The 288,358-nt window shown below is 37.5% G+C and overlaps 2 protein-coding genes and 1 pseudogene across 3 annotated transcripts; 1 reads left to right on the forward strand and 2 right to left on the reverse strand.

The window, feature by feature from the left end:
• Positions 1-78,701: 78,701 nt before the first annotated feature.
• On the reverse strand, positions 78,702-84,482 carry Ndufa4 (NDUFA4 mitochondrial complex associated). Its single transcript, XM_051175687.1, has 4 exons — positions 84,310-84,482; positions 82,955-83,043; positions 82,107-82,167; positions 78,702-78,913 (listed from the first exon to the last, which is right to left on the reverse strand). The coding sequence occupies exons 1-4, from the start codon at positions 84,349-84,351 to the stop codon at positions 78,857-78,859; spliced, it is 249 nt and encodes an 82-aa protein (XP_051031644.1). The 5' UTR covers positions 84,352-84,482; the 3' UTR covers positions 78,702-78,856.
• A 7,692-nt stretch (positions 84,483-92,174) lies between these two features.
• LOC127215438 (heat shock factor protein 1-like) lies at positions 92,175-93,875 on the reverse strand (annotated as a pseudogene).
• Positions 93,876-104,692: 10,817 nt separating this feature from the next.
• On the forward strand, positions 104,693-230,761 carry Phf14 (PHD finger protein 14). Of its 2 annotated transcripts, XM_051175688.1 has the most exons (18): positions 104,693-104,774; positions 105,256-105,366; positions 111,698-112,449; positions 118,958-119,102; positions 128,880-129,039; positions 135,558-135,669; positions 136,525-136,662; positions 146,342-146,488; positions 147,981-148,251; positions 148,564-148,670; positions 150,092-150,187; positions 151,908-152,011; positions 153,952-154,083; positions 155,836-156,004; positions 166,588-166,638; positions 166,760-166,881; positions 204,549-204,666; positions 230,562-230,761. In XM_051175688.1, coding segments are annotated over exons 1-18 (2,811 nt in total). In that variant the 5' UTR covers positions 104,693-104,773; the 3' UTR covers positions 230,637-230,761. The 2 variants fall into 2 exon arrangements, with proteins under 2 accessions (XP_051031645.1, XP_051031647.1); XM_051175690.1 differs by lacking the exons at positions 204,549-204,666; positions 230,562-230,761 and adding an exon at positions 196,018-196,183.
• The last annotated feature ends 57,597 nt before the right edge of the window (positions 230,762-288,358 follow it).

Consider the following 288,358-nt stretch of genomic DNA (forward strand, 5'->3'; position numbering starts at 1 on the left):
CTGAGCAGTCTAAGGGACCTCAGACAGTGGAGCCAGGATGTATCCCTGGTGCACAAAAGGACTTTGCGAACATATCCCCCATGGAGGGATAACTGCCTTAATCTAGAGACAGGAGAGAAGCCCTAGTCCCTACTTCACAGGACCTGTCAGATCTACATGACCCCAACTGGATTGCATTCCCCTACACATGGAATTGGGGTGGGGGGGGATGGGAGGGGAGGGTGTTTAGAGTGCATGTGAGAGGGAAGAGAGGGCAAAAGGGAGGTAAGGAGGGAGGGAGGGTTGGGGGGAGGGAGGTAGCGAGGGAGGGAGCGAGAGGGAACTGGGATCGACATGTAAAATAATATATTAAACTAAAAAAAAAAAAAATGCTTTGACTCCAAAATTTAAGTTGAAGGACAAGTTACTGGGGAAAAGGATTTCTATTTTTGTTTCCACAGAAAATGAAAAGATGTGGATTCCTTCCAGACTAATGTGGTTTGATCAAGCCAGACCACCTGAAACAGAGTACCAGGTGATCCTACATTCAAACAGCTGGACAAAACAGCCCTACAGACTACAGCCAGGAAGGATATCTGAATCTTCTTCGAATCCCCCATGACAGCGCCCCTTACCAGCAGGAAGTAGTTTGGAAAGAACGACGCCCAAATTCCCAAATATTGTGTATAAATGTTTGTTTTCATTTAATTGGACTGTTATATAAAATTAAATAAAATTAAAAAAACAATAATTGAAAAAGACTCATGATAAATGCAGAATGGATGACTGTACATAGACTGGAGTCTTAAACCCTACTTATAAGGATGATAGAAATCTAAAACTAAAAACTTTAAGTACAGAAAAATAAAATTTTAAAAGGAAGAAAAGAAATATGGGTTAATTAAAATGTAAGAGTTAGCTAATAACAAGTCTGAGCTATTGGCTGAGCAGTTGTAATTAATATAAACCTGTGTGGTAATTTGGAAGCTGCTGCTGAGACAGGAAAACTCTGGCTACAATGAGTCTTCCAATCTTCAAAGTCAAACTCATCCAGCCCATGAGACAGGACCAGGAAAGGAAGGCTCATGGATCTGGACGGAAAGTAGAGTTATCTTTTTTTTTTTTTTTTTTTTTTTTTTTTAGTGTATCTGGAATTTCAGCTGAGCATAGAGATCCTGTGATTTATCTGATTTGTTAGTCATGAAGACTTGATGCAGAACTACAACCCGCTGGAAGCTATTGGCATCTCTGCCACCTTCTAGAGTGGTGGGTACTGCTTCACTTACTTCTACTTTCCAAAGCTGTCCCATACCTCTTTGGGTCAATGCTAGCTACAAGTACAAAAAAAAATGGGCCAAGCCTTTCTTTAGTAAGGTGGTCCAGGCCATTAGTCCCAATACTAAGGCAGAGAAGGGTAAATCGCTGAGATTTCAAGACCTCTCTGGCATAGACACCAAGTTCTTGGCCAGCTAGGGCTACTCGTAAAACCCTGACCCAATAAAAAGGAGGGTTGGCTTAATACAAATGGCTCTCTATATGACCGAGACAGTTAAGAGCCACCATGGGAGTTTGTAATAAATGTATATTTAGTGAACATTGCAGTACAGCATGTGTCTTCAAACAATACTTCCTGTTATTATTAGTAGGTGCTGGCTCAGAGTGTAGTTCAGTGGTGCATCTGTTATATTTCTGAAGTCCTGGAGTCAAGTCTATAGCGGCTACCCCTAAGCTCTGGAGAGAGGAGGATGGGGGCAGGAAAAGGGAGGAGGGATGGAGAGGCAAAGGACGACATGGAAGGAGAGACAGAGAGAATGTGACTGCTGTAAGGGAAAACTGAAGATTAACAGAGAAAGCAAAGCAGAGGCATCTTTCACACCAAAACTCAGAAGCTGGAATGGAAAGGTATAAATCATACTGTCTAATTTGTGCATCTGAAGAAGAAATAATCTGATAAGATTACGCATTTCAATTTCATAAGAAATTCTTTCTCATTGATAGCATCGCCATCATTAAACAGCCATACTCTTTGTTTTAAGCCTATGAAAACAATGAAGAGTCTTTGCAATATATATATTTTTTTTTCAAACTTGTGAGGGGAAGATAAAACTGAAAAGGTCTGAAACATTAAAAAGGAAGAAAGCAGAGAAATGCCAAATGATTGCACTCCATCAACTTGAACGGGACTGATGGAATGTGAAATAAGTCCTAGGACAAAAAGCATCATGGAACAACAGAAAATGTCAAATATTATTTATTTGTTTAGCATTAGAAGGCACAGGTAAGAAAACATAAATAGGAAAAAAAACATGCTTTTTAAATAAAATAAAGCATTTTAAGGAACTAAAATGTGTCCTACATCCCAAAAAAAAATAAATAAATAAAAAACTATAAGGCCAGTGTGGCTGCTTTGAAAGAAAATCGTATGTGATTTTTCTGGATAACATCATCATGGTAGTTAGAAAATTTCACAATGAAGTTGCTTTACCAAGTCAAATTTAAATATATATAATAATCCAGCAGCAGAATGTATATGATCAAAACAAAGAGGAATTTTTATCTGAATCTCTTCAATTCAATATTTAAAAATTCAACAGAAAAGCAATTATATCTTTCTTATGTGTCCCCACTATATTAGGTGCTAAGTACACAATGATGAATATGGCATGTATGAGTAGCAGTTATGTCACCTGTGTTACCAGTCTTGTCTCTGACCTTTCACTTTGAGCAAGGGGGATGGGCACAAAGGTTGTTATCTTGGTAAAAAGGCAGTAAGTTCTTCCCTTGGTAAGGATGAAAATGTTAAGCATCCAATCATTCTGGAAACTAGAGGAAGCCTCAAGCTCAGGCAGGCATTACACCATGCATGACTCTCACTTACACTGTCTGCAGACCCAATGGTGAATGGTGGCCTTCATGTCAGGGAAAATAGAAATAACAGAAGGTTGTGGATGTAGTAAGGTTGGATATTGATGTTAAGTGGACAGCATGACAAATCTATCTAACATGTGCTGTCCTGTCACAACTTTGTCGTCAGACCAGTTCAAGGTAAGATTTAGAGCTTTGGTCCTTGAGATTATTTTTCCTGCATATATGCATACATCATTCTACAATGCATATAACTACATTATGTCTCCTGCAGTTCAATCTGGGTAATAACAATGTCTTTTTTTATTATCATTTTACATATCAATCGCAGATCCCTCTCCCTCCTCACCTCCCTCCCTGTCTCCCTCCTAATGTCTTTTCAATAAGCATTTGATTCCTGAAAAAGAACTTTGTGTGATCTATGTTTCCTAACCACATGAATTCACAAGAATTAACATCACTAATGAGAGCATAGAAAAAGGTACACACAGAGAGACATACATACACACAATGTTGATACTTCTGATGCGAGGTCTCAATAATACTGAAAGCCCAGAATGTGAAAAGCTTGGTCTTCTGTCAGTATTCTGTGTGCCTCTAGCCACTCTTCCAATTGCTTAGAACAGAAATCAATAAAACAGTCTTGAAGTTACCCCCTTTTTTCACCCAATAAATCAATATATCCTTAAATGCTGTTCATCTTACCTTGTAAACATCTTCGCAACACTGACTTCTCTCCAGTATCATTATCATCTTCCCAGTGGAGTCTTCCACATCGCTCAGTGCACCACTGTAAGAGTAACATTCTAATGACTTACGTTTTAGCCTCTTTCCAAAGCACTGTCGACAAAGTAGTCTTCTAAAAAATGCTATCAGATCTTATCATTTAGCTGCTCAATATTTTCAATAAGCTCTTCAAAACTTCACATGCTCTGACCATGCACATCACTCCACTCTCATTTCTTGCCACCTCTTATGCCAGCTGCTTGCTTCTCAAACACTAGCTTTCTTTTCTGCCCTCATTTCTTTCCTTTGAATCATCGCCTTCTACTCACCTTTCATAGTGTTTTCAAACATCATAGCTTCAGGAAAGGTTTCACTAGGACACAACATACATGTATGACCTCTTTGTTATAATATAGGCAGCCAACATCTCCCTGTACTTTTATCCATAGCTCTTATCACAGCACTTTATGTGATTCCTTTACTGATGTTTATCTCACCACCAGAATCTAACTTTTATTAAAAAACTCAAGACTGATTCGTTTCACCATTGTGGGCCCAGTACCTAACATAACACTAAAATAGTCAATAGTTGATGAATGAAAGAATTAATTACGTAAAAGGGAAGAAACATCACTTTGTCCTAGCAGTAAAGAAGACAGATGAAGGTAAGAGTGTGCAGAACTTAACATCCTGATGTGAGGAAGTGGCTGGGATTCCCATAGATAAAGACAGTCATTACTTTATCTTTAACTTGCCTTTTCTATACTGACTTCACATTCAGAGAGACAGTGGAGGTCAAAACAAACGAGGAATTCATATTTGAGGTGTACTGATTTTCTTTAATTCTTAAAAAATGAGAAATAAAATATATTTTCAAACTTCATTAACACATAGACACATATTAAGTGATGAAATGCATAGTCCTATCTCAGACACAGAACAGAGAAGTTTCTGGAACCATAAGTTGAGCATTAAAGACCCTGAAAAGGCAGCAGATTTAAGTTTTGATACTGAGGATGAATGAAGATTAAAGATTTAGGAAAGAGACAAGGCTCACTCATTGGTAGCAGACAAGGAAGAGAGCTCCTCAGCCTCAAGAACAAAGTCCACAAAATCCTGTTCTCATGCAAGGCTGATAGCAATGGCGTATGCCAATGAATCAGATTTCCTGAAGGGTATGGGAGACAAGAACACATATTTTCGACACTTCACAGATACATAATATAAAAACGTATGAATTTGCAGTAAAATATGTTATTACTTCAAATTCCATAAAGACAGTTGATTCTCAGAAAAGACTTTGTTGAACACTCATAGTACAGTAACTAGCACATTAACAACATCAACGTTGACAACAGTGACAAACTTTTCTCTTTACATTAATAAGCACAAATCATTAAAATATATTTCCAAACCTTATTTCCTCATTATTGGTGTTAAGATTGTTTTTAAAACATTTGTTAATACAAAAGAAAGAATATTTTAACATTTAGGGATATTATTTACTATTCAATAGATATAAATAAAGCATACTTTAAATTTTGATTATGTATCTGCATTCATTTTGTGAAAATAAATCACCAATAAAAAATAAATAAACCTTTCATCACACATACATTCATTGGAATACAAAAGATATGCAAAAATAATAAGGAAGAGTACATGAACTGTCATGGGATAATATCCAGGCCAAAGAGCAAAGTATGAAATAATATCTGTAGCTTGTGATTGTGTATGAAAAGAGATGGGCACATATATTACTAGTGTACCTGGTCAAAGTGCAGACAACACAGTAATGACAAATCCTGAAATTAAAAACAGTGGCTACCAGTGGGATTGAGGAAAGGCCTGGAAGGAAGCAGGGAGCAGAATTTGAGTATCAGGGATAATGAGGATATGATGAATCTCTGACTATTCTTTTTTGTGTAGTGGGAACTCTTAGAACACAGTAATGCTCGGTAGACTCAAGAAAGCTAATAAGCAAAACCAGTCAAATATGCTCATGGTGGAGGAAGACGGAACCCAAAAGAGAACACAAATAACAGTCGATGGTTCTGCTATGAATGAATGCCATAACTACATTGAAAGGGTTGAGGGAGAAAATATTCAATTGAAATCCACAGTATTTTGACAGAACATTATAGGAACAAAGACAAAAAATACTCTAGCACTGTACACAAGTGCTAGAGTACAGATAGAGAAGGTGTTTTGACCAGAATATGATTTAACCATTCTGAAACTATGTGTCTTGAAATTAGACCAATATTTAAATATTTTATGTATAAAAAGAGTTTCTCAATGGCAGGGAAAGAGGTAACATATAAAGAAAATAGGCAACAATAAATGTTATGGAGAGATGATTATAAGATAAATATAGGGATGAATTGATAATACTTTAGAAAGAAAGATATATAATAACAACAGTGTGTTTACATATATACTAATTCTTTCTGCAAAGGTAATCTAGAAGTAGAGTTATCAGAGTTAGCAACTTGTAAGACTTAGAAAACAACTAGATATACAGCAGAATTTGAACGTCAGGGGAAAAAAATTATCTCTATTATAGGTTTCATGTGCTTTCTGTTGATATACTGAAATAATTACTCAATGATAAATTAAATATGGATTGATGTAGCGTTCTTATTTTTTAATAGGCAACATGAATGTTACAGCTATTCTTGGTTGTTAAATTGACTACATTAGGAATTGCCTAAAATCCAAATGATTGGGCATACCTGTGAGGGAGGGATTTTTCTTAAATCATTTGAAGTAGGAAGACCCATTTCTAAATCTGGATTGTTTGAGGTAGGAAGATAAGCAGGAGACAAAATATAAAAACCTTATAAATAATTGGCAGTATCTAGAAAAAAATGGATTTATCATTTGTGCAGAAAAAACCCTTCTAAGAATCCATTATACGTATAAACTAGTGAATTCAAAAAGAAATAATGGAAATTAAGCTATTTCTTGAGTATTGCCTGTGAGCATAGCTCACAATGACTCTTAATGACTAAACTACCCCTCCAGCCCAATGCTATTTCTTTTTTTTATTGTTAACTATTTTATCTTTTTTTCTGTTTAATTTTCGTCTTATGCTACATATAGATCCCAGTTCCCTCTCCTTCCTATCCTCCCATGACCTGCACAGACCCCACTCATCCCATTACCCATCCAATCCCCAGGGAGGGTGAGGCCTTCCATTAGGGATCATCAAAATCTGTCAAATAATTTGGGATAGGGCACAGGCCCTCCTCCATGTCTCTAGGATAAGGGAGTATCTCCCCATGAAGAATGGGCTCCTGAAATCCATTCCTGCACTAGGGATACATCCTGGTTCCATTGTCAGGGGTACCATAGACTTCCCAGGCCTCGTAACTGAAACCCACATTCAGGAGGTCTGGATCTGTCTTATTTTCATTTTTGACCTATCAGTCTAGGGTCCATGAGCTCCCCCTTTTTCAGTCAGTGGTGTCTGTGGGTTTCTACAGCCTATTCTTAACCCCTTTGCTCATCACTTCTCCCTGTTTGCAACTGGATTCCAGGAGTTCAGCTGAGTGTTTAGCTGTGGGTGTCTGCTTCTGCTTCCATCAGCTACCAGATGCAGGCTCTAGGATGGCATATAAGGTAGTCATCAGTCTCAATACAGGGGAAGGGCATTTAGGGAAGCCTTTCAACTATTACTTAGTTTCTTAGTTGGGGTCATCCTTGTAGATCTCTGGACATTTCCCTAGTGTGAGATTTCTCTTTAAACTTATAATGGCTCCCTCTATTATGATATATATTTTCTTGTTCTTTTCTATTTTCCTCTGACTGAATTTTCCTGCTCTTTCATGTTCTCTTCTCCTCTCCTCTCCTCTTCTCTCCTTCTCTTTCCCCTAATTTCTTCTCCCTCCACCACCCACCAGCTCCCAATTTGCTCAGGAGATCTTGTCTCTCTCCCCTTCTGTAAAGTACCATGTATGTCTCTCTTAGGGTCCTCCTTGTTTCCTAGCTTCTCTGGTTGTGTGGATTGTAGGCTGGTGATCCTTTGCTCTATGTCTAAAATCCATATATGAGTGAGTACATACCATGTTTGTCTTTTTGTGACTGAGTTACCTCACTCGGGATGGTTTCTTCTAGTTCCATCCATTTCCCTGAAAATTCCAAGGTTCCATTGGTTTCTTTTTCCTTTGAGTAGTATTCCATTGTGTAAATGTACCCTGTTTTCACCATTCATTCTTCAGTTGAGAAGCATCTAGGTTGCCTCCAGATTTTGGCTATTACAAATGCAGATATGAACATAGTTGAAGAGATGTCTTTGTTGCATGAATGTGCATCTTTTGGGTATATGCCTAAGAGTGCAATTGCTGGATCGTGTAGTAAACTGATTTCCATTTTCCTGAGGAATTGCCATACTGATTTCCAAAGTGGCTGGAGGAGTGTGCCCCTTTCTCCACATCCTCTCTAGCATAAATTCTTGTTTATGCTAGGGGTAAGATGGTATCTCAGAGTTGTTTTGATTTGCATTTCCCTGGTGGCTAAGACCCAGGATAACCAAAACAACCCTATACAATAATTGAACTTGGTATTGGCACAAAAATAATAAAAGAGGTTAAAAGTTCCATATCCTGGAGCATCTATCCCAAAGCTTTGTAAGAACAAGCTTAAACTTATGCATAACTGAGCTTGTGCAAAGCATTACTGTGTTCTAAGAGTTCACACTACACAAAAAGGAATAGTAAGAGATGCATCATATCCTCAAATTGAAAACCCTGATATTAACCCACACACCTATGAACAGCTGATTTTTGACAAAGCAGCTAAAATTATACAGTGGGAGGAAATGCATCTTCAACAAATGGTACTGGCACAGCTGGATGCTGGTATGTAGAAGACTGCAGATAGATCCAAATGTATCGCCATGCACAAACTTAAGTCCAAATGGATCAAAGACCTCAACATAAATCCAACCACACTGAACCTCTTAGAAGAGAAAGTTGGAGGTACCCTTGAACAAATTGGTATAGGAGACCCCTTCCTAAACATAACACCAGTAGCACAGACATTGAGATCGACAATTAATAAATGGGGCCTCCTCAAACTGAGAAGTGTCTGTAAGGCAAATGACACAGTTGACAAGACCAAATGGCAGCACACAAAATTGGAAAAGATCTTCACCAACCTCACATCTGACAGAGGGCTGATCTCCAAAATATACAAAGAACTCAAGAAGCTAATCACCCAAACACCAAATAATCCAATTAAAAAGTAGGGCTCAGAACTAAGTAGAGAATTCTCAATAGAGGATTTCAAATGGCTGAAAGACACTTAAGAAAGTGCTCAACATCCTTAGCCACAATTCTATTTCTTACAGAACTGTTTATGATATCTATAGAATGAAAACAACGAAATCTTCATTAATATGTGTTGACCAAAATTTCTGTCTCACCCAGTCCGGAAGTCCTTTAGTCCCAAATAAACATACAGAAGCTTATATTAATTATAAGCTCTTTGACCAATGGCTCAGGCTTCTTATTGGCTAGCTGTTCATTAGTTATTAACCCATTTCTATTCATCATCATATGATCTCAGCTTATTGGTGATGCCCAGGTTTTTTTCTTGCTCAACAGCTACTAGGCATCTCTATGGCAACTCACTCTCTCTGCATTCTTCCTCTCAGCATTCTCCTAGTCTTGGAGCTCCACCTATACTTCCTGCCTGGCTACATCCTGTCTATCCTTTAGCCAAAACTGCTGTATTCATTAACCAATAAGAGAAACATACATTCACAGCATACAGAAGGACACCCTCCCATCAAATATAGAAATAATTGAATAAGATAAGATAAATTTTCACAGTTAAGCATAAAATGAATGAAAATATTAAAAAGTACTTCCAGATACTAACATGAAATAATAACCAAAAATAAATAAAGTAGAAAATAAAACAAGCTAAAAATATGTGTATCAATATATGTGTGATAACAAAAGATAAAAAGCATATATCTGCACATAATGCTTATGAAACAGAAGGAACATGAAACAGTAATACAAAAAGGCCAGGTATATGTACAGAGGAGAAGGAACAAGTACAATATTAGGTAAGACTTTTCAGAATATGTCTTGCTTATTGTATGTAATGCTGACACTATAGAAATAGTAAATAATTATAGAAAAAAAAGATTTCAAAAGTGACCCTAGAAAAGAATAGGTAACACCAATGAGCTGGTTCAGTTTGTAGTAGCTCTTAATGTATTAGTCAGGTGAGCTGAGTTTGATTCCTCTGAGTTTAATCCCAGAGAAGGAGAGCACCAACCAAAGTTTACGTCTAACTTCCCCAACTGCATTGTGGCACACATGTATACACATATAAGCAAACAAACAAATAGTAATGATAACATTAAACTAAATATTAAAAGAAGTGATACACAAAGGGATGTAATAACATCATGGCAGCATTGTGCTAAGAGGTGTGAGAATACAAACATTTAGTTCCACATGCCTATCTATGATCTATATTAAGAGCTGCAAATAAACAAAATGCGCTACAAGTCAAAGAAAATACAAAATTGTTTTTTAATAATTAAAATTTTGGAAGTATTGTGAAATAGCCATAATTGTATTTGTAAGAACCAGAATTTTTCAAAGAACATAAGGAAAAACAAATATAACATGCAAGTTTCAGGTATAGTTTCTGCATTCTTGAATTTGAGTTGAAATTATACTGAGCTGAATATATATTGAGTTTAAAATTTTTAAATTACACTTTTATTTGTAAAGCACATGGCTGATTTGTTCCTTGAAGAGAAAACTACATCTAGTAGCTAATGCTGTTTCAATTGTTTTCTCCAGAAAAGAACCAGAGCCTTTTGATAAACAGAGGCCTTGGGAACATAGCAGAAAGTGAACAATATGGTCATATGATTCTGGAATTTTTTTTCAAGCCAAGAATGAAAAATCTATCAAGGATCACTAAAAACAGATACAAAAGCATCAAGAGTCAACTAGAATCTCTCCCTAACCAAGGAAATGTTAACAAGAATAACTGCAATAGACTAGAATAGCAGACATCCTAGAACTAAGGAAATCATAATGACACAAAAACACACATATTTATTGCTGACCTTAAAAAAGTAAAAGGAAACTGGGACCGACATGTAAAATAATAAATTAAATTAAAAAAAAAATGCTTTGACTCCAAAAATTAAGTTGAAGGACAAGTTACTGGGGAAAATGATTTCTATTTTTGTTTCCACAGAAAATGAAAAGATGTGGATTCCTTCCAGACTAATGTGGTTTGATCAAGCCAGACCACCTGAAACAGAGTACCAGGTGATCCTACATTCAAACAGCTGGACAAAACAGCCCTACAGACTACAGCCAGGATATCTGAATTTTCTTCGAATCCCCCATGACAGCGCCCCTTACCAGCAGGAAGTAGTTTGGAAAGAACGACGCCCAAATTCCCAAATATTGTATATAAATGTTTTCATTTAATTGGACTTTGTTATATAAAATTAAATAAAATAAAATTTTAAAAAAAGTAAAAGGAATGAAGCTTCCAGTTCAGTACCAATTTAATTTGTGTCTTATAACTCAATATTTGGTATTTTGAAATAAGGACTTGCCCTATAGGACCCACCAACTGGCAAGTCATAGGGAAAGAACCTACACTTAGCACTGGGGTTCATTTGTTTGTTTGATAGTCTATAACATCTGAGCAAAGGACTGGAAAATTTAGTAGTGCCAGAAATCTCCATGAATGATGCAGGTTGAGAAATATCACCAACAGTATTACCCATCTGTGAACTCTATGAGTGACAATAACGGTTGGTCTGGTAAAACCAATAATGGAAATAATGTTATAGGGATTAACCAATTACTTTCTGGCTAGATTTAAAGCCCACTCTACAAGACAGAATTTGTAACAGGTATTGTTAACCAGGACAAGGTCATGGTCCCTAAGAGAGAACTTAACTGCTAGTCAGTTAATTAGGCAAATTAATAAATCCCACCCAACTATTACCTTATACCCATAGATTAGTGCAACTCCCATCTGTCATTAAAGAAGTTAGTGATTAATGCATAGAGTGACAATTTATCCATGTTCAGAGAATAACAGATTTTGGGGTGCTTAGCCCTAAATGAGAAATGAGACATTCATATCATACACATTTCCACCATGGCTCAGTGATCATCACCAAAGAGAAGGAAGGAAGGTTTAAAAGCCAGAGATAGAGGATAGCTGTGAGACAGTGTTATCTGGTCATAGCAAGTATGTTGCTTACATGAACTCAAAACAGCTGTGACTAAGTCTACAAAGCCTGTGCAAGATCAAGCCACCCAAAATTCCAGCCTGTATGGAGAAGTTCACAAAGTGAACTCATTTAACTGAGGAGTTATTGGCAGTTGATGACTGCTAATAGAGGGAGAGTTAGTTTTCTTCACCACACAAATTAAGGTTTTGGATGAAGGTACACAATATATTATGGCAACAACAATGGATAAACAATTGAAATATATATGGCTCCAGCAATTAAACCATCAGTTATTAATATACTCTTCAAAACTTGAAAAGTTTCACAAAAAGTCAGTTATTACATTGCAAAAGGTTGTTTTTAATAGTGCCAACTCTTCATTAATAAACACACTTAATTGTATTAGACCATATTTTATGGTTATTTTTAACTTTTGCATATTCCATATTTAAAACATAACCTGGATTATTAGGCATCAGCATTGACATCACAATAACTCATAAAACCGTGTTTATAGAAAAATATAATCAAGCAATATAGATCTTTCATTATTTAATATATCCTGAGAAGAATTCAATTTGTTGAAATAAATTCATCGTATTTGATATAGCAGGACAGTTTCCAATATATAAAATGTCATCCACCAGGTGTAAATGCAAAATGATTCCCTATTCTAAAATCCTCATTCATCCATTATGTAATATATCATGCTTCATGCTGTTTTACATTATGTAAAATAAACAATGAATACAAACTCTGACTTTTAATGCCTGAGGTGTGAAATTAGTTCTCTACTGAGTGTGTTTTTGATTGCTAGAGATTTAAAACATTCAGAAGCGTGTCAGTCTGAGACATTTCTTCAGTTCAGCTATGAGAAATGAGAAGTGATCTAGACATTTAAAAGAACAGAATGAGGCTCTTATGGAGCCACTGTGTTGTGATTTTGCATACCCTCTTTGGTATTCATCACATTTTATCACAGTAACTAGCTCTGGAAATAAATAGTTTGCATACTTAGTTTTCTTAATTTTTCCTTTGAGGCTCCTTTGCATTGCAGTTACCACAAATCCTCCATTACAAGATCATCTTGTTTACAAAAGTATAATCTTAAAAAACATTTGCATCACTAATGTAATTAAGCACTTGTTCACACGATAATGTGCCCTACCTAATCTTCTGTTTGCAAATTTTCATTTCTGTACAATGACTGAAAATATTTTCTAGGTAACAAAAGGCTTTGGAGATTTCTTAGCTAAGGCAATGGGATAAAATTGCTCTGTAGGATCCAACATCCAATGCCATGAGACAATATACAGAAAAAAAATCAACAACAGCAGCTAAACAGTTCGATGCCATGAGGTTCCAAAAGTAGCAGCTAAGAGGGAAAACAATAATGAGATTTGGCAATGTGGAAAATGCTTTACATGAAGACTTTCAGCTTCCTGCCATCATGGCTTCCATAGAGCAGATAATTGCTTATGGAATCCCAAACCCAAATATATTAGTGAAATGGGAAAACTACAGTAAAGTTTGGGAAATGAACAATGAAGCTGCAACTTCACATCCCTATGATGGAAGAAAAGGCCTTTCTGTTCTCCATGCTTAGTAGTGGACAAATTCATTTCCCTGTTCTCTGGGTGAGAAGAAGGCATGTATCTCAAATAGTTTCAGAGTGTGGGATGCTTCACAAAACCTCAGAAATCAAAAGTAAGAACAGAACCTAAATTTCCTAATAAAAAAAGCTTCAAATGAAGGGATGTTCTCCCAACTCTTCTCCCCTCTGTTGGAGAAGTCATGGGAAGTAAACAGCCACCAGCTGTAATAAAACTGGGATGGGGAGGAGTAAGTAACTCATAAAATCAAGAGATGCTATACAAATTGAAGTTTGGGACAAAGCTTCACAAAACCATATAAACCAAACACATGTGCGCACATACATACACACATACACATGCACACAAGCACACACACACACACACACACACACACACACACACGTGAGCAAGTAGTAAAGAATTGTTGGCTCAGAAGGGAAATGTCCAGAGATCTACAAGGAAGACCCCAACTAACAATCTAAGCAATAGTGGAGAGGCTGATTGATGACTACCTTATATGCCATCCTAGAGCCTTCATCCAGTAGCTGATGGAAGCAGAAGCAGACACCCACAGCTAACCACTGAGCTGAACACCTGGAATCCAGCTGCAGAGAGAGAGAGGAGTGATGAGCAAAGGGGTCAAGACATAAACAGCTGACCTAAATGAGGGAGAGCTCATGTACCTCAATCTAATAGCTGAAAAACCAGCATAGGACTGACCCAGACCCCCCTGAACATGGGTGTTAATTAGCAGGACTGGGAAGTCTATGGGGTCTCTGATAGTGGCTCAGTATGTATCCCTAGTATACAAGTGGACTTTCGGAGCCCTCAGCCTAGACACATGAGGGAGGGCCAGGCCCTGCTGCAAATGATATGACAGACTCTGAAGATTCTTTATGGAAGGCCTCACCCTCCCTAGGAAGCTGAAAGGAGGTTGGTAGGAGACAGGGAAAGAAGGAAGGGTGAGGGAATTGACATGTAAAAAAAAGCTTGTTTTTAATTTAAATTTTAAAAATGGCTATATAAAAAAAGAATTGTTAGCTCATGCAATTATGAGGAGTGGCAAGTCTGAAATTTACAGAGCAGGCTGAAAACTCTTGTACGAACTGATGCTGCCTTGAAAATAAAGGCAATATGGAAGTCAACCTTCTTCTGGGAATGTCTTTACTGTTAAATCAGTGGTTAGATAAGCAGATTATAAAGATTAGTTGGTTTTTACATAGTTTTCTGATTTACATAATTTACATCCCACCATACCTTTCCGTTAATATATAGATTTGTGTCTTATTAAATCCTGGACTAATTTTACCTACCCAAATAGAAACATAAAATTAGAGGAGACAGAGAAAGACAGAAAGTTTAAGGAAATAAATTAAGATCAAAACATATAATAAAGATAACAGCTGAGTCTGAAATATAAGAAAGTTACAGCTAATAAACACAAAGAAAATGTTTGACTAAATCTGGATGGTTAAAATGCAAATATATTAAAACAATAGAAGTGCAGGAAATATACTAGACAGCGAGGGTTTCTCCAAAACAAACTTAGTCAAATCGAGGGAAATGAAAAATACTGTGCTCCCTTTGCACACATCAAACACCGTCATTTAAAGATGGGTTTTTAAACATTCCCTAACTTTTAATATCTTGCATAACTATTTATGTTAATATATTCATTGGGGTGTTTCTGAACATGTGTGCAAATATGTGTGGGGTCAGAGGTCAGCCTCAAATATGTTTCTCTACCACTCTCCATTTTATTCGTTATTTTTTATTTTATTTTGTGTGTGTGTGCTGTATTGTGTAAGAGGGCTCACCTATTGTATGTGTGCAATATTAGAATGCATGTTGGTCCTTCTCTTTCACTGTGGGTCCTGCAGTACAGGCTTGGGTCATCAGGCTTACAAGGCAAATACTTTTAACCACTAGACTATCTTGCCAGCTCTCCACCTTATTTTATGAGACAGGATATCTCCTCATGCATGGCACTTTCAATTCAGTTAGACTGACTGGTGACAAAGCCCCAGAGATGTTCACCTCTCTGATTTTGCTTTTGCTTCCACAGCACTGGGATTACATTCACTGACCAAGCCATCTCTCCAGCCCTCTCTCTCTTTTCTTTAATTTGAAAGAACTCTTTCAGGAAATGGTGGTTGTGGTGGAACAAAAAAAAAGTAAGTATCCACAAATCACCTTTCATTGCATCTTATTTTCATTTGCTAAAGTTAATCAAAAGAAAACCATAGTTTTTAAGTGGTGTGTCCAATATGATCCTATTTTCTAAAAACAAGGTACTTCAATTTTCTTTCTTTCCATACATTCATAGAAGAATAATGCGATAATGGTTGAGTTATATGATGATTGTTTGGGAGTAGTGACATTGAAGATAAGTTTTAACACCATTTTTTTTTTTTTGCAGTTTTCTGGATTGTTTAAATTCTTTATTACAAAATTAACTAAAAATTTTTTCAATTCAAACACCTGATCTTATAATAGCAATATGTTACACATACATTAATGTCTTCTATATACATTAGAAAGTAACAAGCATTGCCAAGAGTGCTGGATTTTCTAAAGCATCATCATCTCATTTTCAGAATTGGGTCATAGGTCACAATCTTATTCAGGGCAAAAAGAAAAGAACATTTATACACAATCATTAAGCCCATAAAGCGTACATGAGAAAGAAAATTTAGAGCTTTATTTTTTCTATTTTGAGCCATGTGTTTCTCTTTCAGCAAGCAAAAAATAATCTGGGAGCAGAACTTAGCAGGACTTATATGTACATTGTTTTTTGTCAGTAATGGTTCAGTTTGGTCTCTTTTGAGACAAGGACTCCTTATGTGACCCATGTTGCCCATGAACCCATTATCATCCTGCTTCAGCCTCCCAAGAGCTGAGCTTGTACTACCATGCCTAGCCTGCAAGCAATTGTTTTTATACTATGTATAAAAACATAAAGTCACATAATTTACAGAATGATATTATGATGTATATTTGTTTGCATATTACTCATAATCTCTGAAGAAATACAGATTGAAAATATCCACAATATGCTAACTCGAAATTTTTTACTCATCTATATTTCCATTAAGAATCTATTGTAGTTATTACTCAAATTTCTGAGTTTAAGTAGAAAAATCTTGTGCAAGTAAATATATAGAATTTTACTTTCTTTTTTAGCCCAGAAAGTAAAAAAAAAAAAAAGAAATTCATTTTTAAAAAAGAAACATTTAAATCATTGAGTAATTGTTCACATGATATTGTAGTATGTTAATTAGCTTGAAAATGGAAAAGAATGGGTAGAGAAACAAACAGAATTTTTCCTCCACTTTGGATTTAAAATTAATTTTTACAGTGTTCCCATCGAAGTTCAGATTTAAGGGAATTATGAAATAAGAAATGCCAGGTCTTATACTCATTCAGTCCACCATATTCATAAGCAGAACTGGGGTGTGCCCTTCAAAGGATGGTGGACCAAGTAATGATTGGGAGCAGCTTCTTCCTCTATCTAAATATTTCTTAAATGATGTTGGGGGTTTTTTTAATGAATTCATTAAGTAGAAACATAGTGAATCATCTGGGTACAAGTTATATCTATACTCAGAAAATGGATACTCCACAAGACCATTACTGAAATGACTACAAAGTTGTATAGATGCCATAATTGATATGGATCATTAAGAAGATCAAGTATTTCATGATCTTATTAGCCACTCAAAGATAAATACAGTCCTTTAACCAAATGTAATTAAATTACAACTATAAGTCCAAAACTTAATACCCTTATCCAAAATGTCAGTTGAACCACAGAAAATAATTCTGCATTTTTTAAATTTCTTCAAAATATCATTCCATAAATTAAATGGAATTCTTTTCATGTTTGTTCCCAAATGCCTTTTTATCAGAGAGGGAGAAAAGGAGAGAAAGAGTCAAATGAATCTATAAATTGGATTTACAGCTATTTATGGCTATTTCTAATCTTTACAAATAGAAAAATTTATGAAACAGCTTAGTTTGCTACTGTTTGTTAATTAAAAGTAAGCAATAAAAACACTTTTAAAGGAAAAATAAATTCTAATTAGCTTGTTTATGTAAACAACTGTTCTATACTTATACCTCCCAGATGAGATACAAGACAGTGCATTTCAAAGAGTACACATAAAACTTGGGTTACAGGTGTTATTGTAACATTATATTATGTTTTATATTTCATATGGTTTGAATTCTTTTCTTTTAACATCTTTTTTTCGGTGCTAATTATAATTTTTATATCTCCTAATCCTCGAAATCATCATGTAGATCATGATTTGTAGCTGAATAGAAATTCTGCCATTTGGGCTTTGATGATATAAACGTGTAACATGACTTATAACCTACTAATGTTTAAATTGTGTATTGATGTAATTTGAAAGGTAGCAGAGGTGAAAAAGAGCACTTGTACCAATGCCAGGAAACTTTCATGTTCCAGTTAAAAGAGAGATTTGTCTCTAAACACATACAACATAATTTGAAACAGTTAAACTTTCATGGAAACAGAATAGTTAGTGCTAAATTAAAAACCTCACGCATTTCTTTTCAGGGAGCACTTGACTGTTTGTGAGAAACTAGTGATTAATATACTGAAAAACAAACTGCAAAATGGAATGACCTGCTCCAGTTTGTGCTTAGCGGCTCCTGCCTTACCAGTGCCATCAGATAACTCTAGGTTATTTTTAAAGAGCTCATCACTCTTATAGAGAAGCATGGGTTGAAATGAAAACTGGTAGAAGAAAACAGTCTTCATAAAATGAAAACCGCACCAGCTTGCTGTAGGATGGCATTACATCTATCAGTAAAATGAAACAGCTGTCTCAGAAAACAAAGATAAAAACCAAATGCCTTCATAAAGGAAAAAGAAAATGGAAGAATACATTGTATTATTCAAACTCAGAATTCCTGCAGAGAAAAACGTCCAGCCCCAGCTACAGAGTCTGAGGAGGCATCACCCATAAGAAACACTGAGGTCCAGGCTCTCCACATTGTCATGAAGGATTTCAGTATGTGGGACACTTGCTCAGAGATTCCTCTGGCCACTCTTCCAAGTCACTTACCAAACCAGTAGTGATGCCAGCCTTATCCATCCTCTCTACTCATTTCCTTCCAGGCACTGGTCCCTTTAACCTATCATTGTCACTATTCCAGGGGCAATGTCTATTTCTGATTTGTTCAACACTGCATTCCTAGAACCTAGCATAGTATATAAAGTACTTGAACGAACCAAATTAACAAGGGTTCTGTTGTCACTAGGAGAACTGTAACCAGTCTTGTGAAATGAGTTATCATATAATAAAGTTGGATTCTGGAACTCACACATCATTAGAACAGTACTCTTCTCAATTGACCTCATTGAACTGCTAAATTAAATATCACAACAAGTATTAACAGATTTTGAAAACACTCTCAAAATTAAACTCACAGATTCAAAGAAAATAGGATGGGGGTGGAAAGAATGAGTTCTGCTTCGGATATAATTTGTGAGTCTGGGGGCAAACAGATAGATGGTGAGGTGTTAGCAGCATCTTTATGCTAAAGACTGTTTAGTTCCATTAGAAAAGAAGCCTTCCTTTGTCATTTTCCTGACAGACTTTGAGAACCAAGTGCTAATTGCAGTATTCCTGCAGAATAGCAAAAGAAGTCTAAGAGAATGAATAGGTAGACAGGCAGACAGACAGATATTTTAATGTTTCTGTTTCTTTTGAGAATCCCATGTAGTTTTGTTATCATCTATACCACAAACAAAATTAAGTGTGGCTGTGGGCTGTAAAAACCTTCCTGGATGGACACCCCAGCTTGTCTACATGAAGGCTGTGTTCTCCCGCCCTGCCTGATTCCAGATTTTAAAACACTACATCCTCTTTAGATTTGTTTTGCTTTGTTTTGTGTGTGTTTTTTTCCTGTTTGAAGGCACTTACTGGCTGTGTTGTTTTGTATTTCTGTTTCCAAACTATGAGCTTGTTCAGAGTTGAGACTACTCTTATTTTATTTGGCTTTTCTGTTTCCTACATGGCAGTTCTCGATAAATTTGTTGAATAAATGTATTTTGAGTCCTGACCAAAAAAAATTATGTGTATTTAGTATATGAATATGATAATACCAAAGTCCTAAGTAGTAGTGCTTAGTTTAATTTCTCAGGGAATTATAACTCCATGGAAACCTCAAATTAATATACTTTCTCGATTTTTAAAACTTTAGTAAATCAAATACAATAATTCTACTTACCACACTATCCTGGTAGTCTATACCATAGAATACTGATAATTATCACATAGCTAGCACTAGGTATGTACCATGTATTTTGTAAGTATTATTTTGTTAGTATTTCACAACAGCCCTTTGAAAGGAGTATTTTATAGCCCTGTTTTACATTTAGGAAAACTGAGGCTCATATTAAACATTTTGTCTTATGACAAAAGGCAACTGTATAATCCTTTGGTGAAGCACTTCTCTGTGGAACAAAAAAGTATTTGCAAAGCAACATCCAAATATTAGAAGGAAACTTTTTATCCAGAAAAAAGAATAGAAACTATCAATCATTTATATGCTTAGTAGGCAGAGTTTACAGGACTGAAACAATAACTTTTGTAGCCCTCTTAATCTGAAAGCCATTCCATACTCTCATCTTGTGGAAATTCTTCTATATTGCAGACTTGGTTGATTAAAATGTGATATTAAATAAGGAGATAAAAGAAGATTATAAGTGGTATTACTATTACTCTTACTAATAAAACTACCAACTCAAAGGGCGATGTAGATGTTGCAGCCTGTGGGAAGGTTTATAATGCAAGTTATTTAGATTACTATAGCTTGCAGAAAATCAGCATTCTGAAGGTATGTGGGAACAGTACATACCAATTTTAATTTATTGCCTGTGCCATTATAGTCAATGGGGTTTGAATGGGGGGGGGGCAGTTGTATTGTTTTGTTTGTTTGTTTTTGAAAATGTCATTGATGCACTGAATATTTTCTAACAAATGCCCCATATGTTTCATATATTATAGGTTCATCGAAAAAGCTTTATCTTGAACTCAACAGATTGTAGATTTGGGGGTTTGTTTGTTTTTTATTATTATTTACAATATTAAGACTTGAGTTGGCATTGACTTTGTGTCTTTCCTAACAGATGACCATGAAGTGTGACACAGGTTGCTAAGCAACTGCCTTATCCCTAGGAATAGAAGTATCTCTTTGATATACTCACTGTGTGTATTTCTCTTGACTTATTTCATTTGTATTTAACATGGTACATCAAACAGAGTCATTAGAATCCTACCAGTACCCCAAGGGTAGAACAGTTCCTGATCCACTTTAAGGTACTACTCAGAGATCAAAACAGTTTACTATCACAGAGCTGGACTGCAGAAGAAATGAATAAAATACACTAAGCCCATTACCAAGGACATGCTATGTTCAGTCTCATCAGTAACAGGGCCACTATGTTCTTCGAGACTTGAAGAAAATTTTCAACATTTTTAGAAGTCTTATAAAGTTTTGCTAAATGATAGATATAGGACTATATATTTCCCATCATTGTTTTACTAAACAGTTTGTGATATTCTAAAGAACAATCCATTGTTTCATGCATGGTTTAGTGTAATTCATCATACAGCAAGAACAGTACTAATCAGTCTTCTTATTTGCATCGATCATTACTCTTCAATCCTCATCGTATCTGATCTAATCTAAGCTCATTTATATTATTCATGACTTGTTTGCAGAGAATGAAGGCAGCCATACACACATCGGTATTGTGCCTCAAAACAATAATTTGTACTGACAGGTTGTGGATCTCAAAATCAGAAGTGAAGAACTTCAGAACTTTTAAAACATAATCTTTGGTTGAGAATATGAGGTTTACATTGAAAAGTAATTTTGATTGCTGGACTATTTGCAAGGATAAAATTATAATTTTTAATTATATCTTAGAAGTCCTCTTAGAACAAACTTAAAATTTTCAGTGTTCTGGAAATCTGAAAAGTCTTTTATACTAACCAAAATTATTAAAAGTCAACTTAGAAACCATGAAGTTATAAAAGTAATAAAATCAGGTAAAAATTTATCCTAGTTATAAAAATAATGTTCAAAGGATTATTTTATGTCATATGTTGATTTAAAATACAAAATGCCTGTGAAATGACAACTATCCATGTAAATTATAGTACTGTATATAGTGAAATATAAGTAAAATAATTGTAACAATCAATACTCTGTTGTAGGTTTTGTTGCCTTTTTTCCTTTTTGTCATTGATACAATTCTTTATTTTCTGACCTGAACACATTCCCAAAATTGATTATAAGAATGGAATGAAGACTGGTCCCGGTCCATTGATGTCCCTGGAGCAAGTGTGCGTGCACTGTGCTTACGTGGTTTTTTTGGTCACAGAGGGTTTAACCAGCAGAAATTTCAACAAGAAAGAGTCCTGGTTGCTAGAAGCTGCTGAACAGAGCGAAGAAAGGGAAGGAGTGAGTGAGGCCTGAAGTAGACTTAATAGGAGCACTCGGGAAGGCTGTGATTTACCATGCCTTTTCTCATAAAGAAGCCAAAGAGCACGATGTACAGGAGCTGGGAAGCCAGCGGGCTGAGGCCTTTATGAGGGCCTTCCTGAAGTGGAGCATACCGCACTTGAGCCAGCAAGATTGTGAGAGCCATCTCCAGCGCAAGGCTGTGGTCTTGGAATACTTCACTCGCCAGAAGCCAAAGCAGCAGAAGAAGAAATCCAAAGGCCTCTCTGCCAAACAGAGGAGAGACATGAGACTGTTTGACATTAACCCAGCGCAACAGAGATACAGTCTCTTCCTTCCCCTGCATGAACTCTGAAAGCAGTATATCCGTGCCATGGGCTCAAGCCAGACACGCAGCCACAAATGATTCAGGCCAAGCTCCTAAAGGCAGATCTTCATGGTGCTATTATTTCAGGTAAATTCTATGGAGCATATGGTCATTGGAGATTGTCACTCAGTGGCAGAATTCATCCTGTCATCTGTCACTGGGTATCCCTGACGTATCTCTAAGTTACAAGCAGTGAGCATCTAAAAATGCTTGTGACCTGACCCGCCCTGGGTCCTCGTTAAACACACACTAATTGGTCTCTGCATGACATCGACTCACACTGTTGGCACCCTAGCCTCTAGCTGAGTCTCTTCGGGACAGATTTCCTCTCCTCCTGGTTTCCAGTGTGCCATCACCAGCGGACTCACCCCATGGCACCCAACAGCAACTTGGACATCCGAGATGTACCTCAAACTGCCTACCGAACATAGAGCCCTTGGCCTCCCCTGAGGTCAGCTCTCTCCGACCTGGATTCCTCGTCTGTGATAATGGCAGATGATCTCTATATCCAGTTTGTTCGGGCTAGAAACCTAAGAAGCACACACACATTACCTCCTTCCTGATCTCTACCTCATGTCTGCTAGCACACCTACTTCCCCACTCTAACCTACCTCCAGCTCCCTCAAGTTGCTGTGGAAAGCTTCCTCTCACCCTCCTTCCCCAGCTCACATACTGTGTCATTTCCACATAAACACCAGATTAAATGCCCAGAGTAAAGTCTGTCGTCAGACATCAGACTGCCTACTGCCATTTGCCTGTTGTAAGCTTCTAGCAGCTTCCCATCCACTCAAAGTAAAAGTGTTCAGTGGCCTTGGGCTGGCTTCTGTGTGACTTGGACACCAAGTCCCCTTGCTTGGGTCCTTCTCGAAATGAAGGGGCTCTGGGGGTTCTTGTATTGACTCCTGCTGTAACTCACGTCCCTTTCCTGACGTCGCTTCCTGGGAGTCTGTCACCATTAAACTTTGCCTTCCACTCCCATCAAAAAAAAAAAAAAAAAGAATGGAATGAAGAGAAGCAGAGGATAGAGCCATGTGTATAAAACATCCATACTTTAAAGGAAAATTGTGTATGTATGTATGGCATTAGATATGTAATATACATTTTACACATACATACATGGATTATACAAAATATCTTTATAATACATAAGAAACTGACAGGACTTTTCACCTTTGGATACTGAAAGATGCAAGTGAGAAGGAAGACTAATTTTTTTTCCTCCACATATCTAATCCTAATAAGATGTTGGTTTTCCTTTTGTTCAGTTCACGTGTGTTGACAGGGACAGAAGGGTTTTGAGTGCTTTTACATATTAAGATAGTGAGACTGTAACTCCTGATACTCACTAAATCCCAAGAGTTGCACACGTTTATTGAGAATGACTGATTCACAATCATGAAGCCAGAGACAAGAGGGAAAATTAGATTATATTATTAACAGTCTATCTTCTAGCTACTAAATCAATCCTAGAAGCATAATTAATATCAAAATTTCCAAAAATGGTATATTGTTATGAAATATAATTTATTTTATGTCTGAAATCTGCCTTTCAGATTGCTAGTAACAAAGGAAACTTAAAGAATTAATATCCAACCAAAAAGAAAAAAAGAATTCATATCCAAATCAATGCAAGAGATCAAAACTGAGGACTTAACTGTCACAGAGCCATAGTGCTACTATGGTAATAAATTATTTAGTATTTAATAAAGATTGTCTGAAGTACTAAAATGCAAAGCCAGGCACATTAGTTAGCTATAGAAGCTATGCAGTGGTGGCACACATCTTTAGTCCCAGTACTCAGCACACAGAAGTAGATGGATCTCTGTTAGTTGGAGGTCACACTGAGCTACATGAAACTGATCCACTCTAAAAGAGGAACAGCTCACATAAAGGAGATCTCATCACTTGGGATCCCATGCCTTAAATCCCAGGATTTGAAAGATATAAAAGAAAGAAGCAAAGAGTCACATGTGGGCATTAGTCTCCAGCCATGTTGAGAGAATAGCGGCCTCAGGTTTGATGGAGAGCATTGTACTCTGAGGATTTGTGGACACAGTATCACCATTTCAGTTTGAGGCAGAGGTAAGAGTTAGTGGCCTGGCTGCTTTGTTTCTCTGATTTTTCAGCTTGAATCCAAATATCTGTCCCTGGGTTTTTATTACTTCTCTTACAGTGCTACAGTGTATCATACATCAGAGACAGAGATAGACAGTTCTAAGAAAACACATTTCACAAAACACTACTCATTTTGAAAAGCTCTCTCAGACACACACACAAAAAACACATATGCCCATGGTCAAGTAAGTTAAAGATATTTTATACACTACATATCTTTATGTTGGTATATTCTGAAGGCTCCAAATACATGGTATGATGAAGAAATATGTTCCACCTGCAACACATTTTTTTTTACACATGACAACTGAAATTCAAAGAAACTAGTACTTGTTATACCCATTTTATGATCAAAATATGTTCTTATCCAAAAGCCAAAAAGTCAAATTGATAACACAATAGGGGAAAACACACTTTATCAATGAATCAATAAGAGCAGTATTGAGAAACTATAGTTAAACTATACTGCTCTAATTGTCCACATGCTATTTGATGAAATACTGCAATTTTTTATTTAAATTTGAAACAAGCTTGTTTTACATGCTACTCCCAGTTCCCTCACCCTTCCCTCCTCCCCTGTTCCCCTCTGAACCCCCATCCCATCCCCCTTCCATGGGGGAGCTTCAAAGTCTGTCATATCATTTGGAGCAGGGCCCAGGCCCTCCCCCATGTATCTAGGCTGAGGGAGTATCCCTCTATGTGGAATGGGCTCCCAAAGTCCATTCATATACTAGGGATAAATACTGATCCATTACCAGCAGCCCCATAGACTGCCCAGTCCTCCCAACCAACACCACATTTAGGGAATCTGGGTCGGTCCTATGATGGTTTCCCAGCTATCAGACTGGAGTCGATGAGCTCCAGCTTGTTCAGGTCAGCTAATTCTGTGGGTTTCTCCAGCATGGTCTTGACCCCTTTGCTCATCACTCCTCCCTCTCTGCAACTAGATTCCAGGAGTTTGGCTCAGTGTTTAGCTGTGGGTGTCTGATTCTGCTTCCATCAGCTGCTAGATGAAGGCTCTAGGATGGCATATAAGGTAGACATCAATCTCTTTATCAGGGAAGGTCATTTAAGGTAGCCTCTCCACTATTGCTTAGATGCTTAGTTGGGGTCATCCTTGTAGATCTCTGGACATTTACCTAATGCCAGATTTCTCTTAAAACCTATAATGGCTCCCTCTATTATGGTATGTCTTTTCTTGCTCTCCTCTGTTCTTTCCCTGACTCAATCTTCCTGCTCCCTAATGCCTACTTCTCCCCTCCACTTCCTCCTAACTCCCTTTCCCCTCCCCCAATGTTCCCAATTTGCTTGGGAGATCTTGTCCCTTTCCCCTTCTCTGGGGGACCATGTATGTCTCTCTTAGGATCCTCCTTGTTTAAAAAAAAAAAGAAAGAAAGAAAGATACTGCAATAAACTTCCAAAAATAAGTAGATTAGTTTTGATACCCTGTCATACCACCCTGATCTGTTCCCCTCATAGTTGTTATCATCACCTGGGTTTTAAAACTGTTATATGTTTAGAGATGAACATCATGGAGTACACCTCTAATCCCAGAACTCAGGAAGGAGAGGCAGAAAGATCTCTGTGAGTTCTAGGACAGCCTAGTCTAAAGTGCACACCTAAGGCTATCCAAAGCTACACAATAAGGCCCTGTCTAAAAAACAAACAAACAAAAATCTTGTTATTGCCTAACCCAATCCAAGGTAAGCCTAACAGTTAGTATCTTATCTTTCTTGAACAATACTTTGTCTCTAGTGATGTAAAAGCATTAAAAGACATTAAAAGAACATTTTTAGGGGCCAATGAGATGGATCATAGGGTAAAGATGCTTGTTGCCAAGCCTGAAAATCTGGGTTCAGTCCCCAGAGCCTACATGATGGAGAGACCAACTCCTGGAAGCTGTCTTCTCTCCACAAGCATGCCATGGCATGTATATATGTGGACACACAAATGCAAACAGTAATTAAATAAAGGTAAAAAAAATGTACAAATTAAAAAAACAAAATTTCTTTTTTTGCATACTAGTTTCTCATTAAGTGTTAGCAGACTATTTGCACAAATGCAATTTTTTTTCTGTTACCAAAGTCAAAAGAACACATCTTACACTTCTCCCATAACATTAGTTATGAAGGGTATGCTATGTTCCAATTTACTAGCTACATCATCATGAAGATCACTTAATTATTCTGTACTTCACTGTCCTTAGGAAGACGGAAGTTGTTAAGGCAATGAGCTACTATATATAAAATGTTTAGAACATTTGATAAGTGTTCCTACCATAAGGCTTAGCAAGAACAGTAAAGTGCTGTAGGGATAAATAACTGCCTTTTGAGTTGAGAAATACCTTACAAATTTAAATACATTCTACTGTATTTTTCAGAGGCTTTAATGTACTATTAATATGCCTCTGTGAATCTGAGAGAGTTGCAAAACAATCCTTAGGCTGTCTTTCAAAGGGCAAATATTACTTTTTCTTAAAATACCAGCATTCGCAGAAACACACTTTGGGAAGAATTCAACTAGAATTCTTGCCTAAAGCAAATACAAAGACTAAACTCCACCATTTCCCAGAACACTCACAACTTCCTGTGAGTAAAACTGAGTGGAAATAGAAGATATTTATCAATCCTTGTTTTTGAAATAATTCATTTTGTTCTTTGAAATTTGCATAAATTTATAATTTTTGTATTTGTATATATTTTTATTTTTTAATTATAATTACATTATTTACCTCTTCTCTTTCCTCTCACCAACCACTCCCATAAATCACCCTGGTTCTCTCTCGAATTCATGACCTCTTTTTCTTTAATTTATATGTAAAGTATGTATGTTATATAGGTTTGTGTATGTACTTTATACCCCTAAATGCATGAGTACAACATTATCTAACCATATAATGTTACATGTATTATATAAGCTTAGAGCTGACCACTAATTAATGGATAAGCAACTGAGGAGCTCTTCTCTGGGGAAGACCATCTCTTCTATTTTCAGAATTTCCCAGTTGCTCCTTATAAAACGTATTTTCATTGTATCCATCCACCATTGACTCCCTCCAATTTCTTTTAGTACCCCTACCCTGACTTTCCCCAAATTTCATGTAGTTTAGATTTGTTGTTGTTATTAATAATCTGAGTCAAATCAGTGTTATCCATATGTACATGGATGTGTGACCATCTACTAGGCCACAGCCAACCTAGCAAGCATGTCTCTTTTTTTTTTAAGTTAAATAATTTTTATTTTAGGTCCAACCTTTCTTATTTCATATATATGTGTGTGTGTGTGTGTGTGTGTGTGTGTGTGTCCATTTAAATGAAACCAAACATTTATAGACAATATTTGGTAATCGGGGCGTCGTTCTTTCTAAATTACTTCCTGCTGGTAAGGGGCACTGTCATGGGGGATTCTAAGAAAATGCAGAAATCCTGGCTGTAGTCTGTAAGGCTGCTTTGTTCAGCTGTTTTGAATGTAGGATCACCTGGTACTTTGTTTCAGGCGGTAACCATGTCTCTTTTTTTTTTTTTTTTCCAAGTTCATTTTGTTTATTTGGTAGACAACGCTAATGTTTTTTTTATTTATTTAATTTATTATTTTACATGTCGATCCCAGTTCCCTCTCCCTCCCTTCCTTCTTCCCTTCCTCCCTCCCTTTTACCCTCTCTGCCCTCTCACATGCACCCTAACCACCCTCCCCTTCCATCCCCCTACCCCAATTCCATATGTAGGGGAATGCCATCCAGTTGGGGTCATGTAGGACTGACAGGTCATGTGAAGTAGGGACTAGGGCTTCTCTCCTATCTCTACGTTAAGGCAGTTATCCCTCCATGGGGGATGTGTTTGCAAGGTCCTCTTGTGCACCAGGGATACATCCTGGCTCCACTGTCTGAGGTCCCTTAGACTGCTCAGGCCTTCTGGCTGAGACCCATATTCAGGGGGGCCTGAGTCAGTCCCTTGTTGGATTCCCAGCTATCAGTCTGGGGGGTCTGTTAACTCCTCCTTGTTCAGGTAAGCTGTCTCTATGTGTTTCTGCAGCCTGGTCTTGTCCTCTTCATCTGTATCTGGGTTCTACTTCGACTCAGTGTTTATGTATGGGTGTTTGCTCCTGTTTCCAACAGGTATTAGATGAGGGCTCAATGGATAAGTTAGTTGTTGATCTCAGTCTCCGGGAAGGGCATTTATGATAGCCTTTCCACGGATGCCCAAATTGTTAGTTGGCGGCAGTCTTATAGTTCTCTAGACCTTTGTTTTTGTTCATTTTTTTTTCTTCAAACCAATATTGGCTCCCTCTTTTATGCTCTCTCTCTCTCTCTCTCTCTCTCTCTCTCTCTCTCTCTCTCTCCTGTCTTCTATTCCTATCCAGACTCAATCTTCCTAGTCGCACCTGTTTTCCTCTCCTCCCCCTCGTTTTCTCCTACTTCTCTCTCCATTCACTGCCCCCCCACTTCTCCTGAGCTCTGGGGGACTTGTCCCTTCCTGCTTCTGTGAGGGACTTTATATGAATCTCTTAGAATACACCTTGTATCCTAGTTCCTCTGGTGGTGTGAATTATGGGCTGATGATCCTTTGATTTAGGACTAAACTCCATATATGAGTGAGTACATACTGTGTTCCTCTTTTTGTGACTGGGTTACCTCATTCAGAATGGTTTCTTCAAGTGCCATCCACTTGCCTGCGAATTTCAAGATACCATTATTTTTTTCTGCAGAGTATTATTCCATTGAGTAGATGTACCACATCTTCATTAACCATTCTTCAATTGAGGGGCATCTAGGTTGCTTTCCGGTTCTTGCTATTACAAATTAATGCTTCTATGAACATAGTTGAACAGATGTCTTTGTTGCATGGATGTGGATCATTTGGGTATATGCCTAAGAGTAGGATTGCCGGATCCTGTGGAAAACTAATTCCCATTTTCCTGAGGAACCACTTAAGGAAAGTTAACAGTCTCTCCCCCAGAAGCCATCAACTGCAGTAGCACTTTAGCTAGGGGTGGGGCCTCCCATAGATCAAAACATATCAAATCCCAGCGCCTATAAAGGTAGCTCCTATCAATAGGATACAGGAGAAAATGATGAATCAAAGTGTACCCTGTGGTATCATGGAAGCATGGGATGAAGCAAGACTCAAAGGAAGTAAACTTTCAGCAATACCACCTCTGAGCTGTAGGCAACTCTGAATTTCCATATCTCCATCTACAAAATTTTAAAACTATGTGTAGGTAATAATCACAGCAGTCAGAGCTAACTAGGAAACAGTCATTATCCTTAGTGTTTTGTACTTACTAGTACTCATTTTTTATGGCCATGCCTAGTATCCCAGTACCACCAATAACACACATATAGATAAATAATAACACACATATAGACAAATAAGGTTTCACTTTGGGGGTGTTTTTTAAAAAAATGTGTGGCGCAAAAAAACACACCCCAGGGGGGGGGGGGGCGGGGCGCGCGGGGGGGGGGGGGGGGGGGGGGAAAGGGGTGGGGTTGTAGTGGTTAAGGGAGTTTGTGGGGGGAAAAAGGGGGGGGGGGTGTAAAGGAGAAAAAAAAAAGAGGGAAATGTAAAAAGGGGTACCCCGAAAAATTTATAAAAAAGAAAAAGGGGAAAAAAAGGAGGTTGTAAAAAAAAAAAAAAAAAAAAAAAAAAAAAAAAAATATTTTGGGGGTCTTTTCAGCGGGTCCACTTGGAGTTCCTGCAGGCAAGATCCTTGACCCCCAAATCCGGGCCCCTGCAAAAGAACGAGGTCTCAGCTGGAGAGCGCCAGTTTCCAGTGAGATCCCACTACCCTGCAAAACCTTCTCAAGTTCCAGCCCAGCCCTCGTCCTCTTCTGCCGGCTATTGGCCAGAGGTGAGGCTGGGCCCCATCGGGGCCCCCCCTCCCCCTTCAACCTCTTTACCCCCCTCCCCCGCCTGAACTCCCTGGATTGGCCCCTGATCCTGCTGCTCCTGTCTCCGGTCCCCTTTGAGTGCACCCTTGGAGCTCTGATACACCCCCACCCATCCCAACCTCCAGCCCCCCCCCCCCACCCTGTGCCCTACCCCACCTACGATCCTGCCGCTCTGGTTGAGCACTGGGACAGAGGGTGGAGCCAACAGTCCACCCTACTTCGGAGACCTCTCGGAGCAACTCCGAACAAAGGAGACCTGACTATCCACGTGGGACCACCTGTAATTTCCACCAGCTTGGTCCCTGACCCCGCCTCCAGTCCTCTGCTGGAGTCCCAGGCCCCTCCCAGAGATCCGCCTATCTCTGCGGGTCCACTTGGAGTTCCTGCAGGCAAGATCCTTGACCCCCAAATCCGGGCCCTGCCAAAGAACGAGGTCTCAGCTGGAGAGCGCCAGTTTCCAGTGAGATCCCACTACCCTGCAAAACCTTCTCAAGTTCCAGTCCAGCCCTCGTCCTCTTCTCCCGGCTATTGGCCAGAGAGAAGCCTCCTAGAGAGCTTGGACCACACAGAGATACAGACATTGAATCTTTGATCCACATAAGCCCATCTGGGAAGGACCATAGAGAGAGGGAAGAGACACCACCAACACCTACAGGAAGAAACTATGGGAAGAAGGCAATACAAGAGAACACCTAACAACAGAAAGACAAACATGACACCACCAGAATCTAGGGAATCTACACCAACTAGAATGGAACACAACAACAAAGCAGAGGAAGCAGAAGGGTATGACTTAAAAATCACCATCATAAAAATGATAGAGGCCCTCAAAGAAGATATGAGAAAATCCCTTAAAGAAATAGAGGAAAAAACAAACAAAAAAGTGGAAGAAATGAACAAATTCCTTAAGGAAAGTACAGAAAGCCAAGAAAAAACAATTAACCAGGTGAAGGAAACGGTTCAAGATTTGAAAACCGAAATTGAGAAAATAAAGGCAACACAAATGGAAGGAAAGCTGGAAATTGAAAAGCTGGGCAAAAAATCGGAAACCACGGACACAAGCATAACCAATAGAATTCAAGAGATGGAAGAGAGAATCTCAGGCGCAGAAGATAAACTAGAAGAAATAGATTCATCGACCAAAGAAAACCATAAATCCAACAAATCCTTAACACACAATATCCAGGAAATGTGGGACACCATGAAAAGGCCAAACCTAAGAATAATAGGCATAGAGGAAGGTGAGGAAGCCCAGCTCAAAGGTGCTGAAAACATATTCAACAAAATCATCGAGGAAAACTTTCCAAATCTGAAGAAGGACATGCCCATGAAAGTACAAGAAGCATACCGAACCCCAAATAGGCTGGACCAAAGAAAAAAAACCCCTCGACATATAATAATCAAAACACCTAGCATACAGAATAAAGAAAAAATATTAAGAGCAGCGAAGGAAAAAGGACAGGTAACATATAAAGGCAGACCTATCAAAATTACACCTGACTTCTCCATGGAAACCCTCAAGGCCAGAAGGTCCTGGATAGATGTTCTAAAAGTATTAAGAGAACACGGATGCCAGCCTAGGCTACTATATCCAGCAAAACTCTCAGTCAATATAGATGGAGAGAACAAGATATTCAATGACAAAACCAGATTTTCCCAATATGTATCTACAAATCCAGCCCTACAGAAAGTATTGGAAGGAAAATTCCAACCCAAGGAAGGTAACTACGCCCACAAAAATGTAGGCAACAGATAATCCAACTACACCAGAAACCTAGGGTGAAGCAGAACAAATATATTCACAATACCACTGCCAACAACAAACCTAAATCAAACAACCATCAACAATCAATGGTCCTTACTCACCCTCAACATTAATGGTCTTAACTCACCTATAAAAAGACACAGATTAACAGAATGGATACGAAGACAGAATCCATCCTTCTGCTGCATACAAGAAACACATCTTAGCTCCAAAGATAGACATTACCTCAGGGTAAAGGGTTGGGAAAAGATTTTCCAATCAAATGGAAATAAGAAGCAAGCAGGCGTAGCTATCCTAATATCTAACAAGCTAGACTTCAAACCAAAACTAGTCAAAAGAGATGAAGACGGTCATTTCATATTCATCTCAGGAGAAATCCATCAACACAAAGTCTCAAGTCTGAACATCTATGCCCCTAATACAAAGCCACCCACATTCGTAAAAGAAACACTACTAAAACTCAAAGCTCATATAAAACCTCACACACTTATAGTGGGAGACTTCAATACACCACTCTCAACACTAGACAGGACCACAAATCAGAAACTCAACAAAGAAACAAAAGAATTAACAGAAGTTATGTCTCAACTGGGGCTAACAGACATCTATAGAACATTCCATCCAAAGACAAAAGAATATACCTTCTTCTCTGCTCCACATGGAACCTTCTCTAAAATCGACCACATACTAGGAGACATAACAAACCTCAACAGATACAAGAGAATAGAAATAGTCCCCTGTATCTTATCGGACCACCATGCTTTAAAATTGGAATTCAACAACAATACAAATAGCAGAAAACCTGCAAACTCATGGAAACTGAACAATGTGCAATTGCACCACTCCTGGGTCAAAGAAGAAATAAAGAAAGAAATTAAAGACTTTCTAATATTCAACGAGAATGAGGATACAACATACCCGAACTTATGGGACACCTTGAAAGCAGTGCTACGAGGGAAGTTCATTGCACTAAGTGCCCATATGAAGAAAACAGAGGATAGTCACATAAATGAATTAACAGCGCAACTGAAAACCTTAGAACAGAGAGAAGCGAATTCACCCCGCAGGAGCAGACGCCAGGAAATAATCAACTTGAGGGCTGAAATCAACAAAATAGAAACCAGGAAAACAATACAAAAAATCAATGCAACAAAGAGTTGGTTTTTTGAGAAAATCAACAAGATTGATAAACCTTTATCCAAATTAACGAAAAAGCAGAGACAGAACATGCAAATTAACAAAATCAGAAATGAAATGGGGAACATAACAACAGACACAGAGGAAATCCAGACAATTTTCAGGTCATACTTCGAAAATCTGTATTCCACAAAAATTGAAAATTCAAAGGAAATGGACAAGTTTCTGGATAACTATCACTTACCAAAATTAAATCAAGAACAGACAAACAACTTAAATAGACCTATAACCCGAAATGAAATAGAAGCAGTCATCGAAAGCCTTCCAACGAAAAAAAGTCCAGGGCCAGATGGATTCAGTGCAGAATTCTACCAGACATTCAAGGAAGAACTAATACCACTACTCCTCAAACTGTTCCACAAGATAGAAACAGAAGGTTTATTGCCAATCTCTTTTTATGAGGCCACAATAACTTTGGTACCCAAACCTCACAAAGACACAACTAAGAAAGAAAACTACAGACCAATATCCCTGATGAACATCGATGCAAAAATACTCAATAAAATAATGGCAAACCGAATTCAAAAATACATCAGAGAAATCATCCACCATGATCAAGTAGGCTTCATACCTGGATTGCAGGGATGGTTTAACATACGAAAATCTATCAACGTGATCCACCATATAAACAAACTGAAAAAGAAAAACCATATGATTATCTCCCTAGATGCAGAAAAAGCCTTCGATAAAATTCAACACCCTTTCATGATAAAGGTATTAGAGAGGTCAGGGATAACAGGAACATACCTAAACATAATAAGAGCAATATACAGCAAACCAACTGCCAACATCAAACTGAATGGAGAGAAACTTAAGCCAATTCCTCTAAAATCAGGAACAAGACAAGGCTGTCCTCTCTCTCCATATCTCTTCAATATCGTACTAGAAGTTCTAGCTAATGCTATAAGACAACAAAAGGAGATCAAGGGCATCCAAATTGGAAAGGAAGAAGTCAAACTGTCTCTATTTGCAGATGATATGATAGTTTACATAAGCGACCCAATAAACTCTACCAGGGAACTCCTACAGCTGATAAACACCTTCAGCAAACTAGCAGGATACAAGATAAACTCAAAAAAATCAGTAGCCCTATTTTTTTCAGACGACAAAGAGGCAGAGAAAGAAATCAGAGAAACATCACCCTTTACAATAGCCACAAGCAACATAAAGTATCTTGGTGTAACGCTTACCAAACAAGTAAAAGATCTATATAATAAGAACTTTGTGACTCTAAAGAAAGAAATTAAAGAAGATACCAGAAAATGGAAAGACCTCCCATGCTCTTGGATAGGTAGGATAAACATAGTAAAAATGGCAATCTTACCAAAAGCAATCTACAGATTCAATGCAATCCCCATTAAAATCCCACCACAATTCTTCACCGACCTTGAAAGGATAATAATTAACTTTATATGGAAAAACAAAAGACCCAGGATAGCCAAAACAACCCTATACAATAAAAGAACATCAGGAGGCATCACCATTCCTGACTTTAAGCTCTACTACAGAGCTATAGTTCTGAAAACAGCCTGGTATTGGCATAAAAATAGACAGGTAGACCAATGGAATCGAATTGAAAATCCTGATATTAATCCATGCACCTATGAACACCTGATTTTCGACAAAACAGCTAAAATGATACAATGGGGCAAAGACAGCATCTTTAACAAATGGTGCTGGCACAATTGGATGAGGGTGTGTAGAAGACTGCAGATAGACCCATGTCTGTCGCCATGCACAAAACTCAAGTCCAAATGGATCAAAGACCTCAACATCAATCCAGCCACATTGAACCTCTTAGAAGAGAAAGTAGGAGGTACCCTTGAACAAATTGGTATAGGAGACCGCTTCTTGAACATAACTCCAGGGGCACAGACACTGAAAGAAACAATTAATAAATGGGACCTCTTCAAACTTAGAAGCTTCTGTAAGGCAAAGGACACAGTTGACAAGACCAAACGGCAGCCCACTGACTGGGAAAAGATTTTCACTAATCCTATATCCGACAAAGGGCTGATCTCCAAAATATACAAAGAACTCAAGAAACTAGTCAACAAAACACCAAATAACCCTATTAAAAAATGGGGTACAGAACTGAAGAAAGAATTCTCAATGGAGGAAATCAAAAAGGCTGAAAGACACTTAAGAAAATGCTCCACATCCTTAGCTATCAGGGAAATGCAAATCAAAACAACTTTGAGATACCATCTTACCCCTGCCAGAATGGCTAAAATTAGAAACACCAGTGATGACTTATGTTGGAGAGGATGTGGAGAAAGTGGAACACTCCTCCACTGCTGGTGGGAGTGCAAACTCATACAGCCACTTTGGAGATCAGTATGGCGGTTCCTCAGGAAAATGGGAATTAGTTTACCACAGGACCCGGCAATCCCCCTCTTAGGCATATACCCAAAGGATTCACATCAATGCAACAAAGACATCTGTTCAACTATGTTCATAGCAGCACTATTTGTAATAGCAAGAACCTGGAAGCAACCTAGATGCCCTTCAATTGAAGAATGGTTAATGAAGATGTGGCACATCTACACAATGGAATACTACTCTGCAGAAAAAAATAATGGTATCTTGAAATTCGCAGGCAAGTGGATGGCACTTGAAGAAACCATCCTGAATGAGGTAACCCAGTCACAAAAAGAGGAACACAGTATGTACTCACTCATATATGGATTTTAGACCTAGATCAAATGATCACCAGCCTATAATTCACATCACCAGAGGAACTAGGATACAAGTTGTATTCTAAGAGATTCATATAAAGTCCCTCACAGAACTGGGAAGGGACAAGTCCCCCAGACCTCAGGTATAGTGGGGGAGGACAGCTAATGGAGAGAGAAGTAGGAGAAAATGAGAGGGAGGAGAGGAAGGCATGTGTGACTAGGAGGATTGAGCCTGGTTAGGAATGGAAAATAGGAAAGAGAGAGAGAGACAGAGACAGAGAGAGAGAACATAAAAGAGGGAGCCAATATTGGTTTGAAGATAAAGTTGAACACAAAGAAAGGTCGAGGGAACTACAAGACTGCTCCCAACTAACAATCTCAGCTTCCGTGGAAAGGCTATCATAAATGCCCTTCCCGGAGAGTGAGATCAACAACTAACTTCTCCATGGAGTCCTCAACTAATGCCTGTTGAAAACAGGAGCAAACACCCATACATAAACACTGAGTCAAACTAGAACCCAGAAGCAGATGGAGAGGACAAGACCATGCGGTAGAAGTACATAGAGACAGCTTACCTGAACAAGGAGGAGCTAAGGGCCACTAGACTGATAGCTGGGAAGCCAACAGAGGTCTGACTCGGACTCCCCTGAATATGGGTCTCAGCCAGAAGGGCTGGGCGGTCTTAAAGGCCCCCAACCGTGGGGCCCGGATGTACCCCCGGGGCCCAAAAAGACTTTCCAAAAATATCCCCCCGGGGGGGAGACCCCCCTTTTTTTTGAGAGAGGAGGGGCCCCCCTTCCCTCCTTTAAAAAGGACCTGTCAGATCTACATGACCCCAACTGGATGGCATTCCCCTACATATTGTATTGTGGTGGGGGGTTGGGAGGGGAGGGTGTTTAGAGTGCATGGGAGAGGGTAGAGAGGGCAAAAGGGAGGGAAGGAGGGAGGGAGGGCTTGGGGGAGGGAGGGGGGGGGGGGGGGGGGGGGGGGGGGGAGGGGAAATAAAAAAAAAAAAAAAAAAAAAAAAAAAAAAATAAAAATAAAAGTAAATTAAAATGAGGAAATGTAAAGTAAAATTTTTTTTAATTGTTAAAATTTTTTATTTTTTTTTGATTTGTGTGGGTGGGATGTTTTTTGTTGTTTTTTTTTTTTTTTTTTTTTGTTTTTGTTTATTTTTTTTTTTATTTTATTATATTTTTATATTTTTTTTTTTTTTTTTTTTTATTGTTTTTTTTTGTTTTTTTTTTTTTTTTTTGTTTTTTGTTTTTTGGTGTGTTTTGTTGGTTTGTTGTTTGTTTTGTTTTGTTGTGTTGTGGGGGGGACAGCTCAGATACTAGAATGAGGCCAGTTTCCAGCAACACCATAGTCCAGTTCATAGGATCAGACCATTCCTAGATGCCATAGATACATGTATTTATAACTCATGGCCCTCGTAAGTTGTTTATATTCATCTAGATCCCTTTATTTTAGTGAACAAAAGTATGGTATACTTACCTAACAGCATGATGTTTTAAAATATGCATCCATTTTACAATAGAGCAGCTAAATCAGTCTACTTCACATGCCACTTTACATGTACCTTACCTCGTATACTATTTCAAAATATGAGATGGCTTAAAATATACTTTCCTAGGTAGTTTCAATATAATACAATATTACTTGTAATTATCTTGCACAGTAATTAGTTTGAACTGTTCCTGTATGTTGTACCCAGTGAACAACATTTTCTCAACCCTACCAACTCAACCTCTGATCTCTCATCATATCAAAAAAAGCACAGATGAAAAAACTCAAAGCCCATTCAGTCAAACCTCAGGAAGCATTGGTTCTGAATCTACCTAGGTATGAGGCACCATTCTTTGTGATCCTGGCTAATACCTCTAACCTCCAAGCTTTCTTACTTCATTGCAAAAACTTCTTCTACCCAATGGAATGCTTGTAAAGAATGCAGCTGAAGCACTGTGAACAAATGCATCATATTGCAAATTGGAGAAACTGGAAATAACTGTGGGTCTCTTACAGAACCTGAGGAAACTAAAAATGGCTGTGTTAAATACTGGGACATTTAAATTTTGACAAGGTGCTTTAGTGAAGAAAAAAAAAAAAGGACACCAAATTTTATAAAAGTTGAATCACTAAAGAAAAACATAATTAAAAGAGACCTTGACAGTAAAAAGCCAAGGCCCCCTTGTCGTAATGATACCTATGGTATATTGTAGCTTTAAAACTCAGTTTGTCAGAGCACTGAGGACATGGCTTAGTCTGCAAAGTGGCGCTCATGCAAGCATGAAAACCTGAGTTCGATCCTTAGCACCCATAAAAGTGGTGTGGCAGCATACTCACCCAGCACTGGAGATGGAATAAGGATAGAGAAACTATAGGGATATCTGGCTACCCAGTGAGAGATCCTGTCTTAAAGAAAATAATGATGATGTTAAGGTGTGAGTAACACAACAGTGACCTCTGACCTTCATATACACAACATACATGAACACACATACCTATACTACCCCCAAAAAATAGCATCTTGACTATATCCCCTTCAGCACATTGTTTTATGTTTTCATTAAATTAGATGAAAAAAAGATTAAATTTTGTTTCCATCAGTTTAAAGTTGCTTAGTGCTTTAACATGTTCACATTTTACATTTCCCTACGTACACTTGAATAGGTTATCAAAAATATTTTTAGTATAAAAACCATAAGCAATTTCACCAAATTGGCCCATTTTTGCAATTTTCCACAAAACATAAAATTCAAAATGCAGCATATTCCATTTAAAAATAAATTTACATATAAATTTAAAATAATTGAAAACAAAAAAATACTTTTAATAATGTAATCATTCCTGGGAGAAAAGAATAACAGAAGTTTTGAAAATATTTATCATTTAGGACTTCAGAATTCAAAGACAGAAGTTCTCAATATAAAAATCTGAAAGATCCCTAAAATCCATCAAAGCCCTCCTCACTCCATGATACAAAACATTTAAACTGCATTTATTCTTTCCTGAATTCTTTCAACATTCTCAAAGATACACACCACACTATTTAAAACAGGATGAAAATCTGAACAGTGGTGACACACACCTTTAATCCCAGCACTAGGGAGACAGAGGCTGGTGGATCTCTGTGAGTTCAAGGCCAGCCTGGTCTCAGAGTGAGTTCCAGGACAGGTAGAGCTATACAGAGAAACCCTGTCTGGAAAAAATCAAAACAACAACAAAAAATCAATATCAAAGAATCCCAGAAATTCTTGCTTCCTTTTCTTCCTCTTATAGGATCATGCAGTATGAGATGGTGAATATTCTGGTTTCTGTTCTTCACATAAGTACATAGAAATAGTGAGCTTACAGCCTTCTCATGCAAGCTACATTCAGACAACTGTAGGCAGCATTGACACCCGCTCTTACCTCATCTGCGTATTATTACTGGTTAGGGAAGCTGAGGCAAAAAGAACACAAAATCAAGCCCATAGAGAGTTACAGAGTTAGATTCTGATTCAAAAACAAGCAAACATCAGGCCTATTCCTGACATTTCAGTCAGGATCCTGTTATAAGTCCCATTTATAGCTTTGAAGGTATAAGCAGGAGAAACCAAGAGTTCAGGGTCACCCTTGGGTGCCTAGCCAGTTTGATGCCAGCCTGGGCTACAGAAAGGCTGCTTTGGAGAAGCAAACAAGTTGTCTCTTCTGGCTTCCAAGCTTCCCATTCCTGCCCTTAACGTCTGTTGCCCATGGCCGCCCTTGTGTGTGACCTATTTTAGTGGAAGATCTGTTCAGATTTTTATCACAGGCAGACTTGTCATCCACTCAGACAGCCCAAATTCTTCTAAGCATGCCTTTACTCATTATCGTGCTCACTTTTGACTTTACTACCACTTAACTGTCTTCTCCCTTATGTGTGTTCTGAGCCCTGGCTTTCACTTATACTTGGTGGCTCTTCCCAAGGCGTTTGTTTTAGTTCCCAAAATAGTTGTGAGCGAATGCTAGCCACTTAAACTTTTAAAGCACTCTTGTTTATTTTGTTGTACTCTCCAGTTCCTGAATAGAACCTTAATTGCAGACTCCTTGAACTCAGACTTTTGTTTCTGCCCTACCTGTATGACTCTCTAGGCAAAGACAAAGCATTTTCCTCTTGTTGAATCAAGTTAAGGCTTTTCTTGCCTGTTCTTGGCTTCTACTGCCCTCTAGTAGCCAGTAATAGCATGGCAGGATGTGAAACAATGTTTTTGCGGTTCTGATTTACTGGAGAGGTCGATTTCAGTTGATACAACTACAGCCTCCCCTGATCTTTAGTCTTATCAGGGCATGTTGTCTTCTTATAGTTATTTGCTGCCCTTTGGGCTATTCCTTTTAGTACGTTGAAAACTTGGAGATCATATAGACTGTCTCCAATACGACCTATGTCATACTATTGACGATTTCAATGTCCGCATAGATGTCTCCTTAGTTATTGGTATCCTCTTTACAATAATCATGCTCCACCCCTGGACACACTTTCCATAACCATATATTTTAATTTTGTTTGTTTTTCTTATTCGTCTCGTCTTATTGTATTGTTTTGTTGTTCTTTTGAGACAGGGTTTCCGTGTAGCCCTGGCTGTCTCAAAACTCAATCTGTAGACCATACCAGTAGCCTCAAACTCAGAAATGTACCTACCTCTGCCTCCTGAAGTGCTGTGATTAAAGATATCCACTACCATGTCAGGCTTTTTACCATAGTCATGTATAAGTGTCACTAAAATCACAGCCACCTGTCACAATTGCCTGTAACTCCAGACCCAAGGAGATCTGACAACTGTGACCTCCTGGAGAGCTTGCACCATGTGTACATACCTACCCATATTTACACATACACATAACCAAAAGTGAAAAAAGTTTAATGCAGCCACCCTTATAGTTTTCGGTTTTACGCCATCCAATCTCGGACCATAACTTCCTTTTTCTCTTCTGCCTACTCTTTCCCATTTCCTAACTCTACCCTGTAGAGACAAAAGTCAGTTGGCTTACACATCCTCATTCATCCTTTCTCAACTCACAACTTTGTTTCTATATCCACTTCACTGAATGTAAAAACACACACACATACACACACACACACACACACACACACACACACTTGCACAAGCACATACTTACCTTGCTGTTTTATTTGTTCTGGTGTTTTGAATTTGTAACCATCAGCCTCAAAACATTGCCTGTGTGCCCAGGGAGGAAGCTTCTAGCTTAGCTTAATTTCCCTAAATCATCGACCAGGGTGTGTGGTATCTGGTCAAAAGATGTTCAATCCATGTTTGCCTGGTAATTTGACATGTACTGCCTGAAGGTATAGAGTGCCTGTCAGCCACTGATGTAGTTCACAGGCACAGTTCCATTTACTGACACACAGAGAGAAGAAACACTTCCCCAGTGGGAAAACTTTCTAGAATAAAAAAAAACAACACTCCCACTCTTGGGCAACCACTGCGCTGCCCAAACGGAGAGTCAACCCTCTTAGAGTCTCAGATACCGAAGCTCCGCTGATTTCTTTGATAGCTGTACATCACAGGATGGTCCTCAGCACGTTTTCCAGAACAAAGAAATGTTGCTTCTGTATCAACTCAACTCTTTCTCAAGCCTAGTTTAAAAGCAAATCATCCTGTGTTAATTTGGGCAAATAGTACATCTTTCAACAATCTCATTAAAGACTTACATGTTCTGAGAATAAATTTAGACCATGAATCCTATTGAATTAATTACCTGTTGATGTTTAAAATGTATACTGGAAAAGAAATCATACAAATTTTCCATTAAAAAAAGAATTAATGCAAAGTAACTTCTTACTTTTCATGTTTTCTTTATTAATACAGTTCTGTAGTGTAGCACAAATAATAAAAACCCAGAGGCACACATAAAGCAGACAGCCACTAGAGAGTTCTCACCTCTACCAGTGCTCAGACCAAAGGGGCAGTCATGTCCTCTGATCGCATCTCCAGACTGCACTGCTTCCCAGAGTTCCTAGACTGCACACTGAATACACACTGCGACCTGAGCCCCTGTCTTATATTCCTCTCTAGTTCTGGGATCAAAGGCATGCACCACCACCACCCCCACATCTATGGCTAACTAGTGGCTAACTATGGCTGCTGGGACTGAAGGTGTGTACCACCACTGCCTGGCCTCTATGGCTATGGCTAGCTTTGCCTTCTGATCCTAAGGCAAGCTTTCTTAGATCATAAACAAAATGTCACCACCCTCTAGAGTACAGTGAAATGAATGCAAAAATGTTGTGGAAGGAAAAATGACATTCATCCGGAAAGAGTAAATCTCACATACAACTTTACCCATTATAACCATTATAATCTTGCAAAAGATTTTATTTTATTACTATTATTGTTAGCTAACTCTCAATTTCCTTATTCTAAAACTGATGTGTAACAAAATGCTTATAAATACTTATAGAAAGAGAGGAAGGAGGCTGCGGATGTAGTTCAGCAGAAGAATGCTTGACTACCGTGTGCAAGGCCCAGGGGTCAATCCTTAGAACTACATGAAGAAAAAAAGGGAAAGAACCCAGAAAATTGTTAGTAAGGGTTGATGGAGCATACCTATGGTGCCAGTATTTGGGAGATGGAGACAGGAGAATTAGGAGTTCAAGGTGGTCCATAGCTACATAATGACTTCAAAGCCATCCTGAGCTACAAAAGAGTCTAACTCAAAACAAACAATTTTTTTAAAGGCATTTAGCACAAAGCCAACACATCAAGACATTTTAGCCCTTATTTTCATAAGAAATTCAAATGTAAAATCCATATGAAAAACATAATATCAAGTAAACTTAATTGAAGAAGAATATATGTTTGTAGCTTTCCTTCCAAGTTATATTTTGGTGAAATTTTACACATGGAATCTTTCTCTATTTTATATTAGCATACTTTGAAAAATGATATTATAGTATAATGTCACTGGAAAGATCTGGGTTTGGCTTGGCATTGTTAATGTTTATAGGAAGCATGGATTGTATAAAAATTACATTATTTCATTCTGAAATTGATTTGTACCATATGACATTTCATTTTGTTTGTACACACTTTGTGCACATCGATTATACAATTCCTCAAGTTGCTTGGAAGTTTGAGCTTTGCTCAAAGCCAAGGATAACCACTAAATTGCTTTCAATTAATTTGCATAATAAGTACAATAGAATTTAATTCTATATAAAGTATCAAGTATAGTCATCTAAAATTTTAAAGAATTTAGCAATTTAAGAATCACATAAACATTTATATTTAAATCTTTTACTCTTTTATCTAAAATACATTATTTTCTCATGCAATACACCCTGATTAAAGTTTCCCCTTCTTCTACTCATCCCAGTTCCTCCCTACCTCAACTCCCCTCCCAACTTGACCTGCCTCCAAGCCAAAAGACTTGAGTATGATTCTCGTGGTGAAAAATGAGAACCAACTGACTCCTGCGAGCTGTTCTCTAACCACTACATGTGCAATAATAACATGTAGTGATATATTTAAATAAATTTAAGCTTGACTGAGGATTCAGAAAAACAAAATCAGTCGCATGCTATAGAGGTCAGGCAGTGGTGGCACACACCTTTAATCCCAGGACTCTTGAGAGATATTTAAGACAAGAATAGAGTTGGTGTGAAGCATTCATTCATTCTCCAGCCACTATGAGGAGAGGATACAGTGTGGGGTTTGGTGAGAACTCCTGGAGACAGGATCAGCCCATTCAGCCTGAGGTAGAGTAAGAGCTAGTGGCCAGCTGCTTTGCTTTTCTGATATTCAGCTTGAAGTATGAACCCTAATATCAGTCTCTGGGTCTTTTATTAATTTGTGTTATAATAGCACGCATACACACATAAAATAAGAAGAAATATTGGAAATTTGACTATTATGTAAGATTCTTGTACTTTCATAGGCATGTCCTTCTTCAGGTTGGAAAATCTGAATAAATAATGAAAACAAAATAAGCATTACATGGGCTGGTCTTTTCTCGGTGAACATGATAATGTATCCCTATCTCATTCTGAAGCTACTTATAAAACTAGTCCCAATTACTCTTAATTAATTTACTCTAAAGTTAAGTTGTCAAGAGGTTTCTATTTCTTTTTTTATTTTATTTTATTTTATATAACAAAGTCCAATTAAATGAAAACAAACATTTATACACAATATTTGGGAATTTGGGCATCGTTCTTTCCAAGCTACTTCCTGCTGATAAGGGGCGCTATCTTGGGGGGATTCGAAGAAGATTCAGATATCCTGGCTGTAGTCTGTAGGGCTGTTTTGTCCAGCTGTTTTGAATGTAGGATCACCTTGTACTCTGTTTCAGGCGGTCTGGCGTGATCAAACCTCATTAGTCTGGAAGGAATCCACATCTTTTCATTTTCTGTGGAAATAAAAATAGAAATCCTTTTCCCCAGTAACTTGTCCTTCAACTTAAATTTTGGAGTCAAAGCATTTTTTTAATTTAATTTATTGTTTTACATGTCGACCCCAGTTCCCTCTCCCTCCCTCCCTCCCCCCCAACTTTCCCTCCCTCCTTCCCTCCCTTTTACCCTCTCTGCCCTCTCACATGCACTCTAAACACCCGCCCCTCCCATCCCCCCACCCCAATTCCATATGTAGGGGAATGCCATCCAGTTGGGGTCATGTAGATCTGACAGGTCCTGTGAAGTAGGGACTAGGGCTTCTCTCCTGTCTCTAGATTAAGGCAGTTATCCCTCCATGGGGGGATGTGTTCGCAAAGTCCTTTTGTGCACCAGGGATACATCCTGGCTCCACTGTCTGAGGTCCCTTAGACTGCTCAGTCCTTCTGGCTGAGACCCATATTCAGGGGGGCCTGAGTCAGTCCCATGCTGGCTTCCCAGCTATCAGTCTGGGGGCCCATTAGCTCCTCCTTGTTCAGGTAAGCTGTCTCTATGTGCTTCTGCCACATGGTCTTGTCCTCTCCATCTGCTTCTGGGTTCTAGTTCGACTCAGTGTTTATGTATGGGTGTTTGCTCCTATTTTCAACAGGCATTAGTTGAGGGCTCCATGGAGAAGTTAGTTGTTGATCTCACTCTCCGGGAAGGGCATTCATGATAGCCTTTCCACGGAAGCTCAGATGGTTAGTTGGGAGCAGTCTTGTAGTTCTCTTGACCTTTCTTTGTGTTCAATTTTATCTTCAAACCAACATTGGCTCCCTCTTTTATGTTCTCTCTCTCTGTGTCTCTGTCTCTCTCTCTCTCTCTCTTTCCTATCTTCTATTCCTAACCAGGCTCAATCTTCCTGGTCGCACAGGTTTTCCTTTCCTCCCCCTCATTGAGGTTTCTATTTCTTATGTATAATATTGAGTTTCAGATTTTCTTACCCATAACAAACCACAATGAATAGGAAAACCTTACACTGATAGGTGAGAGAGGGAGTCTGTATCCCAACTGCTACCTCCCAAAGGTTCAATGCAATATCACTTTGACTGTATCTATTAGAATCTAAGCTTTTATGAAACAGGACCTGTTAAGAGCATGTTTTTCTGCCAGGCTGGTCCCACTGCCTTGCCAGCCCCAAATAACACAGAGAGACTCTGTATTAGATATAAAGCTGTTAGCCAGTTACTAGTTACTTATCGGCTAGCTCTGTCTTAAATATTAACCCATTTCTATTGATCTAAGTATTTCCACGTGGTCTTATCTTACCGGAGAGAGGAGCCAATAGGCTGCTCTCTTTCCATCCTATATCTTAAATCCTCCTCTCTCCTCCTTGTCTCCTAGTCCCACCTATCTTGCTTTCCTATTGGCCAATAGTGCTTTATTCATTAACCAATATGAGAAACATATTTACAGAATGACATCTCCCTTCAAGGACCTCACTACAGATGCCTAGGCTGGACTCTAACTTGTGACCATCCAGACTCTGATTCCTGAAAGTTGAGATTACAAGTATGTGCCACCCACCCTCCCTGTGGAGTGGGGTGGCAAAATGGGATGGGAAGGTGGTCAGGGGGTATGGGAAGGAAGGAGAAAGGGAGGGAGAGAAGGAAGGAGAGGGAACTGGGATCAACATGTAAAATAAGAAAATAATAGTTAATTAACAAATAACAAGTATGTGCCACTAAGCCTGGTGACTCTACACATTTCTGTAGAACAGAGCGTAAAATAAAGATGAGAACAGTTTGTCTACCTAAGCTGAATTCACACACACACACACACACACACACACACACACACACACACACACATATATATATATATATATATATATATATATATATATACTGGTAGCATAGCAGTAGTACAGTACTAACATAAATGAGGCCCTGAATTTTACCCTTATCAGGGAGAGAGTCAGAAAGGACCAGAGAGTACATTTCAATAATCACCAATACAAACTCTATTGTATGCTAAGTGGTCATATAGTAATAGATTTATGGTAGTTTGCCTGGGGTTGCTGTCCCATACATTTTAAGCAGAAAGAGCTCCATCTCTGATCCCAAAAAGGATTAAGAGGTAGAGAGATCTCTCTGAGTTCATGGCTACCCAGGGATACATGAAATTGGATCAGTCTAAAAGAGTAACACATCACACACCTTTAATCCCAGCACTAGAGGAGTATGATAGAAGCAGGGACTTCAGTAGTCAGTATAACTGAGGAGAGGTGGCAGTTTGAAACTTGGTGAAGAGCTCATGCATGGATCAGCCCTTTCAGCCTGAGCTAGAGGTAAAAACTAGTGCCCAGCTGCTTTGCTTCTCTGATCTTCAGCTTGAACATCTGTATCTGTCTCTGGGTCTTTTATTTATTCTTGTTACAAGGCATGGCTTGAGCATATGTGAAACCTCAAAGCCCTCCTTCACAGTGACACACTTCCTGCAACACAATCACACCTACTCCAACAAGGTCACACCTCCTAATAGTGCCATTCCCTCTGGGGGGCCATTTTCTTTCAAACCACAACAGAGACACACTAGAAAATTCACCAGTATTCAGTGTCCCAGGGCAGAACTGTAAAAATGTCATGTAAAGATTAACTTTTTGAAAATAATCCCCTTCTTATTGTTCGTTCTTAGCATCATCCTCTGAGATGTTTCACATAGTTCTTTCATTACACATACAGTCAGCACCAAGACTCCTTAGAGTCTGACTTACTTTAATACTGATGTCAGATGACAATTCTAAGTCAGAAACTATTTTACTATAGGCTAATGGTGTTTACCTGTACATTTTTACATTTAAAATACCACATATTTTATTTATTTGGCTGTAGTTTCCAGGAGACAATAGCCATTCTACAGTTTACTTCTAGACATACTTTGATTTGTTTGTTTTGGGTTGTGGCTTCATTTTCTTACTGCTACGCTGCTCTCAAATAATGACAGCCAGGCTGTCAAGACTGGAAGAAAACCATGTGGCTCTTTTCATCTGAGCAATGTTCAGTGTAAGGGATTTGCTGAATCCTCCCTTCAGGCATTCTTAAGATTTACCAATGGCTATAATGAGAAAACACTTGGATTGACACTGCTCACATGGTTGAATTTTAACAACTTTGTCATTTGTACTTGGGATTGTGATGCAGTTGCACTGTGAAGCCCTTTAAGTTTCTGATTCCTAGATGTAATTGTGCTTCCTTTAATTCTTAATTATAAGAGACTCTTTTCTGAATTTGCAATACCTTTCTGTGAGTAGGTAACTGAGGGTTATAAAGTTATTCCATTTGTCATTTCCCTTCTAAACTGTTACTTGTAAGTTGCATTCCAATTCCAAGTGGGTTTTGGTTTTTTGTTTTGTTTTGTTTGTATTTTTAGTAGTGGGGGACAATGGAAAAAAACAAGGAGTCTTGGAGTTCATGCTGGCCTTCAATTTACTACATAGCTAAAGCTGACCTTGATGCCCAGTTTTCCCAAGTATGTTCCAACTGCAATACATCAATTATTATAGATTATTATCCTTTGATTCCTAATCCAGTACCACATACTTTGGATTTTTATATTGCAACAGTTTTGCTTTGGTACCAATTTTCTGTAGGATAGACTAGTTTATGTTTTAATAGCAAATTTGGTCATGAAATCAAATGTATTTCCAAATTGTGTCCAGTATTCAGTGGCTTGGAATAACAGTGGTATGTTCCTCCTCCATCATGCAGCAGCATCCCTGTGAGTAAGCTTGAGTGGGAGATAGGGAGTGGACCCTTCACTTGGGGATCCTCACCAACAGAAATCTATTTGCATTTTTCCTCCTTCACAAACAGGAAATAAAATGTTAGAAGATGCCCTAGTTCTTCTGCTTTCTACCTAGAAATGAGTAATACCATTTCTCTTTACATATCATTATTCAATATGTTACCTCAAGGTACAAGAAAGTGGAATGTTACTTGTAAATAGGAATATTCCATGCAAAGGAAAAGCTAATTACTCTTTCAACTGTTAAAATAGGCTCAACATAAAGATTTAAGGGCTCCATTGTTTAGATATTCAGCTCTTCACAATCATTACCCAGGACTAAGTGTCTTATGGACAGAGTCTCTGTATCATTCTATACAGCCCATCTTTAGAGCTATTGTACTCCTGAAGAGGAAGATTTATAAGAGAGAAGCAACGTTTTCTTATTCTTTTACAAGAAACTATTTACATTTATGAGATTCTGTAACCCCCCAAAAAAATTATAGGCTACTTACTCAAAACAAGATAAAAATGGTGAACAAGGAAGGCCATATTCTTTGTCTCCAACTATTTCAAAGCAACATAAATCAAAAGAGTATGGTAACAGAACAAAGACAGAAATACTATACAGACTACTGTAATAAAATTGCCAACTTATAAATAAACTCGTGTATCCTTGATTGAGGTGATTCTCAGCAAAGTTTTCAAGAGCAATTAGTGAAGCTGCTTCCTGTTTCCTGCTTCCTGGCTCACCGCTATACAAGGACTTTCCACCACCTGTTCCCAATGAACCCTGCCTTGCTTTTCCCATCACTACAGATTGAAGTCTCCTTGCAACAAACCTATCTTCCCTTAAGTTGCTTGTGTTGGTTACTTTTGTGACTATAAAACAACTAGTCCAAGAATTGTTTATAAATGTATAGTTAGCATCCCCATGATATCTGCCATTCTATATACTCATTAAGGTGTGTGTGTTACTTGGAAAATAAAGTAATGAAAATATTTCTCACCCTAGTTTAACATAAAATTGTTTAATGTCTTCCAGGAGTGGTCAACAAAATCTGTCAAGTAATTTGGAATAGGGACTAGGCCCTCCATCCTGCCTGTGAAATGGGGGGGAGGTGATGGAATGGGAGTGTGTCCGGGGGCATGGGAGGGAGAGAGAGGGAACTGGGATCAATATGTAAAATAAATAAATAATAAAAATTGTTTGATGTCATTGTCCTACTATAATGACATAAAGAAAACATTAATAAACTAAGCTTAAATCCAATGATAAACCATTTCAAGGATAATGTTGCATATAACCTACCCTACTCCCACTCTCTCTAACATTCTTTGTCTACCACTCCCAATTCTCAATCATGTTTTACCCTGACCTTTATACAAATTCCTGAAGTGCAATGCCCTGGTTAAGAATGTAATCCATCTGGGCAGTAGTGGTGCAAGCATTTAATCCCAGAACTCAGGAGAATGTCTATGAGTTTGAGGCCAGCCTGGTCTACAGAGTGAGTTCCTGGACAAGCTCCTAAGCAATACAGAGAAACCCTGTCTGGAAAAACAAAAAACAAACAAACAAAAACAAACATTTCTTACCACATCTCATCAGCAAGGGATAGGACCTCCAGTTGTAAGAAAAGCAAAATAACTTATTATGGAATGAATTCTGTTTTCATTCATTGAATCAGGCATGGTGGTTCAAACATTTAATCCCAGCACTCAGGAAGGACAGACTAGAAGAACTCTAATGCAATCTACATAGCGAGTTCCAAGCCAGGTAAAATTATATACACCTTGTCTTCAAAAGCAGTTCATATGTTGAATCTCTGTTCTACACGCTATGACTATATTTGCAGATAAATCCATTAAGGGAGTAGTTAAGGTTAAATGCCATTACAAGATGAAAATCTAATAGGATTGGTCTCTCTAAGAAGAAAGAGAGAGCAGTGAGATTGCCACCCACTCTCTTTGTCTCTGTGACAAAAAAAAAAAAATGACATGCGAGACTACAGAGAGGGCCAGCAGTCTACAAGGCAGAAGAGAGAACCCACAAGGTGTATCAACACCTTGACCTTGGTCATGTAGTCTCCAACATTGTGAATGGGAAGAAAACAGTATATAAACCACTCTGTGTATGGCACTCTTTTGTGGCACTGAGGCTTACTAATAAACCATCCTAAAAGAATTCATATTCAGACAGTTATATATTTGCTGAGTTGGTTGCATTCTGTCTTATTGTCTTGCTTTGTGGAAGAAGAAGAAACTGGAAAAGGAAAACCCTCACATTTAAAATAATCCCTCTATCAATTGTATTCCTGTCACTACTTTCTATCACAAACCCTTTCTATTGTTCCTAGTTTCTTTACATTCCCTCTGGAACTAACACAATTTATGCCATGAATTTGTTAGTGAGAAGGTTATTGAACAAGCACAAAATCAAAAAGATGATAGTCTTTAAAGGATTTGGGACAATAGTGAATGTGAACAATTTTCCTTGCCCTTCAACAGTGGGTTCTGTAATGAAGAAAACAGTCCTTCCCTCCAGAACCATTCATGCCTTCCCTCTGAGCCAACTGCACTTACATTACTGGAATCCTGGACTTGGCCTCCCTTCTCTGGTTCCAACACTGACTATCATTTCCTGTTAATTAATTTCCATCTAGAGATAAGTAATGTAATTATAAACTGGTAAATATTCCATTTACTCTAGTATATAAAATTTAAATTTAATTATGTTACAACTGTTTACTTTATAATATGATTATTTTATGTCTGGAGACTCTTATCTGAATTCACTGTCTTCTTTTCATTGTCCACTCATTCCTGAGCCAGCTCCACAGAAATTGTTCTCATGATTGACAGTTTGCAAGAGTTGGCAACTAATCTTTGTACTTTTCTGATTAAATTTTTCTTGCAGCAGTAAACAGCCACCACCACTAAACTTTCTTGATCACTATTCCCACTCCAGGTCCACTAAGTTATAAGATGTCACCCTGGTGACACTTCTTGGTATCTTCTCACGTTGCTTCTCTACCAAATCTATAAATGTCTGTCCTGGATCTTTCTTCTCTTGTTCCTCTTCTCCCTTGTTCTCTGCCTCTGTCTTTCTGTCCCTCTCTGTGTGTCTCTCTGTTTCTTTCTGTATCCGTATCTCTCTCTTTGCTATCAACCAATTCCCAACCCTGAAGTTGATGTCATAAATGTATACCTCGATCACTCCTCCTTTACAGAGTAACAAATCTGTACAGCAATTGTTTACTTGTCACACCTACTTACATGTCTAACATGTATATAAAGTTGCCTTCCCAAACAGAATTATTGGCTTCTCCCACTCTTATTCTTTCCAAGTTTCCTATTGGTCAGTAGAATGATGGCAGTCATTCATTAAGCTGTGCAAGTCAGAAATGAAAGCATCAGTCTTGATCCTTTACTTTCTCACTCACAGGCATCAAGCCCTGTTTCTTACTCTAAAGTATAGTCTTTTATCTCCATCCTCTTGCCTGCACCTGGTTCATAAATAATTTGTCTGTGTTTACTCTTTCCTTCTTTCATCAGCTCCCCACCATTATGTTCTTCCCATTTTCACCCTCAAATCAAACTAATGCACACATGCTACCAGTGCACATATATATATTCCCATATGTAAACTGACTGTACCCACAAGGACAAGTGTAACTAGATTTATACTCCAAAAGTAGATTTTATTATCCTTTGAATGTGATTATCTAGATCTTTCCTAATATTCACTTTTATCATTTTGTATAGATTTTATTCAATCAACTTTCATATGCTTTAGTATCTTCAAACAATACAAATTATTTTATAACTACTGTTATAAAAACTACTGGCTTATATAAATTATTCCTTGTGTTCCTGATCATAAAGCTAGTGTGTTAGCATTAGCTGTATTTACAATGTTCACTATCTTTGTGGTGGGTTGTTGCATTTCCCTCTGCTTTGAAGTTAAGGATAGCTGTATGACTTGCATTAACCAATGAGAAAAGGAAACATGGAAGATCTCATCATTGGATAGAAACCTCAAGAGACACAATTTCTTGCCACTCCTGTAGTGGTTGAGTAGAATGAACAACAATCTCATTTGAAAAACTCCCAGGACACAGCTTAAAAAATAAATAAATAAATAAAAAATAAAAACCACAGAACAGGCCCTGCAAATCTCCTTGTTTGGACTGAGACTAATGAGATGTAGGATTTTCAGTGATAAACCTAGGAAATACCTTGGCAAACCAAAATTAGTTAGTCACCCTAGGAATATAGAAAACTGTATTTAAATAAGCCATTGTGGTTTGAATACGAATGGCCAAACATAGGCTCATATATTTGAATGCTAACTCACCAGGGAGGGGCAACTATTTGAAATGATTAGAAGGTGTGAATATGTTGGAGAAGTGTGTCAAAATTTTTCAAAAGCACTTTTCAACCAAGTCCAGGTGCTCATGCTCTGTCTGCCTCTGTCTGTCTCTGTCTGTTTGTCTGTCTGTTCAGTCTATCCATCCCGCTCCCCACTCTCTGCCTGAAAATCAGAATTGTAGGGCTTTCAGCTACTGCTCCAGGACCATATCACTTTACTTCCCTTCATGATAATGGACTGAACCTCTGGAACTGTAATGCAAGACCCCAATTAAACTCTTTAATTTATAGGAGTTGCCTTAGGACAGGCACAGGCTACAGTCCCAATAGAAGCACTGTCTCTGTGAAGCCCTGGTACTAGTACTTGGTGTTCAAAGGGAATGTTTATAGATACATCATGTACTTCTGTGTTGCTATTCCCACTGGAGGTCATGTGGATATTTGTGGTCCATGCTGCCAATGGACAACATGTAGAAGTCCATAATCTGTTCTGCCATTTGCTGTGATGGGTAAGGATGCTTCTTTTGCAATAGTATCAATGACTACAGACTCATAATTGAGAACGAGAGATATTGAAGGCTTCTCTGGCATTCTAGCCCCCCCACACACACACACACAAAGAAACAGTGTGGACAGGAAGTCATTCAAGGGAGACTTAAAAATTGTAATGATGATGCTGAAGTGTAGCTCTTCACAGTTAATGGCTTCTGGTGTCTTTGAGGGAGGTTGTGATGACAATTATCTTTAAGGGGTAGAGTACTGGGACTTTGCTCATGCTCCAGCAAATATATAAGCAACACACATTAGACAGTGTATTTTTGTTTTCTTTTTCCCCTTTCTTAGTGGAAGGGAACAAGGATAGAAGGATGAAAGGATGAACCTGGAAGGAATTAGAAGGGAATGTGATCAGGGTACAATGTATAAAATTCTCAAATAATCAATAAAAATACTATGTTGACTGGGAAAACAACATAGAACCTACCCAGACTGCCTGAACATGGGTGTTAGTTAGGAGGACTGGGCAGTCTATGGGGCTGCTGGTAGTATTTATCCCTAGTATATAAATGGACTTTGGGAGCCCATTCCACATAGAGGGATACTCCCTTAGCCTAGATACATGGGGGAGGGCCTAGGCCCTGCTCTAAATGATATGACAGACTTTGAAGCTCCCCCATGGAAGGGGGATGGGATGGGGGTTCAGAGGGGAACAGGGGAGGAGGGAAGGGTGAGGGAACTGGGAGTAGCATGTAAAACAAGCTTTTTTCAAATTTAAATAAAAAAATATTATCATAAAAAATAAAAACTGAAGAAGAAAATACTATGTTGAAAAAAAAAGAATTGTCTTGGTTACAGTGTCTTTTCACAGAAATAGAGCAGTGACTAAGACAAGACCAGTAATGGCTTTAATTATGGGATAAATATGATGAGCTAATAAAACAAGCCAATGTGTTTCTACTGAGATCTATCTATGTTATGATACATCATAACCTAGCATCTCTTGAGCAATGAAGAAATTGGTACTTGCCAGGCAGGTGCTGCCATAGCAATAAAACCTAACAGTGTGGCATTGGATCCAGGTAAGAAAACATAAGTAAACTTTTTTGAAAGACTGAAATCATGGTTTCACAAAACCATGCCATGATAAAATGATTCATAGTTTTTCTTGCTTGGGGTAACTTAGAGTGAAGATGACATATAATATATTAGAAGGCTTGAAGAAAAAGGCTGTAAAGATGAGTTTAGCATAATTTAGTTACTTTTTCCTCATTCATTGAAGTGTAATAAGTAAATAAACTCACAAAAATAATTGTGAGTTTACAGATGTGTAAAGTCTATACAGGTTCAGCTGTCAGGAGTAATACTCCTCAAATTCAAGTGGTAAAGGACGAAACAGAGAAGACTGTTGACAAAGTAGGAGTGACAAAAACGTTCTCCAGTGGAGAATAAACCCAAAGTTCATAACTAAAATGAACTGGCCAAGCTAGCTTCCTTCATTTGTTCAAAATGGCCCAGGAAAAATGAATAAGGAGTGTGGTTTTGTCACTGGACTATGACAAGTCTAAGATACGACAATCAAGTTGAGATACAAAAAAAAAAAAAAAAAAAATGAAAGTGAGATGGAGAGAAAGAAAATAAGAAAATGAAGGAGGAAAGGAGATGGCAATAGATAGGAAGAAAAAGGCAAAAAAACGAGAGATGATTTTAAAAAAAAAACAGTAAAATCTAGAGGAAAGGGTGGATATATATACATTGTTGACTCATGGAATAAATGGACTCAAGAGGTAAATAAACACTGTTAAGTTTTCAGGAACATTTTTATGTCAAATAAATTTGACCTTAGTCTAGAAATACACATGACTGCTTGAGACTAAGGACAATTCTTGACTTTCTTTTTCCCTTTTATTTTATTTTTTTTTTTTTACTTATTTGTTTATTTTATATAACCAAGTCCATTTAAACAAAAACAAACATTTATAGATAATATTTGGGAATTTGGGCATCGTTCTTTCCAAACTACTTCCTGCTGGTAAGGGGCTCTGTCATGGGGGATTCTAAGAAGATGCAGAAATCCTGGCTGTAGTCTGTAAGGCTGCTTTGTCGAGTTGTTTTGAATGTAGGATCACCTGATACTCTGTTTCAGGTGGTCTGGCTTGATCAAACCACATTAGTCTAGAAGGAATCCACATCTTTTCATTTTCTGTGGAAACAAAACTAGAAATCCTTTTCCCCAATAACTTGTCCTTGAAATTAAATTTTGGAATCAAAGCATGTTCTTTTATTTAATTTATTATTTTACATGTCGATCCCAGTTCCCTCTCCCTCCCTCCCTTCCCTCACTTTTACCCTCTCTGCCCTCTCACCTGCACTCTAACCAACCTCCCCTCCCATCTCCCTACCCCAATTCCATATGTAGGGGAATGCCATCCAGTTGGGGTCATGTAGATCTGACAGATCATGTGAAGTATGGACTAGGGCTTCTCTCCTCTCTCTAGGTTAAGGCAGTTATCCCTCCATGGGAGATGTGTTCACAAAGTCCTTTTGTGCACCAGGGATACATCCTGGCTCCACTGTCTGAGGTCCCTTAGACTGCTCAGTCCTTCTGGCTGAGACCCATATTTAGGGGGGCCTGACTTTTAAATCTTCCTATAGCAAGTATGTGGAGATAAAGTTATTCAGCCTCCAAGGGTGGCACACACTTCAGTGACAGATTTGGATGAAATCAAGAAGAGGATTGCATAGGAAAACTAGTTATTCAGAAAGGAAGACTAGAGAGCGACAATGAGCAGAACACTGTGCTATATGTCCTAGAGTATATATCTGTCCTAATTAAAGTACTCTAGTCCCTACTCTATGGTATGGGATACTTGCAACGTGAAGAAATTTCATGGTATAGATATTGCCATAAGTCATTCTTTCTTCAGGGTAACATTGATTAGGGTTATTTTGTCCTTCTTCTACAATGAAACAGTATGTAGAATGTAGCTGAATGGTTACATTGTGGTTAATTCTTTGAATAAAGGGGTTACATTTCAACTTTGCTTTTTATCCCCAAAAAGGTTACCAAGTTGTCACCTCTGGAGTTAAATCTACCCTCTGTTTAAGACACAAAAAAAAGGTCAGGCAAGGCCTCTGATCCAGTGCCTGGGATCTGTATGAGATATCACATGACTTCCTTGGATTTCCCTCATCTGTTCAGGTATATGAATGTACGGTGGCCATCCCTAGTTGTTTTTACTGTGTATTCCTCTGTATGTCACTGTCTTAGTCACTGTTCTATTGCTATGAAGAGACATCATGACCAAGGTAACTCTTATAAGAGAGCACTTGATTACAGCTTTAGAGGTTAGTTCTTTCAATGTGGTAGGGCGTCTGACAGCACACAGGCAGACATGGTACCAGAGAAGTAGCTGAGAGTTCTATATCCTGATCCACAGGCAGCAGAAAGAAAAAGAGACTAGGTCTGTAATGGGCCTTTAAAACCTCAAAACCCACCCCAGTGACACACTCACACTCCCTCCCTCAACAAGGCCACATCCCCTAATCCTTCTAATCTTACCAAATAGTACTACTCCCACCCACCACACACCCAGCCTATGGGGACCATTCTTGTTCAAATTACCATACTCTCTCTTTGTGTTCTGTCAGTTCTGTTGATTGACAAATCAGATCTAATATGGAAGTAGGGGATGAATTGTCCCAGGACCAATGCTGCCCACTTCTACCTGTACATTCAAAATTTATTATTCATCCACCCATAGTCGAGATTGAACTTTGAGATTAACTCCATACCTAGACACCAGTTAGGCAATGTTGGCTGTTCTTGAAAGGAGAGTAAGCCAGCCTCCAAAGTACCTTTAGAATGGGGAGCAGAGTGACTTTATAATAGGCAGTGCTTCCTCCATGACCTACTCAGAAAATTTTCTATAGTAAGCATAAACTACAGTTAGAGAAGATCTATGAAGTTTGGTATTGTGCTTTAGCTGATGCAGCTAACATGCATATTCCAGACTCTCTTGCAATTAGCTCTGGATGCATGAATGAATTATTGTCTAAGGAGTGTGACAGAAGTAATATACTTGAACCACTTTCAGGAATGGCCTATAAAATCTCCCATGCATGTTCTTCCTCCATTCTCCTTACCCAGTTATCAAATAAATGTAAAGAATTTTAAGGTTCTATTATAGAGTAGAAAGAAGCATAATACAGGCAGGTCCCCAAATGACTCATTTTATAAAAAGCTTCCTGCCATTTAGAAGTACCTGTTTTATAGTTCACTAAATCTTTCTGTTAACCATAGAGATTTGAAGTTTTATAGATTAATGTTTGTGTCCTTTACAAACTCTTATGTTGAACCCCTAACCCCAGTGTAAAAGTATCTGAGATGAGACATTTGGAAAGTAATTAGGGCACAATGACTATACGAGAAAAGGCCAGACTAAAGAAATACACCCTGAGCAGAGCCAAAACACAGACACAGACGCACAGACACACACACACACACACACACACACACACACACACACACTTTGGCCCTGCAACCAGAACCAAAGAAATGCACCGTGACCCTGAAACCAGTACCAAAGAAACACACTTTGTCCCTGGAATCAGAGCCAGTGAAAGAAATACACCCTGGTCCTAAAATTAGAGCCAGAAGGCTAAAAAGGATCAGTGAAAGAAACACACTTTGGCCCTGAAACTAGAGCCAAATCTGACCCTAAACCTGTGCAAAAAACCAACCAATCCCTGAGCACCAGATCTAGCCAGTCTTAGCTCAAGGATTGAAATCTGACCAATTCCCACCCTGGAAATCATCCTGGGAAAATTCCACCCCCCTAAGAAGCCCTATATAAACCCCATGTCAGTTCAGTTTGTGACTGTTCAGCCTGCCCAGCAGTCTTCTGCCACCCTGGCAGAGGGCAGCTACTCTCCTAGATTCCTCCCCCCCTCCCCCAATAAATCCCTTGAATGAGGTAAGAGAGGTAAGGGTGAGACCTTCTTTTGCTTCTTTTGCCTGAGCACAGATGCAGAGACAACCCTGAGTGGAACCGGTAAACTAAAGTTGTTACACTCCACTCTCAAGGGGACAGGAGCCAAACTAACAACTTGGCAGGGGAAACCCTCTCCTGCCAGAGTCGAGCTAATAAACTGGGAAAGCCATTCCCTAAAGCAGGGCTGTAAACTGCTGTTTACTGTGACCTGTGGTATTCATTGGCTCCTTGCCGCAATCCCTTTCCACCTGAGCTGTAACACTCAGTAGTCTGGCTCCGGAATGCCAGAGTCCCTGTCATTCTCATCCGAGCAGTCAAAATGCTAACAATGACTAGAACTGTTGCTCTTTTAAGAAGAAACATTAGACAGGCCTGGTGGCATACCCTTTAATCCCAGCACTCAGGAGACAGAGGCCAGTGGGTCTCTGTGAGTTCCAGGACAGCCAGGCCTATGTAGAGAGATCCTGTCTCAAAACAAGCAAACAAACAAAAAGAAAAGAAGGGGGATGTTAAAGTGTTCTCTATATATTTTTCTTTCTCAGTCTCTCTCCTACAGTGTCTGCTCTCTTTCTCTCCTATGAGATGACCCTCGAAGAAGGCAGCCATCTTTAAGCCAGGAAGAGCATCATAACCACATTTAGACTTAAATAACTGCACTTTTAAGCTGATAGTATGATTTGAAAACATTTCTTCAATTAGCCACTTTGAATATTATTTTTCTGCATTGAAAAGAATACATGCCTGCCCAATAGCTCTAATGTAGGAATAAAAATTGGCATAATTCTTGTAAATGGTGTTGTGAATTTGAACACGTTCTTCCTCTTCTTCTATATGTTCTGGAAACAAGTACAGAATTAATTTCACTATTTCCTTAAGCTTTACTTGTTATTACTCATTTGCTGGTTATTGAACATTTCTTTCTTGCTTGCTTTCTATGCATCTTTTTCCTGATACAATATTTCATAAGAGTCGTGCTTTGAGAAGTCAAAAAAGTTGGTTAGATGTCCCTCTATTTTCTTACCAATAAATTAATTCACACTGTTTTCTAGTAAGTATATTATAATGTATTATTTATGCTTGTTGATGATCTATGATTATGTCTATATATTGATTATCCAGTAAATACATAGTCATTTTTTATCCTGGAAGTATTTACTTGAACTTAAAAACATATCTATTTGAAACATTATTTCATAAACAGATTAAAATTACTTTTGTACCAATATTAGCCAATAATTTTTTTATATTTCTGAGTCTGAAAATTAATAGGCATTCAGTTCTAATTTCTCTGTGATGCAACTTGTTCTCCTTGTCTATATATCCTTTGTTTCATTTGCTTGTAGTGAAAAAAATGAAATAAGACATTTTATTCTCATAACCATTTTGCTTCAATAGGAAAAACAAGTACATAAATTTATTTATGACCGGTCGGCACTGTGGGAATCTAGTAAAACAAAGGGGGGAATATTGCTACATTATAATGATGAACTATAAATGCCTATATACATTATTTTTCTAGAGTAATTCAAATTAATAGCTTCCATCTGTGTACATCATATACAGTGTCTGTGTGGTAAACAACTGTCAGGAATTTGGGCTTCTGTAACAGCTATTTCATTAGTGTTTTATATATGATCCCTTAGATGCTTAGGAAAGACATTACACTGCATTTTATTTTCATTTAATAACCTTTAAGTACTTGAGTTTCTTCTTCTAAACATTTGTTCAAAATTCAGTTGTCATCTGTAAGTTAAATGATGCCACCACTGAGAAAATGTCTCCCATCAAAAGCCTCTGTAGTCCCATTTTGTTTCCTGTTTTTGATGAATGGTAACAGGTCTATTACATACCAGACACTGTCAGGACTGGAGGATTTGCTGGGGAGAAAAGGCTACCCTGAAATATGGATATTCAAAAAACCTGATTACTATGCCTAGATGTGTGCAGTGTGGAAGCAAGAATACTACCTCTTCAGAGCTGTCATAAATAGGAAATCTATGGCCATGTGTTTGGGGAGGTGCAAGGAGAAACACATTCCATATTGGAAACAAAATTCAGGATTCTAAAAAGGAAAGAGAACATAATACCCAGTTAATGAATTCTCCTCTCCTGAACCCTATAGGTGCATCTTCATAGTACCTATGGAATTTCTGGATTGAAAGTGAACTCTCTCTCTCTCTCTCTCTCTCTCTCTCTCTCTCTCTCTCTCTCTCTCTCTCTCTCTTTCTGTCCTACTCAAATGCCCCAAGTAAATGTCTCCCCACCAAAATTTTGCTTCCAACTAGAGTGATTTGATATCTTAGATGACATACCTAACATTATAGTATATGTTTATCTATTTATTCACTCATGTATATCTTTTTGAAATAACATTTTCTATATAACATAGGCTGCCAGGAAACCCAGAATCCTCCTAATTCTGTCTCCCAAATGCTGAGATTACCAGCATGAATGCTTTTTATGATGGAAATTTTTAAAATGAAATATACATAACAATTTTCTCTCTAAAGAAAGATAACAATATTGTTAAGGTTGAATATATCAGGTGTACAATAATAGCATAATATTAACTCATTTAAATGGTATAAATATGTTTCATAGTGATAAATTCACAATGGGTCATTAAAATTCATAAATTGTTAAAGTCTGAAATCATGGAAATCATAGAAAAGCATTGGTTTTTCCCATAAAAACAGTTTTGAAACATTTCAAAATGAACCAGACCACCAGTGTAGCTAAGCACAGAGATTCCTACATTCTGGTAATTACTTATACTAAGACATTCATAAATATAGGTCAATGAATGTAAAAGGCAATGATAAAAACTATCATTAACTGAGTATTTATTTTCTTTTTTAATTTTATTGAAAATTGATTCTTTTCTGATACATTAAAGTTTCCCCTCCCTCTAATTCTCCCAGTTCTACCCCACCTCCCCACCTCCCCTCTGTAACCACTCCTTTTCTGTGTCTCATTAGAAAGAATAGACTTATAAGATACAACAACCAAACATGACAAAATGAAACAAGATGGAGCAAAAACTATCATATCAAAATTTAACACAGCAACCCAACAGGAGGACAGTCCCAAGAGCCAGAAACTCACTCGGTCCTACAGTCAAGAAACCCATAAAAATACTAAGCTAGTAGCTGTAATGTATATAATATATGTGCAGAGGATCTAATGTAGACCCTTGTAGGCCCTATACTTGCTGATTCAGTGTCTATGAACTCTTATGCCTTGTTAGGTGGTCTTGTTCTCCTGGCATCCTCTTTACAATCTTTATACCTCTTCTTCCACTGTATTCCCTGAGCTCTGAGGAAAAGATTTGGTGGAGACCTTTAATTAAGTCTCTGCATGTCTGGCTAAAGATTTCTGCATCTGTTCCCATCTTCTCCCAGAGGAAGACTCTCTGGTGATGATTGAATAAGTCGCTCATCTATGAATATAGCAAAATATTGTTAGGAATCATTTTCTTTTTGTTTTTTAACAACTTTTTATTTAAATTAAAGCAACCTTATTTTACATACCAATCCCAGTTTCCCTCTTTCATGCCCCCCACCAACTTCCCATCCACTCCCTAGGGAGAGTAAGACCTCCCATGGGGGACCATCAAAATCTGTCACATCATTTGGGGCAGGGCCTAAGTGTTACAAATACTTTCCCACCAGCCTAGTCCCAGAGCTGCATCAATCCCAAAGTAACACACAGAGACTCTATAAGTTATAAAGCTGTTGGCAAATGGCTAGAGCTTCTTATTGGCTAGCTCTGCTTTAAATAATTAACCTATTTCTAACAATCTAAGAGTTTCCATGTGGTCTTATATTACAGGAGAAAGTGCCCAGACCTCTTCTCTCATGTCCTACATCTTGACTCCTCTCTACTACATCTCCCAGAATTCTCCTTGTCTCCTAGTTCCACCTATCTTGCTTTCCTATTGGCCAACAGGGCTTTATTCATTAACCAATGAGAGAAACATATATCTAGAATGACATCTCCCATCACCTAGGCTCTCCTTCGTGTATCTAGGCTGAGAGGGTATCACTCCAAAGAGAATGGGCTCCCAAAGCCCTTATGTGTACTAGGGATAAATACTAATTCCACTGTTAGAGGCCCCATGAATTGCCCAGGCCTCCCAACCAATACCCATGTTCAGAGAGTCTGTCTCAGTCCTGTGTTGGTTCCCCGGCTGTTAGACTGAGGTCTGTGAGCTCACACTTGCTTGGGTCAGTTGTTTCTGTGGGTTTCGCAAGCATGTTCTTGATCCCTTTGCTCATCACTCCTCCCTTTCTACAACTTGATTCCAGATGTGCAACTCAGTGCTTAGCTATGAATCTCTGCTTCTTCTTCCATCAGCTACTGAGTGAAGGCTCTATGGTGGCATTTAAGGAATAGCAATTCCATTATAGGGAAGGACATTTAAGGTAGCATCTCCACTATTGCTAAGATTGTTAGTTGAGGTCATGCTTGTGATCCTGGACATTTCTCTATAGTGCCAGGTTTCTCTTTAAACCTATATTGGCTCCCTCTATTTAGGTATCTCTTTTCTTGCTGTGCTTCTCTATTCCCCTGACTCAATCTTCCTGATCCCTCACAATCTCCTTCCTCGTCTCCCCTCCTATTTGTCCTACATCCCTCCCCCCTCCCCCTGTGCTTCCAATTTCTCAGGAGCTGTTGTCTCTTTCCCATTCTCTGGAGGACCATGTATGTCTCTCTTAGGGTTCTCCTTGTGTCCTAGCTTCTCTGTGGTTGTGGATTGTAGGCTGACAATCCTTTTCTCTATCTAATATTCACTTATGAGTGAATACATTGTCTTTTATTTTTGAACCAGTAGTATTTTACTTTGTTTGGTTGGTTGGTTGATTGGTTTGTTGGTTGGTTTTTGTTTGGGGAATGGGATTTTTTAATATTTTTATTGAAAATAGATTATTATATAATATATATCAACCACAGTTTCCCCTTACTCCAGTCCTTCTAGATCCTAGATGTCACTTCCCTTTCCTCTAAACCCATTCCCCCTCTATTGCCTCTTCATAAAATAGCAGGACACCAAGAGGTGATAGACAAATGGGACAAAACAAGATACACTAAGAGAAGGAAAAAGCCCTATATCAAGGCTGAACAAGGCAGCCCAATAAGAGGAAAAGAGTCTCAAGAGCAGACTAAAGTGTCAGAGATACACCCTCTCCCACTGTTAGGAGTACCACAAAAACACCAAGCACATCCTTGTACATATAGTAAGTACAGAGCTATACAGGCTATGTGCTTGCTGTTTCAGGCTCTGTAAGCCTTGCTTAGTTGATTCAATGGTCCATGTTTTCTCAGTGTCCTCCATCCCCTCCAACTGCTATATTCTTTCTTCCTCATCTTCCATAGGGGAGCAATCTGATGAAGACCTCAAATTTACACTCTCTTTGCATAATGTCTAGCCATCAGTCACTGCACCTGTTCCCACTGCTGCCAGAGGAAGCTCTCTGGTGACAACTGGATGGCACTGAACTGAATATAGCAGAATATAGTTAGGAATTATCTCACTGACTCTTTTTCTTTGCCAGCCATGTTGGTGTTTGGATCTACCATGGATCTTTGAGCCACCCAGTCTCTAGTTTCTGTCATTCCAGGCAGTGTATGGCATGGGCTCCATGCCACAGGAATAGTATTTGGTTTTACTCTAGTTCATTGGTTACCCAAGCAGTGTCACGTGTGGGTTCAGTCTCGTAGAATAAGCCTTAGGTCAAATCAGCCATTGGTTGGCTATTACCACAAGTACTGTGCCACCATCAGCCTATCATATTTTTCAGGCAGGACAGATTATAGGTCAAATGTTGAACCGGTATCCACATTTCTTTTTTTTTTTTTTTTTTTTTTAGTATCCTGCAGAGTACCTTCCTGCAACAAAGAGACTAGAATGTAGGGTAAGTGTTTCTTGTAGGCACCAGCTTGACATTTCAATGTTCATGGTCTGTGGGATCCACTGGAGTTGTGGGCAAAGGGGAGGGAAGGCTATAGTTGGTGTTCTGTTGAGGCACTGGCATGAGACAAGGGGATTGGGTCTGAGGGAACAGAGAGCCTGAGTACTCATTTTCACTGCTTCTATCCTATACTAATTCTGACAGTAAACAATTATTAAATATCCCCATAGGGCAAAACATAGATTGTGAAGAAATATATATACAGACAAGTTAGAGAATGAGAAGTAAGATATATTACAATTCTGGAAATAGAAGGTTGAGAAAGGAAAGGAAAAAGCAGGCTGTGACTCAGTGATACAGCCTTTGTCTGTCTTTCCATGTTTTTCACACCAGACAAAAGATAAAATATTGCGAGAAAATTAGCATGATAAGACCAAATATCACATAGGTATTAAGACAAAAAACAAAACCATGAGAACAAAGGGAATGGTGACCAATTTGCAATAAGGTTAATAAGGGAGGGAATATGATCATCATGGCAATAAGGATATAAACCATATAAGCTTAAGAGTAAATGTGTAATGAGAAAATGGAAAAACATACAGTCAACTCTCTCAAATGTTGCACATACTAACTCAATATTGCTACTGAAAATAGTGTATTGATAACTGCACTGGTGGGTACCACTGATACTGGATGCAGAGGAGCTTTTGGTTCAAATAAAATTCCCAAATCAGATTCCCCTTGAGTTCCACTTGATATTCTTTCACCTTCATCTCCTAAACCTTCACATATAGCATCACCAAATGGGGAACAAGTGTTCAAATAAATAAGCCTATGGGGGACATTTTCATTCAAACAAAGACACAAAGCAACACTCACAAGTATGAGAGGTTTAAGAATACTTGCTACTTATACATGCACAACTCAGAAAAGTAAAAATATTAGTCTTTATGTCATCCTTGTCTGGGGGAAGCCAAGGAAGAACAATCTCTATACCTTTCATTCTATGACCAAAAGTTCTATGATGCACTTCTAAGGTTGCTCCAAAGGCTTCTTGTAACATTAAGAATCAGTCAGAAAAAGGTCACAAACAATAAAATAGCCCATTCTTTCACTGCTTGTCTTTCTTCCCCATTTCACTACCCTTCATCATCGTCTCTGCTCCTAAATAACTGCCTTGCTCACAAGCCTTGTCCCAGGTTCTATTTTCTAGAGAGCTTGGAGCAAGATACCATTAAAGATAAATATCTACTTGGTAGAAGAAGCTCAACAGAGCCTATTAAATTCTAAGCCTCATGCATATTTCCTCCTAGATTTTTATTCCTAATGATGAAAATTCATTACTTATCATTTCAGTAGCTTGTTACTTCTGCACTACCTAAACTCATGTTGAAGAAATGTTTTCCTCAACTCCTGGAAACACCTGATTGTCTTCATGAAAAGGCCGCTCAGGAGCTGTTCAACTGGTGAGCAGCAGACCTGTATTACCTGTCTGGCTTCTTTTTCCTTCCTTATCTTCTCACTTCCTGCCTTGCCCTTCCTAAGAAAAGGCAGAAAGAAAATTCTAAAGGGGGAGGGAGCTTAATTGTGCTATAAGATATTCAATTAGTCTTTTGGTTTTTTTTTTTTTTTTTTTTTTTTTAGTCTGCCTTATATTATATAACAAAATACAAGGAAAGCATCTCCTCAACATGAGTTTAGGTAGTGTAGAAGTAACAACAAAAAATATTACTTATCTTGTGTATGAGTGTTCTATATACAGGTACTTTATGGCAGAAGAGGGCATCAGATCCCACTGTAAACCACCATTCAGTTGCTGGGAATTACATTCAGGACCTCTGGAAGGGCAACCAGTGCTCTTAATCACTGATCCATTTCTCCAGACCCTAAAATACAAGCTTTAAAGGATATCAAAACTTTGTCATTGAGTAGACCTTGAGGTTTTTTTAGTTTCTGGTCCCATTAGCTCTTGACAGTCATGTTCTCGTGTCTTGACAATCTATGGTCAGTAATGCTGAGGTGGTAACAATGTGCCATATCACCTTGGGTTTATAGTTTTCTGTAGTTCCAATAAACAAAGTAACACAAAATTAGTTGCTTAAAACCATACAAGTTTATTCTCTTGTAGTTCTGTGGGTTAGAACTTGCAGTCTTACTTCACAGTACTTTCTTTCTGGAGGCCTAGAATCCATTTCCATAACTTTGCGCCATTTGGAGGGTGCTCATATTCCTTGGCTCACAATCCCTTTTCTCTCTTATCAAAGCCAATAGCTTTGCAATTCTCAGACCACTCTTCCATAGTCACATCTCCCTCTGACTTCTTCCTTTTTTCTTTTTCAATTTCAAGGATCCTTCTGATTACATTGGGCTTACTAAATCATTTCATTTTAAGGTCAGCTGATTAGCAAGATTTCATTGGCAATCCTACTCTGTATTGCCATACACATTATATGTCAGGAATGTAAAATGTGGATACCTTTGGGAGAAGGGGAAACATTAAACAAAATTGAAAATAACAACATCAGAAAAAAATATTTCAAAAAGTATATTGATAAGAACATATAATTTAACAGAATTACAGAATTCTTCTAATAAAAAGGTTATTTAGGCTGGGGAGTTAGTTCAATGAATAAACAGCTTATCATGCAAATGTAATGACTAGAGTTCAGATTACCAGAACCTACATAGAAGTTTGGGAAAGTATGGAGGTCCTATGTAACCTTTGGGGAGAAATGAGGGATCTCTGGGGCAAGCTATGAAACTAGCACAGCTAGAACTGTTGAGCTCCAGTCTCAGTGAGATGTCTTGCCTCAATAAATACATGAAAAAGGACTCAGGGAGCAAGAAAAGAGATACCATAATAGAGGGAGCCATTATAGGTTTGAAGAGAAAACTGACACTAGAAAATATCCCGAGACCTACAAGGATGACCCCAACTAACAATTTGAGCAACAGTGGAGAGGCTACCTTAAATGCCCTTCCCTAATAATGAGACTGATAACTAACTTAAATGCCATCCTAGAGTTCTCATCTAGACACTCACAGCTAAACACTAAGCCAAATTCCTGGAATCCAGTTGCAGAGAGGGAGAAGTGATGAGCAAAGGGGTCAAACCAGGCTACAGAAACCCACAGAGACAGCTGACCTGAACAAGGGGGGAGCTCATGGACCCCAGACTGCTAGCTGGGAAACCAGCATTATACCGACCCAGATCCCCTGAACATGAGTCTCAGTTTGGAGGCCTGGGGAGTCTATGATACCTCTGACCAGGATGTATCCCTGGTGCACAAAAGGACTTTAGGAGCACATTCCCTATGAAGGGATACCCCCTTAACCTAGGGTCAGGATGGAGGGTCTAGGCCCTACTCCAAATATCTTGATAGATTTTGATGATCCCTCCTGGAAGGCCTCACCCTCCCTGTGGAGTGGGTGGTGGGATGGGAGTTTGGGGGCATGGGAGGATGGGAGGGACAGGGAACTGGGATCGATATATAAAATAAGAAAAAAAATTAAAAAAAGAAAAGAAAAAGGACTCAGGAAGACACCCAATACAAATTTCAGGCCTTTACACTTGTGTACACACATGTGTTGTACCCACGTACATGAACATGCATACGCACACTCACACTACATAGAATATTTTAGTTTGTAATTTAAGATGTTTGAATATAGTATGCCAGAGGGAAAAATAACTGACTCATTGGACAGTTTTAAACAAATAAGTTCGCAATGTATTATTACTTAAGCTACAGGTCTCAACACCTCTTGGTATTACCTCATTCCTTCTTTCTGATTAAATTCAAAAAGGAAAACAAAAAGTTATTGTCATTGGTGTGGCTAACATAGGCAGAAAGCATGGCTCTTTTCTCACTTGCAATGATATGAGAAGTTCTCCCTGAATGTTAGGGACCTCAACTCAAGCCAAACCAGGATTTTTGCCTTCAAACAAGAAAAAAACTTCAGGGCGAGGCTGTAGGAAAATGAGCTGAGATTTAATAAAGATATTTTAGTGAAGACTTAAGGACATTGATTAAGACAGGAGAGACATTCAGAAAGGAAGCTGGACATGCTCCCTACTCTATGGGTACAGGCTTATCTAAGACAGAGCAGTATATTACTGTGTTTACGATAGTATTGTGGGTAGCTATGGAAGCTAAATTATCACTGGGCGGTTCAGGAGGGCACCTGACAGGATTACAATTAATTAGGGAAAGTACAAATCACCAGTGCGGGAAGTTAGGAGAGCTTTTCTGTAAATGAAGCTGACAATCCTGTTTGGGCTTCTGAGACAAAGGAATGGGGCTTGCCTAAGGTCACACACATACAGGTCATAAGCCTGGCTCATTGTTACTTGAGGAATAAACATCTATGAAATAATATTATTTCCATTTTAACAGCCTTCACAGCAAATGTCGATCATTTTGGAATTCTTGCTTATTTAGTGTGTGACTTAAACAAGCCCCTGGGTGAGAGGCTGCTTTTTCTTCTTTCATCTCCATAATTTTTTCTGTCTTTCTATCCCATCTTTGTTATTACAGAGTTTACAAACACTTGCCTTTGAAAAATGAAAAACAACAGCATGGAATGAGATTTGACATAAATTTTCCCAGCTATCTGTCATTCATATAACACTATGCTTTCAGCATCAAGCCCAGGTTAAGTCAGTGCTGGTTTCAACATAAAGAGATAACCAGCATATCAAGATTTTCAGTCACTGAGTCATAGTGGAAATCAAAGGGGTGGCAGCATTATTATGAATGCTATGTGTGTAGACATTGAAGCAGCAGACATAGAGAGAATTGTAAATCACACATCTTAGTTATACGATTGTGGTGTACAATGTAGTCTCCTTCTCTGTATGCTGAAACCAAGAATATATCATTTAATCCAACTGATGCTAAGGGTAAACTTTTACCAGAAGACCAGGAAGGAAATAGAAACCAAGGAGTAAAACAGCCATCCAACAAACATAAACTCAGAAATCTGCACCTAGGGCTATAATCACCCCAAACCCAGATGCCTAAACAGCAGTGTAAGAATGCAACAACAGCCAAGGCCCAGGTATCCCACTACAACAAGCTTGACTATTCCAACACAGCTAAGGAACAAGAAAAAGACCTTAAAACAACCTTCACTTATGAAGATGATAGAGGTTCTTAAAGAGGAAATGAATAAATTCCTTAAGGAAACTGAGGGAAAAGACAAAGAAAACTTGGAGGAAATTAATAAACCCCTCAAAGAAAATCAAAAGAAAACAAACAGATGGAAGAAATTAATGAAACTCTTGAAGACCTGAAAATGGAACTAGAGATAATAAAAAAGAAAAGAAACCCACAAACTGAGGGAATCCTGGAAATGAAATATCTAAGTAAGGGAACAGGAACTACAGGTGCAAGCATCGACAACACAATACAAAAGATGGAAGAGAGAATCTCAGACATTGAAGCTATGATAGAATAAATAGATATTTCAGTCAAACAAAATGTTAATCTAAAATAGAAGAAGAGGGAGAAACCCAGAAAATAGTTTAAACAAAATCAGAAATATTTCCCAGCACTAGGGGTCAGAGGCAGGCAGATCTCTGTGAGTTTTGAAGCCAACCTGGTCTACAGAACTAGTTCCAGGACAGGCTCCAAAGAAATACAGAGAAACACTGTCTTGAAAAACCAAAAAAGAAAAAAATAATAAGAAATTTTTCCTAAAGTAAAGAAGGAGATACCTATAAAGGTACAAGCATATAGAATACTAAATATACCATAAAGGAGAATCCACTTGGCAAATAATAATCAAAACATTAAACATATAGAACAAAGATACAGTATTAAAAACTGCAAGGGAAAAAAAAAACCAAGTAACATATAAAGGCAGACAAATTAGATTTACAGCTGACTTCTCAATGGAGACTCTAAAAGTCAGAAGGGCCTGGACAGATGTCCTGCAGTCTTTAAGAGACCACAGATGCCATCTCAGACTACTAGCCCCAGCAAAATTCAAACAGTATAGATGGAGAAAACAAGATATTCCATGATAAAGTTAATTTACTCAATATCAATCTACAAATCCAGTCCCACAGGAAGTAATATAAGAAAAACTCAAAGCCGGGTGTTGGTGGGGCACACTTTTAATCCTAGCGCTAGGGAGGTAGAGACAGGTGGATGTCTGTGAGTTCAAGGCCAGCCTGGTCTACAGAACTAGTTCCAGGACAGACTCTAAAGCAATACAGAGAAACCCTGTCTCGGGGGGGGGGGGGGGGGGGAGAAAGAAAGAAAGAAAGAAAGAAAAAGAAAAGAAAAGAAAGAAAGAAAAGAGAAAGAAGAAGAAGAATATTGCGGTAAATAAGGATCAGGATAAACAAATAGGCCGAATAGATGTTTATTCAGGGAGAAATAACTTACAACCTAGACAGATGAACACCAGGAAATTCAACCCGATCCTCTCTTGTCCGAGTCACGCCAGAAAGAGAGCGCCTTCCTGGCCCCCTCCGACCTCCTTCCTCAGGTCACCTCCGCCCATCGCTCCACCCCCCAATGGGCGTGGTCAGTGCTACAGAAGGAATACCTCACTACAGAAGAAGAGGAAGATGAAAAAAAAGGAAAAACTCGAAACCAATGAGATTAATGGTTAATGACATACAAGAAAACACAGGAAATAAATAAATAACATCATACCAGCAAAACAAAAGAATGGAAACACACACCGCCACCAATATCAACACCAACAAAAATAAAACAAAACAGGAATAAATAACCATTGTTCATTGATATCTCTCAATACCAAAGACTCAGCTCCCCAATAAAAAGATACCTCAACATCAATGATATACATTACTTGAGCATAAAGTTTTGGAAAAAGATTTTCAAAATAAATGAACCTAAGAAGCAAGCTGGTGTAGCTATCCTAATATCTAAGATAAACTTCCAACCAAAACTAATCAAAAGAGATAGAGGATGTTACATATTCATCAAAGGAAAAACCCACTAAGACAATATTTCAATTATTTTTTATTACATTTTTTTTACTTATTTTACATCCTGATTGCAGTTTCCCCTCCCTACTCCCATTCTTTTCCCCCACCTCCCTTCCCCCCCCCCCCACTTTACTCCTGTTTCTGTTCAGAAATGGGAAGGCCTCCCGTGGGTGTCAATAAAGGATGGCATATTAAGTTGAGGTAGCACTAAACTCCTCTGCTTGTATTAAGGCTGGCAAGGCAATCCAGTATGGGGAATAAGTTCCCAAAAGCCAATCAAATCATTAGGGACAGGCCCTGTTCCCACTGCTAGGAGTCCCACAAGTAGACTAAGCTATAAACTGCCATACCTATGTAGAAGGCCTACGTCAGTCCCATGCAAATACCCAAGCTGTGGATCTAGAGTCTATGAACTTTTATGAGCCGGTTATTTGTTTCTATGGGTTCTCTTGCTGTGACCTTGACCACTCTGGATCATACAATCCTTTTTTTCAACAGGATTCACCTAGCTTGGAATAGGCTCTCTGATGACAATTGGAGTAGTTACCAATCTGATTATAAGAGATGGGCAGTTCAGACTACCTATCCATTATAGCTAGGACTCTTAGTTAGAGTCAATAAAGGAACTTCCAGAGGTATCACCATCTCTGGTTTTAAGCTCTACTACAGGATATAGTAATAAAAACATCATGCTACTGGCATAAAAACAGACAGGTCAATCAATAGAATTGTATTGAAGACACTGACATAAATCCATAAATCCACACACCCATAAACACCTGATTTCTGACAAAGAAGCCAAAATTGTACAGTGGAAAAAAAAAGAGAGCATCAGAGCATCTTCGACAAATGGTGCTGGCATAATTGAGTATTGACTTTTAGAAGAATGCAAATAGACCTATATCTGTCTCCTTGTACAAAAATCAAGTGACAATGTATCAAAGACTTCAACCTAAATCCAGTTACACTGAACCTGACAGAAAAGAAAGTGGGAAATAGCCTTAAATGCATTGGCACAGGAGACACATATAGATGGAATTAGAAAAAAATCATACTGAGTGATGTAACCCAGACTCAGAAAGACAGACACTTAAATTCTTAACATCTATGCACAGAATGCAAGAGCACCCACACTTATAAAAGAAATAATGCAAAACTTAAAACACACATTGGCCCTCATACATCAATAGTGGGAGCCTTCAATACCCCACTCTCACCAATGGATAGATCATCCAAACAAAAACTAAACAGAAAAATACTGGAGCTAACAGATGTTACAAGCCAAATGGACCTAACAGATACCTTCAGAACATTTCACCCAAACACAAAAGCATATACCTTCCTCTTGGCACCTCACAAAACATTTTTCCAAAATTGACCTCATTCTCAGTCACAAAAACAAGTCTCAACAGGTAGAAGAAAATTAAGTAACTCCCTGCAGCCTGTCTGACCACTGTGGATTAAAGCTAGATTTCAACAACAAAAACAACAGAAGACCTACAAATTCATGGAAATTGATCAGCTCTCTACTAAATTTACCTCTACTGATTTAAGACAGAAATAAGTTAAAGACTTTCTAGAAATCAATGAAAATGAATACACAACATACCCAACTTATGGCACACAACAAAGGTGGTGCTAAGAGGAAAGTTCATCAACTATTAATAAATGGGATACCATGAAATTGAAAATCTTCTATGTGACAAAGGACACCACTGATGGGAGATGTCATTCTGTAAATATGTTTCTCATACTGGTTAATGAATAAAAAACTGTTGGCCAATAGGAAAGCAAGATAGGTGGGACTAGGAGACAAGGAGGAAAGAGGAAGTAGTAAGTAGGAGTCAAGATGGAAGATGGAGAGAGCAGAACACCGATAAGAAGCTAGTACTATATCAACTACAGAGTCTCTGTGTGTTAATTGGGGCTGGTACGGCAGGGGGACAAGACCAGCGGCAGGAGGAAAAACCCTACTCCTTACACACCACCATTTGGACAAAGCAGCAGCCTCCAGAATGGGAAAATATTTTTATGAATTCTATACCCAATAACAGACTCATTCAAAATATATAAAGAACTCAAGAAATTAGACATCAAGTAAGCCAATAACCCAATTAAAAATGGGGAACTGATACAAATAGAGAATTCTCAGAGGACACTCAAATGGTTGAAAAACACTTTTTTAAAAATGTTCAACACCCTTAGCCACCAGAGAAATACAAATTAAAACTTTCTTGAGATTCCATCTTACACCTGTCAGAATAGCTAATATTAGCAAAACAAACTGACAGCTCATGCTCATGAGGATGTGGAGTAAGAAGAATCTTCACCCATTGCTTGTGGGAGTGAAACTTGTACGGCCACTATGGAAATCAGAGTGACAGTGTCACAGGAAGATGAGAATTGATCTACCTCAAGATCCAGCTATACCACTCTTGGGCATATACCCAAAGGATGATTCATCATACCACAGAGACCCTTGCTCAACCATGTTCATTGAAGTTATTCACAATAGCTAGACCTGGGCATAACCCTCAACAGATATCTCTCAACAAAATAGTTAAGGAAAATGGGTACATTTACACAATGGAGTATTACTTTGCTATTTAAAAAAATGACTGTTGCTGGCAGTTTTCTTTCCTGCCAGGTCCCACAATGGCCTTTCTCAGTCCCAAATGAACATACATAAATGCTATATTAATTATTAAACTGTTGGCTGAAAGCTAGGGCTTCTTACTGGCTAGCTCTGTCTTAACTATTAACCCATTTCTATTAATCTATGTATTTCCATGTTGTCTTGGCTTACCAGAGAATGCCCAGACCTTCTTCTCCTTTGGCTGTCTACATGGCAACTCTCTCTGGCAGGCTTTCTCTGCCTACCTTCCCAGAATTCTCCTCATCTTCTAGTCCCACTTATCTCCCTGCCTCTATTAGCCAGTGTTTTATTCATCAACTAGGAAAAGAAACATATATACAGAAGGACATCCTCCATCAAATGACATCATGAAATCTGCAGGTAAATTGATGAAACTAAAAAAATTAGTCAGAAACCCAGAACCAGAGAGACAAATATGGTATGAATTTGCCTATATATGAACATTCACTGTGAAGTCAATGATAACCAAGCTACAATCCATAGAACAAAGGGTAGGTGTAGAGTAAGGTACTAGAGGGAACAGATAGATCTTGTTAGGAAAGAGAAATAGAAATAGAGATACATGGAAGGAGTGGGACTGGAATGGGAGGATCAAGTGGGGAGGCTGAGATGAAGGGGTTGTGGGAGAGCAAACAGGGACAGCTAAAATTAAATGCCATTTGAGGGATGATAGGGAAACAATACTGTAGAAATTTCCATATATATGTATATGGAAATGTACACACACACACACACACACACACACACACACACACACACGGTGTTCTAAATGAAATCCCCAAACAATTGGGAGATAGACTCCCAGCTGGTCAAATGCTTGTCACCAAAGGAAGCTTCTAGTGCCGGGATTAGGTTACATATGAGGCCAAAGGGGCCTCACAGGAATCCCCAAACAACCCAGGCTGTGCCAAGCCTATAGGTTTCTCTCTACAAATTGACAGCAAGGCCCTATTGCTGAAGACAACACCTACACAAACCCTGAATGTGGAGATGTTGAGCTGGTGCCTACATAGAACCTTCATCCCTATATTGCAGTGTCATTGGTACACAAAGGTACACTTATTGCATGATACCAAGAGAAACAAACAGCAGCCAGACATAAACCCTTTATCTACACTAGTGTACTGTTTGCAAGATATGCTAGGGCAATGGTGGCACAAAGTTGTGGAAGCAACCAATCAAAGAATGATTTGACATAAAACCCATGAGATGGAACCCATACCTGACACTGGGTAACCAAGAACCTGAGTCTAGATATCCCAGGAAACTAAGGTAAAACCAAATAATTCTCTAAATAATGATAATAAATGTAGTGATTAAAATGTCTCCTAATGACATTCTACTATACTCATTGATCAGTGCCTTATTCAACCATCATTGAAGAAGCTTCCTTTCACAACAGAGGGGAACAAATATAGAGACCCACAGTCAGACATTTTGAAATGAGAAACCACAGGACATTCATCCCTAAATAGAATGTCTCTATTAAATCCCTCCCCTGAGCTCAGGAAATCTGGAGGAAGAGGGAGAGAATGTAAGAGCCAGAGGGTATGGAGGACACTAAGAAAACAAGACCTTCTAAATCAAGATGAGCAAAGCTTACATGGATGTAAAATGAAAAATAAAAAACACAGACATTAGGGTTCAAGCTGATGGTTAGATAAGCAAAGCAGCCAGCCACTAGCTCTTACTTCTACCCCAAACTGTAAAGGTGATCCTGGCTCCATGAATCCTCAGAGACAATAGCTCTCCCTGTCTGGAAATTAAATCTCCACGTGAGACCCTTTGTTTCTTCCTTTTACACCTCTGGAGTGCTGGGGCTAAAGGGATTAAAATAGCACACAAGCAAAGGAATCAAAACATATTCATTTCTTTAGTATTAAATTTTAGTTAGCAACCACCATCTTCATTGCTTATGTGTAAGATTTTGTCATACAGATACCATAAACTTAAAGGACTTAAATTTTTCTTGTTGGTGCAGTTCTGTTACCTATGAAAGAACAGTAAGTAAAATCTATTCAAAGAAACATAAAAGAACACGTAAAAATAAATCTATTTTCTTAATAAGCAGTCTAATACTACAGGGACAGAAATCTACTTTCTTTACAAAATAATGTTCCTTTAAAGCAAATTATTTCAAACCAGATTAAATCTGTATTCAAAGTAGACAATTAACAAGATAAGAACGGCCCCAAGAGGCTATCAAATTTACTAACCAGAAAATGGAAAGCTCTCCCATGCTCTTGGATAGGTAGGATCAACTCAGTAAAAATGGCAATCTTGCCAAAAACAATATACAGATTCAGTGCAATCCCCATCAAAATCCCAGCACAATACTTCATGGACCTTGAAAGAACGATACTCAATTTTATATGGAAAAACAAAAGACCCAGAATAGCCAAAACAACCTTGTACAATAAAGGACCGTCAGGAGGCATCACTATCTCTGACTTCAAGCTCTATTATAGAGCTTTAATCCTGAAAACAGTTTGGCATTGACACAAAAATAGACAGGTAAACTAATGGAATCAAATTGAAAACCCTGATATTAACCCCACGCATCCTACAAACACCTGTTAATTTTTGACAAAGAAGCAAAAATTATACAATGGAAAAAAAGAAAGCATCTTCAACAAATGGTGCTGGCATAACTGGATGCTGGTGTGTAGAAGACTGCAGATAGAGCCATGTCTATCATCATGCACAAAACTTAAGTCCAAATAGATCAAAGACCACATGAAAACACTTAGAAGAGAAAGTGGGATGCACCCTTGAAGTAATTGGTACATAATACCAGCAGCACAGACACTGAGACCAACAATTAATAAATGGGGCCTCCTCTGAGAAGCTTCTGTAAGGCAAAGGACACAGTGAACAAAACAGCATCCCACAGGATGGGGAAAGATATTCACCAACCCCACATCTCACAGAGGGCTGCTCTCCAAAATACATAAAGAACTCAAGAAACTAGTCAGCAAAACATGAAATAATCCTATTAAAAAATGGGGTACAGAACTAAATAGAGAATTCTCAATTGAGGATTCTATCATGGCTGAAAGACAGGTAAGAACGTGCTTAGCCATCAGGGAAATGCAAAGCAAAACAACTCTGAGACACCATCTTACTCCTGTCAAAATGGTTAAAATCAAAAATGCCAAAGACAGTTTATGCTCGAGAGGATGTAGAGAAAGGTGTACACTCCTCCACTCATTCATACAACACGGACATCTGTTCATCTGTGTTCATAGCACCACTAATTGTAATAGCCAGAACTAGGAAGCAACCTAAATGCCCCTCAACTGAAAAATGGATAAAGAAAATGTGGTACATTTACAATGGAGTACTACTCACCCGGAAAAAAAAAAGAAAAGAAACAATGGAATCTTGAAATCCGCAGGCAAATGGAACTAGAAGAAACCATACTGCTGCAGTAACTCGGTCACAAAAAGACAAATGTGGTATGTACTCACTCATATATGGAAATTAGACATAGAGCAAAGAATAATCAGCTTACAATCCACACCACTGGGAAAGCTAGGAAACAAGGACTGTAAGAGAGACATATGGTCACCAGGAAAGACGGAAAGGGGCAAGATCTCCCAAACAAATTGAGAGCATGGAGTGAGGGGAAAAGGGAGTTAGGAGGAAGAGGAGGGCATGATAGACAGAAAGATTGAGTTAGGGACAGAGGACAGCAAGAAAAGAGATACCATAATAGAGGGAGCCATTATAGGTTTTAAGAGAAGTTTGGTATTAGGAAAATATCCAGAGATCTACAAGAATGACCCCAACTAACAATCGAAGCAATAATGGGAGGGGCTATCATAAATGCCCTTCCCCGATAATGAGAGTGATGAAGAATACCTTATATGCCATCTTAGAGCTTCATCTAGTAGCTGATGGAAACAGAAGCAGACACCCACAGCTAAACATTGAGCCAAACACCTGGAATCAGTTACAGAGGGAGGAGTGATGAGTAAAGGGGTCAGGACCAGGCTGGAGAAATCCAAAAACTGCTGACCTGAACAAGGGGGAGCTCATGGACCCCAGTCTGATAGCTGGGAAACCAACATTATACCGACCCAGGTCCCCTGAAGGTGGGTCTCAGTTAGGAGGCCTGGGAAGTATCCCTGGTGCACAAAAGGACTTTAGGAGCACATTCCCTATGAAGGGATACTCCCTTAACCTAGAGGCAGGAGGGAGGGCCTAGGCCCTACTCCAAATGTCTTGATAGATTTTGATGATCCCTCCTGGAAGGCCTCACCCTCCCTTGGGAGCAGAAAAAGATGGGACGGGGGTTCTTGGCAGGCATGGGGGGGTACGAGAGGGTGGGGGAACTGGGACTGACATGTAAAACAAGCGTGTTTCAAAGTTAAATAAAAATTTGTCAAAAATAAATAGATCAGAATATATCACTACATACGTACGAACCTTGAGACTGAGGCAGCATTCACAGGGCCTTCACCTGTCTGCACCAGGTCCCTGCACGTGTATGTAATGATTTCCAGTTTAGTATTTTTATGCAATTCCTGAATGCAAACGAGTAGGTCCCTTACTCTTGGGCTCTTTAGTTTGTTGTAGTATCTACCCCACCCACACCTGTTGTACAGACCACACCCATTGGGGCATAAGGACAGGGATGGGCAATACTGATGGAATCTAAGTCTGGGTCCTGACCCGGATCTTCTCTTATGGGTTGGAGATGAGAGGATCGGAGGACTTCCTGGGAACAGGAACACACAGAGGTCATCTGTTTCTTGTGTAAGTGAATTTTCCCCAAATAAATATTAATCAACCTGTATTGTATCCCAGAACCGTATTACCTGCTTTAGTTTGTCTTGTCCAGCTTTGATGTGATACTTTTTAACATATTTTATTGTTATGTTTAAAGATAACTAATAAAAACCCAACTTAGGACAAAGGTCAACAACTGAATTGTAGTTTATACCTGCTGGGAGAGGGAAAAATCACTTTTCTCCAGTGGAATAACACTGGGTAGATCAATCAGTCCAGAGCAGGCCTAATGGTCAGCAGTGTTGACCAACATGTAATGGATTCCACAGTTTGTTCATTTAACAAAGGTTTGAATATTCTTAATATCCCTTTGCTTAATTACCATACACCCTTATTAAAGCAGTATAGAATTATTTTCAAATACATATATATTAAAGAGATTCTTTAAATTCTAGTATTTTATTCCCTCTATCCTAGCCATAAAGATCCACATGGATTTCCAGCATTAATTAATGACACACAAACCAAGTTTCAGAGATTTATTCATCAGTGTAACATACTCCAAAAAACTGACATGATTTCATGCATTCAGAGGAGTACTTCCTGATTAAGTGGAAAATTGTGCGGATGGCTTCTGAAAGACCTTCATTACAAGCAGCTTTATGACGAAATCCATGGTTTAGAAGTCAGGGCCTTCTTTCTTCAGTTTGCTGTAGTCCACATTCACTGAGTAGAACTTGGGGGGGAAAAATTGTATTTTAGATTACCAAAGACAGACATGGCATAAAAGTTTTAAAATCTGTTTGTTCAACTTTTTCAAGTAAGAACTCAGAAAAGGAAATATTAAGACTAGTAGTATAAACTAAATTCATACAAAAAAATACATTATCTGAAATTATAGAACAATGGTTTTGTTGAATTAATTAAAGCATCTGATCTGGGGTTTCAAAAGCCCACACCAGGCCCATTCTTTCTTTGCTTGTAGATCAGGATATAGCTCCCAGATACATTCTCCAGGATGATGACTGCTTGCCACCATGTTCAATGCCAAAATAATAATGGACTAAGCCTCTGCAAGCAAGCCCCCAATTAAATGCCCTCTTTCATATGAATTGCTTTGGCCAAAGGGAATCTTCACAGTGACTATGACAGTCACTGACTGACTATGAGGGTTTCATGGCTGGCATCTAGCTCAAAGGCATGGCAGGAGCTCATAGGCTTCAGATTTGTTCCTTTCCACCATGAAAAAATATACAAACAAATGCTTCAAAAATCTGTTCCCAAAGAGATGTCTTCAAACCCATTTACTTCAAACATACTTCTTTACTGTATGAGGGAGGGTCTCACACAGCCTTGGTGGCCTTTGTGGTATATCAGGTAAATAAGGGTGCTGGGGACCACACATAGCACTTTGTACATATTAGGCAAGCACCTTATCAGCTGAGACTCATCCCCAGCCCCTTTTTTTTTTTTTAATAAAGGAAAACCTCCAACCTGTAAAGCATATTGTTATGTCATCCTTAGGAATATACACATAAACCTAGGGTTTCTTTCTTGAACAGAAAATTTTATGTAAACCAGCAATTTTCTTTGCTTTGACGGTCTTGTTAAGAATCAATTTGCCTAGACAACACAAGTTTGATACTAGCCTCTAACATGATTGCATGAGGATATTTTCAGATGGATATATAGGTTTAACATATATTAAGAAAACAAACATCTAATAGATGCCAACAATGTCTTCTGTTTATTTTAGTCATCACCATCTTTTGCATTCTTACTGCTTTATAAAAATCTAACCAAGGATCAAGTTATGTTACTTCAAACTGACTAAACTAAAAGATTGTAAAGATAATTTAATGGCTGATAGAATGTACTGCTTATCTAAAGACTCAGAGTCCAGCACCCATGCGGGGTGGCTCAGAAACAACCTTGGTAACTCCAGCTTATCAGGCACCTACACATGTAATTCCAAGTTATAAAAATAAATACTTAAAAACAATGCCATAGCCAGGTGTGTTGGCGCACACCTTTAAACCTAGCATTTATGAGACAGGCAGGTGGATATCAAAATTAACCTTGTCTATATATCATGTTCCAAGATCGCCAGGGTGGTGATGCCTGCCATTAATTTCAGCATTCTGGAGGCAAAGAGGCAGAGAGGTATATGTGAATTCAAGGCCAGCTGGGTCAACACAGCCAGGGCAGGCAGGACTATGTAGAGAGACCTTATTCAACAATCCCCCACCCCTCAAATCGAACAGGCTTGATATATTTGCTTTGTACTTAATCTCCTTGGAAGGAATTTTAAAATCTGCTTTACCTTTTTCCCTTCCATGCCTCTGCTGTTTTTCTCAATTTAACAGTGCTCACTTGAAAAGCACCCTAGATTGCTATATCTGATCCTAGCTTCCGAGCATTTTTCATTGACGTACTGCTGGGCTGCTAATCCTTAAATCCCATCTTTCTCTAAGCTCTTATTGCTTTATGAGCTTTTTCTTTAAAGAACCAATAACCTCCTTTTATGAACAGAATATTCATGTCCTCCTAAAATTTATGGTGAAATCCTAGCCTCCAATGGGATAATGATAATTTAGACAATGAGAATTTGGAAGGTAATTATTAGGTCACGAAGACAACGCCTTCACAACTAGACTGCTTTCTTTATAACAAAAAAAAAACAGAGTGGAGTGTCCCCCTCTTTTTCTACTGAGAATGTTTCCAGTAAGAGGATCTTCAGCAGGGACAGAACTGACTGGTACCTTGGCCTCACACTTCCTAGCTCCACAATAGTAACACATTTCTGCTGCCTAACCTTCCCTAACTATGGTATTTTTCATCATAACCACCCCAAATCTTAGCATCTTAACACGAACATCAGGGTCTTAATGCAGCAACATTCCATTTCCAGTTATCATTGCCTCACATCAGCCCTTGGCATCATATTCCAAGGCACTGGTAACTGGCACAACTGTTGAAATCATCTGGTACATTTTGTGAAATACATACGCAGAATACTCCAATATGCTCTGGTCAAACAACCAAATTCTTGTTCTTTGTTCTCTTTTTAATGTTTCTTATATGCAGATACATTCCCCCCCCCCCAGAATAAATGGTACTTAAATTCCTAATACAAAATAATGAATAAGAATGCCTGTTTATTGTTTCTTGAGCAAAATGTTAAAAAGACATACCAGGTGGCTAGTGAGTTTCTAGTTCTATCTTTAAAGGGACAGCAGCTTGAGTATTTAAAAGCCAAATTATAGTTGGATTAAGCAGAAATCTTAAAGTGAGAGTATTTAAAAGCCAAATTACAGTTAGATTAAGCAGAAATCTTAAAGTGAGTAAAGAATAATCTTTAAAGTTGCTATAAATAGTAGTAAGAACACCCATCTCTACCACAGACACTTTCCCCAAGTCTTGGTCAAACATGGCTCAGTGTGTCTCTTATTGAGTGCTAGGGCAAAAAGCTAAGTACAGAGAAACATCAGATGTAACAGAAAACATAAGGGATAAATTGTATGGCATGAAAATTATACATGAATTCTTGACAATATAAGGGTATACATGCAAATATTACATCTAAGAAAGGATGTATTTGAGAAATCAATAAGCATGGTGTATGAACGCATTCTTTCTAAAGAGTAGCTACATAGATCACTCTTCTGGGAAGACGTTAAAGCTTACCTATGAGGCTCAGGACAAAATTTAATTTTCAACTGACTTTCATTTCTTCCTGATCCTCACCTAAAATATTTGAACTGTACCAAGAAGAAACAGACAACCAAACCACCCAAGAGCCCAAGTTGTCTTCAACGTTCATTATAATGGAATTTTACCTGCATATCCTGTTCTAAGAAAAACTACCACAAAGCCACGCATCTGTGGCAATATGCTTTCTAGCAAGGTTTAACAATTTTGCACCTTACCTTATATTGTTCATTGGGACCCAGTTTGTTCCAAGGCTCTGGATTATTTTTCTTGTCCCAGCTAAAATGAATAAAACATTAATTATATTAATTATAATAATAATACACTACTTAAGATGGTGCTTTTAAAATACGTCCTTAGAAGCTAGTATTTTGAATAGATTAAACATGTTTTTTAGTAGGTATAGTATGGTATTACTTTCATTATAGAACTAAACAGAAGTAGAATTCATAGTTAAGCAAGCATGCAACTTGTAAATATCATTGACCACAGCCTTTTGGGACATCTGTCTTCATCCCTGTCTTTAGATTCTGTTATCATTGGGGATTGTGTTATCATTGAGGTAATATATAAAAGTATAGAATGCCCATTCAATCATTTTCCAACTGCAAAAACAAAACAAAAAACGTTTATTGTGGAAAAGAAGGTATAAAACACCAACACAGGACAGGAATCATTGCCAGGCGTGGTGGCACACGCCCTTAATACCAGTACACAGGAGGTAGAGGCAGGCAGATCTGTGACTTCAAGGACAGCATGGTTTACACAGTGAGTTCTAGGACAGTCAGAGATACAAAGTAAATAACAAAAACAATAAACAAACCAACAAAACCATGATCCCAATCTTCAAAATGAAAGAGTATTAGTAACTCTACTTTACCAAAGGGAACTAAAACTCAGGGATATTAGATAAATTAACAAAGTAGGAAAAGTTCATGTCAGCAGCCTGGGGATTGACTGCATGGCTACAAAACTGTAGCTGCTTCTAACGTGCTACCTCTCCCAGAACTGTGGTCCCCAGGCCTGCTTCCTCAACCATTCAAGCTCTAAGCACGTATAGACTCACCTGACGTCTGGATTGAACAATGCTAGGCGCATCACATACAGCGCTGCTCCAGTTCCTCCCGCTCCAATAAATACGAAGAGAGGAATCAACTAGAACAAAGAATAGACAAAAAATAGTAGTCATCATCCCATACCTTCATGGTGTCCAAAATAAGGCTACTGGTTTATACATAGTAACTTCCAAGTCTGCTATTTCCATAACTTGTCCTAAAATTCACTAAAATGTGAATAAAGGTTGATCATAGAAGCAATGTTTCTTTTCAAGTGTATTCCAAAGGCATGATCTTTGCAAAAGACATTTGGATGATTTTGGTTTAAGAATTTCTGGCAGTGTGGCACACGCCTTTAATCCCAGCACAAAGTGAGTTCCAGGACAGGCAGGACTGTTTAAAAAAATTTAATCCTATCTGCCAGGTGATGGTGGTGCATGCTTTTAATCCCAGCTACTCAGGAGGAAGAGGCAGGCAGATCTCTGAATTCAAGGCCAGATTGGTCTACAAAGCAAGTTCCAGGTCATCCAAAGAGAAACTCTGTCTAAATAATAATAATAATAATAATCCTATCAAGTACATTCACTTCTGTAACGTTTGAACAGCATTCTCACTAAATTTCATTACTTCCCTGGAAGTAATGGGAAGTATTTCCTTGTAAGTACTTTTAAGGCTGGAAGGAGGGGAATCCCTATGAACTGCTAAAGAGTGGCGCCAAAAAGTTCTGTGAACAACATAACCTCTGTGAAATAAAGAGCATAATTAGCTGACAGAAATGTCTGTTACAAGCACTGGTTTTAGGAATGAACTCTGAAAACGGATTCCTTTTCATTTCGATGAGTATCTAGAAAACCAGGCTTAAAGCAAAAATTGATTTGTCTTGGGGGACTGTCATAGGGAGTTTTACAGAACGAAAGTGACATGTCAAGAACACTTAAGTAAATTTTGCAAATGTCAAGGATACCAAGATGAAGATACCTTATATTTCAAAAAGCTTGATGGTGCAATTCAGTGAATATAAAACCCTCAAAAGCCAACATAACAAACCCGATCTCTCTTGGGATTCTAACCCACTCACTGTACTTATCCACCCCTCTTTGGGCCAACCAATCTGTGAGCGTGACCAGTGTTCCAACAGTCAAAATGTCTAGCTTTCTCCTTGATGTCTGCCACCTTCTGCTTCAGGCAAAGCCCCGCAGTGGGTAAAGTCACAAATAAAAAAAAAAAAAAAAAAAGGCTTCGAGCAACCTGGTCAGCCTGGTTACACAGTGTAACCCCAGGGAACAGTGGAAAGAGAACGTTCCCAGGGGAGAGAGGCAGGTGCCCCGCAGCAGAGAAGCTACCCGGGAAAAGATACTGAACTTACGCTGGGATGCTTCTTGGCTTGCCCGATGATCTGACGAAGCATGTTTGCGGCAGAGGCCTACCTCGACGGAGACAGGAGAACTAGCGCAGGACACACACCAAGCAGCTTCTGCAACCTGGCAGAGCGGACGTCCAAAGTCACCCAGGACCTCCTACCTGAAGGACCCCTGGCTGGGAGGGCAGCCTGCAGCAGGAAAGCCCGGGTGCGGCTGTCCCCGGCACTGCCTGAACGGTTCAGCCCTTGCGCGCTCGTTCTAACCTGGCCCGACCTCTGCTTTCCATTGTGAAGCTCGGCATCCTTTAGTGCTTCGCGATGCATCTTCCTGGTGGGTGTATTTCGGCGTAGAAATCCCAACTTCTCGGCTGATGGGACAGGCACTTGTTAGGACGACACGCGCGTAGCTCGGGGTCAGCGGGCGGCCGTCTGGTAGTGTGCACTGCGGGCGCGGCTTCGCTAGCGGCGCCTCCCGGGCTGGGCGGCGCGTGGACGCGCTTGGGGGCGCGCGTGTCGAGCGCGCGCCGGGCCGCCCCGAGGTCCCCTAGGGAGCCGCGCGGCGCCTCTGCAGGCTAGGCGCTCAGCTCCCGCAGGGGGACAGGTCGTGTCTGCAGCCGCCCAGGTCAAGGGCTGCGGTTTAAGACTGCAGCTGTTTCCTGTCTGCCAGTGGCGCTTAGGGACAGAAGTTAAAAAAGAAAAAAGGAAAAACTAGTCGGTGACTTAAAGATGGCCTTCCGTTCCTTCAGTGTGAACGCTAGACTCCCAGGTCATGACACTCTTTTGAAGATTCGTCGCCCCAAGAACTTTTGCAACATGCCACCACCCCTTGTTGGTCCAGATATTGCATCTTCACGGGTCGTGTTCCTACACTTAAGAGTTTCTACCACCCCCACTTCAATTTTCATTTCTTTCTTTTCTAAATTTACTTTTACCCAAAAGGCCTCCTTGGGACTCTTTAATTCAGCGCTTGCGATCACAACCAGCAATTTGAACCCTTTCCAACTCCCTACATATATCAAATAATAAGACTAAAAAGAGGAGACGTCTTCACTGAAACTGAGAAACTGAAGTAGACATTAGCAACGTGGAAACGTCAAGAAATGTATGAGGAAGGAAATTCAAGTGAAGAAGGTTTGAAGCTCACAATTAATCTGTTACAGCTGGAGCTTAAGCAAACTAAGGGCCACGTGGGAGCTTCGAACACTATACACAGACTTTATGATCAGGATTTAGGAAGCTCACCGAGATGATTCTGTGGTTGAAAAGAATTCCTTTGGTTATGAAGAATAGAAGGGCCAAACGTGTGTGGGGGGGGGGGAATTATAAAGGGGCTGTTGCAAATTTAAGCTATCCTAAGAAAGGGAATATAATGATAGGGCCAAAAATCCAAGAGAAAAAATATGTAGCACCAACAAGACCTGATAGTTTGATGGATATGGGAGAGTGAGGAGAAAAGTTTAGAATACTATCAGAGCCAGGTGTGGTGGTGCACTCCCTTAATCCCACCACTTGGAAGGCAAGAGTCAGGTGAATCTCTGTGAGTTCAAGGCCTGCCTGATCTACAGAGTGAGTGCCAGGAGAGGCTCCAAAGCCACACAAAGAAACCCTGTCTCGAAAAACCAAAAGAGAAAATAAATGTAGAAGTTATTTTATTAATAGGAAATAAGCTGTGTGGCTGGCTAGAATAGCTTAATAGATAGAGCAAGAAAAGAACCAGAGAGCATCAAACTGAGAAACTGTGGCGTGAAATGCTTATTTGGATAAAACCACCAAGGAGGGAAACATGGATGGTGGTGAATGTTATGAATGTAAAGGCCAAGGCTGGCATGGTTTTCTTTACTTTTTTTTTTTTTTTTTTTTTTTTGTGATTAATTCAGAAAACTTTTGCTGAGTACCTACTCTATACCAGTTCCTATTGCTTTTGCCTCTGTTTTGTTTTGGTTGGACTCTGACTTTTGCCTTAGCCTTCCAAGAGCTGCCCTCACAGACATGTGCCTTCATGAACATTGATTAGCTGCTGCTGGGAATTCAGCATTGGAGAAAAAAAAAAAAAAAATTGGACCTAATAGCCCTACCATGGTGACTAAGAAAACAGGTAATGAACAGATAACTTTAGAGCTCTATGTGTGCCAATAAAATAGAGGAAGAGTGAAAAATGATGTGGGTAAGGTAGAGGGAAGGTTACTTTAACTAAAGTGGGGGAGGGAAGATCATTTTAAGGATATGAGTTGAAACCTAAATGAAAAGAAGAGGCAACCAGTTGAAGATCTAGGGAAGAACATTCTAGTTACATGAAATTGCCCAGAGATTATAAAAAACAAAAACAGGTGTGTGTGTGTGTGTGTGTGTGTGTGTGTGTGTGTGTGTGTGTGTGTAACATGAGTGAATGGTCCATGCATAAGGAAGGAAAGAGAAAAAGGAGATCACAGAGGGAATGACAATCTTGCTATACTTTATATACTACAGTACAGAGTATGATTATGTTAAAAGCGTGGAAAGAATTCAGATGTCAAAAGGGAAGTACAATAGTGAATATAGCCAGGCTGGCAGGAAAAGAAATTACAAGGTGGGGAGAACTTTTATTGACTATTTCATTTGGAATGGAAAATATTTATAATAAAAAGTAAGTAGATATTTGAAAATAACTTAATTCAAAAGAAAGTAAAGTTTAGTAGTTTGCTGCTTCTTCTTCTTCTTCATCTCCTTCTCCTTCTTCTTCTTTCTTTTTTAGACATTTAGCCTAGTTCCTAAATAGAACAATAACATGGATAGCCAGGTCCATATCTATGTTAACAAAGCACAAACTGCACAATATAAATTTTACTAAACTGTAATGGACAGGTCAAAGTGTCAGAGCTTAAGTTTTGCATATTAAAGTTCAGTATGGCTGGAGAGAAGGGGGGGGGGTGACAGTTTTAAAAAGCCATGGTAGAGCAGGCATTGCAGAGTTAAATGTGAGTTTCAGAAGTAGGGATTTCATGTGTGGTAGATTACATCATTTACACATGCCTCTCGCCTGTCTGTAGGAAAAGAGGTCCTTTCATTGCCTCATTAGCATCAGGTTTGATCAGATGACTTACTTTAGTAGTAAAGGAGATGTGAGAAACCGCACCTGCCATGATGAATTGTTGCCCCCTCCTGTGTGCTGTTCTACCTTCTCTTTTCCCTCCATGACAAGATCAAGTTTTGGTTTAGACAGTGGCTGCTTTACCAGCTCGGGTGTGAAATTGAAAGCCATTTGGAGAAGAGCCATTGCTTACCTATGATGGGCATGTTTTGAAAGTTACAAAAGAGGGCTTTATTTCAAGTCCTGGTATTTGTGATTAGCAGCATCATCTGTCTCAAAAAGGTTTGGCCAATGATGCAGAGGCTTGACCAGATTTGAATAGAAAAGAAGGAGACTACAGACTGAAAGAAAAAAAAAATCTCTTAGATTTGGGTTTTAAAAACTGACTGAGATGTGAATGGATATTTCATTTCCCCAACCTTCTGGAGGAAAGAATCAGATAGAAAGGGATGCTGGTGCTTATGAACTTCTTACATGGATTTAAGCCAAGAACCGAGGAAGAGTACTGACTAGTCAAAGACTATTTCCCATCTTAACTCCTTAGCAACTTACACCCAATGACATTTCATTTCCTGTAGACAGTTCTCATTCTCTTGCTGAATAAGAGTTTTGCTATAGTTACCCAAACTCTGTTCCACTGATGAAATTTGGATTTTTGTTTGTTTGTTTGTTTGTTTGTTTTTAGGACAATTAAAGTTGTTGTAATTCAAAGATCTTCAGACCAATTAAAGACAATTACAGGAAACAACTGCAACCTAGAAATTACAGTATTGGGCTGGGAATGTGGCTCAGTGCTACATTCCTCATTCTCTGTGTGAGGGCTTAAGTTCCACCCTTAGCAATGAAAAGGGGAAAAAAATAAAATAAAATGTGGAGCAGCACAAGGAAGGAAAGAAAAAGTAAGGGGGGGCAGTGAGAGAAAGGGTAATAAAAGAATATTCTTCAACATAATTTGTGGATCATAGACTTTGAGTAGGAAATAATGACAGGCAGGAGTGAATGTTAATGTCTCCCAGGGGTGAATGGATTTGGGCAAAGAGAATCAACACCTGAATGTCTTTAATGAAGAGCCCTAATATTTGTAATAAAAAAAAAAGACAACCCTGTTATGTTGGCCATTTATTCACATACTTAATTCTTTTTCTAGGAAAAAAAAATATTTAATTCTGTTAGTGTCAAGCTCAGACAAGTCACTTGATTTGGAGGCTAGGGCATACAAAAATAAAAGTAATGTAAAAAGATGGCTGAAGAGATGGCATAGTAAGCACTACTTACCTTTCAAGTATGACTCTGGACCCGCAGAACACATGAAAGCCACACACGTGGAAGCATGCATCTGAAATAACACTACACAGAACAGACAAACCCTAGAAGCTCACAAGGCAGCTAGCCTGGAGTGCACAGCCGCAGAGAATTAAGATATCCTGACCCACTCCTTTAATTCCAACACTCAGGAGGCAGAGGCAGGGAGATCTCTATGAGAGTTCAAGGCCAGTCTGCTCTGCAAAGCAGGTTCCAGGACAACCAGGGCTGTTACAGAGATAAACTCTGTCTCAAAAAACAAACAACAAAAAAAAAAAAAAACAAGGTAGAGGACAAAGATCAATCCTCCGAGGATGTGTTACAACCTTGACATGACAGCCAGGATTCATATATTCACATACATGAATGTGCACACACTCGGAAATAGAAAAAGAGCAACTGATATAGAAAACATTAATACTGTGGCAAAGTATCATATCATGTAGAATTATCCGGGAGAAGGGATCCTTGTAGTCAATGCATATAAGATTCTCTAAACAAAACAAGGAGAAATGAAAGTTTATACTGCAAGTTCATAGTGTATGGAAGGAGCTGAATTTACTCTGGCGGGACTTGGCTTTCATAGAGAAGAGACAATGGAAATGAAGCTGAAAAGGTTAACCCAGATTTGGGAGAGTGAGATTTGGAAATTTATTCCTTAGGTAGTGAAATTTCAAAAATCATTTCTAACCACAGAATAAAGTAACTGGATTAATAATCAATAATTAATAAATGAATTGTTTTACCATTTCATTTTGAGATTTTTACCACGCTTATTTCTTGTTCTCTTGTTTTCTATTAATTTTTTGGATGATTTAAAAATGTAAAAATATATAAATAATAGTTGTCCAAATTAATGAAACTGTAGCCAGACATGGTGGCATAATCTATAATCCCAGCATTGAAGAAAGAAGGCCAGAAGGTCAGTCCTTCAAGATCATCATCAGGTACATAATGAATTTGATGCCTGTCTACGCTACAAAAGACTGTGTCTCCAAAGTAAACAAACTAATAAATATTGTATGATGAATACCTCTAAATCCCCATCAATAGCACCCAAGATAAATTAGTGCTCTAGTATGTATTCCTTGAAGATTCCAGCCTAGAACATTCTGGAAGCTATAGTGATTATGTGTTGTTATTAATGCATGACAGTAAAGAAATAGCTTCTTTTGAGAAAAATAATTTAGTAAGTGAGCCATAGAATACAATTATATTAATGTAAATTGAAGACAGAATCATATTTTTATTCAGTTTGCATTTAGGATTTTAATTATTTTTTCTAGTAGATAAATTGACAAATGGAGTTTTTTTTTTTTTTTTTTGATAGCACAATGCAAATACCTTCACTTGTTACTAAAGATTCTGCAGCTATCCTTAATCTAAAAGCAAATATGTTTGTCTACTAGTATGACAATTTTGCATAAACTACCACTAATTATCAAATTTCTATTAGAAAAATGAAAGCATTTGGTCTGCGAGTTTACTCCCACTGTTATAAATCTCAAAGCTTCACTGCTGTAGTTTAAATACTTGAAGTATTTTATGAGAAAAATTCAATGAATATTAAAAAGCCAATACACAGTAATTTAGATAGTACTTCTTTTCAATAAAACCTTATGGCTACATGATATTTTAGGAGGAAATGTGTGTTTGTGTTATTTGGAATAGGACATCATACATCTAACCTTCATATGATAGACTTTAGATTATCTCATTTTCCATCTGTCTTCTTTGATGCCTTTTATTATCTCTCTTCAGCCTCTATTTCCTCTGTGGATTCCCTCCTTCACTCAGTCATTTGCTCACGAACATATTTTGAATGCTTACCAGGTACTATTTGCCACGTTGAGTGGGGATGGCAGTTAAATAATCACAAAACTTTAGGATAAATACCACAATAAATCCAATATTCAACTTAACTTTCTTTTATGGTGTTTACTTAGTTTTCAGAAAAATGAAATAATTATCTGCCTGCTTATGTATATGGATTTGAGTGTGCATGAGTTTGAGGTTAGTTTCTAGTCACTGTCCACCTTAGCTTTTAGGGTGGTTTCTCACTAGACTGGAGCTTGTGGCTTTGGCTAGACTAGCTGGCCAGCAAGCCCCAAGAATTCTCCTGACCTTGCTTCCCTGCTCTGGAATTATCGGTGTATGCCACTGCTCCTTGCTTTTACATGAGTGCTAGAGGTTGACTCAGGTCCCCATGCTCATGCAGCAAGTACCATGCCACTGAATTATAGCTCCAGGCCATGAAATCATTTTTAGAATCACTAAATCTATGATACCTATGAAATAAGTCCAGTTGGAGACATGTTAAGCCAGTATATATATATATATATATATATATATATATATATATATATAGTCATTTGATATCAAGAAAATTTGAAAATGAAGAACCTACAAGTGCCAGTCAATATAATGGAAACTTATAATTTTGCTCACAACAAATGTATAAAAGGAATGTAAAGGCAGAGAAGACACTCTGTTCTAAGTCTCTAGAAACTAAGAGCAAGCCAAGAATAAGGAAACAGTAAGACAGTGACGGTTCAACCAGAGAAGCAGAATTCCTAAGTTACATATGTGTATAGTGAAATATTTTTCAAAGTGAATTGCTGTGATATGGTCTATGAAAACAGCACTTCCTGTTCTACTTGAGGTCAGTACAGAAGGGATGAGAGACATGAAACAGACAAACAAAATCAAGTCAGACATAATGAGTACAACCACAAGGAGAGAGAGCACCACACCAGGCTCTTGTTGCCTCCAAAATTTTCAGTACCAATGATACGTAATTCTCACAGAAGAATCTTCAACTCTTTCTAATAAAACTAAATGCAAACTTTGTCAAGAAGGATATCTGAGGAAGGAGTTTGACAGTGTAAGAGTAGCAACAATTGTCCTAGATGATCTCATGCGTTCCAGATGTACTCCTCCTTAACCCCATTGACTTGCATGTCCCAATGTCTCCTTTGCAAACAGGTTAAGTCACATAAATTAAGAGCACAACACCCTGTTTTCCTATTTATTGACTGGTATGAATGGCTCAAAGTAAATAAGTAGCAGTATAAGCTTCCAGTTTAATAAAATCATTGCTGTATATGCCAATGGAAACATTCCTCCAACACACACACACACACACACACACACACACACTTTCTGAAGAGTTAAAGAGGCCTTTCATGTAAAAATACAATAATACAATACTCTCATCCAAAATACAATTATATGAATAACCTGAAGGGTCAGTCCAAGTGTGACTGAAGCTCTGACTCAGACAGTACACCTGGGACTAGGGTGAAAGCAGCAGGTATGCAATCCTCAGGACCTTCTTGACCTGAGGCACTGCCCAGGTCCAAGCCCCATCTATGTTCCACTGGGGTTGTGGTGGTTTGACCTAGAATGCCCTGGATTGCCTGTTTTGTCTCTTCAGGACCAGCCATGTCCTTGGGATAGGTTGGGGGCCAGCCACAAGCCATCCTGACAACTCCTGGGATATCTAAAAGACAGTTGGGTCCTTGGCTTTGGGAGGAGAAGAGAGATGGTGGGGTCATCTGTGTAGTCACTCCCCCTCACAGAAGTAGGAGCTTTCCCCCAGCTCAAAGAGCACAGGCAGTCTACTGTGCCCTGTGTCCACAGCGTCAGGGTCCAGCAGGAACAGGCTGAGTTATATAGTGCACCAGCTGCTTCCCTGAGTCAGGGTTACTGTTCTCTGCCCCAGTAGGCCTGGGGGACTCTTGGGGAGATAGGAGCTCTTGAGTTCTGGCCAGGCTGCTTGCTGTCCAGGTCAGACAGGCTCATGTTGGTCATGGTCACTGAGGGGCTGAACAGGTTCAGCAGGGCGCTGGTGTCCACGCTGAAGGCATGGCTTGTCAGCATGGTCTGCAGGTTGTCCAGTCCATGGCATCCCAGTGATCATTGAGCTCTTTCTTGTCTAGGCACTTGTCTAGGCTATGCTGAGGCACTTCTCAGAGGTAGAAGGGGGTGGAGGAGCAGGGGTATTGACTCCGGTTGTGTCCATAGGGGCTGTGTTTGGGGCAGTAGGATTAGGCTCACTCTCTCAAAGTCAATGAAGGCAGCTGGGGATAAAGGTGTATCCATGGAGGATGGATGCCCAGGGCTTGCCTCCAGTACCCGAGGGTTCTGAGGTGGGTTGGGAGGGGCTCTTCTTTGACATGGATCAAGGTGCTGCTGGACAGGAGCCTCTCATCTATGCTCCTGCCTGGGGATGCCAAAGAGCTGGTAGGAGTCAGTTCAGTGATCAGAGATTATGGGTCCAGAGCTGGTGACAGCGTCAGGGGTGTAAAGGCTAGAGCTGCTGTAGGCTGGAGATGGAGCTGAGTATGGACCAGGACCATGGACATGCTCCAGGGAGTACTGTCGACTTGAGCACAGAGTGTGCTGAGCTGCTGTCACTCAACATCAGAGGCATCTTTCTCTTCACTCCCAGAATCTGGTTTGACTGCATCAGTGTGATCAGGAACTGAATGAGCTTGTTGACAACTTTTTGCTGCTGGGCATGCTTCTGCCGCAGGCTGGCCACTTCCCCCCACAGGTCTTGGTCCTCGTGTTTCATGGCCAGGAGCTTGGAGTCCATACACTCCTGTTTCCCCTTCATCAGCTGCACATCCGTCAACAGCCTGGTGATACTGTCTGGCATATTTTTATGTCCTCACTCTTCACTCTTCAAGGTGGACACGCTGGTCACTTTCCTCTTGATGTTCTCAAGGAGCTGTCCCTGGCCACACAGGAAACATGGATGCTGGAACTCTGTCATCCCTCTCAGGCTTGACCAGGCCACCCTGTGCAGTGTGGACTACTTTCTGAAGCCATACATGTTGAGCTGCAACACGAAGCTGGCCATGTTGTTGTGCTTGAAGTATTTGGACAGTACCTTCTTGGCAAACTGGCCTTGGTCAAATACCTGGAAGCTGTTCCCACTCAGACTCCAGCAGATTAGCGCGTCGGTGTCCAGGTCGCTCATGAGGGTCCACAGTTTAGTTAGGAAGACAGGTACGTTGCTGGACCCCGCTGTACAGGAGAACACAACCAGATCCATCTCAGACGAAACCGGTGGAGGCTGGGATGGCGTCCTAGAAGAGTGGTTGAGGGCTGAGCTAGTGTCATTACTGCCCCTGATGTCTGGATGCTCCACAGCCCTCTGCGTACACACAGCAAGGCTTCCTGTGGCTGTAGCCATCTTGCTACCAGCGCGCTCTCGATAGGGCCGCAACCCCTTTGTTTCTAGCAAATATTAATAGACACTATTTGCTAATGTAGAATGTAAATTATCTAGACAAATGACTCAACCTCACCAAGGTATTGTTCCCAACTGGTACTATAATAGTGTGTTCAAAACATAACCCTGCCTATTGTATTAGGTGAATTGTTTATGGTGATAAACCATATGGCATGGCTTTCAGATTCCATGAGTTTGATCCAATTTCCATATTTTATTTATTGTAAAATCAGTTTGTTGGACAAAAGCAATACTATGCCAAGCAGTCAAGCAAGTCAAATCCATGCCTACAGTGTTCAGGCCATTGACAACAAAGCACTACCTCTTTCAAACATTTTCACATTCTTTGTCAATTTTAAAATATTTTTCCACCCTTCTCCAATCTTCTCTTTCAGCAGGGTTTTTCTGGTTCTGTTCTTTTAAAATTCTTGGTTATGCAGTCATAACCTCTCTCTCTCTCTCTCTCTCTCTCTCTCTCTCTCTCTCACACACACACACACACACACACACACACACACACACACACACACACACACACTCCTGGATGTTTTTCCTTCTATGCAAAATGGATATTGTGGGCAAGTTCTGCTTCTGGGGAGCTTATCTTTTACTATTGTCATTCAAGGCTAATTGAGAGTGGGACTATAGTGATGTTGCTATCTATCTAATTTGGGTTTAAATGACAATGTCCCATACGATGACCATCTGTAGGTCATATTTCTTCCTGGATTTATTTAATGGAGATGGGAAGGTGGTAAGGGAGTTAGCCCAGTGGCTAAACATGTGCTTAATCTCTTCAAGGCCTGTGTTTAATATAAAGTAACAAAACCAACCAAACAAAACAGCATGTGGGAAACTGTCCATAGAATCATATGTATGGGCCAAGACAGGGGTAAACACTGATAAAAGAGTATGGACTGTAGTTACCTGACATTTGCTCACCCAACTTATTCAAACTTTAAGACCTAGTAGAACCCATCTGCCTCTGTATGGTACTTAACCCTGCCATGATAATAATGGACTGAATCTCTGAAACTGTAAGCAAGCCACCCCAATTAAATGTTTTCATTCATAAGAGTTGCCATGGTCATGGTGTCTCTCTTCACAGCAATAGAAACCCTAACGAAGACAGTGCCTGACAACTAGAACCACAGTTATCTTACTACATTAGCAGAAAAAAAAAAAAAAAACATGTTTGAGTGAGATTTGACCCATTCATATCCTTATATTTCTTGAGTGATTATTATTTCTTTGTTACCAAGTTCAACTAACACAATACTCTCTGCTGTGACCATCATTGTTCCTTCTGAAATAAAGACTTTGTGACAGCCCTTTAAGCAGTGCTGGACAGTAGACACAGTCCTGTTAGAGTACATTACTATTTAACAGAAAACAAATTACATTGATGTTTTCAGTACCAACTATAGATACAAAAGAATAGTGGGTTCAAAGTTTACATACCAGGGAACTAGGGTTTGAATTGGCTTTGTCCAGCAGCAGGGCCACCTGTAGAATTTTAGCTGCTAATTAAATCACCCCCAATTAGGTTCACAATAGCTCACTGTCATTTTCCAAGATCTAGCTTTCATCCTCACAGTCACATGGGGTAAATAAGATGGCATTGAAAGGTTCACTACTGCTTTCTTTGAAATCTACGATGGTGAAAAAGCTAACCTGTCCTCCAGGAACATGGTATTGCTTTTGATGTATTATTTTATTTATTTATTTATGTGTGTATTTATTTATTTATTTATGGTGTTCTAGTAAACTGAACTTCTCTTTTCTAGCTGATAAAAATTAATAATTCTTCTATATAGTGTGGTTGGAGAGATAGCTCCATTGGCAAAGTGCTTGCTACAGAAGCATGGGGACCCAAGTTTAAATTCCAGCACCTGCCTAAAAAATGTCAGACCAGTGGTGTGCCCCTGTAATCCCAATGCAGAGAGGCAGAGACAGCAGGGTCCCTGGGCCAGTCAGTCTAGCTGAATGAGTGAGCACCGATTTAGTGACAGACCCTGTTTCAAAATATATGGTGGCAAGCAATTGCGAAGAACACTCAGCATCTGCCTTAGGCCTGTATGTACATGTGCATCTCCATGTGTGAACACACATGACCATGTACACGGGGTGGGGGGAAGAAGGAGAGAGAGAGAGGGAGGGAGATATTTTTTCTATGTACTGAGTATATTCATTGCATTCCTGCATCCTAGAACCGTGAAAAGAACTGGGCAGGCTACGGCATCCCATAAAATAAACAAGAGCTTTAAGTTTCACTGACAATCATAACTGTGCAGCCTGCCTAGTGGAATTCAGAGAAGTTTGGTTTCTGGGAGTCTGTTCAGGTACAATGTCCAACATGCACCTGAAGAATAAATAATATTGCATTATGTTTTCTATGGTTTTTTCCCCAATCTGCTTTCACCTGTGTATTATTTGGGGCTGGTTGGCGCGGCTGTGGGACAAGAGTGGCAGCAGGCGGAAAAGCCGTACTCGTTACAAATGGCGAATACATAAAAATGGGTTAATAATAAAGGCAGAGCTAGCCGATAAGAAACAAGTAACCGGACCAACACAATAATATCAAATACAGAGTCTCTGTGTATTATTTGGGGCTGGCTGGCGCGCTTGCGGGACAAGAGTGGCGGCGGGAAGAAAAACCGTACTTCTTACCTTTACCTGTTAGCTATTGTGAATAGTCTTTTTCTAATGGTACTGCTGTTATGAAATAAAAAAATGTTGTGGGAGCACATGACCTTCCCAGTGAACTACAGCACGTAGAAACTCCTGCCTCCCCATACTTTAAGTTATAGGTATAATCCAAACCTTCCCTTGCCACAGTTACTTAAATAACTCAGTACAACCAGTTATAGGTTCCTCTTTATTCAAATTAATTTCAGTATCATGTTGCATAGACATATATGCAGGCAAAACATTCATGCATTTAAATAAATAAAAACAAAAGCTATATTTTTAAAGTTGTTATTATGGGTATTATTCCATTTTCTGAGCTTCCTGTCATTGAGACAAAAGTAGCTAAAATAATCAGTTACTAGGAGGAAAGGCACATTTTGGCTCAGATGGACTTGAGGTTTCAACTTAAGTTCCTTTCACTTGGTTCAGCTGCTCTTAGGCCCCAGGTAACTCAGTGTACCCCAGAGGAATTATGTGACAGAAGAAAGCAGCTCAACTTATGGTGGCCAGGTGTTATGAGTCCCAGCCCTGGTCCCAGAACCATGCCAGCCCCAAATAAGACACAGAGATGCTGTATTTGATAATATGCTGTAGGCCAGTTACTAGTTTCTTATTGGCTGGCTCTGTCTTAAATATTAACCCACTTCTATTAATCTAAGTACTTCCATGTGGTCTTATCTTACCGGAGAGAGGAGCTGGCGTTCTTCTCTCTCCATCCTCCATCTTCAATCTCCTCCTACTACTTCCTCTCTCCTCCAGTCTTCTAGTCCTGCCTATCTTCATTTCCTATTGGCCAACAGTGCTTTATTCATTAATCAATAAGAGAAACATATTTACAGAATGACACCTCCCATCAGCCAGGAAGCCAAGGGTTCTTAGTTTTGTAACAAAGTTTTCCTTACGCCCATGGGGCTGTGAATCTTAAATGGATTAATTTACTCATGATCCAATTGCCTCCTAAAGGCACTGAATGCTGCTGCTTTAGGGGCCAGACCTTCAATCTGTGAGCTTTTGGTGGGCAACTGAGAAGCAAACAATAATAATTATATAAAATAACCCACTTATTAAAAAAAATACATGCAAGCACTGTTGGTGTACAGTGAGGCTAAATACTAAATAAATCACTGGGACTGGAGAGATGGCTCACAAGAGCACTTACTGCAATTTTTTAGAGGACACCCAGCTGCCATACATCTAGGATGAAATGACATCTTCTTTTTGCTTCTGTGGGCAGCTTGTTACTTACCTTCTCTAGGTCTGTAGATTGTAGAGTGGTTCTTGTTTACTTGATAGATAATACCCACTTACAAGTGAGTACATACCATGTTTGTCTCTCTGGGTCTAGGTTGCCTCACTTAGGATGATCTTTTTTGTTTTGTTTTGTGTTTTGTTTTTTTAGTTTCATTCATTTTTCTGGAAATTTCATGATGTTATTATTTTTTTTAACACTCCATTGTGTAAATGTACCACATTTTCTTTAATCCACTCTTTGGTTGAGGGACCTCTAGGATGTTTCCAGTTTCTGGCTATTACAAATAAAGCTGCTACTGAGCAAGTGTGCTTGTGATAGCATGCAGCCTCCTTTAGGTATATGCCCAGGAGTGGTATAGCTGGGTCTTGAGGTAGATCGATTTCCAGGTTTCTGAGGAACTGCCATACTGATTTCCAAAGTGGCTGTACAAGTTTGCACTCCCGCCAGCAATGGAGGAGTGTTCACTTCCCTCCACCCTTGCCAGCACGTGTTGTCACTTGTGTTTTTGGCCTTAGCCAGTCTGATGGATGTAAGATGGAATCTCAGAGTTGTCTTGATTTGCATTTCCCTGATGGCTAAGGCTGAGAAACATTTCCTTAAGGGTCACTCAGTCATTTGAGATTCCTCTGTTGAGAATTCTCTAATTAGATATGTACTCCATCTTTTAATTGCATTATTTTCCTTGCTGATGTCTAGTTTCATGTGTTCTTGGTATATTTTGGAGATCAGCCCTCTGTCACATGTGGGGTTAGTGAAGATCTTTTCCCATTCTGTAGGCTGCTGTTTTGTCCTATTCACAGTGTCCTTTGCCTTACAGAAGCTTTTCAGTTTCATGAGGTCCCATTTATTAATTGTTGGTCTTAACAGCTGTGCTATTGACATTCTGTTTAGAAAGTTGTCTCCTGTGCCAATGTATTCAAGAGTATTTCTCATTTTATCTTTTATCAGGTTCAGTGTGTCTGGTTTTATGCTGAGGTTTTTGATCTACTTGGACTTTTTGAATATTGTGTAGGGTGATAGTCATAGATCTATTTGCATTCTTCTAAATGCCAGCATCCAGTTAAAAGAGCAGCATTTGCTGAAGATGCTTTCTTTTTATCTGATTGTATATTTTCAGTTTCTTATAAAAAAAATCAGGTGTCCATAAGTGTGTGTATTTTTGTCTAGGTCTTTGATTCAATCCTAGTGATCAAACTGACTGTCAGAAATTGCCGTCTAAACTTATAATTACCCCAAAACCAGATGCCTAGATGTCAGTGTTAAGAATACAATCAAGGACAGCCAGGGCAATATGGCACCAGCAGAGCCCAGCTATCCAACAACAGCAACCCCTGAATACTTTGAGAAGGCCAATGCACAAGAAAATGACCTTAAAACTAACTTTATGAAGATGATAGAAGTCCTTAAGGATGAATAAATCCCTTAAAGAAATCCAGAAAAACACAAACAATGAGAGGAAATAAATAAATCCCTTAAAGAAAACCAAGAGAAAAGCAAACAGATAGATAAATGAAATGAATAGTAAATATCTTAGTGTGCAAATCAAGTTTTTAGTCTCAACATGAGCTTTGGGCGTTTCTGCTTTTAATTATCTCTGTCACTCTTTACTCCTAGCCCCCACCCAGTTTAGATGCATACTTACATTTTTGTATCTAAATAAAAATAGAGATTCCTTTAGAATGCTTGGCCTGTGTGTTTCCTCCTCTCTTATCATGTGTATTCTTTCTCTGGTTGCCCAGAGCAATAAACAGTAATTTACCTGATTTTATCTTCAACTGTATCTTAAGCTCTGGCAGGGAAAAGACAACAGTCATTCATAAGGTACGTATTCCCTAAATTGCTATACATGTGTCAGTAAAGGTTTCTTTAAAGAGCTTCTCCTCACATCCTGTGATCTAATTTGCAGTTTTTCAAAAATACTTCATTTCCCATGCTACACATACATACCACCATTCAACATACACTTGTGAAATAAATGAATGACTCTAATATGTTTCATTCAAACCTTTGTCTAATCTTGATATGAGAGCAGGTTAGAAACTGTTAAGACTGCTTCAGATCCTAACATTTTAATAGCTTTTTTAGAATAGAATATGACTTCTGAATTTGTCAAATAATTGCTGCTTCTAGTATATATTTCCCTAATTTTTAATGAGCTTAAAAATAATCTTAAAAAATTTATGTAACTAGACAGACACCAGGATCTATTTCCTATGGGTGTAGACACATAGACTGAAAAACTTCCCAAACAGGGCATGGTGGCACACTCTTGTAATCCCAGTACTTGAAAGGTAGTGGCAGGATAATTACTGTGACTTCAAGATCAGGCTGGACTACTTATTGGCAAGCCAGGCCCTCAAAAAACAAAGATAAACAAATTCACAGTATCCTTGTGAGAGTAATTTTGCTTTGGTTGTATTCTTTATGGTTTCTTGGTATAGTTTTGGTTTTTCTCTTAATAGTACGGGTGCTGCCTAGACACATGGGGGGAGGGCCAAGGCCCTGCCCCAAATGATATGACAGACTTTGAAGACTCCCCCATGGAAGGCCTCACCCTCCCTGGGGAGCAGAAAGGGGATAGGTTGGGGTTTGGTGGGGGTGACAGGGGAGGATGGGAGGGTGAGGGAACTGGGATTGACATGTAAAACAACCTCGTTTCAAGTTTAAATTAAAAAGGGGAAATAATAGTACTGAGTGCTGTGGTTTGTTTTTATGGAATGTCTTCCAACCAAAAAAGGGTTGTTTACTGCCATAACCTTCATGGCACTGTTGCACTGCTGTATCTTGCAGGCAGGTTGCTATTGTTGATCACCGAGTGTTTGTGGCTGGGTGACATTGATGATTATCCTTCTCCTCTGGTAATGTACAGAGCACCTTCTCATACCATGTTCCACTAGACATCAGGGATGAAGCTTGTAGTTCAACAGGAGCTTGATGTCTCTCTGTTCAATGATACAAGTAAATAGTGCCTTCAGCATCAGGGACTTAGTATCAGGTTGTAGAGAGCAAATAATAGTCTGTGACATTTTAGGGCTTCAGTGGGATCCCTTTGGCCCTGACTGAACAAGAAGCAACCCATTCCCAGCACTGAAGTTCTTACTTGGTGGGATAGAATATCTAGCTGGGGCACTCACTGTCTTCCTCAGTATATGGTGACTCTCTTTAAACTCTTTTCATATTGTGTACATTAGGGAGCTTCTGTCAGCCCAGTCCAGGAATGGAGATGCACGAGGACAACTTTGAGTGGCTGAGAGAATATGCTAAAAAAAAAAAAAAAAAAAAAAAAAAAAAAGTTACAAGAGTCTTGTGGCCTCAGTTTCTTCAATGACAAGGACTTGTCCTTGGAATTGGTTTTCGAGCTCCTCTCATGTGTAGTGAATAGGAGTGAGTTTTCTTCAGATCTTCATAACAACTGCCTATTGTTTGTTTTCATGCCTCCATGGAAAAACATGTGTGGATAATGGTCCTTGTGACTGCACACTTTACTCATGTGATTGCTTCTTTTTTTTTTTGTCACAGTCATTTTATTTTATTTTTTTTTTTGGATTTTTTATTTAATTTTATATAACAAAGTCCAATTAAATGAAAACAAACATTTATACACAATATTTGGGAATTTGGGCGTCGTTCTTTCCAAACTACTTCCTGCTGGTAAGGGGCGCTGTCTTGGGGGATTTGAAGAAGATTCAGATATCCTCGCTGTAGTCTGTAGGGCTGTTTTGTCCAGCTGTTTATGTGATTGCTTCTTAAACCTCACAATATAAATTGTCTGGTGCTCTGAATAAGGTTGGCTATTACATGAGACTTTAGTCCACTTCATTTTTAGGCTGCATTCTCCCAGGTCCTATTCCCTTCAGAGTTTCCATACTCTTTTTTCAAAAGACCTTTAGTGTTAGTTGTTCTCTCCATATTGCTTCCATTCTACTTTCCCCTTTATCTCTTCATAACACCATATTCCATTTGCACTTCCTTGGGAGACCACCCCGACCCCACCTCTGTGGTTATTTGGATTGTAGCATACATTTCAGAGGTTTAAAAGCTGACATCCACATTGCAGAAAGAATGGCCTATTAGCTGTAAGGCACTCCGCGATTAGGCTGTCTACACAAGATTTGTCTTTCAAATATATGTGCTTTATTCATAAAACATCCCATATAAAACACTAATATAGAAGTTAAACAGACATTTACCAAGCAGGGAAAGTTGTGTGGGCAGAAATGCTTCTGCAGGGTTCCACCCGGGGATCCTCTTAGGTGAGACAGCTTTGGAAACTTGCATAATTGAACCATGTCCTCTTTGAAGTACTTCAACCTTGGCAGGCTGGAAAGATGCCTCCTATCTGAGCCAGGAGCTTGCTTCTAAGGCCTAGCTCCTATCAGAGCTGCCTGGTGACAAACTCAGGTATCCTACTATTCCAAGTCATATAAAATGGCTTGTTAACTTACACAAAATGGTGTCTGAGTTACACAAAATAGATTTTTACTTACATTCCTAACATTGGAGATGACAATATTTGCCTTTTTGGTCTGGATTACACCACTCAGATCCCCCCCCCCCACCCCAGCTCCATCTATTTACCTCCAAATTTCATTTTTCTTTCTTTTTAAAAATCTTATCATTTTTATGTGAATTGGTATTTTGCCTGCATGTATGTCTATACAAGGATGTCAGATCTCCTGGAGCTGGAGTTACAGTTTGTGAACTGCTATATGGGTTCTGGGAATTGAAGCTGGGTCCTTTGGAAGAGCAGCCAGTGTTCTTAACAGGAGAGCCATCTCTCCAGTCCCAAATTTCATGTTTCTTAACAGCTGAATAATATTCCAGTGCATGAATGTACCACATTTTTTGAACATCTGTAATGATTTTAATTTCTGGTTATTAGGAATAGAGTAGCAGTGAACATGGATGAACACGTATCTCTATAGGAGGATGTAGAGTCATTTGGGTATATGCCCAAGGGTGGAATAGTTTGATCTTAAGGTAAATGGATTTTCAGCTTCTTGAGGAACCTGTACCCTGGTTTTCCTAATAGTTGTACCAGTTTTTACTCCCACAATCAATGACTAAGTGTTCCCTTTTCTTTACATCCTTACCATATATGTTGTCATTTGGTTTATTTATCTTGGCCATTCTGAGTAGTAAGGTGAAATCTCCAAGTGGTTTTAATTTACACAAGAGTTTCATAACATTAAATGGATAAATTTTCTCTGTGAGATTAATACTTTTCAAAATAGCAATTAATTCAACTCTAATGTAACTTTTATATTCAGTGGTCATCCAAAAACATAGCTCTCACATCAGAGAGGACAAGAGATAGTTTATTCTGGGACTAAATACGAGTGACCATAGCAAGATATATAGATTTAGATCATTCCAAAACCATGTTCTAATGAGCTAGTAATTTCATGAACATTTTTTTTTTCCTTGAGAACACTTTTAGTAATAGAAGAAAACTATAGACCAAGACAGTTTTCAAATACTTTGGTGGATATATCAATTATGGCAAGATGGAGAAAACTCTGCTATATATGCCTTGGATGTTGTCTCACAACATTCTTAGCCTCTTGATTGGTGGGAAAACCAGCGTTTTGTTCGGTTAGCCCATTCCAAAATGAATTTTATCTATTAGTCACACATTGTTAGATCTAACATGGCAGTGGGAAAGGAAAGGCTATTTAGTAGGCCAAACATCGTCTAGGATAGTTGGTAATCAAGCTCTGGAATTATAACTTCCCAATCTCTCCAGATCACTGCAATTATAATCAATTATCCGAAGCAGTCGCTCTTATATCTAGGAATTCTTGTTCAGAGTTTACCCTATTGGCCAGACATTACATTTGCTACAAATGTGTGTGGGGGCATATCTCATTTATTAGATATACTGTCCCTCGTAGCTTGGAAGGCATATTTATAGGATCTGATGGAGACGAGGCTGAGTAATAGGCAGCATTCAGGAGAGAGGAATAGCTGCTAATCACATTGACAACACTGACAGACAAACTCGCAGGACATATGAAAAGGATGAGGATCTTACTTATAAAACCATATCAAACAAACAAGCGAAAACAAAACTCCCTTGTATCTGACATCACGTTCTCACTCACGAACCTTTGGCAGAAAACACATGTTTGCGCATTCCTATTTAAGGAAAAGCAGTTCAAGGAAGCAGGTGATGGTGGTGGTGGGGTGTAGGCATCAGTTACGGCTTTTAGTAGTCCTTTAAGATAGCAAACGTCTTTTTATGAGAAATTTAAATTCTTAAAAAACATAAACCCGAATCAGTAACTGATCTTCCATGATTGGAAGGAGATGGGTGGATGGTTTCAGTTAAGTCTACTTTTCCACAGGTTACGGGCGGAGCTTGGGGTGGGGGTTCTGCGTGAACTCCCTCATCTTCCTTGGAGTTCCTGGGCTCCACTCGGCTTAACTCGGCTACCTTCGGCGCTCTCCCGGGAGGGAGCTCGTCTGCGCACGCGCTCTCAGCTTCGCCCGCTCTCCCGGGCGGCTTTTTTGCTCGTGGCTTCCACTTCCTTGTCGTCTGGAGCTGTATCCGGGTCGTTGCTCTCCCCATTGTCTCAGTCGGTCGGTCACCGGCCGTGGGAGTCCCGGGTCTTTGGTGGCTTCTGGTGCAGGATAATAAAAGTTTTCGCTTCTTTTTGTTTGTGGTTCCCACCGGGGCAGTCAGTCCCCTCCCCTGGGCGGTGGCGCCTGGCGCCTGCGGCCGGGGAGCGCGGGGGAAGGGGCGCGGGGCGGGGGTGGGGGTGGGGAGGGACGGTGCCCGCCCCCGGGGTCGCCGCTGCTCGCCCGGCCCCGCTTCACTAGCTGTCTCGGACTTGTCTCGGTGGCGTCCCTGGCTGCCTTGCCTCCTGCAGCCTCTCCCTAGCTCTCCTCCAAACGACCACCTCACGGATTCCTTAGTAAGTGTATCCGAAGGCCTCAGTCCCTCCCGACCCTTCCCGAAGTCAGGACGGGTGGAGCGGGGAGGGCTGGGTGGGTCCTGGCCGGACAAGGAAGACGTTTGATAGAAGCTGCTCGGTGGTCCCCGCTAGTGAGCCCTGGCTTTGGGCTGCAGTGGGGGGGGGGGGGCGAGGGTGTCTGGACGCTGTGATGTCTCAATGAGGGATTACCGAGCAGGCACAGAAGCATGCCCTCCAAGATGTGTTGGGGAGGGGGTTCGTCTGCGAGGGTTTTGGCTGATTCGACTTGGTCTTGGCCGCACCCCAGGGTCAGCCTGGCCTTCTGCAAGCCAGCGTCCCCAAATCCAAGTTCTCCCCCAATCACCGTGTTTGAGAACTCAACTAGAGAGTGCTTGCAGGATGTCAGCCTCAGCGTCTTCAGCATCCCCCCTTCTCTCTGTTCGGTGAAATGTAACAAGACTGTAATGTTTTCTTTTCGCAGTGGATCGTAGCTCCAAGAGGAGGCAGGTGAAGCCTTTGGCAGCTTCTCTCCTGGAAGCCCTCGATTATGACAGTTCAGATGACAGTGATTTTAAAGTTGGAGATGCTTCAGGTAAACGTGGCCTTTCTTTTCCCCCTTCCCAGCTTTTTCTGCGGTTCCGTGTGTTCTTAACGTTTTCAGTTTTTGAACCAGTTTTGATTAAAATGTCCATTTACGGTAAAAGCACACATCATTCATTTTGTTCATTTGAGTTTCCACATTTCCCAAAGATCCTTTCACCAGATCCTATTATAGCTACTGCTGCCGTCCATACTTTAGCAGATGATTAGCTGGGATGGAAGAACCCATTTTAAAGATGCAAAAACATATTTTCCATTTTGTACCCTAAATTACATTTATGCTTATATATTCTAGTGAAGAATTAAGGTATCCCAGACATAGGAAATTATATTAAGACTAATATAAACCATGATTAGTCTTGAGCAGGGTTATTCCCTTTTCAACTCACAAGACACACTTAGAGGAGTTTTTATTTTTTTGTGCATTAAACTCTCTTTCAGAATAAAGTTAGCCCAAGCAAACCACATGCTTTAAAACAGTAGGTGCAATACCTTGAGTAAAGCATATACATGCTTGCTTATTCTAGTTAGTGATTTAAAGAGATAATAAAATTGTATGTTCACATAGTATAAAAGCAGAAACAGAACATTATGGTTTTCCTTTATGCGTTTTCTTCTGTATACTTAGTATATTAAGTTTTAGTTAAAGGAATCTGAGAAACAACATTATGTTTGAAAAACATGGGCATTGAAAAGTTTTTGTATTTCTATGCCTTTGGTGAACATGTAGATAAAGTGATAAATAAAAGCCTTTTTAATTTTATCCCTTCCATGGGTTCTGTCTCTTGAAGTATTGGGATCACACTCAGGCCTCGCACATGCCCTGCTGGATGATACTCCAGTCCTTCCAACATGTGTTTAGTATTCCCTCATGCAGTTTGGGATTTTGAAAAATCTTGCTCCCTTTCTCTGGCTCTCCTCTGCCTCTAAAGGTAGTGAGAAGGAGTGAAATTAGTTTGTATTGTGTTACTCTTAATGATATCAACAAACAATTTGTGTTATGATTTAATACAGAATCGCATTTAACTTTTGTAATAGCTCACTATGGAGATACTGCTTTATAGTCACAGGGGTACTGTGTTTAAAGGATTGCTCCTGAGGATATCTAGAAACTGATGGATCCATGGGTCTGACTGTAACATTTCATCTTTTCACTGTTTAGAAACTAAGAGTGGGTTGATGTAATCTCAAGTCAAAATGGCCTGGATATTGTGGTAATGGATGAGTTCACTTCAGCAATCAACACTTGATAAGCTTATCTCGATTAACTATTTTTTAACTTTTACTTTGCAGCTCTTTGTCTCTTGTTTAGTTGATTCATTGGTGTTTGGTACTGGAAAGAAGGAAAGGAAAGGGAAATGAGGTAAAATGTAAACGTCTTCTTAGGGAAGACTAACAGAAATATTCTCTGCTGAAAGATAGTATTGGTGTGTCAGGGAGATTCTAAACTGACAAAAATTGTTACCACTTACAAGGTAGGAATTTATGAAACAAAGTCCAAAATTTTCTTTAAATGTTCAAAAATGGTTTTATTTCAATAAATTCTGACTTGGTAGATTTGTTTTCTCATTTATTGAGGTAGAGTCATTTACAGGTATTCTTTTTCCAAGGGATTTAATAATCCAGAGATATGTTGATAAGCTCCTTTAAAAATAATGTATGATATCAAGCCATGTAAAGATTCCCCATCTTGATTGATACTAATTATTGTTGAAGGGAAGTTATATTTGGCTAATATATGTTCCCTAAAAGCACTCAAATTTCACACATTCTGTCACTTCTTGTCATGTAATCCTCATTTTTTTTTTTTTTTAAACTACCCTGGCTCCTGAAATGTTTACATGTGTGATCTAAGATTTCAGGTCACAAATTTATTTTTGGAGTTTTGGGGATGTTATTGTGGAAAAGAGCTAATGGAAAATGATTTTATTTAATATAGTAGTGACAGTTGAGGCTTTGCCACTTTTGACTTGGGAATGCCAATGTTCCTTATAGCTGAGATGTTGACTTACTCTGGATCAACACTACCCCTTCCATTTGTGATCGAGGACAGTGACATAAATGTGCCCTAAGGCAGGGCACAGTTTAAAGTTATGATAATAACCACCAGAAGAACCACATGTGGAAATGTTAGGTGGAAGCACATACAAGTGACTGATTATGTAGCTCTAAACCAGCTCAATACTGGGAATTTCACAGTTTAGCTTAAGTAAAGCGTTTGATTTGTGCCTAGGATTAGAGATAATTTTCTGTTCTCTGCATTGAATGCTTTTGAAGATGTGAGCATTCATCAGTTTTATTAACATTATAAGCTAGTTGTGTCCTGGACTTTCTTACTTTCTCTGCTATGCAAAGTCAAGTGGGTTAACTTTAGATCTTGATAGATTACTTAGAATAATGAGACCATTTTGCCTGGAAGTAATCTAACTAGAATAGTCAGGTTGAGACTTCAGTAGTAGTTTCTTTTGGTAATGTTTTTTGCTTAAGCTGTGTATGTTGATCAACTTGTATTCATTAGCATTTCATTTAACACTTTCCCAAATGTTATAGGGAAATAATAGACAAATAGTTAGATTGCACTTATTAAATTGGGTAATTGAGGGAGTAGTTGATTATATGTATGATTCAAGTCTCCTGGAGGAGAGCGGATTATTTTTGACTAGCTTGGTGTAGATCAGTTTCACTGAGGAGCTAGGAAAGGAGCTACGAAGAATAGTTAGAGGAAAAACAATGATGGTGGGAGGAACAATAAATGTTAAAGGTATGGAGGCATGGAAATGTTATTTCTATTTGGGGTTAGGACCAAGTAAAAAGAATAGTAAAGAAACATGCCTAGAGAACAACAAGAATATTGAGATCTTAGATGTGGATTTCTCAGAAAGCCTTGGTACTACTGACATTTTGTGTTGATTAATTCTTTGTTGTGAAGGTTTGTCCTGTGTAGTATAGTGTTGATATTTAGAGCGTCTTCGTCTTGTACTTGATGGCTCTGTCCTCGCTACGTGTTGCACCGCCTGTGTGACCACCAGTGTTTCCAGGAGCTAGTGTCCCTTAGGGAAAGAGTTGCCTATCCTAGAGATACTCTGCTTTAGATATACCCAGAAAATGCAAGATGACACAGCCTGTAGAGTCAGTAGAGAATGAGTTGTGTTGATTGATGGGCTTCTGTGAAGAGAAACAGACTTAGTTCAAGATGATTCTAGAATCTGTTATTTACTATGTTAATTTATGATGCTAATCTTTGCTGCAATGTGCCAGTGAAAAGAATAACTAAGGTTATGGAATTGTTGGACAAAGTTTATATTTCCTAGTTGGAAATCTCAAAACTACTAATTTTATTATTTAATATTCATCATGAAGAATTAGCATTGTTGTAATGATACTTAGGATTGGTGATTGTTAATGTTGAAGGTTTGTTTTTAATTCTGTAACTAAAAAAAAAAAAAAAAATTCCTTAACAGTTGAAGTGACTGTGACTTTGAGAGGTCCTGATATATTGTGTGTTCTGAAGGTTTCTTTTTTCCCTTAATTCTGTAACTAAATGAAGAATTGGATTTTAATTTTAAAGTCACTTTTAAATGTAAAAAATGTTCATTGTAGATGTGGAGATTAACTCTGTCCTTACGCATAAGATAGCTTTATTTGCAATATCTGCCTAATTTCTTCACACTGTTAATTTTCCTTCTTTTTTTTTTTTTTTTTTTTTTTTTTTTTGCCTCCTTCCTGTGTTCTTTCCTTTCTTCCGTGTGAAATGATAGGTTTGGAAGGCTACATGGGGGTATAGTAATAGAAATGTTTTTCTTTTGCAGCCTTTAAATATATATCCAGCTGTGGACTTCATTTTCTCATTGTTGTTATTTTTCATCTGTGCTTATGAGTAAACATCTTTGTGCCTCAGATGAATATGTATTGAAAAGAAGTGGCATCTGATCAGATGAGAAAGTTATTTCCAGTGATGCCTGCCCTGTTCTTAGAATATAACTAAGATGTTACATTTTGTGGCTAAAAAGTTGGGCAAGCACCTAATATTTGAATTTGAAGAAAAATGTCCTGTTCTTATAATAATATATTGACAAATGAAAAACACAGCATGCTCAGATATGATTATCAAGCAAAAACAAATCAAAGAACATTTGAAAATAATTGGCATTAGTATTGACACTGAAAATAAAATTACAAACTCCATGACGTTTGTGAATTTGACCAGGTGTTAAAAAGTTTATTTTTATCGGGAATCCATACTCTGTACTAGGAGCTTTAGTTATGTATCTTCTAGTAAGTTCTCAAAGTACTTTCTGGAAGACTGATCTAGAAGAGTAGGATCTTTCCTTTCTTGTCTCTACCTTTTAGCTTCTGATTTCAGAGTTACTTGTAAGGTGTCATAATTTTATTTAGTTAATGTGCACAAGAGATGCCTTTGAAGTAGTTAGTGAATTCTGCTTCTCAGAAGACCATTATTTAAAAATTTGTAGAAATTATTGTTGATTTTAGCTATGATTAATTTTTTTTTTTTTTGTAGGTTAGGTTTAATTGTTGTGAGTGCTGTAAAAACCCAAATTTTCTGAATGATTTTTAGTATGCTTCACCTGAAAACAAGTCACTTGATTGGGGATTATATTGAGGCCATGCTCTTTACATCTAAAAAGCTCAGAAATATATATGGATATTGTATGTTCGGCAGAAACTTATCTAAACCTGACAGTTAGTTAATTGTGTCATTTCTCATAGAGTGTAAATGTGTGTACTTTATACTGTTTAACTATTATATTTGAAATAGCATCTTAGGCACTAATGTGGTATTAATATAATATATAGGGTGTATTCCAAATTATTCTAGTAACTCTGGTAAAATGTGAACATTTCTAAATTTCAGCACTAAATTTCTAGTTCCATAGATCTGAAACCTAAAAAAATTGTTAGCTTGGATGATAGAGCATGCTTACCCTGTGTAAGATTGTTTAGAATAAGGGTGTTTTGCTTTCTTTCTTCCTTTCTTTCTTCCTTCCTTCCTTCCTTTCTTCCTTCCTTCCTTCCTTCCTTCCTTCCTTCCTTTCTTTCTTTCTTCATTTCTTTCTTTGTTTCTTCAGAAAACTACTGAATAAGTTGACAGTCTTAAGATTGATAGTGAATTCATTGGCCCATGCAAAATCTGTTGTTTTTATTTCTTACATGAGTTAACTAACACAGGATAGTTTTGTTAATAGCCATGTATATGGGACTTCTGGGATGATTTAGCTATATTAACTTTTGCACCTCTAGTTCCCAGTTAATTTTAAAGGTGAAGGAAAGTTGAATTCAAAGAAATTAAAATTATATGGAAGCAGTAATGCTTTATACTATTTAGCACTTCCATTTATTTTCCTGATTATAGATGCAGATTATTTTTCTAGAGATTTTACAATTGGTATAAAAATCTTGGTTTCCCTCTTTTCCATTTCCCTTTATCCTCCTGTCTTATTTTTGGCTTTTGTGCAGACAAGATTAGGATAGAGAATAAGTGCTGGGTTGAGACAGACTCTGCCACTCTAGGTAGGAATGGAAGCAGCTTGCAAATTGTAAGCTTGCATGATCTACTCAGTTATCAGAGCCTGTTTGTCTGTAGCAGGTAGCCGATCATTTTAGGATGGGTTCATTTCTTCATGAGCATGAAGGGCATGAAAGTTTACATGACACATTTGTTGATATAGATAGTATTCTATTAAGCAGGAAGACTGAAATTTTATTTCATCTTTTGTTTTCTTATGTGCCATTGGTATTGTCCATTTTTATCTCTGTACTTGATGTAATGTTGTACTATCAAATGTCTGTGCTTGTTTTGATAGTAAAAAGTTCAATGAATCAGACAGTTTTCAAGGGCTGAATTTTTCTCGATTGAGATGTGATTCATTAGTTTAAGTATACATATTTGTATATGTATGAAAGAAGGGCATAAAGGAAGGATACCTTAATCAAATTACATTATGATTAAATTATAATCAAGTGCCCACTAAAACATACTTTCAGAAAATAAAATTATCTCTAGGATATTATACTGTTGCTAGGCTAGCTATTTGATATAAAATAGTAGTACTATTTTTACAGTACATTCTAAGTTACATTTCATACGTCATCTTCATTAATTCATATTGGATTAAATCATATATCAACTTTGTTGGCTTATTATTTAATGAGGTTGGGAATGTCTATCATCCTTTGCCTTAGATTTGTTTATATTGTTTTGCAAGTTATTCACAAGTTTTGGTGGTTTCATTTGTGTCAGTGTTGTGTGTGTGTGTGTATGTATATACATATGTGTGGTTTTTTTTTTCTCATATTTTCAACAGATTCTGAAGGGAGTGGTAATGGAAGTGAAGACCCTTCAAAGGACAGTGGCGAAGGCTCCTGTAGTGATTCTGAGGAAAACATTTTAGAAGAAGAACTGAATGAAGGTATTAAAGCAAAAGAACAGCTTAAAAATTCTACAGAGGAAGAAATAGTGCCATCAGACAAACAGTTAATTAAAATGGAAAAGAAGGACGAGGAAGAAAATGGAGAAAGACCTCGAAAGAAAAAGGAGAAAGAAAAGGAAAGAGAGAAGGACAAAGAAAAGGCAACGACATCCGAGAGCGCAGCTGCTGGTGCTGCTGCCCCCACCCCAGCCACAAGTCCTCCTGCTGTTACCTCCCCTTCAGTCGCTACCACAACCACTGCCACCGAGGAACAAGTCAGTGAGCCCAAGAAATGGAATCTTCGTCGAAACCGGCCCCTTTTGGACTTCGTATCCATGGAAGAGCTGAATGATATGGATGATTATGACAGTGAGGATGACAATGATTGGAGACCTACTGTAGTAAAGAGGAAGGGGAGATCGGCATCTCAGAAGGAGGGCAGTGATGGAGACAATGAGGATGATGAAGATGAGGGAAGTGGGAGTGATGAAGATGATAATGATGAGGGCAATGATGAAGACCATAGCAGCCCTGCTAGCGAAGTGGGTTGCAAGAAGAAGAGGAGTAAAGTTCTTAGCAGACACAGTGCTGATGATGAGGAACTGACCAATGATAGCCTGACCCTATCTCAAAGCAAGAGCAATGAGGTAGATGAACCCGATTTTTATGGTATCTGTCTGTCTGGGGAAAAGGGAAATTTCTAAATCACTACATTATATATTAGGTAGCTTCCTTGAATTTTTATTTAGTTGTAGGAGTGAGTGAACACTCTAAAATGTAACATTTGTTCATTTGATCAGCAAGCTTTTAATTACCCACTATTTGTCAGCATTCTCCAGGAGTTTGTAGTCTTCATTTCCAAGGAGAAGAATATGTAGAGAAACATTTTTGTATCTCTAGATTTAAGGAATGATAGTTCTATTCCCATTTTTACCCTCTTCCTGTTCATAGATGCTAACTGGCCCTGAGTGGATTATGATAGTAAAGACTTCTTTAAACATATTTTTGTCCATAGCCACATAAAAATATAAAGCTTTGAATACAATAAATAGCTCATTTTTTTTTCCCCTCAGACTTGTAGAGAATTATTTTAAAGGTTAAGTCATCAGCTTGTAGCGGTCACCAGCATAACCAGCATAGTCACCAATAATTTGCTTTATGTGTGTAAAAGTAAAATGTACTTTAAAAACATGTTTAATGAACAAATTCTCTGCAAAGAAGTAAACATAAAAGCAAATATTTTTCCCCTTAGAACAAACGTTTCTATCTTGAAGCAACAGTAATGACTCAGTACTGCCATTGAAGTTCTACTGCAAGTTAGGTTTACCCATTGGTCCAGAGGTGCAACGTTCAAGACTTCAGTTAAATATATCCGTGTCTTTGTCTGTGTGCCTATGTGTTTTCCTTCCAAAGGAAAGACTGAATTGGTGTCTTACATGTAGATGTATATGTTACATCACATGAAGAACTGTATTAATTCTGTCATTTCTGTTACTGTGTTTATGTCAACAAAATTTTCTTCACCTTTTTTTTTTTTTTGTTTTTCATCCATTGAAGTAGCTTAAACTGGTAGATTTTCTTTATGCTTAATTCTTTTCTGTTTTTCTGCTTACAGATTTCATATTAGCATTTCTCTATTTTAACTAGACTTATTATAAGTTTTGTGGGATTTTATCCTCTTAAATAATATATAGCAAACTGTCAGGGATTCCATGTCAGCAGAGATGCAATAACAGCTTATTATCTGCATTATAAACACTGATTAATTTCTAGGTTGCCCTCATTCCTATGAAGAATTGCCTGCTTTCAATGCTGTGCTGATTTTTATCTTTAGGTAAAGAAAAACTCATTTGAGGAGATGGTGTGGTACTTTTAAGGTTTAGAATAAGCTGTTCCGTATTGCTAATGACATCTTGGCATATTTATAGATATCCATTAATATTTAGATTGGGCATTTATTTGTCAGTATATTTTTATAGCATTTAGCACTTATTCTATATCTGTTGACTGAGCTTTTGGGAGCATCTCTTCATGTTTATTAGGTTAATAGTCACTAAAGTAATTTAATGAAAGTTGACCTATGGAGAAGATTCATACCAATGTGTAGGAATACTTACATATGTATAGAAATATATTATCTTTTAATAGCCTCTACTTGATAACAGTGCTTAATAGACTTAAGTTTTATAATATATTTCAAGATCATATATGTGGCTTAGTTTTTTTTTTCCCTTATGGTGAAAATATTAAAAGTTCTGGTAAGTAATGACAACTATATTTAAGTGTGCCAAGGTATTTCTTGGATGAGATCTCAAAGTATTTTTTAAGAAAAAAACCCATATAGAATAACTTATAGAAAGCTAATCTCTCTGGGAATAGCCTCCTGCTTAAATACGTTGTTACAGTTTTTGTCCCTCCAACTGTTTTATTCCCTTACAAGTTTTTGATGATATTAATTATACTTAAATTATGTTAAAGTTAACTAGAAATTCAATTTTAGGTAATGAATTAATCAGTTTAGATTATTATGTCTAAATTTTCTATTTATATGATCTTGTCTTTATAGAAAGATGTTTAAAGTTCATTCTTTCTGCCTTTTGGATAATGTTTCTATCAGTCTTAGTATTTGTCTATCTTGGGTAATAATAACTACTAAATATTCCTTATAATGAACAAGTATGTATTTGAGGTTTTATTTTTGATTTTGCCTTTAGGTGTAGTAGAAACAGCAGAAATATGGCTTTAGGCATACAGATGAGAATAATCATATTTCATTTTTAGCTGAAGCCTTTTCTTGGTTGCATTAAGTGGATTTGCAGAGAAATGAAGTGTGTTTTCTGTAGTTATATGATGTTCTGGAACCTTAACAGTTTTCAAGTTTCTTAGGGGAGTTTATAGTTTTTGACCAGGACCCTTTTTATAACTGACTTTTTGGCTTCAACATGCCTCAGGCACATAGAGGAGTGCTTCTAAAACATTTTGGTTTTAGGATTCCTTTATCTTAAAAAATGGTTGAAGATTTGCAGTATTATTTAGGTTGACTGTGTCTATTGCCATTTATAGTTTCAAATTAAATCTTAGATAATGTAGAAAACAAAATAAAAAACATGATAGAGAAGCAGACAAATTGTCATGTTGTTAACAACACTGCCTTTGTGTAGCTTTTGAACACTTGACCCAGTCACAAGAGAAGAGTACAACAAGCAGGCATAGTAGTAGCACTAGGAGAATAGTCTTCATATGTGCACTTCTGCAAGAGAGCTTCCTGGAGCACCACTGCTGCTTTAGAGTGCAGCACTTGATGAGTTGCGTTTTTTGCAAATCCAAACCTGTCTTTCTCCATGGGCTTTCACATTTGCATTTTTGAAATTAGTACATTCTGGATAACGCCCATAAGGTACAGCTTTTCAGTCCTTTATTTTGAAACTTGAGCGTCACTAATAGCAATCCCCACCCTGTCCCTGCCTGTCATCATCTGACCTATGGTTTTAGAAGAAGGGTAGTGTAAAGTTTTAGAAAATTGTTCTCATTTTCAAGACTTGAACCTAGAGAAGATGAAAATTTATGCAGTGCAGAAAGTCTGTCCATATAAATGGCAGTCTTGTTTTATTAAGGACCAAAAGCTTCTTTCTCATTGAGGATCTGTAGAACAGTTTGGTTTTTTGGATTACTGTTCGATAAGTACAACCTTATATTTTTGGCTCAGTAAAAGAATTTTTTTTTTGTCATACAAGGCTCTTTTGTGTTTAATTGTAAGTATCCTGAATATTTGTGATTATTATATAAAAGGTTTTGGCAAAATTCATAAATACTTTCAATGGGAAAATATTAATTAACCCTTTCTCTTGAAAACATGATTTGTGTTTTCATAGAGCAAGTGTAATTCAAGGAATTACATATAGCAGGTAATTCAAGCACACTTAGGATCAAATGAATATAAAATTCAAGTTTACTATCAGTTCTTGTTAGCACACTTCTGAAGATATGCATCTTTTTGGTATGTCTGACTTACTAATTGTCTCTGCACATTTTCAAGAAAAAGATTGTGGTAAGTCCTATTAATACATGTTTTATAATATTTTATAAATAAATATGTGAGAATCTTTAAAGGAAAGCATTGATGGAGAATCATCAATCACACTTGGTATGATCAATACTGTTTTTTTGGTATACTATTCATCATTTTTTAAATACTGTTTCTATGTAAGGTATATCAGACTTTTTCCTGTAAAATCTCAATAGAACAGGTACAATTTAGTCCGTTTGTACATATTTTATAATCATCTTAGAAAATACATGATAAGTGAACAATAAGTATGTTTTAGAGCACAGGGGGAATACTAGGCAATGTTTCCTTTTTAGGCTACTGTTTGTTTATTTATTTATTTATTTATTTATTTATTTATTTATTTATAGTTAGATCATACAAAGCATTGGGATGCGACCTAGCATCTCTGTGCACATATGCCTTTATTCTTAGTCCTCAGTTGCTTCCCTCTATTCTGCCTGAGTCCCCTCCTCTCTCCAGCTGTGTGTGTCCCTTCTCCCAGTTAGTGCTTTCTGCTTAGCTTTTACATGCAAATCCATTCCCATTGTGTTCTCACCTCTCTTAAGTTCTTTTCTTTAGGATTAACTTTAAATTCTAAGGGGAAAAATAAAGTAATCATTGAATGATTACTGTAGTGCCTCCCCCCCTTTTTTCTAACTTATAGGAGAGTGTTCTTTTGCCATCTATTACTTACTTTCCTGATTTCTCTTTTTTTGTGTAAAGCTGCATTAAATTTTTTGTTAAAGATTTTTAGTCTTTTCTTTGAAAGAGGACACATATCTTCAGAAGCATGCTAACAAGTTCATGGCAAACCGAACTCTATTATTTTGATCATACATGTGCTTAAATCATACTTAAACATTAATGTATGTTGGCTCCACTAACAAACACTTAGCTCATAAAGTTTTCAAAACTTTTCTTCAGATTTTCCCACTGAACCCTTGTGACCGGCTGTTTGTTTAGGGGCACACTGTAAAGCTATTGTTCCCCCTTTCTTTGCATTACAATTTGACCAAACCTCACACTGGGATCAGAAGGCCAGAATCAGCAGTCACTGTTGTGTTCTCATTCTCATGTATTAGAGAATAGTACGTGTAGAGAGAAACTGACCTAGAGAGATAGCGTAGGTAGTATGTTTTTCTGAGTAAAATCAGGAAATAAGTGAATCTCGGAGTGAAACTGTGAATAAAAAGTGAATCTCTTGAAGTAGACATGGAATCAATGGAAAGATCTATTCCTCTATTTCCCGATTTTCTGAATTAATGCATTTTCCAAGGCTTAGAAGTAATCCTTTTAAAGACATATTGACAGTCCATTGACACAGGGGGCCTCTAAATAAACCATACTTTACTAGATCATTTTCTAGTCTGTGATATTTAAACAAACAAAAACCAAAAACAACTTAGAAGTGATAGGCTGTGAGAAAACATTTGAAGTTACCATGAGACTTGCACTTGATTCTATAGAAAATAGCCCATCCCTTGCCACATTGTTAGATGCCAGTCTTTGTAGAGGCAAGGAGGAAGGACATGAACAATGCAACATCAATAAATTTTTATTACTTCATTAATTCTTTTTTTTTACTTCATTAATTCTTACAACAATCTTTGTGTTCCATTTTATTTCTGTCATTCTCATTTTCCAAATGGGAACATTATATGTTCAGCAGTTGTTAAGTGACAGCTGAGAATGAAACTCGTGGTGTTCATTAACTACCAACATAATATAAAACATGAGTTTATAGGATAGTCTCATCTTGCTTGGTAGCCATTTTTTCCTGATTTGTTTAACAGCTGTAATTTTTGATGTTATCCATAAAATGTATTGAAAGTATTATAACCTTTAAGGATTTTTAGTGGGTGTTGTGGCATATGCCTGTAATCAGAGCCAATGAAAAATACAGGCAGGAGGATTAGCAAGTTCAAGGGCATCTTAGGTTACATGAGATCTTGTCTCAAAAAGCACCTCCCCCAATTTTAAAATGTCATTCACAATTTGCATTGTAATGGTGGTTCCAAACGTTACCCTTGAGAGTATTGATAGAGTTTAAAGGGATATAAAACAACCAAATATTAATATGAAATTAAATATATTTAGTGATTGTGGCATGGGACTCACTTAACAATTTTGTTTTGACTGTGGTTAGGTTTATAAATGAAAATATACCAGCATGCTACCTTGTGACGTTAACTGTTATTTATGAATTTGGCAAGACTTTTTGAGATAGAGCATTATTATTTGTCTAATTCCTAGGCTCAAATGATCCTCCTGCCTCATCTTCTCATGTAGCTGGAGCTGTAAGGATATGCCACTGTACCAGAATGATTATGTTGTTGTCCTTATTAAAGTTTACATCCATAATGCTCAAGGTTTAAATTAAAATGGACAACCTTTCTTTTCTAGATTTTATTTTTTTATACTCATATGCTCTGAAAGCTCTCTCTTTTATGTTGTTAGTAGCTGGCTATCTATATTACTAGATCTTTCCTGACATAAATATAAGGAATACCTTATTTTATTTTCCTAGCAGCTACTCACCTTGGATCATAAAGATTTTTTTTTTTTTTATAGCTAGATATAAAGATTATGTGTTCAGGCCCTTTTTGAGTAGCCGGGGGGTAACTTTGAACCTTTTACACGTTGGAGTCTAGAGTCTTTCAGACATCATATGCATGCTTGCTTATGCGTTATCTTTAACTCACTCCTTCCTGTTTTGTATGTGTGTGTCTTGTCTTTCCTGGTAGTAACTTTACCAAAAGTGTAGGAACCACATCTTGATACTTTCAAAATCTGTATGTAGGACTGGTAAATCCTAGAGGATAGATTGTTTCTTTTCTCCTAGTTTAAGAACTAAAGTCAAGTGCCAAAGCAGACAGTTATTTTCATGCCTGTGCCTTCTTACTTTGTAGAGGGTATAACCCACAGCACTTGGAGAGAAGTGACAGACAAAGAAGATATGTAAAGGTCCTTTGACAGAAGTGTAGCATACTTTGAGGGTACAAATGGATTGTCACATAAATTTGAAGTAAAAGAAACAGTATTTAAAATGTGAGTATTAAATTATTTTTTAATTAAAATGGGACTTTTCTTATGTATTTTATTATTAGGACTCGCTGATTCTTGAGAAGAGTCAAAACTGGAGTTCCCAAAAAATGGATCATATTCTGATTTGCTGTGTTTGTCTTGGAGATAATAGTGAAGATGCAGATGAAATAATTCAGTGTGACAATTGTGGCATTACAGTTCATGAAGGTAATTCTGCTATTTTTCTTCTGTTAGAAATGGCTATCTTGTTTAAAGGAAGTTTAAAATTATTTCTGTTTGTAGTCATATATGGTTTTATTGTGCTATTAAATGATGTGATGGTCCAATTGGAAATAATTTATATTGACTCCTTGAAATATGTTTGTTTTTGTGTGTATGTGGTATATGCATGTGTGTGTGTGTTGCACATGCACACTCACATTCATGTTTGCCTGTTCATGCATATGTGGAGGACAGAGGTTGATGTTGGATAGCTTCTCTACCACTTTCCACCTTAGTTTTTGAGATGGGGTCTCTCACTGAAACTGACATTTGCTTATTCCACTAATGGTCTGGCCACTGAGTCCCAGGCACCTGTCTATCTTTGCCCCTCAGTGGTGGCATTACAAGCATGGACCACAAAGCCCAGGAAACACAGAGTCATCGCCCCCGAGTTTATTTTATTTTATTTTATTTTATTATTTTGTGTCTATGTGTATCTGAGGCAGGATCTTATGTAGCCCAGGCTGGCATTGAGCTTGCTGTGTAGTAGAGAGGATGACCTTGAGCTGAGCTCCAGCATTTGCCTCCTAAGTACTAGGATACAGACTTGGGACTCCGCACTCTTCCTGATGGGCATTCCTTTTCAGATTCTCTTAGTGTAAAGTATGTATTTTCTTACTTCTTTGTTTTCTTAAAATTTACTTTGACCTTATTTTACTTTTAACAGAAAATTTACAGGAAGTATACAGAGTTCCTCCTATATGTTCTCAGGTTTCTCATGAAGTAACACTCTGCTGTATTTGTTTTGCTTCTTTCCTTTCATAGGAATTTTTTTCACTTCTGAGAATAATCTGAATATATGATACCCCATTCTCCCCTCCTGGATCTTTTTTTTTTTTTTTTTTTTTTTTTTTTTAAAAAGATTTATTTATTATGTATTCAGTGTTCTGCCTGCATGTATGCCTGCAGGCTAAAAGAGGGCACCAGATCTCATTACAGATAGTTGTGAGCCGCAATGTGGTTGCTGGGACTTGAACTCAGGATGTCTGGAAGAGCAGTCAGTACTTTTAGCCACTAAATGTCAGATTTTGGTCTGGATTATAGAGAAAAATAAAAATTAGCAAGTATAGGAAATTCTATGGATTGGAGTGATTGGATAGATTGATAAAAGTTTACATTTCTAATAGGTGATAAGGAAAGTCCTCCCAGATTGGGTGGTGGGAGGAGTAGTGACCTTAGGGAAGTTAAAGAGAAAATGATGCAGTTACTTGGGTTTAACAGAAGACCCTAACCTAGGAAGTAGAGTGTGTAAAGATCTTGCAGAAGAACACGTTTGGGATGTTGTACAGTGGTACAGAAGTAGTAAACAGGAACTAAGTGAGCAAGCTGTAATGATAGGATTCCAAGTGTTTGGATTATGGTTTGGAAGGATTACTTTTGATGGCTAGGTGGAGGATAGATTAGAGAAGTCAATTCTGGGCAACTATTTGAGAAACCACAGAAATGACTCAAGGGATGATTAGGTTTTAAGGTACAAGTAAAGTTTCTGTTTAACTTGTGTTAACCTTATGTTAGCACCAGCCATAAAAGTTAGAGACTGAAGACATTTTGTAAGTTTGTAAGACTGATAGAGGATATGAGGGATATATTAGTGTGGAGATGACCATATCGTAAGCCAAGCACAGAATGGTAGCAAAAGGGAAACTGGGGAACTGTCTGAAAGCAGTTGGCCTAGGTTGCAGTCATTCCAGGAGTGGAGCTAGAGACTTTGCTCCTACACTTAATCTGTGTTAGGCCTCAGATTGTTGGTGCCTATTGGTAAGCCCCATAGTATTTTCCCCTCTATATACTACCTCAGTGTTGACTTAAGAATGGTTGATCAGAGAGCCAAAGAGTTGGAGATGGTTACATGAGTGATCAAAGAGAAAGACAAGATGGAGATAACTACCCTTCTGGAAAGAGCTAATATCCCTTTCGATCTAATTTGGGACCTACATAGTACCATTTCTGTGTTACATTGTTCATACAAACCAAAGCTAGGACATTCCCAGAGTGTGACTTCTAGGCAATATTGACCATGGAGGGCTGTGAAAAAGCCACATGCAGAGTTTGCATGTTGTGTTCTATTAGAAAGGACTCAGTGAAAAGGGAAAAATTGATAACTTATGATGTAAGAACGAAAGGGGAGCAAGGATTTTGTGTTGTCAGAGTTTCTGTTCCGCCTGGTCCTGCAACCAATTAGCCCCAAATAAACACACAAAGACTTATATTAATTTATAAACCGTTTCATCGATGGCTAGGGCTTCTTACTGGCTAGCTGTCTCTTAATTATTAGTCCATTTCTATTAATCTAATTATTTCCATGTGCTCTTGGCTTACCCAATATTGCCCAGGCTTGTTACTCCTGCCTCTGACTGGCATCCCCTTTGGTGGCTCCTAGATTTTGGCTTTCTCTCCTGTCCTTCCTGTCTGTCTACTGGCCAGTCAGTGTTTTATTCATCAACCAGTAAGAGAAACATATATAGAGAAGAACATCCCCCATCACTTTGCAAAAAACTTAGAAGGGGTTAGTTCTGACATCAAATAGAGATGGAGCAGATGAGTGTAGCTATCATACCTATAGGGAAAAGAGGGTGAATGGGTACAGATGTAAGTTGTTAGATGGTTTAGTTGGAACAGTTGGAAGTTTTTGAGTAAAATATGTAGCAAAGGTGATAATGAGCATGGAGGGGACTTGGAATTAGGGAGAAAGAGAATGATGTGTATATGTTATATTTAGATGTAATTTGTGTTCCCAGAGGTTTGTGTGCTGGAAGTTTGCTCCCCCTGTGTTGTAGTTTAAAGAGGTGTAGGCTAGTGGAAGGTAATTCTGTCATGATGTGTATTATGCTTTTCTTACTGGTTTGAAAAAATGTCTGGGAAGAAGGTTGGTTTTCTTTCTGTCTCCCCCCCCCCCCTTTTTTTGGCTTACAGTTTGAGGGTATTCAGTGCATCCTGAGAGTAGGGGGAGTATAATAGTAGGAGTGGAAGACAACCAGTCACATGGTCAGAGTATAGAACAATAAAACAATGAATGCTGCTTAGCTTCTTTTTCTCCTTTTTATCCAATCTATGACTACCCCCATGGAATGGTGGCATCTGCTTTTAGGGTGGGTCTTCCTACCTTAGTCATTCAACATAATCTAGAAAACACTTCACAGACATACCTGATATGTTTCTGTTGTGACTACACCATCACTGGGGTTTTACCCTTATCAGTTGATTCATGTTATCACACTGTAGGATATCAGATCTTATGGGACTGTATTGGTTGCCACAAGAAGGGATTATTGTAGAGCAAGCTTGACTCTCAGCTCAGTTACTTGCACATGTGCCCCTTAGTTTTTTGTTCTATGGTGTCATGGAAGCTATGACTCCAGTGCCATGCTGTTTTGATTCTCCAGCCACTGGCCTGAATCATGAGCTAGCCTTTCATGTTGTACATTATTCAGTACCAAGTATTGTATTGCAGAAACACCAACTCTGTACAAAGACCTTGTGACTTTTATTCCCATTTAGGTGTAGTTCAACACTAGTTTCTTGTATTGGCCACTGGTGAAGGTTGCTTGTATCTGTGGATGTCACTGCTGATGTGTGATACAGGCATAACCTTTCTATTCTGAGGACACAGACTCAATTTGCTACGTCTATTTCATTGTCACATTATGGGTCATTTTTATTTCTTAGATTAGTCTTTGGGACATATATTAGGTTTGGTCATTTGACCAAGGATATAGTTTTTAAAGGCCATGACAATAGTTTAAGAAATTGAATCATTTTTTTGACATTCTGATGCTAGGCTATTTTATTATATTGTGTAATTTAAAAAAAATATTTTTATTGTTGCCATTATCACTAACTTTTTTGAGCAGAATCTTGGTATTCTAGCTGTTCATGGAATTTATAGCTTTTTCTCTTATCCTGAGTGCTGGAATTACAGGCATGAACCACAGTGCCTGCCTAGGAGATTCTTTTGTACCCAGTTTATATTTGGAAACTGTTTGAAAGAAGTTCTGGCATTACTAGATCTTCATTTTCTTATGTACAGATTCCATTGCAGTTGAATGGAGCCTGCAGTCCTTGGTTTACCCTGACCACTTAATCAGCTTTGTTAGTTACCTAGTCGGTGGAGATAAGACAACAATTTCTCGTTTCCTCTTTACTTTGATGGTGAAGGTGCCTTGAGGCTTCAGGGTTTTATGTCTGTCATTTTGACACAGTGTTTTGATTTTCTGTTCTCAGGGTCTCCTGTAGTGTAGCCCAAGTTGGTTTTGAATTCCTTCTAGTTAAGACTAACCTTGAACTTGTTATTCTTTGGTCCATCTCCCAAGCTTTGGGATTAAAGGTGTCCCTCTGGTGTTTATAGCTTCAGGCCTGAGCCCACCAAAGAGTACCACCATTTAAAATTCAGAACAAGCATATTTCCCTCTCCTATTTTTTTGCTCTGGTATATTTCTTGGTTCTGAGAATTGAAACCAGGACCTCACATAGACTTCATAAGCATTCTACTCAGGAATGCTCTGGTCCCTATTTCTTTAGTTTTATTTTCTTGTTTTAAGACAGGGTCTATGTGTTAGTTACTTTTCTGTTATAAGACACCATGATGAAGGCGGGTTAGAGATAAAAGCATTTAAATGGGGCACTGGAGATTCACAGAGTGGTTCCATGACCAACATGGTAGTGAGCATGGCAGCAGGCAGCCATGGAACTGGAGCAGTTACTGAGAGCTCACATTTTATCCACTACACCAGTATGAGGCAGAGAGAGGGAGAGACCTCTTCAAAACACACCCCCATTGACACACCTCCTTTAACAAGGCCACACCTCCTAATCCTTCCCAAACTTTCCCACTAACTGGGGACCAAGTATTTAAACGGTGGAGACTGTGAAGGCCATCCTCATTCAAACATCCAGTCTCCTATGTTGCCAGTCTCTAATTTGCCATCCTCCTTCCTCAGTCTTTCAGGTAGTCCTTTCATCCTTTCCACAGACATTTACCAACACCGTAGGGTGTGTGTGTGTGTGTGTGTGTGTGTGTGTGTGTGTGTGTGTGTATAGGTGTGTGCATGTGTGAGCCCATGTGGGCACTTGCTTGTTTATTTATTAATGTGACAAACAGAATGTCATTTATCCCAGACTGACTTAGAACTTGCTATGTATCTGAGAATATCCTGAAACTCTAATTCTTCTGCCTCCATTCCTTAGTGCTGGGATTACAGGGATGTGTTCCTACATCCAATTTATGCTACTTTGCATATTGAATTGAAGCCCCTTTTCATTGCTGGACACACACACTGTCAATGAGCTATATAACCATTGGTAGTACTATGCTTGAGCATCCTAAATGAACAAGTTAAAATGCTGTGTAATCATTTTTCATTGTATTTATCTTATTAACACTTTTGACTTGTATAAGAATATTCACTGTGTAGAAATAATTGATTATGCCCATTTTTCTGATTTCTGCCATCTGGTACCCTTCTCAGTTCCTATAAATTCCTCTTCTACATGCAGTCCAAGTTCTTTTAAGTTTCCCCATATGGCTAAGAGTACACGGTCTTTCTGTGTTGGCTTATCTTATTGACTATAGTATCTTTCATTTTCATCACATTTAAAGACTTGTGTAAGTGACATTTTTCTTAGTAGCTGAATAGTACTTCATTATAAAGGTATAGCACAGTTTATTTTTCTATTCATTTATTACAGGCACCTGTGCAGAGGTATTGTGACTAGTGCTATAGTAAATTTGGCATGCAAGTAACTCTTGTGATGCTGACCTCATATTCTTTGGAATCTCGGGATTGTATTTTGTAACTCTGTAAAGAATGTCATTAGAATTTGATAGGAATTGTACAGAATCTGTAGTTAATTTTGGGTATGGCTTGCCATGATTTCTACTACACAGAATTTATTGCTGGTATAGAGAAAAGCTATTGATCTAGGTGTTTTTATTTTTTATCATTTTTTTAACAGAATTTATTTATTTATTCTAATAGTCATTGTTGATATCTGTAGATACTTCTATATTGACATATATTTCATATATCACATAAAACGGGTAATTTTATTCTCTTATTCTGTTTGTATAACTTTCTTTTTCATGAATAATTATTCTTCCTACAGGTTGTATCACTATGTGGAATAAAAACAGTGAGATTAGACACTCTCATTTATTCCTGATCATAGAAGAAATAGTTACAGTTTTCTCCCATGCATTATAATGTTGGCTGTGGGTTGGTCATACATAACCTTTACCATATTGAGTTTGACTCTTGTAAAGCAAATTTGTTCAGAGTTTTAGTCATGAAGGGATGTTCATCTTTTTTTTTTTTTGCCATATCTGTTGGAATGGTCTTATGATATTTTTAATTTTTTTATTAATTTGATTGCTGCTTATTTGCATATAATGAATCATACCTGTGATGAAACCATCATGATTATGGAAATCAATTTGATTTCCTGATATTTTGGTGAGGATATTTGTATCAGTGTTTAGTGGTACTGGGGTGCAGTTTTCTCCCCCACCCTGTGCATCTGTGTGTGTGTTTTTCTTCCCTCCCTCCCTCCCTCCCTCCCTCCTTTCTTTCTTTCTTTCTTTCTTTCTTTCTTTCTTTCTTTCCTCCCCCCCTCCCTCCCTCCCTCCCTCCCTCCTTCCTTCCTTCCTTCCTTCCTTCCTTCCTTTCTCATTTCCTTTTCTTTGTGCTCTGATCCTATCAGGTTTTAGTTTGAAGTTAATTGTGTTCTCATAAAATGGAGTAGATACCCATCAACAGATAAATAGATAATGAGAATATGGCACATATATAAAATGGAGTATTATTTCATTCTAAAGATAAATGAAATCATACAATTAGCAGGAAAATGGATGGACTTCGAATGTATAATAGTAAGCAGGAGAACTAACTACATCTGATCCACAGGCAGCAGGAAGAGAGACACTGGGCCTGGCCTGGGCTTTTGTAACCTCAAAGCCCATCCCCAGCAACACATCATTTTATCACAATTATAACATTTTTATTTCAAGTTAAAAATGTTTTTTCAACAGCATGAGCTACTGGCTGTATTAAAATTAATGTATTAATTTTGTTTTTCTTTTTAAACTCGCAATGTTTTGTTGTTCTGAACAAGGCATTGCAGTTATTTGTGCTTTTCATTTTTATTTTAATTTTTAAAATAGTGATTTTTTTCTTTCTTTATTCTTTATTTCATATAATATAACCTGATCATATTCTTTCCCATTTCCCAATTCCTCAGATTCTCTCTAATCTCCCTGCTCACCCAACTTCATGTTAGTTCTTTCTCTTAAAGAAAAAAAAATAAATAAAAAGAACAATGGAGTCAAGTTTGTGTTTGCCAACTACTCATACAACAAATAAAACCTGCCACAGAGTGTGATTAATATATCCAGTGTCACGCCATTGGAGAAAACTGATTGCTCTCTCTTAGCAGCTGTTAATTGCAAGTGGCTTCTTGCATGGAGATGGAACCCATCGTTCCTTCTTCATGCTGGCATTTTTCTTGCTGGAGCTTGTGTGTGTCCTAAGTATTCTGTCACTAACTCTTGTGGGTATCTGCTCTGTTGTGTCTGGAATACTATTCCTTGAAGTCGTCCACCACTGCTGGCTCTCGTAATCTTCTACTTCCCTCTTCCACATAGATCTTCGAGCCTTGAGGGTTTGTGTGTGTGTGTATGTGTGTGTGTGTGTGTGTGTGTGTGTGATAGACATTCATTTGGCACTAAACCAAATTCTCTTATTCTCTGCACATTGAGCTCTGTTAATTACGTCTGCTCCAAAAAGAAGCTTGTCTGATGAGGTGATCTGTGAGTATTGCGACATCTGGAAGCATTGTATTGCATGTTTATTCAGCAGCATAATAGTAGTAGTTTCGCCTATTTGTGGTTTTTGGTGTATGTAGGAAGAATATGTGTGTATGCATGTGCATACAGTATATTTGCATAGAGGTCAGGGGCCAATACTTGGTGTCTTAATTGCTTTCCACATTATTTTCCAGAGACAGGTTTCTCAGTCAGGCGCTCATTGATGCAGCTGATTGACTGGCCACTGAGTACAAGGGATCACTGCCTCCTCAGTACTGGCAACGTAGACATGGGCTGAAAAGACATGATGGGCACTGGAACTCAAGTCCTCATGTACCCCGTGTTATATGAACAATGTTATTCATTTAAAACATTTTGGAGGAATATGGGTTTTGTTGTTAAATTCATTCAGGTTTTTAAATACAGATTATTGTGGCATCTTTTTTATTTTTGTTTTCTTCTTTTAAATCTTAAGAGATATGATAAATATTGATAAACAATGCACATTACCAATAAGATTGCCAATTCATAAAGAATCAATTTGTGCAAAGCTGTATAGCCAGAAGGTAAAAGAGTATGCATCATTTGTCTCTTTTTAAAAATCTAAATTTTACTAATTTGAATTAGCTATGTCTTTGTAAAATAAAATTAAGCATTTTGTATGTTTTCCTTAAATATGGTTTGTATAGATTACTTTTATTAAACACGTTTTTGCACTTGAAAATAGTTTACATGACATGAGGTTTTGCTTATAAATTTTTGAAATTTAACTTTTTCCTAGATAATAGAATACTTTTTTTATGCTCATGTTTTGAATGAAAGAAACATATTTTAAAATATATCTAGTCATCAATTGGACTGAATTAGCTGGTATGAAATGCCAGAATTTTGGTTTAGAGCTCAGTAAAGACTAAGAATATGACAGAGAATATGGGGATATGGCAGACAAATGACAAATGCAGAACTCTGTGAAGATACCAGTGTGTGTCAGTTTTCAGGCCAAGTAAGGCCAAGGGAATCTCTTGCTCATGGCTGTCCTTTGACTGGGAGAGTATCAGTGTTCTGGGCTACAGAGGAATATGTCTGGGAACAAAGTTCATAATCCATTGCCATGGATGTTTGTAGGTGCTTTAGAACTTTGCAGATGTTTGCTGTGCGTTTTTAGAACAGAATTGAAATGTGTGAACTGCTGTGATTTGACCTGATTTTACTGAATGAAGTTAGTAAATTTAATAGCCTCTCAGTGCCTTTCTTAGCTTGTTTATTGTCTACTTTGAATACAGATTTCATCTGGTTTGAAATAATTTTCTTTAAAGGAATATTATTTTGTAAAGACAGTAGATTTCTGTCCCTGTAGTATTAGATTTCTTACTGAGAAAATAGATTTATTTTTATTGTTTTCTTTTATGATGTTTCTTTGAATAGATTCTTGTTACTGTTCTTTTATAGGTAACAGAACTGCACCAACAAGAAAACTTTAAGTTTATGGTTTTTGTATGACAAAATCTTACTCACACATAAGCAATGAAGATGGTGGTTGCTAACTGAAATTTAATACTAAAGAAATGAATACGTTTTGATCCCTTTACTTGTGTGCTATTTTAATCCCTTTAAAACAGTTTCTTTGCCACTTTCTTATAAGAATTTTGAATATATTGAAATGTGCTATTTATTATAATACTTTTGAATAGCATAGGGCTAACATTTATTTGAAATGGATTATGTAAGTCATAGCTGTAAGGTGAAAAAGTAATTTTGTAAAACAACTTTACTCATTTTTTTTATGTTAGTCTTATAAATCATTGCCTCTTTCAGAATTTTCTGTATTTCCATTTTCTATTTCTGTTTTCATTTTACAAAAGTGAGTTTAAAAATTAAACCCTATTAAGTAATAATTCTTTCTTCTTTTTTTTTTTTCTCTTTAGGTTGTTATGGTGTTGATGGGGAGAGTGACTCCATTATGAGTTCAGCTTCGGAAAACTCCACTGAGCCTTGGTTTTGTGATGCCTGTAAATGTGGTGTTTCTCCTAGCTGTGAACTATGTCCTAATCAGGATGGAATTTTCAAGGAGACTGATGCTGGAAGGTTGATGTCCCCATTTTGTTGTGTTCATATGCCTGCTTCATAACATGCCTGCTGTGAAGTGCCTGTTTCTTTCATTTATGATTTTTGAGCCACACGCTTTTCTTCCCACCTTCTCTGTATAAAGGAATGAATTGGCCAGTAGGTTATATATAGATCGATGAGGGGAATAAGAAAGATCATCTTTCATGTACTTGCATGTATTTCTTCACCCATCATCCCAATTTCTTTTAATGACCTCGTGAAGAAGCAGTGGTAGTTTCTCAAATTATAAGGATAGTGCCCAAGACTCACATCATTTAAATCATACATTAGCTCAGTACCACAGTCTGGTCAATGGAGAAATTTGAACTCAGATGTGTCTCACCTCAGGACTATAACATACAGTGATTAAAAATGGAGATATTTAGTATTAAGAATTACTAAAAATGGGTCCTAAAAGCACATGGAAGTTATAAATGAACTCCTGAAGGAAATCCTAGGGATGACATAGATTAAGGAATGCCAAAATTAAAGGAATGACCTCTTTCCTGACATTGGGGCTTGGCTTCTTCATAAGAACTAGTTGTAGCCTACTGGGTGACATAAAACTTTTCTGCTTTATCTGCCCGTCTTCAGATCTTAAAGTAGGTGTCTGGCCATAGTCTGTAGGGGACCTGCAGCTTTGTTTTGTAAACAGCCTGTTACATAATGCTGTGTTTATTGAAAGGTCAGTGAAAAGTGATCTCAAGGTGAGGCCATGCTTGTGAGGTAATAAGGACTGAGCATGTGGCTGTACTGTAGCAGATGTACCCTGTCTGTCCTGTTGAGAAACTCATCCCTTCTGCTGTCCTCTATACCATGAAGTTCCAGTGCCTAGCTATAGGGATAACAAAATCACTCATTAAATGATAAGTGCTGAGGGAATTCTGTCTCTCGTTGCAGAGAAAATGTTAACGCTCGTCTGTGACACTGAGAGACAAATACACTGATACTTGGCGCAAAGACCTGTGCTATTTTCACTGTCATGGTCACCGCCACACTTGAACAGTTACCGTCATAAATGTGTTGACATCATTTATATTGCTTTTTTCCTATGAGAGTAGGAGTAGTTGACTCCAGTATAGGTAATTCCCAGTCTTGTATGTTGTAGAATATTAATTTAAGGTGTGTTACTTTTGTTAACGCTCTAGAACATTTGTTTAATGATGCAAAGATGTGTTTGATTAAATAAAATTCTCCTGCAGTCAGCAGACTGGGTGACCATCTAGCCAACAGAAAGTTGTGGAAAGGAGCCAGGTGGAGAAGTGTTTATAAGGGAGAACGAACGAAGGAGGCGAGCTAGGTGAGCTACTTGCTATTCAGCTTCTGAGAAAGAAGGATTCTACGTCAACCTTTGAATCTTGAGTTCTTTAATGGAACAGAAATTTAAATACGTTTTCTTAGTAGTTTTGAAAGAGTTGGTGCCTGAGGGAACAGTGGCTTAGCTGCTGCTGGTGGCTGCAGAGTGGCAGTTGCTGAATAGGATAGTCATAGAGTAAAAGGCAGCAACGATTAAAAAAGAAAAACAGCACTTGTGTGTTTTGAAAAAATGTCCACCTCATTGCTGTTAATAAAAGGGACACTCATGTTTTTATTTTGATGAGTAAGGCATTAGACTTTTAGAAATTCACTTTTTATTATTTGAAAATAAAGTTTATATGTCTGTGGCTGTATAGGTATATACACATGAATGTAGGTGCCTTCAGAGTCCAGAAGAGGGTTTCAGATTCCTTGGAGCAGGAGTTATAGGTGTTAGTGAGCTGCCTGTTGTGGGTGTTAGAAACCAAACATGGGTCTTTTGCAAGAGAGTATATGTATGCTTAACTGCTGAGCCATCTCTTTGTCACCTGGAATGCCTTATCACCTGGAATGCTTTAATTAAGCATGCTTAATATTTTAATAATAGCAGCAAGAACTACCAAACAACATATTTTTTTAATAACTTATAAACATTAAATACATAGGACATAGTCTACAAATAAAATCTAGATTTAGATGTAATACATTTTACTGTAGTAAAATTAAGAAAAATGTTTTTCTCATTTTGTCTCACATTAGTAGCCAGACCCTTAAGAAATACAGCCTCAGTAGATTGCTGAGATAGCATAAAGTCTTGTGTGGGGTCTTAGGGGACCCTGTGTGCTGAAGATCCAGATTTCTCCCACCTAAGAAAAGAAATGAAGTAAAATAATAGCACGTGCTTTGCTATATAGAGTAGAACTTGTTCGTATTGTATGCACATTTTTGGACTATGGCCTAAGCATTAATATATGTGTGCTTTCAAAGCATTTTGACCTTATATAGATTCATTTTATTTGTTTTGTTTTGTTTTTATTCTACTATGACTTTAGGTGAGTTCCTTAGCCTTGTTCTTAAGTCTCAGTTTAGTAGTACTGTTAAGCTTAAATGCCATAACGCATGTAAGAGCATCCCTGACATGGTGGGCAATAAATGTCCACCTGTTACTCAGTATCAGTGCTGCTGCTATGAGTACTTCCTTCTCAGCAGCTGCTGCTGTATACCTGCAATTTGGTACCCTTGAATAATAAAACTTGGGGTAGTTGGTCATGGAGAACTCAGACCATTTGAAAAAAGAAGAAAACAAAACAAATAAAAAAAAAACCCCAAACAACCTAGCTTCCTTTTGAGAAAGAGAACTCATTTTACTTGGTTTTCCTGTCAATTTCAAAGGGGGTGCTGACAGACTCTTTTTTTTTTGAGATAAAAGTCATATTCTGCAAAGTAATGTGTAATGTTTTCCAAAAGAAGACAAAAGAAAACACTTTAAGCATTGGGTTTTACTAGAAAATACTTTGTTAGCTTCTGTTCATATTATACATATATACATACATACATACATACATACATACATACATACATACAGTTAGGTACTCCATGAATATTCTGAGAGAAGCAGTTCTGTAATAGACTGTTTAATCACTTGGTTTTTTTCATGTCCGTATTCTGAGTAGAATCTTCAGGCATTTATGTATTTTTCAGTATGTAATGGTGGTTTGATTTAAGACCAAGAAAGAGAAAAGGGCCATAAAAATAAGACTAGTCCTTTAGTATTCTTACCTTCACGTGGGTTGCAAGGGAAAAGCAAAAGTAGTTCATGGACAGACTTAAAAAAAATTGGAATTGGTTTATCACATGGATTTAACTAGACTTTCTCCTCTACTGATGTGAGGCATAATTTCTACATGGGAAATTATTTAATGTGAGAAAACAGCTGGGGAATTCTTGAAAAAGTCTAGTTTTTATTTCATTTCTTAAGTAGAAGATTTTGCTCCAGTTTTGTGTAGTATAAAACGTTTCTATATTCTACCCCTCACCCCCCACTTCCAGTTTAAACAGAAATTTTTTTTTAATGAAGCAAAGAAAGGCATATGCCCTAAAGAGAGACTGAGTGGCCATTGTGATAGGTAGAGCAACCTCTGTCTCCTTCCTTTGTAGCCTCTGTAGGCTCTCTTCTTTTGTATTTGGAATGCAATGTGGCTCTGATTCATTGGTGTTTTTTCTTTCTCTCAGTAAGCATTATGATACAATAAAAATAAGAGAGCATTGGATTTCTTAAACCTCACTGCTTTCCTCTACTAGACTTGGTATATTTCAAATCATCAATCTTCTGAAAGCATGATTTGCAAAATGAGAAGAACAATTTGCCATCCATAGAAAACCTTCAGACCTTTTTATTTTTCTTGTGGTGAATGTCCCTTGAGTGATGAACACTTAAGCACTTCTCAAACATCTAAATTCCACATTATCCATGTAATACTCTGTATCTAGGAGACACTTACTTAGACATTGGTTCTGCGATGAAGGAATGGAAGTAACATGCTGTAGATATTTTAAAAAATATTTTTTAAATATGTGGTGAAGGTACTACACAGAAAAGTAAAATGGATGGTAAATTAACAAAAAAGATTTTTTTTTTATTTCCCAACTTAATTACATAAATTCTAAAATGTGCCAACAAAAAAGTGTTCAAAGGACTAAAATTGCCTTAGTGATGATTTTCAGTGACTTTGATAGATATTTTAATAATGCTGTTGTCCTCATATGTATGGCCGGAAAAAAGTTATACATTTGTGTGCCAGTCACACAGAAATCTTCACTACTTGTGTGACTTGTTCCGATGCATGTTAAGAAGGTCAGTACAAAACAAGCAGCCAGCTGTTGGGTTTATCAGAGATAAACTCCTGTAGAGAACGGCCACATTTGATACATCAGTAGAGCATGAAGAAACCACATAGATTAAATTGAGAAAGTGGCTGCATGTTGAGATGCTATCTTTATATTGAAATCTGCATGATGCATTTGGGAGGTTGAATTAAAATGTTTTAGCTAGAAAATCTCAGAACTGTAGATTCTTTTGTACAAGAAAATGATAAAAAAATTAAAAGATGTATAACTTCATCAATATCTCTATAGAATGATTCTGTCTTTTAAAACTCAGTACATCACAAAACCAGAACCTTTTAAGCTGCGATAAGGCAAAATTTGTCAATAAATTCACAAAGTTTGTAGAGACTTGTCATTTTATTTTTATTCTTTTCCTTATATAAGCAATGCATATCTGTTATTTAATTTCAGACAGCTAGTCAACATATTGTTTGGCTGCAAGCAAATAGATATGTAATAAATTAATAGCTCAGAGCAGTTTAAAGAATTCAGAACCAGCTCATTGTTCTTTTTTAGTGTGCTGAAGCAGACCATTTTTTTTTTTTTTTAAAGTATTAACAGCTTTGTGCAGGATTTATACAATGTAGTTATAGTGGTGTTTGTAAAATTCAGTTCATAGGTTATATAGGGAACATGGCATCCTTGCATTATTATAATTTTGCTTTGTACCTTTTCCCAGTCACCATCTTTATACCAAGAAGAAAGTTAAACCTTTGCCAGAACTGTTTTAAAATATATCCGACAGCTTTGGGAGAAAGGTAGCAATAAAGAACAATTGACCTAATTACTGCAGAATAACTTCGTAGTTCTTAAATTAGAATCCTTAATTCTAAAAGTGCTCACAGTAATGGATGTGAATCTCTTTCCTTGAATATGAAAGCTATGTTTTGTTACCCTTGAATAGCAGTCTTATGCAAATATCTAAAATAACAGTTAAGAACAAAGTGCAGTAAATTTTAAGTGAAAAGCAATTATGGTTGCTGAAGCTACATTTTGACTAGACTTTTAGAAAAGTAGTGCTTACTGCAGTCATGTTTTCTGTGATGAATCATCTGCTATCATTTTGTAGGTGTTCTTTATTTTTTAGTTAAGAGTCTGAGATGGAGATTTTTTTTAAAGTACCATCTGGTCATAGAATGCTTTCAGTAGTATTTTAAGTTGTAACATATTTTATGTTCTTTTTTTTCAATGTATTTTTTTTATTTTATTTAATTTTATGTAACAAAGTCCAATTAAATGAAAACAATAATTTATACACAATATTTGGGAACTTGGGCCTTGTTCTTTCCAAACTACTTCCTGCTGGTAAGGGGCGCAGTCTTGGGGGGATTCGAAGAAGATACAGATATCCTGGCTGTAGTCTGTAGGGCTGTTTTGTCCAGCTGTTTTGAATGTAGGATTAGCTTGTACTCTGTTTCAGGTGGTCTGGCGTGATCAAACCACATTAGTCTGGAAGGAATCCACATCTTTTCATTTTCTGTGGAAACAAAAATAGAAATCCTTTTCCCCAGTAACTTGTCCTTCAACTTAAATTTTGGAGTCAAAGCATTTTTTTAATTTAATTTATTATTTTACATGTTGATCCCAGTTCCCTCTCCCTCCCTCCTTCCCTCCCTTTTACCCTCTCTGCCCTCTCACATGCACTCTAAACACCCTCCCCTCCCATCCCCCCACCCCAATTCCATATGTAGGGGAATGCCATCCAGTTGGGGTCATGTAGATCTGACAGGTCCTGTGAAGTAGGGACTAGGGCTTCTCTCCTGTCTCTAGATTAAGGCATCATGGGTGACATGTTCGCAAAGGATCACCAGCCTATAATTCACACCACCAGAGGAACTAGGATACAAGGTGTATTCTAAGAGATTCATATAAAGTCCCTCACAGAACTGGGAAGGGACAAGTCCCCCAGAGCTCAGGTGGAGTGGGGGAGGACAGCGAATGGAGAGACAAGTAGGAGAAAATGAGGGGGAGGAAAGGAAAACCTGTGCGACCAGGAAGATTGAGCCTGGTTAGGAATAGAAGATAGGAAAGAGAGAGAGAGACAGAGACAGAGAGAGAGAACATAAAAGAGGGAGCCAATATTGGTTTGAAGATAAAAATTGAACACAAAGAAAGGTCGAGAGAACTACAAGACTGCTCCCAACTAACAATTTGAGCTTCCATGGAAAGGCCATCATAAATGCCCTTCCTGGAGAGTGAGATCAACAACTAACTTCTCCATGGAGCCCTCAACTAATGCCTGTTTTTTTTTTTTTTTTTTATGTGAGAATTCCAGGAAGGCTTTTGATAGCAGGATTGTGTCTTTTCTCTTACAGATGGGTCCACATTGTTTGTGCCCTATATGTTCCTGGAGTAGCCTTTGGAGATATTGATAAGTTACGACCAGTAACACTGACAGAAATGAACTACTCTAAATATGGTGCCAAGGTAAGATAAACTCATTCATAATTAACTACAATTGAAAATTTCATTTGCTTGTTTACACAGCTTCTTAATAATTAAGATTGACTACAGAGCTGTTTATTAGTAAGCACACTGCTTGAGGAACTCTTATCACTAAGCCATTTGTTAGTATATTATTAATTAATTTTGTTTTGCTTTTGTATTTTTGAAATAATATCTCACTATAGCTCTGGTGAGCCTCAAACATGAGGTAGGCAGCTTGCCTCTTTATCCTTAGTTCAAGGATCAGGTACAGTTCACCATGCTTGAATGGTTTTGATAGTTTTTTTTCCCCCCAGAATGCTAATTTATTGATTCTTCCGTATAGTGTAACTTTAGGTAAGTTAAGTTGTATAAATGGGTATTAGTTGATAGTGTTTCTGTTCTCTGGGATCCAGGGAATACCTTGTTATACTCAATTGGATTAAATAAATTTTACTTTAATTTTAAAATGAATTTTATTAAAATTAAGAAAAAGAATATAAAACCCACTCTTTATTTTGATCGCATGTCAGCCCATTACCACTTCAGCTTTTCTTAATATAGCAAGAAAAATTGCCAAATTTCTATATTATTTTTATATACTAATATGTGTAAAGTACTTAGAAGACTAAGTGCCTAGCACCCAAATATTCTTATACTATTATCTCTTCTTACTACTAGTATATCAGTTTAATTTGGTTGATTAGAACTGTGCAAAGAATTTTTTTTTTTTTCAATCAGAAGATCTTGCTTGCTTTCAGTGTTTTGCATTGGTAATATTTAGTGGATGCTTCTTGAGAGGATAGTTTTTGCTTCAGAAATACTTTTGCTGTGAGAGTTTTCCTGTTCCTTTCATAGGAGTGTAGCTTTTGTGAAGACCCTCGCTTTGCTAGAACTGGAGTTTGCATTAGCTGTGATGCAGGGATGTGCAGAGCCTATTTTCATGTTACCTGTGCTCAGAAGGAAGGCCTGCTTTCAGAGGCGGCCGCAGAAGAGGTATGTTTATCTACCCCTTAGTTGCTAACTATGTTCAGAAGACTTCTCATGTCTGCCAAGCTCTATAGTAATTGTAAAGCTTGAGGGAAAGTTCATAATCTATTCTTAAGTCTTTGACCAGACCATAGATTATTATAAACATTGAATAGTAAATGACTATGAATTTTGTCATTAAAACTAGTTATAGCATACTGAAAAGCATATTGAAATTTTGTAGTTCTGACATAATACAAAATACCAGCTATCTTAAGGAGCTGATATATGCCATATTTTATACAGGAATATGACATTTTCTTAAGGTAACTCTTTGGCTCCAGTTTTAGCTTCCTGGTATTCCTTCCAGACTTTCTGACTTTCGATTATGTAATTATGTGATTACAGAGTGTATTTTTCTGGGAGTCATTAAAATTGTTTGTAGGACCCCATGCTTCAAATTATTTTTATAACAATATAAAATATGTATTTCTAAGTGCTAAACTTTGGAGGTTTCTAGAGATCGCATACAACATAACAATGTAACCTTGCATATGGAGATAGTTTTGAGAATTTTGCTTTTATGTTAGGAAGGTAGATATTAGAGTTGCAAAAATATAAAATACAGCCCTTCCCACTAAAATTTCTTGTGTACTACCATGCTAGTTATCTTGATTAAAAATATGTATCTAATTAATAGGTTTAAGATAAGTTAATTAGTATTTAGGAGTACTCAAAGTTTTAATTCATGTAGTAAATTTATAAAAGGTTAATTAATAAATTCTTTGGCATTTATAATAATTTTAAAGAGTTTTAAGGAACCCTAAGAGCAGGTGTAATTAATTAAGCAATTTGTGCAGAGTGATAATTCAGTAAATGATTATTGTGCCTTCCTGATGCTTTATGATAATATGTAAGCTGTTTTGTTAATTTGCTGTATGGCATTTTATTTTCTTATAAAATGTTCATTATACTTTTAACTAGAAAATTAGTAATATAATGAAAAATTTTTGAAAAACACTTGAGGGATGTATTTTAACTTAAATGGATCTTAAGTAGAATAGTTATTTTGATGTGTGTCTGATTCTGAGGAAATGTACTTGGAATGGGTATTGGATGAACACTGAGCATTTTCACAGCTACTGGGCAGATGTGGAAGTGTAATTGCAGCATAGTGTTGTGTGGATTAGTCTTGAGACTGGATGATGGCAGAGGGGTTTAGGGACAATGAAGTAGGACTAAGAGGAATTTGTAGCTGTCTACTTCTAGGTAACTGAATTTTATAGTCAGGATGTTTGTTTGGTTTCCTTTACATAGCACTATACATGATCCTTTTTTGGAGAAGACAAAAACTCTTGTAAGCATAAATGAATAAAACATTGGGATGCATAATGATTTGGAGATTGCTTCTCCCTATCAGAAGGCATGCAGATTACAAAACCAAGCAAATGGTTTATAGTCACTATGTCTAAAAGCTGAAATAAGAAAGTTGAGAAACTTGGACCTCAGGCTTCTTCCTGCCCTGTTGCTTTCTTTTATTGACTGGATAAATTGCCTGATGCTTCCTTTTTTTTTTTTTTTTTTGTTTTGTCTTGTTTTGTTTTTTTTTGGTGTTTTTTGTTTTGTTTTGATATTTATTTTTATTAAAGCATATTCCCACAGGCCTCTAGTTTGTTGTTGTAAACACTTAAGAGAATTGGAACGTTTGTTGTTCATTACTATAGGATCTTACTAAATATTCCAGCTTATCTAAATTCACTGCACAGCCCAGGCTAGTCTCACATCTCTGTCTCAGTTCTCACTGCCGTGACTACAAATGTGTGCCATTGCAGCCAGGGAAAATTGGATGTTTATAAAAGATTCCTTATAAACTTTCAAAACTGTGTGAATTGTTAGGATGCCAGTGAGATTTGCTTTTGACAGTATGTATCTTGTTAAAATGGAGGAGTTATTTATAATGGTTGTACAGATATACATTGGATACATATAAAATCACCTCTCCTGGAGACTGGATCCCATTGCGTAGTTCACAGTAGCCTCAGTGGATCTTCTGTTCACATCTCTGAGTGCTAAGAATATACGCACATGTGCCTCGCCTACTTAGTACTTTTTAAATTAAGAAATTTAAAATTGAAGATTATTGTTTAAAGGGCATCGTGTCTTCTGCTTCAGTTTTATGTTCTCTTTAGCTTTTATTTTCTTGTTTAAACTTGTTTATCAAGTTGGATGTCAACCTGTTTTATGTAGATAGTAAAAATAAAGCCTGAAACATAGGGTTAAGCCCTTCAGTTCCATCCAGTGATAGTTATCATATTTTTAAAAGTTTTATAGCCTTTGTATATATTGCTTTTCACATTGGTGAAGATCAGTTAGAAGTCTGTATGCTTTTTCATGTACTTGGTAAAATATTCCAAATTGTAAGAATACCCAAATTGTCATGTTTTAAACAGTGTGCATTTTAAAAGATGTTAAAATAAACACCTACAACACAGAAATTTATGTCCCATATTATGTCTTAATTGTCTAATTACTGTCTAATTAAGCTCAGTAATTTTTATTGTCTAATTAAACTCATAGTAATTTTTTCTTTGGTTAAAATATGATTTTGTGAGTGCTAATGTTATTATTTAGAAAACAGTCTCTAAAACTATAAAATTATAGATTCTTTTGATTTTTATATATTCATTAATTTTTTGAGAATTTCATACATTGTATTCTGACCATATTTGACTGCCTTTTCCTGAAACTCTCCCTAGATACATGCTTAATTCCATACCCATTCAATTTTGTGTCTTTTTTCCTTTTTCTTTTTTAGTGTATCTAGCTCAATACCAGTAGTTATATACTCTTTGGTGGGTGGCAATCTGCTGGAGCATATCTCACCTAGCAAGGGCCATACCTGTAAAGAAAACTTAACTCTTCTCCCAGTTGCTATCAGTTACTGTTAACCTCCTCAGCATGAGTTGAGAGCAACTTCCCTGTCAATGCTGGGATTTTGTCTAGCTTAAGCTTGCCAGAGGCATGTGAATTCTGTCACTGCTGGAGTTCCTGAGTATAACGACTCTATTCTGCCTGGGAAATACATAGCCTGATTCTAACTCTTACAGTCTTTCTGCCCCCTCTTCTGTAATGGTCCCTGAGCATTGGGAGGAAGGGATGTCTTTCAGGTGTCTAATTTAGAGCATAATAAATATGCAGGGTCTTATTCTTTGTGTCTTGGCCAGTTGTGGGGCTCTGTGTTAATACCTAGCTGTTGGAAAAAGAAGCTTCTTTGATGAGGTTTGAAAAGATGCACACATATATGGATTCAAAGGTAAGTCACTAGGAGTAGGTTTATTATAGTGTCCCTTGAACTGAGTTAATAGTAGTAGGTTCTCTACAGCCTACAACATACCTAAGCATAGATTCTTGATTAGGTATGGGTTCTGTCTTTTGAGGTAGACCTTAAATACAATTAGAAAATAGTTGGTTATTCCTGTGGATTCATTGCGCATTTGCACCAGAAGGAATATCTTGATGGCCAGTTAGAGCTCACTGGATTATTAGTGGGATAAGATTCATAATTACTTTCGTTTCCTTCAGTAGGGAGCATAGTACCTTGTGAAGCTTCTAGGTCAATATCAGCTTGATTTGTCCACATTCTGTGACCCCGTGTTCCATTGTCTTTAAATATAGAGTCTTATCATAAGTTCTGGAGGAAAACCAAGAACATCAACAAAAGCTGTAATATTTTGAGGTCTTTGGGCCCTCACTGGCCAGCAACTCCAAAAGCAGGAACCCATTCCTGACATTGGGCTTTATTTTATGGATTTTCATTAAACCTTTAATGTAATGAATTGAAATCATTCCTAGGTTAAATTTCAAGAGCTCTGATTGGAATTTTGGCTGCTGAACACCTCAGCATCGCTACAGGAGCCAGGATCACTTGGGATCAGTTGTTACTGGCTTAAATGATTTTGAATGAATTCAGAAAGATACACATTGCTAGAGTTTTGTCATTTTATACAGATATTTTAGTGGCTTTTATGTGATCATGTTAAGCATTTGGTAATTTGTAGTTCATTTTGAAAATTGTCCTGAATTAACTTTCCATCAGGCTACTTGGCTTATTGTTTGCTTCCCCCATTTACTCTCTTAGCAGTATTTTTAGAACAGGGCTACTTATTAACTTCACTGATACTCCCTAGTAAAACTCACTCTTTCTGCCTGAGTTAATGTAGTCCTAATTATTGTTCTTGTTTTCTTGAGCAGAGGATGGCAGAGGTGTTCTTTATATAGAATTCTTTATAAAATATGTATTTAATATTTTGTCTTTTGCAGGCCTATGGCTCATGTGTAATTTGCTATTGTATATGAGAATAGCCTTAGACAGTATTTAAAATGAATTGTTGTGGCTGCATGCCTATTAAACTTTACAGAAACAGGCATGGCCATACTTGACCCATGGTATAGTTTGCTAAAGCCTTTTTTAGGACATAAAGTCTATTCCCTGTATACCCAACATTAATTTTCAGCCAGACTTTGTTATCTTGCTACCAGTCCTTTGCCAATGCTTTAAACACTGATTTGTGATATAATTTTAGTATATCGCATAGTATTCTTTCAGTTTCCAGTAAATTAGGGAAGAAAACATTCTCTGCCTTCTTGGGGTTTTATTCAGAGGCCTGTAGGCTTAAACCAGTAGTAGTTACATTAACTAGAGAAAAGACAGTCTCATTCCTATCCTTATGTAGCAGTTCACAAAAAGTGTGATGCTCCAAAAGAGCTGCAGTTAATTAATGGAAACTGAAAGGAAGACTTGTAGGGAGAACCAGGTTTCTAAGTGAATAAGCAAAACATAAGAACATTTTTAATAATGTTTGTCTTAATTCTGCCCCTTACATTAAGTTATAGGAAACCCTTACACTAAGTTATAGGAGCCTCATTTGTACAAATTCCTGCTTTGGATAGAGAAAGGAAACTCTGACAAGACCTTTTCCTCTTTCCTGACCCTTGCTCTTAAAGCTAACTGAGGATTCTAGTGGATCCTTCCACTTAATGTATCTGTATAGTTGCTTATTAAGAGGTCTTGTTTAATCAATGACAGCTTAACGCTAGAGAGGCTGTGGGGAAAGGGGGACAGTCCTCCATTGCTGGTGGGAGTACAAACTTATACAGCCTCTGTGGAAATTAGAATGGTGATTTCTCAGAAAAGTAGGGATCAACCTACCTCAACACTGTGCAGTACCACTGTTGGGCATATTCCTGAAGGAGGCACATTCATATCACAAGGACATTTGTTCAACTATGTTCATAGCAACATTATTTATAATAGCCAGATCTTGGAAACAGCCTAGATGTCCCTCAATTGAAGAATGGATAAAGAAAATTTATTTACACAGTGGAGTACGACTCAGCAGTAAGAAATATGATATCCTAAAATCACACGCAAATGGGCAGAACTAGAAAAAAACCATTGTGAGATAACCCAAAATCAGAAAGACAAATATAGTATATACTCACTCATAAGTGGATACCAGAAATAAAGCAAAAGATACCTAGCCTATAATCCACAACTCCAGAGTAGCTAGAACCCTCTTCCAGAAACATGGAAGCAGATGCAGAAATTCAGAACTAACCAATGGGCCAAGCTCCTGGAGTACAATCAGTGAGGGAGGAGCAAAAATATGAGCAAAGGAGTCAAGAGCATGATGGGAAAACTCACAGAATAAGCTGACCCAAGTAACTAGAGATCACTGACTCAGTGGGGAATCTGCATAAGACCAATCTAGACTCCCTTAATCTAGGTGACAGTGGTGTGGCTGGACAATATATTAGGACACTGGCACTGAGTCAAAGATCTAACACTAATGCACAAACTGAGTTAGTGGATCCCATTCTATATGGAGAGATACCATGCCCAGCCTAGACACAGGGGTGTGGGGATGGAGATGAGATGCCTTGGTCCTGCCTCAACTAGATGATGGGACAGTCTGAGTAGACTTCTTATGGGAGGTCTTACCCTCTCCGTGGAACAGATGGAAGGAGGGCGAAGTGGAGGGAGTGGGAGGGAAGGAGGGAGGGGGAAGTGGGATTGGAATGTAAAAACTAACTTAATAAAAAAGAAAAAAAAAGATGTCTTGTTTATATTATATTCATATAATGAAAATGTAACATACTTGCCTGGTAACTTTGTTTCATAGTGACATCTGTAGTCTATCCCTACCAATATGTCTTTGGCTCTATGACATAAACTTTTCATAGTAATCTTTTTCCAGATGTTGTATGCTTCCTAGGTTTTCAATCATGTACTAGATACTATTACTGTGGCTTAAATATTAAACTAACTTTCAGAAGATATGAAGTCTAACCAATTTATCAGTTGATTTAGCCACGTAAACCTATTTTTCCTTCCTTTCTACTAATACCTTTTTCTCTTTACTTAGTTCTTCTATACCCTCCTCTCTTCTTCCCTGTTTGATCCTTTATGGGTTTTTGTTTGTTTGTTTGTTTTGTTTTGTTTTTAATGTTCTTGTCTCACTTTCTTGTCTTGTCTTGTTCTTGTCTTCTTAACATGACTGAACTAGTTCTAAGCATTCTATTCTTATAAGGTAGCATTTAAAGCAAGCAACCAAACAAAGTGATTCTCTCACCAAGAATGACTGTTTCTTGCCCACAGTTAAGGGTGAATAGCTTTGACTATCTTATGTACCAGAATGGAGGCACTGTTGCCATCAGGAAAGCTGAGAAAGTGAAATCTTATATTTCAGGTTTTGTCGATGGAAATAGTATAAAGAACCCAAGGTCAGCAGCTAACACCTTTTGAGCCAAGTAGCCTAAGAAATGCAGTTGACTCCATTCATTATTATATCATACCCATGTGCTTGTGCTAAATGGCAAGTGTTTATAGTAGGAAGAAGAAACAAAAATGAAGAAATAGTTAGGTATTGAGAAGAAAGAAAAATGCCAGAATGTCATGTTTCCCAGTTTTCCTTCGGATACTTCAGAATAGGCCTCTTCATTTCCCTGGGTCTCAGTTTTTAGGGTGTCGAATTAAGAAATCACAACAGTATTCACTTACCATTTTTGAGAATTAATAATCGTATTAAGTGGATCACCTGTCAAAGTTCTAAACACTAGTGTGACTCTAACTTGCTGTGTAAGTAAAACAGTGCTCTTGATTGAAAAAAATCTCAGTGTGACTGAGAACAGTGTCGTATTTTTAAAATCGGCTCTAAAATGGTTATATACAGAGAACCTTAAGGGATTTTTATATATGTCTTATATATCTGACTTGATATATATATATATATATATATATATATATATATATTTTCCCACTCATTCCATTTTTTTTATCCCTTAGGATACAATGATTGCATTTTTTTTAAATTAGTAAGTAAGCATTAATTAAGATTAGCTTAGTGCTAGGTAGATGGCTCAGTTTTTAAAGTATTTGCCATGAAAGCATGAGAACCTGAGTTCAAATCTCCAGTATTCTCAAAGACGCTGGGTGTGGTGCCACATGCCTGTAATCCTAGCACTGAGTAAAAGGAGACAGTTGACTCCATGGAGCTTGGTAGCCAGCTAGTCTTGCTGATTTGTTGATATTTAGGACCTAAGAAAAACCCCTTATTAACTACAACAACAAAAAGGCAGAGGTAGCTTCCACATATAAATATACACATGTGCACATGCATAGAACACACACTTAGTCTGCTTTTTGATAATTTAATAAGTAACCTCTTTAGGTTACGGGTGTATAGGATAAACACATGTTAATTCTGTTTTTTTAAAAATAGAGATTATATTGTTACTTTGAAATCCACAGCTATTATATAATTGGTCTCTGTCTCTTTCTCGTTGTATTACTAAATATATAAATACAACCTGCTGTGCTCAGGATTATATATATATATATATATATAAAATTTCAGGGCTGACTAATTGGTATTAGGTAACCAATTTTGGGGTACTTGCCCAGGGGATGACTGTTTATCCTGTTCTAAGCATTCTTAATTGCCTTAATTGTTATTCTCCTCTAGTGTTGAGGACTCATGAGGTTTACCCCTGTCTATTTTAAGTATGTCTGTTGGTATGTCTTTGTTCATGTCTTATTTAGGCAACTCCATTCATGAGACTTCATGGGTATCATTTCTAGAAGATGAAATTTCCTGTTCCTCTGGCTCTTGCTCATTTCCACCTCCTCTTAAACTCTGACTCCTGAACCTTATGTACAGGAGTGGCGTTATACATGTATCAGTGGGGCTGGCCACTCCATGGTCACTTGCACTCTATATTTTTATTGGGTTGTAGTTTTGTAGTTTTCTGTAATGGTCTGTTGTCTGTTGCAAGGAGATGTATTCTTGATGAGGGGTGAGATTTCTACTTGGTTGTAAGTATAAGGATAAATATTTATAATGTAGCTAGGGTTATACTGGTTTAGGAAACTGGTATTTTTAGGTTCCACCTTCAAGATCCTGACTTCACTGGCCCTAGTAGTTGCCTAGATTTCTAGAACCAGGCATGGCTGTCTTCATGTTGAGTAGACCTTAAGTTCAATTAGAGAAGTGTTGGGTACCACTTAAGTATGCATGCCATCATTACACCCTTTGGGATAGCATGCCATGCTGACATTGTTTTAGTTTATAGGCATGATAGCTGGGTAGGACTATTGGTTGCTTATCTCCTTTGGAAAGTTGCATGGTACCATCTTGTATCATTAAAGCTTGTCCTCAGGAAAGAGGCTTTCAGGTTAGAACCAGCTTGGATTGTCTGGGTCCTATGGCAGAAGAGCATGATACTGTATCTCCAGCAATAGAGACTTAACTTCAACCTCTGGGAGACAACTGAGGGCAATTGAATTAGCTTGTGTTTTGGGAGTCTTTTAGACTACCCTGACTAGTACATTAAAATGTATCCTTTGACTAACACCATGTTTCCATGTGAGATATTAGTTATAAAAGGATGAAAGGGGAATACCTGGATTTTATTATTGACAGGCTCTGTCCTTCCTTATCTGTTTTGTACAGGATGAAATATATATATATATATATATATATATATATATATATATATATATATATTGCCAGTGAGTTAGGAAAGCTTTATTTACTTGTGTTGCCTTATCTTTTACACCTTTTACACACACACACACACACACACACACACACACACACACAGTCACTGTTGGTTTTCATTACAATTATGGATATGTAATTTTCCTATTTTTTCATGATTCCTCCCTATGGTTATTAAAATTTTATGTATTACACAACAAATTTTTAAAGAAGTACACAAACATACTCAAATAACATAAGTCTTTTTAAATCAGTATTTTGCAATACATATGGCCCTGTATTATTTTGCAGTGCTGAGATCAAATCCAGGTCTTGCTCATAGTAGGCAAGTGTTGTATGGATGAACTATATTTCCAATCTCAACAAAGCTCTTTAGAGAAAAAAAAAAAAAGGTGATAATTTGAGGCTGGTAGATTGCATTTCAAATGCATTAAGTAATTTTTATCATGCTATATGGAAATTACATCCTCAGGTATTTGACAATTACTGGATTTGTCAAAAGAAGAACTATTACTATTTGATTTGGTGATAATTTGTTTTTAAAATGACTCATTGAAGTAAAACTGCAATTTTTTTTCCTTCTTCCTTTTCTTTTCTTTTTCTTTTTCTTTTTTTTTTTTTTTTTTTTTTTTTTTTTTTTTTTTTAGGATATAGCAGATCCTTTTTTTGCTTATTGTAAGCAACATGCAGATAGGTTAGACAGAAAATGGAAAAGAAAAAACTACCTGGCTCTGCAATCCTATTGTAAAATGTCTTTGCAAGAGAGAGAAAAACAACTGTCCCCTGAAGCACAGGTATGGGAATCACACCAAAATGTACTATTTTCTTTTCATATCTCATGTATGTTTTCTGTTGTCATGTGATCGACATTGGCATCTAGCATATAAAATATAATTTAAAATTCTACTTAAGTAGTGGTTTTGTAATTAAACATGAGTAGAGTTTGTTTCTTAAAATATTATGCTTCATCATATCTGTGGTGTGGTCATATTTGTAAAGCATTTATTTCCATGTTGAAAATTTTGGCTGGAGACATTATGCAAAGGCAGGGTCTAACTTAGAGATCTCCATCAAATCCCTCCCCTCAATGCTCTGGGAATCCTGCAAAAGAGGAGGCAAAAATACTGTGAGCATCAGAGAGGATGGAGGATACCAGGAGAACAAGGCCCTCTGAATCAGCCAAACAAGGCACATATGAAATCAGAGAGACTGAAGTAGCAAGCACAGGGCCTACATACACCTACTCCATGTCCTCTGCATCTATATTATAGCTTTAGTTCTATTTTTGGGGGTTCCTGACCATGAGAACGAGTGGGTCTCTGACTCTTTTGCCTACTCTTGGGGCTCTTTTCCTCCTGCTGTATTGTCGTGTCTAACTTTGATATGAACGTTTTGCTTCATGTTATTATATTTTACTTTGTCATGTTTGGTTGTTATCTCTTAGAAGCCTGTTCTTTCTAATGAGAGGCAAAAAGTGAGTCAATCTGGAAGGGAGAGGGGTTGGAAGGAAGAGGGAGGAGTGGAAGGAGGGGAAACTGTAATCAGGATATATGTGTGATAGGAGAATCTATTTTCAATAAAAGAAAACAATATTTTTTAAAAAGGAAACAGGCTTCCAAAGGATAATAATAAAATATAATGTAATAAGATAAAACAAAAACTAGCACACTGGAATTGAACAAAACAAACTGAAGGAAAAGAATCCAAAAGAAGGCATAAGAGACGGAACTATTCGTTACCACACAGGTATCTCATACTTAATTAGAAGTCACATTATGTATGTACAGGATCAGTAGGGTAAAAAGAGGGACTTTATATAAATAAAATTGAAATTAAAAAGTAATAAAAACTTTTGAAAAGGAAAAGGTCTGACATGATTTTATAAAACAGGGAACCTCTAGAGATGTCTTTGAGTTCATCTTCTGTTGACCATCTACTGCTGGGCATGCAGCCTCCCCTTAAGAGTAGTTTGTTTCCCTCATGACACTCCCTTGGAGAAAACTCAATTTCCAATTGCAAGTTGTTATCAATGGGAGATTGATAGGGATGGGGGCATGTGTCCATTGCACCTTTAGCTCTAGGACTCTCATCTGAGGGCAGCTGTTACGAGGTGTGGGCCCATTTATTATAACTCCAGAATTATGTGGTACATCTTCAAGACCACTGACAAATCTGATTTGCCTTAATTGTAAGGTTTTAGTATTGTTACCTTCTCTAAGCATAAACGTAAAACTTATGAGGAATATATTCCATTTCTTCTTTGAAACTTTCTGCATTTCTTTATAGGCAAGGATCAATGCCCGATTGCAGCAGTATCGTGCCAAGGCAGAGCTGGCTCGATCTACCAGACCACAAGCCTGGGTTCCAAGGGAAAAGTTACCCAGGCCACTCACAAGTAGTGCTTCGGCCATTCGTAAACTGATGCGCAAAGCAGAACTAATGGGAATCAGTACAGATATTTTTCCAGTGGACAATTCAGATACTAGTTCTAGTGTGGATGGACGGAGGAAACATAAGCAGCCAGCTCTCACTGCAGATTTTGTGAATTACTACTTTGGTCAGTATAGAAACTGATACTTGCACAGTGTCCCTGTGAATAATTTACTAATGACAGAATTCAATACAGTATTAATGTTTTAGAAAATCATTCCTATGTTGTACATGTCAGAGGCATGTGTATTTTCCTAAGTTGTAGCCTTTTGTAAATTCTAGACTCATGTTTTATCTTGTTTTTGAATATATTTTAAATTGTTTGAACAATGTCGGTTTATCCATATGGCTAATTATATGGCTAGTTTGATTCGTTGTATGTGTTTTATATTAGCCTTTACTTTCTACTGAAGTAAAATTGGATATTTGATTTAAATAGAGAGAAATATGCGCATGATTCAAATTCAGGAAAATATGGCTGAACAAAAGAATATAAAGGATAAATTAGAGAATGAGCAAGAAAAGCTTCATATAGAATATAATAAGGTACGTTGGCTGCAAATACACAGTTTTTAGTAGATCGTATTTATAGTTCTTTTGTGATTTTTATTGCATTTCTGTGTTTCAGTTTGAAGTTCTGTAGCTCTTAGGCTCTTTTTTCAAACTCTGTCATCATTTCATTACCATCATTCTCTTACTGAGCACTTAGGCCAGGCACAGTTCTGATCTCTTTATCCATAGGAAGTGATTTAGTTCTCTCCTGTTTTTACTGTAAGTTATAATTTTTGCTCCTGTTCTTAGGGGTTGGGACTGAGGTCTGAAGAGTTAATATAATTTGCACATGACCACATAATTATTAATTCCGGAGTTTGAAACTGACACAGCCAACCTCAGTCCTCAATCTAACTATACACAGCATTATAGACCTTCTTTTTAAAAGTCTTCTTGAAAACTGGAAAACCCAGTCTTAAATTAGTAGTCTTTCTTCAATTAGATGCTATTTTTGATATTAATATTTCCCAATTTAAAATTTTATTATATCTTCTATCTAATATCATAGAAAGCAAGATATTGCTGAACTGTTAAGTTCTAAGTAGCATGAATATTTAAACTTGTATCTAATTGTTCTTTCAAAAACATTTGAAGAGTTGAAATTAGTAGGAAGTAACATCTGTTAATCCCCAAAGACTATGGGAAATAAAGCCAGAAGATCTGGAAATTTTTGTAATTATTATGATCTTAGCCATGTGAAACTTTGTGACTCTTAGTTTTCTCATGAGAAAAATGATGGAAAGAAATGTGACTTGACTATAGCTGATAAAATATTTTATTGTTATAATAAAACACTAATCCATATCCTAATTATATCTATTAAATTGGATTATGCATCAGAGGTATGCAAAAATTATATCCATGCTGGATTCTTAAAATGATATGCTTCCCTATTAACAGAAGTCGTGGGTCTTTAAAAATCACTTTTTTAGCCATTTTTCACTCACTTTATAGTGTCATCTGGAGACCCACTTTACTGTGTCATCATTAAGACATGTTTAATAATTAAAGAGAAATCACTTTGTCATAAGAATGTAGATTAACAAATGATCCTCACCATCTTCTAGATCTTAACTAAGACTGGATTAAACATCTATGAATATCTTGTTTTTTATTAAAATCAAAGGATTCATTGTAAAAAAAAAAAAAAGAAATGTGACTTGATAAAAGTAGAGCAAAATATATGTCAAATTATATCCATAGTATAATGAAATATCTTTAAAAACACTGGAATAAAAGAAAATGTTTACCTTCTCTTAAGTACGTTCATCATGCTAAGTAATATGAATATATCTTTGTCTTTTAGTAGTTATCTGATTTGAATATATTATAATATATAGAAAAATAAATATAGATATTCTTGTTTACTTACATTTGTACATATAAGCTTACTAATTTGACTTACACTTTTGTAGCTCTGTGAATCTTTAGAAGAACTGCAAAATCTGAATGGGAAACTTCGGAGTGAAGGTCAAGGAATATGGGCCTTACTTGGGCGAATTACAGGGCAGGTTAGTTTCTTTTCTTGCTTTCTTCAATTCTTGCTCTCATGTAACTTTTCAAAGTACATATTTCTTACACAACAGCCACTTTGCTAACTAAATAGTTCTATTCGGTCAGAGCCTCATGCCCTGAGGTAACGATTTCTGTCTGAAATACTTTCAGACCACTGGCAGCCACTGCTTACTGAGAACCTGTAGCTTAATTTCATCCTTTCTTCAGCTATCATTTTGGTATCTTTTTCATTTGCCCAAATTGATTGGCCTGTCATTTCTGATGAGATAAGATAGGAAGCATGAGTTTTTCTAGTATATGCAGTGGTTTTAGACTCTTTGCCACATTTTTTCCATTCTTATGTCCTACTCATTTCTTTCTGTTTATTTGTATTTAAAATTTAAAAATTCAAGGTAGAGCCATTGATTTTCATGTTAATTTAGTTTTCAGCTGCACAAAAGATACAGTTTTCAAAACTTAGAAGTTAAAGTATGCTGTTTTGTATGCATTGGTAACTAATTAATTGTAGTTATAGGACAAGCAAAAGAAAGACTCTTTATCTTTGAGCAATTGTAGCCTGTTAGTGCTTCATAGTAAAAAGGAAAACATAAAATGGAGTTTTTTTTTTTTTTGCTGTCCTTTAATACTGTATATTATAAGTAAGATTTTTTTTTTTTTCAGGTAACTTCAGTTTTAAGGATAGGTGATGGAAACCAGCTGTGTGCTGTGTGTGGTTCTTTCTTTGTAAAAGTAGTTTGTAGGATTCTTAATTGTATACATTTCAGACATTTGTAAAAATCAACTTCCTGATATAATCTCTCTCTCTCTCTCAAATATATATATGATTTGCACAGTACCCTGCTGGCTTTGAACTTCTTTTGTGACCTGATTGCATATCACTGGCACTGCAAAGCAAGGAAGAAAAGTTGTCTTTGGACATATTAACTCTTGTTCCTATTAATAGGTAGTTAATAGTAATAGATTACAGTATTTGGGGAGTATAAGAGCTTACTTGGCCAGTCTAGCATTTGTTTGGCTTGGTTCATATTTGCTTCATAAAAACCTCCTCTGCAGTTTAAAATAACATTTACTATAAAAGACATTTCCATTTATTAAATAACTTCATAGAAGATTGCAAATTACATCATGTGAAGGGGCATGCACAGACATACGATTCATGTCTATCATTGTGTGATGCTTTTCCAGTTGGCTGAACAGATGTGGGCTCACTGGGCCACTAAGAAATGACTTTGATAGATGGTTGCTATCTCAGAAGCCAGCATACTACTGATTAGTAGAGAGTCAAAGAATCTCATCTGCTTTTTTTTTTTTTTGCAGGGTTTGGTTCAATGAGATAATTTTTCTAATTGACCTTTGGAACACCAATATAGCTGGGAAGTTTCAAAGAAACAGCACTGATGTTTTCTCCCAAGTATACTGTGTTAGATTTTTAAGCCTTCTCTACTGTCCTCATCTTTTAGGATTGTCGAGCAAAAGTAGTATAATTTTCATAACGTCTGTTATATTTCTGAGAACTGATGAGTGTGCAGTTACAGCTTTCTCATAGTAGTAATTGAGACTAAAAACTTGTTTTCTTTCTCCTTGCTAATATAGCTGGCAAAGCAGATTTGCCTCTCTGAATCATAGCTTATTTAGTTAGATTTAGTAGCAAATAGGGGAAAATGTTGCTTTGTACATCTTTAAAACAGCATCTACTACATTTATTCATATTAATAGAAGTTGAATGTACCGGCAATCTTACGAGCACCTAAGGAGAGAAAACCAAGTAAAAAAGAAGGAGGCACACAAAAGACATCTGCTCTTCCTACAGTACTTTATAGGCAAGTAATGAAATCATAACAGAACAATATTATTTATTTTTCAACTAACATGTACTAGTCACAAGGTACTTTACATATGTCAGAGTGAATTATGGTCCATTTCAGAATTTCAGCTAAGTGTATTTCAGGTTGATTTGATCAAAAATGCTTTGTCGATTAAAAGATAAATGATGTATCTTCTAAGGAACTGAGAATACATTTTCATATGCTCCATGAAAACAAAGAATTCTTTTAAAGAAATGACAAAATACCTAGATGAAATAGCTCAGTTGGGAGAATGTCAGATTGGAGAGATTACATAATTACTTTAAAAGATGTGTCTGTTATCTGTTATGTTAACTTTAATTTTTTAAATTTATTTATAATTATGTAATTATTATTTATGTTAATGATCATAATAAGTAAATGGGCATAACATTTTTCTTGAATGAGTTGTAAAGTTTTGCTTTTGATTTAGGTAGTAATTAATGGTAGTGGAAAAGATGAAAAATTTTATATTTTAATTTATCTGTATTTTTTTCTCTCCTTGCTCAGTTATAATAATTTTATTTCCAGACATAGTTTTCTCCTTTACTTCCTGTATTCAATATTTTAATAATACTGATTATTGTAGTAGTTTTACATGGCAGTTCCATTTTCTATATCTAAATAAAGGCCTCATTTTTTCTATACTTAAATTAGAGATCAGTTTTTCATGTAAGATATTAATCACATTGACAATTTAGAAAATGCTGTGTATATTATGAGCTATAAATACATATTAAAAATAACATGCACATATATGCATGTATGTATGTGAAATATGGGAAATGCACATTATTATCTTAGTTTGTAGTGTGAACATTAGTGTATCACCATATTGCTTTCCCAAGCATGGTTGGTTGTTTTAGGCATAGCACTAGACTTTGGAGTTTTATGACTGCAATTGTTTTTGCTTCAGAATATGTTTAAATGATTTTCTTTTAACTCTAAGATCTGGTATTTTGCTTTGTTTTGTTAGTGCTGTTCACTTTTGTTACTATTGTGTCTTCGAGTGATATAGAAAACATCTAATATTATTATAGTTCTTCCATTTGCTATACATTTTTGTTTCTTTTAGGTTCCCAGACAACTGTTCCCTCATTCTATACACCCCAATATAAATATATGCTAAACTTTCAAGCTGTGGTGCTCATTTTCTTAGAAGTAAAATTGCCTTTTCCCACAAGAGATGCTAACTGTTTTAAAAGTTAATAAAGCTTGTGCTATATCAGTTAGTATCTTTTTTTTTTTAAATTCAAGATCTGACTTTGTGAAAAGAACATTGAAATGTAGCGCGTGCACACACACACACACACACACACACACACACACACACACACACATACATATGTTTAAGGCTATATGAAAGGTTTGCAGGCAATAATATAAAACAGAGGTGTTTATGAAATAATTTCTTTAGACCTTCAGGGTAGTTTTCAAGATTAGAATATTCTTTTTCACAATTTATGTTTCATAGTTTATTTTTCTAAAGAAAAGTTGAACAAATTAATTTTAAGTAATAATTAAAGACTATGTTGAGAATACATACCTTAAGTATTTCCATTCTTTAATGGGTTTAGCTTTAGAAAACTTTAAGGTTATATTAGATCTAAGCTATTTTTAACATCCTTTATTTAGAACTAACAGTTACTGGCATTGTTAAGACAATGCATGCTATGAAAAACATAAGTTGTTGTAGGCTCCTGTTGCACACAGCTGTTCTTCCTGTGTATTCAGATAAAGAGGATCCCGTAGGTTCAGGGCTAGCCTGGTCCATATAGCAAGATTCATTCTCAAAAAACCAGAAATGCCATAACAGAAGACAAAATAATCAAGATGAAAACTGTTGAACTCAGCTGCTGTATAAACTGTTTCCCTGTGGACATCAGTGTAACTCTCATTTGCTGCTTTCATTGAAGTTGTGGAATTTGTAAGAAGAACCATGATCAGCACCTTCTTTTGCTGTGTGACACCTGCAAGCTGCATTACCATCTCGGGTGCCTTGATCCTCCTCTTACACGGATGCCGAGAAAGACCAAAAACAGTTACTGGTGAGTGAAATAGACTGGATATGGTTGGAATTGGTTTGTTATATCACTAATTCACACTTCTGAATTGAATATTTGTAAGTCTTTCTAGCTATTACATGAATTAAATAAAATTTTTGTAAGAATTAATGTTTTAATCTTAGCAATGTATACATAAGACAGCAGAAGTTTTTCTGGTGGATTTATAATTTTCTTTCATTTTATGATTTGGTGTTTCTCAAATTCGTTATTTTTATTTTGAATTTAGATGAATTTTTAGTTTCATCAGCCATTGTTTGAAAATCCAGAAACTTTGAAAGAAAAAAACTTTTATTTTTAAGACAGAATCTCAATTCCAGTCTTGTGTTGATGTCATTATATGTGCTGTGATTATAGGCCTGTAACAACATGCTCAGTTTATGTGGTATGATGAATTAAACCCAGGCCTTTGGTGTGTTTAGCAAATACTCCACCAACTTAACTACATTCCCCAGCATATGACCTTTTCCTTTAATTGATTACAAGGAGACATCTTTTTGTCTTCTGTCTTACCCAAAAATAACTTTTTGTCATTAGTTGAAGTGTTTTTTTGTTTTTGTTTTTTTTTTGAGGTAGGATTTTCTGCGTAGACCTGACTGTCTTGGAACTCACTATGTAAACCAGGCTGGCCTCGAACTCAGGCATGTCTCTGCTTTCTAAGTGCTGGGATTAAAGGCATGTGCTAGGAGAGAGAGTCTCACACAGACTCCCTGATCGCAGCCTTTTGCAAACTTTCTACCAATGTTCCCAAACCTTAGTGTTTTGTAGATGTATCTGTAGGGACTGGATGTCACAACTCTGCATTTTGATTGGTTGTGGTTTTCTGTAGTGGTCTCTTGACTGTTACAAAGAGCTGTTTTCTTGATGAGGTATGAGGACTATATTTACTTATAGGCTAAGGACAGACATTTAAAATGTAATTAGGTATTATGCTACTTTATTAAAGTGGTTTGTATGTTTTGGCCTAAGATTTATGACTTCATTACCCCTGGGTAATCAAGTACTAGGAGTGGTTTTCATCTTTTTGAGCAGGACTTAAGTTATAAAATTGTTGGTTACTGCTGAGTTTTGTATGCCACTACTGTACCCTTAGGGTAATTGTGCCATGTTGGTCATTGTTGTGCTTCATAGGCATCATAGCTGATTAGAATTCTTCTTTGCTTTCCTCCTGGAACTCTGTAGACCAGGGTGGCTTCAAACATTCAGGGATCTGCCTGCCTCTGTTTCCCAAGTGCTGGGACTAAAGGTGTGTGCCACCATACCAGCTTAGTTGGAATGCTTTAATGGGCACATGTAAGTGGCAGAATAAACATTTCTAGGTCCTTCATCAACAAGGTAAAGGTTTTACTTGCTCTGCCAAGTAAAATGATTACTCTCGGCAACACTCCACAGGTCTCATTTTTTCCCAGATGGGTTATTCGGCACCTGTATGGTAAAGGAAAATAAGAATGAAAGTCCATTAAAGACAGTTCAGTGTATGTCACATTAAAACACTCATCATTTCCACAGGGGAGATACCTTCTTGCACATGTTCTTGTAATATGTGGATACACTGAATTGCTTTCTATAATATAGTCATGGTACTCATTTTGGCATGCCTACAGTGTGTTTCTGTGTGTTGTCATTATCACACTACCTGTGTGTATTTGGGTATAAATCCTTTTTTATTTATAGAGATTGTAGATAAAAGCAGAAGGCAATAAGAATATGACCTTATCTTAACACAAATGTGTTCAGGCAGTGCTCAGAGTGTGACCAGGCAGGGAGCAGCGACATGGAAGCAGACATGGCCATGGAGACCTTGCCAGACGGAACCAAACGGTCAAGGAGGCAGATTAAGGAGCCAGTGAAATTTGTTCCACAGGATGTGCCACCAGAACCCAAGAAGATCCCAATGAGAAACACGGTATGTATTGTAGGCCTCAATGGTACTCTGATGCAAAAATTTAAGCAGATAAAGGATTCCTTGCATAAACACACACTCAGAAGTCAAATAAGTGTCTATATTGCTCTTGGTTGTTTCTATGGATTCAGTACGTAGGATTGTGTAGTATAGTATATTTAGCTGAGAATCTAGTTTGTGGGTTAATAGTGGGTACCAGTGTATCTGACACTCCACTTAAAAACAGTACATTATTTAAGCCTTGGACTTCTGTGCCTGCCTCAGCAAGCCCACATGTATAATGGATTACCTTTCATATCAGCTTTCTGTTTCTCATTCCCTAATCTTTTCCTTTGTATTTCAAACCTGTGTAGTCAGGGACAGTATTTAATTTAGTCTGCCGAGTTTGGGACTTTGTGTGAATGGAGAAACCACACTTTTTCTTTTATGTTTTTTTTAGCTAGTTCTGCAAATGCCCCCCTGTGGTAAGGTAATGAGCATTTAGAGAATGCATAGATTTGCTGAGTTGTAGACTATTTGTAATTCACTAGGATTCACCCTGGGACCCATAAGATGGAACAAAAAGAAAGGACTGAACCAAACACCATGGGTTGTCCTCTGACCTCCATGCATGTGCTCTGGCACATTGGTGTTCAAAGGCATGTATGTGCATACACATAGAGACACATAAACTATAAAAACAACAAGACAAAATGTAGGTCTGCTGGATGGTTGAGGCCAGCTGTGTCTACAGATTGAGTTCCAGGACAAGGACAGCCAGGGCTACACAGTGAAAGCCTGGCTCAAAAACAAACAAACAAACAAACTCTAAACTTTTCAAGTAATAACAAAATAAGGGTTGCTAATGTGTGTGTGTGTGTGTTTTGTTTTTGTTTTTGTTTTTGTTTTTTATGAAACTGTTGACCATTGGCTGTGGCTTCTTACTGGCTAGCACTGACTTAATTATTAACTCATTTCTTTCAATCTAACTATTTCCAGGTGGTCTTGGCTTACTGGCAATGCCAGACCTGCATCTCCTTTGCCTGCTACAACTCTGCAGAGGGGAGCAATTTCTTGTTTTTCCCTGCTTATATTCTGATTCTGCCCAGCTATGTCACTTCTTGCCTGGCCACTCTGTTTTATTCATCAACCAATAAGACAAACATATACAGAAGAACATTCCCCATCATCTCCTCTTTTCTGTCTAAATAAAAAGAAGGGTTTTAACTTTAATATAGTAAAATTACATATAGCAAACAGCTGTTAAGCAAGAACTATAATTACAATATTTGGTTCATTAACACCAAGAATAAAAAAAAATATTCTATCATCTATCCTATCTTTGTAAAGTCTTATATGTAACTTTAATCCTAACTAAGGAAAACTTTAACCATAACTATCTGTCTTTAACTCCATAAAAGACCACAGAAGGATTGAAAGACCTGCAGAGCGTGGACCTTCACGCTCCCACTCAGGAAAGGCGACACTCCAAATCACTCATGAGAAGCAGTCTCAATGCAAATAGCATGAGGAATTTTATTCCAAGTGCACTGGGGTCCACAGTCATACACCATGCAGGGGTAAAGGACTGAGGACCCCTAGTGCAGAATTGAGACAGCTTTTATAGGATTTACATCAAAGCTAACAAGGCCGGTTTCAAAGCTAGCCTGTTATTTTCACTAGGCCAAAAAGCAAGGTCATGGGATAGTTCAAAACTTGGATGGTTAATAAGGTTTCCTAGGTTACAGAGATTTAGCACACCTGCAAGGTTAGGGGGTTTTTCTTTCTCAAGGACCAGCGGGCTCAGTGACCTTGTCCTTGAGCGGCTGGGAGAATGTACTCTCCAGTCAGGGAGTTGTCTATATCTTATTGGCAGAAGCTCTTGTTCTCTGTTTTTCCCTTCTTGCTATGAGTCCCGTATTTTAGTTATTAATTTTCTTTGTGGACAGGATGATCAATAACAGTTCCCAGACTGTTGTTTTGGATAACAACATTTTCAGAAATTAGGTGATTATGAATAATAATAATAATTTCGAGAAACCAGTCATCTTGACCAAGCTATTTCATGTGTTTTTCTTTTTCCCGAGCTTTGCATGTAGCTAAGGTGATTTTCAAATACATGCTGATGAACTTTTTTTTTAATTTCTAACTTTTAGTGGTCATTAAGAGAGTTAGGCTGTATTTTCATCCTTTCAGGATAATACATAAACTCTATAGTTGACAGAGACAACTTGCTGCCTGGTCAGTCATCCAAAGTTCTTCTGTAATGTTCCATCTTCGGCCCATAGGCCATAGTGTGTCTGGCAGACTCCGCAGTAAAGCAGGAAACTTTAAACTGTATTGGCAGCAGTTTGTCAGTCACTTTTCTCTGTGTCCTGTATAATATCTGAGAGACTCTTTCACAAAGCAGGAACCCTGCAGCAGTGTCCATCTTGTTTTAGCAGTCACTTTCCTATGGGTTCTGCATGTTCATTTTATACAGTGTAAAGTCAAACAATCTAGACAAGAGCAGTATCTTGCCCAAATGGGTAGTCTTGTTATATTGAAAGTAAACTCCATAACAAATTTCTTCGATGTCCATCTTCCTTTCTGATGCAGGTGGTGTTGCCAGGAGCAGTTATGTCTCACTGTCAAGAAAAATCCTAAACCATTATAAATGTCATATTCTGTAGGTCTTTGAGAGATTTGAAGAGTATCTATCCACCTTAAATACATCTCTGTATATCTAGAAAAACTAACTATAGGTTTGACTATTATAGGTAACTATAGTCTGTACTTAATTATACATTTTAAATGAGCTATACAAATAATACCTAAACAAGAGGAGAAATATACACATCAAAAAATTGACCTTAAATTTGTATCAATAAATGAAAATCCATACCAATGCAAAGTTCGCATTTGTATATCCTATTCCCCCTTTTTTCCTTTAAAAAGAGATTGTGATCATTAACCATTTATAACCAACCCCGTTTAAATGAAAACAAACATTTATAGACAATATTGGTTAATGTGGGTGTCATTTTCTCCAAACTGCTTCCTGCTGGTTGGGGACAATGTAACACCATGAAGATCCTAAGAAGGTCCAGAAATCCTAAGAAGATCCAGAAGTCTGCAAGGCTGCCTTGTCCCAGCTGTTTTGAATGTGGAATCATTTGGGACACTACTTCAGGGGGTCTTGCTTCATCAACCATATTAGTTTGGAAGAAATCCACAGATTTTCATTTTATGTGGAAACATAAATAAAATCTTTTCCAAAGTAACATATCCTTATACTTAAATTTTCAAGTCAAGGCATTTTAAAAAATACATAAATTGGATTAATCCAGCAGCATTGCTTTTAGCAATTGTTGCTATTTCCTCAGCAGTCAAAACAATTCATAGACAACACAATAGCATAAAGTATCCAGAATCTGTGTATTTTCCTTCTTTACATGACTTTTTTATTACTCTATTTATTTTACCTTTTTTTTTTTTTTTTTTTTTTTTTTTTTTTTCTTTTCTTGAGACAGGGTTTCTCTGTGTAACTTTGGCTGCCTTTGAACTCACTCTGTATACCAGGCTGGTCTTGAAATCACAGAGATCTGCTTGCTTTTGCCTACTGAGTGCTGGGATTAAAGGTGTGTGCCACCACAACCAGCTACTCTTTCTTTCTTTTTTTTGTGGGGGGAGTGGAGGTGGTTCTCTGAGACAAGGTTTCTCTGTATTGCTTTGGAACTAGCTCCTTAGACCAGGCTGGCTTCTAGTTCACAGAGATCCACCTGCTTCTGCCACAAGAGTATTGTGGTTAAATAAGGATCAGGATAAACAAATAGGCCGAATAGATGTTTATTCAGGGAGAAATTACTTACAACCTAGACAGATGAACACCAGGAAATTCCACCCGATGCTCTCCTGTCCGAGTCCCGCCAGCAAGAAAGAGAGCTTTTCCCTGCTCTCTCTCCGACCTCCTTCCACAGGTCACTACCACCCATTGCTCCACCCCCAATGGGCGTGGTCAGTGCCAATGGGCGTGGTCACTACAATTCCCCTTTTAGTCTAAAGAAAAGATTTAGGCTTAATACAAAACTATATACAAAGCATTGAATAACAAGTGTGCTCTAAGAAAAGGAAAGTCAAGAACAAAATGACCTACACAAGAGTGCAGGGACTAAAGGCATGTGCTACCAGTGCCCATTCTGTATATGAGATGATAGCTTTAATCCATGTATTTAGTTTCATAATTGAGTCCAGTGGTCTAGTAGGTAGAGAAATGACACTTCTTCCCTCAAGATATTCAAGCTGTAGTGCTTAGAACTTTTGAATACATTCTCTTGGGAAATAAGGGATGGTGATACCTCCAGAAGTTCTTTTATTGTTCAGGATTGTTTTTGCTCTTTTGGGGTTTTTGTTTTTCCATATGAAGTTGAGAAAGGCCCTTTCTCAGTCTGTAAAAATTGTTTGGGGATTTTGATGAGTATTGCTTTGAAAGTGTAGATTGCTTTTGGTAGAACGGCATTTTTTACTATGTTAATTCTACTGATCCATGATCATGGGAAATATTTTTCCATGTCCTGATATCATGTTGAATATCTTTTTCAATTCAATGACTTAAAAGTTTTTATCATACAACTCTTTCAGTTGTTTGATCAGTTACTCCAAGATATTATTTGAGGCTATTGTGAATGGTGTGTTACTTGATTTCTTTTTGAGTCCATTTATCATTTATATAAGGTAGAGTTACTGATTTTTTTTTTTTGAGTTAATCTTGTATTCAGACACTTCACTGAAGCTGTTTATCAGCTATAGGAGGTCTCTGGTAGAATTTTTGGAGTTTCTTGTGTATTCTATCATATCATCTGTGAATTGTGATAATTTTGGCTACTTCCTTTCCAATTTATATTCTGTTGATCTCTAAAAATCTCACTGCTCTAGCTAAGACTTCAGGTACTATATTGAACATATATGGGGAAAGTGGATAACCTTTTCTTGTCCCTAATTTTACTAGAATTGCTTTGAGTTTCTCTCAGTTTAATTTGATGTTGGCTGTTGGCCTCCTGTAAACTGTCTTTATTATATTGGGATTTCTCCCTTAGATCCCTAATCATTTCAGGACTTTTGTTGTAAAGAGGTGTTGAATTTTGTCAAAGACTTTTTCTTCATCTAATGAGATGATCATGTGATTTTTACACACACACACACACACACACACACACACACACACACACACCCCAACACCAACAACAATAACTATTACAACTACAACAAAATAATAGGAATCAACAATTATTAGTCATTGATATCTCTTAATATCAATGATCTTAATTCCCTAGTAAAACGACACAGATTATCAGGATACATGTGAAAACAGGATCCATCCTTCTGCTACATACAAGAAACACACCTCAACATCAAGGATAGACATGTTCTCAGGGTAGTGGGTTAGAAAAAGATATACCAAGCAAATGGACCTGAATAACAAGCTGGTGTGCCCATTTTAATATCTAACAAAGTAGGTTTCAAACCAAAACAAATTAAAAGATAGGTGGAAGTATCTAAATAGTTATCAAAGGAAAAAATGTATAAAATGACATTTCAGTTCTTAACATCTATGCTCTGAACACAAGGATACCGAAGTTTGTAAATGAAACAATGCTATAGCTTAAATCACATATTGACCATCACACCCTGATAGTGGAAAACTTCAGTACCCCACTCTCACCAGTAGACAGGTCCTTTAGACAAAAACTTAACAGAGAAGTACTGTAAGTAGCCGATGTTATAAACAAAATGGACCTAACGTATTTATAGAACATTTTACCCAAACACAAAAGAATATACCTTCTTCTCTATTTATATTCTTTAAAAAAAACTATCTATTTTCTGTGTACTGGTGTTTTGTTTGCTTATGTCTGTGCATCACATGCATGAGTTACAGATATTTGTGAGCTGCCATGTGGGTTCTGGGAATTGAACCTGGGTCCTCTGGAAGAGTAGTTGGTGATCTTAACCATTGAGCCATCTCATAAACCCTCATCTGTTTATATTCTTAAGTAGATAACTTATAGTATACACTTGTAAATGATCACTGCAACCTTTATTATTTCTACCATTCCCTATCTTTATGTGAGTTATGAGAGTAAAACCTAATGTGGTATAATAATGTTGAGAAAATGAATAAATGACGAAGTTCTAGAAAGGACACTATCAGGAATAATTGACATATTGTCATAGCACTCCTTTGGTGTCCTTATTACCATTACAATTAAGTTTGTCTTTATGCTTACTAATTTAGTGGATGAATAAGACTGTGGTACAACAAGGCTTTTTCCTTTATGTGTTTTTTTTTTTTTTTTTTTTTTTTTTTTTTACTTAAATGACTTCTGTTAATGGATATCAGGGTAAAAATACTTTTTAGTTTTTTTGTTTTTTTTTTTTTCAGATAATAAAGCAACTAACAATGAAATTCTTTTATAGTAGAACATACTATCTTTTTACTTACTGGTACCCTGCAAAGTAGTCAGCAGTGTTGTTTGATGTTTGTACACAGGATAGAGAGCTAATTAAATGAGTTGACAAGAGCTGGGAATATAACTTATTGGACAAGCACTTGCGTAGCATTTTCCAGTCTCCATTCCAATATTCAGTAAATAAAGTCTTGTCCATATTTGGTGAGGTTATTTTTCTAACGGATGTTCCTTCTTCCCAGATGACTGGTTTGTCTTGAGTTGATATGAAACTACACTCAGCCAAGTTAAGTTACTCAGCTAATTATCCTGCTAGCACCTTATGCAGCTTTACTCACATGCTTTTTTACAGTCCTTTCTCACCAGTGCTGAACTTTGGGTTTCATTCTTGTAGAAATGTCACAAAATCTGATTGTTAAAATTGTTTTAATGTTTTTTTTAGAACAATTTTCAAATGAATACATAATGTATATCATAGTAAAGACATTAGAATATGACTTACATTTAAGAACAGTCTTGTTAATTAAACATTAGTTGAAACTTTAAAAGATCTGTATATCGTGTGAATTTATTTTCACGTTTCACCTTAATTCTTCCCATAACTAAGTATTGTAGTTTCTAGTTTGATACTTGTGGACTCATGGACTCAAATGCTCTCTTTTACTACTTATATGTCACGGGTGCTTCTGTGCGACTTAATGTAAAGGCAGCCCTTCTGAGTACTGGATTACGTAGACATTTTCTCTGCACTGTTTTTGTGTGGAAAGTATCTTCTTCCTTTTAGGCAAAGAAATTACTTTTGAAGCAAATAAATGAGAGTGTTCATGTCTCTTTTGAAGTTACTTTAAAATAATATTTGTACTTTTGGGTATGTTTTCTAATAACTTTAATGTAGCTTGAAAGCGTTCAGATTTTGTTTTTCATGTCTTTATGCTGTGTGCATCTGCTGACTTTTTCCATTTTTCCCACCAGTACCCCAGGGCTCCCTGAGACCTGTCCTTTCCTAGTCTGACAGTCACACGTGTATCTGCTTTACTTCCTTTGAAGTCCTGGGATTTTTATTTCCCATTTTTGCATTTTAAATGTATTTTTTTAACACAGTGAATGCAGTAGTCCCAGCACATTTTCACAGTCTTCACTGAAACTCGTCTTCTAGCGAACACTGCTTCATATATATATATATATATATATATATTTTTTTTTTTTTTTGGACGAGGGGAATAAACAAATTAATGTTTTCTTTTTTCATATGTGAATTATAAGCCAAGGGGCAGTATGTAGTTTTCATTTGTTTTATTAATTAAACATTTTTAAGTTAGCATACAAATTTATAGATTTTATTATGGCATTTTTATATGTGTGATTGGTTATAATTGCCCCTACCAGTGGTAGTTGTCAATTGAGGGAGAATGACGTATCCTAGAGTCTACCTTTGTTACATTAATGTTTTAGCTAGTTTTATACAAGTACAAATTAACTACTTAATAATGTTAAGACAGCAACATTGAGAATTTGAATAATGCTTTTAGATGAATATTTTTGGATGTTTAGGGAAACAGCATTAAAATGATTAAAAATGAAAATTAATTTCATGGTATTCAGGACCATTTAAATATTTTTGATGTCTATTTTATCACATTTTTCCAAGTAAATAAATATTCTGTGGACAGACCAGGAAAATCATTTAAAAATAGATGAATTATAGTTACTTGGCTACCTTCTCCTCTGAAAGTAAGGATTGTGAAAGCTTTTGAGCAATTTGTGTAGGAACTTGAATGTGTAGTTCCCTTTACTATACTTTACCATTCTGAAACCTTACTGAAATGGCCTGTATATGAAAGTTACGGTAATCAAATGAGTACCAGGAAAGGGAAAAATAGTTTAAACTTTTTGCCAAATCTTGTGTATGTATTACTTAGTATAATGCAATCATGTATTAGTTTCAAATGAACCATTTATTGTTTATCTTATTAAAACAAAACTTTTGAACCCTTGGAAGGAATAAATATTGTATTGCATTTAGTTGGGTATAGAGAGGTGAATGTAACGTGGTCCTTACAAGTTTGGAGATGAATAGTAACTGATGTAGAAAGCAGAAGGAAAATATGCAAAGAGGTAAGCATAAAATGTAAAGACTTATGGCTTCAGTGTCAACAGAACTTTTTTGTTTTTAAAGATTTATCATGTATACAATGTTCTACCTGCATGAATGCTTGAACACCAGAAGAGGGCGCCAGATCTCATTACAGATGGCTCTGAGCCATTAATGTGGTTGCTAGGAATTGAACTCAGGACCTCTGAAAGATTTGTCAGTGCTCCTAACATCTTAGCCATCTCTCCAGCCCAAGTTAGAGCTCTTTTTGTGTCAAAGTCTGTAATGGAGTTTTCCTGCTACCAAATAACAGGCAGTTGCTTCCCAAATAACTGACTCTGAGACTTAATATAAACTATAAATTCTTGGCCAATAAGTCAGGCTTGTTATTACCTAGCTTTTACAACTTAACACACTTCTATTACTCTATGTGTTGTCTGAGGCTCGTGATTTGTACCTCTATTGTAGTAATATATTCGTTTGCACCTGTAGCATTGAGCATGTGAGCGAGGTGTGACTGGTAAAAGAAAAGGATAGGGGTCTGTCTCCTTGGAGCAGGAACACTGTGGCAGTTACTTACTGGTTTCTGTGTAAGTTATTTACTCATAAACTCCATTTCAGTTATACTGGTCTGGTGAATCCTAATATCTTTGCCTTCACTCTATTCCATTTTGTGTGCCAGGCTCATTTTCCATCTGGCTGATGACTTCTCTGACTCTGCCTTTCCTCTTTCCACCATTCTCAGTTTGGCTTTCCTGTCTAACTTTATCCTGTTCAGCTCCTGGCCAGCCAGCTTGTTTATGAAACCAATTATAGTAACATATATTCACACAGTGTACAACAGGATTATTCCACAGCAAATGTTCTTAAAGTTAACACATGTAACTTCATATTGCTGTTAAAAGGAAGGCTCCAATTCAATATACTGGAATGGAATGAGCCTACAAATTCTACATTTTAAACAGGTGCCCATGGGCCGTTAGTGTGTATAGTCAGTGGTAGATTTTTTGAGGAGCAACACACTGCCTTACTTAAAGTAAGAACTTATTTAGTTTATTTAGTAGGACCTGCATTTGCAGCTCTTTCTTGGATACAATATTATCTTTTTTTCTTAAATTATTCTATAATCTATTTAAAAGATACCAATGGGCAATGGCTTAATATCTTGTCTTAAATGACTTTAATTGAATTTTGGTTACTGGTGGAAAATTACACAGTACAGTATGAGATTTATGAATTGGTACTAATGAGCAAGGGACTGGATATTCTGAAAAACTGAGGTTTAAGTCAGCATTGGTATATTTAGAAAATTGATGCATATTAGAAAATAGTTCTGTTGAGAATTATTTGGTACCTGTCTAATTTTGAAATAAATGTTAATTTAAATCTCAGCTTTAGAGTATAATCTAGCTGGTGCTTTTTGTCTCATTTCCTCTAGAGCAGTGGTCTGCAGATGGGAATTTTACATCTTTAGAGGCAGTGTGGGACGGAGAGTTTAACCATATTGGCTGCAAATACTCTTGTATTATTTTTAAATGTCTAGATGTATTCTTTTAAATGATAAATGCAGTCTAAAATACAGGATGTATTTTTTTTTACTAAATTATTTTAGTCTTCTTTTAATTGAGATTTAGGAATTATGAGATCTTTGCTTTCCACCTTTTTTATGACTACTCACATTTTTTTTTTAAAATGGCACAAACATGTATGCATAGGTACTGTGTGGGAAAACTTTTGTTATATTATTCCAGTTTAAGTGTTTTAGTTGTAGAAGTGATTTGTGATAAGATATGAAAAATTAAATGCTCTGAGAAAATTGTAGATATAAATATGCAATGTTGAAGAAAACCTTTTAGAATAGATTTGAAAAATTAATTTCTTTTCCTATCAAATATTTGTGTATTTTTCTTAAAAGTTAGTATAGGTTAATTTTACCAACATGCAGTGAAGCAATCTGCCATTAAATAGAAACATCAATTTCCCAACTACTTAAGCCATAAAACTTAACAGAGAAAATGTATGTTTCTCATGATTTAAACCTTAACTAATTTTATGGGTTTTCTTTCTAGAGAACCAGAGGACGAAAGCGAAGCTTTGTTCCCGAGGAAGAAAAGCATGAGGTTCGAATAAGTTAAATTCTCTTTACAACATCTGAACCAAGGGAGACTTTCTTGCTTTGAGTGATTTCCATTTTCCTCCTATTTGGAGTTTGTTTAGTTTACTTCTTTTTTCGAATGGCAGGAAAGAGTTCCTAGAGAAAGAAGGCAGAGGCAGTCTGTGTTGCAAAAGAAACCCAAAGCTGAAGACTTAAGAACCGAATGTGCAACTTGCAAGGGAACTGGAGATAATGAGAATCTCGTCAGGTAAATCGAACAACGAGACTTCTGTCTTTAGGCATTAAAGTCAAATGTCCATCGTTTGATTTTTTTTTTTTTTAAAGAACAAATACAGTAAAAATAAATATTACTGAATAAGTCTTTTATACAATAATATTTAGTGGGAATGGTACTTCAGAAATAGATTTTATCCACTTACTAACCTGCACATGCTTATGCTCCAAACTTAGATATAAATAAGAATGACAACATGAATTTTGAGCAAGAGAATCCCTTTTCTCTTGAGAATAAGTTGGTAATGCTTTGTATAAAGAAGCTGCAGAAGTGTTCTGAGTACCTTGTACTAAGATGATTCTTTACCTCATCAGATCACAGAGTTTCTAAAGTCTCTGGTGTATCATAAAACTTGAAGGTTTTCTTACATTGGTTATAGAGTTTGATTGGCAACAACTTTATTAGCAGCTCCTTATTGCTTTCCAAAATGAATGTGTTAAATGCTTCTCTGTTATGAAATAAAGAAAGGTGAAAAGATGGCCTAGATAGACTTTATTTTTTGTTTGGTTTTCTTCTTTGTTTGTTTTGTTTTGTATTTTTAAAAAAAATTAAAGTAGAACATGATACCTTTGGGGAACCTCAGCTGGTGCTGCTCAGTGGCCATTCCTCAGGGTGCAGAGACTTCCAGTTTTAGCCATTTGCATCTTTGGCTAAAAGAAGAAACTAAGTGCTGAGTGGGATGATTGGTGTTGGGGGTTGGGGACAGGTGAAAAGCATAAGGTGCCCGTTCAATACTAGTCCTTCAGAGGACAGTGACACAACATTCCACACAGTACAGAAGGGAACATTTTCTGAGTTCCTTCAGAAGTTGTGTTGAGTTAGTCTATATTCAGTTAACTCAGAACAAAGAAAGTAAACATTTCAAGAAGAATACATGTAAATCAGATAAAACACATATATTTGTATTGTATGATTTAAAATACTTTAAAAGTGCAGTCATGTATTTCACTCACTAAGACTATATCCTCTGTATTAATTAAAAAAATCATTGAATATAAAATTGAAAGTTACTAGGTTTTTTTGCTTTTTGCTTTTTACTAAAGAAGAAGGAAGTAGAAATTACATTGAAGAAGTAAAAAGTTAGGAAACAGTTATTAGCCGATATTTCTTCAAAGCAGTTAATTTCCCTTCTTGTAGGAAACTTAAAAAGATTAAGTCTATTTGCAACTAAATTCTCCCAAGTTTAAGAAATACACAGGAATAAATGTCTTCCCATTATTTTCGAAGACTATCAGAAGTGATATCCCATAAATACAACAGTGTGTACATAAAACTATGCATTAAAAAAATGACAGCCTCATGTAATTAACAGAATTCAAAATTCCCTGGGGGCTAGAGGTAAGGTTGAAGAGCTGGATGAGTTTGGAATTGCACAGATATAGTGCTGGTTACTGTCCTGTAATGTAACTATTTGAACCTATATACAAGATTACCCTTTTTTGGAGATATTACGTTGATTCTGATTCACTTACTATAAGATCACTAGATTTTTAATTGGGCTTTTTATATATATTTGATATTAGGAATAAAAGCAATTTTTATTTCAAAATTCTAGGGCATTTCCAAATTGTCATGTTTTAGGTGTCTTTTAATAGGTTTCATCTTTCCTCTAGACTTGATAAGATTTTTGAACTGTATTAGCCTTTTTGACTTTTTATTATGTATTTATTCTTAATCACATTCTTTCAATATGCAGTATCTGGAATTTTGTCAGTCTTTTGGAAGGTAAAAATATGTCTGTTACTGTAGCTTATTTTGGTTTACCTAATGAAGAGATAGCAGCAAAAATTACCTATACAACTTTAAGGAAATTAACATAGAATTAAGATGTCTTCATTAATACTTTTAAGGTGAAGGTGGGTATGATGTAATATGACAAAGTGCTTTTTAGTTCTAATGATATCATTCTTTTAAAAAATATGTTCAGTTTAGGCACCACTGTTCTTAGTTTGAAATTTTTTATATAGAATGCCACCTGCTTAGGAAAATTAATTTTATACTTAGTATTTGTCAGTTTGCCTGGCATCTCATCTATTTTGTAATTGGTACCATTATTGTTTGAAAAATACTTCCTCCAAAATTATATTTTTATGATCATACTGTACCTTTATCTTGCATACATATTATTTTAACCATAATTTTTATATATTAATTATTTATATACATATTTATTTCTTTATTAGTAACCTTGGGGATTGAATCTATGACTTCATGAATTATCTTTTAAATATGTATGCATTTTCTGTAATGATATATATTTCAAGGGCAGGAGAGCTAGCTAATTCAGTAAAGTACCTGCTAATATAACATAACATACTAACATAAAAAAAATTAAGTTGGATTCACAGTATTCAATAAGCTGGGTGTGTAGGATTTTGCATATTATCCCTTTGAGGAAAAGACAGGGAGATCTTGTGGCTCATTGATCTGCTACTATAGTTTTACCAGGGAATCTCAGATCTCAGTGCAGAATAAACAAACAAGTAAATATAAACCAAAGTAGATAGTAAATGTCTCCTGGTGAACAATACTCGCAGTTGGTTTCTGGTTTCTATATCTATACCTGCATATGCACATCCAGATATATACATACAAGCACACACATGCACCACTCCCAACATACACATACAAAATATATTTTAGTGCTTCACTAGACATGTTAGATTGCGTATTCCTTTTAGATTTTCCCATAAAAGTAAATGCCTTGAGATCATAATAAGTTTTCATTGCATTTAGCTTGTTATTTTCTCAATTTCCCATGAACTAACATCCATAATTCTGTAGGATCTGTTGTTTTGAATTTGAAATGATACCTGTTTATAATTCAGGCTATTCACTAAATTCCTTCTCATTTATTTCCCATCCTCAGTTGAGTGTAAATGTTTTAATGTTTATATTTAAATTTTTTATATTATTTCATATTTGCAGTTTATCAACTAGCTCTAATTAGTTGGTTCCAGCTGTTATTGCCTGCTCTGTCTATAAATTTTTTCTCAGGTGTTGGGAAAATTACTTAGCATTTCTGTGCTTTAGTTTTCCCCTCTGTTGTGGCAGAGCAGAATCTTACAATGCTTAGTTATCTTGCGAATAACTGCTAAATGGTCATATCCTTTCACTGTAACTATTGTGACAGTCATCTTGTATAGCATTGCAAGGAATGCTTATGTGAGTGTTGTGATTTGTAAATGTGTTTTCAGTTGTAAGTACGTCTGAAAATATAGATATATATCAGAAAATATACATAACCCTATTTTTGTTTAAACATTTCTAGAATATGTTTAAATGAAGTTTAGAATTTGTCATTATGCATTTTCTAAAATGATTAGATTAAGATATTTCCATCAGATGAGAAATATGAGAATTATCAAGGTCATAGAAATATTTAACTTATGTTTAATATTATGTAGTTTTTCACATATTACATCTATTTTGCCATCTGCTTTTTAACTTAAAAGTTACCTGAGAAATTGCCCATTAAAACCATATTCCTTTATGTTCTGAAAACTGTGCAGTTTACATGTTAAGGCCTACCCGAGGCTCGTTAAAATTGTGGTATCTCTCTAGGCATGAATCTGCATTGATAATAATGTTCTATACTTACCTGTGCACTTCCCAATAACTAATTTACTTTTGTTCCCATCGATTATGCTCAGAAATACTTAAATTATAGGCACCTAATAAACTTCATATAAGTATTGGCTTTTTTTAAATTAAAAAAAAACCCTATGATTATAATTGAATCTAAAAGCAAGTTGGGTCACAGTATAAAAATACACAATAGATATGTTTAAATGTTTACTGATGGAGAATTGCTTTTCAGTATTATGCACACATGTATGTGTATGTGTGTGCTGTAAGGGCAGGAACCAAATACATCATTGCAAGTGTATATATGTAGTAATTTTTCTGTTTCAAGGTATTTGATTCTTCTAAAGATGAATTTGAGAGACAATCAGGCCTGCCTTCTCCATGAGCTTTTTACTCTGTGATTAAATTAAGAGCAAGAGGGATGGAGAGATGAGATGGCTCAGTGGTTAAGAGCACTGGCTGTTCTTCCAGACATCCTGAGTTCAATTCCCAGCAACCACATAGTGGTTCACTGTAATGAGATGTGTATAAATAAATAAATCGTAAATAATTGAAAGCAAGAGTGAAGTATCGGCCTCATAATTTACATTAATTAAGTAAACACAACATGACACCTTTTATTAGTGCTTGAATTGCAGACCATAAAGTTTCTGTACAATTCTTATTACCTGTGGGTTCTCTTAAGCTGATACTTTTTATTTTATTTTGCATAGAGCTGTTTTTCAGAAGCATGAGGATAGGAAATAATCTGTGACACCATTTCAGTTTTACAGCTCATTTTACACTAAAATGTATGCTTTAATCTCTTTGGAGTATGTGGCAACTTACATAGATGTTGAACCATTTTGGCTATGAGGTTAGCAGGTTAGCTTGATGCCTAAATAATGCTATTAGCACTTTTATTTCTTTCAGATTTTAAATGTCTTGCTTCTGGATGCTTTTCCCTAAACTAAATTTGATTAGATCATAAATTATTAGGGACACCAGCAAGAATTCATGTATAATAGATTTTTATTTCAAATATTAATCTCTAATGAGTCTACGTTTTTAAATTTTTAATTAACTTTTTTGTCCTAACCAGTGTGCAGGGTTGTAAATTTTCTGAATCATAATTGAGCTTTTCTCTCTGAGATTTGGTTAGACTGATAATGATGCTAAATTAAGCTGTCATTTAGTTACTATTTTCAAAGATATTTTCCCTGTCCCTGCCTGGTACATACTAGGCCAGTGCCTACTTCTGAGTTAAAACCTCAACCCTATACTAGGATTATTATTTTCATGCCACTTAGTATCACTAAAACTGGACTACTCAAATTACTTTAAAAATGCTTACTGTTGTTTCCTTTAAGGAAAGATAATTACATTTGATAGAATTCTTAAAGCATACTTTGTTTTGATTATAGACTTGCTTCATTACTGACTTATTAAAACCTTCTAATATAGAAATTATTATTTTTACTGAACGAGTGTGTATTATATTTATTGTGCTGGTAATTAAGCATGAGCTTGCTCATGCTGGGCAATGCTCTGTGACTGAACTCCCCATCTTTCTTTTTTGTTGTTTATTTTGAAATAGTCTCACTAAACTGCCTTCATGTTTTAACAAATTATGTTAACATTTTGACAAAACATTTAATCTTGCTAATTCTCATGGTAGACTGAATAAAAAAGGCAAAGCACAAGTGTCATAGCAAGATGTCTCTGAAGATGTATAGATTTCCCATAGTATACAGTCTAAAACTATCTTCTGCGTAACTCTTTTAACAAGGTTCATATCAGGGGGAGAAAAATCCAATATTCCAACTTTAAGCTGAATCCTAAGTAATTGATTGCATTTAAACAAAGGTATATAATTATGGTCTCATTGTTACTTTATTTTCATGTATTTGTAACTTTTGACTTTGGGGAATGCGGTGTTTGTGTGGGGGGGTTAGTTTGAGACAGGGTAGCCTAGACTGGTCTGGGACGGTAGACCATATGCAGTGATTCTCCAGCCTCTAGTTCCTGTGTGGTGAAATGGACAGGTGTGTGCAACTGTGCCCAACAATGTTTAATTTTTTGTTGTCTTTATTTTTAAAATATCCTCAGACTACATTTTTATTATATTCCTTTCATGTTGCTTTATAATTGATAGATTAAGCCTCTTAGAATTGAAGGCAGTTTTCTAGCCACTCGGATCTCATTATTCTAGGACAGTAAAAACAAATCAATAAAAATCAGTCCTTTGATGAGTAAGCAGTTGTTTTGCTTAAACACCTTTCTTGGGTTCTGATTTTCATCTCTAAGTTTTCACCCCTTCAAATAATTCATTTTATTTTTATTTTTGAAACAAGGATTCTTGCTATGTAGCTGTGTGTGGCTTTTATTAAAAATTCAAGGTTCTTTCTATATTTTGGGAGGCAATATCATATAATGAATGATTTATAATCAGTCACTCTGTTGGCCTGAACCCTGTATTTGTTTCTAACTTGTAAACTTTGCCTTCATCTCCTCTTGATTTAATTTTCTGTTAAAATTGGCAGATAATAATGCCTGCCATGTAGGTTGTCTGGAATAATAAATGTGCTGATATAACATATGGTTAGGAAATGGTAAGTGTTCCACATTATACTAAGAATAATTATAATAAAACATGTAATTTTTTGCATGATCTCACAATCCTATATGTTAATCTTAAATTATTTAGCTAACTAGTAAGGTAGGCACTATTATTGCCATTGAATTGGTCTTGGTGAGAAACTTTTAAGGCACAGAGTCAGGTTACTTCCCAAAAGTTGTATAACTAAAAAGTAATTAATTCAGACTTGCACCATCTTGCCCAAATTCCAAAATCCTGGGTATTTTACAGTTCAATTCCTTGTTGCTTAAAACTTAGCCAAGTATGTAGAAGAAGCGATTAATTCTAGCATTTGAGAGTCAGAGGCAAGAGGATCAATATTTGGAGACCACACTGAGTTACATGCTCACATAGTGAAACCCTGTACCTCACCTCAGAAAAACAAAAACAAAACCAAAAACCCACTAGGTTTTGATAACTATATTGTTACAGGTTATGTGGTGGTACTCATTTCATGCTGATTTTGGATTTTTTTTTATTTGATGATTTACTAGACTGTCTTCATTTCTTTCAGTTAAGTGAATGCTAGAACCTTATTCTCTTCAGTGTGCTTTTTTTTTTTTCAATTAAGCAGATTTATTAAGACAACAGGACTACTTATTCTTTGAAGCTTTATATATCACTGTATTATTCTTTACATATTCTTTCTCTTGATTGAGGATGGGAATGGAGCTTTGTCCATGCTTCTCTGGAATTCTTGACCTTTTAGAAGATGATGGAATTTTAGATAACTTTAAAGTACATCATCATTTCCTATATCAATGAATTGAATTACATTGTATTATACACAGCTAAATGTCACATGCATACATACTTAACTCACATATATAACATACATTTAATGGCATGCATTTTAGTGAAATTGCTTTTGGGAACATTCTTGATGCTATGTGTACTTTCACTTTTTTAATTGTTAGTAATGTTAATTATGTTCACCTTTAAGAAAATATTCTGTGCTTCTTTTGATTTAGGAACAATGCATCATTGCTTTAGGTTAAAGACACCTGAATAGAGTGCTAAACTTTAGAGAGAGAAATCATTAGTTGCTGCTGTGTGTAAAAGTTTATCCAAGCATTTTATGTCACTAGTTTCATTTTGTGAATCAACTTCATAGATCGGATGTACCTAACAAAAGTAGGTCTTGATTTTCTGATCTGTAGGGTTATTATTTTAGTAGAGGTGGGTCATTTAAATAAGCACACTGGTATAAGGCAATGGATTGCAGTCCATTGAAATTCAGAAAGCTTAGAAAATGAGACAGTTTTGTGTGTGCTAATGTTCAAAAATATCAGCATGTCCTTGCCTGAGAAATTTCATATCATTAATCTACTCTTCTCTTCAGTTTATGGGAAACAGGCTTCCCTTTTCAGAAGACATAACTGCAGTTACATGACCATGGGTAATCCTGCTCGTCTGTTAAAATTCCTTCTTGTGTTTGTGCAGATATTTTAGTTAACAGATAGTGCCTTTACATTTGTTTTCTCATTAAGAATATTGACTTGAAACTTCTGTTCCTAACCCCTCTGTTCCCCAACACACATTTTACCTTCTCAGCTCATTCTCTAACTTTGATATATGCCTTTAGAATAATCCTAGTTTTCCTGTTAGTAATGTTGATACACATGGATTGGTTGTTAGCTAGTAAAACTAGAATATCATTTTCTTGTTTGTTGAGGGACTATCTTCCTTCCAACTCCTCTTCTTCCTCTAAGCCACGTGGCAATATTTTTCATAGCAATGAAAAACAGAGCATGAGGCTTATCTGAAACATAGTAAATAGGAGGAAATGTGGGAGAAGGCAAAAGATTACAATTTGAAGATTACAGGATGGGCTATATTAGTTGTCTCATTGCTATGATAAAAGTCCCTGAGGAAAAACAGTTTAAGGAAGGAAAGTTGTTTGTTTGTTTGTTGTTGTTGTTGTTATTGTTTTGGTTATTTTGTTGTGTTGCCTTTCATTCCAGTATATAGTTCATCCTGGCGAGGGAGTCTTGGTGACAGAAACTTGAGGTGGGCTGGTACATTGCATCTGTAGTCAGGAAGCAGAGGGGGTTGAATCCTTGTGCTTGGCTTAGTTTCTTTTTATGTAGTCCAGGACCCTAGCCGAGGGTGTGTAGGTTGTGCCATATCCCATAACCTACTCATTCACACAGGTTTGCCCAGGATCACATGTCCCAGGCATTTCTAGATCTTAGATGTACAATTGATATTAGCCATTATAGGTCAGTAGTTTATTGGAAGAGCCCTATAAATACAAGTGTGGTGATATATTATTTATGATTTAATAAGGCCACTCAGGGCCAAAGAAGCAAAACAGCCAGCCACCAGCTCTTACCTCTACCTTAGATTGAAGTGGCTGTCCTGTCCTCAGTGTGGCTGGAGAAGAAATCTCTGAGGCTGACTCCTGAATGCCCAGCTCCTATCTTATATACCTCTCTAAAGCTGGGACTAAAGGTGTGGGATCCCAAGTGCTGATATTTCCTTTATGTGAGCTGTTTCTCCTCTACACTGACTCACTCAATGTAACCCTGGGTGACCTTGAACTCACAGAGACCCTTCTGCGTTTGTCTCCTGAGTCCTGGCATTAAAGGTGTGTGCCATCACCACCTGGCTTCTATGACTTATTTGTGTGGCTGCTAGAGTTAAGCTGTGTATCACTACTTCCTGGCTCTGTGGCTGTAGCTGGCTTTGCATTTTGATACCCAGTGGCTTTATTAGATCATAAATAATATATCACCACATACAAGACCCTGCTTAGCACTCCAATTAGTGAGCCAGTTAATCTGAAGTTGAACTGTGGGAAGGCTCTGCAGGTAGACTATGTAATTTTGAGGAGTGCAGATAGTATTTCTAGAAACCAATTGTCTCAGTTTGAAGGGAGCATTGCATTACATTAGTGTAATATTTATATGTTGTGGGGTTTACAGGCGTGTTTGGGTACCTTGTGTGTGTGTGGAGATCAAAGTTAACCTTGGGTATCTTTCCTTAGGAAAGGTCTACTTTGTTTATGAAACAGGGTCTACCACTGGTCTGGAGTTTGCCAAGCAGGTGTGGCTGTCTGACCAGTGAGCACAAAGGATCACCTTTTGTCTTCTGCAGCACTAGGGCTGTTATTATTGTTTTTTGTTTGTTTGTTTGTTTGTTTTGTTTTTTTCCTATTTAAAAAAAAGGGGTTCAGATTCAGGTCTTCTCTTTTGAACAGCAAGTACTTTGCAGAATGAGTTATCTGCCTTGCCCTCGTAATTGATTTGGAAATACCCTTTAAGTCTCACATTCCATAATTTTTTAATATTGGGCATAAGGAAGAGAAATTAGAAATGCAGAATACTCAGCTATAAGGAATCCTGAATAATTTATAGGACAAAATTTTGGTGATTACTATTTTTAATATTATTTATTCATAATTTTTCTCATTTTGATCTTAAATTTTACAAACTATATTCTGTCAAAAGTCTGAGTTAATTATAAGGCAGTTGCTTCTCTTTTTATTAAGGTTTATAGTAGAATTTTGCTTTAACTTGATGAGCTTATTTTCTTTGCTTAAAACAAAATAAGCTGACTTTTAGACTTGGTTTGGAAAACCCACTTTCACCTTTTCCTCCCTGGTGATATTTGAGTTGGTCAGCAATCTTAACACAAGACTGATCCTGCCTAAAAGTACTGAAAACGGTTTTGCAAAAGGCTAAATGTTAGACTGTTGTTATTTTGTTGTGATTATTTTAAAACAGAAATTCTTTTTAAGACTTTTAGTAAGAGTTACTATGTTCAATCATAGTAACATGGCACTGGCATGCCTGTGGAACTAACTTGGACACACAGCATCCTTGGGCTCATCCAGGGACCATGTTATTCAAGATGTTAATGTTCAGAGGGGAATTTAACTAGTTCAGGTTATCTCTGTGTAAACTAGGTAACCCAAGGTCCCATACCCTTGAAATGATAAACTATTGAGATAGCTAAATTTTCAGTTTGCAACTTTCTTTAGCAATGTTTATGTAAAACAAAATCTGGACAACCATGAGCTAGGATTTGAATGTAAAAAGTTTTAGAGGATGTATTGTATTGGAATTAATTTCTCTCTCTCAAGAGTATGTACAGAATGGTCACTTCATTCATTATCTAATAAAAGATAATTATTGCTGTAAAACAAACCATAATGAAATGTTTATAGATAAACATGACTTATCTAGGTAGATGTAGCATACCTTGTATTGCTAGTAACTACTATACTGGGTGATATGAGATTGCTCTTCATTTTAGTTCTTAACTATGACACGGGTTCCAGGAACAATTACATTCATCCTAAACTGAAATAAATTACACTTACCAGTTTCAGAGTTAGCTTTTTATATTATAATGCATTTAATATAATTTAAAGATAAATATAGGTGCCCCTGTATTTAGCAGACACCTTTGTGTAAATATTTCCCTTGCATTTTGTTCTCATTTTCTAGAGCGGCCTCATGCTTTATTAAGAAAACACATAGTCCACAGTCTGGAATTGGGCTGATGTTGTGCAGAGGCCTGGTAGCTGGCTTTTCCCGTGGCTTGTAAATAGCAACTATTCTCCATCATGGTATCACTTCCAGCCAGATAACCACTAACATCACTGCCCTGTGCTTTCCTGAAAATGCCATAATCCTTCAAATGCCACATTAAATTGGGAGAGAAAACTATCAGTGCCTACACTGTTATGTAAAAGGATGAGCATGAACTGAGTGAGATGTTCTGGAAGAGCAGTAACCTTTCCCTGGATGTGTGCGTTTCCCATTACATTTTTGACACAAAATGTTGCAGAATGATTTAATGGTGGCATTTTGTTTTTGCTGACTTTCCCTTTTTTCATTAAAAAGAAACTAAAGTTAGGTTAGGAATGTAAGGAAGAGTGACCAAGCACTGAATTCTATAAGAAACTGTTTTCAAAGTAAATTAATAAAAGTATTTAGAAATGTGCATTTCCCCCTTTTATATTGTATGTTAGCTTTAATGTACAGAATCATTATCTCGGTTATATTATCCATGTTTCCTTTTCTTGTTGTCTTCTGTTTTTCAAATAAACTGTGATGATAAATGGCATTTCAACAAATCAGAAAAGCTTTATTTAAATTATTACACAGACTTAACCTGTTTTATGTGCCCTTTTTTCTCATTCTGGCCATATGTGAATAGAACAGTGAGACTGTATGCATAGACTCCTTGATCTAATTCATAGATGCCTATTAATGTTGAGATTCACATTTATGTTGGGAATAAATGTCATTATCTTATCCTACATAAGTGTGACAGATCTTACTTGAACTTATGGAAGCATAGCAGATGTAATTGGATAAATTAAATTGACAGATTGCAGTTTGTAAGTCATTTACACTTAGCATTTTTTTCTTTTATTGTTGATATGGAATACTTCATTGTGTGCCATTACACAGCTATTTAAAAAAATGAGCTTGCCATATGTGTATAATTCTAGTATCTCCTTTTATGAAAACAGCATGTCAGATAACTGATCATCTTTCTATGTTGTTGCACTCCAAACTTATAAAAATAATCCTTTAGCTAACTGAAGTTGGAGTGTTTTAGCCACAGTACCATCCATTGTTTCTTCTGAGGAAGATTTCAATAGGCGACTTCATTTTTTTTCTAAGTACACCGATGGAAATTGATTTCATTTGCTGATGAGCATTAACTGTTTCTTTTTCTCTTAAATGTCTTAATGGAAGGACTTATATATCATTTAAAAATCCATTATCTTTCCTTATCTTATTTAATTTCATTCAAACTGTTATCTATATAAAACTAACTAATTAAGATATAATGCAGTGTAGCTATATGAAACTTTATGGTTTTAACTACAAATTGCTTAAGTGCCTTGTTAGCGATGTGATTTCAGTGTTCCTTAGATGCTGAGCAAGGTACATTGGGGGGGGGGGCGTCAAGTAAAAAGCCTTGGATTTTGAGTATGGAGAAAATTCCTAAGCAGCCATACAATCTGCATTTACTCATTTTCTCCACTAAAAACTAGTTGTTATTAACTATTTCTTGTAGTAATGACGCTACAACAGCAGTAAAAATATTGCCTATGAAACTGCAGAGAATTGATGGTTATTTGGACCAAGGTTTATCATTCTGATTTGGAAATACAGATAAGCCCATGGAATTGAATAGTACCCATATATCATAGTTGTAGAAAATTAAGTAGTCTGATTTTTCTGGACATCAAAGGCATTAAATATGCCTATGGTTCCTAAAGAAGTGGTACTTGTAAGCCTATTTCCAGATGTATATCCAGAAATTGGCATAGATTTATTTTATTGATTGTATTCGATGTGTCTGGCACTGTGTTACACAAGGGCATTTCTATACAACTTTATATCCCCCATGCTCCCTGCCTTCCCTTGTCCCCTTTGTTCCCCTAAATTAGTGGCTTCTTAATGCTGTGTCCTTTTAATACAGTTCCTCATGCTGTGGTGAGCCCCCACCCATGAAATTATTTTCATTGGTACTTTATAACTGTAATTTTGTTATTGTTATGAATCATAAATATTTGTGTTTTCAGAGGTCCTAAGCAACCCCTATTGAGAGGGTTATTTGATTCCCAATGGGTTGTGACCCATTAGTTGAGAAACATTGTCATACCATACATAGGTGATTTTCTGTGTGCATAAAGTCTAGGAGTTGAATGTGAAAGAAAATATATTTATCTTTCTTTAATAGGTTAGGTCCCTTAATTTGTTTGCATTTACCACAACTTGTATATAAGAATATTCCTCATAGAACTTTTTATATTATTAAAAAATATTTGTAACCAGAATAGTTAAGTGAATTATTATGTACGTTAATTTCTTTTCTTTTAGTCAATCACCTTTTTATAGAGTTTACAAAGAATATTTAAGGTATGTAACCCGGAAGATCTGGTTCAAAAATGCCATTTTAGGGCTGGGAATGGTGGCATACCTTGTTAATCCCAGTATTTGGGAAGCAGGGGCAGATGGACCTCTGTGATTTCTAAGCCTGCCTGGTTATGTAGGGAATTCCAGACCAGTGCAACATAGTCAGACCCTACCAACCAACCAATCAACCAAACAACCAAACAAACAAACAACAAAAAGTAGCAATTTGGAGGACTGGGAAGATTTCCCAAAAAGCAAAGTGCTTGCTGCACCACCATGAAACCTGAGTTTGATCTCTGAATCCACAATGAAGAAGCTGAACATAATGTCCCATATACATGTAATAATGAGGTCGAAAGAGATTGTTGGGCAGCCAGTTTAGCCAAATCAGTGAGCTCCAAGTTCAGGCAGACCTTGTCTCAAAAAGTAATGTATAGAGTGATTGAAGAAGACACGTGTACATCGAATTTCTGGCTATTTGATAAATGTGGAAAACACCTTAGGAAATGGAGAATACAAGTGAATCCTCTAATGCCTTGTGGCTGGCAGTCCTAGTATGGGTTATTAATACTGTTGATAAAGGACTATGATGAGGAAGCTCATGGTGCTTAGGAAGGAAAGTGTTTATTTCACTCACAGTTACATGTAATATTTCAGGATCAAAAGCAGTGAGGGCAGGAACCTGATGGCAGAAGCTGATGCAGAGACCATAGTGGCAACTCTTACTGGCTTCCTCCCCCTGACTTGATCAACTTACCATCTTATAGAACCCAGGACAACCAGTCCATGCATGGCCCCACCCACAATAGACTGGGCCCTCCCACGTCAATTACTAAGAAAATGTTGAGCAGGTTTTCCTGTATCTGGATCTTATGGAGGCATTTTCTCAGAAGAGATAATAGAGTTGCCTGTAACATAACTAGCTTGTATCAAGTTGACAGAAAATTAACCAGCACTACTGATGCCTTTTCATCTTCACATACAAATTCCTCACTGTTCAACCACAGCCTTTCCTTTCTTGTTTATCCTTCAGATCATACATTAATACTGACATTACAATATAAATATTTTATAAACCAACAGTAACAGGCATTGGAGAAATGGCTCATCAGTTATGAGTCCTTGCTATTCTTGCAGAGAACCTGAGTTCAGTTTCCAACATCACAGTGGGCAGCTCACAGCTGCCTGTAACTTCAGCTCCAGGGGATCTGACACTGTCTTCTGGTCTTTACAGGCACACACATTCACAACATCCACTCACACAGATACATATACATGAATAAAGATGAAACTGTCAGTAATAAAACATTTTACAAACTTAAAAAGTCCCACAGTCTTTAAACATCCAACACTAAAAATTCAGTCTCTTTGAAATATCCACTCTGAAATCCAAAGCCTTAACATCCAGTGTCTCTCCAGTGTCAAAATACATTAAATAATTTATTTCTTCAAGAGCGAAGAATCAGTCACAATCTGAACAAGCCAAAACCAAACTCGAACTAAATAACACAGTGCCCAGTGTTTGGGATCTACTCCCAGTCCCTCAAACTCTTCTGGTGGGTTCTTGTCACTGCAGTCTGCCCTGGGCGGTGCACACAACCTGTCTTCTAGGCTCCTTTGGCTCTGTTCCACCGCTTTCCTGTTCTTGGTGGTCATCATATAGTATGAGGATATCCAAGATATCTTTTGCTTCAACTGGACTGCACTTTACCAGTAGCCTGTCATGGGCTCTTTTTATAGGGCCAAGTCTCATCTTCTCTTTCATTGACCCCTTAATCCTGGAGTTTGAACTGCTAATGAGGCTGCACCTCCATCAATTGCCTGTACTGGCCTCTTAGCATCTCTCCATGACCCCTTTTGCCTTCAAAAACAAGCTGCCTGGATGACTTCTAAACGTCCATGTTCAGCTTTCTGTTCAAGGTACAACCTTGGCTGCCTCTGGAGCATAGCTTCTGTATGCTAACTCTGAGGTCCACCCAGAAGAGTCCACCTCATCTTACATCATCTTCTTAAATTTTATTTTATTTTATTTAATTAGTACTTCTTTCACTTGTTTTAAATTGTGACCACAGTGTCCCCTCCCCCCCTCTCCTTTCATTCTCTCCTCCTATTCACATCTACCCCCTTCCCCATCCTTTCCTCCTCTGGCTCCATTCAGTAAGGGGAAGGCCTCCCATGGGCTTGAACAAAGCATAGCACATGGAGTTGAGATAGGGCCCACCTCCTCCCCCCCCCCCATGAGGTATTCCAGCATAGGGAACAGGTTCCCAAATGCTAGCTGGGCACCAGGGTCAGGTTCTGATCTTCACTGCTAGGAGCCTTACCAACAGACCAAGCTACCAAACTGTCACACACATGCAGAGGGCCAAGGTCAGTCCCATGCAGGTTTCTTAACTGGTGGTTCAGAGTACATGAGCTCTCATGAGCTCAGGTCAGCTGTCTCTGGGTTTCCAGTCATGATCTCTTGGCTCATACAATATCTCCTCCCTTCAGGAGGACACCTGGAGTTCCGCCCAGTGCTTGGTTGTGGATCTCTGCATCTGCTTCCATCACTTACTGGATAAAGGCTCTCTGATGACAATTAGGGCAGTCACCAACTTGATTACAGAAGATGGCCAGTTCAAGCCCCTCTCCACTATTACTAGGAGTCTTAGCTAGGGTCATCCTTGTGGATTCTTGGGAGTTTCCCTGGCACCAGGTTTCTTCCTAACCTGGGAATTCCCTCCATACCACATCAAGAGGTCTCTTTCCTTACTCTCCCCCTCCATTCCGTCATCCCCAACCTGCCTCCTGTGACCCATCAGCCCAACCTGTTCCCTCAAGTTCCCATCCCCGCATCTCCCCCTATCCTGTCCCTGGTTTACCCTGGAGATCTCTTCTGTTTTCCCTTTCCAGGGAAATCTATGATGCTGTTCACTTCTTGATGACTGTTGATTTCTTCGCTCCTGCTGACTGACATCAGTTGTCCCAGCAAAGCTAAGATTTCACTTAAGTAGTTCTGGTGTCTTGTGAGTCACAACCAATTCTGTTCCAACAAAGCAAACCATAACAAACATTCCTGATAGAATCTTTAACAGATTTTCAGACTTTTTTATTTTCTTTTTTTGAAACTTTACAAGCCTGGCCTCCATTGTCTGCACTGTTCTGAACAATCTTACCTTGTAAGCTCCTACAGAACAGCCTGGCCCGCTGTGCTCTTAACACTCAATGGCTTTTCGAGTCCAAAGTTCCAAAGTCCTTCCACAATCATATCCAGAACTACATGGTCAGGTCTGTCACAACTATGTCCCATAATCCTGGTACCGGTTTATCTTAGGGTGACTACTGCTGTGAGGAAACACCATGAAGGAAAGCAACTTGGTGGAGGAAAGGGTTTATTTAACTTAGTTCCATACAGTAGTTCATCAAAGGCAGTGAGAGCAGGAACTCGAGCAGGGCAGGTATTGGTAGGCATGAGCTGATGCAGACGAGGGGGGATACTCTTGCTTGCTTCCACTGGCTTGATCATCTAGCTTTCTCAAACAACTCAGGACCACCAACTCTGGTCCCATAATGCAATCAGTCATCTAGAAAATACCTTGCAGGCATGTGTGCAGCCCAATCTCATGGTGACATTTTTTCAGTTGAGGTTCTTCTTGAAGAAGACTCCAGCTTATGTCAAGTTGTCTTAAAACTAGCTAGCACACTGACTGAATGAACTTAGTAAAAAAGGCAAGACATGAAATAGTATGACCTAATTTAAGCACAAGGAGTTCATGGATTTCTGTTCCATGTTTTTTCACTGCTCACTTTGCCTTGTTTATGGGTAATATGCATTCCAATATGTATTTCCCCATTTTCATTCATCAGCACACCCCTGAGTCATTCTGATTTAAGCAATCTGAAAGTTTAATCATGCTGCTTTTGTCACAAACACCAGGAGTAACGAGATCAAAAAGAAAGTTGCCCCCACTTGAATGTGTGTTCTTGTCTTTCTTTCTAAATCACATACCTGTTGTCACCAAACTATGTTATGATCTCTTCATTTCACTCCTTCAACTTTGAAGAATTCAGCATTTCTGTTCAAAAATTAAGTGAGACAACCTAAACTGAAGGCAATTGTTCATTTCTCTTATGTGGATTCTAGTCACTAATATGTGTGTGTGCATGCATCCTGAGTAACTAAAAGAAGGCCAAGAGAGGATAATAAAGAAGTTATGAGGAAGGGTAGGGGTAGCAAAAGGACATATAAGACATGAAAAAGTAAAAGACACAGGTGACAAGGTGGTATTGGGTAGCAGGGATGGGGGAGATGAGAACCTCCTAAAATACAGCTTGTTCAAAAGTGATTTCATGGAGGCCTGTAGCATTAGCCCAGGCGGTAGAGTGCTTGCCTAGCATGCCCTATAAGCCATGAGTTTGGTTACTAGCACTGCATAATCCAGGCATGGTGGTGCAAAAGGTGAAGGTAGGAGAATTGGGACTTTATAGTAATGCTGATTACAGAGCAAGATTGAGGCTAGCCTGGGCTAGAACAGACTCTAAATCAAAACCAAACAAAATAAAAAGAAGCCTCAGCCTTCATAGCCCATAGCCGTATATGCTGGTTTAAAAAGGAAAACTACAGTTTTTATTCTGTTACTCCTTCATGTTCTGTGTTTCCTTCTGTGCTCACTCGTGTGTGCACAGTTTCTTGAATTCTCTCAATCCCCTGCATGGAAGTTGGAAAGCTAAAACAAATTTAGAGAAATAAATTCTATTTCCTCAAATATATGTGTGCGTGCTTGATATCTAGTTACCTAGTTAATTAATTGCAAAAATAATTAATGATGAGAGTGGCTGTGGAAGGAATGGATACTTTTCAATTATCAGGAAGGAATGGAACAAGGCATTTCAGAAGAGTAGAAGGACTCTATGCGCATATCCAGGAAGATGGGAAGTTATCACAAGTCAAGAGAAATTAATTAGGTGTTTGACTGATAGGATTTATTTTGTGTGCATGGCATATGCATGTGTGTATGTGTATAATCAGGTATACTTGCCTGTGCAATATATCATCCTCTGTCACCCTCCATGTTTGTTTTTTTCTTTTTTTTCTAATTTATTTTACCTTGAGCAAACCACTTTTATCTTTTAATTGTTGATAATTTCATTTTTGCATATTTGCTTTGATAAAGTTCACCCCCTTCTACCTTCTCCCCATTCCTTCTATATATACCTTTTCTTCCCAACTTCATGTACCTTTTTCCCCCCTAAATTACTAAGTCCACTTAGTGCTACTTGTATGCTCATGAATGTGATGGAGCATGGTAGCCATTTAGGGGCCATATCTTTGCTACTGAGGTAGAAAGTGAGCTACACTAGTGACTGGTCTGGAAAGGTGTGTCCGCTGATGATGTAACTGGCAAGAATTGTAGCAGTAACCAACCAGCTTCTGCTTGAGTTTATTTTTGAGACAGGGTTTCACAGAATCTGGAGTTCACTGATATAGTGACCTTTGGAGATCTTCCTATCTCCGTCCAGCACTGGGTTATAGACACACACTTTGTCTGATTCTTTCATGGGTGCTGGGGATCTGAACTCAGGTTCTCAAGTTTACTCAGCAAGTAGCAAGTACTTTGCCTATGGAGCTATTTCCTAAATGCTTGTTGGGTTTTTGCTTCTTTGTTTTTTGCTTTTTGGTTATTTTAAAGGTTAATTATTGGTACAGTGTGTTAAAACATACATATTCTTGGATTGACTTAAAAAAAATACTTCTCAATTCCACTAAGTCTTCTCCTTTGAATAAGTGAATTACTTTAGTCTCTAGTAGCCTCCCTTAGCTGCAGTTAGTTACCTGTGGTTAGTTGTCTAATATTTTTAAGTAAAAAAAATAATGAAACATACCCTAATATAAATATAAGCATAACTTATGTAACAAACAGCTCCTATTAATGAAGATTCATTTTTATTGTTTACTTTTATCTCAAATTGAAGAAACCAGATGAAAGTTTATTAAATGTTCTGCTTCAATGAAAAAAGTTATTTCATTTTCTTTCAGATATGAATATGTGTTATTGGCATAGCAAAGATTTTTGCCAAGCCAGTGATAGAAATTGGCATTTTAATTGTGTTTTGTAACTATGAAATTGACTGATCCTTATTATACCACTTGGATTTTATTTCTATATCAATCTTTCAAGGGCAATGATTTATTACTATTATTATTACTTACATACTAACCACAATTTGCCCTCTTCTTCTCACAGGCCCTCATCCCCAACCTCCTGCCCCCATTCACTTCTCCTCCATCTATTCAGAAAAGGGAGGCCTCCCATGGATATCAGCCACTTATGGCATAGCACATTACAGTAAGATTAGGTACCTCCTCTCATATTAAGGCTGGACAAGGTACACAGTATGAGGAGTAGGGTCCCAAAAGCTGGCAAAAGGGTCAGACACATCCGTGCTCCCACCCTTAGAAGTCCCACAAGAAGACCAAGCTATACAGCTGTAACATATATGCAGAATGCCTATATCAGTCCCATGCAGACTCTCTGGTTGTCAGTTCAGTCTCTGAGACCTTATGAGCCCAGGTTAGTTGACTTAACGAATTTCCTTTTAGTGTCCTACAATCCTTCCTTCAGTCCTACGGACCTTCTTTTAAGGGGAGTTGTTTAAAGTGACGTTAGTACATAGCTTTGTAGACATTGCAGATGCTTTTCTAGGTTGGAAGATTTTCTGTTTGTTTGGTTTTTTTTTTTTTTTTTTTTAATTATTATTCCTTTCACAAAATTGAGGTTTAAATCTCTGTTTGAAAGGGGGAAAACTGACATGTTATTATAGAGTAGCTGACTAACATATGTTACTTAGGTAATGAGTATTTTTAGTGCTTTTCCTGTAAAATGGCCATGTGTAGTTTTGCGTGACATATGTTAAAGATCTGCTGAGGCACTGCCATTTAAAATAAGTTTATCATATATTATGATATCACCTTCTTCCTTTACTAGAGTCTAAGTCATGTTCTGTTAATTTAAAACAACTTATTTATTTTCTTTAGCCTTCTGTTAGCTTGAGTATATAAACACTAATTTCAAAACATGGTAAAGCTACTTGCTGAGATGTCATCTTTTATATAGCATTTTGGCTTTTGAGGGTGTTGAATATGTGTTCTGTAGTTGATTCTAAATGGGAAGATCGTCTCCATTGTAGAAACCCAAATTGCTAAGTGTAATTTCCCTTTTATTTTCTAAGTACTCATCGGATTGTTTTTATTTCATCATTTGTTATCAGTGAACAGCCTTTCTCCTTAAAATCTTTACAGTGTAGTTTTTGTTTTAACTCAGTGTATTAGTAGCCAAACGTGGGGGTGGGAGGACAGCTAGAAAAGAGCAAAATAAAAACAGCAGTGGCTAAGTGCTTAAATTACAAAGTATTTAGTTTCAGGTCTGCCCAGCACTTACTGGGTATGACTTTGAGCTGTCTACATAATCTATGTGTTTTGGTTCTTATGTGTAAATGGGGATCATCTCTAGGATTATAGTGAGGAAATACATGGTACATTCCATAACTCTCCTGGATTTTTGCAATAACCTATAGGTTTAAAACAGCTGTCTTCCTTCAAATGATCTTGTTTTTATCATACTTAAACTTGTCCATGAACTACGCACTTCTTGCAAGATAATTTAGACTTTACAACTTAGCCTACAGGGCCCTCCAAACCTGGCAGCAATCTGTCTTCTGTTTTCAGTTTCAGGTACTCAAAGCCTTAGGTGACTTATATTTGGATCTTCCTAAATATGTCCAGGTATTTGTATACATCTTGGTTTAATTTTATATTATGTCCTTTATGTGAATATGCCTCCCCAACTCTATAGACATATGAAGCTAGTAGTCCTGTGCCTTTGCTCAAATTTTCTTCTTAGAAAGGCCTATCTTCCTTCTCATACCTCTAAAACATAAGTAGCTTCTTCAGGATCTAATTCGAATGCCACTTTTCTATGAAAACCTTCCCCTCACAGTGACTCCACAATCTACTGATTCTCAGGATATTTGTATATGCTCTACTTAATGTGATGACTGAATATCAGAACATTTGTCAGTATCTTTAACAATTAGGACACAGATTAGTATATAAGTCTCAATCTAGTGAAGAGTTAAATTTTTGAAAGGCTAGTGAAAATATTTTTTAACAAATAAAACCATTAGAACAGCGATTAAAAATCTTTATACAGTGTGCTCAGTGCTAAACATCACATTTTACTCACCTTTTAAAAGGATATATAGTTGCAGACCATGGTACATCAAGGTCCTCGATAAAACCAGGCAATTTTGTGATCCTTTAGTAGTTAACAAAACAAAATAACATGACAAGAGAACAGTGAGTATAAAGCTTTCAATAAATGAAAGGAGAGTTAATGATTGATGTAATTTTGCTGGAATGAGACTCAATCTTATTGATTCCATCCTGCCTAGGCCTATCTTTTGTCTTGAGCTGTGTTGATCTGATTCACTGAACAATTATAGGGATACCCTAGCAATTTCATTTAAGGCAGACCACTTCCCCTTGATGTTCTTTGTGGAGACTGTACTTAAAGAATTGCTTTCATGTGTTTGTCAGTTATTACAGAGCTCAGCTGGTTGTAACTTATGGACTGTGTCACACATCATACTTGACTTCATGTGTTAACTTAGCGCTTAAAACAATAAACATGCACAATGAATACCTGAGCCATTAAAATCTTAAGGCTATGATTTCAATAGTGTAGTTGTGAACCTTTTTTAACTTAGCTTGCTTTTGATTCACCATAGTTTTTAAGATGAAATACACAAATATTTTAGAAATTTGGAAATATAAAACTACAGTGTTTAAGAAAGAAAAAAAATGGGTCATTATACTTTAAATATTTAAATAATTCTTTTTCTTTCACTGAAGAACTAAAGTATGTGTACAATAAAACTTTGGTTAAATAATAGGACACAGTTGTCAAGGATAAATTTAAATGAATTTGTATAACTAAAATAACATACTATCTTACGAAAGATAATAAATTCTAAAAATCATGATTTAATTTTCTGAAACCAGTGTAGAAACCAGTGCTTATTGGTCACCATACTTGTACAAATGCTCAGATTAAATCATTTTTAAGTGGCTTTATAAAACTCCACTTATCGGGCTGGAGAGATGGCTCAGAGGTTATGATCACCAGTTGCTCTTCCAGAGGACCAAGATCTTAGTTCATTTCTCAACAACTTCTTAGTGGCTCACAACCATCTGTAATGAGATCTGGTGCTCCCTTCTGGCCTGCAAGGATACATGCAGACAGAACACTGTATAAAAAAATAAATAAATCTAAAAAAAAAAAAACCCTAAAACTAAAACAAAAAACAAACAAACAAAAATAAACAAACAAACAAAAAAAACCTCCATGTATCTAAAACACGAATAGGTAAAGGTTTACTTATCAAGTCTGTCATATGTTAATATGTTAATAGAAGCACTACAGCAACCAATTAGTACTCCTAGAACCTAACAGTTACTATGCTCTGCCCAAAGCTAGAAGTAGTGCACCTCATGAAATACCAGTGCAAACTAGAAAAAACAAAACAACATCAACAACAAAACAAACAAAAAACCCACAACAACAATAACAACAAAAATCAATTCTAATTTTTCTCAAAGTAGAAGGATCAGGCACCCTTTACCTTTAAAAAGACTTTGGAAGATAAGTGAAAATTCACTGATATTAAAGGCCACTATGGTCAATATTAGTGTAGAAGGTATGGCCATTTCTTGAATTTGTTAGTTTCTGTTGGTATTTCTTGTGAGGACCCTTGAGTTCTTTATATATTTTGGATATTAGCTCTCTATTGGATGTGTAGCTGATAAAACTTTTCCCATTCCATATACTGCTTCTAATGAAGGTGTCCTTTGCCATATCACACAGCAGTGTGCTGTTCAGAAAGCCTCTTCCTGAGCCAGTGACTACAGTGCTATTCCCTGCTTTCTTTTCTGTTTGCTTCAGTATATCCGGTTTTATCTAGAGTTCTTTGATCCATTTGGGGTTAAGTTTTGTTTCAGGGTGATAAGTATGCATCTATTTGAATACTTCTACGTGCAAGCCATTCAGTTTGACAGGTATCTTTTTTTTTTTTTTTTTTTTTTTAAAGATTCTATCCTTTTGCCACCATGTATTTCCAGCAAAAATCAGGTGTCTGTAGGTGTGTGGTTTTATGTCTGGGTCTTCATTTCAATTTTATTGAACAATGTATTTGTTTTTGTGTCCAATACCATGATTATTTTATTACTATAACTCCATAGTACAGTTTGAACTTAAGAATGATGATACCTCCAGCAGTTCCTTTATTATTCAATATTGTTTTAACTATCCTGATTTTGTGAGAGGGGGGGGGTGTGAGAGTGTGTGTATAAAGCTGAAGATTGTCCTTTCAAGATCATAAAGAATCGTGTTGGAATTTTGATGTGGATTGTATTACACCTGTAGATTGTTCTTCTTAGGATGGCCATTTTTCTATACCAATCCTCCTGATTCGTGAGCATGGGGGATCGTTCCATCTTTTGATCTCTTATTTGTATTCTTTCTTCACTGTCTTACTCTTTTTATCAAGTGTTTTCCCCAGTTTCTTTTATAGTCCATTTGTCAATTGTATATAGGAGGGCTACTAATTTTTGTGAGTTAAATTTATATCCAGCTACTTTGCTGAAAGCATTTATCAGCCGTAAGAATTTCTAGATGGAAGTTTTAGGGTCACTTATGTATACTATCATATCATCTGCAAATACCAAAACTTGACATCTTTCCAATTTGTATCCCCTTGATCTCTTTCAATTGCCTTATTGCTATAGCTAAGACTTCAAGTGTGTATCTAAAGATTGGGCCAAGGATCCACAAATAAGAGAATATACAGCATTTTGTCTTTCATAGTCTGTGTTACATCATTCAGTATAATGTTTTCCTAGTTTTGTCTGTCTATGTGCTATTTTCATGATTTCATTTTTCATTAGAGGTAAGTGGAATTCTATTCTATATGTGTACACATTTTCATTATCTATGTATTAGTTGAAAGACATTTTGGTTTTTTTCCCATTTCTTTGATACGGTGAATAAAATAGCAATGAACTTGGCTATAGCAGGTTATCTGTGAAGTAGGATGGCAAGATCTTTCAGTATATGTCAAGGAGTGCTGTATGTGATTCGCATGCTAGATCAGATCTACCTTACTTTTCTGAGATTTCTCCACACTGATTTACATAGTGGTGGCACACTGGAGAAAAGAACATCCTGACCAAATGATGTTGGGAAAACTGGATATCCATGCATAGATGAGTGAAGTTAGACCAGTATCTAGCATTCTGTATAATAATAACTTCCAAATGGATCATAGACCTTATGTGAAACCTGTGGTGCTGAAATTGGTAGAAGAAAACATAAGCAGCGCCCTACAAAATGTAGGTTGTAGGAAAGGACTTTTGGAATAGAATTCTATTCACTCCAGAATGAAGACGAACAGTTCACAAATGGCATCTCAGAAAACTGAAAAGTTTTGTACACCAAAAGAAACAAGTAAAGATGAAGTCCACAGAGTGAGTAAGAATATCTGTCAGCTGTACATCTGGTAGAAGATTAATATTCAGAATACACACACACTTAAAAAAAAAAAAGGAAAAGGAACAAAAACAAGGAGTCAAGGAATCAAATGGCCCAACTAAAAGTGGGCACTGGATTTGAAATAGAAATTACTGAAACACCTCAGGTAGTGTTGAATATACTTAAGTGATTAGAAAAAAGAAATTAACATTACTTTGGTATTTTCTCTTAATCTAGTCAAAATAGTCAAGATCAATAAACAGCTGACAACAAGTGCTACCATTCACTGTTGATGATCAGTGTTAGAGTTCTGTAACCTCTGGGTCTTTCTTTTGTCCAATAAAATATCCAGGATTTGAGTTCTGTAGTTTGAAATTGTTGAGGAAATTTCCCCAGTTCTTAGCTACAATACAGGGCATGTGCTTTCCTTGATCATACATCACCAGACCAACAGTTCTTCACTGTACTCTCTAAATGTCTTTATTTCTAAACTGCCTTGAATGCTTATTGGACAGTTTAGAACAGAAGAGTACAAAGTTTTAATATTGGGTTCTTTTCATTGCTGTTTTTAAACATTTTCATCACTATTCCTTCCACTAGGAAGTTCTCCTTGTTGACTTGTCTTACTTTATAAGAAGCAAAGTCAACATCTGTAGAATTAAAGTCTTGCTTAGTGGTGCATCATGAAAAGACTAGGTTCTGAAGAAGAAATGTTCCAAGGATCCTTACACTTGAGAATAGTTTTTAAAGGTTTTTTTTTCTGTTAGTAAAGACTGGGAAAGGGATAAGAAAGTTGGATATGAAAGCTGCCCAGCTGCCACTGCATTGTTTCTATAAAACATGGGCTTAAAACTAAATGTTCACTTACCATGGCTTTCCCCTCGATGTTCCTAATTGTGCTGAGTTGGTGTACATATTAGATATGTACAGGGACTAATCTACACTTCACATGTAATATTTATAGATGTAATTTTGTCATTTTAATAATTCCTGAATAAGTTTAAAATATACAGGAAAACTAAATGTTTAAGTAAAAATTATGTGACTCTTATTTTTAATTCACCAGTATTTTAATTGTAATTCTTCATGATTGTATAAAAGGATTGTAAAGCAGATACATATAAAAATATCACAGAAGCTTGTACATGGTTTACACATGTTGTTTCCGAGGTATTCAATTATAAATAAGAAAAATCCTGATTTCAGGCATATTTAACAGTAAAATGTTTGTTTTATTCATTTATCTATTCAATAAGATTAATTTTGAATTTTAAACTATTTCCCATTGTAGTGTGTTTATATTTCTAATTTACACAAGAATATTATTTGTTACTTACATCAGTGATTATATTAAGTTTGTAGTGGTTCTCCTTAGGGCTGTAGAAAGATGTCATTCAGTAAAATGCTTCTTATGTAAGGATGAGAATGTGAGTTCCAATCCTCAGTACCATACACAAGTTAGTATGGTAGGTATGCCTGTAATCCCAACACCAGAAGGCAGAAGCAGAGGATCCTAGCTGGATGCTTACTGGACGGCCAGCATGTATGAATCAGTGGACACCAGGTTTAATTAAGGATAGCCGCCATCTCAAGAAAATAAATAACAACTACAATACATTGGAGAGTGATTGAGGGAGATACCTGATTTCAACCTATAACCTCCATACGTGCACATTCACCCAACTGCAGTCATGCACATGCATGCACACGTGTACACACACACACACACACACACACACCACACACTCTCTCTCTCACTCTTAGGTGCTTATTCAAACATGCAGAATGGAACCTCTAATCACTTCTGTTACTGGCTAGATGAATGACCTTGAATTAAATTACTTCAAATCACTTTCTCATCTGTAAAATGAAACTTTTTTTTAAAAAACAAATTTTATAAAATATATAATTTAGAGATTCCAAAAAGAAATAATGTCCAGGTCTGGAAAGAATATGGAAGTATACAGCCTCACCGTTCATTTAGGACTTGCATTATCTCCCACCATTGAGTAAGCATCAAAAAACAAACTGTGTTAGAGACGAGCATTCAAAACTCTTGTTGTGTGGAACAGTTCTAGTCAGAAATCAGAAATGGACAGTGTCTCTCCAAGTGAGCCACCATGTCTTCCCTTAAGACATGGTTCAGTCCTTAGAACCATGAAAGAAATGTTACCTGTCTTGTAGTGTTGGAACCCAGCTACATTGCTGTCTTTCATGTGTTTTTTTTTTTTTTCATTTCATTTATAGAAAATGAATAACCTATTTTATGTTATTTGTGTAGCAGGAGGTTTAATTTATATTGGTTTTGTGTTTTAGGGTGCATAAAATACGTCATATTAATGATGTAAGAGGTAAAGAGAGCGTGACAGAAGGATAATGTACAGATTTGGAGGTTGATGGTGGACTATGTTATCCAGAATATGATGCATTGTAACAGGTGCAAAGGAATGTTACTTCCAAATATCTTTGGCCTGCAATTTTTAATATTTCTCGTATTAGTTCTCTGTCCCAGACTCTGTTCTCTGCATGTACTATATCAACCAGTCTGTAAGACCTGTGAGATGTGAATATCTTCTTATAGTGTGAGCAATGATCTGTGGTTTAGAAGCAGCAAATAATGTGAAATTTCATCAATCCAAGTCTATATTAAAAGTACATTATGAGTTGCTATATATGAATACTGAGTTTCCACGATAGAACAGCTGTGGTGTTTGACAGGTCTGCTGGCTTTCCTTCCAGTTCCCACTCATTGTGTTCCTGTCGTGTTGCTTGCCATATTGATCTCTCTTCATCCCACAGCAACCATCTGTATGCTACAGACAGGAGACAGAAATTAATTCTATTCCTATTTTGTGAATGAGGAAATGAAGAATTATTTGCCTAAGATCACATACTTAGAGTGTGATCCAAGTGAATATTGAAGAGAAGTCATTTCAGCTATCAAGCTCATGCACTTGTCATTAGGCATACTACCTCACCACACTGTGCTGATTTAACATATGGGACTTAGCCAAACATGGTAGATATTTCTTATGCCACAACAGCCAATAGAAGCTGCGGAATACATTTATAGTTTCTGGTTCATCCATTGGTGAAATTCCTTGAAAATACTTTTTTCTATATTAATTCAAAGGAAGCTTTCTAAACACAAATAAAGTAACTGCTACATTAAAACATGATCTTTGATTTAAAACATCACAGTCTTTTATCTTGAGCTTATATTAGAACTGAAGACAAGTTACGCTGCTTTTTCTAATGTTTAGGTTTAAGTGAAAATTAGTATTAAAGGGAATATTAAGAGTAACTATTTGATTTTTCCCACAGTTAAAGTCCTATTGAATTGGAGTTTAAAATGTATTTCTTTGGTATATTATGTACCCTGTTCAAAGGACTATCACAAGTTATTACAAATTCTTTTTGGTTAACTGTTAGTCTCCATTATTTTGCACATAATTGAGAGTAAAATATGCTTGCATTACAAATGATTACTTCCTGTAGAGTATATTTTCCCAGTACTGCTTAAAGCTTAAACAAAGTAAACGTCAGATTCCCACTGTGCTCAAAGCTCTTCATGTAGAGACCAAAATATGATGAAATTTAGCACAGGGTTTCCTATTTGGCCAGAGTCTAGCTCTTGTTTGTCATGTGTTCTTATGTATAGCATTTCTCTTAGCATTGTTTTACCTTGTATTCTTTTCCTTGTAGAAAAAGTTTTTATTTTCACTTTCTTTGTCTCTGGTGAGTTTCGATGGTAGCTCTCCTCAGAACTGCTTTATTTCTCTGTGTGCCTCTTTTCACTTTCTTTTTTCTCAGTGGAACTTAGAAGCATTAAACACATCTTTCTGATAAACAAAAAATGAACTTTTTATGATGTATGACCATTTAGCAATTTTGTTGCACATATTCAGTTCTAAATATGTAAACAAAATGGTAAACTTTTGTTTCTACCATTGTTTGAAAGAAAATGTTACTTCTAACCTCCAAGCCCTTATGATTTCTCCTCTCAAAATCAAGACACCAAGTTTGCTAATAATGTTACCATGCAGTTCTTATACAGTCTTTTTCAAAAGAAACCAGTGTAAGGATGAGATACAGCTGCATTATAAAACTGCCATCCTCTGTAATGAAAGCAACAGTGCTGCTGTTTTCAAATAGTGATTGATTATACACATTTCCCTTGATATTAAACCATTCTTTTCATAAAGTATAGTGATTTTAATAGTCAGACTATTACCAACAATACAAGAGGAGAAAACTCAGTGTTCAAAAGATAAAATATTTGCTTGTCATCAATGAGAACCTGCCCAAGACCATGGCATTTAGGGTGAGGGTTTCTAATCTCTGTTATTTGAATCTACTGTGGTATTATTAGTATGTTTCATAAGACATAGTGCAGAGCTGCTATGATCTTTCAATGTTAATGCTCTTTTCTTATCACTTTACTGTGTAGATACCCTTCATGAGACCCAACTCTGCCACAGCTCATCCTCGGAGGCAATCCCGGAAACCTCTTTTATAAGTGTGATTTTAAAAATGTGGATAAAACTCTCAATAGAGTATATAAACTAAAGGAGAACAGCTATCTTGTCCTTCCCATAAGCTTATCACTGAAAAAAAAAAAAAAGAAAAGAAAAAAAGAAAAAGTGCTTTTGTTTGTCAGGTTTGGATAGAATGTAATTGATTGGTCTGTTATATGGGTAGACAAGGCAGTTAATTTGTCTGTGGATTTTCCCCCCTTTTTTCTTTCTATTGTTTTGTTCTTTCTCCCCTTTTCCTCTTATTTTTTTTTTCTGTTGCAATACTAGAAACACTTGATGTACACATTATTAAAAACAACAGTGGGTAATGTCTTGTCAAAACTGTTTTAGTGGGTAAATGTCTTTCCCTCTTGCTTTGTTGGCACAAGACGATACAGTATTTGGATTCAATGAAGACTAAAGGAAGCCAGTGGGACTTACATGCTCTGTGCTTCCCTGTTGTTGAACCGTTATCTCCGTTATTTGTTTGTAAAAGGACAATGCTTGCCACTGTTCTGCAAGTCTGTATCAACTTATTTATTCCATGTATTCACACATGAAAGAAATTCTGCAATGAGAACAACTTTAGACTCAAATTTAATATTATTTCTATTTGTGATATTCAGCAAAAGTGAAAGACTGGTGAAGATTGCAACTTTCTGGTTTTGAGTAGTTTGAAAGCACTTGATATTAGCATGGACATTTTATAACTAGAACTTAAGCTCAAGAATAAACTTACTATCTGTATTAGTCTGTAGGTACTTTTTTCAAAAATACCCAAATTCATTCCTTATTGCTTTATTTAATATGAACTCTGTGTGTTCCATATAATTTCCATTTTGAACTTAAATGTGAAGCTATGAAACGAGGGAGATACAGAGCTTGTTGAGTATACAACCTGCCTGCTGAAAGATCTTCACCAGCACCTATGTCTTCCCAGAGGTTTCAGAGTTTACATTGATCTTCACGCTTTACTGGTCCAGTTTTAAGTCAACGACAGAAAATACTTTGAATATTGCATCACTTAATCTTGAACTGATTTAGAAGAGACTGCTGAAATTGAAGTGTACATACACATGTAAACTGTTAAATTGTCTCTTGGAATACCATTGTTTATCATTGTGGATTTGGATCTTTTCTGGGTGTAGGGGCATTTGGAATAGTTTAAACTGTAGGAATAGAATAAATAGACAATGTTGTAGCTAGCCCTGTGTGTGTAATTGTGAAGTTGGTGTCTCTATTAATCGGTAGTTATAGGAACCACATGATTGAATGAAATGTTTAGTAAAATTAGACATGTAGGATATAATATATAAAGATACTATTAATTTATTGATATATTTTATAGCACTGGAGAAAATATTCATAGTCCTTAGGAAAAGCAATATGCTTTCTTTAAGTATAAGAATGAACCAACTATCATTACTTAATTCATGGCAAAGTTGGTGAATTCCAGAAAGTTTTATGAGAAATAACAATGGCAGATTAGCATTTTTCAAAATGAATTGCTTTAGGCCAAATGTCTTTAAGCATAAGATAAGAAAACATTAATTTTTTTTTAAGTTTAGAGTTCTTTTTCCTCTTAGGGATTTTTCTTTTGGTTCTGAGAAATTATAGGTAGTGTGGTTGTAAGGCAGTGTTAACCAGAAGCCCTTTTACTTTGGTTATAATTAGAAAAGTCCGGTTGCCATTCTTCATTCTTTAGTTTTCAGTAGTAGATTATGCTTTTCCAAGTAAACAACCTATGTTACATATTTTCCACATGTTATAGATATAAGTTGCACATTTCAGTTCTTACAAGGCTCCATCTTCTAAAGAGAACAGAGTAAAATTTTTTCTCTTAGTAATCTTCTAAATAACAGTAAAAATTAACTTCTGCCCATTACTGGTCCATTGCTGTTAAAGAGGAATTATTGTTTATCTAAGGAAATATTTCTAAATGATTTAAATCTTATAAATATCTGTAAAAGAAAACGACAGCTCAGGTATTTGACAGTTATTTGCTATAGAATAGGAAATGGAAGAAACATTAAAATATCAGGAAGGGGCTAGGAGAGTGCTTACTTAGTAAAGTGCATATAAGCATGGGGACCAGGACCAAGGTGAACAGCCAGGTCGTGGCTTAGACTTGTAATTACAGTGAGTGCAGAGACAGAATGGTCTCTGTGATTTACTGGTTAGCCACCATACAGATGGGGCAAGTACCAGGCGAATGAGAGACCCTACCTCAGAAAACATGGTGGACGATTCTGAAGCAGGATGACAGGCTACACCACATGCACATGCATATGCATGTATACACACATACACTTATGCACGCATCACACAATATTGGGGAGGAAATTTAATGTCTCTGAAATACACAGTGCATGGATATGGTAGAGGAGCATCAGAGTCACAGGAGGACTTTATTGAGACTTGGTTGGCTGTCATCATTTTCATCATTTCCTTACCCTCCTGTTCAAACAGATGCTCTCTTCCTGCCTCTCTGGAGTTTTTAATGTTGTAGATATGTGATGAGATGCAAAAATGTGAATTTGTAACAGGTTCAGAATAATGTTGATTTAGCTGGACATTGCTTTGATAACAATTCATGTATAGTTATTTGTTTAATAATCATATATTCAGTATTAATAGTGTGGATGTCTTTTAGGGGCTCAGATTTCTGAAACTACTTGTTTCTAGATTCTAGATAGGGTTGATAAAAAAGTGATTTCTTCTGAAACACATAAAATACAACTTCCTTCATTTTTAAAAATTCATTTAAATATTCATTTCACAGAGCAACACTGCTTGCCCAAAATGTCATGGTCATTTTGTTTCTTGTTTTTGTTTTTGTTTTTTTTTTTTTTGGTTTTTTGTTTGTTTTGTTTTATTTTAAGAAATAGGCTTATGTATGAAATGAAAACAATATTTAACGTTAGCCTGTATTATTAAGTTTAGATATTTATGCATCAGTTATGTATCACTGTACTTTGTGTTTCCTGAATGTTTATTATTATTATATGTGGCATAAAAATAGATTTCTGACAAATAATAATCATTTTTGTTACGCCTCTCCCCTGTTTGTACACCCTGGTTTTTGGTGAGATGCTTTTTAAGCACCTATAGTTATATACTTTAAACACACATACATACATACCTCATCGGTACGTTTTACTTGACTCACAGTATGGAATATTTCACCAAAATCTGTTTAAGAATTCAGAAGGACTCTGCAATAGATTAGAACACTAACAGCTTTCAGATTATTCTTGGTTTCTGAAATTATTTTTGAGTAGTGAAACCTGTTGAGTCTTAACAAGACATAAAGGCAGATAGAACAGATGACACGATGTATGAAGGAAGACCATGTGTATATCTGCCTGAGCCATTGCTTTGTAAATTTAGATAACAGTAAGGATTGTGAACTGAGACAGGTTTTACAAGGGAGTTTTTATTCAAAACAAAACAAGTAGGCTGCTTTCCTGTAGTGCTCCCTAAGGTCCTCTAGGCCTGCCAGGAGGATTGACTGCTGTCCAGGTACATAAGGTGTAATGAATTGAATGTTCATGCTGGGCTTGGTAAATAAAATGAGATTGACCCCCCTGGTCATTATCTCATTTACCTGATTTACATTGTAAAATCAGCATCTACACTATTGATTGGTGTAGCATTAGTTAATCATGAACGGAGAAATACAAAGTTATGTGGAGCTTGAACACAGCAGGTTTTAGTGCTAAACAATTTCCAAGGGCATGAGCAGATGGAGATCAGCTTATTAAAGGAGAAAGCAGACGTGTTTCAGGTGTGGGAATGTCTAATCATTCTCTCATGCTGTGAAGAGATACTTGACCTTACTGTGCATTTTCATATGAATCACCTTGTTTCATGTTCTAGTTTTTGTTGTTGTTGTTTTCATTTCATTTTTAAAGTTGCAAGCTGGCTGTTGTAGATGTAGATAATGAATTGAACCCACGTTTTAAGTGGACTTGGGTTTGACCTTTCCCAAGTAGTGTTTCCGTTTTTCTGCATTTGCCTATAATAAAGAATTTTATAGACTGATCTACTACCCACCCCTTCACTCTTGTCCCTGATAGAAATCCCCAGGCGCATTGATGAAATAGGTTCACGTGTTCCACATTGGTCTGAAATTTTTGAGATATGACTCAAAACACAGTTTCTAATTAATTTGTATAGAAAATGCTTATGTAGGTACCTTGCATTAAAATTGTTAAATGTTACAAAGAATAAAATATCTTACTTATAAGTATTATACCATTGATAGAATGTAAGAATTTTGTTACAGTTTTTATTATTTAAATTTTTAAGGGGCCTCCGTATGACATTTAATTGAAAGGACTGGTCACTATTCACTGAAATAACTTATCACTGTAGTTGCTAAATTTGTGCTTGAATTGCTAGTAAGTTTTTACCTAAGCAGTGTTAATATTCAAGACTAATCGATGAGAAAGTCTTACCCCCATCTGTTCTCTTGTTGCTCTTGTTTCTAAGTGAAAAATGTATTGATAGTTCTTTATTCATCATTGTGTAGACTGGGTGGGAAACGTGTTCCATTAAGGTAACAAAATATCTACAGTTATCAGCACCAGTGTGACCCTAATATAGTACATCCCTTTTAAAGTCTGAGCCACCCATTTATCATGTGGTCATAGACTGTTTTCATCTAGACTTATTTCATCTAGGTTTTTTTATTTTTGTTTTTTAAGGAGTTACTTAGTGTATGCCCCAAATGAATTTATTAATTGGAAATTAAGAAAGTTAAAGAAACCTTTAGAGCAGTGTTTCTCACCCTTCCTAATGCTGTGTCCCTTTAGTACAGTTCCTCATGTTGTGCAGACCCCCATAAAATTGTTTCTGTTGGTACTTCATAATTGTAATTTTGCTACTGTTATGGATCATAATGTAAATATCCGTGTTTTCCAATGGTCTTAGGAGTCCCCTGTGAGAGGGTCATTAATTCCCAAAGGGGTCATGACCTACAGGTTGAGGACCACAACTTTAGAGCTTTGCCTAGCTTGCCTTTAGACACAAGAGAAAAAGAAATCAGTTGCATATTTTTGCTTGTTTCTACATGGTCAGTAGTTATTCAACACCCAGGTTAATGCTTGTGTGGATCATAGCACTAACGAAGATTATCATTTTCTCTGCTCTGTCTAGGGTGCTATACTTAATCATAAAGCTAAGTAAGTATTTTAATACAGATAGAGCTGTGTTTAGTCTCTGTTTTACTAAATGTATAAAAGACCATATAGTACTTCTCTGTCATTTGTGTCTGTATTAAATATGAAAGTAGTATGTAGGAAGTTGTATTTAACAGGTACTTAATTAGTCAGGTTTTGTTTTACATTATATATCTATTTGTTTATTTTATTAAGCTGTAAATTGTAGGATACTCTAGTCTAATGTGCACAATATTTATTAGATACTTTAAACATCAGGTTTACACTTTAAAGACACATTCTTTATATGCTAGTTCTATACTCTCTTTTCGTGTTTAAGGTGTTGCCTTCTTTTTTTTATTATAATGTGCTATTGGTGTAATAATGTTTTATTACATACATATTTGTTTTGTTTAATAAAGTATGTTGTGTTATATCACAGTACTTTTGTGGATCCTTGACTTCCTTTGAAAACTTATTTTTTATTCATTTTTGACAAGTATGTATTGATGCAACTAAAATGTTTTCAAGCACTTGTTAGAACTAGAAACTAAGTAAAATTGATCAGTGACTGTTTTTACTTTATTATGGTTTTCAGGGTGTAGCCACTATAGACTTAGTTTTTTGCGTTTTAAAAAACATTTGAAAATTTTTTTTCTGTAGCCAAAATTTGCTAATTGTTAAATTTTGATAGATATTTTACCATGGTGTGGAATATAGTCTATTATTTTAATTTTCTGTATGTTGTGTTTTGAGGGTTTTAATAGTAACTCTGAGATTTGTCAATGGCCTTTTAGTTATCACAGATTCTTGCAAATTCTGCTAAATTTAACATCTGCAGTATAGGTTATAATTGTTGCCAGTACCTAAAATTATGATTTTGTTTAAATTTAACAGAATTAATGAATCTTTTTTTTCCACATGAAAATAACTTGTAAAATTCCGTTGGATATCTTATATTTATTATTTACTCAGCAAACCTGTTAATTCCAAATGGGGTGTTTCTCTCTGTGTTTTTCTTTCTGTCTCTTGGAATTTGGTGTTTGCTAAGGGTAGAGTCTACAACTTTATGCTATTTAAACTTGGAGTTGCAGCTTTTACTTCCTGGTGAGTAAGCGAGGACCTTATAGAACTATTCTAACACCCCCAATTATCCGCCATCATGAGAAGGACGTCCTGAAATGTACCCTGATGAAGGTGTCAGGAAGAATTAGGTGATCTCAAAAGAGCAAATGCTTCACAGCATCTTCTGAAAGAGCTACCAATACCAGAACAGGTATTGGATCATTTAAATTGTTTAATGTATTCTTAGATGCCTCATTTCAAATATTGTAAGTTCACAATCTTAATAGTTTTGGTGGTCTAAATTCTGCATACAGAAGCTCCTTTAAGAAAATTATTGTTATTAAAAATATATTTATAGTATTAGGAGGTAGTTTTTAAGCAGTGAGGATCCCACCATCCTTGAAAAAGTGTAAAGAATCAGGGAAACAACAGATGAATGGTATTTTAACTACAGAAATTTGACACAGAAATGTAGTACCAATTGTAATTCAAACTGATGATCCTAGTGTAGCAAAGGAAAAAAAATGATATTTTATGTGTTCCAAATAATGATATGCACCAAATAATGGTATTCTTTATAAGTTTGCCATCAAGGATTAGTGACAGATTAGCCCCTATACTTGAAGCAGTGTTCCCTTTCTATCTATGACTCTGAACCTTCTCATCATCTTAGAAAAGGTCATATTTCAAAGGTTTCTGTAACCCAATATTTAGTGTAATGGAAATTTTAGCTATTGAAATGTAAATTAGTTCAATTGAGAAAGGAATACCCTGAATTCTATGGGCTCACTATGTGCTATTCTTATTTTACTTTTGAAATTAGCTATATACTCTTTATTTTTGAATGCCAGAACAACAGTATTTGAACATTTAAACATTTTAATACATTTTTGGATGCATATATATGTATATGTATGTGTGTTACACACACACACACACACACACTTATTAGTTCTCTTGTTTCATTCACATCTGTAACTGGAATTACAGTAAATGTATAACTATAGTTAATTTCATGAGTCTCAAAGTTTTGAGAAAAGTTCATTCCCTTATTTCATTGATAAGAAATGAGTTTTGCAAAATAAGAGGTAAGCACTGGCAATTAACTATCTCACACTTGCTTGTGTCTGGATCACTTGGCTCCTGAATCCTAAAATGGGTCCTTGAGAGGCTAGGTTTTTGTAACATGGTACGAAATTTTTACTAAAAATATAGATTATTGCTTCCTTTATTGTGATCACTTCTTAGAGTTAGTTTTCTTTATTTCTGTAGCATATGCATAAGATTAACTCCTTTCTGTATTTTCCCAATGCTTATTAAATAGGGATTATATATTGTATTCAGTCAGTCTGCTTAGATTTCTTCCTTGGTCTTTTTTTTTTTTTTTTTTTTTGTAAATTAATTGATTATTGACACTCTAAGCAGTGACAAATCAGTAATAAAGAGAATTCAGTTGGTTTCAAATAAGTATTTCTTTTTAATGCAAAATTCTTTTTTAAAACCCTGAAATAATACAGATTTTTCTTCATTGTCAGCAGGATGAGATTGTCTGAAACGAAGAATAGGTATGGTAGTTTTCTTAGATTATGTATGTCATATGAGGCAAGACACTATCAAAACATATGCCAAGTGTAAAATATCCTTGGAAGGAATTAAAACACTAAGTACACTGAGAGAACTTGACAAAACCTAGTAATGTTCAGTCCCTGAAGTGGTTTTTTCTTGTATGTTTAACTATTCTGTTCTTAACGTACAAAGATTGTAGTTGCCATAGGTTGTATTAGTAGGCTATAAATGTTAGAAAGTTCACTTACCGTATAATTTAACTTGGAAAAATACAGAAATGAAGTAGAATTTGTATGGCAATAATTATAGCTTAGACTTCTACTGGATACATGGTTAATTCTATTAGTTCAGAGTTGAATTTTTGATTGCTAATTGTTTTGCACATATGATTACACCTATATATTCATTCATATCTTAACATTCATACACTAAACATTTTATCAAAATGTTTTGAATGAATGGCTGTTGTCTTGCAAATTTTATGTTTGTTCCATGTTTTTACAATATTTACTTAAGATTTAGATCACCTTTATTATAAAAGTTAGTTTCAGACTCTCCTGAGCAAGTACAGATTTAAGTGTTAAAGTAGTAATGTATAATGCTTAGTCCCTTTGTCTTTGAAATAAATACTTTCAATATTTAGATCCACTGTGAATCTGCTTACCCTACAGATGTGATGAATGCAGACTGTGCTACCACTTTGGCTGTTTAGATCCTCCTTTGAAAAAATCTCCTAAGCAAACAGGCTATGGATGGATTTGTCAGGAATGTGATTCTTCGTCTTCTAAGGTAAGGGTGAAAGTCTTGAAGAAAAAACACTGGGCTCTTTCTCTTGATGATTTTTCTATGTTACAACATCCACTTTCTATTTTAAAAATGAAGAACAATTACTGTGTTATATTAACTAATGTTATAGTACAATAATGTCTCTCTGCTAATTTACTACTTTGAGGGCATAGCAGTGAAAAAATATTGTTAGATAAGGGGCTTAGCAATAGAATCCTATTTTATTTTGGAGATGATTCATCTTAAGATCAAAATAAATATATTGGGGTTGTTTTGTAGATTCCTGTCATTAAAAAATAAATCTAACTTTAATAATGTAAACTTATTCTAGCTAAGCATAAAGAATAAAAATCAAATAAATTTAATAGTTTATCTTCTAAAATAAACTCTGGATTTCTTTAAAGTATTAATATTTTACCCTTAAATTGTGGCAGTATTTATTTATTTATTTATTTATTTATTTTTTACAGTGAGTGATAGAATAGCTGGATTCTTGGTCTTTGTACTCATTTTACAGAAGTGCTGAATATATTTGAATGAGGACATTCTGATCAGTTGTGTGTTACCAATATTACTGTTTTATACAAAAATAATAAACATAAATGCTTATTGTAGTATGAGAGCCATCATCTTTTAGTAAACTGAATCAATGTAGAGTAACTGACAAGTTGAAACTTTTTTCTTAAGCTTCAAATTTTTTAGTCATTTACAAGATAGTTTCTATCATTAATGAATGCCATGCATCTAGAAAAGCTATGTATTTTCTTCCTCCCTATGGTCTGTGTTTGCTGTGCATTGCTACTCCCATCTACTTGTTCAAACCAAATGCCTAACATCATTCAGAGGCCTCCTCATCCTTATTTGATACAGTGAATCATTTCTGAGTCTTAGAAGCACTGCCTTCCTCCCTGGTGCCTTGATTTAGTGCCTTCTGTGTCTCATTTTATTACAATCCCTTCTGGCCTAGAAACTACCTGAAGAGCTCTCCCAAACTTATTTCACTTTTATTGTCCTTTTCATAGGGAACTCCAAATGAAGTGTGAAACAAAGTGACATTTAACTTAAGTCTATGTAGCATTCTATTTTAATTTCCATGCCTGAATGTTTTATAATGTGCATAAAAAGTTTAAAATATTTCTAGACTCTATGAAATTACAACATTTATAAAAATACAATTAACTTTTATAATACCAATTTCATCACAACTGACTTTGTTTTCTTATGTTTGCTTACATTGTTATTCAGTTGTGAGGGTATGTATATGTGTGTGGTGTTGTATGTGTTTCATAGAATTTCAGCACTAAAGAATAGGTACATAAAATTAAATGACAAGTATACTTAATGTTTTTACAGCTGGGTGAATAATTTAGTATATTCATTTCATGCATATACTTAAATAGTAAACATCCTATAACAAAGTAGTCTAACTGAAGATATAATCACACCTCTGTCTTAAATCTTGTAGTGTTTTCACATTGTCATACATTTACAAAGATAGCCAACAAAAATCAGAAAGCTTATATTGATTCATTCCCATCTAATCCTCAGCTTCACTTAGATTTTTCTTTCTCAGTATTACAGAAACAAAGTATGTCCTTTGTTACAACATGGTCCTGATATGAGCATATATTGAATTCAGTTGTCATACTTCTTTGTTGCTAGTTTTGGATAGTTCCTTAGTTTTTCCTTAACTTTCATACTTACCTGTTTTTATTAAACATAGGACATTTATTTTATAGAATACAGTTTTCTAATGTTTTCTTTGTGATAATGCCTCTTCAGTAAGAATATCACAGATATAGGGACTGGAGAGATGGCTCGGTAGGTGAAGTGCATGCTGTACAGGTAAGCACAAGGATCAGTCTACATAAAAGCCTGGCGTGGCATCCTTCATCTATAACCCTAGCACTGGCCAGACATTCTAAGCAAAATAGTGAGTTTGCATTTAATTAGAAAGTCTGAGTGGTCGGGAAAGATATATGAGACAGGTGACATCTACTCCTGGCCTAAACATGTACACATATACCCACTTACATGTATGATGTAAACAAGACTTGGTATTGTGTTCTTAAAAGTATTGCTCAACCCTTCTCAGTTCTTCCTTGATAGAGATTTCAACAAGTGTGTCAACTTATACATCCAAAATGAAGATAATGTATCTGACATGGTTTAATGAATGTAAATACTTCTTTTAAAGTGGCTTTTCCAGGTCATGCCATTCACAGGTCCGACTTCAGATTGAAGTACAAATACAGTGACTGTGTCTGTTACTCTTTTTCTTTCCATCCTTGTTCAATTTTTTTTTTTTTAGAAAAGCTGTGGAGTTTACATAACTGATCACTATCTGCTTACCACAAGGTGAACTGTCTAAAGCTTGAGACTTTCCTTTGATTCACTCTTAGTTTGTCTTTCTAGTGTGCTACACTTATCCACAGTTTAAGGGTTCATAACAGTAATAAATTCTGAACTTTTATGTATAGAAAGCTCTGTTAAGTTTCCAGAATTACACATGCATTGCATACCTGATACAGTTGGTAGTTTTTTGATGATCATTTGTAATAGAAATATCAGAGTAGAAGTACAGTTTTTAAAATGTTTTATTTTATATCTTTTTTCTGCAATGAACAATTAGAATTCTATTACTGATAGACCAAAACAAAGTATCAGTGTATATATTTTCAAGGAATATAGTTTTGACATTTGTGCCTCTTTGGGAACTTAATAGAACAGTCTCCCCAAGGAGTATCTTGCCACAATACATTAAACAAGCACATCTAATTGAACTTAATAATATGGGAGATTGAATGTCTGAATTTTATGTGTTGTGAAGATTTATGAAAATTATAAAATTAAAATGATGTATCCTAAAAGTTCTTTTAAATTTAAAGCTTTTAACTGACCCATAAAAAGGACTTTCTAATACTTTTAACTATTCATTTGACCTCTGGGATTTTATATGAATACAGGTTGTATTTTAAGTTTCTGATGGCTAAAAGAAAAATCTTTTTCATGTAAAGCATCACTTTGCTGCCCTGATGGTGTTGTTCTGGCATTTTCTACACAGTGATTAGACCTTACTGAATGCTCTTCACAAAACTTTGCTGAGTTTTGATTTGCCTTCTTATCATTCAAGATATGTATAAATCTGTTTTTAAAAAGAAAGAAAAAAAGATGTGTTTTTTAAAAAATAATATTTATCCATATTCATTTATTTTCTATGTGCATTGATCTTTTGCCTGTGTGTGTATATACTTGTGTAAGGGTGTCAGGAAATATAGTTACAGACAGCTATGAGCCACCATGTGGGGAACTGAACCCAGGTTCTCTGGAAGAGCCCAAAATGAGATGTGTTTATAAAGCACTGTGAAACACAGTTTCCTGCTTCCTACTTTGCCTGCTTATATATCAAGGAGAGTTTTCTTGTTTTGTTGAAAGTTTCAAATTAAGTAATGTGAGGCTATATGTAACTTTCCATACAGAAAAATATCCATTACTTCCTAGAATTAAGAGACAGTGATAGCTGTCCTTTTAATTAACATATTTTTAAACCAGGACATTGATGGTTCTCTTAACTACTAAAATTACATCCTATCACATATTTTTTAAATGTATGATATAATTTCTGAAAGGTTGACATCTATGACATCAATAATTGATATTTTATATTAAATATAGAATGCTGGTCCTCTGAGTTACTTAGCAGGTCATGCTTTAAGCAATGGCTTTGTCAGGTCTTAATAGAAATAGTAAGGGAAAATCTAGGTAATATAACATAAGAGCAAACTTAGAAACTATTTTGTTTTAAACTGAAAACTTGCTTCAGTAACAGTTAGAGGGCATTTCCAAGACTATGAAAATGTATTAGTTCCTTTTAATATACTGAATTTTTAGCTAGAAACTGAAATGAAATGATAAAATCATTAAATTCAAAAGTAATACCAGCTACCAGGCAGTGGTGGTGCATGCCTTTAATCCCAGCACTCAGGAGGCAGATGAATCTCTCTTGAGTTCAATGCTAGCCTGGTCCACAGAGCAAGTTCTAGTACAGGCTCCAAAGCAATACAGAAAAACCCTGTCTCCAAAAACAAATATTGATGATGGTGACGATGATGGTGATGACTATGATGATGATAATAAATACCAGCCAAAAAATGAGTTTAAGATAATTTATCAGGGCCAGTGAGATGGGTCCTTGGGGTAAAGGCACTGGGTTGCAAGCCTGTGCATCCCTAGCTAGAGTCTATGAAACAATCCCAGCACTTGAGCATGAATCTGTAATCCCAGTATTCCTATAATGAGATGGGAGGTAGGAAAAGGATAATTGCCTAGAAGCTCATAGGCCAGTTAGCCTGTGGTATGTAATGATACACGAATAGCAAAAGAGACCTCCCTCAGCAAGGAATGAGAGCCTGTTCCTCCAAGTTAAAGTTAAGCGCTGACTCACCCAGATCCTGACTGGAGCATGTGGGGGAAGGCACTACTTCCTACTTTACAGTTCAACTCAAAAACAGTCTACAAATGTATTTGCCTCTGTGTATATCTCCTATTTCTAGAATAATCTGCTAGGACAGAATTTCCACATTCCTATACTTAAAAGTACTTGGAAGAGTATGCAGTAAACGAATACATTATTGATAGACACTCATTGCTTCAGTGTCACTGCTGGGTTTGGAGAATCTTTTACAAGAACCGTGTTGCTCAGTGACTTTTTTTTTTTTTTTTTTTTCATTTCAGGTATCCATAAACTGTTAAGCGTGTTGTTCCTTTATTTCCTTAGGACTTTTTTGTATGCTAAACCTAATCTGTGATCACTGAAGATGCATCCTCAGTGTTTTCTCTGAAGATTTCTTAAAGGCTTATGCTAGTGTTACACCTTCATCAAAGTTATGTAGGAGCCAGAAGGACCAAGGACACCATAAAACTCTTAAAATCAACTGACTTGTGCTCATAGGGGCTCACAGAGATGGAACTGACCAGCGGGGAGCCTGCATGGGAGCCTGTCTGGGACTGACCTAGGCCCTCTGTATATATGTTGCAGTTGTGTAGCATGGTCCTCTTGTGGGACTCCTAATAGTGGGAACAGTGACTGCCCGTCTCCGACTCTTTTCCTGGCTTTTGGGACCTTACTGCTCATACTGGATCACCTTATGTAGCTTAATACAGAGGGAGGGCCTTAGTCTTTCTGCAACTTGATATGCTATGTTTTGTTGGTACTCATGGAAGACCTGCCTGTTCCTAAAGAGAAAAGAGGGAGGAGTGGATTGGGGCAAGGAACAGAGGGGTGGGGCAGAGAGGAGAGACAAATAGGAGAGGAGGGGAGTGAAAAAATGAAAGAAAGAGTGAATGAATGAACGAGTGAATTTAAAATTAAAAGAGGTCAGGGTTATAACAGTGGCATTGTTTCAACTGTGGTGGAGGAATCTCATGGAAGAGGAAGGAACTCACTATAGAGAGATAGTAAAGATAAAGTCTCTAGAGTCAGACTTGCTCTCCTGTAGCAATCTCCTCGTGAGAATTGGCAAGGATCAGAATGGCATCACCTACCTTTTGGAACCATGCATCTAATGGCCTGAAGACCTAAATTGTGCTAACATACTAACACTGCCATGCATCCAGCATAGGGACCCTCAGATTAAAAAAAAATATAATAAAAGTCACGTCCAAACCTTAGTATCTAGCTTATACCTTAGTTTATAACCCTCAGGACTAGACTGGACTTGCTGTGTGCTTCTCCTGTAAAACTGTTCGTTTTGGCATGAGCGGAGGTTTCTTTGCCCTGTCATCATTTGTGTCCAGGTTATCTTCACAAGCTAGACTGGACACTCTTTATGGCACGGTTCTTCTCTGTTCCCTCAAAGACAAAGAGCCAGGTGTTAAACATGCCTTTTATAGTATTTTAACTGTCTGCTTCCCCATAGCCCTACTTCCTGCTTAGCTATTCTTTAAATTACTTTTAAAGCTTCATTTTGCCAAAGGGGAGTATATAAGTAATACGGCTTCTGGATTGGGCTCTAAAGGCCCGAGGCTATTTATTGATGCACAAAAGATGTCTGGAGCATAAATCTGTGACAGCCATGACCTAAATATACAGGAAAGATAAAAGAGAAGAAAATATTTGTTCAGCAAATTTAAAAATTATTTATTTTTAGAGCCATTTCTGTTTTTAACCTAGTTTGCCCAGCATTTATGTTAATATCTAACTTGGTTATAGCAAAAATTTTAAAAGAGAAATTTAATTTAAATTTTTTTACTCCTGAAGTGAAGAATACCAGGTTTGTCTAAAGGTGCATAATTAATCTTTGAGAAAAAATGTTTTCTGCACTGAATTGCACACAAAGCTGTAGCCCATATACGTGTTCAGATATTTCCTTGTCTTTGTAGACATGCTATATGTTTACCATGTGTCACATACTTTATTGAATAAAAATCTACACATTATCATAAACTGCAGGACCTTCTATTTTATATGGGCATATAATAATGTAATTATGCATAACTCTTGATCCTAAGAGTTTATGCTATAGTATTTCTGTGAAATACTATCTAGCTGTCCATAGTTTCCTTCAAATGGCTTGTTATCCACAATTGGTTTTTAATTCTTGCAGCTGAACACAGTGCTTCTGGTCTCTCAGTCCCTGCTGTACTTTATTTGTACCTTCTAATTACATGTGACACTTTCAATCTACTATTCTAATTGTACACACATGGGATTTTTAGTCAGTGCCTAGGAAGTTCCAGTCATGAGGAAGAATTTAAAATCTTCACTGTAGTTGGGCTAAATCCATGAAAAAGATTCCTTGGAAAATATTCTAACTTTTGGATGAACAGTCCACCAATGAACTAGCTAATGTCTAATTAGTTTATTGTTTCACCTCTTTTTATTTTCTGTGCATACAGGTGGTTGTGTGTGTGCATAAATATGCATGTTAACATATATGCACATGTGTAGAAGCCAGCGGACAGCCTTAGGTATCCAGTCCTTGAGAACCCTACCCCTTCTTTTTTTTGAGACAGTCTCTCATTTGTCTTTAGCTTGGCAAACAAACTAGGCTGCCCCTCCCCCTGTTAGCTCAATTATATGTTTCCACTCCCAAGCAGGGATTGTAAATCCTACAGGCTTTTAAAACGATATTTTGTTAGATATGACTTGATGTGTGGAATTAAAAGGCATGCCTTTTTTCTTTTTAGAATAAAAAAGAGAGAAACTACTAAATAAATGTATTATAGTGGCACTTATATAGTTAAATAATTAGAAGAATATTAATTTGGTCCAAATGCTTTAGCTGGGCAGTGGTGGTACAGGCCTTTAATCCCAGCACTTGGGAGGCAGTGACAGGCAGATCTCTGTGAGTTTGAGGACAGCCTGATCTACAAAGTGAGTTCTAGGACAGCTAGAGCTGTTACCCAGAGAAACCCTGTCTCAAAAAAACAAGATAGATAGATAGATAGATAGATAGATAGATAGATAGATAGATAGATAGATTTTTAATTGGTAAGAAAAATTAGTTTAGAGATTCATGGTAACCACCGATTTACACAAATTATTAAAGGCAGAATGATGGCTAGTTATTTTTCTGGCTGCCAATATTAGTTAAGTCTATGAAGATTTTCAGAAGTAATAATAGTGTTATTTGAAAATCCAGTGACTAATAGCAAATTCATTGCTAAAATATAGACATGTGGGACAATTTTGTCAAATTCATACTACAGAAGGAAACATGCCAATGGCAGGTGGAGTGGCCCAAAGCTACATAAATCCTGACGAAGACAGAAACATTTTTTATTCTCCATGTTCTATGAGAGTAGCCACACAAAACTGTGATTGTCACTGATGGGGAACTCACCTCGGTGACCCCTATGCTCTCTCACCCTGGTTTTACATCCGTATTACTTGATTTCATTTTGTTATTGTTTGGGGTTTTGAAATAGAATCTCATATAGCCCAAGCCAGCCTCATACTGGTTATGTAACCAAAGAGGTTTTGAATCGCTACCCACATGTTGAGATCACAGGTATGTAACACTGCAGCTTAGTGGGGTACATTATGCCCCTGTGCTGGCCAGTATGTGTGTTCAGTGATACAGTCTCAGGACCAAATTGTTGAGAAAAGTGAGTAAGAAAGCAAGTGAGGTCATCTCTGTGCCTCAGTCTCCTCCTGTTAAAATGAAGACAGTATGGATGTCTACTTAGTAAAGCTTTGGGAGGCTCTTATGCTTGTTTGGAGTCTAGGGACAGTGAGGGCTAGGCTGATAAGTATCTAGGTTCTGTCTGACTGCACTTGTCCATAAGAAAAACAAACTAATGTTCTTTTAATTGAGATTAAGATTGAAATATATACTGATAAATTGTTCAATATCCCTGAAGCACTGAGAACGGCACTTCTTGTGTTTTTATTTATTTTTTTTATTTGAAGGCCATTTAAATTTATTTAAATACTACATTGACTTAACTGTTATTATTGGAAATGCTCCCTCCCTCTCTCTCTCTCTCTCTCTGTGTGTGTGTGTGTGTGTATGTGTGTTTCCATTGTAAGTCCAACTCTGGTAAAGAATAAGAATTTTCTGTGTTGGCAATGTTAAATGTAACCTTAGCTTTCAATTCATTGCTGCAGTTGTGTTCCCAGAACCTGCTGGAAGAGATAAACCCATTGCAAATGAAGACCGCATTTATTTTCCTTCTACCTCAGGCCACACAGAATTGATTGGGGTAATAAAATGACAGCACCTTGTAATATACTGAAGGCTCTTTAATTCGAAAACCAGTGCCAGCCTGATTCCAAGCTTGTTTAAAGCTAATTTATAGCTTACATAATTTTCAGCTGGCTGACCAAGGTAAAGGATGATGTAGAAAATTGATAAAGAATTAACTTATGATACATTCAGATGTGTCTTGTTAAAGTCAGATGGTTTTAAAAACAGAAGGTCGGGAGAGGGAGACAGAAATAGTAAGCAGGGTTTTTTTGTTTTGTTTTGTTTTTTCATGTAGGTAACACTATTAACATTAATTTCTCATGTTGTGTCAAAACTGGCTTCTTGTCTTTGTGTAATCAGTTCTATTTTGTACTTTTCTATATTTTAAAAACCCTTCATTGTTTTATCATATTAAGGTCATTTTCATAAGGTTGAATACTGTCAACAGCTGTTGACTTCCACAGTGCCGAGGTAGGTAGTGAAAAGGCTGTTAGGTACTTTACTCAGCCAGTGTTTTCACGAGTGTCTGCCTTAGATGCAGGCTGTATGATTTTCCAGTCTCCAAATTTATGTCAACTGAAAAGTAGGTTATAGCCTTTTTGACTCTGTAGGCTATTTCATCTCTTTGTTCTACTATAGTTAATCATTATCACTGACAAATAATACATCATCCCTAGTAAAGTGCTCTGTCCTATGAATGAGGGCAGGTTTCAGAATTGTTGTCAGCATTCAGAACCAGAGGATAGATGCTGTGAGCAATTTACATGGTTCTGTGTTTTACCTTCTTAAACAGAAGTGGAGGATTGGTATGGTTAGGGTGCTATTTGCTTGTTTGTTTTGTTTTTGTCATTTTGCCATCTTCTATCATTGTACTATCCTAAAAAGTATAAACTGGATGTAATGACTCATACCCGTAACCTTAAAACTCAGAGACTGAAGCAAGAGGATTCCTTTCTTTCTGTCTGTCTTTATTTGTTTTTCTTATTTTACATATCAATCCCAGTTCCCTCTCCCTCCTTTCCTCCCTCTCTTCCACCCTCCCATGCCACCTGACCACCCTCCCATCCTACCCCACTCTCTCCCACTTCACATGTAGGGTTATGCCTTCCTGGAGGGGTCATCTAAATCTGTCAAGTTATTTGGAGTAGGGACTAGGCCCTTCCTCCTGCTTCTAGGTTAAGAGAGTATCCCTCCATGGGGAATGTACTCCCAAAGTCCTTTTGTGCACCAGGGATACATCCTGGCTCCACTGTCAGAGGTCCCTTAGACTGCCCAGGCCTTCTAGCTGAGACCCATGTTCAGGGGGTCTGAGTCTGTCCAATGCTGGATTCCCAGCTATCAGTCTGGGGCCTATTAGCTTCTCCTTCTTCAGGTCAGCTGCCTCTATGTGTTTCTGTACCCTGGTCTTGTCCTCCCTCTCTGCATTTGGATTCCAGTTCGGCTCAGTGTTTAGCTGTGTGTGTCTGCTTCTGTTTGCATCGGCTACTAGATGAGGGCTCTATTATGGTGGATAAGTTAGTCATCAATCTCAATATCAGGGAAGGGCATTTATGGTAGCCTTTCTACTGTTGCTGAAATTGTTAGTTGGGGTCAGTCTTGTAGGTCTCTGGACATTTCTCTAGAGTCAGTTTTCTCTTCAAACCTATAATGGCTTCCTCTTAGATGAGAGAGAGAGAAAGAGAGAGAGAGAAAGAAAGAGAGAGAGAGGAAGAGAGAGAGAGAGAGAGAGAGAGAGAGAGAGAGAGAGAAAGAGAGAGAGCATAAAACAGATTAAACAGGAGGATTTCTATGAGTTCCAGTTTCTATGAGTTCCACTTTGGCAGGGGCTACAGAGTGAGATTGTGTTTCAAGAAAATGAACAAAGCAACACCAGAACTCTTTAGTGGTGCAGTTGTCAATTTTAGCTGTTTGTATTATAGATCATATATGGAAAATGTGTTGGATGTCAACACTAAAGTACATAACCCAGTGAATATAAAAGTAAGATTAGCAATAGGAATGGAGAAATTCTTTCATTTCTGCATTGAAAGTTGTCTAATCCTTCCTTAAATTATAATTAGTCATTTTTAACCTTGTACTCAGCATTACAATAAGAAGTTACAGTTTATCTATTTTTATATATGAAGTTCAGTTCTGCATACAGTGCACAAATGGACAAATCCACATCTGTAGTGCTGAAAGGAAAATAATTTCTTTAAGAAATGTTTGAAGTGATGACGGAAAAAAACAGTTAAGAAACACTGGCATAAATAACCTTGATCTTGATCTTTTCCTTAGTATTGCCTTATTAATATTGCCTTGATATTAGGTGTTATGCTGTTTTTTTGTTTGTTTGTTTTGTTTTGTTTTTCAAAGCATGTTTTGTGTTCTGTACAGAGTGGGCATAGGAATAGTTGACAAGTAAATAATAGATTCATTTGTTACTATTGTCTACTGCTTTTTTTTTTCATTGGGATTATATCCCATATGTGCTAGGAGAGATAATACCCACTGATGATTCAGTTTGCAATTTTTTGATGTTATGTCAGTGTGAAAGAATTACACATTTAATATAAACCTTACTTACAATCCTCCTGGATTGACAGTCTATAAAACTCTGTCCTGATGCTGGGCAGAGGCAGCAAACAGCTAGCCACTCCCACTCAGCCACATCAACATGAATAGCACTTTATTTAGTGTTCAGTAAGTAGATTTGGTGTATTGACAATAAATTTATTAAACTCTTAGAAAGCTAGAGAACAACTTGAATCCACAAATTTTAAACTGAGTTTGAACTTGTTTGCTTTTAACCCTCATAATTTTTAAATGTTTAGCTTTTATGACATCATTATTTGATACATTTTTTTTTAATTTCTACTACTTTCACTTTCTTACTGTGTTGCCAGTCAAAATTGAAAAATGCTGCTTCATCAAAGAAAAATAACACTCCATAGTCCCAGTGTCTTTTCCTCAGGTTGACCAATTGTGAGAATTACTTACCTACTAATTTTAGCGGCTATAGTTCGAATATTTAAAGAGATGAAATGACAATGATAAAGCAGATAATTAAACAAATAGGTTTGCTGGCTATTAATTTTCAGTTTGGGGGTTTGGTGTGATCCTACATTATTACTGAATTTTCTCCAGTGTATGCTTTAGACAATAAATTTATTATTATAAAACTTGAAGAACAGAAATACATAATACCCCAAATGCATATAACTTTAGCCATCTTGAATTTCTCAACCAGTAGCAATACTTGATGACCTTTTTGGTTCTTACAGTGGTACACATAGCCATTATTCAGTATGCCATAATGCATCATTTTTTATCTGGATCTTGCATCTGCTCTGTTTATATAGAATAAATATTTATGTTTTCTCAGTCTTCTTGGCTAGAAGATTCAGATAGAGTAGGTTTGAAGTATCAGCTATAATTCATTGCTTGGAAAAAACCTCATACTGATACAGTGGAAAAGTACACCATCTAAATCATTTCACCCACAAGCTTTATTACCAAGATAGCATCACCATTTCCTTCTTGAGCGGCTATCTTTAAAGTAAGAAAGCACTTCAATAGTTATGTTAATAGTTCATGGTTTTCCACTTAAGGTCTCAGAACAGATCATTATCTTATTTAGCACTATGATAACATTACATAATGATCTAATGCCTATTTAACTAATGTTTTAAGTTTATCAAGTGTACTAGTTTGAAAATCTACAATTTCTTTAATCGTCACTCAGAAGGTGTATCCATTTCACTTAACTACTGCTTAGATTTCTGTTGGACAGCTGAGTACTTGTACATAATATGAACATAACTATATTATTGCTTAATCCATACTACTTAAACACTTAGGAATAACATCTCAGTTGTGTTGAAAGTGTCCACCTTGTATTGATAATTTGGGTTTGCATTCCTTGACTTAGCTTCATATTTGCTTCTCTGGGTATAAAAGAAAATTTTATTGAACTCTGATATGTGTATTAAAATGCATTCCTTTGAACTTTTTAAAGATAGTATGCTGTAATCATTTGCAAATAAACTGTATACACTTTAATAGGTTTTCTGTAATAACCTTATATGGTTTTAAATTAAGTGGCAGATTACTCTCTCAAAACTGAGTATTAGTGTATAATTTTGTTCAAATAATGTAAGTAACACATGCTCACTGTAAATGATTTGGACAATAAGTAGAACAAGTTATATCTAGCTCCCAGATGTTACTACTGCTGTGGCTTGACTGTGTCTTCCAAGTGTCATTTGTTAGGACCTTAATCCCCAGTGTCATGGCAGAGCCTGCCAGTGATTCTGAGAAACCTGCCTCCTTAGGTGAATTAATATTCCCATTGAAAATGTAGAATTTTGTGCAAAGGACCTTGTTACAAAATAATTAGAACTATATTGTTCCCATGCACTCTGATATAGAATATCATTGAATGGTTGCCACTTGGTCATGGTCTGGAACTCCAAGAAATAAACTTCATGGAAGAACCCAAGATATTGCATATCCCACCTCAACCCCATTTGAAAATGCCATCAGTCATTTCAATGAGAACATTGAAGGAAAAACAATTCTGTGTACAGATAACCTTTATATCAGAAGATTTCACATATTTAAAAAAGTCACCATGGTGCAGCTATAAATTTCAGTGGATCAAAACTACAGTTTCCACATGTTGATTTGTTGTATCAGAAAAAGAAATATTCAGCACTTTGACATTATTTTATAATATCATGTAATTGTTGATGTAGTTGTTAGAGTAGAGTTTATGGGAGCACAGCTCTCATTTTACTTTGCTCTTGCTTAAAGCTATTGACATGTTTTAATGGCAATTTTATTGCAGTGTACATAAATACATTTAATTTCACCAAACCAGTAAAGCAACTACTTTTCTAATTATCGTCATTTGTGCCTTAATGAAATACACAAAAGAACATGAAAAGAAACCTGCTTTATAGGTATCCTAAATATCATTTAATCCTGTTTAACAGAAAATTCACATCATATAACATTAAACATTTTATTCTTTTTTTATTTTTGTTGAATACATAGACAGTAGTGCATATTTTATAGGAAGGTTAACTTTTAAAACAGCAGAGGGAGCCTTAAATGAGTTGAAGTTGTTTTCTTTTAAGGTTTTTGTTATTTTATGTGTGTGGGCATTTTGCTGGATTGTGTATCTATGCAGTATGTGAGTACAGTAACCACAGAGGCTAGAAGGCATCAGAACCCCTGAAGCTGAAGTTACAGGTTCTGAGCTCTCATGTAGGTGCTGGGAATCGAACACTGGGTCCTCTGAAAGAACCACCCGTGATGTTAACTATTGAGCCATCTCTTTAGTCCTGAACCTGTTTTTTTTTTTAATTATATTACATCATTAAAATATTGTATCAGAAACTGCTTATGATAGTGCAGTCTGCTTGTGCCAACTTACAGAATTTTATAGTAAACCTTGACTACTTATCAGACTTTTTCTTCTCTGTAAACATTAAGCTCTCTGTTAACATAACTAGAGTTTACATAAAGCCAAAATGAGATGCTGAAATATGTTCTTTTTTACCCCCTTAAGCTAAAAGCTGCAAAACCAGTATAAAAGGTCTCTTATATGTTGCTTAAGATTGGAGACATATTTCTTTGCTAAAAGAAAAGTTTGAGTAAACATAGGACATATAGACCATAACTTATTATCAGCTACTGAAGTATATCAGAAGTAACTTTAGTACGATTCTTTTGTTTTTCCTCCTGTTGCTGAAACTAAAAGCAAAGAATGGGCTACATAACAGAAGCTCTGAGACCCTTTGTAAAAACCTGTATCAGTCTGACTTGATTAACTATTAATTCACTGAAACAACACTTGTTTGTGTTCCCTAAATTCCCTTTGTCAAATTCAGTATCCATCCCCTTGTCCAAGTCAAATTGTTTGCCAGTGTTAAACATTCCCTCTCGGAAAGTTTTATGATTTCTGTAGCCGTTATGATTTTCTTCATAGCATGCAGTTCCTTCTCAGTATCCATAACTAAAATTCCTGTCTTTGTTCAAGTTGTAGTCTGAGGTCTTGGTCCTTGGACTCCCCAACTATTCACATTTGTCTCTAGATGACTTTAGTCTCAGAATATGTTTGTGTTGGGGAGTTCAGTTTTCTGATATTGTCTCTGACCTTTTCTCCCAAGGTCAAAATTTTACTGACTTTTTAAATGTTGGCCGGATACCTGAAGATCACCTTGAACTGAATTTTGACAAAATAGAATTCTTGTTCCTTTCCTATTTTAATAGCTTACTTTGCCCATAGTTTTTCCCAATTACATCCCACTATTTAAGGTTAAAAGTAGAAAACTCAACTCAAGCCAGACATGGTGATGCTTACCTTTTATCCAGCACTGGGAAGGAATCTCTCCAAAATCACCAGATCTACATAACAAGACCCTGTTTCAAAATAAAAGGTGTGGTGGGAGGAAGAGAAAGGAAGAAAGAGGTAGAAGTCATCGGTACTAATTATTCTGTTTCCCCGTACCGATCTGTTTATCCTCCTAATCCCAGCATATGGTATTCCTCTGTCACATGTGCAGTACACCCACTTACCAGCATTCCTGATGTGCTGCTGCAGCCTGCTTCTTCACATCTTTAATTATAGTCTGCCCAAGTTTTTACCCATCCTTTCTTTAGACTGCAGAGAGAATGAGTTTAAACTCAAAATCTACTCAGGAAGCTTAAATTCTTAACCTCTCCCTTGGTGTCTCAGACAAGCTGAAGTAGCAGCATCAGTGTGTATGGCCAGCGCAACATTTCACCTCAGGCCAGACTTCCTGGGCCTTTCCGATGATGCTAGAATGCTCACGCATGCTGAACTTAACTTGCGCATGTACTTCTTTATTATTTATGTATTTATTTTTCCATTTTAATTCATCCCAGAGTCATTCATTGAGGTTGGGTTTCTCCTTCCTTTCTGGTTTTGGTCTCACATTTTACAGCTAAGGAAACTGAGTCTGGGAGTCTCTTTGCTTCTCTGAGATCACACCAACACCACACCCTAAGGCAGGGTTCACATGGGCTTATCTGACTCCAGACCTGTTGTTTGTAGGTGTTTGTGGTCAAAATGTCAGCAAACTTGTATTTGCTGTTTGGCTTTTTACTAGGGAGGGAGAGGGAGGGAAGTGGAGAGAGAGAGAGACAGAGAGAGAGAGAGAGAGCACTTAAAATGACATCAATCTTTTGACACCACAAAGCCTGTCTCCCCCCCCCCCCCCCCCGTGGCATACTTTCACCTGCAAGGCTACATATCCTGAACAGCCAGCTGGGGACCAAGTATTCAGATGCCTGGACTGTGGGAATATATCATTTAAATCACCACAATAGGGCATTTACCTTAGATCTTTCTCCTAAAAGTCAAATAGTCCTATAATTTCTTTACATAGTACATACCATAATTTCAGTGACGCAATATTTCGAATAATATATTGTTTCAACAGCTCATGTGGTAGTGACTATATATATAGGTGGGGACTTTCTGGTCTTTTTTGTTGTTGTTGTTGTTTTGTTTTGTTTTGTTTTTTTAAGTTAAATACTGTGTCACCTCATAGTTATTTGATCAGGGATTGTTGTATAGATGGCTTACATATCTTTCTTTTCAAAGGAGATATTTGAAAATGTCATTGCATGGAATAATGTTTCCTTAGTCTTATATTCTAGATTATAAAACATTGAAAAGCACTTTATACCAATAGAATCATTAGCTGCTTAAAGAAACGATTGGTTAAGTGATACATTGTCATATAAGCTTTATAAGTGACTTGAATCCTGCCAGCTGACCTACATTTGTGACTCATTTAAATACATACCAGCAGATGACTTCATTAGATTAACAACTTAAAATGATTTTAAATTTTAATTTTAAAGCAACTCAATAGCAAAGAGATAACCTGTAAATTTGGGAGACTGGTATGTTTGTTCCTGATAATAAAGTGCTACTATAACAGATTTTTTTTGCATGTAATTTCCTAGGTATTATTTAAATTTTTTTCTTGAAGTACAATATTCTCTTTTTATTCCATGAAAAGTTAATGTGCCATAGGAGATATGTTACTTGGAAATCTAATGAGCTATTAATTTCTAATAAAACAATGAAGATTAATGGGCTCACTCTGGGAAAACTATCACTCAAGTTGAAATAAGTATTTTGAGACAATTTAGTCAGATCATTTGAGAGTAAAGTTTTTATAATTTGGTTCATAATAAGTTTATTTCTAAAGGTTTAGCCCTTAATACTGAGTTTGTGTCAATAAAAAAGCAGTTTATGTCAGACTAAAAAATGACTTATTTTGAAGATGCATGAGACTGATCTTTAGAGAGAGGAAAATGTATTATTTTGATATTATATTCCAATTTTATACAGTATCAATCATTAAAAAACAAACTCTCCCTATGTGATGCCATAGGGTGGAAATATATCCCAGATTCTTCTAAAATGAAAACAATGTTTAATTAACACACCGATCTATAAGTCAATAGCAACAAAAAGAAAAGATGGTTCTTTAGCAATTGTTTGCCAACATTTTCAAGTAATGCAGGAATTGTAACTGTGTTTACATGTAAGTTCCTCTTTTCCTCTGTATAACAGGCATTTCGAAATACCGGATTCTAGTTACTAAAGTAAAATGTCATTATTAATGGGAATGTCTGGTAGCCAAAGAAAATACAGTTGGCAGTAAAAACTGACCGTGTTACATTTGTCACAGTGCAGTTGAATCATGTTCTAAACTGTGAGAAATAAAATCATGTTCTTAAAGTGTATGAAATAAATACATGATAGTGAGTTCCACTAGTGAAATATTACTCAATAACTTTAATTTATTGGCAGGCAATAAATACTGATTTACAGTATAGAGTCTGTAATGAACTGTTGATACTGTGGAGATGCCTGAGCCTCCATATTCATGAGTGAGTACTATTGAATTGTCTTTGAGCCAGAGTTCAGAGTTTTGTAAAACATTTTAAATACAGAGGTTAACTAACTACAGAGGTTATTAGAGAGAAAGAAGAAAGGGGGGGGGGGGGGAGAGAAAGAAGAAATAAAGAAGACCCGAGAAAGAAAGATATACCCTTGTGGACATGGTCCTTTGAGGGAAGAGTGCCCTGAGTGTTATTTGTACAATAACTTCATAAATGTTTACTTCACAGTGTTTGCTGTTCATTTGCCTCCAGTTTGGTGTTGAGATGACTTTATATTATAAACAAGATGTAAAAGTGGTATAGAGAGTACTTGTGCTCTTGCCCAGCTCCTCTTGAACAACTTAGAGAAGAGTTACCAGCCATAAAACAGAACCCTTAGCACAGTACTCAGAAGTAAGTGTTGTTTATTAGATTTTACCAGTGCTGCCACCTGTCTTTTTTCTCTGGCAAGATGCCATCAAGGCTCACTTTTGTTTCATCAGGCGATCTTCTTAATCTCTTCCCATTGGTAATGATTCCCTATTCTACCCAGTGCCAAGGCTTTGTCACTCAAATATTTTGTAAAATATCTTTCCATTTGCATCTTTTTTGACAGGGTTTCTCTGTGTAGCTTTGGCTGCCCTGGAATTCACTCTGTAGACCAGGTTGGCCCCAAACTCCTAGAGATCATTCTGCCTCTGTGTCCTGAGTGCTGGGATTAAAGGTGTGTACCACCACTGCCTGGCTTACATGTATATTTTTCCAGTGTGCTCTCATCATTGGGCAAGTTTTATGTTAATGAGAGTCTCTGTCCTGCATTTCTGTCACTATCAGGACATGGCATTGGAATATATCCTATATATTCCTGGTGATGCTAACTTGACCATCAGTTGAAATGGTATTTGAAGGTTTTCCCACTGGGACGTTGCCATATTTCCTTTCAGAAGAGTTTCAAACACTCTATATTTAGAAGATAATCCGTAGAGTTGTTTTACTTTAAATCTCCAAACAGTTTAAGTCTAGTGAAGAAGTTGGTTTCAGACTTTTGTCACTGTGACGATCATTCACTGAAGCAGCCTTACAAACATTTTCCTTTAATGACTTGGTGACTAAGGAGAAATGTAAGAAATGAAAGATGTTTCCCATACATATTGTAGTCACAATCAGGTTAGCCTAAAATTATCTTTGAATCTGATGTAGCTTTTGCAATGTGTAAATTAAAATTTCTTTAACAAAGGCACAGTATACTGAAGAAATTCTGAATTGAGATTGTTTATGAATTTTCAAACCTATTAGTTGAGTATTTAATTACTTAGATACTAAGTTGTTCCTTAACATCAGAATTATCATATAAAATATTTAGTTATCTGGCTTCCACAGATAATTTGAGGATTTTAAAATATTGAGGTAGATTAGCTCTAAACACATACATATCAAAGTAACACTGCTAAATGAACTCTGTGTGTGTGTGTGTGTGTGTGTGTGTGTGTGTGTGTGTGTGTGTGATGAATTTGAGAGGCAATAGAGGAGAACATGGAAGCATTTGGAGAGGAGTCAGGAAGTGGTAAGAAGACACAAGTATGGTACTCATGTATGAAATTCTCAAAACTAAATACTTTAAATCCTTATGTTTAAAGACACAGTGGTTTTATGTCTAATCTTAGTAAACTGGGCTTATACTCAAGGAGTACTCTGTAGCTTAGTTGTTTTATATCATTTTCTTTCTTTTATGCTACTTATGCTGGATCTTTGTCTTCCATTGACTGATTTCATTTCCTTCTGTTTAAATTATACCTCCTTAGATGACCGCTTCAATTCTTAGAGCTTTTCTTCCCTGCCAAGTCGGATTCCTTCTTGTTCCCACAACACAAAGAAAAGTCCAATGTCTTTTTTAACCGTTCCATGTCCATGCTGTCAAAAGTAACCATTAAGAAAAAGTAACAGGAGGGCTAAAGACTTAGCATACTTGCCTATTCTGCAAGTTCTGCTCCACAGTCACAAAGGAAGAAGCAGAAAAAATACTAAACAAGCTATCTGTGTGTTGTCAGAAATGGGATTAGAAATGCCCTACTTCCCTTTTTTCTATTTTACTTGTTGCTAAAATAAAGACTATATCTTTCTGAGGCTGAGAAAAACGATGGCTTTTATTGTCTTTTGTTTGAGTGAATGAAGAACAAGTAAAATATTGCCTATTTTTTGGAATGTCAGGGATGGAACCTGGGGCTCAAACATGCTAGGTTAGAGTTCAGCCACTGAGCAAAAACCTAGTCCTCTGTACTCTTAATGATAGTTTTAGTTGAACTGTTTTTTTTTTTTTCTAAGAGCATCCAGTGTTAATTTTATAGTATATTTCTAGAATTTTTAATTAAGTATGCAACTCTGTCATGAGGAAAATGCATATACTTTTTACAGTAAGTTTAATTAAGCATTTCTTGTAAGTTCACTTCGGTGTCTACCATGGCCCACTAAAGTTGGAAATCAGTTGTAAAATGGCAGATTAATTGCCTTTTGTATGGAATGGAATAAGAATCTCAAATATGCGAAGTCAGGAAATAAAATTAGAGTCTTCAATTACTTACTCAGTGCATTGGAAAACTGAATGCAGAAGTACAGAAAAGGCCAAAGGTTGTTAAATGTAGCACATCACACACGTTTTACACTTTACTTAATGACCCAAGTGTTTATTACTATGAAGTAAATGCACCATTTAAAGAATTATGGTGGAGTTGTAAAGCATTAAAAACTCCAATTAATGTTAGTCTGAAGTATGCAGTGTGTTCATTTTGCCTGAAACATTTTCATTATCATCAGTATTTTCACAGTTATTAAGACAAATTTTCCTCATTGTGCAGCACTAGCATGTTGGCTATAGTAAAGCATGGTCTTAAATACTGTTGACAATGAAAACTAATGGGTGCACCCCATATATCATACACAGACACAGTAATCATAAATTAGTACAAGAAAGTAGTGGCTGAGTACAGTTTGAAACTTCATCTCTTCTTTAACTATAAACTTTTTAAAAACATGTTTTAATTGAAATACAATTACATCATTTTCTCCCCTCCCAGCTACCTTCTTTCTAATCGCTCCCATAACCCCCCACTCTCAAATGTATAGCCTTGTTTCTGTTGTTATTACTGTCACACACACACACACACACACACACACACATCTGTATACATGTCTGTACGAATATACATAGATACAAGCTGCAAATGCTGTTTTTGTTTGTGTGTATGCTTTCAAGGCTAACCACTCTGCATTGAACCTCTGAGAGAAGTTAATTCTCCTTCTTCCAGCTGACTGCAAACTTTTAGTGTGTCTTTAAAAGACACTACTTACTTTTTAAGATGAATATTATTAAAGCATACATATCTGTAACTATAAACTTAAATTTAACTTCAATAAATATTCCTTCTGTGATTAGTCAAAGAAATATTATATACAAATCTTTTAAGAAGAGAGAAGCATTTCCAGATGGTGCTTATTTGTACCTCACTTTGATTGACTGCAGTAGCAGCAAGCATCCTCTGTTGCTTATATAGCATGATTGGGGAAATAAAGGCAACTGATTTCACTCTTGCTATAAACAGGTCTATGATTTCTCACTCATTTCTAGAATTCGTTTGTATAGTTAAACTGTAAAAGAACTTGATAAAGACTTGTTTCCTAGTTAGGAAAGTAACCTCTGCTCACAGTGGATATATAAGAAAATATAGAATCCCACAGGCAATGAAATAAAACAATAGCCCCGAGCAGTTCAGTTCCTTGGTGTTGGAATTTTATGTAGAGCCATAGGAAGAAAAAGTCAGTGTTAGCTTTTTTAAGTATAGAGGTATGGGCATCTTGGTGTTTTTGTTTTGTTTTGTTTTCCTTATAAAAATATTCCCCATATGTTTTATATAATGACCCTGTGGTATGCTTTCAGTTTCCCTGCTGGTCTTCTTATGGTCCAGTATTATTAAGTAACCATGCCACCTTAGACTTCTACAATTGCGATGCTTCCACATTTTGTCATCCCCACGCTTGGCATTCTTGCAGACTGCTATTCAGCTGTTTTCTAGAATATCTGTTGGGTACTTTACTGTGGTTAGCTCAGGGAAAGACTGTAAGCTAGAGGTGATGTTTGCTTTTTAGTGCATCACATTGGTGTAGTGATACTAAGTAGGTGATCGTGATCATGTGACTACATTTTTCCTGGGATTTTGGCTATAAACTTATGTAAAGGACCAACAAGGAAATTGTGTGCCTCTTTATAATCTTACTCTTTAAAGAAATCCTTTAAAACATGGCATTTTACAAGTTAAACCTAATGTCCTTGTTTGTAAACTATAACTTGAGTCCACAAACTTCACCTCAACAGTGAAATCTTCCAATGTTAAAATAATTGGCAATTGCATGGAGTTGTTTTCCTCGTAAGAGAAAAGAAAAGAAGTTGGGCAGGTTTTATTAATTAACATCAAAACTTGAACTATTTGAACAGTTATCCAAAGAAAAGTGCATTTTTTGGTATGGGGAAATAGAAGGAGTCTCCATTCCAAATCATGAGCACAAGCTAAATACCATTTGAAGGAAATCTTGCAAGTGCTATGCAGTAAGGATTTCCCTTTGACAAACATGACACGTGTTTATGCATACTTCTCTTTCACGATAACTCCTTTCTCTGCCACCTAGATACAGCATTAGTCTATTATTACATGTCCCCCATGTGCCTGGAAATGATGACTCCCTTCCTTCTCATCCTTTCTGTAAAAACAAACAAACGAAGGCCAAGGAAACATACCTAGTCATTAGATGTTATGGGTATTATTTTCAAATGACTATAGACTTTCAAAATTCCCATCTGATTAAAGGACCTCCGAGGTTATTGGAATCAATATGTTTTCTGGAGTTTGAATAACAAGCTTAAACATTAAGAGCATGCCTTTTGCTTTCCAGTACCCCCAAAGGGTATGTTTTCTTGACAGTTGCTTCAGAGATCCTTCACAGAACAAATGTCAAACTTGTCAGGACTGTCACTAAGAAAACGATCCGTGTAGCAGGGGTCTTCTTTCCCTGGGAAACAAGCAGATGTCTTAGCTCAGCAAAGTGAAACCCCTGCCATGAGAAGCAGTGTCTGCTTGCATTTGCTATCGAGTAGTAAGGACACGTTGTGCTAAAAGCCTTCCTTCCTTTGCAGTTTCACTTGCTGTGCACTTCTTTGTCAACAATACTGAATGGTTTTGTCAGTCTTGAATTGTATATAAAGTTCTTATAAAATTGGCCTACAATGTTAAGCATGCACACTTCCAAAGGACAGTCCCATGAGCGCTTTACAGGATCGAGTTGGAATGATTTTTGTTTAAAGCAACTCTATTACTATTATTTTTTTACTGTTATACTAAAACAATTTCAGTGATATATCCCAGAAGTTAGGCATGTCCTTTCCTCCCCTCCATGATCCTTTGCTACACTAAGTCACATCTACAGTGTTATGAAACAACAAAGAGGTATGCTTGTAATGGTTATATAAGTGTTTTAAACCATAAAAAGGCAAAATTTTCAAGACATGCCTTCAGAATAAAGAAAAGGGTAAGACAGTTGTATGTCTGTGCTAGAAGACACATGACCTTGGAACCGTGCTTCCGGTTTAGGAAAAATCAACCAAAGAAAACTGCTGTTGTGTTAATGTGTTAAGTTACAGGTTCACTTCTGTTATCTGTTACATATATTAAACCATTTGTAACTTAATGAAAATTGCAAACTTTTACTTAACACATTCCCCTATTAGTTCTACTCATTAAATACTAAAGCAAAAGATATAGACACTTCCTAGATGTCAGGCTTCTCAGGCTTATTACTACATCTCTACATCTGTGTTTTTAATTTGTGCGTGTGTGTGTGTGTGTGTGTGTGTGTGTGTGTGTGTGTGTGTGTGTGTGTGTGTGTGTGTGTGTTGCCTACAGAGACCAGAAGAGGGCAACAGAGGGATCCCCTTGAACTGGAGTTTCCGGCAGTTGTGAGCCTCCATGAGGGTGCTGGGAAACTGATCCTGGTGTTCTGGAAGAATATCAGTGTTCTTAACTGATGAGCCATCCCCAGAACCCCTTTATGTGTCTATTTTGAGTTAAGAGTAATGTTGAGGTTGTGAGATAAAGTTAGATACAGTTTATTAACCAGGAAGTCATATTGGTCTGCAAACTTAGTAGATGTTTGGATGATAAAGGCTTCATTTGTTTCCCATGACTTAAGGTTACAGTGTAAATGGCTGTATTGGGGGCTGGGGAGATGGCTCAGTGATGAAGAGCTCTTGGCTGAGGACCAGGGTTCTGTTGTCAGCACTTACATGATGGTTCACAACCATCTGAAGTTCCAGTCTTGGGAGTTTACCAACCTCTTCTGTCCTCCATGTGCATACCAATGGATGTGGTACATATACATACATGCAGTACACTCGTGCATGTAAGAAAAAAATTCAATCTAAAATGTATGGCTGTGTTAGCACGCCTAATAAAACGCCTTGCCACTGTCTTAGTAATGTTTCTATTGCTGTGACAAAACACCATGATCAAGGCCACTTATAACAGGCTTAATTGGACGTCCAGTTTCAGAGTGAGGAGCATGTGATAGCAGAGCCAAGGTGTGGTGGCAGGAACAGCTGAGAGTTCACATCTTGGTCCACAGGCAAGAGGCAAAGAGGGCGCAGTGGAGATAAGGCTAGTCTTTCGAAATCACAAAGCTACCCCCATTGACACACTTCCAACACTACCACGCTTCCCAATCTTTCCCAAACAGTTCCACCAACTGGGACAAAGTATTCACACATATAAACCCTGTGGGGGCCATTGGCATTCAAATCACAGCCTCTTTAGCAACTGATTTTATCCACTGACAATGTCTCACTAGGAGAAGGCAGTGGAAGGTAGAGAATTAAGATGTAATTTTAGTGGCTCTAACTGTAATGTAATTTCTAGGAGCTTTTATCTAAAGAAAGCAGCTACCTATTTACTAATACCTCTTCAGGTGTTGGTTAATGGAAAATACCTACTCATTACTGCTAAGTTGGGGCGAAAGTAAATGATATGTAGTAGTAGTTTGAAAATGTACAAAGTTGCATTACCAAGATAATATTAAACCCTATCTCTGGTGTCTATCTGTAATGTTTCAGAATGGTTGGCAATATTGATACTTGGTCTACTTTCCTGATGTTGACAAAGTCTAAACAATTAATGTTTTGAAGGTTAGAGACAAAACATAAAGTACTCTTCACTGATTGTAGAAAAGAGTTTTGTTGTTTGTTTTTTGTTTCCTATAGAAACAATTGCATATGCCTTGTTTTACATTGACACTAACCAGAACTCAGAAGTTATTTCATTTGCTTTAAATGTGATTTCCTCAAATACAGAGGTAGAGGATGATATTTTTGGTATTAACTTTAAAGTTACTTGAGAATTCCTGTCTCTGTTTTAATTAACTCAGTAATAGCTTAGGCAGTGCCTCTATTTCATTTAATAAAAATGAAATATCATATGTGATAAATCCAAAGTAACAAGAAGGCAAAACTGCTTGGTACTTGGATATTGTTGTAGGAATGTGTATAATAAGATAGGTTACCAATTATAAGATGAAATATTTTCCAGACTCTTATTATTTATACTTCGAAGGTCACCATTTAATATTAAGCACAGGGTACATTTCATTCCTGTGGTAGCAGACATTATGATGTCACTTCATTATCCACCATGTGCCATGGGAAACCGCTGTGAATTATGAGGCCACCGCTTAGAATCGAAGCTGTAGAAGATTGTGAGCGGTCTGCAGCGTGGCATGCCCATGTTTCCTATTTTAGAACTGACTGATCTTCAGATAACATATGGTGGTACAAGTAATTGGAAAATTGACAGACCTGTCAAGAAAGTATGCTAGATGAGACCAGAATGCCATCCTGGAGCACATAAAGTGTCTTAGAAGTTAAATTTATTGTTTTTTATCAAAGAGCAAAGTAAAGCTTTCTGGTTCTCTGACCACAGAGAGCACTGTTCGGTAGCAGGTGTTCAGAAAGTAGTTCTGAAACCCTTGATGAAGGTGGCTGCTCTTAAAGTTAGATAGTAAGTTTTAATCAATATTAGAAGAAAATACCATGCACTGTTACTAAATGTTAGTAACTCTATCATTACAGATACATAATCTTTTCCGTAAGGTTTCTGGAATCAGAGCGGCACGTTGTTTTACTGCTCAGGTGCTATGAAATGTGTTGTCAGGCTGAAGTGTTCTGTGAAACTTAGAATTTCATGTTTGCTAAAATTTATTTTGCAGGAAGATGAAAATGAAGCTGAAAGAAAAAATACCTCTCAGGAGCTCAGTGTGGAGCAGAAAAATCCCAAGAAATAAGGATTTTTCTGTTGTTCTGAAGCGTTTACAACTCGTGCTGAGGCAACTAACATTTCTAGTTTGTAAAGTGTTATTGTAAAATCTAATTTGCAAAACTGTTCTCAATAAAGTCCTTGAAATAGGAACTTGTATTTGGAATTTATACTTCTTTTTTAAACAATTCAACTTTGATTTAATAGCCAACCACTCAGAGTATCTTTTGCTTGTTGTTTTGTTTTGTTGGTGATGGGTTTTGGTTTTGTTTCATGTTTTGTTCTTTTATGATATGATCTCACTGTGTAACCAGGTGGGCCTAGAGCTCTCTATGTAGACCAGGCTATCTTCAAACTCATAGAGATCTGCCTGCATCTGCCTCCATTGCTGGGACTAATTTGGGCCACCACACCAGCCTTTGAAATGCTTTTAAAAGGAAGAAATTGTCCAAATACAAAATACAAGAGGATTCTCTTTTGCCTATGACCTAAGAAGTAACACATCTAGTGGCCAAAAAGAAAGGTCTGAGAGTGTGCTACTCTTTTTTTTTTTTTAAACCATATTCTGTTGTCATCTCCATTATGGACCTTACCAGAATTCCAGTTCTAGGTATAACGAAAACCCAGGGCTCCGGTTTGCTTTTCTGTCCTGTGATAGTCACCTACTAGCAACTTTGGGGAGGAAAGGGTTCACATCAGCTTACACTTCAGATCTCAGTCCATCACTGAGGGAAGCCAGAGCAGGACTGAATAAGGAGAAGCCATGGAAGAGCACTGCTTACTAGCTCACTTGTCTAGATTATTCTGAGCCAACTTTATTACATGTCCTGGGACCAACTGCCTCGGGATGGTGCCACCCAAAGATGGGCCAAATCCTGCACTATCAGTCAAGGCAGCTCTCACAGATATGGCCACCTTACCAGTATGATTTGCGCACTTACTTAGTTAAGGTTCCCTCTTTCCAGGTGAATCCAGGTTTGTGTTAAATTGACAATAAAACTAACCAGGACAACAATATAATTAAAAAGAATAAAAAATGTTCATGCATGGAAACATGGAAAACCATCCAGTGTCACAGGAAATACTGGTGCATTAGCTTGTCACATGACACTTTAACTTTGCAGAGGGGATGAAAATAATGTAACAATTCTTGGTAGCAAATATAGTACAATGATTTTTAATTCATAAAATATTTAATAAGGGGGCTGGAGAGATGAATCAATGGTTAAGAATGCTTACTTCTTTAGAAAACTGGAGTTTGGTTCCCAGCACCTAAGTCAAGAGGCTTACAACTACATATAATGCCAGCCCCTCAGGGATCCAACACTTAAGGCCTTTGCAGGTACCTCCATTCATGTACACACACATTCACACAAACATACAGTCTCTTTAAAAATATCTGTCTATACAAACTCTTCAAAAACAATTTTTCTGTGTTTCTTTAGCTTAATCTTCCAAACTATGTCTAATTCGTATTTTTAGTAGTGCTTTAAAGCCATGTTATCCTTCCTCACTCCGATTTCTGAGTGGTTATTTGCCCACTCCAGCAGGAGCAGTGAATCTAGTTGCAACTTGCAGAACCAAGTATTTCTGGCATATGTCTTTGTTTGATTATTGAAGGCAAAGTTGCTTGAAATAAGGGGCAGAACTTTGGGAGGCTTGTAAGAGAATGCTAGCATACAATGCCCTCTCTCTGAGAATGGAATCGGTGTATTTTCCCCGGAGTCATATTTTATCACATGCATCTGACAAGCTCAGTAAATGTGTGACAGTAGGATGTGCTTGCTGGCAGCTGTGATATAGTTAGCCGAAATGGAGGAAAAACTGCAAGTAAGTAAAACAAGAAGTTCATTGAAGGATAGCCTCTAATCTGACTAGAAACCAGGAAAGCAAGTAAGATTTACAAAGCTGACTCCCTGGGTGAATTCCAGACTGTTCCAAAGGAAAGACTGAGAAAGCAATTCAGAGTCTGCACAGGGGGTTTGAAGTAAGCAATGTCAAAATGACTGAGACTTGTTTTTCTGTGTATCTATTTCAGAATACCCATATTTACACATTGGAACTTCATCAGTATTGTCAATGGTTTTTTTGTTTGTTTTTGTTTTGAAATGGGGGACTCTCTATGTAGTCTTAGCTGCCCTATAATTTACGATGTATACCAGGTTGGCCTTGAATTTACGGAGATTTTCCTGTCTCTGTCTTGAGTGCTGGGATTAAAAGTGCAGGCCACCATGCTCGGCTGTTGAAAGAAGGTATGATAGACCTTTCATACCCTAGCAGGCACAGTACAGGATTTGGGGTTATGCAGACAGTTGTACCTGGGAATATGAGATCGAAGCTGTTGTTTTCCCATTTTAACAATGTTCAACGTGAGGCTTAACAGAACTAAACCAATGCTATGCACTTTACATTTAACAGCAAGAGTTTAAACTCCCAAAGACTTACCCCCAAATATCAATCAGTCTTTGCACAATAGCCACTAAGACCACACTTCTTTCTATCCATGTTTCCCCTCTAGTTCGTGTAACTCTCCACACCAACTTTTTAGGGTTTTTATTATTTTTAGATTGGGTTTTATCCTTTTTAACCATGTCTGTGTGTGGATATGTTCATGTGAGTGCAGGAGTCTTTGGAGCCAGAGAGGCCAGATCCCATGGAGCTAAAGTTATAATCAACTGTGAAAAGACCAGTGGGAGCTAACCTCAGAGCCATCTTCATTTTATGACTTATTTAGGTGAATTAGTGGAAGTAGCATAACTACACCATTCTTTATGCTCCAGAATAGAATCCTGTTGTATAATGGACTAACTATGAAAATACCTATTGTTTCCCTCTGACATTCCAGGTTGATTTAATTTTTGTATGTTATCATCTGTTCTTTTGATCCCTGCATTTATTTTAATTTTTTTATTTAAATTTGAAACAAGCTTGTTTTACATATCAGTCCCAGTTCCCACACCCTCCTGTCCTCCTCTGTTCCTTCCACCAACCCCCATCCCATCCCCATTTTCCTCCCCTGGGAGGGTGAGGCCTTCCATGGAGAGTCTTCAAAGTCTGTCATATCATTTGGAGCAGGGCCTAGGCCCTCCCTCATGTGTCTAAGATGAGGGAGTATCCCTCTATATGGAATAGGCTCCCAGGGTCCATTTGTATACTAGGGGTAAATATTGATCCACACCAGAAGCCCGCAGACTTTCCAGTCCTCCCAACTAACACCACATTCAGGGAATCTGAGTCATTCCTATCCTGGTTTTCCAGCTATCAGACTGGAGTCCATGAGCTTCCCCCTAGTTCATGTCAGCTGTTTCTGTGGGTTTCACCAGCCTGGTCTTGACCCCTTTGCTCTTCACACCTCCCTCTCTCTGCAACTGATTCCAGGAGTTAAACTCAGTGTTTAGCTGTGGGGGTCTACCATCAGCTACTGGATAAAGTCTCTAGGATGTCATATAAGGTAGTCATCAGTCTCATTATTGTGGAAGGGCATTTAAGGTAGTCTCTCCACTATTGCTTAGATTGTTAGTTGGGGGTCATCCTTGGAGATCTCTGGACATTTCCCTAGTGCCAGATTTCTCTTAAAACCTATAGTGGCTCCCTCTATTATGGTATCTCTTTTCTTGCTCTCCTCTATTCTTTCCCTGACTCAATCTTCCTGCTCCGACATGCCCACCCCTTCCCTACTCTTTATAAAATGACCTGTTAGTGTGAGAAACACAGTGAGCTCCATTCTTTGGGCACATAAGTATTTCTAATTAAGTGATATCTTTACTCAAAAATCTTTGTGCTGTCATATGTATGTATGTATGTATATGTAATTTTTTCTTATTTTACATATCAATCCCAGTTCCCTGTCCCTCTCTCCCATGCCCCCTGATACCCTCCTATCCCATTCCCCACCTACTCCACAGGGATGGTGATGCCTTCCAGGAGGGCTCAACAAAATCTGTCAAGTCATTTGGAGTAGTGTCTAGCCCCTCCCTCCTGCCTCTAGATTAGGGGAGTATCCATCCATGGGGAATGTGCTCCCAAAGTCCTTCCATGCACCAGGGATACATCCTGGTTCCACTGTCAGAGGTCCCTTAGACTGCCCAGGCCTTCTGAGAACCATGTTCAGGGGATCTGAGTCAGTACAATGCTGGTTTTCCAGCTATCAGTTTGGGGTTCCATGTGCTCCCCCTTGTTCAGGTCAGCTGTCTCTGTGGGTTTCTGTAGCCTGGTCACTTTTTTTTTAAAAAAAAAGTTTTTCTCTGGGCCAGCAAGATGGTACAGTGAAAAGAGATGTTTACTGTCAAACTGGACAACCTGAGTTTGTTTCATAGGCCCCAAATGATGGAAAGAGAAAACCAACTCAGGCAAGTTGTCCTCCAACTTATACACATACACATAACACCAAAATAAGTGGTTTTAAAAACATTTTTAAACAGTATGTACCCATTACTTTAGGATAGTTAGTGAATGTTAGAGTAAAAGTCCTTAAATTTCCCTTAGGAAAAATTTGTGTATGAATTAGTCAAAAGTGTAAAGCCCAAGCTTGCATTCTCTGTGTCAAAATATATGGTATCTTTTTTAAATTTACCTATTTTTAAAATTATGTGTGGGGTAGGAGGGAGGTTGTGCTCTTGTATGCAATGACTGCAAAGGCCAGAGGTATCAGATTATCTGGACCCAAAGCTAAAGGGAGTTATGAGCTGCCCAGCATGGGTGGCAGGGACCAAACTTGGATTGTCTATAAGAGCAGTGTGAGTTCTTAACTGCTCAGCCTTCTTTCCAGACCCATATGGAAATCTCGTAGTGCCACAGGTTAACTATGTGTGCAATTGTCATGGATTACTTTAGTTGCATGTTCCATATTTTCACACTATATAGATTGTATTACATATTAGATCAGTCTGTCATAATAAAATACCAAAGGTTGCATATGCTAAAACACAAAGCATTTATTTTATTTTTCTTTATGTCTAGAATTGCTAGATCAAAGTTCAGTAGGGTTCACTTTCCAATAAAGCACTCTCCCTTGCTTCCCCTGAGTTGCATTAATCAACACTGCCATAATATCTCAGTGAGGCCTCTATGGCAGTTCAGACTGTTTACAGAAAGTCTTCGTAAATGTAAATAATTGGCATATGATCTATAAGTTGATTTCTAAATGTAGTGATATATTATTTATGATTTATTAAAGCTTGCCTGAGGATTCAGAAAAGCCAAATCAGCCTCAATCTAAAAAGATCAGGCAGTAGTGACATACAACCATAATCCCAGCAACCAGAAGCTAGAGGTGATGGTGCATACCTTTTGTCTCAGGAGTCAGGGTTAGGAGGAGATGGTACACAGCTTTCATCCCAGAACTCAGGATTAGGAGATAGATGGATCTGAGTCCAAGGCCACCCAGATCTACATGAGAATGTATCAGTCTAAAAGAGAATTATAGCTCACGCCTTTAATCCCAACATTGGGGAAGTATATAAGACAGAAGCAAGGTCTCAGAGAGGCATTTGTTCTCCAGACATGCTGAGGAGAGAGAGGCAGCAGTTTGAGACTTGGTGAAGAGCTTATGTGTGGATCAGCCCTTGCTGTCTGAGGTAGAGGTAAGAAGCTAGTGGCAAGCTGCTTTGCTTCTCTGATACTAGCTTGACGTTTGAAGCCTAATATTAGTCTCTTGGTCATTTATTTTTCATGCAACATCTAAAGATTATCCACTGCAATGATACCTGCCTATTTTCATTTTTAGCCCTGTTACTTCCAAGTATAAGCAACACTGCACTGAGATGGCTTGACACTACCAATGTGGAATGTGAACACAGCTTCCTTTTACTTCACGATGCCTATACACCTAGCCATTGAAATGAACTGTGGTCATTTAAGCTTCTGAGTTGTATTTCTTCATGACTCCCAGAATTTAAAAATAAAACATCCTTTTATTAGTGTATCTCTGTCACACTCAGGAGCAGCCTTTTTTGTTTTGGTTTTGGTTTTGTATTTTTCTTAACTGTTTAGTTTACACTTCTTCCTTAGGTCTAGAGTACAAACAGCAGAGGCAGGCAGGGATGTTACACCACACAGCTGACTGGGAAACCACTTGTATGCCACACATTTTCATTAAATGCACCCATATCAAATGCGTAACTCAGTAACTCTAGGCAAATGTGTATGTCCATGTGTTTTATACAGGATTCTTCACGGGAACAGGAGATGGGGAGATGCAGAATGGCCAACATAATAGGAACCAGATAGCCAGACAGTGGCTGGCTGCACAATAGGAAATGTAACCCAATAGCCGCATGGGCCTTGAAGCTGAATGTCAGCAATCTCGAAGCAACAGTGGGAGCCTGGAAGAGCTGGAAGAGCTGCTGGTAGTCAATCATCATTGGAAGGCCAAAGAGACTGGAGTCTGAGGACAGCAACCGCAACAATAAGACTCACTCACGAGGAAGCAAAGACATACAAGCAGCACTATTTTTTCCCACTATACCTCTTTCTATGTGAGCCTCCCAATGCACGGTTCCACCTCTGAGGGAGAGTCCAACCCAGTTAATTAATCCCTTCCAGAAATGCCATCATAGAAGAGCCCAGACATGTTTCTTCTGACTGACTCCAGACCCTGTCTGTCGTGTCACTGGAATGGGCCATTACACTATGTGACCTCTGCTCCAGTGTACATAACATTTCCACCACTTGAAATGTTTTCTTGTAGTTTTGAAGTCACACGGCCTTGGGCCTTGTTATAGTCTCTGATTTACCTTCTTCCTTGAAGTTTTGCCTGATCTAAAATTTTACATAGTGAAATCACAACATACATAACTTTTGTGTCTCACTTCCTTCACTTGGCATTGTTTTTCAGAAAATATATCATTTGTTTCTATCTATTAATAAAAATGTTTTCATGATGTGAATATACCACAATTTGTTCACCTGTCTGTTGAAAGACATTTGAACAGACATAAAATTGAATAGCCAGGAAGCACACAAAAGAGAAATCATTAGTAATTAGGAAAATGCTAATTGAAATGTTACAATTCTAAATCCACCAAGTTGTGGATTTGTGTGTGTGTCACACTGCTATTCAACACTGTAGCCATCAATCGTCTACTTGTTCCTATTGAACAATTGGACTAGAGCTACTTCAATTTAAGATATACCAAATTTTGGAGCTGTAGTAAAACTAATAGCAATATTTCAATAATTTGCATTTTGATTATGTATTGAAATACTTTTTTTAAAATACATTTGTTTAAATTTAAAATTTTTACTTTTCAAACTGTGACCACTAGAAAATTTGACTTTACATATCATGAATTGTACTGGACTACTAAACAGTGGTCTTGAGATACAAATATATAAATGAGTCTTAGCAAGATACACACAACCCCATCCCCCCAAACTTTCATATATTGTTGGTGGAGATATAAAATATTAGATAGTTTTGAAAAGAAATTTTCATTTTCTTATGAAGTTAGTCATTCTCTTAGTACATGGCCCAGTAATGCCACTACTATAAGAATCAACACAGGGAGATGAAAACATGTTCACTCAAAGATTTGTACATGAATATTTGTAACAGTCTTATTTGTAATGGTGCCATCCTGGAGCCAATTAGTGTTTCTAATGAGCTATGAGTCACACTAGAAACTAGTCATTCCTTTCGCCTGTGCAATGCAGTTCACAAACTGTAATTCTTATAGCTCTAGCAATAGTTAAAAAAAAAAACTCTGTAACTACTATGAAATATTAAGTAAACATGTTACTCCCAGTTCCCAAACCCTCCTGTACTCCCCTGCCCCCCCCCAGCAACCCTCATTCCATCCCCTTTCTGCTCCCCAGAGAGAAGACTTCCATGGGGAGTCTTCACAGTCTGTCACCTCATTTGGAGCAGGGCCTAGGCCCTCCCTCATGTGTCTAGGCTGAGGTAGTATCCCTCTATGTGAAATGGGCTCCCAAAGTCCATTTGTATACTACCCTGATCCATTACCAGAGGCCCCATAGACTGCCCAGTCTTTCTGACACCCACGTTCAAGGAGTCTGGGTCAGTCCTATGCTGGTTTCCTAGCTGTCAGACTGGAAGGACCTAAAAATTTTAATATTCAAAAAGTGGTGAGGTAGCTTATTTGAAAATAGTCTATTGAGTCAAAGCTTTTTAATGACTGCATATTCTATTAGTATTTTTTATTTAAATAGGACTATGCATTTCATTAAATGCTACCTATTTTTCTAGAGAGTAGAACGTATAAATGAGCAAACAGCAGACATGTGTATCTGTGGCTTGATACTGAAATATCTGTGGCATCATTGCAAATATGGCATGCTCACCAGAAGGCAGTGACTTCCCTTGGTAGCTTTCTGAGCATCCAGATGAAACAGGAGTGGGGGCAGTAATTCTTTTCTAATACCTTTAGAAACATGATCGTATTATTCATTTGGGTTGTACCTTCTTTTACAAAACAGTAACCAATTGTTTTCCTCGAAGCAAAAGCATTGAATATATCTGTATTCTCCCACATACAATATAATTTGTCTTTTTTCCCAGTTGCAATAAATGTTTGCTTTTTCAAATTGGATGCGAACAACTCAAAAGCAGAAGACTATATTCTGTAAAAGTTTCACATGACTACATCAAATATAGTACAAAACCTGTAGAAAAAGAAGCAGCGAATTAATTTGATTTGACTCTTTTCCAGTGCCTGTGGTTCCTAAGGCCTGCGCAGGTTTCTGTCGATTGAGTTCTGATACTCCTTGGGACTAGGGCAACTTTCTCCTGATAACAGTCTAAATAAGCTTCACTCTCAATTGTGAAAGTTGATTAGAAAACTACTCCATTTTCCATTACCTTTTTTACATAGCCATGGATGAGCAAATTTCTTTTCCATTTCAGACTATCCTGAGCAATCATAGCAGGTAATAAATGTCTTCCCATGGTGAATTTGATGTGGTGTCCTTGGCTTCGTTATCTGGAGAGGAAGTTAAGCAGTTAATGCAACAGTGTGAAAACACTAGCAACTATGGTATATAATTCTGATTTGTTTTTTAGAAAACTCTTAATTTCCTAGTTACAAAGCCAAATAAGAATAACCCTTTAAAACTATTAAGCCATGAAATCCATTCTCCTTAAGGGCTTTAAATTTGGGAGCACACTCATGAAATTTATAGCTTTGATGAGATATATTTTGCCTGCAGTCAAGATGAGCGCTAGATCATTGGTTTCCCAGCATGACACCTATGTGTTCCTGTGTGCGCAAGATTTCATTAGGCTGATAATAACACCGCCAACATCACATTAATGTTTACAAGGTTGCTTTTGTCAATTTTACATCTTCCGTTTACACCTACAGCATGCTAAATAGCTCACGCTAGAAAATAAGACACTGCTGTTGTCAGTAGAGTGAAATAAAACCACCGTCTTCACATTTGTGGTGTTCAAGCCACAAACTATCAAACGATGCAGCTTCTAGAAACAATAGATAATTGGATTCAGCCAGATGCCCCAGTAAGCCTGGATGTGGTAGCTTTCCTTATTGACAATTGGAGATCAGAAAATGTGGCGAGGCCATTCTGACTCTAACTATTTTGGGCAGAGCCTGATTTAAAGGAAGCATGAGATTGTTGTTGCTTTTAAAGATAGGTATGTTTCATCAGAACATTCAGACTTCAGAACAATGAGTAAGTCTGCTTGATAAGTAGGACCTAACGGTGGCCACCTAGACAGGAATCTGCCATCTGCCTCACATAATAAATAAGGAGCTCTATAGGAGGAAACCAATTATTTGGAAATGGTGGTGTTATTTTTTTAATTAAGCAATGAAATTCTGTGATTAAGAAAATCAATTGTATAAGCTGTGTTCTTAAGTTTGTCAAAAATATCTAAGGTGTTTTATTTGTAAGTTTACTTACGATTCCCTCTACCATTTACTATTATTGACAGTCTCAGTCACAAATGAGATGACAAAGAGTGCAATGAATTTTTTATGTACTCCGGAGTGAGATTGAACAATTATTGATGTTTTTCTTGTTTTGATTTTTAATGATTTTTACACTGATTGTCTATAACCACCATTAAAGAGCTAGACTCTAGATTCATATTTGTAGCTTTGTACCTTGGGCAGAATATAGAACTAGTCAGAGTTATAAGTCATAAATACATTTCTGCCTCCAGAATATTGTCAAACTATGATAGCTTTATAATTATTCTAACAAGGGATAAAATAGGTGCCTTTAAAATGTTTTGTCAGTAAAATTAAATTAACAAAATGAACATCTGTTTGTGGTTATGGTGCCTTCTCCTGGGGAATACTCTCTTTGAGGCTATCTTTTGGCCTTCATTGATTTGGCCTTTATTATCTGATTGAATCTAATTCTAAGTCAGGAGTAGTCTCATGGAAATTTCCTGGTACAATGTTTCTCTTCAGGGTCTTTAGATACATTTGTTCTTTCCTTGTTCTCATCCTAGCTCCTGGGGGAGAAAAGTAGCCTTACTCAATAGTCATTGCTGTCTGATAGATCTGTATCACTGTCATGAGGCAAACTGAATCTCTATACTATTGAACAGAACAATCCTTCAATAAGACCATTCTGTACTCTAAAAGTTTAACAACTTCATTTATTTTTAATTTTCAAAATTAGTTCTTTAAGAGTTTTATACAATGCTTTTGATCACTTTGTATTCTTTCTTTTTTGTGTGCTGCCCAAATATTCTTGGATGTGTGGTCTTCCACTGGCATATGGACCAATACCAGAGTCTACACTTAGAGAAAACTCTTCCCTCTTTTAGCAGCAAATAATTGCTAGTAGTTATAAAGTAATAGGTAGCATTTCATGCCCAATTCCTATCTTTATGCTGGGATTTGAACTAACTCAGGCTTGCACAGGTCTTCTGTGTGTTTTTACAACCACTTGAGTTCATATGTGTATCAGTCCTGCTGTATGCAGAAGATGCTCTTTCCATGTCATCACCCACCACATCTATCTACCTCTTACACACTTTTCTCCCATCTTATATAAGAATAACTGAGCCTTGGGAGAAGGAGGTGGTATATGTCTGCTACCTTTAGAGCTAGCTAAGCATTCTGCAGTCTCTTAATCTCTGCAGCTTGGCCATTTGTGGGTCTGTGCTAATCACCATCTACTGCAAAAAGTAGCTTCTCAGATGAGGATCGAAATCTTGACCTATGAGTATCACAATAAGTCATTAGACATAAATTTGTTCAATACTATGTCCATTTATCAGAATCATAGTGTATGTCTTCCCTTAAGGCTATTATTACCTCTCTAGTTACAGGTTCTTCACTTGATACCCATGCCAAATACGAGGACCATCCAATCAGAAAATGGTTAGAGACCATTGCACCAGTCAGCATGCCTTGCTAGACTAATTATTGCTGTAACTCCCAGGGTTCACATTTGTATATGACTTTTCTCCTCTGACAGTGTGTATAGAACTATGAAAGCTAGCAAGTGGGAATGAAGATTTCAAGTCAGCAATAATTTGACATTTTACCCCATATACTATGACTCAAATATGTGGTGTCTTCAGCAATATAGTCTTACCATCAAGATCTGAAGCACAAACCAAGAGCATTGCCCATATTCTATAATGTTTGGGGGTATATGGGATCTCATTCATCAACAACTCCACTTGCACTGTGGGTTTTATATATTAGCCTCTGGTGTCTATTAGGAATAAAATTGCTGTGTAATGGAGTAAATCCACTTTATGTGTGTGTATGTGTGTATGTACTTAAACATGTATATATGTGTGATAGTTTGAATGTAACTCATATAATCTCATAGGGAGTGGCACTATTAGGAGGTGTGTGTCTTTGTTGGAGTGAGTATGGCCTTGTTGGAGGAAGTGTGTGACTTGGAGTGGACCTTGAGGTTTCCTATGCTCAGAAATCGCCCCGAGTCTTAGTCAACTTCCTGTTGCCTGCAAGATGTAGGACTCTCAGCTACTACTCAGCACCATGTCTGCCTGCATGTGGCCAAGCTCATGATGATAATGGGCTGAACCTATAAACCCAGGTGAGCTAGTCAGTGCTACTAAGTGACCAAGTTATACAAAGTTCATTTCAAGTACAGTCCAGTTTTACTAGCAATGGGATTGGTATTGCATTATAAATGTTTACTTAAACTTCTCTGTATGTCCACAGTCCACAAAGTAGAGAGAGGTAGCAACCAAGCTCTCTCAAAGCCTCAAGCACATTTATAATAAAGATTAAAAGAGTATTATGTGTATATGTATAAAGAACATACATACATTCATGCATAAATACATACATAAATACACTTATAAGCTTATCTGTCCTCTCCCATCAGATATACTTAATAAAGACAATAACTTTGTAAGGTCCATCGGTTATTCTTTCTTTGCTGACATATCATCCTGTGAACCTATGCCCATCCTGTATCTATTCCATGGCTTTAATCCTAGTCACCCAATTATACCATCCATGGTTAAAATCTTCTGCTTGAATATCAATAATTGTCCCTTAATTTGTTCATCAAACAGCCTCTAGTATGAGCTACACTCTGTGTGATGTGCTGCTCTGGCTCTCAGTTTAGTCTGGATACAGACAGATAAAGAGAGAGACGATTGTCATGACTAAACGTTCCAGTAAGGTTGATAAATGAGGCTACAGCACACAGAGTGTGGAAGCTAAATAAGCGTAGGCTTCAGGAAAATGATCTAAAAAAAATAACACTTGAGTCTGTCTTTGAAGGGATGTTTTTATTTTTTAAACAGAAGTAGCAGTTAGTGTGAGTAGTATTTCAAAGAAACAAAATGAAAATAGACAAAAGCAAAGTCCACAAAGGCTAAGGTTAATTTCACTTCTCCGAATCCCAGAAAATGCCAGACAGAGAGAGTTCAGAGCACAGCCTGGACAGACAGGAGGAGACTCATGAAAAGTCTCTGGGTCAGTTAAGGACGTCTCATTTAGTTCTTCAGAACTGGTTAAGTAGTTAAATCACATGGAGTTGAGGAAATAGCTGAGGTGGCTGTACAGCATTGTAGATGGCATTGATGCCATTGAATTGTATGCCTTAAGTCGTCAAAACAACACATTCTGTATGACAAAGTTTAGCGTAATTTTAAAAATTAATAGCAGGGTAGAGAAAGTGTCATTGAAGTAAATACTTTAAATGAGTAAATTGTGAAATATATGAATCACATTTTAATAATGGCGTTTGAAAAAAAAATAAGCCCCTGAGAAAGAAACCATGTGGGAAGCATTTATAGCTCTGATAACTCTGGGCTCTGGTCAATTAAGTCAGATTGTCTGGAGGTGGGCTGAGCATCCCATACCTTGTAAAATGCTCCAGGCAATTCTTATGTGCAATCATAGTACAGAAGCATTGCTGTAGGCAATAAGGAACCAGCAAGGAATTTTAATCAGGGGAATAACCTGATCAGATCTGCATTTCAGGAAATCCACTTTGTCAATTGCATGGAACACAGATCATCAACTTTTCAGTTCCAACTGAGGAGCCATGTGGATGGCAATAGAATGGTGATGGAGACTATACTGGTAGTAAACATCTGCAAACAACTTAAAAGGCCCTTAACTGACAACCAAAGCATAGGGTGTGCAGAAGACAGTGACTACTCAGAATGGAGCAATCCCACCACCTGGTGGTTTTGATCATGTGTTTCTGCTGCCTCACGCTCAAGTTGCTGAGGGGGAAATTGCCTTTGTTGCCTTTGAGACCTGTCTGCTGCTCAGCCATGTTTCCTACTAACCTCAGCAGTGCCACCATCTGGACATCACTCAATCTAGAAGCCTTATTCATTATCTATCTTTCCTAAACATTATGATGTATATTATATAAGATTCACACTTAAAATTGTGTGTGTGGGGTATGTTTAAGAAAACACACTTAGGTAACACCAGCAAAAGGAAGCTAGACAGTAGCTCCACTGAGCACCCACGTTTGTGGTTTCTGCATAGTTAACTATCAGGGTCTCCTTTCAATCACAGCCTCTGACAACCACTAATGCATGTTCTGCCTCACACTTTTCCCACAATGTGACATAGGTGAAATCATATGTAGCTGCTGAGTGTGGCTTCTTCCACTTAAATCATCTATGTTGTTATGTATACTAGCATTCATTTCTTTCTGTTGCTCAGGGATTTTTAGCTCTCTAGTAGGTTTATGGTTAGCTCTCCACTCGTCAATCTTGAGTTTTCCAGTTGTATTAATTGCTTTTCTGCACCATGACCAGAGGAACAGACATCTTCAATGGCCAAGTGGAGGGATGACAACAAGGAATAGGTATGGGCAGGTGGGGGAGGGGGACGACTGGAGAGATGGCTCAGAGGTTAAAAGCACTGGCTGCTCTCCTAGAGGTCCTGAGTTCAATTCTCAGCAACCTTTTGGTAGCTCACAACCATCTGTAATGAGATCTGGTGCCCTCTTCTGGCCTGCAGGAATACATGCGGGACTGTATACATAATAAATACATCTTAAAAAAAGAAAGGAAGAAAAGAAACAGGTGATGGTGCACACCTTTAATCACAGCACTATGAGTTCAAGGCCAGCCTGGTCTATGGAGCTAATTCACTCTAGAATAGCTAAGGCTACACAAAGAAATTCTATCTTGAAAAAAACTCAAAATAATAATAGTAATAATAATAATAAAGAGTCATGGAAACAGGAACAAGCCCAAATCAGAGAGAGAGAGAGAGAGCAAAATATAAGTAGGTGAGGCATTGTAGTGTTAGGTCCTGCCCCCAATGATATACTCCTTCAGCAAGGATATGCCACCTAAAACTCCCCAGGCAACATCACCAACTAGGGCCAAATAGTCAAATACCCAAGGCTATGGGAATATTTACCATTCAAACCACCACACCAGATTTTAGGGGCTATAAGTAAAGTTGTTATAAGTATTTGTGGAGGAATCTTCACAAGGACATAGTTTTTCTTTCATTTCCTAGTATCTTATAGGAGGTTACATGGTATGGTGGACTAAAAAAAACAAAAAAACAAAAAACAAAAAACAAACAACCCCTATAATCTCATATATTTGAACATTTGGTTCCCAGTTGGTAGAACTATTTATGAAGGATTAGGAGGTGTAGCCTGGGAGGTGTGTCACTGGGGATGGGTCTCAAGGTTTCAAAAGACAGAGCTATTTCCAATGTTCTCTCTAGTGCCTTCCTGATGATCAACATGTGAGCTCTCTGCCGTTTGCTGCTGCCATGGCTTTACTCTGCCATCATAGACTCTAACCTCTGATGCTGTAGAGCAATTCAAACCATTTTAAAATAAGTTGCCTTGATGACAGCTTTTTAAATAGCAATAGAGACTTTAACTAAGATGCATGGAGTGTAGGTTTAGCTTTGAAAGATACTACTGAGGCAGGCACCCAGCTTAGCAACACATGCTTGCCTTAAGCTATAAACATTCTCCAACAATCCATCTAACAGCCCTTGACACCCACCCTCATCAAGCTGCTCACACTCCTCTTTCTAAATAAAACAATTGGTCCTAATAGCTTGTAGCAACTACTTTGTAACTCCTACATTGCAGTCAAATACATTTTTTAAATGTCCCCAATGCTTTTCCTAAGATAATAGAAGCAGTCAATTGTTCTTTTATTAAAATAAACAAGTTTTCTTTTTTTACTCATAAGATATCCTGGTTTTCCACAATTGCATAGTGTCTTCTTGTTAATCTGTCATCCCTCACTTGGGGATATTCTCTCACATAACTGATGTTTCCTGCTTCCCTCTCTTCCTCCAGGAAGGCACCAGGCCCCAGCCTTCAATGGATAGCTTTCAAGCTTGTTAACACCTGAATTTGGTTCAGGCTGTCTTACATTGTTATTTCTACTTTGTTTTTCCAAATATTCTTTTCTCTCTTTTCCCTCCCATTTTATGTGTTGTCTTCCACTTCTAGCAGTCCTCGACTATAGATTCAAACATTCAGAACAGTAGGTTCTATGTATGTAAAGCAGCTATTAATGATGGTAAGTTTTTTCCCTGCAGAGGTTTGGATAGGAAAACCTTTCCTTTTGTGATGCAGAGACTTCTTCTAGGAAGAATTCTACTATGAATCTTAGGACAGCTTCTGTAGTTGTCAATGGTGAGCCCCATATATGAAGAAGTATTCTTGAAAACTAGGGTCAAATCTCAAAGAGTAAAAGAATTCAACACAGATATGTAAAAATGTCTATGCAGAATTTAATTTTATTTTAAAATTGGAATATTACTTATCGTGTGAATCACATTTCTGCAAATAAGACTTGGGGTCATTGAACCCCTCTCTCTGTTCTTTATAATGTATCCACATTGAATAAAACATTCTTTGCTTTTCACCAAAAATATTAAAGTTTTAAGGTACTGTATTATTATTTAACTAACAGAATTGAGGACGTTTAGAATACTAATGATATTATAAACATAAGGAAATAGTTGTTGAATTTAAAATACCTATACAATCTTTAACCAATTCATTTTCTAAATGGACAAAATCAAGAATCATGCCATTGCTAAACCCTTTAGATGAATTAAACACAGGCTTGTCTCTCCGTATTCTAAACACATCTGAGAAAGACATTATTTCTCTGCTTTGTAAAGGTTTGCATTTGTCTGAAGTTCAGTGAACATACAAAATGTCAAAGGACTATCTCAGCTTGTGGTACCCACATTTCACTTATAGTACCCTATAGAGCATAACGGCTCTGAGCATCCCTGACAAATGAGACCAAACAGTTCCACTGACTGTTCAGCTTTGCTTAGGAGTTTAGGGGCTACTTAGGTCCATACTCACTCAATCTCTCTCTCTCTCTCTCTCTCTCTCTCTCTCTCTCTCTCTCTCTCTCTCTCTCTCTCTCACCTGATGCCCCAAGGGGAAAAGATAAACTCATACTGAGGAGTATGAAAGGAAATCTTTAATAGTATGTGTGGTGGTTTGAATAGGTGTGGTCACCAGGTGTTTGAATACTTGGCCATAGGTAGTAACTCTATTAGGAGGAATGGGATTGTTGGAGTAGGCGTGGTCTTGTTGGAGGAGAAGTGTGTCACTGTGGAGGCATGGCTTGAGGTCTCATGTATGCTCAAGCCACGCCCAGTGAGACAGACTCCTGCTGCTTGCAGATCAAGATGTAGAACTCTCAACTCCTTTTCCAGCACCATCTCTGCCTGCATGCCACCATGTCCTGCCATGATGATAACCGACTACACCTCTGAAACTCCAATTGAATGTTTTCTTTTGTAAGAGTGGCAATGGTCATGGTGTCTCTTTATAGCAATAGAAACCCTAAGACAGTATGTCACTCAGTTCTACTCAGTCTCTCTTTCAGTTAGTATTTTGGCTAGTGTTAATATTAAGTTACTATGTCACTACTCAGGGACAGGTCTATATTGGGAGAGTAGACCGCACTAAAAGCATGTTTACAATCACATTCGTAAATGCTCATGGAAGCTTAGTTTTGCTAGACTGAGTCTGAATGGAAAATGTAATGATGGCCAAATCTCTAAGTAAGTGATTTTAGTGAACTGCAGTCATAGAGTTCTACAGTCCTAGGATTGTACAGTCATAGAGAAAGAGAAGCAGACATTTGTGAAAATGGCAAGAGATTATATTTAAGTTGAGAGCTCAACTCTACCAGAAAACAAAACAAAGAAAAACAAAACAGCAAGAGGCCTTTTGAACTTTGCAGTGAGTTAAAGAAAGATGATACAGGATACCATAAGATAAGCTTGCCAGTCAGTGTGGTTTGGTCATCTCTATGTGCTAACTAGAGTTTTATCAGGTAGACTCTTGCTCTCCTTGGGGACCAGGAGACAGTGGTTCCCTCTCTCTCAATGATGGCATTTTCCTAGTCTCTGGGGAAAACATGCCTGAGTTGTAGATTTGTATCTCCAAGAGAGAGAAAATAGATTTACACATTTTCCAAGGTATTGTAGGTTAGGTTTATAGCCAGGAACAAATGAACCATAATAGTAAATTTCGCTTTCTTAGGCAGGTCACTGTCCTAGGGGCATGGCCTTGAACAGATAGAAGCCATGCTAGAGTATGTTGAAGTCTCTTTGTGTGGAAGGTGGCAAAGTTGTTTGTGTTGTCAGAGTTACATTTTGCAACCCTAAGCCTGTTACATCCTGGAAGTCATGGCTTTGTTATTTTCCCTATTTTGAGTTCGGTCAAGAGCTATTACTGGCTTCTAATAAACCTAGTTTGATGCAAATGAAAGAGTGACCATGACAGCATGTGTGTAATTATAGCACATGTGATAATAACACTACTCTTACATCCAAATGCTGAAACTGAAATCCTAATGTCCACAGTGATATCATTAGGAAATGGGACTAGAGGTATTTGATTAAGTCTTGAGAAGTGTGCCTAAATAAGTGGGATTTGTGCCCCGAGAGGGAAAAGAGGCCTCAGAGAGCTGTTTTCCAAGTCTATCAAGTGAGAACACCTTGAGAGGTTGCCATCTATGCAGCAGAAATGAGGTGACACTGAATCTTCTGGTGTCTTGGTGTTGGACTTCTCAGCTTCCAGAACTGTGGGAAATAAGTTTTTTGTTATTACAGGAGCCAGAGTTGACTGAGACAAGACTTTGCCCATTTGCTGGTCGAGGCTTCTTGCTTCTTCCTTGGGATCGTCTTCCGCCAGTGTTAGGGAAGCGAGTGGAAAAGTGAGCAGGGTCCTGGGGCATGTGAGTCTGCAGAGACATCTTTCCAGGGAGACATATTACAACTCCCTTTTATTCCAGCAAGAAAAAAGAATTACAAAGACTGGGAGCAGTGTATGGGATATCACCTAGTTTGTGTTAAGAGACACCCACCTATTATCAGGGTCCTAGGAGGTGCAGCAAAGAGGGCTTCTAGAAGCAATCTGTGCCAGGGTTCAAGCTAAAGATAAGTTAGGCATCTGGTTTAGCGATAGATTTAGATAATGTCAATCCTCCAAACTCAGGAACATTCTCCAGATAAGGACAGGCAGAGGCAGGAAGTTCTGCTGGGTCGGGAGGGAATTTTCATGTGGCCTAGCTTTTGAGAAAAGCTGCCGGGCCATGGGAGACTACAACCTAGCAAAAAACTTACAACAACTGGCTTTGGAGAAAGGTAACCAGACAGCACATAAATAAATGTTCTAAAGGAACTCAAGATGGTCTGTAGCCATCAGCAAGCAAGAAGACTCTCAGTTTTGTAACTCAATAATAATAATAATAATCATCATCATCATCTCAGTCAACAACTGGAATGGAATCCCTTCCAAGTAGCATATCAGATGAGATGTCACCTAAATGTGATATCTTGGTTACTGTTCCATAGAGGACCAACTCAAGTTGTGTACAGATTCTCTTATGATCCACAAATACTGTGCTTAATAAGTATGTGTTATTCTCAGCTAAGTTTGAGGCACAGCCATACATAGTTTAAATGGTTGGTATGTCTAAAACCACATTCAGTTGTGTACTCCTCTCATTTCATTCTCCCTTGAGAGGAAAATGTTCTCACAGGCAGATCATCCAAATGTTGCATTCTATATCCTTCACCTACTGAGCGAGACACAGTATGTTCTCAAAGGAAAGTTGATAAAAATAAGACTTCATTAAGTCAGAGTTTCCCTCTATTTCCCACACTACAGAGCTGTGCGCATCAGACTCTTCCTAGCTGTGACTAAATACTTTTCATGGATGCTTTAAGGGAAGAAAGATTTTTTTTTTTTTTTTGGTTTGTTGTTTTTTTCAGACAGGATTTCCCTGTATTGCTTTGGAACCTGTACTGGAAGACCAGTCTGGCTTTGATTTGTTTGGACTCACAGTATCAGCGGTTTCAAGCCATGGTCATTGGGCTCCATTACTTTCAGACCTATGGGGAAGAAGGACAGAGTGAAGAAAGGGTGTGGTAGAGGGAGCTGGTCTACTTATTGCAGCCAGGAAGTGAAAAAGAAACACAGGAGGCACCAGAGCACAGACATATCCTTCAAAGGCTTGGACCAGCGGCCCAATGCCTAAGCCAGGCTCCACCTTCTACAATGCCATGACCTCATGAGGTCAGAGCCCTCCTGATGTATCTTCTCTGGCAATACCCTTGCAGACACATCTAGAGGTGTGCTTTACCAAACTCTTAAGTGTCTCAACCCAACCAACTGATAATTTAGATCGACCATAATCACCCTATTTTAGATTCTAATAATAGCAAATGTATTATTATTCCCTACTTATACAGCACATGGACAGTTAAACAAGATGCCCAAGAGTGGCTGTTCTGTTGGCTCTGAATAAAACATGCCAGGGAAGAACTATCCCATATGAATCTGTGATTTCTCTAGCAATTTCTCATAAAATTACAAATAGAGATCGATATATAAAATAAGAAAAAAATTATATATATACATCATATATATACATATATAAATATATATATATATATATATATATATAACCGTTTATCTGAAAAAAGTTATAAACAGAGAACTGTGTGATTCACCTATATAAATGTATTCTTTATATTTTCATATAGGCAATTTAGAAAACAGATGTAATAAAAGAGAAGGGAAGCCATGAATAGATGAAATATAAGTTAGGATCCAAGGCCAATATTGGAGAGTGGTAGATAGTGCAGAGAGGTGGGTCCTACTGAGTTATTAAAGTCAAGTCTCAAAGATGGCTCTGAGCTTCCTGGAGGCTAACCAGCGAGAAATTAATGGGTAGTCTAACAGATTTTGATATGTTATCAGTAGGAAAAATATATTTTCCATTAGCTGCCTAATTCTTTAATACTTCATACAAACTTCCTTTGCAGATAAAGTTTAAAATAAGAAAAGTTTTGTGCAAAACAAAGAGACTGCTAATTAAAGGAAATGTGTAAGAAGCATGTTTACAAAGGTACCTCTCATGAAAAACTGATGGATTAAGAAAACACATTATGATAAGGAAGAAGGTTTCAAAGGGTTCCTAGGTTAATCATGGTATGGGGTGGGGGGTAACCAAAGCCTGCTGCTTTGAAGGTTTAATCCAAGATGATTATCCAACATCTTTGTTGAATAAACCCTGCAAATATGGCCTTCTCAGAAGTCACAACTTTTTCTATGGGAGCTTGAAATGTCAGCGGAAAATGCTTTCTGATGATAGGATCCAGGCAGAGCACCAGTTGGGGTGGGGGTGGGAAGGAAGGATAGGAGGATTGTTTGGTTCCCTAGCATAGTGTGATGCTATGCTGTACAGTAGCCTTTCTGGAGACGTGGCTAGGTATAACTTAGGGAGAAAACAAAATAAATAAACCTGAGAAAGAAAACAAGATAGCTTAATGAGAGCCAGCTATACACGTCCTCGACAATTACCAGTGGTACAGGGGTCCTTTCAAGAGGTTAAAAACATGCATGGGAAAGACCTTATTTAACTCATTGTCAAAAAGATATAGTGAGTTCAAGGGAGAATGTAGAGAGCAGATAACCATTTATAAACCAGGAATATAGAAATGAATTTCAAACAGACTCAGGAGGGGCATTATCCACAGAAAAAGGGTTTTTCCTCTATCAGCTAATTCATTTGCATTTCCATTGTTATGTGCCATGTGCTTCACCATTGATTATAAAATAGCTCAAAGGTAACAGAAGGTTGTGATCAAATAATTATGAAAAGGTGTTTCCAAATGCCAGGATATTTACTGGAGATGCAATGGAGAGTAGGCTATCTTACTTGATTTAACAGTTTCCATTTGCTAGGCCTTCCCACTGATGTCAGATTACTAAATTTGTCCCAACTTCTTTCAGTCACAGGTGGCCAGGTTGCTGAATTTGGGCGAAAAACTGAGGTTAGCTGTGATCATACCACTTCCCACACATACTGTCTCACTCATGCTCGCCATGAGAATATAGAGGACCTGATGTACTCATAAAGTTGACTCAGAACGGATCTGACCCAGTTCCTCAAAAAGTTGGGAACTGATCTACCTCAAAACCCAGCTATACCATTCTTGGGCGTATACCCAAAGGATTCTCAGTCATACCATACACAAAGATACCTGCTCAACTATGTTGATAGCAGTGTAATAGCCAGAACAGGAAACCAACCTCTATGTCCCTCCGCCAAAGAATGAGTAAAGAAAATGCAGTACATTTACACAATGAAGTATTACTCAGCCATTAAAAACAATGACATTAGGAAATTTGAAGAAAAATAGATGGAACCAGAAAACAAAACAAAACAAACCATCCTGAGTGAGGTCAACCAGATGCAGAAAGATAAACATGATTAAGTAGACTGTAGTTGTAAAGAAGAGTCATGCTACAATCCACAGACCTAGAGGAGCTAGGTAACAAGGGGCACTCAATGGGAGGGATCTCCTAGGGAAGGGGAAGTAGAAGAGATCTTTTGGGTGGACTGGGGTGTAACGTGTACAGGTTTTTTCGCCTGCCGCAGCTGGTCTTGTCCCGCCGCCATGCCGCCAGCCCCAAATAATACACAGAGACTCTGTGTTTGATACAATACTGTTGGCCCGGTTACTTGTTTCTTATCGGCTAGCTCTGCCTTTAATTATTAACCCATTTCTGCTGATCTATGTATTTCTCTTACCGGGGAGCCGGCGGCATACTGCTTTCTCCAGACTCTCCATCTTGACTCCTCCTTACTACTTCCTATTTCCTCCTTGTCTCCTAGTCCCTCCTATCTTCCTTTCCTATTGGCCAACAGTGCTTTATTATTAACCAGTATGAGAAACATATACAGAATGACATCTCCCATCACTGGGGCCAGTGGGAATGGGAGCTTGAGGAATCAGGTGGGGGTAAGGTGGGGGAGAGTACTGAAAGGAAGTCATTTCAGGGTTGGTCAAGTAGAAACCTTGTGCAAGGGAAACTCTAGGATCTACAAGACTCCTAACATGAACTGGCCTCTCCTGTGACCAGGCAAGACTTCTACTGAAGGTATTGGCATAGCAACCCAGCCACATAACCTTTGACCTATAGTCTGTCCTGTTTGTGAGATGTGCTGGAATAAGGGTAGCACAGAGATTGTGAGAGTAGCTAACCAGCTAATGACTGGTCCATCCTGAGACCCATGCCAAGAGAATGCACCCATCCTTGATACTGTCTGGAGTGCCAGGACCAGGCTGGATAGCCCAGAGTATCAGGATAGAACCAAACATGCCTGAAGAAAAAAAAATGTCGATATAAAGATGCCTAATGATATTGTGCTATACTCATAGATTGGTGCCTAGCCCAGTTGTCATCTGAGAGGCTGCACCCACGAAGTGATGAAAACAGATGCAGAGATCCACAGCCAAACATTAGGTGAAGCTCAAGGAATTCTGTGGAAGATGGGGAGGAAGAGTTGTAGGAGCTAGAGGGGTCAAGAACCTCACAGGGAAACCCACAGAATCAACTAACCTGGGGAACTGTCAACGAGGGAGCTTGCATGGGACTGACATAGACACTCTGCATATGTGATGGTTGTGTAACTTGCTCTTCTTGTGGGACTCCTAACACAGGAAGTAGGGGCTGTCTCTGACTTTTTTTTTGTGGGGGGGGGAGGCTGGTTTCTGGGTTCCTATTCCTCATGCTAGGTTTCCCTGTTCAGCTTTAATACAAGGGAAGGTACTTAGTTTTACTGTGTTTTATTGAGAGCCATGGAAGCCTGCCCTTTTCTGAATAGAAACGGAGGAGTGGATGGAGGAGTACAGAGGGGATATGGGGGGGAGGGACAGGGAGGAGAGGAGGGAGAGGAAACTGTGGTGCAGATGTTAAATATATAAATAATTTTTAAAAAAATAACCTTACTAACCATGGGCTTTTGGCAGGGAATAAATATTTCATGGAGATGGGGATACAGTTCAGCGGTAGAGTGTTTCTTTGGCATTCCCAAAGCCTTGAGTTTTGTTCTCAACAGCATGAAACAAGCAAATTTTGTGATGATTATGTTTTCAAGAGTTCTTATAGAATTTATGTATCAAAGTAGGCAATAAATTTACATTGTTCAAAAAGAAAAACAAAACAACAAACAAAAAACCCCCAAATCATAGATGATACACACTCTCCACCTCCCTCTCCATTTTTATATCTATTCTGAACTCCCTCACCCAAGTATTATATATTCCATAATTGAGGTTAAAGAGAAGAAGCCACTGCATTTTCCTAAAAGCAAAAACGGAAGGCCCAAGTCTTATTCTTTGTGTTTGGTGCTCCCTCACACTGGGAAACATGGAGGAGGCATGATTTGGTACAGCTTTGTATGATTCTATGTGATTTTCCCTGCTGCATAAATTGGAAACTGAAGATGGTTTAGTATGCAGACAGTGTTTCTGTTCCTAAGGTTCCCACTATCCTTATACATAATAGTGCACACTGAGAACACATTGACACAGCCGTCCTATAAATGTTGAGTATTCTAGAGTAACAGATCTAACACGGAAAGGTTCCTTGAGACTATTATGTTCGTTAGGATGCTTTCACGGGTGAAGACACACTGTCAAAATCACTGGGCCTTGATCAAAGGCAAACCCAGAACGGGCCACAGATATTTGGTTTTCACAAGTCAGTTGCTTTTTTTCATTATGTTTCATGCCTAACCTTCAAATTTTGTATTGTTGGTTATGCTTTCAACTGTCCATTTAGCTGTTTTGATCTGCCTAAGTTATCTCAGATTTAATTTAAGAAATTTTTCATCACTGAGACCTTGTTTTTCTGGAAATTCCAATAAGTTCTGGAGCTCTTTAGGAAGCAATTTTAATTTTGGGAAATACAGTTGATTAGGGCCGACAGCTGCCTTGGCTGGGGCGTGCGGGCTGCTGTACATTCTCTGTGAGGGTGTTGTTCCTTGTCCTGTTCTCTGAGAACTGGAAAATTGTTGATTCTAAATCCTGGGTTGGTATTGTAGGGTACATGAACGTATACCCAGCAGAGCAGGAAAAATACATATTTTCATTTGGTGTTCACCAGATTTTCCCACCTCAGTGAATGTCCTATTCTGGGGGGGTTTGTTCAATGGGACTGCCAGAACTTGATCGACTTTAGCCACCACAAAATGCATCAACAAAAATGATTAAAAGTTGTTCTTTGGAAGGAGTGTGGTTCCATCTGTGTGTGAAGTATGGGTATGGGCCTGTCTGTATTTCCATAGTCTGGGTTCAGATTCTATTTCACCTGGCATTCTTGTACCCATCAAGCATTAAGTACAACTGGTTTGTGCTTAGTGTGGTCAGTCACTAACAAAGATATTGACTTAGAGTTGTCCTTGATCTTATTTTGGAAAGGGATTCTCAACCATGTGATCCCACAATGGACAAATCTCTGTAAACCACATAATCTTACATTGGCCTGACTTCTGTTATAGGCCCATTTGATCTTCTTTGTACTTGAGTGTACAATCTAAATAACACAAGCATCTCACGTTTAGGATTTTCTCTGCTGGAATTTTCAAAGCTTTTCCTTCCTTCTTGTGAGTTCTGTGCATTTTCCCACATGTGGGAAGCACCTAAGCAATAAAGGCAGAACACCGACTGAGTCATATTCCACACCCCGTGGGCCCAAAGCAGCTCCATGCCTCACATTTGTCTTTACTGAGCCAATCATGTCATTCTCCAAGCAATCTATTTAGCTTATGCTGAGTTCATGTTAAATAAAGAACCCTGATAATATAGTAGGCTCCCAAGAGTTTGTTTTATAAACTAGGTTGTCAATTTTTTTTAATTTATTCAAAGAAATAACTGCCAAGCAGAAGTGACTATGACTGTAGGTTAGTAAGCTCATTGCCTCCCCTGGAGGACAGCCTATGTGCAAAACCAAATGATGATGAAAGGTTGCTACACTAGAGCCATGTCAGGATAAAAGGAGCGGGACAATCTCAAGGGGGCTGTTTTGACAATCCACGGCACTTCGGGGACATGGTATCTAAGTAGGGCAGAACAATTTTGCCAGCTAAACAAGACCCTTGCAAAATTCACAGAAACAGAGAAGTTCTTTTCTCCTTTTAACTCGCGTATTTGTCAGTTGTCAAAAAGCGCTGCTCCCTTCATGAGATGTCATGCCATTTTACATCTCTGTGACCTTGCCTATTGCCCAAAAGCCAGTCCCTGACACCTGCTTGTTTTCAGCTTTTCTAATTGTAAAAATTCTCCATTTCTTCTGGAACTTGGCAGCTCATCTCAATTTCCTTGTGAGATTCTCCTGTTTCTGCCCAAATTTGAGTTTAATCTCCCCTTTCTTGGTGTCTTCCCTTTGTGGTAGCACAAGTTGCAGGTGTATGGTGTCTTCTAGAGTTCCTTCAGGACAGGGATTCAATATTATCCTTCATGTATGTACAGGGTGTGCATGCTCACATGCATGTATATGTGAGTGAAGGTTAGAGTTCAACCCCCCAGTTTTGATCCTCATGTTGTTTTCTCCTGGTAGTGTCTGTTATTTGCTCTGGCTCACTTGTTAAGCTAGGATGGCTGACGAGCAAGCTCCAGGAATCCATGTGTCCCTACCTCTTCAGGGCTAAGGTCACACTTGAGCCCCACCATACCTAGATTTTAATTTACAGAACTCAGGTCCTCATGTTTGCCCAACAGGCACTCAACTGACACTCAACCCAGCCTCATGCTTAAAAAAAAGTTCAGTGTCTGATATACTCATGACAAATAGTGGATACATAAAACATATGTTGGGCCTTGCAGGTATTAGCATGAACCACTATAATTTATTTGGTTAGTTTATTAATTACACGGTGTCATGCTGCTCAGGGCTTTTGGGGTCACATTTGACAACAAATCACAATAATATAAAAATTGGGGATGAAGACCTCCACAGCCTGACTTGAGGAACCAAGTGGCAGGGATCTATTGGACGTTTGAGGACAGCTGTCGCAAAGGTCAAGGGCATCCCTGAACTTTTCTGCCAGTCCTTTGTCATTGCATCCCTCTCCACAGCACACATCAGACTTGTGTCTTCCTTACACTGGGGAAGGGGAATGCTGAAGAGCTGAGAACTTCACACTGCAGAATGTTAGCCGCTGACAGGAAACTGGAAATTCTGTCCTAAGAGGGAAACCTCGTAAGGAACAACACGGGATGAATGGTAACGCGGCTGCCTTTTCACTACTCTCTCAATCTTTATTCTTTGATTTTGACCTTGAAGTTCTCTTCACAAAGGATAGGGTGTTTCTTTCCCTTAAGCTTACATGAAGTGGAAATAGCAGCTTGTTGGTCGGAAGCCCAGCATCGGGAGGCCCCTTCTTGCTTCTGCCTGTACTACTTACTGCCTTTTGACTGTTCCCTGTGGAAAGCATGGCCAAGCCAAGCCTTAGGTAACAGGAGGGGGATAAGACACAGAGCTGCCCTGCTAGATTCTAGCTCCATCTGCTGACCCCTAGTGACTTGGTTGTATGAATAAGCTTAGCCAAGAACCATAGACTTGACCCCAGCTGCCACTCAACTATCACCCCTCCCACCACATGGGAAGAATGAGTGGTGTTTTTGTTTTTTTTTTTTTTTTTTGTTTGTTTGTTTTTTTTTGAGCCATGAATTATTAACTCAGATTCATTGATAAAAACTAAGTCTTGCTTTTGCTACTTCTGGTTCCTGGGCAAAAGCTTCCTCTGTGTCCACTTCTCTACAATGGAGATAGAACATTGCCTATACTGAAGAAGTTCTGTGATAATGAGAGTAGTTTAAAATGTACAATGCCTAGCACACAAACAGAAAGGTATCTTAGCTTTTATTAATGTTATTACTCTCTCGCTTGCCCACTCACAGACATTAACCAGGCAGATGGAAGGGGTCCCAAGGACCATCCTTACTTGAGAAAGTGACCATCCTTGGGTCCATCCTGTGTGAACAGATAGGCTGAGAGGCCCATAAGAAGAAAGTAGCTATGATTTAGCAAGATCGATGTGGTGGAGGGAGTGTTTCCCAGGAGATGTGGAAGTGGATTCCACATTAAGATAGGAAGAAGATTGGACACACAGATAAGAAAAATGCACTCTAGCCATTTTAGTTATTTCTCCACCTACAGTTTCACCAATTAGCAAAGAAACATAACAAATGATTTTGGATACCAAGTCCAAAGCAACGATTGCAAATGAACCCTGCCTCATCTGCTTCCCAGTCATTTTGTATTAGGAGCACTTTACTTAAACTCTTTGAGGAGTAAAAACAATAATTCATAAGAAATGTAATACATTATAATAATGTATGTAAAACAAATAGTGTGACACCTGACATGCATCAACCAGGAAGAATTGCCAATACTACTAGGCATGAACAAAATGCATCAACCTTGGTGTGCTTGATGCTAAACATGCCCATTTCTTTGGTTTTCCAACAGGAAAAGCCTCAGAAGAAACTGTGATATTTTTTTGGGAAATTCCTTCTAGTGCAAATTTTGGAATAAAAGGTTATTATTAAGAACTGCAAATGATGAGCAATGAAAAATGGGGGCATTAATTGCCTCTAATCTCTTTGTCTTTTCTGACTGATCCTCCTCATCAACGCTAGAAGCAGTGAGCAGCACTGTGATGTCCCTAATGAGTGCCTGGAACCCAGAATTTCCAAAAATAGACATTTGCAGGGAACTGCTCATTTTTCCCCTACTCCATTCTTAAGAAAGAAAGGAAGGTAGGTAGGCAAGGAAGGAGGGAAGACACACACACACACACACACACACACACACACACACACACACAGAGAGAGAGAGAGAGAGAGAGAGATCTCAATTAGTTTTCAACCCCAAGAAAGAAAGAAGAAAAACAAGAATTTTCCACCATCAACAAACAGAGGGGAGAACATGAACACCCCCAGGTTTAAGTCAACAAAGATCACAGTCTGATAATTTTTTTCTTTTTAATTTTCATACCCATGACTGGCTGCAAACAGATACAACCTCTGTCTTGCCTAGAGGAAGATGAAGATGTGTCATAATGGGCTGTCATTACTGAGCACTAAAAGCAACTGCCCTTTTTTCACATCTCATGCTAGTGTCAGGACACTAGGGAGGAGAAAGGGAATTCATGGTGCGTGAATGGAAGAATTTACCCAGGGGAGGAGATACAAGGAAAATGTATCATGTTGCTCCGGGGAGTTAAATAAACTGCTGGTCATAATTGTAGATACATTTCTTGTGTAAATTAAAGCATTCTCATCTTGGTACCGATATGTTTGAACCTGTGGTGTACTGGAGAGGGGACGGAGGGAGAGGGAGGTTTTAAATGGAGAGCAGTGGGTGGAACATGCTGTTATGTTGCTGAATGTCAGGAAAGTAGAACTGTGCATGATGGGCTGTTCTGGCGCTTAGCGATTAGTTCATCCGAGGTGACGGGAAACATCAGCCGCTTCGGCATGTCAGCATGGCCGCAGAAATGCCATTGCACTTACTATCCTCGGGAATAATTGGTTAATTCTCAGCCCGGAAAGGGGTTGCCAATTGTTATATGAGTGTGATCAGACAACGCCAGTAGTCCTGGCACGCCAGAGCTTATTCCAGTGGTTTTTTAGGAAAAGGCATGATCAATGGCTGTTTTTGAGAGATCTTGATTTTAAGCAAATTTACTTTCCCATCGTGAGGGCAATGCTATCAGAAAGACAAATTAATTTAACATGAGTGACTTACTGGTCCCTTCTGAATTACTTTCCAATTGTTTTTAATAGCGTCTCTTTATCTCCCACACAAGAAAACACAGTTGACCTTTAACAGCCTCTTTTTATAAATGAACCCAATTGCAGTTCAGCTTCTCCACTCTCCGATCTTTATCTGGTGGCACCTTGAATCCAGGCTCATTTGGATGCGGGTCCAGCTGTCTCTCTAATGGTATCTATCCATTAATTAAACACTCTGCGCTTAACAGCTTGCACACCGGCAGCTGCAAAGGATGAGAAGGCAGTCCTCCTTTAATCTACAAATATTTATTTTCTTTGGGGGGATTGGTGGGGAAAAGATTAAGTGTATAGGAGGATAACCAGCTTGTGGAGACTATGTGTACTGTGGTGGAAGGTTTCCTGTTGAGTCACATCAGGTGCAGTTGGTAAGCAGGAAGGCTGCCTCCTAATCCCCACAATCATAAATTATGAATGCCAGTTAAAACGAGTATCTTCCACCATCTGGGCTAAGGAATGGGTCTTTGTTCTCTGAGTATGTTAATAGATGCATGCAAATGAGTTTCCAGGGAAGAGTGAGTATAACTCAAATAGAATTGGACTCTGATATTTATGGGAGCCTGTTGACTCGAGAGCCAGGTCATGGCTTGTGTATTCTTATCCAGCCACAATGCATTATGGGGCTTCCCACAGTCCATTTACAATTTCCCTGGATTCGTAGACTCATTCATCACAGAACTGTGTACAAACATCCCTGGAATAGCAAAATAATATGCGGATAGCTGGATACCCTTTTGGCTTTTAAAAAATCCCATTTGGATGCAGAATCAGTGTGCATGTGCTGTCAAATAAAATTAAGAGAATAAAAAGATATTTCAACTATTTCAAAATTGGTGTTTCACTGTACTGTGTGTGTGTGTGTGTATGCATATATGTGTGTATGCATAAAGTACTTCTTTACATAGAAACAGATGCATTTTCATTTTAGTATAGTCATATCTCAACATACCAGACCATATTCATTTCTATAATCCTATACAAAATCATTTAATGCACTTACATAAGTGTGTCCTTTTCTACGTGACCTGGCACATATTTTTATGCACCAATTTATTGAGAGAGGGCTTTTTTGTTTTTCAGGAAACTGTGTATGGATTACTTATGTTTCCTCTGAAAGCAGAACACAAGATAAAGACTTAGATGCAAGTAGCTTTTGACAGGAGAGCTTACAAATTAGATGCAAGGAAGTGGGGAGAACAGACATTAGCATGCACTCCTAAAGTGGGTGGGGTGGTTTATTGACGTTAACACTGTAAGTGATAGAGGGTAATTCTGGCTGAGAACCATCCAAAACGCTCCTGGAATTGTCCATCTGGAAGATAGGAGTCAGGAGATTTAGACACCACTCTCCAGTGTTGTGTAGGATAAGTTTATACAGTATCACTATCTTGGCTGGAGGATTCAAAATCTCTCTGTCCATCTTCAGACAGAAGCAGGCTCTTAGGCTGTCATGGGAACGTTAGGAGTAATATCCAATGTGACAGATTTGTCTGAATTTTCTCCTAGTTAAAAAGTTTTGCTGACTACAGGAAGTGAACAATTTCCTAGAGATAGTAAGGCAGAGGGTGGGAAGGAAGCAGTCAGTCTTTTTTTTTTTTTAAGATGTAGAGACAGGAGGGAAGAGGAGGAAAAAAAAGTCTCCATAAATGCAGTAGTACAGGATCCTGAAACAAAAAGACTAACTTTGAACAGAGTGTCATTGACATCAAAGGTGATAAGCATGGACAAGGAAAATGCTGGAGGAACTGAAAGTCATTCAGTGTGATTGAAGAGTGGGTATGAATGTGTGAAGCCAAAGTTGGCTGAAGTTATGGAGATCTTATACCCCAGATTAGGTACTATCTTTCATATTGATTTTACAAAGGGAATGTTGGGGATGCAGCATGCTCAAATATGTTCATGCTACACACTTTGAAAAATGTAAAATTGATTAAAAACAGTGCTGACAACTTTGCATATAAGAACTCCAGAAAGTGGTTACAATTCAGTTAGTGAAGACCTTAGTTGCACAAGCCTACTTTTTTTGTGTGTGTTTTTCTTTAATATAGTTTTTTGTGTAAGTTATTTTTAAAACATGGATCTTATAATTCATTGTATTAGTTATTAGATGTGTGAAGTAGAAATAATTTTGGAGACTGATGGGCCAATAGGAGTGAGGCCCCATAAGCCTCTGTTTCTGGGAGGCGATTAGCTTGGTAGAAGTGGACTTCTATAAAGCTGAAAACAGGTTGTCGCTGGTGGTGCAGTCTAGTGACGGTGAAGTCCTATAGAGAAAGACTCAGGAATACAAGTCCAACAGGTACTGACAGGGCTATTGGAAAAGAGAGTGTCCATCTACTTCCCATTACCAGTTCTTTAGCGATTGGGAAGATGAAATTGGCCCCCACCTGTGGCATTCAAGTTCTCATAACAGTCAGGGCTAGTAGGGCAGCATATCCAAGTGCTTGCAAGTAGCATTTGCAAAAGAAGTAAGCAGCATAAAGCAAAGATAAATAGCAGATGCCATAAGCTACCTCTGTATACATCTGAGCATTTTAGGACAATCCTTTAGGTACTCTCTAAAGTAACTAGAATTAAAATGTCAGGGGACTGCTGAAGTAGTTGAATTCAATAGCATTATCATAGAGCTTGTGAATTTTATGTGTTTCTCCATGAGGGGAAGGCCTGGAAGATTAGGATTACAAACCAACAATAATAGAAGCAAGAGTCCTGTGGCTCAAGGCTCTTTTCCTTACCTGGAAAGTTCTCTTGTGTGCATATAACAAGATGGTGTCAAACTTCTCTTCGCATTCTACTTAACTATGGAGCATTTCATGGGTTAGACCATGGAAGCTAGAAGCTCCTTCCTTTCATATGAAGAGTACTCATGTAGACAGGCAGTCCTACTGCTCTTGTCTAACCTTTTCTGGCTGGCTTATCTCAAGGAGGTATTGATCAGAGCTAGGGGAAGAGGCTGTATATTCAACCCTTCTGCCAAAGAGGGGAGATTTATCTCAGTACAAGTAATGGAAGGTGGCAGGAAGAGGGGAAATACGGCTGGAGATCAGCTACATTCAATGAGACAGTGATGTCTGGAGGAGTCTGTGACAAAAAGTAGACAAATCAGAGCACTGTCACTCTGCAGAGCATGGCCAGCAGCACCTGAGGGTGATGTATGATGACACAGGCTGCTGAGCACTTCCTTCCCAACCTGGGCTGCCATGGGCTCTCATGAAGGAGCAGATTTATTGCACTGCCATTGGTGCATCGCTGAGCAGGGTTGTGAGGAATTGTGGGTAATAAGATTCTCCCCACCCCCATTTGAAGCCAATAACCTGCCTTCTTTATCTCAGCAAACAGAAGACACAGAGACAAAGAAAAATTGAACTCAGATTGCTTATCACCTCACAACAGTAGGCCGTATGTGGTGCCTACTGTTAAAAAAAAAAAAAAGGAATAAAAATAACCGAGTTACAGTAACATATATGTGAATATCTTTGCTCCTTTCTTTCCTAATGTTCTTATATTTTTTACAAAATTTATATCAGTATTTATGTTTTAAAATAATTACGAGATTAATAATAAGGCATGTTTGAATTTTCATTTTTTTTTTTGTTTATAGCAAATGACTGAAGAGCTTGTTAGAGATGAAGAGGGGAATGCTCACTTACCCTGTGGTTGGTAAAGGAAGGCATCAGTGCAGTGTTCTGAGGAAAGTTTAAAAACAGTAGAACTTAATTTGTGAATTATCTTTGATTGTGTGCTTTTATGACTTAGGGGGTTTTCTCTACTGATATACCTATATAAATGTGCAAAGATGATTAATGACAGAAATGTCCAACTAGAAGGAAAACTAGGAAACAGCCTAAATTTCATTTAGATTGTAGTTTACAATGGACTATTTACTCAGTGCTGAAATGAATTTGGGGAAAAGCAAGCTTTAGAACAATTTGTACTATTCCATTTTATGGTGTGTGTGTGTGTGTGTGTGTGTGTGTGTGTGTGTACTTGGAACATTTTTGGCATGGAATAAAAACATGGAACAATAATTCTGGAAAATTCAACTGATGTTAGTTGTAGAGGTAGGAATTCTGTACTTTTACAAGGAGAAACAATGTATTACCAGCAGGTTCATTCATATAAAAGTTAAATACTTGCAAAGGCAAAAAGCCAGAGGGAATGTTGCCTTTAGGAATCTCATAACACAGCCTGGTGATTAGCTAAGTGGGTGGCTCAAATGGCCATGGTGAAGAACTCCTTTGTTACTCAGTATTATCCTTACAACCTAGGGTTTTCCCCTCTTTCTAGCTATAGTCTATGTATTAATTTTGCACCTGGAAAGTGTGTCAAGAAATGGGGGGGGGGGTAGAAGCTGGGGAGCTGGCCCAATGGATAAAGGACCCACAGGGCAATTGTAAACACCAGAGTTCAAATCCCCAGAGCTCACAAAAAGCTGCCTGTAGGAAAGCAGAGACAGGAGCCCCAGAGTAAGCTGCCTAGCTACACTGGCAGGAATCCATGAGCTTGGGCTCAGCGGGATACACTGCCATATAAACAAAAAAGGGAAATGATCAGAAAAGATACTTGATATTAATTGCAGGCATCTGTACACATGTGCAAACATGCACAAATTCACACACTTCTGTACAACCACACACAGGTGACTGTAAAAACATGTATATCATACACATAAACATGTAAAGATAAAATAAAAAGCAATTGAAGGGAAAGGAGCTAAGTGACATGGTTGTGTGGAATGAGGAGGAAATACCTGGAGATGGTGGGCACAGCTCTTGTTGAAACCCTCCCCCAGCCATCAGGAGTATATCATGTACCTTCAACTGACCTTTCTGATTGTTTGGGCAAAAAGCTATTTCTGTTCCCTGTGTGAGAAATTCAATTGTTGTTTAAGTTCCTTCTACTCTTAGGAAGTGAGACTCGTGAGCTTCTTGCTGAAGCTGAGGAGGGGCCATCTGGGACATAGATCTTCAGTTCTTGAGAAACATGTGAGTTGAGAGTCCGCCATGTCCTGACATCACATCTCTGTTCACGAGGCCTCTACATAACCTTTATCCTGAATTTTTGTTGATTGAAGAATGCTTTATAAAATTGACCATATTCCTACTTCACTGGCATTTTAGAGCACCTTTTTTAGTTGTTTTTTTTTTTAAAAACTCAGTTCATACTATATATTGGGCATATAAAGATGGAGGAATATATTTCCATAGAGTTTACAATCTAACCAGAAAAGTAAATACATGATTAAGGAATTATAATAGAAAACATAATTGCAACAGAGAAAAAGGTATACGTTCCACTAAGCTGGAACACATCTTGGTATTATGACTGGAAACAAATGTAGTCTGGCATGTTAATTAGGCTAAAGATATCTCCACCCTTATAGACGTTCTTAGCATTTACCAAGATGACCTATGATGTTGAAAAATCGGAATGTATTATTGAGACTTTGTCCATGGGGTGAGGAGAAATACTAGAGAACTTTGGAGGCCCACTTAATAAACACATCCCATTTTCATTTTTGAGAGGTCTTTGGTGTCCATTTACCATTACCATAAAAGTATCATTGTCCTTTTGAGTAGGTATTCAAATTAGCTGGGTCCCAGTATTCAGACACATGAATTAATGGCAGACTATCTGCTCTAACATTCAGATTTGCTTTTACTGCATAATGAAGGGAGAGCAGAGGGGGTGTGATGGCAACTCTAGGCCAATATTCAATAAAAACAGAATGAAATTGCAAAATAAGCAGCACAAATGTTCTGTATCAATTTTGTTTGCAGAGTGTCATCAATTTCCAGAAGGCTGTAGAGACAGTCTCTCGCCATCTGCTGGATTGAAGCAGGGTTTGCAATGCATCAGATCAGGGTGTGTGTGGAAAGGATTTATTTAATGTCTTTCCTCCTGCTGGCCAGCCAGATAGAGTACACTCTTATTTTTCAGCTTGTAGCATTTTCCTGTGAATGCATCGTATCTGTCTTTACTGCAACCAGAAAATTTCATTTATGTTTCAATTTTGATGTGTAAAAACTATGGTCTTATTAAGAAAATGATGTCCAGGATATAGTGATAAGTCTATGGAACTGAGCACCACCCTCATGCCTTTCTAGGTGACTGTGTTCAGCCAGGGGACAAAATATGCTCATATAAGCTAGCCTACTTCTTTTTTCTCTCACATGTCTTGTAGATAAAAGTATTCACACAAGGTTTATTCTGACAAATGAGCTCTATGTCATCTGAGAAAGAAGGAGAGGTTTCAGTAAAGAAGTGGACTAGCCAAACAATGACTATTTATATTATTAGGTTTATGGGAAATTCAACACTTGAAATTATTGCTCATCAAAGATGTCAAGACCAGGCCGCAGAAACCCACAGAGACACACTGATAGCTGGGAAACCAGCATTGGACCAACCCAGACCACCTGAACATGGGTCTCAGTTAGAAGGACTGGGCAGTCTAAGGGGCCTCTGACAATGAAACCAGGATGTATCTCTGGGGCACAAAAGAACTTAGGGAACACATTCCCCATGCAGGGATACTCCTTTAGCCTAGGACCTCCCTACCTCAATGACTTGACAGATTTTGGTGATCCCTCTTGGATGGCCTCATCCTCCCAGGGGAGTGGGTGGGGAATGGGACTGGGGGGAGGTTGGGGGGTATGGAAAGATAGGAGGGAGAGGGAACTGGGGTCGATATATAAAATAAGAAAAATAATAAAAAAAAGCAAAAGGAAATTATGGCTCATAATTTTTTGATTTTTTTTTCTAGAATACTTAGGCTGATTTTTAAAACTAAATAACTGTTCAGGCACCTTGCAGGGTAGAATGAAGTTCAAGATTCCTTCATCATGGAGGTAAATAAGTACTACTCTAGGGAAGTGTAGGGGCTGGTGCTCAAGGATGAGGTACCTCAAGGATAGGTGGGTGCATTCACATGGCACTCAAATGTTGCCATTATTTTGTTTGTTTAACTGATTGATATTTAAAAGACAGTGTCCTTCCATGTTGGACTCCTAGGCTCAACTGTTCTATCTGCCATCAACTTCAGAAGAAGCTGTGTCTACAGGAGCATGCTGCCAAGCCTGGTTGGTAGGCATGATTCCTGTGCTAAAGACTTGCCATCATTTTTTATTGTGTTTTCTTTTCTTTTAATGTTCTTTTTTCCTCTTTGAGACATTTTTTAAATTAGTTTTCTCTTTCTTTGCTTAATATAGCTCAGACTTGTCCAGTACTTTACTATGTAACACAGAGTACTCTTAAATTCATGACTACTCCTGCATCAGTCTCCCAAGGCCTGGGTTTGTAGCCAGGAATCACCACACTTTATTTATCCTTTGACAGTTTGTAGAAGAATCTGCTATGTTTACCATTAGATAAGCCAGCTCTGTGTTAACAGCGTGGTAGTTTGAAAGTAATTAGCCCCCATAAGCTTATAGAGAATGGCATTGCTAGGAGGTATGGCTTTGTTAGAGTAGGTATGGCCTTGTTGGAAGAAGTGTGTAACTGTGGGTATGGGATTTGAAGTCTCATATATGTCCAAGCCATGCCCAGTGCCTCAGTCCACTTCCTGTGGCCCTCTGATAAAGGTGTAGCCAACACTATGTCTGCCTGCATGCTGCCATGCTCCCCACCATGATGTCAATGGACTGAACCTCTGAACTGTAAGCAAACCATTCCAGTTAAATATTTTCCCGTCATAAGAATTGCCATGGTCCTGGTGCCTTTGCACAGTAACGAACGCCCTAACTAAGACAACAAGTGAAGAATAGACATGAATTTGAGATAAGAATTTGTTGGGTCTTTTGAAAAGCACCAAGTCAGACCGAAGGGTATCAATTCATCCTGTGACGGAGAAGATCAGAGATCAGCAGGAAAGGCAGCTTGAGAGAGGAGCATAGGTCTAGAGGCTGGGGGACCTAAGAGCTGACAGCTTGCTAAAGTTTTGTTATGTAGGAGCAGTTGTTCATGAACACGTCCGTTGAATCTCACATGTCCTTCTCATCTGTCATCGGGGTTAGCCACTCTGCAGATGCAGATGACAAGAGGAAGGCAACTGTAACGGAATAGAGAGTTACATCTCGGGAAAACTTCTGTTAGTGCCCCTTTGCAGTTAGCTTCAGAGCTGAGTTCCACTACACACGTCACGCAAGCACCACTCTGTGTTGCATAACGTTGATCTAGAGGAAAGCTATGTGAGACTTGGGATGAAAGTAGAAAATACACATTTGAACAGTGATGGGTGAAAACTCTTCAAAGAGGCCATTTGTAAAAGACATTTATTAGAAGAATTCTCAACTTACTTGGGACAGTAATAACAATGGCACACCAGCTATTAAAGGATAGGAAGTGTAAAATAATAAAGGAAAAAAAAAGGGTAGGAAGTAAGTTCCATCTTTGCTAATAGCTCCCACTGGCATCATTTTATGCCCAGCCATGAATCTTAGAGGGGTGATTCTCAACCTTTCTGACGCTGTGATCCTTTAAATAGTTGTTCATGTTGTGATGACCCCCAACCAGAAGATTATTTTCATTGCCAGTTCATGACTGTAATTTTGCTACATTATGAATTATAATGCAAATATTTTTAGAAATAGAAGGGGTGTGACCTACAGGTTGAGAACTGCCGCCAACAAGTGGCAGGAATGGAATGCTGTTTCTTCTTTTACCAAACATGATACATTGTGCAGTTTGTGTTTGCCAGTGCTGCTCCTCTGTGAATGCCAATCAAAGGTAGACAGCTCCTCGAAATAAGCAACCCATGTGATATATATACACTTTATAACATTAGTGGTCATCATCAGCTCCAAAAGCAGAAGGGAATATGTTGCCAAGCTAGGATCAAATGAGAAGAAGCTAGGTGCAGCCTCCTGTCACTTCCTATGCCCTTTGGGCCCGAAGTATTTATCTGTAATGACTGGAGTTTGGTGGGTTCATATATCTTCAAGATAGGAAACAGACTGAGTAACAGGAGCTCTGTTCAGGAAGTTGCTGGGGATGCTTTCTGGTTTGTTCATGGAAGGGCCAGAAGGGCAGGTGTAAAGGTGCATTTGATCTCCAATGACTCATAGAATCTCTGCCTGATTACGACTCATGATGTTCCTGGTTTTCCTATCTCTAAGTCTCTGGTCATGAAGGTGTATAGGCAACAATGTGAGTACATTCAGTTGACCACACACCTCTGCCATGGCTCTTTATTATGTCTGTCTATCCTGAAGTTGAGCCTTTCCTTTCAGATGCTCTCCTCTTGCCTTATTCATCTTTACAAGCTTGTACCTGGTCTGTAAGCATGGGGAGCTCATGCCTGACACAGGGGCTTTGCTATTTTACTGCCCTGGGTGAGAATGCTCATATTATTTGACACTCTGATCTTATTAGGTCCTGGGCACAGCCTTCCTTGAACTTTCTAGGACTCTTACACTTTCCCCTTTCCCCCCATATCTTGTGGGTATTAAACCACATGGCTATTTTGTTAAATGTCTTTGTCCCAGCATCTCCTTTTTTCAGAATGTAAACTTGGAGGAAAGAAATTGTCTAATGTCTGTAATATTCCACCTACTCTGAAGATGCTTGACAATTTCGAGTCTTTGTGATAAACATTTGTCCATAAAGGCTGCTTTAGAATCTCTTGTCCCATTGGCATCCCATCAAGTGTGTAAAATCAACCCGAAATCTGATCAAATAGCCCATGTTGCGCTAACGCATATTCATATTTGGTATATATTATACTTTTAATTAATAGCAAGACACAAACAGAACAGACAGTACAAAGCAAACCTATGGATTCTTCCAGAGGAGACATTCATCTCGTGATGAAGGGCCCAGCAGAAAGTGATTCCCAAGTGAACTGGGGCTTGATACTCTGAGTGGTCACAGCATATAAGAAAGAAGAATCAACAGGAGCAAATGCTACTGCAGGTGATTAGAGATAGTGGTCCAGGGGGAAAGACAGAGCTGAGTCAAGAATAGATTTCTCTATCATGCAAACTACTCTTCTGTCAGTTTAGTTGTGAAGAAATGGAAAAATCAGAGGCTCTTAAACAGAGAAATAATATAATCATGCCTCCATTTTAGAAAGATAGTACTAGCAGTGGGTAGTGTGGGGACTGTAACAATACTGCAGGGATTAGAGGGAAGGGGGGCACTTGGGGACTAATAGAAGAGCCTCAGGTGATCTCAGAGGGAGTGGGGAGGAGAAGATGTGCTGAAATCTAATCAGAAGGATTCAGAGACAATGTGTGTGTAAAAGAGATGGCTAGAAGGAACCCTTTAATAGTCAATCTTTCTTTAGAGTGCTGGATGGAAGAAAAAAAATCTAACCAGACAAGCAAGCCCTTTAGAGGCAGCTAAAGAAGGGGGATGCTTAATGCCTAGTCTTGAGGAACTAACAGTGGGACAACAGAAAGCAAATAGTGAGTGCATCAAGACCAGAGCCACAGTGTTACTCAGGTAGCTGGAGGTTTCTTTGGGAGAGGCTTGTGATAAAAATAATACAGACCAAAGATCGCAAGGATGGTGTCAGAAATAAGATAAAGAACCTGAGCATTAGGAGAGAGATTTGAAATAGCAGCCAACACAGCAAACTGACTTAAAAATGTGTGCTTATGTCAGTAACACACATCTATCCCACGTTCGCTAAGATCATTACTGTTGGGACTGCCTCCTTTCCACTAACCAAAGTCTGATGACTCCTCCCTAACTCACTCAGAGGTAATAGTAGAACTGAGCATAGCCCTACTCTCACACATACATATATGGATATGGATATACACATACTAACACACATACTAACATGCCTACATACATATATAGGACTAGGGGTTCATTGCTAACAGGCAAGGAAGCAAATGGAACAGTAACAGCAAATGTCCATGCACACTCAATTCTCCTCCCCTCCCGTGCCCCATCTGGGACACTTCCAGTGGATCTCATTCAGTGGTAATTGGTTTCCTAGATAGTGACATTGCCTGTGAGGGATGGGAGGCTACAGAGAACAGAGACAGGCTCCTGGACGTGTCCAGTGGGCTAGTGGCACTATCACTAACCTGTGATCTATAAAGCTGTCCTCTGCTGCCAATGTCAGTAATACGATTTTATTTGACAATGATTTATTCACTCTTTAAATTTCTTTCTATTTAGATTTTAATTTGTTCAGATCTCTCTCTCTCTCTCTCTCTCTCTCTCTCTCTCTCTCTCTCTCTCTCTGTGTGTGTGTGTGTGAGATGAAGTATGTGTAGTGCTCAGAGGAACTTTTGCAGGAATTAGTTCCATGTGGTTCTTGGGGATTGAACTCAGGATCTTAAATGTTACACCAAGGGCTTTCCCTCCCTGAGACATCTCACAGGTTTGACTTTTTCAAGCTCTTAAGACCTATAAATAAGCAGGGATACAGCTGAATTATGTCTGGAGAATAGTTGAATAAGAATCAGAAACCATGTCCACATTCATATTTATGGCAAGATAGAGTTCATCACCCCAAGGGAAGATTTACCGCATATTTCATATTTATGGTTGTGAGCCTAGCCTTTAACGGCTGAGCTACCCCTCCAGCCCATTACCACACATTTTAAATCACAAATACAGCACTACAAAACCAAAGCCAAACTATCTCTACTATATAGACCAAAATGTAGATTTTCTTGACTTTACACCACCATGAGAAAATTTCTAGAACGATTCCTCTCTATAGTTAGTACACCCCAGTCTTTGTAATCTCAGCTCTTCCATTGTGATCAGTCAGGGACTAATTGCTGCTTGCATCTTTGGAACCCAGGTCTTACACAGGCAGTGATGACCTGAAGACTTCAACATCAGTTTCCCCAAGGAAGTTCCCTCAGAAAACGTGTTTGTTCATATCGCCAGTTCTTCATAGTTGTGAGGTGTAGTGATTTCTAAGAGCATGACCAACATTTTTGGCTTTATCAATATATACTTAAGTTTCAAGGAAGCATCTAAATAAATCTCCAGAAATGTTTTTCTTTAATTAATTACATTGTTTTAGTAACTGTGGTTATGAGCTTTTTTTCCCCCTCTGGCACATGAATCACCTATTTTTAGCCAACCTCATAGAATCTACCTTCTTGTGTGTGTGTGTGTGAGCATGTCCATAGCTTCCATTTTCATAATCATTTGGTGTATATTTTAGAGCCCCCCATGACTTCCATTGCTCATAGAAGCTCAACTATATGGACATAAATTTGGCTTCAAAATATTCAGAAAGGTGGGTCTGCAGAGTCTGGAGATCATGAATTGTAAATGTATTATTTGGAAAAATAAAGGGATAGCTTAATTAATGTAGTGATGGATATGTGGGGGATTTAGAACTATGATACCATGTGTAAGGAATAGGATGAGAAAAGGCTTTCCCATTGCCTCTTGAAGCTTGCTATCCAGATGAGGAGTCAGGTGTAGACCTATCAAGACTCTGGTCATGATTTGGGAATAATTACCATTATTGTCCCCAAATGAGGGATAAAGAACTATGAAAAGGTAATCATAATTCTAAGCAGAGTAATTAGGAAAAGCTTTGTGGAGTAGGTGGCATTGGAACGAGGCTTTGAAAAATTAGGGAGTGAGAATTAAAGCTGATGGTGCAGCGTACTTGGCATATTCAGGTCAGAGATAATGCTGTGCCAATGAGGCCACAGGGAACAGAGCGCATCAAAGTCGCATCCAGGGAATAGCCCATAGTTGTATGGGACTGAGGTGTGTGGTTCCTGTGATTGGGCTTTTAATCTTATTAGGGAGGAAATCCAAAGCCTCTTCTGGGTGCTAAGAATGGCAGAGGCAGGATCAAAAGCATAATTTAGGCAACCGTGTTTAAATTTGTCACTGGTGGTTCTGGGTATTGATATGTGAAGGTCTACAGATGATGCTCGACACATTTTCTGATCCCCAGTGGTTCTGTGAGAGGGTATGGTTTCCGATAATTGTATGACATTTATCTTGAACATTCATTTCCTTCAGATTTTTTTTTTTTAATTGAGTGTCTGGTAATTGCTTTCTTCACACCAAGGTCCCAGGTAGAGGCACTAGTGGTTGTTCTTACTCACTGTTAATAGTCCCTGTGTTGCAGTGATTTGGCCCATGAATTTTTTTTGAAGATCTTTATTGAGTTTCTCTTACTGCACTGGGGAGAGAAGCAGCAAGACTAGCTGCCTTGCTTATACACAATCATTAATTCTGCCCCCATTGCTGAGTCTCTGCAGCTTTCGTTTTGTAAATTGCCTTGTTGCTACTTTAGGTTTAATTTTGGTCCGTCTCTTTGCAACACAGTCTATCCCAAGGATAGCTTTAATCATAGAGAGAAAGCAGGATCTGTTTAATAAATATATTTTTAAAAAACTACCCATCAGCACTGTGGATGTTACAAGATAGGAAAGTACTATTTTAGTAAGTACAAAGTCCTGGGTCCCATCTCTAGTGCATTATAAAATAGACTATGGTGGTATGTGTCTGTGATCCTAGTACCCAGGAGATGAGAGGAAGACAGCCAGAAGTTCAAGACTGCCCTTGGTTTCTTTTTCCTTTTCCTTTTTTGAGGAGGTGGGTGAGTTTTCAAGGCAAGGTTTCTCTTTGTAGCAGCCCCAGCTGTTCTGGAACTTGCTTTGTAGATCAAGCTGTTCTCGAACTCACAGAGAACCATTTGCCTCTGCCTCCCCAGTGCTGGGAGTAGAGGCATGTGTCACCGCACCTGACTGTCCTTGGTTCTTAAAAGAAGCCAACAGTATTTGAAACAATAAACTGCATGTAAATGAGAGTATAAAAGGGAAGAAGAGCACTGTGGTAAAACACACACACACACACACACACACACACACACACACACACACCCACACACACACCAGAGTAAAGATACCCAAGGTACCAGGCAGCAAAGAGAAAGGAGACAGATTCTGGATCCCAACGTCCCCTTCAAGCACGCACTTCCAACCATTGGATTCACCATTTTCTGATAGCACCATCACCTGGGACCAGTGCATAAGCTTTTACGTGACAGTTATGATTTCAACCATGAATTTCAGTTTGTGTTGGTCTGATGACTTATGTTCTTTCGGAAGAGATCTTTGGGTTAATAGAAACCATATCCAGACCCAGTGCAGATCCCAAGGTCACAGACTTTCAATACGAGATTATAATAATTACATGAGCCCTTTGTGACTTTTTATATGGGGGTGAATATGGGAAGACAGAGTATAGAAAGGAGTAACATTGAAGACAATAATAGATTGTGTGGTCATTCAGTAAGTTCTCATTTCTCCTTTTTACTTCTCATGGCTACTGATGATGGGCCTGGCATGTCATTTACTTTGGCCACTGTTACTGGAGAAAACATAGGCGAGTATTTGGAATATACCTTTATGGTGGTAGTTCTGTCATTGCCACAAGCATAACATACTTGGGGAACTTGCTGGTCCTAGCAGAATACAGACATGGATCAGGCTTTCTCACTTCACTTACATGCCTGCAACTTGAAGCAATCACCCAGGTGACAGCAAAAAGAAGAGTTTTGGAATAAAGACATACTTAGAGCTTTCATGCCATGGAAGTTTAGGGTATCAGTAGCTGATTTATATGATGCTAGATCCTAGCCCTTAGCTATGCGCTGAATCATTTGATCACACGTTGATATGCATGTCTTTGAAACCAGCACTTGGGAGGCTGAGGTAAGAGAATTGCTGTGAGTTTTGAGGCCAGCCTGGAATACACATGAGCTTCAGATTAGCCTGGGCTATGTCTCAACTTCCCCTGCTTCCTGCAAATAGACTGTTTGCGCATACAAGCACATAATAGCTAGTCTAACTATTAGTCCCTTTATACCTGTTTCTACATTGTTCAAAATTCTGGAAATTTTAGTTCTGATCTTTTCCTGCTGTTGTCCTGCTGTTAGAAAGCACTGGTTTTGGTTGAACATGCCTTGGTAGAAACCTCTTTTTTCTGCCTATGATATTCGACAGAAGTAGAAATGTCACAAAGCAGGACTGGACTAGGGCCCTGGTATGGAGCCCACAAAGCTCATTTGGGCTTCTCAGCTACCCCATTTTATCTGTATATATCCCTCTTTTTACTTCAGTGATGGATATCACTCTTTTCAAAAAAAAAATAATGAGATCTTGCTTCTAAAACTAAAGAATAAAATCTGAATTGTTTACTTGGTGCAATGATTAGCTTTAATTGTCAGCTTGATACAATCTAGATTCACATGGGAACAAAGTCACAATTAGGGTTTATCTAAAATATTTTGCCCTGTGATTGTGTCTGTGTTGATTGTCTTTATTCTGTTAACTGAGTTGGGAAGACCCAGCCTAAAACTGGGAGGGATCATTTCCTAAGTTTTGATCTGGAATTGTATAAGAGAAAGTTAGCCCTGAATTGATCTCTTCTCCTGAGCTGGTATCTCGCAGGTGGGAAGCATGTTAGTTTTTGCTTAGTGCATGTCATTAAACAGCTACTAAATCAAATGTTTCCTCCCTCCCTCCCTCCCTCTGTCCTTCCATCCATCCTTTCCTTCCTTCCTTCCTTCCTTCCTTCCTTCCTTCCTTCCTTCCTTCCTTCCTTCCTTCCTCCTTTCCTTCTCCCTCCCCCTTCCTTCCCTGTCTTTTCCACATGTTCTTTAACAAATGATCTTAGTGCAATAAGCTCTCTATCCAAATACTATGGTCTTATATTTGCTCTCTGCTCATGACTTTTTACAATTTCTACTATAAGAACTACCTTTATGAATTATTTTTAAGTCATTGACTCATTTAACATACTACACAATCAGCAAGATTTACTAATTTTCTATCCTGTGACTAACACCATTGGCGGCCCTTTATTAAAGTGGGATATGCTTGTTGCTGTTCTGCGGGTGGGGTGCACTTGCATGTAGGGATGAGACAGGTGTAGACACTTTGTTCTGATCCCTTCAACTCAAAAAGCGGCACTATAGTTGAGATTGAAGCTAAGAACAGAGCACTCCCTATAGATGGTGATATGAGTGGCAGCACACTTTCTGCCCTATATCATTAAAGCTTAACCCTGACTGCAGATGCCCAGGGTTATCCTTTTTTGCCTCATGCCTCCTATGGTTTGTGCAGGCTAAAAATCACACCTAGTCATTATAGGAAGCCAGATCTCCAGGGGCTGAATTTTTTTTAGTTTGTACAGGGGAAAGTTGGTTCTCAAAGCGATTAGGTCAGGTTTCCCAAGGCCAGTGACTAGTGAGTAGTAGAGGAAGATCTGCATATTGTCTGACTGCAGAAAGTTTAGAAACATAGAAACATGCTATCAAAAATAGCTCTCTAGTTTCAAGCACTGGCATTCCGAAGTGTGTTGCCAGTGAAATTTGAGGCCACACTGTATAACTGTATAATACTGTATCAGAACCTTCTGCTTGTATAACATGTTCAGGTGACTTGCTGCACATCAAAGGTGAGATGTACAGAGACAGTGCATAGGTTGTAGTTAATAAAGAATGAAAGTACCAAAACTTAAAATTTGTGTGACAAGTCAGGGAGACACGAGAGACAGAGGCAAACCATCATTTGAAGAACAACAAAGAATAGAATAGATTTTTTTTTTTTTTTGCACTAGCAAACAGTCTGGAAGGATTTCTTGACTTTTAGCCTCAATAAAGGGAACAACACTAAGACTTAGGTAAATGTCAAACGTATTTCATAACACATAGAATAAGGCAGAAGATGGTTACAACTTCCATAGGAAAGAAGTACATTAACAGTGGTATCCCTGTTGGATGTCTAGCTTCAAAACATCAAGCGCTGGGGGACTATATGGGGAAACAGGAACCTTTGTCCCTCTTTATACTGCTGGTGGCAGTATAAACTGGTACGTATTCTATGGAAATTGACTGGAGGCTTCTAAAAAACCTAAAACTAGATCTACCATATGTACCTACTCTGGGTACATACTCACAGGGATCTGTATTCTACCACAGAGGTCTTTGCATATCTGTGATTACTGCTGACTTAGTCATTTGGCAAGGGATGAGCCTAGATCTCCACCACCTGATTAGTGGATAAGGAAATGTGGTATGTACATATCACAGAATTTTATTCAGTCATAGAGAAAATGCAATTTTGATGTTTTCAGGAAAATAGGCAATTCTTCAAATTACATTATTAAATGAGACCATCAAGACTCAAAGACAAATACAACATATCATTTCTCGTTAGCAAATGCTGGTCTTGAGGTTTTTATATATATGAGTGTGAGTGTGGGTATAGGTCCCAAACTGGAGATGGGACCATGAAAGAGGACAAAGAAGTCTTGGAGAAAGAGGTGGAGGGAGTTGAATGGTATAAGCAGCCTGGGACATGGGGGAGCAGAGGAGTGAGGAGGATCCACATACACAAACTATTATGCAAATGCCATAATGAAACATACTTTTGAGAAAGCAGGTAGCAATGGAATTCGAAACAGACCTAAATGTAGGAAGAAAATGAGACACTATAAAAACTGAAGGGAAGTGTGTTTGAACCCGTCATTCTAGTTAATCTGCTATACATAGACAAGGGCAAAGTAAACACACTTTCACTGTGGAGGTGGAGATAGGAAAGTCCCTAGGACTTATAGACTAGTCAGTGAAATCTGGCAATTTTCCCTGGGAAACCTTGTCTCAAACAATAACATTGAAGAATTAGGAAAAAAAAATCCTAAAATTCATAAGGAAATACAAGGGACCACTGATAGCCAGAGAAATCCTAATCAGGCAGAACATAGCCATAGATACCACGACATGTGACCCCATTCTCTACTACAGAGTCATAGTGATAAAGTCAACATGGACATGTAGGCAAATGCAGCATAACAGAGACCACAGATAAACCAACATAGCTTTGGGCACCTAACTTTTGACAAAGGCATCAAAAATATACATTGGAGAAGATAGCCTTTTCAAAATATGGTACCAGCAAACTGGATTATCAATTCACAAAATAATGAAAGTAGATCCATATCTTTCATGCTCCACAAGCATCAACTCAAACCAAATCAAATACCTTAATTTAAAAATGAGAAATTCTACAAGTGTTATAGGAAATCCTGTAAGGATATACATTCAGGCAACATGTTTTCTAACAGCCTCAGCAGAACAAGAAGCAGATTCAGAAATTGTCAGTGTCCAATATTATTTCTAACTTCATCATAAACAGTCGTTCTTGGTCTCAGATGGCAATGTGTTAAACATGCCTCGAATAAGGAACAAGTATGGCAGGAATAATGTTTAGAGGAATGTGTAATTAGTGGGAAGATAATGCAGTATGTGAAGGCAGGAAGGAAAAAGTCCCAAAGCAAACAGAACAAGCTCACAGTTAAAGATGCACTGGCTGCATAGACTACCATAAAATGTTCACTATTCACCAGGCCCATAGTAGTTGAGCTTTATTAAAGAAGCCAACAAAACTTGAGCCATGATCAGAGAGAATAGACATTTCTGTAAAACTCCATTGCATGTAGTTAAGGCTACCCTGTTTATATTTACACTTTAAGTTATTTTATAGAAAAGGTATTGAACTCAAAGTCTAAAATATAACTCATTTATACCAGTTTATTGATGAAGTTAAAATTAATTGCTTTAATCCCTTCTCATTATTAATACCAGTTATGTGCTTGAATAAATTGTTCATCTAACAGAGGTGGAAATAATAATAAAGTATAAATTATGCTAATAATATGACTAATAAGAAACTTTCTTTGAGGCCACATGGCTCGATTGAAAGTAGACACCCCAAAGTGCAAACTGAAATGTACAAATACTTAGGCACTTTGATAATTTTGTAGGAAAAAAAAACTCTGTCAAAGTCACCATGCTACACATAGAAAGTCTAGTGAGTTTTCACTACCCTCATTCTCAGAGCATCCCTGGCTTCATCAGTTCCAAAGTTCCATTTTTTTTTTTTAGCCCTACCTCCCCTCCCCAAACACATAGGAGTAACAGTAAATGGATGCAGCATGTTGTATCCTCCACACACACACACACACACATACAATATTTAAAGAAAAAGAAGTCATGAATTTCAGAGGGAGTGAGGGGGCATGGAAGAGCTGGAGTGAAGAAATAGAAGGAAAAGGGTGGGAATAATGTACATACATTATTCATGTATGAAATTTTCAAAAAAACTTAAAAAAGGAAGGTGGTTTATAGTGCTTAAATGAATGTTTCCCACTAACTTTAAGGGACAGTTGTAAAAGTGGTATGTATTTATAACCCTCAATGTGATATTTTGTTTTGATATATTAACATATTATGAAATAATTAAAGAATTTATTTCAAGTAATCTATTTAATTATTCTAAGATCCACTTTCAGCAATTCCTAAGTATTTATGGCATTGTTATTAGCTATCATTACCATGCTATTCAATAGATCATCAGGGCTTATTATCCAGAGGGCTAATTTTGAAATAACACATTTAAAGAATAAGTCTAGGAGGGAGGGAAGGAGGAAGGAAGAGAGGGAGGAAGAGGAATCTGGCATTGATATGTACAATAAGAATAAGAATAAATTTAGACTCTGTTATTTAACTGCATATGTATTTGAGCACACCCTTTTCATGGACCTCAGTTCATGGTCTGTAAAATAATATCCAATTAGTATCAGATAAGGAATATAGATGAATGTTACAATAGATGCCAGGTGTTGAAATGAAACACTATAGATGTCCTTGAAAATACATCTTTAAGCTTACCTGGGAAACCTTTTAAATTTTGACACTCTTGCCTATTTATGATTAATGTGGAGACTACAGGTCCAACAGAGAATAAATAAAAAGGGAAATAGCAAATATGAATCCAAGCATTAAAAATAAATCTTAAAGGTTGATCATCCCTTTTTCAAGAACTGTTCCAAAAGAGAAACATACATGGAAAAATTAAGCCAGCTACATTGCAAAATCATATGTGTTAGAATGGTCCTTACTGACTCATTTGTGTGATGAGATTAGGTTGAAATACGGATGAAAACAGAGATTTGTATTTCCATAATAGATGCTTGTATGGCCAAATGCATTTCACCATCTCACCTTTCTATCAGTAGCAGGCACAATAATTTGGAGGTGGCTGGTGGTTAAGTCACTGTGCATGAAATTCAACAGTTTAGTTAGACATCAAAAGGCTTTATTACTTCGCCAAATGTGGGAAAAGATAGAAAGAAAAAAATAATTTCCTATAGAAGCTTTTCAGAGGACATGGTTACTCTTGATCTCCTCGGACCATGTTGAATTTGGCCCTTTTAAGGCATGCTATCATAGTAATTTTGATGCAAACACTTATACTGGGCTCAGTTCCCTGTATATACCCATGGTTTTTTTTTAACATTTATTTACTTATTTGTGTGTGTGTGTGTGTGTGTGTGTGTGTGTGTATGTGTGCGCACCCATTCATGAAAAACATAGGTCAACTTTGTAGGAGTCAGTTCCCTCTCTTTCCCACATGGCTCCTTTGGGTTGAACTCTGGTCATTTGGCTTGATGACAAGTGCATTTACTCAGTGAGTCATCTCATTGGCACCACACCCAATTTTTGAAAAGACCAGCTCATGCCACATTATCTACAGCCAATAATTCTCCATGTCAAAACATTAATACTATTTATCTCGAAGTACTGCCATAGCTTTAGTTTTTTTTCCTCTTTGCTTATCTGCTATTTCCAATTTTTCTGCAAGAATGTGGATTATTCGTATTAATTTTTAAGTCAGGAAAAGCCTCTTTTAAATTGAACGTTATCAACTATTTTCAATGTGAAATCCCTTTTAGAGCTGATCGAGCAAAGAAGATTAGGTATGGATATTCATTTTAAAAACGGCAAGACCAGGCTTTCCTTTAGGCACTCATCTTTTGTTCACTAAATAAGAACACAGATTGTTGGTGAGAAAAATAGCTGGTGAGGAGATATTGATTGAAAAGAAACAGGATGTTATACTCACACAGTTCCCAAGTTGGTCATTAGATAGCAGGGAGGCACACAGCATAGTTTTCACTTGCTTATGACAAGGAGGCATGATGGTTCTACTCTTGATATAGTAGGCCATTAATAAGTTCCAAATATATCTTGGTCAGGCATAAAGGGTTGCTGAACATTCTGTGGGTTTGCAAATAGATAGGATGTGACCTTTTGGACAGATGTGGAGCTGAAGCAACCCCAGCTGGCTCTGATTCCCTCATTTCCAGTTATTTAATATGTGACATTGTATGGGGTCTTTCATCACGGCTCAGGTCTTTCTCCTGTCCAAATACAGAGCCTCAGTAATATATGGCTTGGAGAATACAGACTGTGGGACAAGGACAATTGTTAAAGTGCTAGAATTCATGGATACTAGCCAGAAATCTCTGTTCATTAGTGCCAGGCCTAGTTTGTTTCTGTCCTCACTAAACTTGCCTCTTGGTGGGTTTTAGGGAAGTCACATTGAGTCATATCTACTTCTGAGCTTGCCCATCCCACATCTCTCTTCTGCACTGTGTCTCGATGGCTGCTGTCCATGCTGTAGTTTTAGAAAGTTTTTTGCCCTGGACACTCTTTCCTTCCCTCCCTCAGGCCATCCTTTACATGAGGTTGCTGCATCTGATAGATGTGCTGGGAACAGAAGCAGCACATGGGGAAGCTAGTAGCAAGGCTGAATTTGAACATGTGACACCAGTCTTCTTAAAAATCCCCAGGCTCAGCAATGTCACGAGGGGTCCCTCTCTGACATGTTTGTCCATGGATCTCTTTCTATTTGATGCTAGCAGTTTTCTGAGCTAATACTGTTTTCCTGCTTTCAGCTGCCAAGGAACAAATTTAATTTCTTGACTATACCACAGAGTCCAGTTCTCCCTGAAGTTACCTTCCCAAAACTTCCTCAACGAAATAGGTTTCTTCAACTCTTCATGTCTCTGGGAATTTAGAGCTTGAGACAGAAATTCGTTTCTTTGTAAATGACAATCTCCCCAATCTAGTGCTATTGTTAGTCAGAAGCACAGAGGCTACACACCCAGAGCAGGCCAGGTGAAGACAAGTTGAGTTTAGCTGCTTCCCTGCTGAGCACTTTCTATAGTTCTACTTTGAAATTGTAAACGCTGTAATTTAATTGCACGTAAACATTTGTTTCTTCATTCCTTATTTCTCCATTGATTTTTGTCCAAAGCTTTGTACTGTCTTACACAGGAGCATCATAAATTTGGTTTGATTACTTCCTTAGGTCTTCCAGACACCAGACTGAAACATAAATAAACGTCAACAAGGACTGGAGGCTGCATTTCAAAGGACAGTGGAGGAGGGAAGAGAGTAAGAGATCCCTTTCAATAGCATTGCCAAGATCATTTCAACTGCTTGGAAATAGCTGATAAACAACCAGAAAAAAAGACACTGAAGTCTCCCTTTCAGCAAGTCCTGCTTGTCTGGAGAGTGCTGGGAAGCTGCCAGCAGGTGAATCAAATGTCAATTGGGTTTGCATCACAGGCAACAATCTGTGCCAGCAGTTCTTGGACTCAAAAAGGGAAAGATGGGTAAGGAGCAGTCCTTAGCCATTTACAAGGAGCAAAAGAAAGCCTGCACTGCCATGTTTCCCCAGGGGCAGGAGTGTGTGAATTACCTACGAACAACACAGTGGTAATCATTTTACCTTAGTGTTAAGGGTGACTTGATGCTTAAAGCAAACACACATACTGCAAACTCAGCAGCAGACGTCTAGTACAACTCAGAGTGGGGGGATCTTGTGCCAACCTAGAGCATCACTGGGAAATAGCCAGCAGCTTTCTTAGCCTTCTTGCTTCAGATGAACTTTCAAGCCTTCGAGATGTTCACTCCTTTATGAATGAGACTTCTGATTGTAATGGCTTTTAGAGATGAAACGAACTTTAAATTTTGTAAATATTTAAGTAAGCTGTGTTCACAGGTAAACACAATGGAAACTTCATTTTTGTAAACCATGATACAGTTGTAATTCAAGGAATTTACCTCTATTTCTGCTTTCTATTGTATGTTTATGGGGGATATGTTTGCTTCCTTCCTATAATAGTCCTTTGAAACATGTTAAGTTTTATTTTCTCATGCTCTTTTTGTATTAATAAACACATGTGCAAATACCGTTAGTCAATGGATAGGTAGCATTCCACTTTGTGCATGGACAACTCTATGTTTAATAACTTTCCTATTGGTAAGTATTATAGTTATTTCTCAAATTGGCAAACTATAGCTGATGAAGTAAAGAAAATCTTTCTGTGGGTATATCTATGCCTTTTCAATGAGACTAAATCTTAAGAGGGAAACGAACTTTTAAATATTTTTAACAATTGGGGAATAAACACTTGTAGTAAAGATTAACACTGTAATGAATTTTTTTATATTTATTTATTTTACATATCGATCACAGTTCCCTCTCCCTCCCACCCTCTTTCCCTCTCTCTCCCCCTCACACATAACCTGATCACCCTCCCATCCCCCTCACTCCACATGTAGGGTGATGCCATCCAGGAGGGGTCATCTAAATCTGTCAAGTCATTTGAAGTAGGGACTAGGACTTCTCTCCTGTCTCTATGTTAAGGGAGTATCCCTCCATGGGGGATGTGCCCTCAAGGTCGGTTTTTGCACCAGGAATACATCCTGGTTCCACTGTCTGAGGTCCCTTAGACTGCACAGGCCTTCTAGTTGAGACCCATGTTCACGGGGTCTGAGTCAGTCCCATGCTGGATTCCCAGCTATCAGTCTGGGGGCCCGTTAGCTCCTCCTTGTTCAGGTCAGCTGTCTCTATGTGTTTCTGTGGCGTGGTCTTGTCCTCCCTGTCTGCATCTGGATTCCAGTCCAGCTCATTGTTTAGTTGTAGGTGTTTGCTTCTGTTTCCAATAGGTACTAGATGAGGGCTCCATGATGGTGTATAAGTTAGTTGTTGATCTCATTATCAGGGAAGGGCATTTATGGTAGCCTTTCCACTGTTGCTCAAATTGTAATTTGGAGTCAGTCTTGTAGATATCTGAATTTTTTTTTTGGGTTCAATTTTCTCTTCAATACTATAATGGCTCCCTCTTTTATGTCTCTCTCCCTCTCTCTTTCTTTTCTGTCTTTTATTCCTCCCCTGACTCAATCTTCCTAGTCCCATGTGCTTTCCTCTCCTCCTCTCCTCCCCTTCTCTTTCTCCTAGTTCCCTCCCCACTCACTGTCCCCTCCACTCCCCATGTGCTCTGCAGAACTTGTCCCTTCCCCGTTCTGTGAAGGACTTTATATGAATCTCTTAGAATCCATCTTGTATCCTAGTTCCTCTGGTGGTGTGAATTATAGGCTGGTGATCCTTTGCTCTAGGTCTAAAATCCATATAAGAGTGAGTACATACCATGTTCCTCTTTTTGTGACTGGTTTACCTCATTCAGAATGGTTTCTTCAAGTGCCATCCACTTGCCTGCGAATTTCAAATTCTATTATTTTTTTTCTGCAGAGTAGTAAGTATTCCATTGTGTGGCTGAGCCACATCTTCTTTATCCATTCTTCAGTTGAGGGGCATCTAGGTTGCTTCCAGGTTCTTGTTATTACAAATAATACTGCTATGAACATAGTTGAACAGATGTCTTTGTTGCATGGATGTGGATCATTTTGGTATATGCCTACGAGGGGGATTGCCAGGTCCTGTGGTAGACTGATTCTCATTTGCCTGTGGAACTGCCATACTGATCTCCAAAATGGCTGTACACGTTTGCACTCCCACCAGCAGTGGAGGAGTGTTCCCTTTCTCCACATCCTCTCCAACATAAGCTGTCATTGGTGTTTCTAATTTTAGCCATTCTGGCAGGAGTAAGATGGTATCTCAAAGTTAGTTTTGATTTGCATTTCCCTGATAGCTAAAGATATTGAGCACTTTCTTAAGTGTCTTTCAGCCTTTTTGATTTCCTCTATTGAGAATTCTCTCTTCAGTTCTGTACCCCAATTTTAATAGGGTTATTTAGTGTTTTGTTGACTAGTTTCTTAAGTTCTTTGTATATTTTGGAAATAAGCTCATTCTCGGATGTAGGATTGGTGAAAATCTTTTCCAAGTCTGTGGGCTGCCGTTTGGTCTTGTCCTTTGCCTTACAGAAGCTTCTAAATTTGAGGAAGTCCCATTTATTAATGTCGATCTCAGAGTCTGTGCTACTGGAGTTATGTTCAGGAAGTGGTCACCTATACCAATTTGTTCAAGGGTACCTCCCACTTTCTCTTCTAAGAGGTTAATTGTGGCTGTATTTATGTTAAGGTATTTGATCCATTTGGACTTCAGTTTTGTGTGTGGTGATAGACATGGGTCTATCTGCAGTCTTCTACACACCATCATCCAATTGTGCCAGCACCATTTGTTGAAGATGCTTTCCTCCCCCCATTGTATACTTTTAGCTGTTTTGTCAAAAATGAAGTGTTCGTAGGTGTGTGGGTGAATATCAGAATTTTCGTTTCGATTCCATTGGTCTACTTGTCTATTTTTGTGCCAATACCAGGCTGTTTTCAGCCTCTGTATATGTATATATATATATATATATATATATATATATATATATATATATATATATAACTCTGTAGTAGAGCTTAAAGTCAGGATGGTAATGCCTCCCGAAGTTCTTTTATTGTACAATGTTTTTTGGCTACCCTGGGTGTTTTATTTTTCCATATAAAGTTGATTATTATCATTTCAAGGTCAGTGTAGAATTGTGCTGGGATTTTAATGGGGATTGCATTGAATCTGTAGATTGCTTTTGGCAAGGTTGCCATTTTTACTATGTTTATCCTACCTATATAAGAGCGTGGGAGATCTTTCCATTTTCTGGTATCTTCTTTAATTTCTTTCTTTAAAGACACAAAGTTCTTATTATATAGGTCTTTAACTTGTTTGGTAAGCATTACCCCAAGATACTTTATGTTGCTTGTGGCTATTGTAAAGGGAGGTGTTTCTCTGATTTCTTTCTCAGCCTCTTTATTGTCTGAGTAAAGTAAGGCTACTGATAGTTTGGGTTTATCTTGTATCCTGCTAGTTTGCTGAAGGTGTTTATCAGCTGTAGGAGTTCCCTGGTAGAGTTTCTTGGGTCACTTATGTAAACTATCATATAATCTGCAAATAGAGAAAGTGTGACTTCTTCCTTGATCTCCTTTTGTTGTCTTATTACTTTAGCTAGAACTTCAAGTACAATAGTGAAGAGATATGGAGAGAGAGGGCAGCCTTGTCTTGTTCCTGATTTTAGAGGAATCACCTTAAGCTTCTCCAGTTTGATGTTTGCTGTTAGTTTACTGTATATTTCTCTTATTATGTTTAGGTATGTTCCTGTTATCCCTGATCTCACCAAGATCTTTATCATGAAAGAGTGTTGAATTTTTCAGCTTTTCAAAGGCTTTTTTTCAGCATCTAGGGAGATGATCATGAGGTTTTTCCTTTTCAGTTTGTTTATATGGTGGATCAGGTGGATCATGTTGATAGATTTTTGTATGTTAAACCATCCCTGCAACCCAGGGATAAAGCCTACTTGGTCATTGTGGATGATTTCTTTGATGTATTCTTGGATTCGGCTTGCCAGTATTTTGTTGAGTATTTTTGCATCAATGTTCATCAGAGATATTAGTCTGTAGTGTTTTTTCTTATTTGTGTGACTTGGATACCAAGGTGATTGTGGCCACGTAAAAAGAGTTTGGTAATGAATCTTCTGTTTCTATTGTGTGGAACAACTTGAAGAGTATTGGAATTAGTGCTTCTTTGAATTTCTGGTAGAATTCTGCACTGAAGCCATCTGGCCCTGGGCTTTTTTTTGGTTGGAAGGCTTTTGATGACTGCTTCTATTTCATTGTGGGTTATATGTCTATTTATGTTGTTTGTCCTTTATTTAATTTTGGTAAGTGATAGTTATCCAGAAATTTGCCCATTTCTTTTGAATTTTCAAATTTTGTGGAGTACAGGTTTTCAAAGTATGACTTGAAAATTGTCTGGATTTCCTCTGTGTCCGTTGTTATGTTCCCCTTTTCGTTTCTGGTTTTGTTAATTTGCATGTTCTTTCTCTGCTTTTTCATTAGTTTGGATAAAGGTTTGTCAATCTTGTTGATTTTCTCGAAAAATCAACTCTTTGTATCATTGATTTTTTTTGTATTGTTTTCCTGGTTTCTATTTTATTGATTACAGCTCTCAAATTGATTATTTCCTGGCATCTATTCCTTCAGGGTGAGATTGCTTCTTTTTGTTCTAAGGCTTTCAGTTGTGCTGTTAATTCTCTAATGTGACTATTTTCTTCATATGGACACTTAGTGCAATGAACTTCCCTCGTAACACTGCTTTCAAGGTGTCCCATAAATTCAGCTATGTTGTGTCCTCATTCTCGTTGAATTTTAAGAAGTCCTTAATTTCTTTCTTTATTTCTTCTTTGACTCAGGTGTGGTGCAATTGCACATTGTTCAGTTTCCATTAGTTTGTAGGTTTTCTCCTACTTGTGTTGTTGAATTCCAATTTTAAAGCATGGTCGTCTGCTAAGATACATAGGACAATTCCAATTATTTTGTATCTGTTGAGATTTGTTATGTTGCCTAGTATGTGGTCGATTTTAGAGAAGGTTCCATAGATGTCTGTTAAACCCAATTGAGACATAACTTCTGTTAGTTCTTTTGTTTCTTTTTTAAGTTTCTGACTGGTGGTCCTGTCTAGTGGTGAGAGTGGGGTGTTGAAGGCTCCCACTATAAGTGTGTGAAGTTTTATGTGAGCTTTGAGTTTCAGTAGCGTTTCTTATATGAATGTGGATGCCTTTGGATTTGGGGTGTAGGTGTTCAGAACTGAGACTTTGTGTTGATGGATTTCTCCTTCGATGAATATAAAATGACCGTCTTTGTCTCTTTTGATTAATTTTGGTTTGAAGTCTTGTTAGATATTAGGATAGCCACACCTGCTTGCTTCTTTGCTCCATTTGATTGGAAGATCTTTTCCCAGCCCTTTACCCTGAGGTAATGTCTCTCCTTGAAGCTTAGATGTGTTTCTTGTATGCAGCAGAAGGATGGATTCTGTCTTAGTATCTTTCTTTATTCTGTAATTTAGGTGTTTTGATTATTATGTGTCAAAGGGTCGTTTTTCTTTGTTCCAGTCTATTTGGTGTTCAGTATGCTTCTTGTATTTTCATGTGCATGCCCTTCTTCAGATTGGGAACGTTTTCCTCAATAATTTTGTTGAATATATTTTCTGCACCTTTGAGTTGGGCTTCTTTGCCTTCCTCTATGCCTATTATTCTTAGCTCT

The sequence above is a fragment of the Phodopus roborovskii genome, unplaced genomic scaffold (assembly GCF_943737965.1).
Source record: "Phodopus roborovskii unplaced genomic scaffold, PHOROB, whole genome shotgun sequence".
Taxonomy (NCBI): domain Eukaryota; kingdom Metazoa; phylum Chordata; class Mammalia; order Rodentia; family Cricetidae; genus Phodopus; species Phodopus roborovskii.

Bases quoted from the DNA above. Each gene is read 5' to 3' on its own strand.
- Ndufa4 (XM_051175687.1), bottom strand. From the start codon at position 84,351: ATGCTTCGTCAGATCATCGGGCAAGCCAAGAAGCATCCCAGC. The intron at 82,168-82,954 runs GTGAGTCTATAC...TATTCATTTTAG, and splicing joins TTGTTCAATCCAGACGTCAG to CTGGGACAAGAAAAATAATC. The intron at 78,914-82,106 runs GTAAGGTGCAAA...TTCCCCCCCAAG, and splicing joins GTCCCAATGAACAATATAAG to TTCTACTCAGTGAATGTGGA.
- Phf14 (XM_051175688.1), top strand. The intron at 112,450-118,957 runs GTAGATGAACCC...TTTTATTATTAG, and splicing joins CTCAAAGCAAGAGCAATGAG to GACTCGCTGATTCTTGAGAA. The intron at 150,188-151,907 runs GTTAGTTTCTTT...TCATATTAATAG, and splicing joins TTGGGCGAATTACAGGGCAG to AAGTTGAATGTACCGGCAAT.